Source organism: Ranitomeya imitator, chromosome 3, assembly GCF_032444005.1.
Source record: "Ranitomeya imitator isolate aRanImi1 chromosome 3, aRanImi1.pri, whole genome shotgun sequence".
NCBI lineage: Eukaryota > Metazoa > Chordata > Amphibia > Anura > Dendrobatidae > Ranitomeya > Ranitomeya imitator.
In genome coordinates this window covers 653,543,354-653,831,711 of record NC_091284.1, presented here as the reverse complement: position 1 = coordinate 653,831,711, position 288,358 = coordinate 653,543,354, and the positions used below count along the sequence as shown (strand labels likewise).

Sequence of the window (288,358 nt, the reverse complement as noted above, 5' to 3'; positions counted from 1 at the left end):
GCCGTGAAAATAAAAAATCCTTTTTTTCCCCACAAAAATAATTTTTTAGCCCCCAGTTTTGTATTTTCCCATGGATAACAGGAGAAATTGGACCACAAAAGTTGTTGTCCTATTTGTCCTGAGTACGCTGATACCCCATATGTTGGGGTAAACCCCTGTTTGGGCACACGGGAGAGCTCAGAAGGGAAGAAGCACTGTTTTACTTTTTCAACGCAGAATCGGCTGGAATTGAGATCGGACGCCATGTCGCGTTTGGAGAGCCCCTGATGTGCCTAAACAGTGGAAACCCCCCAATTATAACTGAAACCCTAATCCAAACACACCCCTACCCTTAATCCCAACAGTAACCCTAACCACACCACTAACACACCCCAAACCCTAATCCCAACCCTATTCCCAACTGTAAATGTAATCTAAACCCTAACTGTAACTTTAGCCCCAACCCTAACCCTAACTTTAGCCCCAACCCAAACTGTAGCCCTAACCCTAGCCCTAACCCTAGCCCTAACCCTAACCCTAGCCCTAACCCTAGCCCTAACCCTAGCCCTAACCCTAGCCCTAACCCTAACGGGAAAATGGAAATAAATACATTTTTTTAATTTTTCCCTAACTAAGGGGGTGATGAAGGGGGGTTTGATTTACTTTTATAGCGGGCTTTTTAGAGGATTTTTTTGATTGGCAGCCGTCACACACTGAAAGATGCTTTTTATTGCAAAAAATAATTTTTGCGTTACCACATTTTGAGAGCTATAATTTTTCCATATTTCGGTCCACAGAGTCATGTGAGGCCTTGTTTTTTGCAGGACGAGTTGACGTTTTTATTGGTAACATTTTCGGGCACGTGACATTTTTTGATCGCTTTTTATTCTGATTTTTGTGAGGCAGAATGACCAAAAACCAGCTATTCATGAATTTCTTTTGGGGGAGGCGTTTATACCGTTCCGCATTTGGTAAAATGGATAAAGCAGTTTTATTCTTTGGGTCAGTACGATTACAGCGACACCTCATTTATATCATTTTTTTATGTTTTGGCGCTTTTATACGATAAAAACTATTTTATAGAAAAAATTATTATTTTTGCATCGCTTTATTCTCAGGACTATAACTTTTTTATTTTTTTGCTGATGATGCTGTATAGTGGCTCGTTTTTTGTGGGACAAGATGATGTTTTCAGTGGTTCCATGGTTATTTAAATCTGTCTTTTTGATCGCGTGTTATTCCACGTTTTGTTCGGCGGTATGATAATAAAGCGTTGTGTTTTGCCGCAGTTTTTTTTTTTTTCTTACGGTGTTTACTGAAGGGGTTAACTAGTGGGCCAGTTTTATAGGTTGGGCCGTTACGGATGCGGCGATACTAAATATGTGCACTTTTATTTTTTTTTATTTAGATAAAAAAATGTATTTATGGGAATAATATATATATATTTTTTTCATTATTTAGGATTTTTTTTTTTTTTTTTACACATTTGGAAATTTTTTTTTTTTACTTTGTCCCAGGGGGGACATCACAGATCGGTGATCTGACAGTTTGCACAGCACTCTGTCAGATCACCGATCTGTCTCAGAGCACTGCAGGCTTCACAGTGCCTGCTCTGAGCAGGCTCTGTGAAGCCACCTCCCTCCCTGCAGGACCCGGAACCGTGGCCATCTTGGATCCCAACCTGGAGCAGGGAGGGAGGTGAGCAGACCCTCGCAGCAACGCGATCACATCGCGATGCTGCGGGGGGCTCAGGGAAGCCCGCAGGGAGCCCCCTCCCTGCGCGATGCCTCCCTGCACCGCCGGCACATCGCGATCATGTTTGATCGCGGTGTGCCGGGGGTTAATGTGCCGGGGGCGGTCCGTGACCGCTCCTGGCACATAGTGCCGGATGTCAGCTGCGATAGGCAGCTGACACCCGGCCGCGATTGGCCGCGCTCCCCCCGTGAGCGCCGCCGATCGCGCTGGACGTACTATCCCGTCGGTGGTCATAGGTGCCCACCTCACCTCGACGGGATAGTACGTATGATGTCAGAAAGGGGTTAAGGTGATGCCGTTACATCATATTGGAAAAGCCTGGTGACAGGTTCCCTTTAAAGTTACATCTTGCCACAGTGTTTTGGAGAAAAAAATGTTTAAAATGTCAATGATAATGTTACAACAAATTTTGCAAAAGCTGTTTAAAGTGAATCTGTCACATATTTAGCCTATCTAAGCTATTAACCCCCTAATCCCTGAGGGTGGTTTGCACGTTAATGACAAGGCCAATTTTTACAATTCTGACCACTGTCCCTTTATGAGGTTATAACTCTGGAACGCTTCAACGTATCCCAGTGATTCTGACACTGTTTTCTTGAGAAATATTGTACTTCATGATAGTGGTAAAATTTCTTTGATATTACCTGCGTTTATGTGTGAAAAAAATGGAAATTTGTCGAAAATTTGGAAAATTTAGCATTTTTCCAAATTTTAATTTTTATACCCTTAAATCACAAAGATATATCACACAAAATACTTAATAAGTGACATTTCCCACTTGTCTACTTTACATCAGCACAATTTTGGAAACAAAATTTTTTTTGTTAGGGAGTTCTAAGGGTTAAAAGTTGACCAGCAATTTCTCATTTTTACAACACCATTTCACATTTCACCACGTCACATTTGAAGTCATTTTGACATGTCTATATGATAGAAAATACCCAAGTGTGACAGTCTAAAAACTGAACATTTAATTTTACTTCAGCTCCAATTTGTTTTATTTTACCAAGGGTAACAGGTGAAAATGGACCCCAAAAGTTGTTGTACAATTTGTCCTGAGTACCCGGATACCCCATATGTGGGGGTAAACCACTGTTTGGGCGCATGGCAGAGCTCGGAAGGGAAGAAGCGCTATTTAACTTTTCAATGCAAAATTTGCTGGAATTGAGATGGGACGCCATGTTGCGTTTGGAGAGCCACTAATGTGCCTAAACATTGAAACCCGCCCACAAGTGACACCATTTTGGAAAGTAGACCCCTAAGGAACTTATCTAGATGTGTGGTGAGCACTTTGACCCACCAGATGCTTCACTGAAGTTTATAATGCAGAGCCGTAAAAATAAAAAATATTTTTTCACAAAAATGAACTTTTCACCCCCGATTTTTTTTATTTTCTCAAGGTTACAAGAAGAAATTGTACTGCAAACTTTGTTGAGCAATTTGTCCTGAGTACGCTGATACCCCACATGTGGGAGTAAACCACTGTTTGGGTACATGGCAGAGCTCGGAAGGGAAGGAGCGCCGTTTGACTTTGCAATGCAAAATTGACTGGAATTGGGATGGGACGCCATGTTGCGTTGGGGGAGCCCCTGATGTGCCTAAACATTGAAACCCCCCACAAGTGACACCATTTTGGAAAATAGACCCCCTAAGGAACTTATCTAGATGTGTGGTGAGCACTTTGATCGACCAAGTGCTTCACAGAAGTTTATAATGTAGAGCCGTAAAAATAAAAAATATTTTTTCACAAAAATGAAATTTTTGCCCCCAATTTTTTATTTTCTCAAGGGTACCAGAACAAATTGTACCCCAAAAGTAGTTGTGCAATTTGTCCTGAGTACGCTGATAACCCTTATGTGGGGGTAAACCACTGTTTGGGTTCATGGCAGAGCTCGGAAGGGAAGGAGCGCCGTTTGACTTTTCAATGCAAAATTGACTGGAATTGAGATGGGATGTCATGTTGTGTTTGGAGAGCCCCTGATGTGCCTAAACATTGAAATCCCCCACAAGTGACACCATTTTGGAAAGTAGACCCCCTAAGGAATTTATCTAGATGTGTTGTGAGAGTTTTGAACCCCCACGTGTTCAACTACAGTTTACAATGCAGAAACGTAAAAATAATTTAAAAAAAAATTTCCACAAAAATTATTTTTTAGCCCCCAGTTTTGTATTTTCTCAAGGGTAACAGGAGAAATTGGACCTCAAAAGTTGCTGTCCAATTTGTCCTGAGTACGCTGATACCCCACATGTGGGAGTAAACCACTGTTTAGGCGCATGGCAGAGCTCGGAAGGGAAGGAGCGCCATTTGGAATGCAGACTTAGATGGATTGGTCTGCAGGTGTCATGTTGCATTTGCAGAGCCCCTGATGTACCTAAACAGTAGAAACACCCCACAAGTGACTCCATATTGGAAACTACACCCCTCAAGGAACTTATCTTGATGTGCTGTGAGAAATTTGAACCCCCGAGTGTTTCACTACAGTTAATAACGCAGAGCCGTGAAAATAAAAATTCATTTTTTTCCCCACAAAAATTATCTTTAACACCCAGTTTTGTATTTTCCCAAGGGTAACAGGAGAAATTGGACCCCAAAAGTTGTTGTCCAATTTGAGTACGCTGATACCCCATATGTGGGTTGGAACCACCGTTTGGGCGCATGGCAGAGCTCGGAAGGGAAGGAGCGCTGTTATGACCTGGTGGTTAGGAGCACCCGGAATGACCTGATAATTAAACCTCATACAGGACGAGCTCTGGGATGTGGGAGCTCTGCTGACCGCAAGCCCTAATCCTATCACACACACTAAAAATAGCCGTGGAGCGCTCCTGACCAGACCTAGGCGCCTCGTCACAGCCTAAGAACTATCTAGCCCTAGAGATAGAAAATAAAGCCTACCTTGCCTCAGAGAAATTCCCCAAAGGTAAAGGAAGCCCCCCACATATATTGACTGTGAGTAAAGATGAAAGTCACAAATGCAGAAATGAAACAGGTTTCAGCAAAGGGAGGCCAGACTTACCAAACAGACAGAGGATAGGAAAGGTAACTTTGTGATCAGCACAAAAACCTACAAAAGACCACGCAGAGTGTGCAAAAAAGACCTCCACACCGACTCACGGTGCGGAGGGGCCACTCTGCATCCCAGAGGTTCCAGCTAGCAAGACAAAATCATGAAAACCAGCTGGACAAGAAAACAGAGAACAAAATAAGACAATAAGGAACTTAGCTTCTGCAAGAGAAGGCAGGTCACCAGAGAGATCCAGGAGCGAACTGAACGAATGCTAAAACATTGACAGCTGGCATGGAGTAACGATCTGAGAGGAGATAAATAGAGCTGCCAACCAAAGGATAAACCACGTCACCTGTGTAAGGAACCTCAGAAGCAGCAGCTTCACTCATAGCCACCAGAGGGAGCCCATAGACAGAACTCGCCGAAGTACCATTCACGACCACAGGAGGGAGCCCGACAACAGAATTCACAACAGAGCGCCATTTGGAATGCAGACTTGGATTGGTCTGCAGGCGTCACGTTGCATTTGCAGAGCCCCTAATGTACCTAAACAGTAGAAACCCCCCACAAGTGACCCCATATAGGAACCTAGACCCCCCAAGGAACTTATTTTGATGTCTAGACCCCAGAAGTTGTTGTCCAATTTGTCCTGAGTATGCTGATACCCCATATGTTGGAGTAAACCCCTGTTCGGGCGCACGAGAGAGCATGGAAGGGAAGGAGCACTGTTTTACTTTTTCAACGCAGAATTGGCTGGAATTGAGATCGGATGCCATGTCGCATTTGGAGAGCTCTGATGTGCCTAAACAATGGAAACCCCCAATTCTAACTGAAACCCTAACCCAAACACACCCCTAATCCCAACCACACCCATAACCCCAACCCTAACCACTCCCCAAACTCCAACACACCCCAACCCTAATCCCAACCATAAATGTAATCCAAACCCTAACCCTAGCTCTAACCCTAACCCTAGCCCCAACCCTAACCCTAACCATAACCCTAGCCCTAACCCTGACCCTAGCCTCAGCTCTAGCACTAACCCTAACCCTAGCTCTAACGGGAAAATGGAGATAAATATATTTTTAATTTTTTTTATTTTTCCCTAAGGGAAATTAAAAATATTTTTTTGCGTTACCATATTTTGAGAGCTATAATTTTTCCATATTTTGGTCCACAGAGTCATGTGAGGTCTTGTTTTTTGCGGGACGAGCTGACGTTTTTATTGGTAACATTTTTGAGCACGTGACATTTTTTCATCGCTTTTTATTCCGATTTTTGTGAGGCAGTATGACCAAAAATCAACTATTCATGAATTTCTTTTGGGGGAGGGCGTTTATACCGTTCTGCATTTGGTAAAATTGATAAAGCAGTTTTATTCTTCGGGTCAGTACGATTACAGTGATACCTCATTTAGATCATTTTTTTATGTTTTGGCGCTTTTATATGATAAAAACTATTTTATAGAAAAAAGAATTCTTTTTGCATCGCTTTATTCTGAGGTCTATAACTTTTATATTTTTTCACTGACGAGGCTGTATGGCAGCTCGTTTTTTGCGGGACAAGATGACGTTTTCAGCGGTACCATGGTTATTTATATCTGTCTTTTTGATCAAGTGCTATTCTACTTTTTGTTCGGCGGTATGATAATAAAGGGTTGTTCTTTGCCTCTTTTTTAAATTTTTTTACGGTGTTCACTGAAGAGGTTAACTAGTGGGACAGTTTTATAGGTCGGGTCGTTACGGACGCGGCGATACTAAATATGTGTACTTTTATTGTTTTTTTATTTAGATAAAGGAATGTATTTATTGGAACAATATTTTTTTTTATTATTTATTTAGGTTTTTTTTTTTACACATCTGAATTTTTTTTTTTACTTATTTACTTTGCCCCAGGGGAGGACATCACAGTAAAGTGACAGATCGCTTATCTGACACTTTGCTGTGCACTGTGTCAGATCAGTGATCTGACGTGCAGAGCAGGGAGGCTTCCCGGCTCCTGCTCTGAGCAGGCCATTTTGGATCCGGGGCCTGCAGGGAGAAGAAGGTAGGAGCCCCCTCCCTGCGCGATGCTTCCCTATACCGCTGGAACACTGCGATCATGTTTGATCGCAGTGTGCCGGGGGTTAATGTGCCGGGGGCGGTCCGTGACCACTCCTGGCACATAGTGCCGGATGTCAGCTGCGATAGTCAGCTGACACCCAGCCGCGATCGGCCACGCTCCCCCCGTGAGCGCGGCCGAATGCTATGACGTACTAACCTGTCCCAGGGGATTAAGTCCCAGGTCACCATGACGGGATAGTACATCAAATGGGATTAAGGGGTTAATATAGGCATACAGGTTATAGACTGCTGAGGAGAGTGATCCCTGTATGTCTCATATCAGATGCCAGGCACCATCTGCCCCAAAGCCTGAAAGTGGTCCTTTATATAAAGTGATAAAAGATGATTTCTCAACAACAATTTATCTGATACGAAGCATACAGGGATGACTCTCTTCAGCAGTCTGTAACCTTCATGCCTAGATTAATAGTTTAGATAGGCAAATGTGGTGATAGATTCTTTTAAAATCTTTTTATTGTGGAGTAGGGTATGAGGAGCATTTCTTCATGTATGATAACATAATTAATTATGTTTTTATATATTTATAGAGTTAAATGATAAAGTAAAACACAATGTAAAGTAATAAAAAAATCCTTTTTTTAATTAAAAGTTTTAAGAAATAGAAAGAAGGAATATAAATAATCCTATATGAATTGCAGAAAGAAGAGAATGAGCTAAGATTATTTCTGAAATGCTGAGTGATGTGTCAGTAGTAATTCTAGTACATAATATGGTGACAAAGAAGGATGGCACATACCTCGAATTCTCATGTATAGATATGAGAACCCTGGTGGGATTTATTCTTCAGTACTATAGAAATATTGTAACACAATCACATAAGATAGTAGTTTATGTGGAGGTTGCCAAGCAACAGCACTTAAGAGAATGTGAAATCAGATCTCGAAAACAGGGATGTGGATACAGTATAAGTCAGCTCTGCAAGGTACGCCTGTACCAAATATATTTTACCTCCAGGCTCATGTCTACCATAGAAACTTTGAGATGATAATTCTGCTGAAACCACTAGTTAACTGCTGACAAAATAAATCTAGAAATAGTTCCACAGAGTAAGTTTCTCTTCACATTAAAATGAATGTCCACCATTGGATACCATTTTTTCCCTTTTTTAGCCACTACCTTGTCTCACTTGAAAAGATAATCCTAAATTTATAGAGATTAATCTAATGCTGCACAGCATAATGTCTGTAAACATTAAAAAAGAAAAAACTCCTACTCTGAATGCAAATCAGTAGTGATGAGTGAGTTGCTCAGGTGGTCTCCGAGTATTTGTAAGTGCTCGGAAATTTAGTTTTTGTTGACACAGCTGCATGATTTACAGCTGCTAGCCAGCCTGAGTACATGTGGGGGTTGACTGGTTGCTAGGGAATCCCCACATGTATTCAAGCTATCTAGCAGCTGTAAATCATTCAGCTGAGGCGACTGTTGTGAATTCCGCTCTTGGGCTCCCTCCGGTGGTTCTAAATGGCACTTTTGTGAGTTCTGCTCTTGGGCTCCCTCCGGTGGTTTTAAGTGGAATGGCTGCTCCTTGGATTTAGCAGTCAGCAGCTGCTTCCACTGATTGTCTTTCTGCTCGGCTATTTAGCCTGGCTCTTTCCTTCAGCTTGTGCCACTTGTCAATGGTTCCTGGTTGGATTCACATCTCTGCTTGGATTTCCCTGATATCCTGACCAGTTCAACAAAGATAAGTCCTTGCTTTGCTTTTTTCTGTCCACATGCTGTGGACTTAATTGTTCTGTACATTCAATGTTTTTTGTCCAGCTTGTCAGTATGGATTTATTCAGTTAAGCTGGAAGCTCTGGGAAGCAGATTTACCCTCCACACCTTTAGTCAGGTGTGGAGATTTTTGTAAACTCTGTGGTGGATTTTTCTAGTTTTTTTAATACTGACTGCACAGTATTCTGTCCTGTTCTATCTATCTAGCTAGACTGGCCTCCTTTGCTACATCTTGGTTTAATTCTACGTATGTCAGTTCCCTCTCCACTCACAGTCATTATTTGTGGGGGGCTGTCTATCCTTTGGGGATTTTCTCTGAGGCAAGATAGCTTTCCTATTTCTATCTTTAGGGGTAGTTAGTTCTCCGGCTGTGACGAGATGTCTAGGGAGTGACAGGAACATTCCACGGCTACTTCTAGTGTTGTGTTAAGCTTAGGAACTGCGGTCAGTTCAGGTACCACCTCCTTCAGAGCTCGTCCCATGTTGCTCCTAAACCACCAGTTCATAACAGTACAAGTGGCCAGAAATGAATTAAATGCATCTCAAAAGAAGGGAAAAAAAGAAGTTTTGAGCCATTTTTTTTTCTCTGCAGTTTGTTTTGTCTTTTTTTCCTCTTAATCTCTGGGTGGTGCAGGATTTTGGCACTGGCATGGATGTTCAGGGTTTGTTTTCTTGTGTGGATCAACTTGCTGCAAGAGTACAGAGTATCCAAGATTATGTTGTCCAGACTCCGGCTTTAGAGCCTAAAATTCCTACTCCTGATTTGTTTATTGGGGACAGATCCAAGTTTTTGAACTTTAAAAATAACTGCAAATTGTTTTTTGCTTTGAAACCCCGTTCATCTGGTGATCCCATTCAGCAGGTTAAAATTGTCATCTCTCTGCTGCGTGGTGACCCTCAGGACTGGGCATTCTCCCTTGATTCAGGGGATCCGGCATTGCTGAATGTAGACGCATTTTTTCAAGCGCTCGGATTATTGTATGACGAACCTAATTCTGTGGATCATGCAGAAAAAACCCTGTTGGCCCTGTGTCAGGGTCAGGAAGCGGCAGAGTTATACTGCCAGAAATTTAGAAAATGGTCTGTGCTCACTAAATGGAATGAGGATGCTCTAGCAGCAATTTTCGGAAAAGGTCTTTCTGAAGCCCTTAAAGATGTTATGGTGGGGTTCCCCACGCCTGCTGGTCTGAGCGAATCTATGTCTCTAGCCATTCAGATTGATCGGCGTCTGCGCGAGCGCAAAGCTGTGCACCATATGGCAGTATCCTCTGAGCAGAGTACTGAACCTATGCAATGTGATAGGATTTTGACTAGAGCAGAACGGCAGGGATTCAGACGTCAGAATAAGCTGTGTTTTTACTGTGGTGATTCTGCTCATGTTATTTCTGATTGCCCTAAGCGTACTAAAAGGGTCGCTAGGTCTGTTACCATCAGTACTGTACAGCCTAAATTTCTCTTATCTGTGACCCTGATTTGCTCATTGTCATCTTTTTCTGTCATGGCATTTGTGGATTCAGGCGCTGCCCTGAACTTAATGGACTTGGAATTCGCCAGGCGCTGTGGCTTTTACTTGCAGCCTTTGCAGAGCCCTATTCCTTTGAGGGGCATTGATGCTACACCATTGGCCAAGGATAAACCTCAGTACTGGACGCAGCTGACCATGTACATGGCTCCTGCACATCAGGAAGATTGTCGTTTTCTGGTGTTGCATAACCTGCATGATGTTGTTGTACTGGGTTTTCCATGGTTACAGGAACATAATCCGGTGCTGGATTGGAAAACTATGTCTGTGACTAGTTGGGGTTGTCAAGGGGTACATAGTGACGTTCCTTTGATGTCAATTTCCTCTTCCCCCTCTTCTGAAGTCCCTGAGTTTTTGTCGGATTTCCAGGATGTATTTGATGAGCCCAAGTCCAGTTCCCTTCCTCCACATAGGGACTGTGATTGTGCTATTAACTTGATTCCTGGCTGCAAGTTCCCTAAGGGCCGACTTTTCAATCTGTCGGTGCCAGAGCATGCCGCCATGCGGAGTTATGTTAAGGAGTCTTTGGAGAAGGGGCATATTTGGCCGTCTTCATCGCCATTGGGGGCGGGATTCTTTTTTGTTGCAAAGAAGGATGGCTCCTTGAGACCCTGTATATATTATCATCTTCTTAATAAGATCACGGTCAAATTCCAATACCCCTTGCCTTTGCTTTCTGATTTGTTTGCTCGGATTAAGGGGGCTAGTTGGTTTACTAAGATTGACCTTCGAGGGGCATATAATCTTGTTCATATTAAACAGGGTGACGAATGGAAAACCGCATTTAATACGCCCGAAGGCCATTTTGAATACCTTGTGATGCCTTTCGGGCTTTCTAATGCTCCTTCTGTATTTCAGTCCTTCATGCATGATATTTTCCGCAATTATCTTGATAAATTCATGATTGTGTATTTGGATGATATTTTGATTTTTTCCGATGATTGGGAGTCTCATGTGAAGCAGGTTAGGATGGTATTCCAGATCCTTCGTGATAATGCTTTGTTTGTGAAGGGGTCTAAGTGCCTATTCGGAGTTCAGAAGGTCTCTTTTTTGGGTTTTATTTTTTCTCCCTCGTCTATGGAAATGGATCCTGTTAAGGTCCAAGCCATTCATGACTGGATTCAACCCACATCTGTGAAGAGCCTTCAGAAATTTTTGGGCTTTGCTAATTTCTATCGCCGTTTCATTGCCAACTTTTTTAGTGTGGTTAAGCCCCTTACTGATTTGACGAAGAAAGGCGCTGATGTGACGAACTGGTCCTCTGCGGCTGTTAAGGCCTTTCAGGAGCTTAAACGCCAATTTACTTCTGCCCCTGTGTTGCGTCAGCCGGATGTTTCTCTTCCTTTTCAGGTTGAGGTTGACGCTTCTGAGATTGGGGCAGGGGCCGTTTTGTCTCAGAGGAATTCTGATGCTTCTTTGATGAAACCGTGTGCTTTTTTTTCCAGAAAGTTTTCGCCTGCGGAGCGCAATTATGATGTCGGCAATCGGGAGTTGTTGGCTATGAAGTGGGCATGTGAGGAGTGGCGACATTGGCTTGAGGGGGCCAAGCACCGCGTTGTGGTCTTGACTGATCATAAGAATCTGATTTACCTCGAGTCGGCCAAGCGGCTGAACCCTAGACAGGCTCGATGGTCTCTGTTTTTCTCCCGTTTTGATTTTGTGGTCTCGTATCTTCCGGGACCTAAGAATGTTAAGGCTGATGCCCTCTCTAGGAGTTTTTTGCCTGATTCTCCTGGAGTCCTTGAGCCGGTTGGCATTCTTAAGGAAGGGGTGATTCTTTCTGCCATCTCCCCTGATTTACGGCTGGTGCTTCAGGAATTTCAGACTGATAACCCTGACCGCTGTCCAGTGGGGAAGCTGTTTGTTCCTGATAGATGGACAAGTAAGGTGATTTCTGAGGTTCATTGTTCAGTGTTGGCTGGTCATCCTGGGATTTTTGGTACCAGAGATTTGGTTGCTAGGTCCTTTTGGTGGCCTTCCTTGTCGCGGGATGTGTGTGCTTTTGTGCAGTCCTGTGTGACTTGCGCCCGGGCCAAGCCTTGCTGTTCCCGCGCTAGTGGGTTGCTTTTGCCTTTGCCTGAGAGGCCCTGGACGCATATTTCCATGGATTTTATCTCAGATCTTCCTGTTTCCCAGAAGATGTCTGTTATCTGGGTGGTTTGTGATCGGTTCTCTAAGATGGTCCATCTGGTACCTTTGCCTAAGTTGCCTTCCTCCTCAGATTTGGTTCCATTGTTTTTTCAGCATGTGGTTCGTTTGCATGGCATTCCGGAGAATATGGTGTCTGACAGAGGTTCCCAGTTTGTTTCTAGGTTTTGGCGGGCCTTTTGTGCTAGGATGGGCATTGATTTGTCTTTTTCTTCGGCGTTTCATCCTCAGACAAATGGCCAAACTGAGCGAACTAATCAGACCTTGGAAACCTATTTGAGATGCTTTGTGTCTGCTGATCAGGATGATTGGGTGGCTTTCTTGCCATTGGCCGAGTTTGCCCTTAATAATAGGGCTAGTTCGGCTACTTTGGTTTCACCTTTCTTTTGTAATTTTGGTTTTCATCCTCGTTTTTCTTCGGGGCAGGTTGAGCCTTCTGATTGTCCTGGTGTGGATTCTGTGGTGGACAGGTTGCAGCAGATTTGGACTCATGTGGTAGACAATTTGACATTGTCTCAGGAAAAGGCTCAGCGTTTTGCTTACCGCCGTCGGTGTGTTGGTCCTCGGCTTCGTGTGGGAGATTTAGTTCGGTTGTCTTCTCGTCATGTTCCTATGAAGGTTTCTTCCCCTAAGTTTAAGCCTCGGTTTATTGGTCCTTATAAGATTTCTGAGATTATCAATCCTCTGTCTTTTCGTTTGGCCCTTCCAGCCTCTTTTGCCATTCATAATGTTTTCCATAGATCTTTGTTGCGGAGATATGTGGTGCCCGTTGTTCCCTCGGTTGATCCTCCTGCCCCGGTGTTGGTTGAGGGAGAGTTGGAATATGAGGTTGAGAAAATTTTGGATTCTCGTTTTTCGAGGCGGAGGCTTCAGTATCTTGTCAAGTGGAAGGGTTATGGCCAGGAGGATAATTCTTGGGTTATTGCCTCCGATGTCCATGCCGCCGATTTGGTTCATGCTTTTCACTTGGCTCGTCCTGATCGGCCTGGGAGCTCTGGTGAGGGTTCGGTGACCCCTTCTCAAGGGGGGGGGGTACTGTTGTGAATTCCGCTCTTGGGCTCCCTCCGGAGGTTCTAAGTGGCACTTTTGTGAGTTCTGCTCTTGGGCTCCCTCCGGTGGTTTTAGGTGGAATGGCTGCTCCTTGGATTTAGCAGTCAGCAGCTGCTTCCACTGATTGTCTTTCTGCTCGGCTATTTAGCCTGGCTCTTTCCTTCAGCTTGTGCCACTTGTCAATGGTTCCTGGTTGGATTCACATCTCTGCTTGGATTTCCCTAATATCCTGACCAGTTCAGCAAAGATAAGTCCTTGCTTTGCTCTTTTCTGTCCACATGCTGTGGACTTAATTGTTCTGTACATTCTATGTTTTTTGTCCAGCTTGTCAGTATGGATTTATTCAGTTAAGCTGGAAGCTCTGGGAAGCAGATTTACCCTCCACACCTTTAGTCAGGTGTGGAGATTTTTGTAAATTCTGTGGTGGATTTTTCTAGTTTTTTTAATACTGACCGCACAGTATTCTGTCCTGTTCTATCTATCTATCTATCTATCCAAAGACATACTGATAGGGATTCTAGATTGTGAGCCCCAACGGGGACAGTGATGATAATGTGTGCAAACTGTAAAGCGCTGCGGAATATGTTAGCGCTATATAAAAATAAAGATTATTATTATTATCTAGCTAGACTGGCCTCCTTTGCTACATCTTGGTTTCATTCTACGTATGTCATTGCCCTCTCCACTCACAGTCATTATTTGTGGGGGGCTGTCTATCCTTTGGGGATTTTCTCTGAGGCAAGATAGCTTTCCTATTTCTATCTTTAGGGGTAGTTAGTTCTCCGGCTGTGACGAGATGTCTAGGGAGTGACAGGAACATTCCACGGCTACTTCTAGTGTTGTGTTAAGCTTAGGAACTGCGGTCAGTACAGGTACCACCTCCTTCAGAGCTTGTCCCATGTTGCTCCTAAACCACCAGTTCATAACAGGCGACTAAAACTAAATCTCCGAGCACTAACAAATACTCGGAGACCACCCGAGCATGCTCAGGAAAAAACGAGCAATGAATTCACTTGCTCATCACTACAAATGAGCACTCAAGGGTCCGAGAAGCATATCCAGATAATTAAAGTGTTGTGTTCAATCTGTGGTCAGCCCATCTCATAGTACTTTTGATTGACATGGATGACACTTTAACGTCAACCACAGGACTTAACATTGCAAAAAATGGGAAAAACGTTGGAACTTATTTATATATTTAGCTATAGGTGAAAAATATCGGTGAGATACTGATAACATAATGACCAAACTCTAAAAAACATCTAAAACTCTGATGACACTGGTACCATTTATTTGAGGTTTAAGGCTGCATTCACACATGTGTTTCCATTTTTAAATCTGTGTAAAACTAACCACTGTTATGCCCAATGGTGGCGCACGTGGATTTTAGGACCCACTGTGCCACAGGACCTTGCTTGCCTAGGAAGGGGCATAGCTATGCGGCTACCTGGTGTTCACTGGAGCTCCTGATGGTGGAGACAGACTGGGCTGCAGGTAGCCGCCAGGTACCACTCCTAGGCAGAACTTGGTACTGCAGGTGCTGACCCCAGGGGTCAGGTTCGTTAACACTGTTTAAGGACTAGGGCTCCGTTCAGACTAGTAAATTCTGGCTCCTCTGCAGAACGGTTACTGACATGGATTCAGGCCAAATTCAGACTGGGCTGATTCAGAGACTGGTTCTAGCTGGGTGGATAGAAATGGACGGGAGGATGAGGTTTCAGGCACTGGCTGCACACAGATTGTGGAGCAGGTTCAGGCACTGGCCGCACACGGAACAGTGGGGCAGATCCAGGCGCTGGCCGCACAAAAACCAGGGGGGCAGGTTAAGGCTGTGGCCGCACACAGACCCGAGGTGCAGGTTCAGGCTCTGGCCACATATGGACCAGAGGGGCAGGTTGAAGAACTGGCTGCATACGGACCAGGTTCAGGGCACTGGTCGAACCAGGAACAGGGGACCTCACAACTCACTAGTAGGAGAAACTACACACTAATGAATATTGCTGCTTTGGCAACTCCCTAAGGCAGTTTGCCACACAGGATGACACCCAGCAATTGGCTGGGAGCCATCTTGCAGGTGTACTCTGATACTAAATGCCTCCCAGCTACTGGCTGGGGGCATTTTACTATTTGCATGCGCTGCCCCTTTATGAATGGGGAGCACTCGCCTAGACACACTAGGCATGCTGCCAGGAAGTGCAGCATTCACAAGCAGTAGACATACCAGCAAAAGTGGACCATGCTGGAGCGTTGAGTATGCCAGTGCCCCTACAAGAGGGGGGAAGGGGAACGATGCAGGGGTGCTGGCAATAGTGTTACATGTTATGAAAGGTAATTCAGTACCACAATGGACATAGAGGTCAGCGCACACACAGTGACCTGGCAATAACCCAAAAAACAAGAACGAGCTCTGAGACGTGGGAACTCTGTTGACCGCAATCCCTAATCCTCTCAAACCACACTAAAGGCAGCCGTGGATTGCGCCTAACGCTCCCTATGCAACTCGGCACGGCCTGAGAAACTAGCTAGCCTGAAGATAGAAAATAAGCCTACCTTGCCTCAGAGAAATACCCCAAAGGAAAAGGCAGCCCCCACATATAATGACTGTGAGTTAAGATGAAAAGACAAACGTAGAGATGAAATAGATTTAGCAAAGTGAGGCCCAACTTTCTGAACAGAGCGAGGATAGGAAAGGTAACTTTGCAGTCAACACAAAACCCTACAAAAACCACGCAAAGGGGGCAAAAAGACCCTCTGTACCGAACTAACGGCACGGAGGTACACCCTCTGCGTCCCAGAGCTTCCAGCAAGCAGAAAAAAACAAATTGACAAGCTGGACAGAAAAAAACAGCAAACAAATAGCAAAGAGGAACTTAGCTATGCAGAGCAGCAGGCCACAGGAACGATCCAGGAGGAAACAGGTCCAATACTAGAACATTGACTGGAGGCCAGGATCAAAGCACTAGGTGGAGTTAAATAGAGCAGCACCTAATGACTTCACCACATCACCTGAGGAAGGAAACTCAGAAGCCGCAGTACCACTTTCCTCCACCAACGGAAGCTCACAGAGAGAACCAGCCGAAGTACCACTTGTGACCACAGGAGGGAGCTCTGCCACAGAATTCACAACAGTACCCCCCCCTTGAGGAGGGGTCACCGAACCCTCACCAGAGCTCCCAGGATGACCAGGATGAGCCATATGAAAGGCACGAACAAGATCGGGAGCATGGACATCAGAGGCAAAGACCCAGGAATTATCTTCCTGAGCATAACCCTTCCACTTAACCAGATACTGGAGTTTCCGCCTTGAAACACGAGAATCCAAAATCTTCTCCACAATATACTCCAACTCCCCCTCCACCAAAACCGGGGCAGGAGGATCAACAGATGGAACCATAGGTGCCACGTATCTCCGCAACAATGACCTATGGAATACGTTATGTATGGAAAAAGAATCTGGAAGGGTCAGACGAAAAGACACAGGATTAAGAACGTCAGAAATCCTATACGGACCAATAAAACGAGGTTTAAACTTAGGAGAGGAAACCTTCATAGGAATATGACGAGAAGATAACCAAACCAAGTCCCCAACACGAAGTCGGGGACCCACACAGCGTCTGCGATTAGCGAAACGTTGAGCCTTCTCCTGGGACAAAGTCAAATTGTCCACTACATGAGTCCAAATCTGCTGCAACCTGTCCACCACAGTATCCACACCAGGACAGTCCGAAGACTCAACCTGCCCTGAAGAGAAACGAGGATGGAACCCAGAGTTGCAGAAAAACGGTGAAACCAAGGTAGCCAAGCTGGCCCGATTATTAAGGGCGAACTCAGCCAAAGGCAAAAAGGACACCCAGTCATCCTGATCAGCAGAAACAAAGCATCTCAGATATGTTTCCAAGGTCTGATTGGTTCGTTCGGTCTGGCCATTAGTCTGAGGATGGAAAGCCGAGGAAAAAGACAAGTCAATGCCCATCCTACCACAAAAGGCTCGCCAAAACCTCGAAACAAACTGGGAACCTCTGTCAGAAACGATATTCTCTGGAATGCCATGTAAACGAACCACATGCTGGAAAAACAATGGCACCAAATCAAAGGAGGAAGGCAATTTAGACAAGGGTACCAAATGGACCATCTTAGAGAAGCGATCACAGACCACCCAAATGACTGACATCTTTTGAGAGACGGGAAGATCTGAAATAAAATCCATAGAGATATGTGTCCAAGGCCTCTTCGGGACCGGCAAGGGCAAAAGCAACCCACTGGCACGAGAACAGCAGGGCTTAGCCCGAGCACAAATGCCACAGGACTGCACAAAAGTACGCACATCCCGCGACAGAGATGGCCACCAAAAGGATCTAGCCACTAACTCTCTGGTAAAAAGATTCCAGGATGACCAGCCAACACCGAACAATGAACCTCAGAGATAACTTTATTCGTCCACCTATCAGGGACAAACAGTTTCTCCGCTGGGCAACGATCAGGTTTATTAGCCTGAAATTTTTGCAGCACCCGCCGCAAATCAGGGGAGATGGCAGACACAATTACTCCCTCTTTGAGGATACCCGCCGGCTCAGATACACCCGGAGAGTCGGGCACAAAACTCCTAGACAGAGCATCCGCCTTCACATTTTTAGAGCCCGGAAGGTATGAAATCACAAAGTCAAAACGGGCAAAAAACAACGACCAACGAGCTTGTCTAGGATTCAACCGCTTTGCGGACTCGAGATAAGTCAAGTTCTTATGATCAGTCAAGACCACCACGCGATGCTTAGCTCCTTCAAGCCAATGACGCCACTCCTCGAATGCCCACTTCATGGCCAGCAACTCTCGATTGCCCACATCATAATTTCGCTCAGCAGGCGAAAACTTCCTGGAAAAGAAGGCGCATGGTTTCATCACCGAGCAATCAGAACTTCTCTGCGACAAAACAGCCCCTGCTCCAATCTCAGAAGCATCAACCTCGACCTGGAACAGAAGCGAAACATCTGGTTGACAACACAGGGGCAGAAGAAAAACGACGCTTCAACTCTTGAAAAGCTTCCACCGCAGCAGAAGACCAATTGACCAAATCAGCACCTTTCTTGGTCAAATCGGTCAATGGTTTAGCAATACTAGAAAAATTGCAGATGAAGCGATGATAAAAATTAGCAAAGCCCAGGAACTTTTGCAGACTTTTCAGAGATGTCGGCTGAGTCCAATTATGGATGGCTTGGACCTTAACAGGGTCCATCTCGATAGTAGAAGGGGAAAAGATGAACCCCAAAAATGAAACCTTCTGAACACCAAAGAGACACTTTGATCCCTTCACAAACAAAGAATTAGCATGCAGGACCTGAAACACCGTTCTGACCTGCTTCACATGAGACTCCCAATCATCCGAGAAGATCAAAATGTCATCTAAGTACACAATCAGGAATTTATCCAGGTACTCTCGGAAGATGTCATGCATAAAGGACTGAAACACTGATGGAGCATTGGCAAGTCCGAATGGCATTACTAGATACTCAAAATGGCCCTCGGGCGTATTAAATGCAGTTTTCCACTCATTGCCTCGCTTAATACGCACAAGATTATACGCACCACGAAGATACTTGTAGCCATGGCAACCCCAACACGACCACATCATGCAGATTATGCAACACCAGAAAGCGAATAACCTTCTGATGTGCAGGAGCCATGCACATGGTCAGCTGGGTCCAGTACTGAGGCTTATTCTTGGCCAAAGGCGTAGCATCAATTCCTCTCAATGGAATAGGACACTGCAAGGGCTCCAAGAAAAACCCACAACGCCTAGCATACTCCAAGTCCATCAAATTCAGAGCAGCGCCTGAGTCCACAAATGCCATGACAGAATACGATGACAAAGAGCAGATCAAGGTAACAGACAGAAGAAATTATGACTGTACCGTACCAATGGTGGCAGACCTAGCGAACCGCTTAGTGCGCTTAGGACAATCAGAGATAGCATGAGTGGAATCACCACAGGAGAAACACAGCCCATTCAGACGTCTGTGTTCTTGCCGTTCAACTCTGGTCAAAGTCCTATCGCACTGCATAGGCTCAGGTTTAAGCTCAGGTAATACCGCCAAATGGTGCACAGATTTACGCTCGCGCAAGCGTCGACCGATCTGAATGGCCAAAGACATAGACTCATTCAGACCAGCAGGCATAGGAAATCCCACCATGACATCCTTAAGGGCTTCAGAGAGACCTTTTCTGAAAATAGCTGTGAGCGCACCTTCATTCCACTGAGTGAGTACGGACCACTTTCTAAATTTCTGACAATATACCTCTATTTCATCCTGACCCTGACACAGAGCCAGCAAATTCTTCTCTGCCTGATCAACAGAATTAGGCTCATCGTACAGCAATCCGAGCGCCAGGAAAAATGCATCGATATTACTTAATGCAGGATCTCCTGACGCAAGAGAAAATGCCCAGTCCTGAGGGTCGCCACGCAAAAAAGAAATAACGATCCTAACTTGTTGAACTGGGTCACCAGAGGAGCGAGGTTTCAAAGCCAGAAATAGTTTACAATTATTTTTGAAACTCAGAAATTTAGTTCTATCTCCAAAAAACAAATCAGGAATAGGAATTCTCGGTTCTAACATAGAATTCTGAACCACAAAGTCTTGAATACTTTGTACTCTTGCCGTGAGCTGATCCACACATGAAGACAAACCTTTAATGTCCATTGCTACACCTGTGTCCTGAACCACCCAAATGTCTAGGGGAAAAAATAGGCAAAACACAGTGCAAAGAAAAAAAAATGGTCTCAGAACTTCTTTTTTCCCTCTATTGGGAATCATTAGTACTTTGGGCCTCCAGTACTGTTATGAAAGGTAATTCAGTACCACAATGGACATAGAGGTCAGCGCACATACAGTGACCTGGCAATAACCCAAAAAACAAGAACGAGCTCTGAGACGTGGGAACTCTGTTGACCGCAATCCCTAATCCTCTCAAACCACACTAAAGGCAGCCGTGGATTGCGCCTAACGCTCCCTATGCAACTCGGCACGGCCTGAGAAACTAGCTAGCCTGAAGATAGAAAATAAGCCTACCTTGCCTCAGAGAAATACCACAAAGGAAAAGGCAGCCCCCACATATAATGACTGTGAGTTAAGATGAAAAGACAAACGTAGAGATGAAATAGATTTAGCAAAGTGAGGCCCAACTTTCTGAACAGAGCGAGGATAGGAAAGGTAACTTTGCGGTCAACACAAAACCCTACAAAAACCACGCAAAGGGGGCAAAAAGACCCTCTGTACCGAACTAACGGCACGGAGGTACACCCTCTGCGTCCCAGAGCTTCCAGCAAGCAGAAAAAAACAAATTGACAAGCTGGACAGAAAAAAACAGCAAACAAATAGCAAAGAGGAACTTAGCTATGCAGAACAGCAGGCCACATGAATGATCCAGGAGGAAACAGGTCCAATACTAGAACATTGACTGGAGGCCAGGATCAAAGCACTAGGTGGAGTTAAATAGAGCAGCACCTAACGACTTCACCACATCACCTGAGGAAGGAAACTCAGAAGCCGCAGTACCACTTTCCTCCACCAACGGAAACTCACAGAGAGAACCAGCCGAAGTACCACTTGTGACCACAGGAGGGAGCTCTGCCACAGAATTCACAACAGTTACAACCATTTTCACTCATGTGTCATACATTTTTCCTCATCCGTTTTTAAAAACCAAAGGAAGTAGTCTGACTGAACTTTTTTATCCATTAACTCCTAATAATGGATAAAAAAATTCTTATCCTGCATTCACACATCCGTTGCACAGTCTGAGTGCACGTCTTTTCTGCATGCACCACATTTCTTAAGACTGATCCCCGTGTCTGATCTTAGAGCATGCCCTATTCTGATCTGTTTTGCAAATTTAACCATTAAAAGCTATGGAGATCCATTAAAAACCAGATGAAAAATGAATGACATTCTTTGTACTTTGGCATTCCATACGTGTTTCATCAGTTTTTAACTGATCCATTGAAAAGAGCCAATGGATAAAAACAGTTAAACATTCTACATTTTTTAAAAAGGGATGAGAAAAAAAATGGATGCAACACATATAAAAACAGCGGCAAAATGGATGACACACAAGTGAAAAGCAGTTCATTTTACATGGATGTAAAAGCAGAAACATATGTGTAATGTAGTCTTACTCAGTCCAAGTCCAAATCTGTGCTTACCCTTCTATGGACAGTATAATCATTTTAGTCTGCACATACACCAATTTCAAGCTCTCCATCAATTCATCAGATTCACCATTCATCAGGCTGCCGGTGAATACAAAGAACAAAAATTATTTTGATGCCCACACAAAGACAAACTCTCCAGATTTTGGCTCTATCTTGCAAATCATGTGACTCTAAACCATGTGATTCAAAAGATTGCCTTTAAAAGAAGGGTGGCTCTACTTTTGTGGATGCCATTGCCTTTTGATATCCCTGGGTGGAGGGATATGCTGCCCAGTTACTCCTGATAGGGACTACATGTGCCATTCCCCTAATGAATCAAAGTGTTGAGGAAACGCGTCGGGAGGCACACAGGGTCAGTCCAGGGCTGGCTAGTTGCTAGGGCTAGCTGTGGACTGCCCTTGTAATGGTGGGAGTCTCGGGGCGACAGGATCAGCCTAACAACAGGGACGGACAGGGATAATACCGGGACCCCCATCTTTGGAGGTTGCAGATGAAGGAGAAGGAAACACAACAACTAGTGAGATTGTTCCTTTTATTGCAACTTACAGTATATATGTGGCAAATAACCAGATGCTGCATTTGCATACTATATGTGAACAATGTGTAAAGTTAGTCCTACTTGCTATTTTCTCCCAGACAGGGATTTGGGCTTTTTAATTGTTTACATAAATTTTTCATATGGTGTGACGAATGTCATAAATATTTTCTTCCCAAACAGGGAGTTGAATTATCTGCTATCTGTTATATTTGTGTGTTGCTATTATTGGTTCACATAATTTTATTGAACAGTTAGACCTCTTTTTAGGAACTGACGAGTAAAAGTTAAGTTTTAAAACCTCACTGTTGCAATTTTTTCTGATTGCAATGATTTTCTGCAGTGATCCCCAGTCTACTGAAGCGCCACATGACCAGCTCTACCCTCACCTAGTGTATCCTCACCCATCCCCTGTAGACTGTGAGCCCTCGCGGGCAGGGTCCTCTCTCCTCCTGTACTTGTGTGTGCCTTGTTTTACTCATGTTTATTGTACTGGTCTATATTTGCCCCATTCACATGTAAAGCGCCATGGAATAAATGGAGCTATAAAAATGAATAATAATAATAATAATAATTCTACGGCGGTAAAAATGGTGGAGGGAGATTATTGCTTATTGTTTTTCTTGCTACACACAATGGTAACTAAACGTAGTTAAAATGCTACGTATTAAATCATAAGGATTTGATCTTTGTATCAGAAAAGCATAGTTCTGATTGCTATAAAGGGATAAGGCTACTTTCACACTAGCGTTAACTGCAAACCGTCACATAAACGTCTTTTTTTCCGAAAAAACGGATGCGTCAAAAAAGTGGAAAACGTATGCAACGCATACAGCATTTCGACGGATCCGTCACAAATCCGCTAAACGGTTTCGTTGAAATGCTGGATGCGTTGCATCCGTTGCATCCGTTTTTACCATCCGTTGCATCCGTTTTTACGACGGATCCGTTTTTAAAATGGGAGGCACCCAAATTTGATTGGCTACTGGAAAATAAGGAAATCTATATACTGACTGTATTTACAGCCCATCTTTGAGGGTTTTAGTTTAGTGGCAAGGATAGATGGTGTACTTGGGAGGATTGCGAGTTTGGTTACTGACGTTATATTTGAGACGAATCGCCTGGATATTATAGTACGGGAGAAGGAGGCGGCAGCAGAAAGACGGAGGATGCAACAGAGAGTGAGACGATTCTGGATACATCCGATCAATGAACTGCGGATGACCAGGGGTGTCCAGTCCACTCTCTATCTGGAGTTGCGGTGCAACCCACAGAAATTCTTCAATTACGTACGGATGAGGATAGAACATTTTGATTATTTGGTTGGAAAACTAGGGGATGTCATCCAAAGGCAGGACACAAGGATGAGGCTTGCCATCACACCGGCGGAGCGGCTCCTGGTGACACTGCGGTAAGCATCTTTTTTTGTCATTGCTCATATTGAATGTTATTACATGCTGCAGACAATACTGCGCTGACACATTGCGCACCATTTTCTGCAGCATGTAATTTTTTTTGTTGTTTGAGGCCATTCCACTGTTTTTTTTATGTCATTGCTCATATTGAATGTTATTACATGCTGCAGACAATACTGCGCTGACACATTGCGCAGCATTTTCTGCAGCATGTAATTTTTTTTGTTGTTTGAGGCCATTCCACTGTTTTTTTTATGTCATTGCTCATATTGAATGTTATTACATGCTGCAGACAATACTGCGCTGACACATTGCGCACCATTTTCTGCAGCATGTATTTTTTTTTGTTTTTGAGGCCATTCCACTGTTTTTTTTATGTCATTGCTCATATTGAATGTTATTACATGCTGCAGACAATACTGCGCTGACACATTGCGCACCATTTTCTGCAGCATGTAATTTTTTTTGTTGTTTGAGGCCATTCCACTGTTTTTTTTATGTCATTGCTCATATTGAATGTTATTACATGCTACTTGTTTGGTCTGCAGTGGAAGGGTGGTGAAAAGCAGGAGGCTGACCAGAGGGGGATTGTGTTGGGGTAGTTGTAAAACTGAATGGGGAAGGAAAGCTCGGCAAGGAAGAAGAAAACACTGGGGAATACATTTGGGTTGTGGGCCGGGTTGTGTATTGGGACTGGCGTTGATATTGTGGGGCATGGTGTTGAAATGGTGACTGTGATGTGTGGGGAGGTGTGGGGGTAGATTGGGGTTCATGGAGGACCTTAAGTAGAGCATTATGGCAGCTATTCATTAGCCGCATCTGCTGCTCAAAAGAAAGCTTCTCCATGCTCCTAAGCATGGATTGAAAAAAAAGATTTGCCGGAGATTGACTTACATCTAAATGCAGCCTATCCAAGTGACTGCTGGTTTCATGGTGGATTTCACTGATGCGTGATTGCACCATGTTGAAACCAGCAGTCACTTGCTCTCCCAAAATTTTAAAAGAACTTTGGAAGGATGCATTTAGATGTAAGAACTCAGGAGCATAGCTCCTTTCCTGACCCCTCTGTCGCTGCCGCCACGAACCTAACGGTGGTGTAGAGGTGGCAGGGTCAGAGGGGTGGGGTAAAGGGAACGCTATCTGTTGAGCATCAGATGCGAGTAACGAAGGCTGCAATAATGCTCCAGTGCCTGAGGTGGATGAAGTGGAGGGGACAGAGGTGTGGGGCCTACCGACGTGGTCCTCGGTGGCGGACTCAGGAGGGATCGCTCCAGAGGGCGCAGAGGAAGATGCAGGCGCACGGTGGCTGGAGAAGGTGCTGTGAAAGAAAAAACAAAAACAATTAATATATTGATATGAAAAAGCCCGGACTGAAACAAAAGTTTTGTGATTAGACAGGTTCTTACTGGGATGTTGAATACTTACACTCTACTCAGCATGGTTCGCCTCAGGAAGGAGAGGGCAGGGACGTATCTGTAGGATTTCTTCTTCCTTCCTGCTGAGCCACTCGGGGCCTGCATCTCCTCGTTGAATTCCCTCTTAAAGCGATCCCTCAGTGACCGCCACCGCTTCCTAACCTTGCCACCTGTGAAGACAGGAATGAAGAAAAAAAAAATTGGTAAATGCAAGACATTACATTCAGCTCTAAACATCACTGAAAAGTTAATACTTACATAGTTTGCTCTGCTGCTGTGGAAGAAGGTCCTCCCACCTCGGAAAGATGTTCTGGCATACTTCCTCCCAGAGCCGACGGGTGACACTGGTATCAGCATGCCTGCGGTCAGCCATGTTCCACAGCGGCTCCCGCTCGCGAACCTCCTCAATTAGAGATTCGATTTCGATGTCAAAATCTTCGGCGGGAGCACGCTGTGAAGCCTGTGAGAAAAAAAATATAAGAAAAACATAAAAATTAGTACACTGAAAAACAAAATTACCAATCGAATCCCCCCCAAAAAATAACTCACTGATGGACGACCGCGGCGACGAGTCCGCCGACTCTGGGAGTGCCTGGGAGAACCTTCACGGTGTTCAGCAGCAGCAGCAGCAGAAGCAGCAGGAGACTGAAATAAAGGAGAAAAAAAATTAGCTTTAATGTATGTATATGTTTTCTGTGTTACGTTGTATCTGAAAATCTGTTTTGTGTATGGTGCAGTGTGATGTGTGAAGCAAGTGTTTCGCCACTACTTACACTTGGTTCCACCTCCACTTGGATGTCTCCACCCGTCTCGGTCCCTTCTGACAGCTCCTCATCGGATTCGGATTCCTGTTAAAACATAATAAATGCATGTAGTGAATAAAAATGATGTAAATTTAAAAAAATAAAAAAATAAAAAAAATTTTGTTTACTTACCGATACACGCTGTTGCTGTGGAGGAGGGCTGTCAGAAGTGGACATTGTGTTCCTGGTGGGCTAGCCAGTGGCTGTGGTCCTGGTGGGTCTGTAAGTTAAAAGACACTTGCAATCTGCTCTACACATTGAAGTAGCAATTTTGGGGTCTTCAAAACTTACTTTGAAAAATGTGAGGATGTGGTCCTGGTGGTAAGGCTGGTGGCTGTGGTCCTGGTGGTAAGGCCGGTGGCTGTGGTCCTGGTGGTAAGGCCGGTGGCTGTGGTCCTGGTGGTAAGGCCGGTGGCTGTGGTCCTGGTGGGTCTGTAAGTTAAAAGACACTTGCAATCTGCTCTACACATTGAAGTAGCAGATTTGGGATCTTCAAAACTTACTTTGAAAAATGTGAGGATGTGGTCCTGGTGGTAAGGCTGGTGGCTGTGGTCCTGGTGGTAAGGCCAGTGGCTGTGGTCCTGGTGGTAAGGCCGGTGGCTGTGGTCCTGGTGGGTCTGTAAGTTAAAAGACACTTCCAATCTGCTCTACACATTTAAGTAGCAGATTTGGGGTCTTCAAAACTTACTTTGAAAAATGTGAGGATGTGGTCCTGGTGGTAAGGCCGGTGGCTGTGGTCCTGGTGGTAAGGCCGGTGGCTGTGGTCCTGGTGGGTCTGTAAGTTAAAAGACACTTGCAATCTGCTCTACACATTGAAGTAGCAGATTTGGGGTCTTCAAAACTTACTTTGAAAAATGTGAGGATGTGGTCCTGGTGGTAAGGCCGGTGGCTGTGGTCCTGGTGGTAAGGCCGGTGGCTGTGGTCCTGGTGGTAAGGCCGGTGGCTGTGGTCCTGGTGGGTCTGTAAGTTAAAAGACACTTGCAATCTGCTCTACACATTGAAGTAGCAGATTTGGGGTCTTCAAAACTTACTTTGAAAAATGTGAGGATGTGGTCCTGGTGGTAAGGCCGGTGGCTGTGGTCCCTAGTGTATCTGTAATATAATAAGTATAATGGATTTATAGTTAGACCACCCCAGAACTAGGTAATGTTTAACAATAAACACCCTGTTAAAATGTGAGAAATAGGTGAACACCAAAACCCCAAAACAGGTGCACGTTATACCATTCATTTCCATGTACCAAAAAAAAAAAAAAATTTAAATGTGAGACACCATGTAAAAATATTTTTACCACCTTTTTTTTTTAAAAAAATAACCTCCCCCAAAAAACTTTCAAAGGATAACCTTTAGTAAAAAATGAGCCCTCAACCAACTCTGTATTGCATGTGTAACCATTGGTACATACACCTGTTTTAAATTTACCTTTATGAAATTATACTACGGACATTTTTTTAATAAACATTTTATTAATATTTTTTTTTTTTCGTTTTTTTTTTTAAATCACAATGGAGCAGAAATGCTCTTTATTTTAAATACAAGTACATCAACTGGGAATGGTTTCAACAGTAATAAAAAAAATCAACAAAAAATCAACACTTTAAAAAAAAAAAAAAGCACTCACATTCTAACCACCAGCTGCAGACCACTAGTCTTTGCAATAATACATCCGATTAAAAAAAAAAAAACATTCACACAGGCTGCACAAACCACTATACTTAGTAAATACATCAAAAAAGTACATTAACCAATATGGCATTGACAAATGCACATGCAACCAACAAGACGCACACAAACATACCTGCAAGCAGAGTCATAACACATGAACAGGCATAATATTGGCGAAGGCATAATAAGGTGCAGGCACGTGAACACATACATACAAAAGCACACAGCAGTACAAAAATACACACACACGGCCATCAGTCCTCCGGCTGGAGCTTGATGTCTTCACAGTGGCAGGCCTCAGGGTGGATCTGGACTGTAGCAGGGCACTGGCTGTTGCAGGATGACGGCAGGCCTCAGGTTGTATTCAGGTTTTAAGCTCTTGCTGTAGTCAGTACGTCATACACAAATGCACACACACACACACTAATGCATGCACGCACGCACAATCACACACACACGCACCCAAAAATGGCAATACTCACACTGTTGGAGTGTGGCTGGAAGGTCCTTGCTGCCAGGCTGGGGTCTTGATGTCAGGCTGGGGTCTGGATGTCAGGCTGGGGTCTTGATGTCAGGCTGGAGGCTTGATGTCAGGCTGGAGTCTTGATTTCAGGCTGGGGTCTTGCAGGCTTCTTCTGAGTCTCTCTGTCTTCTTGTTGGCATATGTGGGGGTTGAAGGCCCAGGCCAGGTTTATATAGATTTGGGGATGTCTGGCCAATTAACTACAAAATCCTGGTTCTGAGCATGCTCAGTAGAAAAAAACGTATTGCAGCGCTGCATTGCGTCGTACGACGTGTCTCGACGGATCCGTCGCTCATAGACTTTCATTGTAGCCAAAGACGCATGCCGCAGGATGCGTCGCGACACGTTTTTTTGTCGGAGCCAAAAAACATTACAATCTACGTTTTTCCAGACGACGTGTCGCCAAATTTCGACGCATCCGTCATACGACGTATACCGACGTATGCCAATCCGTCGCAATGCGTCACCAATACAAGTCTATGGGGAAAAAACGCATCCTGCAAGCACTTTTGCAGGATGCGTTTTTGTGGCAAAACGACGCATTTTAACGTATTGCAGTTAACGCTAGTGTGAAAGTAGCCTTAGAAGTAAAATGATACCACATTTTTGACAGGAAAATAACAAAATGTTTTGGGCAAACATTCACTGTAAAGTTTTTGTAAAAACAGAGTTAAAAATAAAAATGTATCATTAACTACCTCCTAACCACCCACAAGGAGGTCTGCATTCTATCCCACAGTGGCATTCTAAAATCTCACTGCATAGTAGAGCAGTTGCATACAATCGAGCAGCTGCAGGAGCGGCGAGCCGGCTGTCAGACACAGCCAGACTCCCCATAGAGAAAGCAAAAATGGTTTACCGTATTTGCCTTCCCAATCACTGTATACATAGCACTGAACAAGCGGCATGTATGCAGTAATAGGAAGTGCTAATGCCGCTTTTTTTAATCGAAAAAAAAAAAATTAAAAAAGACAATGACATAAAAATTAAGCCCCACTGCAGAGTCCTGAATCCGTATAGCTTTTTAACCACTAGATTTTGTTGGTTGAAAAACTGACTAGTAGAATGAAGGTGCAAGTTAGAGATGAGCAAATCAAGAATTTACCAAAACAGGTTTCAGACAAATTTCAATCAGAGGTTAATCACTGACCTTAGAACTTAAACGAACATTGGATTTGCCACAAATACATTCTAAGTTAATCTAATTTCCTGGCCAAATTTGTGTGGATCTGGATAATCACATATCTGGAGATTTAATCAACACTAGTGTAAAAGTAATTATTGGGAGGTGGACGATAGGTCTGTGTGTCTGTACGTTGCATTAACAATTACAGAAATGTTACCATCAAACATAATACAATCAAAGCTGCAAAGATTTCTTGAAGAGCATGAAATTATAGGCATATTTGACATTTTCAATTATACAAGGAAAAAAACAGGTTTTTGCACGCTGACATTCAAAAAGTATTAATTAAAATGGAAAAAAATTAAATCCGGTAAATTAATCACTTTACTCCAGCAATGCATTATTCACTTAAATTAAATGTACGCAGATAAGACAAGAAGTTGATATCATGGACATTAATCATTGTTCCAGACACTTCTTGGACCAGGCATAGAATTTAAAAACATTGTACAATTGGAATTTCATTTGTAAATAAATATTGCAATATTACTGAGGAAGCAAAAACGTGAAACACTCATTGGGACGTAGTCATAGAATCATAGAATGGTAGAGTTGGAAGGGACCTCCTGGGTCATCTGGTCCAACCCCCTGCTCAAAGCAGGATGCAGGATTCACCAAATCATCCCAGACAGATGTCTGTCCAGCCTCTGTTTGAAGACTTCCATTGAAGGAGAACTCACCACCTCTCGTGGCAGACTGTTCCACTCATTGATCACCCTTTAACTGTCAAAAAGTTTTTTCTAATATCTAATCTGCCTCTCTTCCCATTCAGTTTCATCCCATTGCTTCTAGTCTTTCCTTGTGCAAATGTGAATAAAGATTATCCTTCTACAATGTGACAGCCCTTGAGATATTTGTAGACAGCTATTAAGTCTCCTCTCAGTCTTCTTTTTTGCAAGCTAAACATTCCCAAATCCTGTAAATGTTCCTCATAAGACATGGTTTGCAGACCAGTCACCATTCTGGTCGCTCTTCTCTGAACTTGCTCCAGTTTGTTGATGTCTCTTTTAAAATGTGGTGCCCAAAACAGTATTCCAGATGAGGTCTGACCAAAGAGGAGTAGAGGCAATAATGACTTCACATGATCTAGACTGTATGTTTCTGTTAATACATACCACAATTGTATTTGCCTTTTTTGCTGCTGCATCACACTGTTGACTCATGTTCAGTCAGTGATCTATTAGTATAACCAAGTCTTTTTCACATGTGCTGTTGCTTAGCGCTATTCCTCCCATTCTGTATATGCTTTTTCATTTTTATTGCCGAGATGTAGTACTTTGCATTTTTCCCTGTTAAAAATCATTGTGTTAGTTGCTGCCCACTGCTCCAGTTTATTTATATCTTTTTGAATCCTCTCTCTCTCTTCTCTAGTATTAGCTATCCATCCTAGCTTTGTGTCATCAGCAAATTGAATCAGTTTACCCTCAATTCCTTCATCTAAATCATTGATAAAGATGTTGAACAATACAGGGCCCAGGATAGAGCCTTGTGGTACCCCACTTGAGACATTCTTCCTGACTACTTAGTCATTTTTTCAATAAGGACTGTGTGAGATATTTTGTCAAATGCTTTGCTAAAGTCAAGATATACTATATCAACAGCATTTCCCTGATCAACCCAGTCAGTGATTCTGTCACAGGTGAACATTAGACATATACATGATGGATAAGACTTTTCCCAGTGCCAGGTTATATGATTGACTGCACAATAGTATTGGTAGCACAGGCTTCCAGTATCTGTTATTTCAGATGCTGCGCATCTTGTATCATAAGGCAATTGTTTATGCTGTGAATATATGAGATGTGCAGCATCAGAAACAACAGATACTGGAAGCCTGTGCTAGCATTTCTTCTGCGGTGTTGCCATCAGTGTGTCAAGAGTGAGAGAAGAGGTTTGCATTGACAATCCAACACAATGGGCAGCACTTTGAACACATTTTATAAGTGGTCATAAACTTGTAATAACTCATGAAAGAATCATGTTACGTTAAAAACAAGCACACCATTGTTTTTTTGTGAAATCCTCAATATGTTTGATGTGTAACACGACCCTCTTCCAATTGAAAAAAATAAAGTTGGATCCAAAATGGCCAACTTCAAAATGGCCACCATGGTCACCACCCAACTTGAAAAGCTTTCCCCCTCCCATATACTAATGTGCACAAACAGGAAGTTGATATCACCAAGCACTCCCATTTTATTTAGTTGTATCCATATAAATGGCCCACCCTGTAGAAGTTATTTGAAGGTTATATACCAATGAAATGTACCCAAGAACACATAATACTGTATGGCTGAGAAATGTAACCCAACAAAATTTTTTTACGTTTTTTGTAATCTTATATATAACAAAATTTTTCAAATGCTTTTTTCTACTTTTATATACCACCAGATATGACAGAAAGCATGTAATACTGTATGGATGAGTAATCTAATCCTAAACTATTTTTCTATACTTTTTGTAAGTTTTACATACCACCATAATGCAACAATACCCATGTTAAACTGTATGGATGAGTCATTGAATCCATAAAAATAATTTTAACAAAAATATTTTGAAAGTGTAGTTGATACAGTCAAAAATACTTTGCAGAAAGTGCAAAGCCAGGCAGATTTTATGAGGGTCAGCCATAGAACCCTGAAAGGCAACAACTTGCGGACCTCATTAAAATATTGAATTTTACAAACATTTTATGTGCTCCTGTCTTCTGGTGGTGTGAAAAAGTGTGGGCTATCCCAGGCTTTGCTCACTTTTATGAGAGTGATCCTGTCTGCATTCTCTGTTGAAAGGGGAAAGCGCCAGTCTATTATGAACTCCCTGGCAGCACTAAAAACTCGCTCAGAAAAGATGCTAGTGGCAGGGCAGCACAATACCTCCAAAGCATAGAGGGACAGCTCTTACCAGGTGTCCAGCTTTGAGACCCAATAGTTGAAAGTTACAGAGAAATTAGGGAGTATGCTGGTTTGGACAGCCAGGTATTGCTTGACCATCTTTAAAAATGTTTTGTGTCTTGTCAAAAACACCCAGTTATCAGGCCCTGGGCGTTGGGCTGGTGTCATGAAATTGGCCCATGCCTTCGACAGTGTACCCCTGCGTCTGCTTTGTTGCTCCTTTGCCTCTCCTCCTTGGTTAGGCAAAGAAGCTTGCCCCCTGCCACTAGCATTGTCTGATGGGAATTTTTTCAACATATTTTCCACAGTGATCTTCTGGTATAGCACCTTTTTAGAAGACCTCTCCAGCTCAGGAAGAAGAGATGCAAAGTACTCCCTGTAGCCTGGGTCCAGCAGGGTGAACAACCAGTACTCTTTTTTGACTAAAATGAGAGTCACGGAAAATGCAGCGGTACATAAAATCAGCCATATGTGCCAAGCTCCATACAGCCAACACTTTCCTGGCTTACACCATGATTATGATCTCCACTCCTCCTCCCTCTCTTCCTCTTCATTCCCATCCTTAGCCCATCCACGTAGAAGAGACGGGATGAAGGTTGTGTGGGTACTAGCCTCTGTTGCACTCCAAAGTGTCTACCTTCTTATTGTTACCCAATCCAAGCTGAGCAGATGAGATGAGGCTGGGCTGGCTACAATCTTTCTGTGTTATGTCTTCCTCCATCTCCACCTGGTCCACATGCAAAGCTTCATGTTGTTTAATCGTGAGCAGCAACTGTTTAAGAAGGCACAGAAGTGGGATAGTTGCTCTGACTATGGTGTCATCACTGCTGACCTTCTTTGTGGAGTCTTCAAAGTCTTGGAGCACCCAACAAATGTCAGACATCTATGCCCACTCTTCAGTTATTATGTGTGTAGGCTGACCAGAATACCGACGGTCATGTTGGAGGTGGCCTCTTCTGCTCACAAAGCCTTGCCAGCATGTGCAGTGTGGAGTTCCAGCTCGTGGGGACATCACATACTGGTCAGTGAGTTGGCACTTGCCTGCGCCGCTAAAGCACTGCCAGGGCAGCGGCTGCGATAGCCGAATTGCGGAAATGGGAACTGACGCAGAATATCTTGACCAGAAGCTCTGGCAAATCTGGGTATATTTTCAGAAATGACTGAATTATCAAGTTGAGCACATGTGCCAAGCATGGTACATGTGTGAGCTTGCCAAGCTTCACAGCTGCCACCAGGTTACTCCCATTATCACACATGACCATGCCTGGTTAGAAGTTCAGTGGCAAAAATACAGATCTGTCTGCTCTGTTATTTCTTTAAATAACTCTGCTGCAGTGTGTAGCTTGTCTCCTAGACAAATTAGCTTCAGCAGATCCTGGTGCAGCTTCACTGAGGCAGAGCTGCAGAGCTTCTGGCTAATGTGGATGATGTGCTCTGAGATACCACATCAGAGATGGAGGAGGAGCAGGAGGGGATGCAGAAAATGCTGTAGGAAGTGGATGAAACGCAGATATAAGTAGGGTGAGCAATTCTCGTTGTGAGGAGCGCATGTGGGGAAATGTAGAGTCCCTGGCCACAAGTGCTTGTCTGTTATGACCTGGTGGTCAGGACAATAATGGACCTGGTGGTAAAGAGCACACGGAATGACCTGATAGTTACTGATAATAAAGGACGAGCTATGGGACGTGGGAACTCTGCTGACCGCAATCCCCAATCCTATCAAACACACCAGAAATAGCCGTGGATTGCGCCTAACGCTCCCTATGCAACTTGGCACAGCCTAAGGAACTAGCTAGCCCTGAAGATAGAAAAATAAAGCCTACCTTGCCTCAGAGAAATTCCCCAAAGGAAAAGGCAGCCCCCCACATATAATGACTGTGAGTAAAGATGAAAATACAAACACAGAGATGAAATAGATTTGGCAAAGTGAGGCCCGACTTACTGGACAGACCGAGGATAGGAAAGGTTAGTTTGCGGTCAGCACAAAAACCTACAAAAAGACCATGCAGAGGGTGCAAAAAGACCCTCCGCACCGACTCACGCACCGGAGGCGCTCCCTCTGCGTCCCAGAGCTTCCAGCAAGCAAGACAACAAAAAATAGCAAGCTGGACAGAAAAATAGCAAACCAAAGAAATACAAGCTGGAACTTAGCTTCTGCTGGGAAGACAGGTCACAAGAACGATCCAGGAGTGAACTAGACCAATACTGGAACATTGACAGGTGGCATGGAGCAAAGATCTAAGTAGAGTTAAATAGAGCAGCCAGCTAACGAATTAACCTCGTCACCTGAGGAAGGAAACGCAGAAATACCCACCAGAGGAAGTCCATGGACAGAACCAGCCGAAGTACCATTCATGACCACAGGAGGGAGCCCGACAACAGAATTCACAACAGTACCCCCCCCCTTGAGGAGGGGTCACCGAACCCTCACCAGAGCCCCCAGGCCGACCAGGATGAGCCAAATGAAAGGCACGAACCAGATCGGCAGCATGAACATCAGAGGCAAAAACCCAGGAATTATCTTCCTGACCATAACCCTTCCACTTGACCAGGTACTGGAGTTTCCGTCTCGAAACACGAGAATCCAAAATCTTCTCCACCACATACTCCAACTCCCCCTCAACCAACACCGCGGCAGGAGGATCAACGGATGGAACCACAGGCTCCACGTATCTCCGCAATAACGACCTATGGAACACATTATGGATGGCAAAAGAAGCAGGAAGGGCCAAACGAAATGACACAGGATTGATAACCTCAGAAATCTTATACGGACCAATAAAACGAGACTTAAAGTTAGGAGAGGAAACCTTCATAGGAACATAACGAGACGACAACCAAACCAAATCCCCAACACGAAGTCGGGGACCCACACAGCGCCGGCGGTTAGCGAAACGTTGAGCCTTCTCCTGGGACAATGTCAAATTGTCCACCACATGAGTCCAAATCTGCTGCAACCTTATCCACCACAGTATCTACACCAGGACAGTCCGAAGACTCAACCTGCCCTGAAGAGAAACGAGGATGGAAACCAGAATTGCAGAAAAACGGCGAAACCAAAGTAGCCGAGCTGGCCCGATTATTAAGGGCGAACTCAGCCAACGGCAAAAAGGACACCCAATCATCCTGATCAGCAGAAACAAAGCATCTCAGATATGTTTCCAAAGTTTGATTAGTTCGTTCGGTTTGGCCATTAGTCTGAGGATGGAAAGCCGAGGAAAAAGACAAATCAATGCCCATCCTAGCACAAAAGGATCGCCAAAACCTCAAAACAAACTGGGAACCTCTGTCAGAAACGATGTTCTCCGGGATACCATGTAAACGAACCACATACTGGAAAAATAATGGCACCAAATCACAGGAGGAAGGCAATTTAGACAAAGGTACCAAATGGACCATCTTAGAAAAGCGATCACAAACCACCCAAATGACCGACATCTTTTGAGAGACGGGGAGATCCAAAATAAAATCCATAGAAATATGCGTCCAGGGCCTCTTCGGGACCGGCAAGGGCAAAAGCAACCCACTGGCACGAGAACAGCAGGGCTTAGCCCGAGCACAAGTCCCACAGGACTGCACAAAAGAGCGCACATCCCGTGACAAAGACGGCCACCAAAAGGATCTAGCCACCAAATCTCTGGTACCAAAGATTCCAGGATGCCCAGCCAACACTGAACAATGAATCTCAGAGATAACTCTACTAGTCCATCTATCAGGGAAAAACAGTTTCTCCACTGGGCAACGGTCAGGTCTATCAGCCTGAAATTTTTGCAGCACCCGCCGCAAATCAGGGGAGATGGCAGACAAAATTACCCCCTCTTTGAGAATACCCGCCGGCTCAGGAACACCCGGAGAGTCAGGCACAAAACTCCTTGACAGGGCATCAGCCTTCACATTCTTAGAGCCCGGAAGGTACGAAACCACAAAATCAAAACAGGAGAAAAATAACGACCATCGAGCCTGTCTCGGATTCAACCGTTTGGCAGACTCAAGATAAGTCAAATTCTTGTGATCTGTCAAGACCACCACGCTATGCTTGGCTCCTTCAAGCCAATGATGCCACTCCTCGAATGGCCTCTTCATGGCCAACAACTCACGATTACCAACATCATAAGTACGCTCAGCAGGCGAAAACTTTCTAGAAAAGAAAGCACATGGCTTCATCACCGAGCCATCAGAACTTCTTTGCGACAAAACAGCCCCTGCTCCAATCTCAGAAGCATCAACCTCAACCTGAAACGGGAGCGAAACATCTGGCTGGCACAACACAGGGGCAGAAGAAAAACAACGCTTCAACTCCTGAAAAGCCTCTACAGCTGCAGAAGACCAATTGACCACATCAGCACCCTTCTTGGTCAAATCAGTCAACGGTTTAGCAACAGTAGAAAAATTAGCGATGAAGCGCCGATAAAAATTAGCAAAGCCCAGGAACTTTTGCAGGCTCTTCACAGATGTCGGCTGAGTCCAATCGTAAATAGCGTGGACTTTAACAGGGTCCATCTCGATAGTAGAATGGGAAAAAATGAACCCCAAAAATGAAACCTTCTGAACTCCAAAGAGACACTTTGACCCCTTCACAAACAAGGAATTCGCATGAAGGACCTGGAACACCATTCTGACCTGCTTCACATGAGACTCCCAATCATCCGAAAAGACCAAAATATCATCCAAATACACAATCAGGAATTTATCCAGGTACTCTCGGAAGATGTCATGCATAAAGGACTGAAATACTGATGGAGCATTGGAAAGCCCGAATGGCATAACCAGGTACTCAAAATGGCCCTCGGGCGTATTAAATGCTGTTTTCCATTCATCGCCTTGTTTAATACGCACAAGATTATACGCCCCTCGAAGATCTATCTTGGTGAACCAACTAGCCCCTTTAATACGAGCAAACAAATCAGACAGCAACGGCAAAGGATACTGAAATTTGACTGTAATTTTATTAAGAAGGCGGTAATCAATACAAGGTCTCAAAGAACCATCCTTCTTGGCCACAAAAAAGAACCCTGCTCCTAACGGTGATGACAACGGGCGAATATGGCCTTTCTCCAAGGATTCCTTTATATAACTCCGCATAGCGGCGTGTTCTGGCACAGATAAATTGAACAATCGGCCCTTAGGAAACTTACTACCAGGAATCAAATTAATTGCACAATCGCAATCCCTATGAGGAGGTAGGGCACTGGCTTTGGGCTCATCAAATACATCCCGATAATCCGACAAAAACTCTGGAACTTCAGATGGAGTGGAAGACGAAATAGACAAAAATGGAACATCACCATGTACCCCCTGGCAACCCCAGCTGGACACAGACATAGATTTCCAGTCCAATACTGGATTATGAACCTGTAGCCAGGGCAACCCCAAAACGACCACATCATGCAGATTATGCAACACCAGAAAGCGGATATCCTCCTGATGTGCAGAAGCCATGCACATGGTCAATTGGGTCCAGTACTGAGGCTTATTCTTGACCAAAGGCGTAGAATCAATTCCTCTCAATGGAATAGGATACTGCAAGGGCTCCAAGAGAAAACCACAGCGCCTAGCATACTCCAAGTCCATCAAATTCAGGGCAGTGCCTGAATCCACAAATGCCATAACAGAATAGGATGACAAAGAGCAAATCAGAGTAACGGACAATAGAAATTTAGACTGTACCGTACCAATGGTGGCAGACCTAGCGAACCGCTTAGTGCGCTTAGGACAATCGGAGATAGCATGAGTGGAATCACCACAGTAAAAACATAGCCCATTCCGACGTCTGTGTTCTTGCCGTTAAGCTCTGGTCAAAGTCCTATCACATTGCATAGGCTCAGGCCCATGCTCAGAAAGTACCGCCAAATGGTGCACAGCTTTACGCTCACGCAAGCGTCGATCGATCTGAATGGCCAAGGACATAGACTCATTCAGACCAGCAGGCATGGGAAATCCCACCATGATATCCTTAAGGGCTTCAGAGAGACCCTTCCTGAAGATTGCTGCCAGGGCACATTCATTCCACTGAGTGAGCACAGACCACTTTCTGAACTTCTGACAATATATCTCCGCTTCATCCTGTCCCTGACACAGAGCCAGCAAGATTTTCTCTGCCTGATCCACTGAATTAGGTTCGTCATAAAGCAATCCAAGCGCCAGGAAAAACGCATCAACATCACGCAATGCCGGATCTCCTGGCGCAAGGGAAAATGCCCAGTCTTGAGGGTCACCACGTAACAAAGAAATAATGATCTTTACTTGTTGAACAGGGTCACCTGAGGAGCGAGGTTTCAAGGCAAGAAACAATTTACAATTATTTTTGAAATTCAGGAACTTAGATCTATCACCAAAAAACAAATCAGGAATCCTAGGCTCTGACATCGGATTCTGAACCACAAAATCTTGAATGTTTTGTACCCTTGTAGTGAGATTATCCATCCAAGAGGACAGACCTTGAATATCCATGTTTACACCTGTGTCCTGAACCACCCAGAGGTAAAGGGGAAAAGAGAGACAAAACACACTGCAAAGAAAAAAAAATGGTCTCAGAACTTCTCTTATCCCTCTATTTAGATGCATTATTACTTTGGGCCACCTGTACTGTTATGACCTGGTGGTCAGGACAATAATGGACCTGGTGGTAAAGAGCACACAGAATGACCTGATAGTTACTGATAATAAAGGACGAGCTATGGGACGTGGGAACTCTGCTGACCGCAATCCCCAATCCTATCAAACACACCAGAAATAGCCGTGGATTGCGCCTAACGCTCCCTATGCAACTCGGCACAGCCTAAGGAACTAGCTAGCCCTGAAGATAGAAAAATAAAGCCTACCTTGCCTCAGAGCCCTACAGGGGGAGCTTGTCCTATTGGCACTACGGAACCAGCCTTGATTGCCAGTACCCGCAGCCCACATAGGAAGCACCTAAACTGCAGGCACCATAGAGTTGGCTAACCCGACCGCAACCCAATAGGACAACGTATTGGAGGCAAAGTGACCAAGACACTACCCGGAAACAGCTTGTGTGCTGGAACCAGGCTGGACAGGAGGGAGTACCCGTGCAAAAGACACTGCCGAGAACCAGCTGACGGTAATGGAACCCGGATGGGAACCCGAAGGTACAAGAGCCAATGGAACTACCGAGGACCAGCTGACGGTACTTGATCCCGGTTACTAAGCAGGAGATACCCATGCCAGAAAGCACTACCAAGGACCACCAGAGGTTGGTGGAACTCGGATACCGAGAAGGAGGCACCTAAGCCAAAAGCTCTGTCTTGATTGCCAGTTCCCGCAGCCCACATAGGAAGCACCTTAACTGCAGGCACCATAGAGTTGGCTAACCCGACCGCAACTCGACAGGACAACGTATTGGAGGCAAAGTGACCAAGACACTACCCGGAAATAGCTGGCGTGCTGAAACCAGGCTGGGCAGGAGGGAGTACCCGTGCAAAAGACACTGCCGAGAACCAGCTGACGGTAATGGAACCCGGATGGGAACCCGAAGGTACAAGAGCCAATGGAACTACCGAGGACCAGCTGACGGTACTTGATCCCGGTTACTAAGCAGGAGATACCCATGCCAGAAAGCACTACCAAGGACCACCAGAGGTTGGTGGAACTCGGATACCGAGAAGGAGGCACCTAAGCCAAAAGCTCTGTCTTGATTGCCAGTTCCCGCAGCCCACATAGGAAGCACCTTAACTGCAGGCACCATAGAGTTGGCTAACCCGACCGCAACTCGACAGGACAACGTATTGGAGGCAAAGTGACCAAGACACTACCCGGAAATAGCTGGCGTGCTGAAACCAGGCTGGGCAGGAGGGAGTACCCATGCCAAAGACACTTCTGAGCAGCAAATGGCGGTGTTGGAGCCCAGGGATTACAGGAGAAACAGAGTGTAGGTTGAGGCCTAATTGGAGCAAGTTTAAAATCTGTAGTGGTGTCAATGTGGAGGGAGCAAGAAAAATTGCCGCACACACAGCTGGGAATCAGCTGACGGTACTGAACCCCAAAACACTGGAGCATGTGTTGACTGTGCAGACGGCACTTCCGAGCAGCAACTGGCGGTGTTGGAGCCCAAGGATTACAGGAGAAACAGAGTGTAGGCTGAGGCCTAATTGGAGCAGGTTGAAAGGGAACCTGTAACCCCTCCAGCAGGGCCGGCATCAGCACCCGGCGTACCCGTGCAAGTGCCGGGGCTCTGACGAGACAGGGGGGTCCATTCAGGGCCGGCGTTAGGTGCAGGCTGCCCGCATGCAGCCCCTGAGGCAGAAATCTGCAGTCCAAGGTGCATGCTAGAAGAGAGGAGGCAGCACGGAGCTCTGGGACTTTTGCACTGCAGCTGCTGTAGAGCTGCCCACAATCTGTCGCCATGGATATGCAGAGCAGAGTCACTTCCGATCGTCCAGTGCCCGGAGAATGAGCCGAGTGTCACCAAGAAGGAAGTGTGCAGTGTTATGATACGGTGGTCTAGGAGCAACATGGAACAAGCTCTGAGGGAAGTGGTAACTGTACTGACCGCAGACCCTAACCTCAACACAACACTAGAAGCAGCCGTGGAATGCTCCTAACTCTCCCTAGGCATCTCGTCACAGCCTAAGAGCTAACTACCCCTGAAGACAGTAACAGGAAAACTATCTTGCCTCAGAGAAAATCCCCAAAGGATAGATTAGCCCCCCACAAATAATGACTGTGAATGGAGAGGAAAAAGACATACACAGAATGAAACCAGGATGAGCACAGGAGGCCAGTCTAGCTTGATAGATAGGACAGGATGGAACACTGTGTGGTCAGTATAAAACACTACAAAAATCCACGCAGAGTAAACAAAAAATCTCCACACCTGACTAAAGGTGTGGAGGGTCACTCTGCTTCCCAGAGCTTCCAGCAAGACAGAAAATACTTCAAACTGATAATGCTGAACAAACAAAGAAAGCACAGAATGGATAAGTCCACAAACTATGTAAAGAAAAAGTAAGCCAAAACTTAGCTTTGCAGAACTGGTCAGGATAACAGGGAACTCCAAAGAGATGTGAATCCAACCAGGAACCATTTACAAGTGGCACTAGCTGAAGGAACAGCCAGGCTTAAATAGGCGAGAGAGGAGATGATAAGTGGAGGCAGCTGACAACAGCTAACTCCAAGGAGCAGCCATACCACTTGAAACCACAAGAGGGAGCCCAAGAGCAGAACTCACAAAAGTGCCACTTACAACCACCGGAGGGAGCACAGGAGCAGAATTCACAACAGTGCAGCACCTGCCACCTGGAACAAAGGATTGCGGGGGGATGCAGAGCCTGGCTGGGAGGACAAGGTATGGGCTCTTATATACTGATTGGGCTGTGTTATATACTACGTGGGCTGCTATATACTACGTGGGCTGCTATATACTACATGGGCTGGGCTGCTATATACTACGTGGGTTGCTATATACTACGTGGGCTGTCCTATATACTATGTGGGCTGCTATATACTACGTGGGCTGCTATATACTACATGGGCTGCTATATACTACGTGGGCTGCTATATACTACATGGCTGCTATATACTACGTGGGCTGCTATATACTACATGGGCTGCTATATACTACGTGGGCTGTTATATACTACGTGGGCTGTGCTATATACTACATGGGCTGCTATATGCTACGTGGGCTGCTATATACTACATGGCTGCTATATACTACGTTGACTGCTATATACTACGTGGGCTGGGCTGCTATATACTACATGGGCTGCTATATACTACGTGGGTTGCTATATACTACATGGGCTGCTATATACTACGTGACTGTGCTATATACTACGTGGGCTGCTATATGCTACGTGAGCTGCTATATACTACGTGGGCTGGGCTGCTATATACTACGTGGGCTGCTATATGCTACGTGAGCTGCTATATGCTACGTGGGCTGCTATATACTACGTTGGAACCATTTACAAGTGGCACTAGCTGAAGGAACAGCCAGGCTTAAATAGGCGAGAGAGGAGATGATAAGTGGAGGCAGCTGACAACACGAGAAAACAAACCTTGAACATCCATGCCAAAGCATATATCCTGAACCACCCAGATATCAAGAGGAAAAAAAAAGGCAAACTAGAGCACAGAAAAAAAATGGTTCAGAACTTTCTTTTCCTTCTTTTGAGATGCAATTAATTCATTTTTGTCCACTTGTACTGTTATGATGCGGTGGTCTAGGAGCAACATGGAACAAGCTCTGAGGGAAGTGGTAACTGTACTGACCGCAGACCCTAAGCTCAACACAACACTAGAAGCAGCCGTGGAATGCTCCTAACTCTCCCTAGGCATCTCGTCACAGCCTAAGAGCTAACTACCCCTGAAGACAGTAGCAGGAAAACTATCTTGCCTCAGAGAAAATCCCCAAAGGATAGATTAGCCCCCCACAAATAATGACTGTGAATGGAGAGGAAAAAGACATACACAGAATGAAACCAGGATGAGCACAGGAGGCCAGTCTAGCTTGATAGATAGGACAGGATGGAACACTGTGCGGTCAGTATAAAACACTACAAAAATCCACGCAGAGTAAACAAAAAATCTCCACACCTGACTAAACGTGTGGAGGGTCACTCTGCTTCCCAGAGCTTCCAGCAAGACAGAAAATACTTCAAACTGATAATGCTGGACAAACAAAGAAAGCACAGAATGGATAAGTCCACAAACTATGGACAGAAAAAGTAAGCAAAAACTTAGCTTTGCAGAACTGGTCAGGATAACAGGGAACTCCAAAGAGATGTGAATCCAACCAGGAACCATTTACAAGTGGCACTAGCTGAAGTAACAGCCAGGCTTAAATAGGCGAGAGAGGAGATGATAAGTGGAGGCAGCTGACAACAGCTAACTCCAAGGAGCAGTCATACCACTTGAAACCACAAGAGGGAGCCCAAGAGCAGAACTCACAAAAGTGCCACTTACAACCACCGGAGGGAGCCCAGGAGCAGAATTCACAACAGTGCAGCACCTGCCACCTGGAACAAAGGATTGCGGGGGGATGCAGAACCTGGCTGGGAGGACAAGGTATGGGCTCTTATATACTGATTGGGCTGTGTTATATACTACGTGGGCTGCTATATACTACGTGGGCTGCTATATACTACATGGGCTGGGCTGCTATATACTACGTGGGTTGCTATATACTACGTGGGCTGTCCTATATACTATGTGGGCTGCTATATACTACGTGGGCTGCTATATACTACATGGGCTGCTATATACTACGTGGGCTGCTATATACTACATGGGCTGCTATATACTACGTGGGCTGCTATATACTACATGGGCTGCTATATACTACGTGGGCTGTTATATACTACGTGGGCTGTGCTATATACTACGTGGGCTGCTATATGCTACGTGGGCTGCTATATACTACATGGCTGCTATATACTACGTTGACTGCTATATACTACGTGGGCTGGGCTGCTATATACTACGTGGCTTGCTATATACTACATGGGCTGCTATATACTACGTGACTGTGCTATATACTACGTGGGCTGCTATATGCTACGTGGGCTGCTATATACTACATGGCTGCTATATACTACGTTGACTGCTATATACTACATGGGCTGGGCTGCTATATACTACATGGGCTGCTATATACTACGTGGGTTGCTATATACTACATGGGCTGCTATATACTACGTGACTGTGCTATATACTACGTGGGCTGCTATATGCTACGTGAGCTGCTATATGCTACGTGGGCTGCTATATACTATATGGGCTGCTATATACTACGTTGGAACCATTTACAAGTGGCACTAGCTGAAGGAACAGCCAGGCTTAAATAGGCGAGAGAGGAGATGATAAGTGGAGGCAGCTGACAACAGCTAACTCCAAGGAGCAGCCATTCCATTTGAAACCACAAGAGGAAGCCCAAGAGCAGAATTCACAAAAGTGCCACTTACAACCACCGGAGGGAGCAGAGGAGCAGAATTCACAACAGTGCAGCACCTGCCACCTGGAACAAAGGATTGCAGGGGGATGCAGAGCCTGGCTGGGAGGACAAGGTATGGGCTCTTATATACTGGTTGGGCTGTGTTATATACTACGTGGGCTGCTAAATACTACGTGGGCTGCTATATACTACATGGGCTGGGCTGCTATATACTACGTGGGTTGCTATATACTACATGGGCTGTCCTATATACTATGTGGGCTGCTATATACTACGTGGGCTGCTATATACTACATGGGCTGCTATATACTATGTGGGCTGCTATATACTTCATGGGCTGCTATATACTACGTGGGCTGTTATATACTACATGGGCTGTGCTATATACTACGTGGGCTGCTATATGCTACGTGGGCTGCTATATACTACATGGCTGCTATATACTACGTTGACTGCTATATACTACGTGGGCTGGGCTGCTATATACTACATGGGCTGCTATATAGTACGTGGGTTGCTATATACTACATGGGCTGCTATATACTACGCAACTGTGCTATATACTACGTGGGCTGCTATATGCTACGTGGGCTGCTATATACTATATGGGCTGCTATATACTACGTTGGCTGCTATATACTACGTGGGCTGGGCTGCTATATACTACGTGGGCTGCTATATACTACGTGGGCTGTGCTATATACTTCGTGGGCTGCTATATGCTATGTGGGCTGCTATATGCTACGTGGGCTGCTATATACTACGTGGGCTGCTATATACTACATGGGCTGCTATATACTACGTGGGATGGGCTGCTATATACTACGTGGGCTGCTATATGCTACGTGGGCTGTGTTATATACTATGTGGGCAGTGTTATATACTACGAGGGCTGTGTTATATACTATGTGGGCTGCTATATACTACATGGGCAGTGCTGTATACTACTATGTTGGCACTGCTGTATACTACTGTCTGGGCTGTGCTATATACTACTGTGTGGGCTGTGCTATATACTACTGTGTTGGCTGTGCTATATACTACTGTGTGGGCTGTGCTGTATACTACTGTGTGGGCAGTGCTGTATACTACTATGTGGGCTGTGCTGTATACTACATGGCTGTTCTATAAACTACGTGGGCCGTGTTATATACTATGTGGCTGTGCTATATACTATATGGGCTGTTATATGATACATGGGCTGTGTTATATACTACGTGGCTGTGTTATATGCTACGTGGGCTGTTATATACTACATGGCTGTGTTATATGCTATGTGGCTGTGCTATATACTACGTGGGCTGTGTTATATACTACATGGCTGTGTTTATATGCGATCATGAACCATGGAATGTGTTAAAGGGGGGGCCCACTGAGACTCTTTGGCCCGGGGCCCTCAAAAACCTGGAGCCGGCCCTGCCCCCCAGGCGTTTGTAAGTAAAAGAGCCACCTTGTGCAGCACTAATGCTGCACAAGGAAAAGGTGGCTCTTTTAGTTATGCTCCTTGCACACGCTGAAGTAAACACTTATAAAATGTGCCCCCTCATACCGTGAAACCGTCCCCGAGGCAGGAGTTTCCTTCTTAATGAGACGCAGCACAGCCGTCATTCATACCCTCTTGGCGCCGGGCGCCATCTCCTCAGCGTTGTTTGAATCTGTCCCGGAGACTGTGCTGTTATGTTATCCCTTGGGCATGCACATTTAGTGCTGCCCATCTTCTGACATCATTTGTTGTCAGGCTGACTGAGCCTGTGTGGCCGCGCTGCCCGAGATCCTGCCCCACAGTGTCTTCTGATTTATTCACACTGCGGGTCTGGGATTCATGGGCATTCGCAGTGCATATCTTCGCCTCTCACTCATCTCCCTCCGCCTTCTTCAGACTATGCGGCGTCTGCTGATCCCTAAACGCCGTGGCATGCGCTTAGGGATCAGCTGACGCCGCACAGTCTGAAGAAGGCGTAAGGAGATGAGTGAGAGGAGAAGATATGCACAGCTTATGCCCATGAATCCCAGCTCCGCAGTGTGAATAAATCAGAAGACACTAGCGGGATCTCGGGCGGCGCGGCTGCACAGGCGCAGTTGCCTAGGCCCAGAGCTGCCACCAGATTTTGGCCATTGTCACACACTACCATGCCTGGCTGGAGATTCGCTGGCACAAATCACACGTCATTCTCCTGCTTGATGGCATTCCAGAGCTCCTGCGCTGTGTGGCTTCGATTCGCCAAAGAAATTAATTTCAATACGGCCTGTTAACGTTGGCCACGGCTGTGCTCATATCGGTCATAACAGGTAAACGTTTACGGGTCCATGTGGAGGTAGACTGTGACGGCTCCTGCAGCGGTGATTCAGAGGAACTGGAGGATGAGGAAGAGTCAATGTGTACAGACTGGATTCCTGCAATCCTTGGAGTTGGCAGAACACGTACAGCGCCCCTCTCAAGATCTGTCCCTGGCTTCACAACATTTACCCAATGGGCAATGAGGGAAAGGTATCATCCCTGTCTTTGGTGACTGGTGGTTAGGTGGACCTTGCTACTGACGGTATTTAGTAGCGCAAGTTTAATTTTTCCCTCCACATGCTTTTGCAGGGCAGGGATGGCTTGCCTGCTGAAATAAAAGCGGCTGGGCACGTATTGTGGGACTGCCAATGTCATCAAGTTACGGAAGGTGTCAGTCTCCACCAGCCTGAATGAGAGCATTTCAAGGGACAGTAGTTTTGCAATGCCAGCATTCAGAGCCTGTGCTCAGGGGTGGTTTGCTGAGTATGGGCGCCTTTTCTCCCATGCCTGTGCTACCGATGGCTGTAGACTGGCTTGGGAGTGTGAGGATGACAGGGTACGTGGTGCTGTGGGTGGAATTATACTGTGTCTCTGTCCAACAGTGCCAGAGGTTCTTCCATGGCGATCCTGTGAGGAAGCCGAACCACCTGTGTGTGAGCTGGAGGAAGAGGCTACAGCAAGAGCTGAAGAGGTGGTAGGTGCCACTGTAGGTTGGCCTAGGTCTTCAGTGTGTTTTTGTAACTCCACCACGTGCTTGGTCGGCACATGTTTCCACATATTTGTGGTATTGAGATTGCTGACACTTTTCCCTCTTTTGACTTTCTGATTACACAGCTTGCATTTGACAAAGCAAATGTCATCTGCAACTGTGTCAAAAAAGGACCAGGCACTGCAAGTCTTGGGAGCGCCCGATTTGGCTTTTGGAAGAGACATGCTCCTAATGGGTCCCGAAGTGAAGGCTACAGGCAACACAGTCTTCCCTCGCCCTCTCCCTCCTTTTTGGGCCGTTCGGGGAATCTCTTCCTCAGAGCTGCTCCCACCACCTTCCTGTACCTCACGCCATGATGGGTCAATGACCTCATGATCTACACTACCCTCTTCCAACAACGACTTCTCCTGGGAAGTCTCGGCAGCACAGTATGCACCAGAAAGTGGAACCTGAGTCTCATCATCAGATGAGTACTGAGGTATGCTGACCATAGGCACTGGCCCACCTGCCTCTTCGGATTCAGAGAGACAAAGCTGTTGCGCATCACTGTATACTGCCTCTTCTTCAGTTTCTCGAATACTGCTTGGCTGGCCCCCTCTTTCCAAGCCAAGAGATTCAGAGAACAGAAGTAGAGATGGCTCCTGTCCTGGGCTCTCTGACTGCCTGGGCAATTTGGTAGGTGGTGAAGAAACAGATGGGTGCTCTTCAGTGCTCTGTGCCTGAGAGGATGTTGCACTAATTAAAGTCGATGCGTTAGCTGCCATCCATCCGACAATGGCTTCAATTTGTTCGTCCTGCAGCAGTGGGGCACAGCGATCTCCTACAAAGCTGCGCATGAAGGACTGTTCCCTGCTAAAACTGGGGGATGATGAGTTACCGGTGCCCGCAGCAGGCACAGAATCCACACGTCCTCTCCCTGCAGAAACTCCATGCCCACGACCATGTGTGTTGTGAATTCTGTTGTCGAGCTCCCTCCTGTGGTCGTGAATGGTACTTCGGCGAGTTCTGTCTATGGGCTCCCTCTGGTGGCTATGAGTGAAGCTGCTGCTTCTGAGGTTCCTTACACAGGTGACGTGGTTTATCCTTTGGTTGGCTGCTCTATTTAACTTCCCTCAGATCGTTACTCCATGCCAGCTGTCAATGTTTTTGCATTGCTTCAGTTCGCTCCTGGATCTCTCTGGTGACCTGCCTTCTCCTGCAGAAGCTAAGTTCCTGATAGTCATTATTTGTTCACTGTTTTCTTATCCAGCTGGTTATCATGATTTTGTCTTGCTAGCTGGAAGCTCTGGGATGCAGAGTGGCCCCTCCGCACCGTGAGTCGGTGCGGAGGTCCTTTTTGCACACTCTGTGTGGTCTTTTGTAGGTTTTTGTGCTGATCGCAAAGTTACCTTTCCTATCCTCTGTCTATTTAGTAAGTCTGGCCTCCCTTTGCTGAAACCTGTTTCATTTCTGCGTTTGTGACTTTCATCTTTACTCACAGTCAATATATGTGGGGGGCTTCCTTTACCTTTGGGGAATTTCTCTGAGGCAAGGTGGGCTTTATTTTCTATCTCTAGGGCTAGATAGTTCTTAGGCTGTGACGAGGCGCCTAGGTCTGGTCAGGAGCGCTCCACGGCTATTTTTAGCATGTGTGATAAGATTAGGGCTTGCGGTCAGCAGAGCTCCAGCATCCCAGAGCTCGTCCTGTATGAGGTTTAACTATCAGGTCATTCCGGGTGCTCCTAACCACCAGGTCATAACAGTACAGCTGGCCCTAAGTATTAATGCATCTCAATAGAGGGATAAGAGAACTTCTGAGACCATTTTTTTTTCTTTGCACTGTGTTTTGTCTTTCTTTTCCCCTAGACCTTTGGGTGGTTCAGGACACAGGTGTAGCTATGGACATTCAAGGTCTGTCCTCTTGTGTGGATCATCTCACTGCAAGGGTACAAAACATTCAAGATTTTGTGGTTCAGAATCCGATGTTAGAGCCTAGAATTCCTATTCCTGACTTATTTTCTGGGGATAGATCTAGGTTCTTGAATTTCAAAAATAATTGTAAACTATTTCTAGCTTTGAAACCCCGCTCCTCTGGTGACCCCGTTCAACAGGTAAAAATCATTATTTCTTTGTTGCGTGGTGACCCTCAAGACTGGGCATTTTCCCTTGCGCCAGGAGATCTTGCATTGCGTGATGTTGATGCATTTTTTCTGGCGCTTGGATTGCTTTATGATGAACCAAATTCAGTGGATCGGGCAGAGAAAATCTTGCTGGCTTTGTGTCAGGGTCAGGATGAAGCGGAGGTGTACTGTCAGAAGTTTAGAAAGTGGTCTGTGCTTACTCAGTGGAATGAATGTGCCCTGGCGGCAATTTTCAGAAAGGGTCTTTCTGAAGCCCTTAAGGATGTCATGGTGGGATTTCCCACGCCTGCTGGTCTGAATGAGTCTATGTCTTTGGCCATTCAGATCGATCGGCGCATGCGTGAGCGCAAAGCTGTGCACCATCTGGCTGCATTCTCTGAGCATAGGCCTGAGCCTATGCAGTGTGATAGGACTTTGACCAGAGCTGAACGGCAAGAACACAGACGTCGGAACGGGCAGTGTTTTTACTGTGGTGAATCCACTCATGCTATCTCCGATTGTCCTAAGCGCACTAAGCGGTTCGCTAGGCCTGCCATCATTGGTACGGTACAGTCTAAATTTCTTTTGTCCGTTACTCTGATTTGCTCTCTGTCATCCTATTCTGTAATGGCATTTGTGGATTCAGGCGCTGCCCTGAATTTGATGGACTTGGAGTTTGCCAGGCGCTGTGGTTTTTTCTTGGAGCCCTTGCAGTATCCTATTCCATTGAGAGGAATTGATGCTACGCCTCTGGCCAAGAATAAGCCTCAGTACTGGACTCAATTGACCATGTGCATGGCTCCTGCACATCAGGAGGATATTCGCTTTTTGGTGTTGCATAATCTGCATGATGTGGTCGTTTTGGGGTTGCCATGGCTACAGGTCCATAATCCTGTGTTGGATTGGAAATCTATGTCTGTGTCCAGCTGGGGTTGTCAGGGGGTACATGGTGATGTTCCATTGCTGTCAATTTCGCCTTCCACTCCTTCTGAAGTCCCTGAATTCTTATCAGATTACCGGGATGTATTTGAAGAGCCCAAATCTGGTGCCCTACCTCCTCATAGGGATTGCGACTGTGCTATTAATTTGATTCCTGGTAGTAAGTTTCCTAAGGGCCGTCTGTTTAATTTATCTGTGCCAGAGCACGCCACTATGCGGAGTTATATAAAGGAATCCTTGGAGAAGGGTCATATTCGTCCGTCGTCGTCACCATTGGGAGCAGGGTTCTTTTTTGTGGCCAAGAAGGATGGTTCTTTGAGACCTTGTATTGATTACCGCCTTCTTAATAAAATCACAGTCAAATTTCAGTATCCTTTGCCGCTGCTGTCTGATTTATTTGCTCGGATTAAGGGGCTAGTTGGTTCACCAAGATAGATCTTCGTGGTGCGTATAATCTTGTGCGAATTTAACAGGGTGATGAATGGAAAACGGCATTTAATACGCCCGAGGGCCATTTTGAGTACCTGGTTATGCCATTCGGGCTTTCTAATGCTCCATCTGTGTTTCAGTCCTTTATGCATGACATCTTCCGAGAGTACCTGGATAGATTCATGATTGTATATTTGGATGACATTTTGGTCTTTTCGGATGATTGGGAGTCTCATGTGAAGCAGGTCAGAATGGTGTTCCAGGTCCTTCGTGCGAATTCCTTGTTTGTGAAGGGGTCAAAGTGTCTCTTTGGAGTTCAGAAGGTTTCATTTTTAGGTTTCATTTTTTCCCCTTCTACTATCGAGATGGACCCTGTTAAAGTTCAGGCCATTTACAATTGGACTCAGCCGACATCTGTGAAGAGCTTGCAGAAATTCCTGGGCTTTGCTAATTTTTATCGGCGCTTCATCGCTAATTTTTCCAGTATTGCTAAACCGTTGACTGATTTGACCAAGAAAGGTGCTGATGTGGTCAATTGATCCTCTGCGGCTGTAGAGGCTTTTCAGGAGTTGAAGCGTCGTTTTGCTTCTGCCCCTGTGTTGTGCCAGCCGGATGTTTCGCTCCCTTTTCAGGTTGAGGTTGATGCTTCTGAGATTGGAGCAGGGGCTGTTTTGTCGCAAAGAAGTTCTGATGGCTCGGTGATGAAACCCTGTGCCTTCTTTTCTAGAAAATTCTCGCCTGCTGAGCGCAATTATGATGTGGGCAATCGGGAGTTGTTGGCCATGAAGTGGGCATTTGAGGAGTGGCGACATTGGCTTGAAGGAGCTAAACATCGCGTGGTGGTCTTGACGGATCACAAGAATTTGACTTATCTGGAGTCTGCCAAATGGTTGAATCCTAGACAGGCTCGATGGTCTCTCTTTTTCTCCCGTTTTGATTTTGTGGTTTCATACCTTCCGGGATCTAAGAATGTGAAGGCTGACGCCCTGTCGAGGAGTTTTGTGCCTGACTCTCCGGGTGTTTCGGAGCCGGCGGGTATTCTTAAAGAAGGGGTAATTTTGTCTGCCATTTCCCCTGATTTGCGGCGTGTGCTGCAAAAGTTTCAGGTTGATAGACCTGACCGTTGTCCTATGGAGAAACTGTTTGTCCCTGATAGATGGACTAGTAGAGTTATCTCTGAGATTCATTGTTCAGTGTTGGCTGGTCATCCTGGAATCTTTGGTACCAGAGATTTGGTGGCTAGATCCTTTTGGTGGCCTTCTTTGTCACGAGATGTGCGTTCTTTTGTGCAGTCCTGTGGGACTTGTGCTCGGGCTAAGCCCTGCTGTTCTCGTGCCAGTGGGTTGCTTTTGCCCTTGCGGATCCCGAAGAGGCCCTGGACGCATATTTCCATGGATTTTATTTCTGATCTCCCTGTTTCTCAAAAGATGTCGGTCATTTGGGTTGTTTGTGATCGCTTCTCTAAGATGGTCCATTTGGTACCCTTATCTAAATTGCCTTCCTCCTCTGATTTGGTGCCTTTGTTTTTCCAGTATGTGGTTCGTTTGCATGGCTTTCCAGAGAACATCTTCTCGGACAGAGGTTCCCAGTTTGTTTCGAGGTTTTGGCGGTCCTTTTGCGCTAAGATGGGCATTGATTTGTCTTTTTCTTCGGCTTTCCATCCTCAGACTAATGGCCAAACCGAACGAACTAATCAGGCTTTGGAGACATATCTGAGATGCTTTGTTTCTGCTGATCAGGATGATTGGGTGTCCTTCTTGCCTTTGGCTGAGTTCGCCCTTAATAATCGGGCCAGCTCGGCTACTTTAGTTTCTCCGTTTTTCTGTAATTCTGGTTTCCATCCTCGTTTTTCTTCAGGGCAGGTTGAGCCTTCGGACTGTCCTGGTGTGGATGCGGTGGTGGACAGGTTGCAGCAGATTTGGAGTATGTGGTGGAGAAGATTTTGGATTCTCGTGTTTCGAGACGGAAACTCCAGTACCTGGTCAAGTGGAAGGGTTATGGTCAGGAAGATAATTCCTGGGTTTTTGCCTCTGATGTTCATGCTGCCGATCTTGTTCGTGCCTTTCATTTGGCTCATCCTGATCGGCCTGGGGGCTCTGGTGAGGGTTCAGTGACCCCTCCTCAAGGGGGGGTACTGTTGTGAATTCTGTTGTCGAGCTCCCTCCTGTGGTCGTGAATGGTACTTCGGCGAGTTCTGTCTATGGGCTCCCTCTGGTGGCTATGAGTGAAGCTGCTGCTTCTGAGGTTCCTTACACAGGTGACGTGGTTTATCCCTTGGTTGGCTGCTCTATTTAACTTCCCTCAGATCGTTACTCCATGCCAGCTGTCAATGTTTTTGCATTGCTTCAGTTCGCTCCTGGATCTCTCTGGTGACCTGCCTTCTCCTGCAGAAGCTAAGTTCCTGATAGTCATTATTTGTTCACTGTTTTCTTATCCAGCTGGTTATCATGATTTTGTCTTGCTAGCTGGAAGCTCTGGGATGCAGAGTGGCCCCTCCGCACCGTGAGTCGGTGCGGAGGTCCTTTTTGCACACTCTGTGTGTCTTTTGTAGGTTTTTGTGCTTATCGCAAAGTTACCTTTCCTATCCTCTGTCTATTTAGTAAGTCTGGCCTCCCTTTGCTGAAACCTGTTTCATTTCTGCGTTTGTGACTTTCATCTTTACTCACAGTCAATATATGTGGGGGGCTTCCTTTACCTTTGGGGAATTTCTCTGAGGCAAGGTAGGCTTTATTTTCTATCTCTAGGGCTAGATAGTTCTTAGGCTGTGACGAGGCGCCTAGGTCTGGTCAGGAGCGCTCCACGGCTATTTTTAGTGTGTGTGATAGGATTAGGGCTTGCGGTCAGCAGAGCTACCACATCCCAAAGCTCGTCCTGTATGAGGTTTAACTATCAGGTCATTCCGGGTGCTCCCAACCACCAGGTCATAACACATATGCCTTACTCCCTGCCTTCTTCATCTTGGTAGACTGATAAAGATAGGCAGAAAAGTATTAAGGGCTTAGTGTGCTGATTCCTGAACAGCTGCTAACAGGTATAAGAAACACTCATTTTATAAAGTGTGGACTAGACTTTAATATGAGCTAATGTGGCCTACACAACTGTAAAGTGAAGTGTTTGGTGAACTTTATTAACTTTTTGTTTTTTTTTTCACAAAAAGACTTTGGATATGCCCAAAGATGTAAAACCGATAGTATCACAAACTTTTTGTAGCGATTACAATGCAGGAAGGTAACCCACAATGCAATAGATGAGGCTCCAAAAAATAGGCTAATAGTAATCTGGCTGGGGCTGCAGGGCACAAAGCTGCAGAAAGGCTCCTCTATTTACTCCTATATAGTGTTTTTCCGCAATCTAGCAGGATACGGATGGAAACCCACTAATAGGATAAATCAGAAAAAATGTGCAGCAGGCAGCACTAATTGAAAAAAGGACAATGGAACAGTATGAGGCAGTGACGCATACTGATCTGACTCCAACCAGCTGTGGCTGCAGAACAGGCTACAGCGTGAGCTGCACTCACACACAGACCTTGCAGACAGCCGTGAACAGCGCTGCAAGGTCAAAAAAGGCTCCGCTATGTACTCCTATATAGTTTTTTTCCACAATCTAGCAGGACACGGATGGAAACCCACTAATAGGATAAATCAGAAAAAATGTGTAGCAGGCAGCACTAATTCAAAAAAGGACAATGGACAGTATGAGGCAGTGACGCATGCGGAGCTGACTACAACCAGCTGTGGCAGCAGAACAGGCTACAGCGTGAACTGCACTCACACACAGACCTTGCAGACAGCGGTGAACAGCTCTGCAAGGCCAAAACAAGGTTCTCACACAGCGGTTGCTAAATTAGCCTGGGTAAAGCACTATGAAGCAAATCGCTATCTCAAACTATCCCTCAGTCAGAACAGCAGCGTCCTGTCCCTAACTGAATTCACAGCAGAGTGAACCCAAAATGGCAGCAGCGGCTTTTATAGTGCATCATGACATCATTTCAGCAGCTATTCACAACCATGCCCTTACTTACATGCCTAACATGCATAACAGGATGTGCCCACACTTCTTAGGATTCCTCATTGGCTGACTTAAATCAAAGTGGCTCATTGCACCATGGGAACTTGCGATTCCGGTATTCAAAAGTATCGGAATTACGCTACCGCAAATATCGGCGTTTTTTCTGAGTTTATTTCAACGTAATGTGACAGAAAGAATGCAAAAGTGTATGGATGACAATCAAATTCATTCCAGAAAAATGTTTCAATGCTTTTGTTCACTTTTAGAGATCACAGAAATGTTCACAGACCACATAACACTGTGTATGAGAAATGGAAGCCTACAATATTTTTAAAAGCATTTGTTCACTTTTAGAGATTACAGAAATCTTCAGACCATGTAACACTGTATGTCTGAGAAATGGAAGCCTACAACATTTTTAAAGCTTTTTAGCAGTTTTAGAGATCACAGAAATGTTCACAGACCATGTAACACCTTATGTCTCAGAAATGGAAGTCTGCAACATTTTTTAAAAGCATTGTAGCAGTTTTACAGTTCACAAAAATGTTCATAGACAACGTAACACTGTATGTCTAAGAAACAGAAGCCTACAAATTTGTTAAAAGCTTTTTATCAGTTTTACAGATCACAGAAATGCTCACAGACCACGTAACACTGTATGTCTGAGAAATGGAAGCCTACAACATTTTTAAAAGCTTTTTAGCAGTTTTAGAGACTGCAGAAATTTACTCCATACTATGGAATAGTGCACGGCTGAGAAATGTAGCCCAGGAAAATGTTTCAATGATTTTTGTGTGTTAAATAACTCAAAAAGGACCTCAAAGCATGTAATACTTGATGGATCAAACTGTATTCCATTCATTCAGCTCCCACAAAAAAATGCAGCTATATACTGTATTTGCCAAAGGACTGCACATGCAAAATTACTGTCTACAGACTGGATTCTGTCACTCTTCTAGCTCCCGCGACTCTCTCTCCCTCTCTCGGCTAAATGCAAATTTTATGTGCTGCACATGAATAGCCCTTTGAAGGGCTGTTAGTATAATGGCTCAGCTTCAGCACGAGTATCAAAATTACAGGCCTCTGATTTGTTATACTGTGCACACAGGCCTCGCGACCTCCAATATGAAGTGTCACAAAGCTGTGCAATGGTGTCAGAGTGCTAACCCAGATGGCATGTGTCTTGTTATAATCCCTGATGATGCCAGTCAGCCAATCACAGTAATGCCACAACCAAGATGGCTATAGCATTACAGTGACTCACAGGCAATTCCCGCATGCTTATTGGCTGCTTAACAGGCACCAAATAAGCGGAGCAGGGATTTGAGTTTTACATCAAACACTGCCCATTACTCGCTGTTTAACGAGCACATCCGAGAACCGTGATACTTGAGTGATAAGCAAGTATCACCAAGCATGTTCGCTCATCCCTAGTACCGATATCTGAACAAGCACAAAAACTAAAGTTTTAAACATTTAGGTACATATCATGAAAACCTAGCAGGTATCACAAGTTTCTATGTTCTATAAGGTCATTTTACCAAGGTCTCTTTACAAAACTACTGGCTTCTTTTAGTCATCATCTCCCAACAGTGATTGATTTCATAATTCTAATACTATGGTTGCATTAAGGGGAACCTGTCATCAGGTTTCAACATACCAAAACAATTCCACACTTTTGTTAGTGTCGCAAAATGCTTCCTAATTGTTTCCTCAATACCCCATTGTAGTTCAGCATACTGTAAAAAAAATACCTTACAGATCTTCTGTGCCGTATGCAAAATATCTTCCTGAGACCCAGATAATCCAGTCGTTTGCCATTGATTGTTATGAATGACATCACCTGTCAATCAGATTGCACTGTAAACCAAGAGCAATGACCATTCACATTAAAAGTCAGCATATGTTCATTTCCTGCTCAGGAGAGTTCCATTAACAAGTGTAGCTCCATTTCTTGCCTTAGGAAATAGTAAGAGTTCATGAATGCACCGGTTACAGTCCTCGCCTAAGTAAATAAAGTTCAATACCAAAGATCCCCAAAAGTAATATGCATACATTATCTTGCACCATATTTTTTCACACCTCAGGCTGCGATCTCACCGATGCCAAGGGATGTCTCTAAACACCAGATTCCTATGGCTAATACTTGGCTGCTGTAAAGCATACAGTACCTCTAAAATATTGCCAACAAAACAGAGCAGCAGCTTAGGCTGGCAATTTTGTACAGGAAATGGCTTTAAAACCTGCACTCAGAAAATAAAAACATTAAATAAAGAATCAGTTTTAGTAACTTATTTAATGACTGAAAATATGTAAGCACAATTATATATAGGGCAATTTATAGTGGCTTGCAAAAGTATTCATCCGCCTTGGCTTTTTACAATCTGTTTAAACATTTTTGTAATCCAATATGCATGCGATGCATCAGCACTAAATAGTCCAAGTTGGTGAAGTGAAGTAAAAAATATATAGGCTTAAATTAAATGTATTCAGCCCTTTTGCTATGAAGCCCGTAAAAATTTCTGTTACAAACAATCACCTTCCTAAGTCACATGCGCAGTGAAAGGAAATCCACCTGTGTGCAATCACCTATGTCAGTATATACACACCCTTCTGAATGGCCACAGAGACTGAAACAACATTAAGCAAGAGGCAAGACTAACCAAACAACACCATTAAGACCAGGGAGATCTCCAAACAAGTCAGGGTCAATGTTGCTTAGTAGTACAAGTCAGGGTTGGGTTGCAAAAAAAGATCCCAATCTCTGATGATCCCTCAGAGCACCATCTTATCTATTATCACCAAATGGAAAGAACATTGTGAAACAAAAACCTGTCAAGAGAGGGCCACCCACCAAAACTCTAAAGGTACCGTCACACTCAGCGACGCTGCAGCGATATAGACAACGAGCTGATCTCTGGAGCGTCGCTGTTTAGGTCGCTGTAGAGACGTCAAACACAGCAACTCCAGAACGATGCAGGAGCGATCCAGTGACGTAACGGTGACTCACTTATCGTTCTCGCTGGTTGTTAGCTCCATGTAAAACATTGCTGGCATCATTGCTTCTGATGTCAAACATGACGATACACGCCGACCTGATGACGAAATAAAATTCTGGACTTCTAGCTCCAACCAGCGATGGCACAGCAGGATCCAGATCGCTGCTGCGTGTCAAACACAACGAGACCGCTATCCAGGACGCTGCAACTTCACGGATCGTTGTCGTTCTCGTTGCAAAGTTGCTGAGTGTGACGTACCTTTAGCCTGGGCAAGGCAGCACAGAGACCAATGGTAACACTGGAGTATCTGTCCATACGACCACAATAAGTCATACACTCAATAGAGATTACTTTTATGGAGGAGTGGGTAGAAAAAAGCGTTGACATACTGTACATACAAAAATTGTAATTTTGAGTTTGCCAAAAGATATATGGGAAGCTCCCCATATGTATGGAGGAAGGTGCTGTGGTCAGATGAGACCAAAATTGAACCGTTTACTCATCAAGGCAAACTCTATGTCTGGCGCCAAATAAACACAGCTCATCACCCCTAGAATACCATTCCCACAGTGAAACATGGTGGTGGCAGCATCATGATGTGGGGATGTTTTTTTGCAGCAGAAACAGGGAAAAACGTCCCAGTTGAGTGTAAGATGGTGGCGCGAAATACAGGGATATTCTTCAGCAAAACCTGTTTCAGTCTGTCAGTGATTTATGACTGCGACAGAGGTTCACTTTCCAACAAGACAATGACCCAAAGTATGCTGCTAAAGCAACACTCGAGTGGTTTAAGGGGAAAGGTGTAAATGTTTTGGAGTGGCCAGGTTAAAGTCCAAACCTTAATACAATAGAGAGCTGTGATCAGACTTGAAGATTGCTGTTCACCAAAGGAAATTATCTAACATGAAGGAGCAGGAGCAATTTTGCATTGAGGAATGGGCAAAAATCCCAGTGGCAAGATGTGGAAAGCTCATAGAGACTTATCCAAATCGACTTTCAGCTGTTAGCCGCAAAAGGAGGCTCTACAAAATACTGACTTTAACCCCATTTTGCCATCGGATGGAATAGTACATCCGGTGGCACAACCCCAGCTTTGATGCGGGCTTCGGCGGTGAACCAGCATCAAAGCCAGGACATGTCAGCTGTTTTGAACATGTGCCCACAATAGGCTCTGGCAGAATCGTGATACGCCCGTGCCTATTAACTAGTTAAATGCCGCTGTCAAAATCTGACAGCGGCATTTAACAAAAGCGCTTGCAGCCATCTAGACGGAAATGCATGCACCGATGGCCCCCCGTCATGTGATGGGGGGTCATCGGTGCCTTGGCACAACAACCGGAGGTTTCCAGCAGACCTCTATGGTTGTTGATGCCAGATTGCTGTGAGCGCCATTGTTTTTAAAAATGTGAAAAAATTTTAAAAATATAAAAGTTCAAAACACCCCCTTTCGCCCCATTGAAAATTAAACAATAAAAAACCAAACATACACATATTTGGTATTGCTGTGTTCAGAATCGCTCGATCTATCAATTAATCCTTTTTTTATCTGATCGCTAAATGGCGTAGTGAGCAAAAAATTCAAAATGCCACAATTACGTTTTTTGTTTGCCACGACATTGCATTTTAATGCAACGGGCGATCAAAAGAACATATCTGTACCGAAATGGTATCATTAAAAACATCAGCTTTGCATGCAAAAAAAAGCCTTAAACCAACCAGAGATCACAAAAAATAGAGACGCTACGGGTATTGGAAAATTGCGCAATTTTTTTTTTTTTTAGCAAAGTTTGGACATTTTTTTTGCCACTTAGATAAAAAAATAACATAGAAATGTTTAGTGTCTATGAACTCGTAATGACCTGGAGAATCACCATGGCTGGTCAGTTTTAGCATTTAATGAACCTAGGAAAAAAATCCAAATAAAAAACAAGTGTGGGATTGCACTTTTTTTTTGCAATTTCACCGCACTTGAAAATTTTTTCCCATTTTCTAGTACATGCCATGGTAAAAACAATGGTGTTGTTCAAAAGTACAACTCATTCCGCAAAAAATAAGCCCTCACATGGCCATATTAACAGAAAAATAAAAAAGTAAAAAAGTTATGGCTCTGGGAAGGAGGGGAGCTAAAAACGAAAACGCAAAACTGAAAAAAGCTCTGGTCATTAAGGGGTTAAGGGAGTGAATAGTTATGCAGATTGATGTTTTCAATTATTTTGTCCTACCTGTTGTTTGCTTCACAATAAACAGTAAACCAAATGTTCACAGTTGTAGGCATATTTTTACATGAACTGATACAAACCCTCAAAAAACACAGTGAAATTCAGATTGTGAGGTAGCAAAACAAACACAAAAAATGCCAAGGGGAATACTAAATAAAGGTTGCACATGTGGTAGGAGAAATAAGGGACACATTCTCTGACATCCACACAAGAGGGCAGGGCAAAACATCTGAGTAGGCCCATAACCAGGTAACCCTGATTATAAATATGGTGGCACATCATAATTGTGAGTATAGGAGGACCGCTGCAGATGACCCTGCAGTTACCGGAAAAAAATCTCTACTCAAAGACCATCACTGATATTACTGGCATATAATAGTAGATAGCAGGTCTGCAGAAAATACAGCTCTGACAAAAATTAAGAGATCACCACATCAAAACTCTGTCATGGGCACCCCAATCTCCAGACCTGTACCCCATTGAAAAACTTTGGAATGTACGGTAATCACGAGGATGATGGATAGTCAGAAGCCATCAAAGAAGAACTGCTTACATTTTCGTGCCAGGGACAGTGTGAAAGACTGGTGGAAAGCATGCCAAGATGCATGAAAGCTGTGATTAACAATCATGGTTATTCCACAAAATATGGATTTCTGAACTCTTCCTGAGTTAAAACATTAGTATTGTTGTTTCTAAATGATTATGAACTTGTTTTATTATTTGAGGTCTGGAAGCCCTGTTTTTTTTCGGAATTTTGACCATTACTCCTTTCCAGAAAAAAAATAAAAAATTTATAGCTTGGAAATTTGGAATTTACATTTTACTCAAAAATGTACCTATAAAGAGAAAAATCAGTGGTCTCTTCATCTTTGCCAGAGCTGTATAATAGATTACTGTACAGTTATTAATAGTGACTTATTGATGGAGATTACAGTACAGTTCTTTTTTATTGAGTTGTTCACGTTTCCCATCTTTTCCATCTTGCTAAGACCGACACGACAACTTCTCCACCCACGACTCGTCTGCACAGATTACAACAGAGACACATTTTACTTCTCGAATTTCCTGCACAGTCCCCATTTTTTTCCCAACCTGCACAAACTCCTCGTCCTACTGTCACCCCAATAAAACCTAAGATAAAAACAAAATGGACATATCTTGCTTTAAGTAAATTAGTAAAAGCAATAGTGCATATAAGCATTGGGTACTTAGTAAACACTGTTTTTGAGTAAAAAAAAAAGCTTAAAAGCCATCCACTACCGTCACTACCGTTCTAACCTCTAGTATTAAAACCTTACCATGTGTCAAAGTGATGTCCATGTGAATAAGGGTCACTTTGATCAAAAATAGTGTTTACTAAGTACCTATGTTATTTATATTCAGTACTGCTCTTAATTATTTACTCAAAGCAGGGTATATGTTCATTTTGGTTTTATCTTAGGTTTGTCTGTTTAATGGCCAGTCTGAACTAGAGATGAGCGAAATTTATATTTTATATATTAATGACCTGTGCAAATGCCAAGAAAACAGTGTCCATATTTTGTCCCTATAAAGTGATAATGTACCATGTGCACCTTTGATTGTGACAATACCGAGTGCCCCCATAACAATAATGCTCTTATAACAATTAACATTTTAAAATGTCCCTTGTGTCCCTTCATACATAGTATGATGAACCACAGCTCCCCTGTAAACAGTATGATAGGCCCACAGCTCACCTACAATGGGGAAATTAATTATTTTATGTACTGCTGATTTTGCAAGTTTTCCCCCATACAAAAAAAACGAAGAAGTCTGTCATTTTTATTGTAGGTACACTTCAACTGTCTGAGAATCTAAAAATAAAATCCAGAATATTAAATTGTATGATTTTCAAATAATTTAATTGCATTTTATTGCATGAAATAAGTACTAGTATAAGTATCAAGCAGTAAGAAGTTTGGCTTTCTCAGACCTGTTAATTTTTCTTTATAAGAAGCCCTCCTACTATGCACGCATTACCTGTATTAACCCCTTAGTCACAGAGCCAATTTGGTACTTAATGACCGAGCCAATTTTTACAATTCTGACCACTGTCAATTTATGAGGTTATAACTCTGGAACGCTTTAACGGATCCTGCTGATTCTGAGAAAGTTTTTTCGTGACATATTGTGCTTCATGTTACTGGTAATATTTCTTCGATATTACTTGCGATTATTTATGAAAAAATTGAAATATGGCGAAAATTTTTAACATTTTGCAATTTTCAAGCTTTGTATTTTTATGCCCTTAAATCAGAGAGATATGTCATGAAAAATAGTTAATAAATAACATTTCCCACATGTCTACTTTACATCAGCACAATTTTGGAAACAAATTTTTTTTGTTAGGGAGTTATAAGGGTTAAAAGTTGACCAGCATTTTTACACCACCATTTTTTTTTAGGGACCACATCATATTTGAAGTCATTTTGAGGGGTCTATATGATAGAAAATAACCAAGTGTGACAACATTCTAAAAACTGCACCCCTCAAGGTTCTCAAAACCACATTCAAGAAGTTTATTAACCCTTTACGTGCTTCACAGGAACTGAAACAATGTGGAAGGAAAAAATTAACATTTAACTTTGTGTTGCAAACATTTTAATTTAGAAACATTTTTTTGTATTTTCACAAGTGTAAAAACAAAAATTAAACAATACATTTTGTTGAGCAATTTCTCCTGAATACGCCGATAAAACATATGTGGGGGTAAACCACTGTTTGGGTGCACCGCAGAGCTTGGAAGTGAAGAAGCGCCGTTTGACTTTTTCAATGCAGAATTGGCTGGAATTGAGATTGGATGCCATGTCACGTTTAGAGAGCCCCTGATGTGCGTAAACAGTGGAAACCCCCCACAAGTGACACCATTTTGGAAACTAGACCTCTTAAGGAACTTATCTAGATGTGTGGTGAGCACTTTGAACCCTCAAGTGCTTCACAGAAGTTTATAACGTGGAGCCGTGAAAATAAAAAATCGCATTTGTTTACACAAAATTGATTTTTTGCCCACAAATTCTTATTTTCACAAGGGTAACAGGAGAAATTAGACAACAAAAGTTGTTGTGCAATTTCTCCTGAGTACATCGATACACCATATGTGGGGGTAAACCACTGTTTGGGCGGACCGCAGAGCTTGGAAGAGAAGGAGTGCCATTTTACTTTCTCAATGTAGAATTGGCTGGAATTGAGATCGGACACCATGTCGCGTTTGGAGAGCTCCTGATGTGCCTAAACAGTAGAAACCCTCCTCACATGACCCCATTTTGGAAACTAGACCCCCCATGGAACTTATCTAGATGTATGGTGAGAACTTTGAATGCCCAAGTGCTTCACAGAAGTTTATAATGCAGAGTCGTGAAAATAAAAAATATTTTTTTTTCCACAAAAAATATATTTTAGCCCCCAAGTTTTTATTTTCACAAGGGTAACAAGAGAAATTGGACTCCAAAAGTTGTTGTCCAATTTGTCCTGAGTATGCTGGTACCCCATATGTGGGGGTAAACCACTGTTTGGGCGCACGGCAGAGCTCGGAAGAAAGGAGCACCGTTTTGGAATGCAGACTTTGATAGAATGGTCTGCGGGCGTTATGTTGCGTTTGCAGAGTCCCTGATGTACCTAAACAGTAGAAACCCCCCACAAGTGACCCCATTTTGGAAACTAGACCCCCCAACGAACTTATCTAGATGTGTGGTGAGAACTTTGAATGCCCAAGTGCTTCACAGAAGTTTATAATGCAGAGTCGTGAAAATAAAAAATATTTTTTTTTCCACAAAAAATATATTTTAGCCCCCAAGTTTTTATTTTCACAAGGGTAACAAGAAAAATTGGACTCCAAAAGTTGTTGTCCAATTTATCCCGAGTACGCTGATGCCCCATATGTGGGAGTAAACCACTGTTTGGGCGCATGGCAGAGTTCGGAAGGGAAGGAGCGCCGTTTTGGAATGCAGACTTTGATAGAATGGTCTGTGGGCGTTATGTTGCGTTTGCAGAGCCCCTGATGTACCTAAACAGTAGCAACCCTCCACAAGTGACCCCATTTTGGAAACTAGACCCCCCAAGGAACTTATACAGATGTGTGGTGAGAACATTAAATGCCCAAGTGCTTAAACAGACGTTTATAATGCAGAGTTGTGAAAATAAAAATAAAAAATTTTCCACAAAAAAAGATATTGTAGCCCCCAAGTTTTTATTTTCACAAGGGTAATAGGAGAAATTGGACCCCAAAAGTTGTTTTCCAATTTATTCCAAGTATGCTGATGCCCCATATGTGGGGGTAAACCACTGTTTGGGCGCACGGCAGAGCTCAGAAGGGAGGGAGCATCATTTGGCTTTTTGAGCGCAAAATTGGCTGTCGTGTTTGGAGACCCCTGATGTACCTAAACAGTGGAAGCCCAACAAATTCGAACTCCAACCCTAACCCAAACACACCCCTAACCCTAATCCCAACCTGATCCATAATCCTAATCACATCCCTAACAATAATCACAACCCTATCCCCAAAACAACCCTAATGTCAACCCTAACCATAACCCTAATCAAAACCCTTGATCCAAAACACCCCTAATCCTAATCTCAACCCTAATCTCAAAGCTAACCCTAATCCTAATACACCCCTAATCCTAACCCTAACCTTAACCCTAATCCCAAACTTAACCCTAATCCCAAGCGTAACCCTAATGCCAACCCTAAACCTAATACCAACCCTAATCCAAACCCTAACCATAATCCCAACTCTAACCCTATCTTTAGCCGCAACCCTAGCCCTAACTTTAGCCCCAACCCTAGCACTAACCCTAACCCTAAATTTAGCCCCAACCCTAACCCTAGCCCTAACTTTAGCCCCGACCCTAACCCTAGCCCTAAGGCTACTTTCACACTTGCGTCGTGTGGCATCCGTCGCAATCCGTAGTTTTGGACAAAAAACGGATCCTGCAAATGTGCCCGCAGGATGCGTTTTTTGCCCATAGACTTGTATTGCCGATGGATCGCGGCAGATGGCCACACGTCCCATCCATCGTGCACTGGATCAGTTGTATTTTGGCAGACTGTTGGCACAAAAAAATGTTCACTAACGTTTTTTGGTACGTCATGTCTGCCATTTCCTACGGTGCATGCGTGGCCGTAACTCCGCCCCCTCCTCCCCAGGATATAGACTGGGCAGCAGATGCGTTGAAAAACTGCATCCGCTGCCCACATTGTGCACAATTTTCACAACGTGCGTCGGTATGTCGGGCCGACGCATTGTGACGGCACTGTACCGACGCAAGTGTGAAAGAAGCCTAACCCTAACCCTAGCCCTAACCCTAATCCTAAATTTAGCCCCAACCCTAACCCTAACTTTAGCCCCAACCCTAACCCTAAATTTAGCCCCAACCCTAACCCTAAATTTAGCCCCAACTACTCCACCTGCTGGCCGGCAGACACTGCGCATGCGCCTGCCATTTTCTTTCCGGATGAAGAAGCTGGCGGCCAGGAAAAGAAGCAGGAGGACCCAGGGACACCGGCAAGTATAGCAGGGTCCCCGAATCCCCCTATTTCTCTGTCCTCTGATGTGCGATCACATCGAAGGACAGAGAAATTAAATGGGAAATCGCTTTTTTTTTTCCGATCACTGGTAAACGGTTAATTACCGGCGATCGCAACCCGGGGGTCGGTAAAAAAAAACCCCGAATCATGTTCTCTGGGGTCTCGGCTACCCCTTGCAACCGAGACCACAGAGAAACTCCGACTCTGGGGGCGCTATTCACTTTTTCCACAGCGCCGTTAATTAACAGCGCTGTGGTTTAAGTACCCTTAACTGCCGCCGTTAAAAGGCGTATGGCCATGACCAAAGAGCTGTCTAAGAACACCTGGGACAAAATTGTAGATCAGGCTGGGATTGGCTACAGGAGAATAGGCAAGCAGCTTGGTGAGAAGGCAACAGCTGTTGACACAATTATTAGAAAACTAGATGGTGGCCCGATTCTAACGCATCGGGTATTCTAGAATATGTATGTATGTATATAGCAGTCACATAGTATATAGGACAGGCCACATAGTATATAGGAGCCACGTAGTATATAGGAGCCACGTAGTATATAGCAGCTATGCAGTATATAGCAGCTACGCAGTATATAACACAGCCACGCAGTATATAACACAGCCACGTAGTATATAACACAGCCCACGCAGTATAAAACACAGCCCACGCAGTATATAACACAGCCCACACAGTATATAACACAGCCCACCCAGAATATAACACAGCCCACGCAATATATAACACAGCCCACCCAGAATATAACACAGCCCACGCAATATATAACACAGCCCACGTAATATATAGCACAGCCCACGCAGTATATAACACAGCCCACACAGTATATAACACAGCAACGCAGTATATAACACAGCCCACACAGTATATAACACAGCCCACGCATCATATAGCACAGCCCACGTAATATATAGCACAGCCCACGCAGTATATAACAGCAACGCATTATATAACACAGGCACGCAGTATATAACACAGCCACGCAGTATATAACACAGCCCACGCAGAATATAACACAGAGCACGGAGTATATAACACAGCCCAACGCAGTATATAACGCAGGCCATGCAGTATCTAACACAGGCCACACAGTATATAACACAGGCCACGCAGTATAAAACAGCCCACGCATTATATAACACAGCCCACGCAGTATATAACACTGCCCACGCAGTATATGACACTGGCCACGTAGTATATAGCACAGCCCATGTAGTATCTAGCAGCCACGCAGTATATAACACAGCCCACGTAATATATAGCACAGCCCATGCAGTATATAACACTGCGCATGCAGTATATAACACAGGGCACGCAGTATATAACACAGCCACGCAGTATATAACACAGCCCATGCAGTATATAATGCAGGCCACGTAATATATAGCACAGCCCAACCAGTATATAACACAGCCTGAGCAGTATATAACACAGTCCACGCAGTATATAACACTGCCCATGCAGTATATAGCACAGCCCACGTAGTATACAACACAGCTCACGCAGTACATAACACAGCCCACGCAGTATATAACACAGCCCACGCAGTATATAACACAGCCCACACAGTATATAACACTGCCCATGCAGCATATAACACAGCCCATGTAATATATAGCACAGCCCACGCAGTATATAACACAGCCCACAAAGTATATAACACTACCCATGTAGTATATAGCAGCCACGCAGTATATAATACAGCCCACGTAGTATGTAGCAGTGTGGACACCATATCCCTGTTAAAAAAAATAAAAATAAAATATAGTTATATACTCACTCTCCGGCGTCCAGCGAAGCTGTTAGTGGTCTCGCGAGACCGCTAAGTCTTCTAGGTAATTTCGCAATGCATCTCTGCGAACGCGCGCATCGGCAGATGACGGAAGGTGAGAATAGCAGGGTTTTTTAATTATTATTTTTAACATTAGATTTTTTTACTATTGATGCTGCATAGGTGGCGACCAGTCAGCGACGCGGGATTTCCGTGACAGACAGATAAACAGACGGAAGTGCCCCTTAGACGATAATATATATAGATGGAAGAAACACAAGATGACTGTAAATCGTCCTCAGTCTTGAGCTCCATGCATGATCTTGCCTCGTGGGTTAGGATTATTTTGAGAAAGGTCAGGAATCAGACAACTACATGGGAGGACCTGGTCAATGACCTGAAGAAAGCTGGGACCACGGTCTCAAACATTACTGTTAGTGACACACTATGCCATCATGGATTAAAATCCTGGAGGGCTCCTCTGCTCATGCCAACACATGTTCAAGCCTGTTTGAAGTACTCCAATAACCATCTGGATGATTCAGAGGAGACATGGGAGAAGGTCATATGGTCAGATGAGACCAAAATAAACCTTTTTGGTATCAACGCCACTGGCCATGTTTGGAGGAAGAAGGATGAGTACAACTTCAAGAACATCGTCCCAAAAGTGAAGCATGGTGGGGGAAACATACTTTGGGGTTGCTTTTCTGCAAAGGGGACAGGAAGACTGCACCGTATTGAAGGAAGGATGGATGGGGTCATGTATCGGGAGATTTTGGCCAACAAACCTCCTTCCCTGGATGACAATGACCCTAAACACACAACCAGGGTAACTAAGGAGTGGCTCTGTAAGAAGCATTTCAAGATCCTGGAGTGGCAAAGCCAGTCTCCTGATCTGAAACCAGTAGAAAATATTTGAAGGGGGCTGAAACTCAATGTTGCCCAGCAACAGCTCCGAAACATGAAAGATCTGGAGAAGATCTGTATGGGGGAGTGGGCCAAAATCCCTGCTGCAGTGTGTACAAACTTGGTCAAGAACTACAGGAAACATCTGACCTCTGTAATTGCAAACAAATATTTCTGTACCAAATATTAAGTTCTATTTTTCTATTGTATCAAATACTTACACTGTGTGCAGAATTATTAGGCAAGTTGTATTTTGATCCCATGATAATTTTTATACATGTCCTTCTCCAAGCTGTTCAGACTTGAGAGCCAGCTACCAATTAAGTAAATCAGGTGATGTGCATCTCTTTAATGAGGAGGGGTGTTGCCTAATGACATCAAAACCATATATAAGGTGTGCTTAATTATTAGGCAACTTCTTTTCCTTTGGCAAAATGGGTCAGAAGTGAGATTTCATGGCTCTGAAAAGTCCAAAATTGTGAGATGTCTTGCAGAGGGATGCAGTAGTCTTGAAATTGCCAAACTTTTGAAGCGTGATCACCGAACAATCAAGCGTTTCATGGCAAATAGCCAACAGGGTCGCAAGAAGTGTGTTGGGCAAAAAAGGAGCAAAATAACTGCCCGAGAATTCAGGAAAATCAAGTGTGAAGCTGCCAAGATGCCATTTGCCACCAGTTTTGCCATATTTCAGAGCTGCAACGTTACTGGAGTAACAAAAAGCACAAGGTGTGTGATACTCAGAGACATGGCCAAGGTAAGGAAGGGTGAAAAACGACCACCTTTGAACAAGAAACATAAGAAAAGCGTCAAGACTGGGCCAAGATATATCTTAAAACTGACTTTTCAAAGGTTTTATGGACTGATGAAATGAGAGTGACTCTTGATGGGCAAGATGGATGGGCCAGAGACTGGATCAGTAAAGGGCAGAGAGCTCCACTCCGACTCAGACACCAGCAAGGTGGAGGTGGGGTACTGGTATGGGCTGGTATCATCAAAGATGAACTTGCGGGACCTTTTCGGGTTGAGGATGGACTGAAGCTCAACTCTCAGACCTACTGCCAGTTTCTGGAAGACAACTTCTTCAAGCAGTAGTACAGGAAGAAGTCGGTATCGTTCAAGAAAAACATGATTTTCATGCAGGACAATGCTCCATCACATGCCTCCATCTACTCCACAGCGTGGCTGGTCAGTAAAGGTCTCAAAGCAGAAAAAAATAATGACATGGCGCCCTTGTTAACCTGATCTGAACCCCATAGAGAACTGTTGTGAATTCTGTTGTCAAGCTCCCTCCTGTGGTCATGAATGGTACTTCGGCTGGTTCTGTCCATGGGCTTCCTCTGGTGGTTGTGAGTGGGGCTGCGGCTTCTGAGTTTCCTTCCACAGGTGACGAGGTTAATTCATTAGCTGGCCGCTCTATTTAACTCCACTTAGATCTTTGCTCCATGCCACCTGTCAATGTTCCAGTATTGGTCTAGTTCACTCCTGGATCGTTCTTGTGACCTGTCTTCCCAGCAGAAGTTAAGTTCTTGCTTGTTTTTCTCTTGTTTGCTATTTTCCTGTCCAGCTTGCTATTTTGATTTTTGTCTTGCTTGCTGGAAGCTCTGGGACGTAGAGGGAGCGCCTCCGCACCGTGAGTCGGTGCGGAGGGTCTTTTTGCGCCCTCTGCGTGGTCTTTCTGTAGTTTTTGTGCTGACCGCAAAGTTACCTTTCCTATCCTCTGTCTGTTCAGTAAGTCGGGCCTCACTTTGCTAAATCTATTTCATCTCTGTGTTTGTAATTTTCATCTTAACTCACAGTCATTATATGTGGGGGGCTGCCTTTTCCTTTGGGGAATTTCTCTGAGGCAAGGTAGGCTATATTTTTCTATCTTTAGGGCTAGCTAGTTCCTTAGGCTGTGACGAGTTGCATAGGGAGCGTTAGGAGCAATCCACGGCTATTTCTAGTGTGTGTGATAGGATTAGGGATTGCGGTCAGCAGAGTTCCCACGTCTCAGAGCTTGTCCTGTATTATTAACTATCAGGTCATTCCGTGTGCTCTTAACCACCAGGTCCATTATTGTCCTAACCACCAGGTCATAACAGAGAACCTGTGGTCCCTCATAAAATGTGAGATCTACAGGGAAGGAAGACAGTACACCTCTCGGAACAGTGTCTGGGAGGCTGTGGTGGCTGCTGCACACAATGTTGATCGTAAACAGATCAAACAACTGACAGAATGTATGGATGGAAGGCTGTTGAATGTCATCATAAAGAAAGGTGGCTATATTGGTCACTAATTTTTTGGGGTTTTGTTTTTGCATGCCAGAAATGTTTATTTCTAAATTTTGTACAGTTATATTGGTTTACCTGGTGAAAATAAACAAGTGATATGGGAATATATTTGGTTTTTTATTAAGTTGCCTAATAATTCTGCACCGTAATACTTGCCTGCACAAACAGATATCCTCCTAAGATAACCAAATCTTAAAAAAACACTCCAACTTCCAAAAATATTAAGCTTTGATATTTATGAGTCTTTTGGGTTGATTGAGAACATAGTTGTTGATCAATAATAAAAATAATCCTCTAAAATACAACTTCCCTAATAATTCTGCACACAGTGTATTTCATGCAATAAAATACTATTTAATTATGTAAAAACCATACAATGTGATTTTCTGGATTTTTTAAAAAGATTCTGTCTCTCACAGTTAAGCTATGTGCCTAATTGCACCAAATCCGCAATGTATTGCCCAAGCAATGTTAATCAATAGGAATCCAGAATTGGTGTGCACATGCGTGGATTTGCAGCATTATATTTTCTGCAGCATGTCAATTCTTTTTGCGGATCTGCAGTGTTTCTGCACTTATTGACTTAAATTGAGTCAGTCAAATCCGCCGCAAAACCACTGGTGTAAAAAGGCTTGCGGATTTGTTGTGGATTTGCGTGCCAAAAACGCTGCAGAAAGGAGGAAGAATGTGTAGGCAGAGAATATGTGTGTGGGCGGAGACTATGGGTGAGCGGAGAATATGTGTGGGTCTGTCTGCGGGTGTCTGTGTGTATCTGTTTGTGAGTGGGTGTCTGTGTGTGTCTGTGTTTGTGCAGGTGTCTGCGGGTGTGTGCGCGAGTCTGTGTGTCTCTCTGCAGGTGTCTGTGTGTGAACCCAGGCATCATCTGATGGGACTACTGCTCCCATCCGGTTATGTCTGCTTTCACATATAACAACGGCAGCATGAGTCGATGATGGGAGAGTTGTCCCATCATCCGGTGACTGTGTTCAAGAGTTCCTGCAACAAAAATATAATAATAAACCACCATATACTTACTTTTCCGCCGTAGACCATGTAATATCGATCGTCTCACAGCGATCTCACATGTAGAACAGTCACATCAGGAGATACGACCGCTCTACCCAACTCCAAGTGATACACTATGGAAGGATCACGTCCTGTCAGAGTATCATTACGCCGCAGTGAGAGAGTTCAACAGAGTTCATTCTGTCACTTGCGGCACCGATGCCTGAGAAAATTCTCACGCAGTGGTGCTGTAAGTGAGAGCATGAACTCCGGTGAACTCTCAGTGTGTCACCGGAGCCCAATGTGACTGTTCTACAAGGGAGATCGTCATGGAACACTCATTATTAAATGGACTACGGCAGACAGGGGGTATGCATGTTTATTTATTTTTTTTAGCAGGAGAGTATGGTTAATTAAGATTAATAAAGGACTTTATTCTGGCCATGTCTTTATTTACCATAGAACTATAGGATTAGTTATAGACGCTTCTCCATTACTAATCCGTGGACTTGAGGTCATCTGACAATACAAAGGTGACATCAACCCCACAAATATGAACCCCAATTGCCACCGCTACAGCGCAAGTGGGAAGAGCGAGGCTAAGTGCCAGAGTTGGCGCATATATAAGATGCGCCATTTCTGAGGCGGCTGAGAGCTTGTGTTTTCATCCTGGGAGGAGCAAATATCCATGGCCCCTTCCCAGGCTATTAATGTCAACCCGCAGCTGTCTGCCTAGCCTTTGCTGGTTAGATTTCATAGGGGGACCCCATGTCAATTTTTTCCTGGGGGTTCCCCTGTAAACTAGCCAATAAAGGCTAAGCAAACATCTGTGAGCTGATATTATTAGCCTGGGAATATTTATGGCTATTGGCTCCTTCCCAGAATATTAACATCAGCCCTCAGCCATCGGCTTTCCCTCTGCTGGTTAAGAAAATTACACGGGAGCACACGCAATTTTTTTAGGGTATGTTCCCATGGTCAGGAATCGGCAGCTCTTTGGACGCAGCACATGTCCCCTCTGTCCACAGCTCTGCTGGCTTTTGAACGCAGGTGATTCCGCATGTGTGCAGAATCATCGTGCTCAATACATTGTACGGGGACGTTTATCTTGCGGAAACTGAGTATCTCAGCAAGATAAATTAATATGCTGCAGTCTGGAAAGACGCGCCGCATGTCCATCTCCACAGGTAAGCCATTGGTACTGGTGGACGCATAGTGGAGATGGGATTTCTTCAAATCTCATCCACTATACTGTAATATCTGGCCGCTGCGGGTTGGACGCTGCGGATGCACGCAGCGCCCAACCCGCAGAGTATACTGACAATGGGAAGATACCTTTATAAGGTTTTAAAAGTTAAACAGATATTGCATTTCACGCAGATTTCGTGTGTGTGTCTTTCATTTAACTCTTCACTAGGGCTGAGCGACTTTTACTTTTTTAGGGTCGAGTCAAAAGTCGAGTCGAGTGAAATCGGCCGATTATCGCAAAAAGTCGGGGATCGACCGAAACATGAAACCCAATGCAAGTCAATGGGGAAGCATAGTCGGCAGTGAGTGGAGGCCAGGAAAACACCTACAGTGCCCATTTTATTGGCCAAAACATCCATTCTTGGCACTGAACATTGTCAATCTTAATTTACCTTATAATAAGTTAGGCATTGGATATTGGGGATAATTTAGCAAAATTTGTGGGGGTATGGCTGGGTCAAGTATTTAGTGGGCTCAGGAAACGTGGACCACGTCACGGCAGTGGAGCAGGGAGAGGTAAGTATTTCAACTTTGCATGTGCTGTGATCCAGAGCAAGCATGGGGGGGCCCACTCGTTCGCATTGCCACTGGCACAGGACCCCTCAAAGTACGGCGGTGTGTTTGCACGGTGGGGGCGCCTCCCACCGGAAGCGACACTTTTGCGTACTATGAGGGGCCCTGTGCCAGTGGCAATGCGAACGAGTGGGCCCCCCACCTGATGAAGGAACCTGCACTTTCATCTGCACCTTCCTATTTGTCCCCGTGTAAGGTGGTATAGTATGCGGGAAGAGGAACCTCACTTTCAGCAGGGTTAGAATCTGGCTGTGTAGCGTGCAAGGGGAATGTAGCAGTCTGGGTCAATGTACCAGCAGTGTCATCTAGCACTGGCTGGGCAATGGGCTGGATGAGGAGGAAACACAGATGTAGGCCCAAATAATAAAGTGGGCTAAATGCATTTCAAAATTGGTAACCAGGTGGCATTGCTTTGTTCAGTGGAGGACAACTGTAATGAGAGGCTGACACAGAGAGTAGGCCCAAATCAGTAAGTAGTCTAAATGCAGTTCAAAATTGGCAAGAGTAGTAAACAGGCGGCACAGCTTTGTTCAGTGGAGGAGAACAGCAAGGAGTGGCAGAGACCGTTAGTAGGTCCCAACCCAACTAGTAGGCCAAATGCAGTGTAACATTAACAACTACCTAACGAGAGCCTGGAAATGGAAGTCCAGGACAGGAAACCAGGAGAACAGCACGGAGCGGCATACACAGTTAGTAGGCCCCAACCACACTAATAGGCCAAATGCAGTGTAATATTAACAACTAGTTAACGAGAACCTGAAGATCGAAGTTCAGGACAGGAAACCAGAAGAACACCTTGGAGCGGCAGACACTGTTAGTAGGTCCCAACCAAACTTGGAGCCCCACTGCATTTCTTCCATTTAACAACTATTTAAGAAGAGCCTGAAGATAGAACGTCAGGAAAGTTAACCTGGAGAACACCTTGGAGCAGCAGACACTGTTAGTAGGCCCCAACCAAACTTGTAGCCCCAGTGCCCCACTGCAGTTTTAAAATTCCGATAGGCTGAAAACCTGACAATTGCAGGTCCTTTTTTTAAGAGGACAACTGTATTGAGTGGCACAGACAGACACTGCTAGTAGGCCTTACACCACAAAGTTGGATCGATGCAGGTTTAAAAAAGGTTACATGGGTACACGGTCTGCATTGGTGTGCTCAGTGGAGGACAATTGGAAGGAGGGACCGCAGACAGACTTAGTAGGCCTAAAATAACAAAATAGGCTCTATGCACTTTTAAATAGGTTCCAGGGGTACACACGCAGCATTGGTGTGGTCAGTGGAGGACTATTGGAAGGAGGGACCGCAGACAGACTTAGTAGGCCTAAAATAACAAAATAGGCTCTATGCACTTTTAAATAGGTTCCAGGGGTACACACGCAGCATTGGTGTGGTCAGTGGAGGACTATTGGAAGGAGGGACCGCAGACAGACTTAGTAGGCCTAAAATAACAAAATAGGCTCTATGCACTTTTAAATAGGTTCCAGGGGTACACACGCAGCATTGGTGTGGTCAGTGGAGGACTATTGGAAGGAGGGACCGCAGACAGACTTAGTAGGCCTAAAATAACAAAATAGGCTCTATGCAGCTTCGATTATGTGGCAACCTGGAGAACACCTTGGAGCGGGGAGACACCGTCTCTACAACCCAGACCCAACTTGTGGGCCTAATGCAGTGTTGTTACAACAACTACTTAACAAGAGCTTCAAGATAGAAGCCAGGGAGAGGGAACCTGGAGAACACCTTCACAGAAGGTGAAAAAAGTGTCAGAGAACCTCCAAAAGCAGATGAGTGGAAGCATGTGACCAAAAGAAGCAAGAAGACCATGGAGAAATCACCAACCACACAATTGAAGAACCAATATCAAATCTTTGTAGAGGATGAAGATGGCACACCTAAGGATGAAGCAATACCAGCAAGCAAAAAAGAAAAGGGCACACAGCAACAAGTGACAGCAAAAAGTACAGCCAAGAAGCAACGAAGAGTGGTGGTGGTGGGAGACTCACTACTGAGAGGCACAGAAGCAGCCATCTGCAGACCGGACATAACCGCAAGAGAAGTATGCTGCCTTCCTGGTGCGATGATCAAGGATGTGACCGATAGGATACCAAAGCTCTTCAGCTCCAAGGATGTCCACCCATTTCTTCTGATACATGTTGGCACCAATGACACGGCAAGGAAGCACCTACCGACAATCTGCAAGGACTTTGAAGATTTGGGGAAGAAAGTAAAGGAACTGGATGCACAGGTAGTTTTTTCTTCTATCCCTCCAGTAGACGGGCATGGAACCAGGAGATTAGGTTCTGTACAATTAGGTTCTGTAGAAGGACGTAGATCTGGGGATTTATTATGATGGAATATAGGCTGAACTGGATGGACAAATGTCTTTTTTCGGCCTTACTAACTATGTTACTATGTTACTATGTTACTATGAGATGGAACAGGATCCTTGATGCGAACAACTGGCTAAGATGATGGTGCAGACAACAAGGATTCGGATTCCTGGACCACGGTGTGAATTACTTGTACGATGGACTCCTCGCCAGAGACAGACTACACCTCAACAAACCTGGGAAACACACATTCGCCAGAAGACTCGCTACACTCATCAGGAGGGCGTTAAACTAGAAGAAGAGGGGACGGGAAGAAAAACATTAGACTCAAACAAAGAAGACCCAGGAAAACATACTCAGAAGGGAGGTAAGAACATTTCTAAAACAATCCACAGCGAGGAGATTGGAACAAAACAAAATCCTCTAAACTGCATGCTCCCAAACGCCAGAAGCCTGACAAACAAGATGCAAGAACTAGAAGCAGAAATATCTACAGGTAGCTTTGACATAGTGGGAATAACCGAGACATGGTTAGATGAAAGCTATGACTGGGCAGTTAACTTACAGGGTTACAGTCTGTTTAGAAAGGATCGTAAAAATCGGAGAGGAGGAGGGGTTTGTCTCTATGTAAAGTCTTGTCTAAAGTCCACTTTAAGGGAGGATATTAGCGAAGGGAATGAGGATGTCGAGTCCATATGGGTCGAAATTCATGGAGGGAAAAATGGTAACAAAATTCTTATTGGGGTCTGTTACAAACCCCCAAATATAACAGAAACCATGGAAAGTCTACTTCTAAAGCAGATAGATGAAGCTGCAACCCATAATGAGGTCCTGGTTATGGGGAACTTTAACTACCCGGATATTAACTGGGAAACAGAAACCTGTGAAACCCATAAAGGTAACAGGTTTCTGCTAATAACCAAGAAAAATTATCTTTCACAATTGGTGCAGAATCCAACCAGAGGAGCAGCACTTTTAGACCTAATACTATCTAATAGACCTGACAGAATAACAAATTTGCAGGTGGTCGGACCTCTAGGAAATAGCGACCACAATATTGTACAGTTTCACCTGTCTTTCACTAGGGGGACTTGTCAGGGAGTCACAAAAACACTGAACTTTAGGAAGGCAAAGTTTTACAAGCTTAGAGATGCCCTTAATCTGGTAGACTGGGACAATATCCTCAGAAATAAGAATACAGATAATAAATGGAAAATGTTTAAGAACATCCTAAATAGGCACTGTAAGCGGTTTATACCTTGTGGGAATAAAAGGACTAGAAATAGGAAAAACCCAATGTGGCTAAACAAAGAAGTAAGACAGGCAATTAACAGTAAAAAGAAAGCATTTGCACTACTAAAGCAGGATGGCACCATTGAAGCTCTAAAAAACTATAGGGAGAAAAATACTTTATCTAAAAAACTAATTAAAGCTGCCAAAAAGGAAACAGAGAAGCACATTGCTAAGGAGAGTAAAACTAATCCCAAATTGTTCTTCAACTATATCAATAGTAAAAGAATAAAAACAGAAAATGTAGGCCCCTTAAAAAATAGTGAGGAAAGTATGGTTGTAGATGACGAGGAAAAAGCTAACATATTAAACACCTTCTTCTCCACGGTATTCACGGTGGAAAATGAAATGCTAGATGAAATCCCAGGAAACAATGAAAACCCTATATTAAGGGTCACCAATCTAACCCAAGAAGAGGTGCGAAACCGGCTAAATAAGATTAAAATAGATAAATCTCCGGGTCCGGATGGCATACACCCACGAGTACTAAGAGAACTAAGTAATGTAATAGAGTCCCTAAAAATAAGAAATAATGGTGTATCTATAGCGATGGGGTCTGTTCCGCAGGACTGGCGCATAGCAAATGTGGTGCCAATATACAAAAAGGGCTCTAAAAGTGAACCTGGAAATTATAGGCCAGTAAGTCTAACCTCTATTGTTGGTAAAATATTTGAAGGGTTTCTGAAGGATGTTATTCTGGATTATCTCAATGAGAAGAACTGTTTAACTCCATATCAGCATGGGTTTATGAAAAATCGCTCCTGTCAAACCAATTTAATCAGTTTTTATGAAGAGGTAAGCTATAGGCTGGACCACGGTGAGTCATTGGACGTGGTATATCTCGATTTTTCAAAAGCGTTTGATACCGTGCCGCACAAGAGGTTGGTACACAAAATGAGAATGCTTGGTCTGGGGGAAAATGTGTGTAAATGGGTTAGTAACTGGCTTAGTGATAGAAAGCAGAGGGTGGTTATAAATGGTATAGTCTCTAACTGGGTCGCTGTGACCAGTGGGGTACCGCAGGGGTCGGTATTGGGACCTGTTCTCTTCAACATATTCATTAATGATCTGGTAGAAGGTTTACACAGTAAAATATCGATATTTGCAGATGATACAAAACTATGTAAAGCAGTTAATACAAGAGAAGATAGTATTCTGCTTCAGATGGATCTGGATAAGTTGGAAACTTGGGCTGAAAGGTGGCAGATGAGGTTTAACAATGATAAATGTAAGGTTATACACAAGGGAAGAAGGAATCAATATCACCATTACACACTGAACGGGAAACCACTGGGTAAATCTGACAGGGAGAAGGACTTGGGGATCCTAGTTAATGATAAACTTACCTGGAGCAGCCAGTGCCAGGCAGCAGCTGCCAAGGCAAACAGGATCATGGGGTGCATTAAAAGAGGTCTGGATACACATGATGAGAGCATTATACTGCCTCTGTACAAATCCCTAGTTAGACCGCACATGGAGTACTGTGTCCAGTTTTGGGCACCGGTGCTCAGGAAGGATATAATGGAACTAGAGAGAGTACAAAGGAGGGCAACAAAATTAATAAAGGGGATGGGAGAACTACAATACCCAGATAGATTAGCGAAATTAGGATTATTTAGTCTAGAAAAAAGACGACTGAGGGGCGATATAATAACCATGTATAAGTATATAAGGGGACAATACAAATATCTCGCTGAGGATCTGTTTATACCAAGGAAGGTGACGGCACAAGGGGGCATTCTTTGCATCTGGAGGAGAGAAAGTTTTTCCACCAACATAGAAGAGGATTCTTTGCTGTTAGGGCAGTGAGAATCTGGAATGGCTTGCCTGAGGAGGTGGTGATGGCGAACTCAGTCGAGGGTTTCAAGAGAGGCCTGGATGTCTTCCTGGAGCAGAACAATATTGTATCGTACAATTATTAGGTTCTGTAGAAGGACGTAGATCTGGGGATTTATTATGATGGAATATAGGCTGAACTGGATGGACAAATGTCTTTTTTCGGCCTTACCAACTATGTTACTATGTTACCTTGGAGAGGGAGACACCGTCTCTAGAACCCAGACCCAACTTGTGGGCCAAATGCAGTGTTGTTTCAACAACTACTTAACAAGAGCTTCAAGATAGAAGCTAGGGAGAGGCAACCAGGAGAACACCTTGGAGCAGCAGACACCGTCTCTACAACCCAGACCCAACTTTTAGCCCTAATGCAGTGTTGTTTCAACAACTACTTAACAAGAGCTTCAAGATAGAAGCGAGGGAGAGGCAACATAGAGAACACCTTGGAGCGGAAGACTCAGTTTGTAGACCACAATGAAACTTGTGGCCCCAACGCAGTTTTATAATTCTGACAGGCTGAAAACCAGACAATTGTGTTTTTTTGTTATTTTTTTTTAAGGGAGACAGCTGTATTAAGTGGCGCAGACAGACACTGCTAGTATGCCTTACACCATAAAGTTGGCTCACTGCAGGTTGAAAAAAGGTTACATGGGTACACGGTCGGCATTGGTGTGCTCAGCGGAGGACAATTGGAAGGAGGGACCGCAGACAGACTTAGTAGGCCTAAAATTTTAAAAAATAGGCTCAAAGCAGTTTGAATTATCTTGCAGGGGTACACAGACAGCATTGATGTGGTCAGCGGAGGACAATTGGAAGGAGGGACCACAGACAGACTTAGTAGGCCTAAAATTTAAAAAAATAGGCTCAAAGCAGTTTGAATTATCTTGCAGGGGTACACAGGCAGCATTGGTGTGGTCAGCGGAGGACAATTGGAAGGATGGACCGCAGACAGGCTTAGTAGGCCTAAAATAAAAAAAATAGGCTCAATGCAGTTTGAATTATCTTGCAGGGGTACACAGGCAGCATTGGTGTGGTCAACGGAGGACAATTTGAAGGAGAGACCGCAGACAGACTTAGTAGGCCTAAAATTAAAAAATATAGGCTCAAAGCACCTTCGACTATGTGGCAGGGGTACACAGGCAGCATTGGTGTGGTCAGCGGAGGACGATTGGAAGGAGTGTCTGACACAGTTAGTACTCCCAAAAAAGAAATAGATGTTCATGTCTCGCAAAACAACAAAACCAAAAAAAAAAGGGTGGCATACTTAGGTGCAGGGGTGGGCTCCTCTGCTGAGTTTCAGACATAGTAATTTGGCGCTAAGTATTTACTGGTGTCAATATAGGACACTGACCCTGACTATTTTAACTAGCATCATACATGTTAACAAATTGGTATTGTCAGTGCCAGGCATTGAAGGATGTCAGCGCATAGACTAAACATTGGAGCTGTGAGAGATAATTTTGCAAGTGGTAGAGCACTGTTTGAGCTGGGGGGGAACTCTCTTGTGGCCGGCGGTACAGGCCCAGGGCCCCTCATGTTACAACGGTGTGTCTGACGTTGGGTGCACGCCACCACCGCCAGAGACACTTTATTGTACTATGAGGGACCCAGTGGCAGTGCCGTCAACCAAAAGTGGGCACACCCACCTCTTCAGACAAACGGCACTCTCATGGTTGCTTGCACCAAGTGGCGAGACTACGGCCCCGTGGGGCGAGTTAGCCCATTTAGGGAGGTGTAAACATGTCGTATACTGGACAAACAGCAGCTGCAAATTAAGAGATTGGAACAGTCAGTAAGACCAGTCCACAAGCAAGACCTTTTTATAGGAAAGCTATGTGTCAGCCAGGAAGGGTAGGGCAAAATAATTCGAAATCCATGAGTGGTTCATTTTAATGAAGGTTAGATCATCAACATTTTGGGTAGCCAGACGAGTCCTTTTTTCGGTCAATATTGAACCAGCAGCACTGAATACTCTTTCTGATAGCACACTAGCTGCTGGGCAAGCAAGCTCCTGCAAAGCATATTCTGCCAATTCAGGCCAGGTGTCTATTTTGGATGCCCAGTAATCAAATGGGAATCACGGTTGAGGGAGATCATCGATAAGGGATGAAAAATAGTTAGTAACCATACTGGATAAACGTTGTCTCCTGTCACTTTGAATTGATGCTGCAGTACCTGTCCTGTCTGCGGTGGCACAAAATGAGAGACAGATGCCACACACAGGACTGGCACTGAGGCAGAATTGCCAATCTTAATCTCCCACTATTTTTTTTTCCCCTGGCAGAATTGTCAAAAAATCTGGCCCAGTATTACACACTAGGTTTTCTGTGGCAGAAAATGAGAGACAGATGCCACACACAGCACTGGCACTGAGGCAGAATTGCCAATCTTAATCTCCCACTATTTTTTTTTTTATTTATGGTTGAATTGGCAAGAAATCAGGCCCACTGTTAGACTGTATGTTTTCTGTGCCAGAAAATGAGACACAGATGCCACACACAGGACTGCCACTGATGCAGATTTGCCAATTTTAATCTGCACCTTTTTTTTCTTCAGGGAGACTAGTGAATAAATATGGGCCACTGTATTAGAGTATATTTTCTGTGGCAGAAAGTGGCTTGAAGAGATATAATTTTTTTAAAAAGGGACTATACTACAATTACTATCTCCCTGCAGTAATCTCAGCAAAGTATGGCAGGCAGCAATAAAAAGGAGTGGACTGCTGCACAAAAAAGTCAAAAGTGTGGACAAACAAACAAGATAGCTGTGCAGAAAGGAAGGAGCAACAGGATTTGTGCTTTGAAAAAAGCAGTTGGTTTGCACAGCGGCGTACAAACAGCAATGCAGCTATCAGGGAGCCTTCTAGGGCAGCCCAATGAGCTACAGCGCTGAGGAAAAAAAAAATGTAGCCTCCACTGTCCCTGCAAACAAAAGGTGGTGTTGGACAGTGGAAATCACTACAGCACAAGCGGTTTGGGGGTTAATGTACCCTGCCTAACGCTATCCCTGCTTCTGACGAAGCGGCAACAACCTCTCCCTATGCTCAGATCAGCAGCAGTAAGATGGCGGTCAGCGGGAACGCCCCTTTATAGCCCCTGTGGCGCCGCAGAAATCAAGCCAATCACTGCCATGCCCTTCTCTAAGATGGTGGGGACCAGGAACTATGTCATCACGCTGCCCACACTCTGCATCCACCTTCATTGGCTTAGAAATGGCGCTGAACGTGTCATCGAAACGTGACTTTAGCGCGAAGGTCGCGTACCGCATGGCCGACCCCACACAGGGATCAGGTCGGGTTTCATGAAACCCGACTTTGCCAAAAGTTGGCGACTTATGAAAATGACCGATCCGTTTCGCTCAACCCTACTCTTCACCAATTTATTAATGAGGATATCTGCCTTACATCTGATCGTTACTAAACCTCGGGCTTGGAATTACATATATATATATATATATATATATATAGTGAAAAAATTGGAACAGCATCAAATTACTACCTTACAAGGCATGCAGAGCTCTCCCGACCAGCAATCCAATGGTCAAAAAGTAATAAACTCAAAAAAAAGGAAAAGCAGCACAAAATAATTGAAAAAAGTGGACTTTATTGCCTGAATGCCGTGGCAACGTTTCGGATGTGTTATCCTTTGTCAAGCAATGAATACAAGAGTGAGACCACATTTTATATCCAACACATACATATCTCATTAGAAAATCATTAAATATAATAAAGTCAATGTGTTATTGTGCATCATTAGTGTAACAGTGCAATTGTGCAAGTTACTCAGCCCATCAAACCACAGCTATTGACGGGTATTATGAATAACATACTGCGTGAAAATAATTAAAAATAGCTTAATGGCCAATTGTTATTAAAAACAAATCAGGTGTCCTTACTAACGATATTATAACTTACATACACAGCTCAGTAATGGCAGCCATGGACACGGCGTTCCCAAGTGCCTACTGCACATGTCTGTGACATCACAGTCAGGGACCCACAATGCTCTGCCCTGCAGCTGCTCAGAGCCTTCCGAGGACCATGGCGCCATGTTAGCTAGGGGCGGCTTTGCCCACACGGAGGACGGAATCACATAACTATTGCAATAGCAATATAAAAAATACAGTAGCGATCCTAGAAACCCCGAACTCTGCATTACTCAGGAGTTACTGTACAGAATATGAAAAACATAAAAAATAAATAAAGAATATATAATCTATAAAATATATATATATAAAAAAAAAATTATGTACAAAATTAAACTGCTCCATACACGGTCATATGTATAAGAATAGTCTTCTCTACTCGGGAACATACTCGATGTGCCGCCGTATTTAAAGGGACCCAGACATAAGTCTGTAATACGTCACCAAGGTCCAGGAAGCCCCCCTTATTAAAGTGGGGCATGCTGACCCTGAGTAAGGAAACGGAGACCTTTGGGGGCGGGTACCCCCCGCGTTTCTCCAAACCCCTACAGTATGACACACATGACCCAATCTTTGGCTACATCTTCAACATCCCTAGAGAAACATAAAAGACCAAATGACCAAAGCAGGGGAGTTTCCTATGTTTATAAATTCAAGCTTTTATTCTCTGTAATTATATATCCAAAAAAATAATCAAAATATCAAGAGAAATGCAGAGATCAAGGAAAAAGGAAAGCAAAATAATTCACATTATAGAGTAATCAGTACAGATCCATCGTCCATTGTTCAAAGTCGTAGCCTCCATATAGTATCTCGGTATGTAAGATAGGACACCTGAAAAAGGACAAATAACTCCATAAGTTTCTTTTAAAACATAAAAAATATATATAAAATATACACTTAGGAGAGAATATAACCACTATCACATTTACATAATTGAATTAAGTTTGAAATCCACATTAAGACCATAAGGTTTTAAAGTATTGAGTTTTTTTTATCCATTCCAACTCTTTAAAAAAAAAAAAAAAATCAGGTTCCTCGCATTATGTTCTCATTCACTTTATGCAGTTAATAGCCCTCTGTGTCTGTACTGCTACATACTTAGGCAGTTAACTGGTTCATGCAGCTTTACATGAACACCCGAGCCTTACACTATGGCCGGTCCGAATAACTAAAGCAATTGTTACCATCCACCTCTCGTGTCTCCCCTTTTCCTCATAGTCTGTAAGCTTGCGAGCAGGGCCCTCATTCCTCCTGGTATCTGTTTTGAACTGTATTTCTGTTATGCTGTAATGTCTATTGTCTGTACAAGTCCCCTCTATAATTTGTAAAGCGCTGTGGAATATGTTGGCGCTATATAAATAAAAATTATTATTATTATTTCTTTTTAAGTAACCGTATACGGTCACCTCCCCTTCTCTGAACTGGTACCATATCAATAATACGGAAGCGCAGTTGTTTTTCAGTATGACATTTCTCCGTGAAATGTTTAGACACTGGTAGATCCAAACGTTTCTTCCTTATGGTATGTCGGTGTTGATTGATTCTAGTCTTGAAATCACACGTAGTTTCATCGACATACCATAAGGAACAAGGACACTGAAGTAAATATACAACAAACTCTGAGTCACATGTCAAATAATGCTGTATCCTATATTCCTCATTCGTGATGGGATGAAAGAAATTAGACCCCTTGAGCATCAAATTACAGTTAATACAGGACAAGCATGGAAAACAACCTTTCCTACTATTGCCAGTAAGTGTGGCCTGACCCTGTTTTTTGAATGACCCTATATCAGACTTCACCAGAGTAGATGCAATAGTTCGACTACGTTTATATGAGAAAATTGGTGGTTTAGAGAACTCCTTCACTTCGGGAGAACATTTATATAGCATTCCTTAATGTTTGCATATAATGTCAGCAATTTTGCCACTCTCCTCACAATACGACGTTACAAAAGGAATACGATCAAATTATTTCAATTTAGTTTTTTTCTGTAGTATTTCTTTTCTCGGTAATATATCAACCTTATTCTTCTGTATTTGCAACAATTTTTTTGGATAACCTCTTTCAGAGAATTTCCTACATGTCCCTTCCATAGATTATTTTAAAGAATCTTCAATACTTTCAACCCGCAAAAGCTGACTATACGGGATTGACTCTTTAGTTTTTCTGGGGTGTTGACTATTGAAAAGCAATAAATCATTTTTATCTGTGGCTTTAGTAAACAATTGAGTAGTAAATTTACCATTCTCAATTTGAACATTAACATCCAAAAATTGTATGTTAGTACATGAGTGTACAAGGGTGAATTTAATTGTTTCATCAATTGTATTCAGGTAGTCATGGAATTTAAGTAAGAACTCTATTGTACCCGTCCATACGAGGAAGACATCGTCTATGTATCTCCACCACGCGGCCACTTGGCTGAAGTGGTGGGACACATAGACGAAGTCCTCCTCGATGACACTCATAACTATATTTGCATATGCGGGCGCCATGTTCGCGCCCACGGCGGTCCCGCGTAATTGCAAATAAAAAGTGTCTCCAAATAAAAAATAGTTTCTAGACAACACTAGTTCCAACAGCTGTATTACAAAACCCCTGGCCTCGCTAGAAAAGTGGGTAGTTAATAACTTTTTATTCACTGCGGTGAGCCCCCGAGCATGGTCAATCAAGGTATATAGCGAAGTGACATCGAACGATGCCAAAACCACTTCGCCAAACACCTCAATCCCACTTATTTTTTCTAAAAAAATCAGTGGTGTCTCTAACAAATGATTCTGCGCAACCAGCAATTGGGTTAAGGATTTTATCCAGAAAAATCCCAATATTTGAAAAAATAGAGCCGCATCCTGGCACTATTGGTCTACCCGGGGGGTGCACGAGAGATTTGTGGATCTTTGGTAGCGTCTATATTACCGGTGTCACTGGAAATTTAATGGTCAGAAAATCATATAAATCCTGGTCAATAATTTGTTTATGTACAGCATTCTCTAAGATTGTCTTGATTTCTCTTGCTATATCAAACTTAGGATCATGTTGGTTGTGCTTTCACACTCGTGGTAGCATGAGATGGATTCTACAACCCACACAAGTGGCTCAGGTAGTGCAGCTCATCCAGGAATGCACATCAATGCGAACTGTGGCAGAGTTTGCTGTGTCTGTCAGCATAGTGTCCAGAGGCTGGAGGTGCTATCAGTAGACAGGCCAGTACACCAGGAGACATGGAAGGGGCCGGAGGAGGGCAAAAACCCAGCAGCAGGACCACTACCTCAGGCTTTGTGCAAGGAGGAACAGGAGGAGCACTGCCAGAGCCCTGCAAAATGACCTCCAGCAGGCCACAAATGTGCATGTATCTGCACAAACGGTTAGAAACCAACTCCATGGGGATGCTCTGAATGCCCGATGTCCACAAATGGGGGTTGTGCTCACAGCCCAACACTGTGCAAGACTCTTGGCATTTGCCACAGAACACCATGATTGGCAAATTCACCACTGGCACCCTATGCTCTTCACAGATGAAAGCAGGTTCACATTGAGCACATGTGACAGACATGACACAGTCTGTAGATGCCGTGGAGAGCGATCTGCTGCCTGTATCATCCTTCAATATGACTGGTTTAACAGTGGGTCAGTAATGGTGTGGGATGGCATTCCTTTGGATTGCCACACAGCCCTCTATTTGTTCACCAGAGGTAGCCTGACTGCTATTAGGTACCGAGATGAGATCCTAAGACCCCTTGTGAGACCATATGCTGGTACGGTTGGCCCTGGGTTCCTCCTAATGCAGGATAATGCCAGACCTCATGTGGCTGGAGTGTGTCTGCAGTTCCTGCAAGATGAAGGCATTGAAGCTATGGACTGGCCCGCCCATTCCTCAGACCTGAATCCGATTGAACACATCTGCAACATCATATCTCGCACCATCCACCAACGTCACGTTGAACCACAGACTGTCCAGGAGGTGCGGATGCTTTAGTCCAAGTCTGGGAGGAGATCCCTCGGGAGACAATCCGCTGCCTCCTCAGGAGCATGCCCAGGAATTGTAGGGAGGTCATACAGGCATGTAGAGGCCACACACAATACAGAGCATCACTTCCTTGTCTTGAGGCATTTCCACTGAAGTTGGATCAGCCTGTAACTTCATTTTCCACTTTGATGTTAAGCATCATTCCAACTCCAGACCTCTGTGGGATATTAGTTGTGATTTACGTTGATCATTTTTAGGTTTTATTGTTCTCAACACATTCCACTATGTAATGAATAAAGATTTACAACTGGAATATTTCATTCAGTGATATCTAGGATGTGGGATTTTAGTGTTCCCTTTATTTTTTTGAGCAGCATATATATTATATTGATTTATATTTGTTTTGTGTGTGTAAACATTATATTTGACCATGGTATGTAATGATATTATGGTCTTTAACCCCTTCCCGACCCATGACGCCACGTAGGAGTCATGAAAGTCGGTGCCAATCCGACCCATGACGCCTATGTGGCGTCATGGAAAGATCGCGTCCCTGCAGATCGGGTGAAAGGGTTAACTCCAATTTCACCCGATCTGCAGGGACAGGGGGAGTGGTACTTCAGCCCAGGGGGGGGGCTTCACCCCCCCGTGGCTACGATCGCTCTGATTGGCTGTTGAAAGTGAAACTGCCAATCAGAGCGATTTGTAATATTTCACCTATTAAAACTGGTGAAATATTACAATCCAGCCATGGCCGATGCTGCAACATCATCGGCCATGGCTGGAAACACTAATGTGCCTCCACCCCACCCCACCGATCGCCCCCCAAGCCACCGATCTGTCCGGTACACCGCTCCGCTCCCCCCGTGCTCTTGTCCGCTCCCCCCGTGCTCCAATCACCCCACCGTGCTCCAATCCAACCCCCCTGCACTCCGATCCACCCCCCGTGCATCATCCACCCCCCCGTGCTCCGATCCACCCCTCCCCGTGCTCCGATCCACCCCTCCCCGTGCTCCGTTCCACCCCCCCGCGCTCCGTTCCACCCCCCCACGCTCCAAACCCCCCCCATGCTCCAATCCCCCCCGTGCTCCCCCCACCCCATCATACTTACCGATCCTGCCGGGGTCCGTCCGTCTTCTCCCTGGGCGCCGCCATCTTCCAAAATGGCGGGCGCATACGCAGTGCGCCCGCTGAATCTGCCGGCCGGCAGATTCGTTCCAAAGTGCATTTCGATCACTGAGATATAATCTATCACAGTGATCAAAATAAAAAAAATAATAAATGACCCCCCCCCCCCTTTGTCACCCCCATAGGTAGGGACAATAAAAAAAAAATTTTTTCCACCAAGGTTAGAATAGGGTTAGGGCTAGGGTTAGGGTTTCGGTATGTGCACACGTATTCTGTTCCTCTGCGGATTTTTACGCTGCGGATTTATGGCGGATTTACCGCGGTTTTTCTGCGCATTTCACTGCGGTTTTACAACTGCGATTTTCTATTGGAGCAGTTGTAAAACCGCTGCGGAATCCGCAGAAACTAGTGACATGCTGCAGAATGTAAACGGCTGCGTTTCCGTGCAGTTTTTCTGCAGCATGTGTACAGCGATTTTTGTTTCCCATAGGTTTACATTGAACTGTAAACTCATGGGAAACTGAACGGATCCGCAGCGTTTTCCGCAGTGTGTGCACATACCTTTAGAATTGGGCTATGTGCACATGGTGCGGATTTGGCTGCGGATCCGCAGCGGATTGGCCGCACAAAAAACGCTGGAAATCCGCGGTAAATCCGCAGGTAAAACGCAGTGCCTTTTACCCGCGGATTTTTAAAAAATGATGCTGAAAAAATCTCACACGAATCCGCAACGTGGGCACATAGTCTTAGGGTTAGGGTTGGAATTAGGGTTGTGGTTAGGGTTGTGATTAGGTTTATGGCTACAGTTGGGATTAGGGTTAGGGGTGTGTTGGGGTTATAGTGTTGGAGGTAGAATTGAGGGGTTTCCACTGTTTAGGCACATCAGGGGTCTCCAAACGCAACATGGCGCCACCATTGATTCCAGCCAATCTTGTATTCAAATGGTGCTCCCTCACTTCCGAGCCCCAACGTGCGCCCAAACAGTGGTTTACCCCTTCATATGGAGTATCAGTGTACTCAGGACAAACTGCGCAACAATTACTGGGGTCCAATTTCTCCTGTTACCCTTGTGAAAATAAAAAAATGCTTGCTAAAACATCATTTTTGAGGAAAAAAAAAATGATTTTTTATTTTCACGGCTCTGCGTTGTAAACGTCTGTGAAGCATTTGGGGGTTCAAAGTGCTCACCACATATCTAGATAAGTTCCTTGGAGGGTCTAGTTTCTAAAATGGGGTCACTTGTGGGGGGTTTCTACTGTTTAGGCACACCAGGGGCTCTGCAAACGCAACGTGACGCCCACAGACCATTCCATCAAAGTCTGCATTTCAAAAGTCACTACTTCCCTTCTGAGCCCCGACGAGTGCACAAACAGTGGTTTACCCTCACACATGGGGTATCAGCATACTCAGGAGAAACTGGACAACAACTTTTGGGGTCCAATTTCTCCTGTAACCCTTGGGAAAATAAAAAATTCTGGGCTAAATAATTATTTTTGAGGAAAGAAAACGTATTTATTATTTTCACGGCTCTGCATTATAAACTTCTGTGAAGCACTTGGGGGTTCAAAGTGCTCACCACACATCTAGATAAGTTCCTTTCGGGGTCTAGTTTCCAAAATGGGGTCACTTGTGGTGGGTTTCTACTGTTTAGCCACATCAGGGGCTCTGCAAATGCAACGTAACGCCCGCAGAGCATTCCATCAAAGTCTGCATTTCAAAACGTCACTACTTCACTTCCGAGCCCCGGCATGTGCCCAAACAGTGGTTTACCCCCACATATGGGGTATCAGCGTTCCCAGGAGAAACTGGACAACAACTTTTGGGGTCAAATTTCTCCTGTTACCCTTGGGAAAATAAAAAATTGCAGGCTAAAAGATCATTTTTGAGAAAATATTTTTTTTTTAAATTTTCATGGCTCTGCGTTATAAACTTCTGTGAAGCACTTGGGGGTTCAAAGTCCTCACCACACATCTAGATTAGTTCCTTTGGGGGTCTAGTTTCCAAAATTGGGTCACTTGTTGGGGAGCTCCAATGTTTAGGCACACAGGGGCTCTCCAAACGTGACATGGTGTCCGCTAATGATTGGAGCTAATTTTCCATTTAAAAAGCCAAATGGCGTGCCTTCCCTTCCGAGCCCTGCCGTGCGCCCAAACAGTGGTTTACCCCCACATATGGGGTATAAGCGTACTCAGGACAAACTGGACAACAACATTTGGGGTCCAATTTCTCCTATTACCCTTGGCAAAAAAGGAAATTCCAGGCTAAAAAATCATTTTTGAGGAAAGAAAAATTATTTTTTATTTTCATCGCTCTGCGTTATAAACTTCTGTGAAGCACCTGGGGGTTTAAAGTGCTCAATATGCATCTAGATAAGTTCCTTGGGGGGTCTAGTTTCCAAAATGGGGTCACTTGTGGGGGAGCTCCAATGTTTAGGCACACAGGGGCTCTCCAAACGCGACATGGTGTCCGCTAACAATTGGAGCTAATTTTCCATTCAAAAAGTCAAATGGCGCGCCTTCCCTTCCGAGCCATGCCCTGTGCCCAAACAGTGGTTTACCCCCACATATGAGGTATCGGCGTACTCGGGAGAAATTGCCCAACAAATTTTAGGATCCATTTTATCCTATTGCCCATGTGAAAATGAAAAATTGAGGCGAAAAGAATTTTTTTGTGAAAAAAAAGTACTTTTTCATTTTTTCAGATCAATTTGTGAAGCACATGAGGGTTTAAAGTGCTCACTAGGCATCTAGATCAGTTCCTTGGGGGGTCTAGTTTCCAAAATGGGGTCACTTGTGGGGAGCTGCAATGTTTAGGCACACAGGGGCTCGCGACATGGTGTCCGCTAACGATGGAAATAATTTTTCATTCAAAAAGTCAAATGGCGCTCCTTCCCTTCCGAGCCTTACCATGTGCCCAAACAGTGGTTTACCCCCACATGTGAGGTATCGGTGTACTCAGGAGAAATTGCCCAACAAATTTTAGGATCCATTTTGTCCTGTTGCCCATGTGAAAATGAAAAAATTGAGGCTAAAAGAATTTTTTTGTGAAAAAAAAGTACTTTTTCATTTTTACGGATCAATTTGTGAAGCACCTGGGGGTTAAAAGTGCTCACTATGCATCTAGATAAGCTCCTTGGGGCGTCTAGTTTCCAAAATGGGGTCACTTGTGGGGGAGCTCCAATTTTTAGGCACACAGGGGCTCTCCAAACGTGACATGGTGTCCGCTAAAGAGTGGAGCCAATTTTTCATTCAAAAAGTCAAATGGCGCTCCTTCCCTTCCAAGCCCTGCCGTGCGCCCAAACAGTGGTTTACCCCCACATATGAGGTATCAGCGTACTCAGGACAAATTGCACAACAACTTTCGTGGTTCAGTTTCTCATTTTACCATTGGGAAAATAAAAAAATTGTTGCTAAAAGATAATTTTTGTGACTAAAAAGTTAAATGTTCATTTTTTCCTTCCATGTTGCTTCTGCTGTTGTGAAGCACCTGAAGGGTTAATAAACTTCTTGAATGTGGTTTTGCGCACCTTGAGGGGTGCATTTTTTTTAGAATGGTGTCACTTTTGGGTATTTTCAGCCATAAAGACCCCTCAAACTGTCTTCAAATGTGAGGTGGTCCCTAAAAAAAATGGTTTTGTAAATTTTGTTGTAAAAATGAGAAATCGCTGGTCAAATTTTAACCCTTATAACTTCCTAGCAAAAAAAATTTTTGTTTCCAAAATTGTGCTGTTGTAAAGTATACATGTGGGAAATGTTATTTATTAACTATTTTGTGTCATATAACTCTCTGGTTTAACAGAATAAAAATTCAAAATTTGAAAATTGCGAAATTTTCAAAATTTACGCCAAAATTCCGTTTTTATCACAAATAAACGCAGAATTTGTTGATCTAAATTTACCACTAACATGAAGCCCAATATGTCACAAAAAACAATCTCAGAACCGCTAGGATCCGTTGAAGCGTTCCTGAGTTATTACCTCATAAAGGGACACTGGTCAGAATTGCAAAAAACGGCAAGGTCTTTAAGGTCAAAATAGGCTGGGTCATGAAGGGGTTAATGGAGAATGTAAAATAAGAGATTGGACTAGGAAATGACATCTCAATTCTTTTTTTTTTTTTAAATAATATATCGTTATTTTGCTTACAAAAATGCATACAAACCCGTATGAAAAATCTGCATGAAAATCCACATCAAATCCGCATAGAAAATGCATAAAAAAGGCATCAAATCCGTGTGGATTTTCAACTGCATTTTCTGCCAAGAAAGGAAGAATCTGCACAGATTTCAACAACAGCAAATCTGCAACATGTGCACATATCCTTAGATTGTACCTATGAAAAATATTACATACTTCTCCCTTCTTTGTAGGTGGGAAAACTTGCAAAATCGGCAGTATATCAAATACTTATTTTCCCCAGTGTATACACAGTATGATGCTCCTACACCTCCCCTATACACAATAAGATGAGCCCACAGCTCCTTTACACACATTTTGATGGTCCCATAGTTCGGCTATACACAGTAAGATGAAACCACAGATCCCCTATACACAGTAAGATGAGCCCTCTATACACAGATCCTCTATACACAGTATACAGTATACAAAGTCCATAGGTCCCCCAAAACATAATGGTACACCACTGTATCATGGACCCCGCACTGTGTGATAGTCCCCACAGTAGGCCTCACACTGTATAATAGCCCCCATACCATATAATGGCCCCCAAAATAGTACCCACAGTTTGACAGCCCCAAGGCAGCTCCCATCATGTATAAAGGCCCCCAAACTGAATGATGGCCCTCACAGTATCCTACAAACTGTATAATCGCCCCCCGTATTAGCTCCCACACTGTATAATGGTCTCTGCATTAGTTCCCATGCTGAATAATGGCCTCATAAATTAGTGTCCACACTGTATATTGGCCCCCGAATTAGCTTCCATGCTCTATAATGGCCCTTGCATTAGCTCCCAAGCTGTAAAATTACTTTGCATCAGTAAAACGGCCCCTGCATTAGCTCCCACTCTGTACAATGGTCATCGCATTAGCTTCCGCACTGTATAACGGCCTCCACATCATATGATGGCCCCCAATGTAAGCCACAAACTGTCTAATGGTGTCTGCATTAGCTCCCATGCAGTATAATGGCTATCGCCTGCTGTTCTTGAGACCTGCGGTCTACAGAATGGATATAGTTAATAGTGACAGTAGCCCGTGGTGACCGCTTTCTCTGCTCCATGCCCCCATTCCCCCTTATAGCTACCTTACTGACTAAACTAATATAATTTGAGACAGAAATTGTTTGTTTATTAATGTACATAACATTTTGAGCTATACTTGTAAACATGGAAACATTATAAAATGAAGCCACTTGATTTGAATATCTGCTACACTCTTTCCTTAAGGGTTATTTTTGTCTTTTAACTCCTTTACCCCCGAGGGTGGTTTGCATGTTATTGACCGGGCCAATTTTTACAATTCTGACCACTGTCCCTTTATGGCTACTTTCACACTTCCGCCTTTTGTCCTCCATCGCAATCCGTCGTTATGGGCAAAAAACGGATCCTGCAAATGTGCTTGCAGGATGCGTTTTTTGCCCATAGACTTATATTAGCGACGGATCACGACGGATGGGCACACGTCACATTCGTCGTGTTTTGGCAGATGCGACGCACAAAAAAAGTTCAAAATAACTTTTTTTGTGCGACGTGTCCACCATTTTCGACCGTGCATGTGCGGCCGAAACTCCGCCCCCTCCTCCCGAACTGCAGAATGGGCAGCAGATGCATTAAAAAACTGCATCCGCTGCCAACGTCTTGCAGTTATTTCACAGTGTCCGTCGGTCCGACGCATTGCGACGGGCCCGTACCGACAGAAGTGTAACAGTAGCCTATGAGGTAATAACTCTAGAATGCTTCCATGGATCCCGGTTTTCTCATGACATATTGTACTTCATGCTAGTGGAAAAATTTCCTTGATATGACTTGCGTTTATTTGTGAAAATGATTGAAAATTTAGCGAAAATCTTGAAAATTTCACACTTTTCCAACTTCTCATGCCCTTAAAGGGACACTGTCACCTGAATTTGGAGGGAACAATCTTCAGCCATGGAGGCGGGGTTTTTGATTCACCCTTTCCTTACCCGCTGGCTGCATGCTGGCTGAAATATTGGATTGAAGTTCATTCTCTGTCCTCCGTAGTACATGCCTGCATAAATGTAACCACAGTCTCCATGCATAAATGTAACCACAGATGCAAGCTTAAGCGGCTATGGAGCTCACATAGAATGACGCTATCTTCAGAGAACATGGCCCAAATCTGTACGCAACAGTTCCTCCAATTACAGGGAACTTAGATCAGTTTGGGAAGCACTGAAAAGATGTCAAAAGGAGGTGCAAGGGCGTCATCTCAGAATCTTCTTGGACAACTTGACCACTGTATCTTTCCTTCTTCATCAAGGAGGTCCGAGGCACCGTCACCTGCAGGGATTAGCCGAATCAATATGCTCTTGGGCAGAACGCACTCTGAAGTCCATCACAGCGGTAAATCTTAAAGGTTCAAAGAACCAGATAGCAGACTTTCTCAGCAGGGAAAGGGTGCAACCCTCGGAATGGTCTCTAAACGAAAAAGTCTTTGTTCAGCTAACCCAGCGATGGGGCACTCCACAGATAGACTTATTCGTCTCCCACCACTCGCCCTAATACCGAGAATTTTGAGGAAAATACAGGGATCCGAGAAGTATAGGTTTCTCCTTGCGGAGAGTGACATGATAAGCATGTCGCGGTGAGGAGACTTAAAGCCGAAATGCTCCTCTGGGAAATATGCAAATTGTCTCTTCAGAGAGGAAGAGGACTAGAACTCTAGTGCCACCTATTGGAAGTAGGAATCCTAACAGTCAATGTCGACCCTTTAACGAGCCTTGTCACATGACATAGGATAATAGCCAAACCAGAATCTCAATTTGCAGACACTGTGTTTCGGGGTACTGCCTCTCGTCAGTGCAAAGTAGAGATCTGGTTTGGCTGATTGAGAGGCGTCTGACCGGGATCCAAGAAGTATCGTTTCTCCTTGTGGAGAGTGACAAGATAAGCATAAAATACAGGAAGTCCTACAGCACTAATCTTAATAGTGCCATATTGGCCCAAGAGAAGCTGGTTTGCCCTTTTGAAGTGGATGGCTTTGGAAGATCCAGTTCTGCTACCATCAATGTGGGACCTTCTGACGCAGGGACCGATGATCCATCAAAACCTGGAGATGCTACAACTTTCAGTGTGGATCTTGAAAAGGAAATCCTGAGATCAAAAGGTCTATCAGATTCAGTCATCTAAACCATGCAAAAAAAGCAGGAAGCCAGTGACATCAGCTATATATCTAAAAATCTGGAAACATTTTTTCACACACAGCAAAACTCCAATATCCACCTTTCAAGGACCAAATATTTCTCAGATCTTAAATTTCCTTCAAGCAGGCTTCGACACAAGTTAAATACCTAGTACTGTAAAAGTCCAAATTTCAGCTTTGGGCACCTTTTATGACTATCCACTAGCTGACCATGCCTGGGTTGTAAGGTTCATTAAAGCTACGCAATGCATTAGGCCAACAATACGTAGCTCAGTACCCCCCTGGAATCTCAGTTTGGTACTAAACGAATTACGGAAAGCACCATACGAACCTCTAGATCAAGCAGACCTAAAGTCTGTAACGTTCAAAACTGTCTTTCTGGTTGCAATAACGTCAGAAAGGCGAATAGGTGAGATCCAAGCTCACCCATACTTAAAAATCCAGGAAGATTGTATTATCTTGAAATTGGATCCTGCATTTCTCCCCAAAGTAGTGACTGACTTCAACAGAAATCAAGAAATTATAATACCTACGTTCTGCCAGAACTACAACAACGACAAAAAACGCTCTCTCCACTCTTTGGATGTCAAAAGGACAGTTTTACAATATTTAAAACTTACAGAAGGCTGGAGAATTGACTCAAACCTCTTTATCCAGATGAACGGGAAGAACAGAGGGAAAAAAGCCTCAAAAGCTACTCTAGCCAGATGGATTAAATCTACCATTTGTGCCGCTTATATTTCAGCTGGTGAATCTCCTCCAGAGAATCTTAAAGCTCACTCACTGAAAGCAATCTCTGCTTCGTGGGCAGAGAGTGCCGGTGCATCCATGGACCAAATTTGCCGGGCAGCAACTTGGTCAAACTCAAATACCTTTTGCAAACACTACAAGCTAGACATTCTGTCAAATCAACAGATGGTCTTTGGGAGGTAAGTCCTCCAAGCTGTAATCCCACCCTAAATAGGAGTTATTTGGTATTTCTCCTGGTGGTGCTGTCGGAAGGGAAATCCTGGAAAGTAGTAATTAATACTACCGGTAATAGTGTTTCCAGGAGTGCATCATGACAGCACCCCTTTTTTACCCTCCCTTGAATTTCCTGTCTGATGTGTGATATGAACATGTATAGAGAGGAAGTTCAATAAAATTGCGTTGCATCCATCCTGGTGTGGTACTTTGGAAAATCACTGAAGGGTGGAGGTGGGGAGGGGCTATTTAACCTCTTCAGTGTTCCTGTCCCTATCAAGGATATGAAGGACAACCTCCTGGTGGTGTGGTCATGATGGACTCCTAGATACACTATTACCGGTAGGACTGATTCCTACTTTTTCTGAGTGTGCCAATACCCTAAATGTCATCAGGAAATATTTTTCAGGCACAGCGCAAAGCTCAGATGGCAAGGATTGCCAAATTTTACTGTTATGGTTTTCAGGTGCCATAACCCACTGGGAGAGCCCATGAGGTGCCAGAACAGCAGAACCCCCCATAAGTGACCCCATTTTACAAACTACACCTGTCAATGAATTCATCTAGGGGTGCAGTGATCATATTGACACCATGGGTGTATCACAGAATTTTATACCATTGAGAAGTGAAGACAAAATAACTACATTTTTACCACCAAAATTTTGTCTTAGCCAAAGATTTTACATTTTCACACAAAAAGTGGGTAAAAATGGCACCAAAATTTTCTCATTTCTACTGATCGTGGCAATACCCTATATGTGACGGTGCAGCACTACTTAGCCATGCGGAGAGACTCGGAAGGAGCGGAGCGTTATTTGCCGGAGAAGCGTTACAGTAAGTGGTCTTCCCCATTGCCGGGTGCTGAACACGGCTCTCCTCATTCTCACCTGCTCTACCGGCGATTGGCGCAAGCAAAGAATGATGAGAGTTACATTATAAAAGAGACAGCAGGCGGCGGCTGATAGGACTATTTCTCCCATCAGCCTATCCCTGCTGCTGCTAATAACAGTGACAGCAGGTGCGGCTGATGGGGGTATTCATCAGCCACCGCCTGCACAATAAATGTAAAAAAACGGCATGCGTTCCCCTGTATTTTCTATAACCAGCCAGGGAAAACTCACAAAATATTTTTTTAGCGTAATATTTATATATTTTTAACCGTTCTGTCTGGTATTCCTTGTCCCCTGTCACACATTTATTTTGATATTGTTTTTATGTTATTAAATTTTTTTAATATTTTTTTTCAACATTAAATTTTCCTCCAATAAAAGTATGTTTCCCTTTTGGTATTTTGTGTAATCATGTATTAGGTAGTTAGCAACCAACTGCCTCTTAGTCTTAGGTCCATAGTGAAAAAAAATGTCTTGGATAACCCTTTTAATTACATGTATATTTGGGGGGGCTAAAAATTATTTTTGCATTTAGGTTTCATTAAAAATTTTGCATGATTTTGCTTTTGAAATCTTTGTTTCCCTGCACATTCAACTTTAAAGGGTTGTCTTGGTTTGGGATGAAAAACAAAGTGACTGCATAATTTTGAAGCCTCACAGTGCATGCAAAGCTTGCTGTTAGGATTCTTCAATGCCTGCAGGTAGACACATGACTGCAAGTATGTGATTTGCATACATGCAGTCATGTGCCAACTAGACGTGCTCAGCCTTGAACAATACACTTGTATTGAGCTAGGTTGTGCATGTCTAGTTGTAATGTGGTTAAAACTATGTAAAACACATACTTGTTGTCACGTCACCGCCAAATACGGACGGCGTATGGTGCACGGATTGTGAAGATTCAAAAGTCACATAGAACGACTGCAGACTTTCATTCCAAACCTGAACAACCCCTTGTGTAGTTTGTGCCCATCAATCTGACTCAGAAAGACAGATAAAAGAAAAAAGTACAAACCTTCCAATTAGACTGTCAGAAAGAGCTTACTGACAGTTTCTCAAATAAAAAGGTCACTTTTGGGTAGAAGTGATCTATAATTTAACTTGTTGACCAGGAACGACTCATGATGCTCCAGAACACTCCAATGATGGGTCACTGAGAGCTCCTAAACCATGAGGAGCACTGTCAAATTTCACCAATATTCAATGACTTATGTCATTGTGATGTTCTAGTAAAGCAACTCAGCTTGAAACATTGCAAGCAGCACTGTAACTGAATCAGTAGTAAAATAAAGGTGACATTGCAAATTTACTTTGTTTCCGCATTATTATTATGATTAATTTCCAACTAGTTCTTTTTAGTTTTTCATCACAATGATTACATATCATTTGTTGTAGGCCTACGTTTTCCAGCATGCTATTACCACAATTTGCATTGTCAAAAAATAGGGTATGCTGGCTGGGTGACTTAAACAGGCAGCTAATGAAACAATCTAGTAGGTAATAAATTAATTTGAATTTTAATCATTCTGTTTCGGAGCTATGCAGGCAATTTCACATCTAACGAGGCAATCTTGTTAGCCTTTTAGCGATTAAATGTATATTGGAAGTAATTCTGTTGGATTTTAAATTCAGCATTATTGAGTATAATGTAAGTAACAAAATATAGCAAAGTTGACACATCTTTGATCATGTTTTGGAATCTGAAATCTAATTACGCATTCTGAAAAATGCATCTTTTTCTCACTATTGGGACATAGGGAATTCAAAAACCATCTTCATGATGAAACAGCTGTATCTCTGCAAGAACGAACAGACTGCAGTGTTACCGAAAGAAAAGATCATTAAGAAACATTCCCTATGTGCTATGCAATATGAAATTTTGCAGTGGGAAAAATTGAAAAACATTGATGTCATTTTGTGTTTTATAATATTGTTGGTCTTCAGTGTATTAGAAATACAACCCTAGATATTGGCTGTTAAGGGAAAATGGCTGGATGTTATATTCCAACAAAACAGTTGAACATTTTTCAAAAATCCAGTTGAGGTTGTATAGTCTGCAGTAAAGCCCATGATACAAGATAATGTTCTAGTTGATAAGTAATGTCAAAATTAAGAAATGCCAAATCGGCATGAGAAAATAATAGATCTGAGCTGCCCCATAGAATAACATTGGCCCGAGAGCTATGTAATGTTTTATTGCACAGCACTCGGCCATGTGAGCTTGCCCTAATAGTTATTCCAAGAACAGATTCTCCCATCTGAGCTGTGGATCTCTGCAGCTCCTCCAGAGTGACCATGGGTCTCTTGGCTTCTCTAATTAGTTGCATCCCTTGCTTGGGATGTCAGTGTATGTGGACGACCACGTCCAGTTGTGTCATACTTCTTCCATTTTTGCATGATGGCTTGAACAGTCCTTCGTGAGCTCTTCAGAGCTTGAGCTATTTTTTTATAACCTAACCCTGCTTTACTCTTCTTCACCTGTCTGGTGTGTCCCTTGGTTTTCATTATGCTATTTGATCCCTAATGTTCTCAAACATCTCAGGCCTTGACAGAACAACTGCAGTTATACTGAGAATCTATTACACCCTTGGACTCTATATACTAATTATTTGACTTCTGGAGGCAATTGGTCACTCAGGATTTTATTTAGGAGTATCAGACTACAGAGGGCTCAATATAAGTGCACGTTACAATTTTTAGACAGCAGGGCAGCACGGTGGCTCAGTGATCAGCACTGCAGCCTTGCAGCGCTGGAATTCTGGGTTCAAATGCCACCAAGGACAACAGCTGCAAGGAGTTTGTATGTTCTCCTTGTTTGCGTGGGTTTCCTCCAGGTACTCCGGTTTCCTCCCACATTCCAAAGACATACTGATAGGGAATGTAGATTGTGAGCCCCAACGGGGACAGCGATGATAATGTGTGCATACTGTAAAGTGCTGCGGAATATGTTAGCGCTATATAAAAATAAAGATTATTAGATTTATATTTTTAAAATAATCAGAAAATCATGTATCATTAATTCACAAATACTTGCTACTTTATGCTGGTATATCACAAAGATCCCAATAAAATACATTTAAGTTTATAAGTTGTGAGGCAGTGACCAGTGTCATATGCGAGGGTCGCTATGTGTCCCCCAGGATGTGCTTAGAAGCATATTAGATCCGCTGGAGTGCCCTGTGCTCACAGCAGGTTGCCTGTGAGACACAGGGAAGAATAAAAGTAAGTGTGAACTGGGTCAAGTTATTTGTCCCAGAATTTATTCAGGAAAACCTGGTATGGGCTTTTATTTTGAAACGGACTGCAGGATGGTAGTGGGGCCGGTCCGTTTCCTCCAGCCCAGATCTTATAGTGGCCCATGGCCATAGAATCTGGAGGATAGAAAAAAAAACCCCAGCAAGAGTTTGGGTGTGTCAGTCTGGTCTGGGAGTCAGACCTTGCAGGAGGCTTGTGCAAAGCTCCTTCCGTGTGGAGAAACACGGGCCAGGCAGAGCCTGAAAAGCCAGACACCCCAGCGTATACGGGGGTGTAATACGCTCACGGCAGCGGACTATGGACTGTTGTTTTATTTTTTTCCCCGGCTGCATACTGAAGGACTTGTTTGCTTTCTTTTCCGGTTTGTGAGTATGCTGTGTAATAAACAAGACTTTGTTTGAACTTTATATGGGTCACTGCCTATTCACTGCACAGCAAGGACATCGCTACATCACATTTGGTGGAGAATGCGGGCAGTGTGAATTAAGGCATACCCCAACGCCATTTGCATGTCTGTTATTAAGCCTGCTACATTGCAACTCAGGCCTACAGACAAAATGGAGGAGATCCTGAGGCAGCTAGTCCTCACACAGCAACAACAGCAACAAACGAATAACCTGTTGCTGCAGCAAATTACAGCCCTGCGAGAGGCACCTCCAGCACCGACCCCGGAACGTCGCGATGCCCGTGACAAGGTCCGCTCTGCTTTGAGGAAATTGAGTCCGGAAGATGACGTGGAAGCTTTCCTCACCGTCTATGAGCGCACGGCAGAACGGGAGAATCTGCCAGCAGCACAGTGGGCTGAAGTTGTGGCTCCGTTCTTGAGGGGTGATGCGCTAAAGGCCTACTTTGACCTCAGTTGGGAGGATGCCCAGGACTATTCCAAGTTAAAAGGTGAGATCCTTGCCCGACTGGGGATTAATACTTATGTGAGAGCTCAACGGGTGTTTTCTTGGACTTTTGTGGAAGCCCAGCCTGCCCGGTCTCAGATTTTTGACTTATTGCAGCTTGTGAAACGGTGGCTCCAACCTGGGACTTTATCCACAAGTCAGATAGTGGAGAGGGTGGTGGTCGACCGACTGGTGAGGGCTCTGCCAGCGGCCATTCAGCGTTGGGTGGGTCAAGGGGACCCGGGTACCCTAGACCAGGTTGTAGGCCTGATAGAGCGATATAAGGCCACCCAGGACTTTATACGGGACACTGCTCCGCTTCGGCTGTCACGTAAGGCTCCGCCAGCTCAGGAGTCTGAGAAAAGTCCACGGCCCTCCACTGGGACAAGACCGGACCGAGTCCATGCTGAGGGGTTGTCTCGGAAAGAGAGTGACCACAGACCTGTGTCCCCTAAACTGGCTCCAAGGTTACCTCGTGCCACAGTCGTTACGTGTTGGCGGTGCCAAGAACCTGGACATGTGGTTGCTAATTGTCCCCTAACAACAGAACCCATGGACTGCGGGTATACCCGCCGCGTGTCTATGTATGCCCAGCCAGTCTGCATTGCCACTACAGACCCTGCCGGTACCGAACCTCAGCTGTGCAGAGTGCTCGTTAATGGGTACCAGACGGATGCTCTCTTGGACTCGGGGAGCTTAGTGACCCTGGTACACGGGTCCTTGGTTGCTGGGGACAGTCCTATTGGACGGAAAGTGGGGGTAGTGTGCATACATGGGGACCTCCGAGAGTACCCGACTGCGGAGGTCACGTTCTCCACCCCATGTGGAGAGATAAAACATGTAGTGGGAGTGGTAAAAACTCTTCCGTATGGGACTGTGATGGGTAGAGACTTACCGTTGTTCTGGTCCCTCTGGGAGACCAGAGTTAACCCTCTCAGGGTAAAAAGCATTCCGGGTGCAGAACCCGAAGATCCCGAGTCAGGGATACCTGCCGTAGGGGTCACCACGATAGGGACAGTGTGTAATCCCGATAGGTTTCCCCTAGAGGTATTGGCAGGGGAAGTGGAAGAGAATCCACCAATTCATGAGCTGGAGGTGTCAGCTGGTAAGTTTGGGACTGCCCAGCTCCAGGATCCCACTCTGACCCGGGCAAGGGAAAGAGTAATCGAGGTAAATGGGGTGGCACAACAACCTGGTGCAGAAAAGGAGTTTCCCCGGATGGCAGTCATCCAGGAGTTACTGTACAGGGTTGAAAAAATCCGGGATGAGGTGGTAGAACAACTGGTAGTGCCCCAACCCTATAGTCGGGCGGTGCTCGACATGGCTCACACTCACATGTTGGGGGGGCAGTTGGGGGCCAAAAAGACGTTAGAGCGCATATTACAGAGGTTCTTTTGGCCTGGTGTCTACGCTGAGGTTACAAAGTACTGTGACACATGTCCTGAGTGTCAACTAACCTCACCCACCACGAACTACCGGAGTCCGTTAGTACCTCTGCCCATCATAGAAGTACCCTTTGAGCGGATAGCGATGGATCTGGTGGGACCAATACTAAAATCCACCCGGGGCCATCAGCACATATTAGTAGTCGTAGACTACGCCACCCGGTATCCAGAGGCGATACCGCTTCGGCACACTTCGGCTAAACTAATAGCCCGTGAACTGTTTGCCATGTTCTGTCGTCTTGGGCTTCCCAAGGAGATCCTTACAGATCAGGGAACCCCTTTTATGTCTAAAGTGACTAGGGAGCTATGTAAATTGCTCCAAATTAAACAGTTGCGTACGTCAGTGTACCATCCACAAACCGATGGGTTGGTCGAGAGGTTTAATAAGGCCCTCAAGGCCATGCTCAAAAAGATGGTCGCCAAGGATGGGAAGGATTGGGATATGTTGTTGCCATATTTAATGTTCGCCATACGCGAGGTACCGCAGGCGTCCACGGGGTTCTCCCCATTTGAGCTATTGTATGGCAGGCACCCGAGGGGGCTGCTGGATGTAGCCAAAGAGACGTGGGAACAGGAGCCCACTCCACATAAGAGTGTTATCGAGTACGTGGCAAGTATGCAGGATCGGATTGCAGTCGTGCAACCCATCGTAAAGGAGCATCTGTTGGATGCCCAGGCCGCTCAGAGCTGTACCTATAATAAAAGGGCCACGGTCAGGTCCTTTAAAGAAGGAGACCGGGTGTTGGTACTAGTGCCCACCACAGAGAGTAAACTCATGGCCAAGTGGCAAGGGCCGTATGAGATACGGGGAAAGGTGGGGGAAGTGAATTACAAAGTGTACCAACCCGGGAAAAGAAAACCCGAGCAGTTGTACCATGTAAACCTGCTAAAGGCCTGGAAGGACCGAGAATGTTTGGTCACAGATGCAACTACGGTCATACAATCGGAGGTCCCTCTGGCCCTGGCCAAGGACACAGCCAGGTGTGAGGTAAAGGTCAATGATGCCCTCACAAAACAGCAGCGGCGGGAGGCTCGAGCTTTGGTACAGCAGAATATGGATGTATTCTCAGAGCTGCCGGGGCGAACCTCAGTGATTCAGCATGACATTGTCACTGAGCCCCGGGTAAAGGTGCGGATGAAACCGTACCGAGTGCCAGAAGCCCGAAGGCAAGCCATCGCGGCCGAGGTAAAGCAAATGCTTCAGTTGGGAGTCATTGAGGAGTCCCGAAGTGAGTGGGCTAGCCCCATTGTACTAATACCAAAACCTGATGGGTCATTACGCTTCTGTAATGACTTTAGGAAGTTAAATGAAGTATCAAAATTTGACCTGTATCCCATGCCACGGGTGGACGAGCTAATTAAGAGACTGGGGAAGGCCCAGTACTTCACCACACTGGATCTCACGAAAGGTTACTGCCAGGTTCCCTTAACAGAGTCAGCGAAGGAAAAGACCGCTTTTATAACCCCAGAGGGTCTCTTTCAATACGTTGTCTTACCTTTTGGGTTACATGGAGCTCCGGCCACATTTCAGAGGCTGATGGACATTGTGTTAGCGCCACATAGAGACTACGCGTCAGCCTATTTGGATGACATAGTCATCTTTAGTACCGACTGGGATACCCATCTGTCCCAGGTACAAGCAGTGCTAGAGTCTCTTAGAGCCGCAGGGTTAACAGCAAACCCAAAGAAATGTGCGATAGGTCTCACGGAAGCCCGGTACTTGGGATACATGATCGGCCGGGGGGTTATCAAACCTCAAGTGAACAAAATTGAGGCCATTCAAAACTGGCCCAAGCCCTTAAGTTCCAAACAAGTGAGGGCATTCCTTGGCATCATTGGGTATTACCGTCGGTTTATACCCAATTTTGCTGGTAAATCGGCTTCCCTAACGGACCTGTTAAAAGGGAAGAAAACGGTGATGGTCAAGTGGAATCCTCAAGCAGAGGAAGCGTTCCAGTCTCTGAAGTCGGCGTTGTGTGGACAGCCGGTCCTCATCAGCCCCGACTTCAAGAAAACCTTTATTGTGCAAACCGATGCCTCAGAGGTAGGCTTGGGAGCGGTGCTGTCGCAAGAGGTGAACGGGGATGAGCATCCAGTCACCTATTTAAGCAGGAAACTGACCCCGGCAGAGAAAAATTATAGCGTAGTGGAGAAGGAGTGCTTGGCGATCAAATGGGCCTTGGAGTCCCTACGCTACTATTTGCTCGGGTGTCAGTTTCGGTTGGTAACAGACCATTCACCCCTTGTCTGGATGAGAAATGCAAAGGAAAGGAATGCCCGAGTCACCAGATGGTTCTTGTCCCTACAAAATTTCAGCTTCTCTGTGGAACATCGGGCTGGGAAATCACAGGGAAATGCAGATGCCCTGTCACGGGCACCATGTATGCTGACAAATGTTCAACCCCACAAGTCTGAACAGAGGGGGGGGGGTATGTGAGGCAGTGACCGGTGTCATATGCGAGGGTCGCTATGTGTCCCCCAGGATGTGCTTAGAAGCATATTAGATCCGCTGGAGTGCCCTGTGCTCACAGCAGGTTGCCTGTGAGACACAGGGAAGAATAAAAGTAAGTGTGAACTGGGTCAAGTTATTTGTCCCAGAATTTATTCAGGAAAACCTGGTATGGGCTTTTATTTTGAAACGGACTGCAGGATGGTAGTGGGGCCGGTCCGTTTCCTCCAGCCCAGATCTTATAGTGGCCCATGGCCATAGAATCTAGAGGATAGAAAAAAAAACCCAGCAAGAGAGTTTGGGTGTGTCAGTCTGGTCTGGGAGTCAGACCTTGCACGAGGCTTGTGCAAAGCTCCTTCCGTGTGGAGAAACACGGGCCAGGCAGAGCCTGAAAAGCCAGACACCCCAGCGTACACGGGGGTGTAATACGCTCACGGCAGCGGACTATGGACTGTTGTTTTATTTTTTTCCCCGGCTGCATACTGAAGGACTTGTTTGCTTTCTTTTCCGGTTTGTGAGTATGCTGTGTAATAAACAAGACTTTGTTTGAACTTTATATGGGTCACTGCCTATTCACTGCACAGCAAGGACATCGCTACATCACAAAGTGCAACATGAAAAAATGTGGAAACGTTCACGGGGTATGAATACTTGTTCAAGTCACTGTATACTGCTAAAAAGAAAACCATATAGCTGGCGTAAAGACTGTTGTTGAATGTAAGCACCATTGATGTGATTGATTCAGTTTTTGAATATCTTTTTTGTGCAATTTTCCAAATGTATTCACTTGGCTGATGCTCAATAGAAATGTAGAGAATGCCTATTTTAGATTCATACCACATTTTTAAATGTATCCAAGTTTTTTTTTACAAACAAGGATTTGTACTGTATATAAACTATAAGCTGCTTTAGATGGATTTGTTTGTTATGTTTTACAATGATGGTGGATATATTTTCCTTCTGACTGTGCAATTTTGTTTCTGAAATTGGTTGTCCGACACATTTATTGAATTTGACAGTGACTAACATGGAGAATCCTAAAGTATAATATACTGTTAAGGTACCGTTGTTTTTACACACTGCATGCTCGTCACGTCTTTATTCTATTTGAATACAGCTGATCACAAGCCAACAGTTTCCCTTCCGCTCTTCTCAATGGTAAAAACTGAGAGAAGTGGAAGAGAAAGGTCGGCTTGAAATCTTAAAAGGGGCTGTCAACTTTTGGGGACCAATTTTCTTTCTTACGCAAATGCATGCAATTGGTACATAAAAATCATTTTTTGCAATTAGGTTTCATTAAACCTTTAACGACCACCGATACATCTTTTAACGATGGCAGTTAAGGATGCCTATTCCTCAGTGCCGCTTTTTAACGGCGCTGAGAAAAAAAAGTGTATAGCGACCCCCGGCGTCGGAAAATCCCCACGGTCTCAGCTACCAGGAGTAGCTGGAGAACATGAGTCGGGTCGGTTTTTACCATCCTCTGTATCTTGTGATCGCCGTTATTCGGTGAATAACCCAAAAAAAAAAAAAAAAAAGAGTCAGATTTTCAATTCATTTTTCTCTCCTGATATGATCTAGCACTTCAGAGGAGGAATGGGGTCCCCCGAGCCCCCAATAGCTCCACCATCCCCGGATTATCCAGCACTCTCCCCCCCCATGTTCCTGTTAGAAAATAGCAGACGCATGTGCAGTGCGCCCACTGATATCTGCCGGCCGACATTCGTTAACAATAGATTTTTCCTATTGGATCATTTTCATGACTGTGATAGACCCTATCACAGTGATCAAAATAATAAAAATAGCTAATCAAACCCTCCTTTGTCACGCCCTTAGCTAGCAGAAAATAAAATATTATATTTTTTTCCATTCTTTGCAGTTAAGGTTGGGGCTAGGGTTAGGGTGGTGGGGACCTACTGGGGTTACGGTTATGTTGGGGTTACAGTTGTGTTGGAGTTACAGTGGTGGTTGGGGTTAGGGTGGTGTTCGGGTTAGGGTTGTGGTTAGGGATGTGTTGGGGTTATAGTTGTGGTTAGGGTTGGGATTAGGGGTATGTTGGGGTTAGTGCTGTGTTAGGTTTGGAGTTAGAATTGGGGCATTTACACTGTTTAGGCACATACCGGGGTCTCCAAACGCGACATGGTGCCCGCCATTGATTCCAGCAAATTTTGTATTCAAAAAGTCAAACGGCGCTCCCTACCTTCTGAGCACTGCCATGCGCCCAAACAGTGGCTTTTCCACACGTACGGGGTATCAGCGTACTCGGGAGAAATTGCACAATACATTTTGTGGTTCATTTTCTCCTGATTCCCTTTTGAAAATAAAAAAAAAGTTTGGGTCTAAAAGAAATTTAGTGTGAAAAAAGTTAAATGTTATTTTTTCCTTCCCCTTTGTTTAGTTCTCCTGAAGCACCTGGAGGGTTAACAAACTTCTTGAATGTGGTTTTGCGCACCTTGAAGGTGCAATTTTTAGAATGGTGTTACTTTTTGGGTCATATTAACCCCTCAAACTCACTTCAAATGTGAGGTGGTCCCTAAAAAAAAATGGTTTTGTCAATTTTGTTGAAAAAAATGGGAAATCGCTGGTCAACTTTTAACCTTTATAACGTCCTAGCAAAAAAATGTATGTCTCCAAAATTATGCTGATGTAAAGGTGACATGTGGGAAATGTTATTTATTAACTCTTTTGTGTGACAACTCTCTGATTTAAGGGCACAATAATTAAGTTTGAAAATTGCAAAATTTTCAAAATGTTTGCCAAATTTGATTTTTTTATAAATAAACGCAAGTCATATCAAAGAAATGTTACCACTAACATGAATACAATGTCACAAAAAAACCTCTCAGAATCAGTGGGATCCATTGAAGCGTTCCAGAGCTATAACCTCATAAAGTGACAGTGGTCAGAATTGTAAAAATTGGGTCACTCATTAAGGTCAAAATTGATTCAGTCACTAAGGGGTTAAACATTTAGCATAACACTTTATCTTCATTTCAATAGATGCGTTGGGGAAATTATTTTGTGACAGGTACTACTATATATAGGTATGATCAGGGCCGTATTTGCCACTAGGCACTTGAGGGCACGTGCCTAGGGCGGGACGATGCGGGAGGCGGCACCTGAGCAAGATTTTTTGTTTTTTCATTTTTTTAAGTCCTGGGTCACCTCCCGACTGACCGCCCCCCCATCGCCCGCTTGCCTGCCTCCCATCCACCCTCCTTGAAGACGTCATACTCACCCTGCTCCAACGATGTCTGGTCTCAGAGTCTGGCAGCTCATCCTGAGTGAGCGGTCACGTGGTACCGCTCATTAAGGTCATGAATATGGGCATATTCATGACCTAATGAGCGGTACCACATGACCGCTCACGCAGGAAGGTGCTGCGCCAGGAGTCGGGACAGAGCCAGAGGGATGTTCGGCGCGGCGTGGGAAAGGGGAGTATGAGGGGCGGGGGGACAGGGGACGGTAAGCCGAGCCATGCAAGATGGGAGCAGGAGCGGGGGGTTGAGAGATGAGCCATGCATACAGGGGGGTGGGGAAATATGAGCCATGCATACAGGAGGAGGGGGGAAAGCATGGGGGGGGGAGGAGCATGTGACTAGACCTGTCCATCAGGACAACCCCTATAAGTATGCATCACGTAACGGAAACAATAAAGTAAACCACGTTGTTCGAATTCTGCCTGTAAGAGGGAGAATCAAATTCTTTAAATGATCCCTTCAGGATTAAAAATGGTTTCCATCAAATTCCATCAATACTTTTTCTATAAATTACCTTTGAATCTATTTTTGGGTGAAAATAAAGTTTTGAAAGAGTCTTCACAAAAGTGGTATCTAAAAAGGCCTATGTAATTTTAATATAGTGTTCACAACATGCAGTTTGAATAAGGCAAAATTATGAGGGGAATGAGCAATTGCCAAGATATATACCGTACTTATATTTCTCACATCAGATCCTGTTCTTGTATCTGTGTAGTAATCTAAAGAAAAAAAATAAAATAAAACAACTGACTGGCTCTTTCAAATCAGAAAATTGGTGTGTACAGGTGTGAACTAGGAGTAGCCATCTCTATATATAACAATTCACACCCTTCTATATACATACCCAATTCACACCTACCAATAAATTCAGTCAGAGGTATTCACACTAGAAACATAGGTTCCCAGTAAACTGGAGATCGTCTTGTCGTTGGTTGCTAAGCATGCATGAACTGGCCAAATTATGTGCTAAGTATCTCCATTTTTTTTCTTAACCCCTTCATGACCTTGGGATTTTTCGTTTTTCCGTGTTCGTTTTTCACTCCCCTCCTTCCCAGAGCCATAACTTTTTTATTTTTCGGTCAATTTGGCCATGTGAGGGCTTATTTTTTGCGGGATGAGTTGTACTTTTGAACGACATCATTGGTTTTAGCATGTCGTGTACTAGAAAACGGGAAAAAAATTCCAAGTGCGGTGAAATTGCAAAAAAAGTGCAATCCCACACTTGTTTTTTGTTTGTTTTTTTTGCTAGGTTCACTAAATGCTAAAACCGGCCTGCCATTATGATTCTCAAGGTCATTACGAGCTCATAGACACCTAACATGACTAGGTTATTTCTTATCTAAGTGGTGAAAAAAAATTCCAAACTTTGCTAAAAAAAAAAAAAATTGCGCCATTTTCCGATACTCGTAGCGTCTCCATTTTTCGTGATCTGGGGTGGTTGAGGGCTTATTTTTTCCGTGCCGAGCTGGCGTTTTTAATGACAGCATTTTGGTGCAGATACGTTCTTTTGATCGCCCGTTATTGCATTTTAATGCAATGTCGCGGTGACCTAAAAAACGTAATTCTGGCGTTTCGAATCTTTTTCTCGCTACGCCGTTTAGCGATCAGGTTAATGCTTTTTTTTAATTGATAGATCTGGCGATTCTGAGCACGGCGATACCAAATATGTGTAGATTTGATTTTTTTTTATTGATTTATTTTGATTGGGGCGAAAGGGGGGTGATTTAAACTAATATTTTTTTCACATTTTTTTTTTACTTTTTTTTTTTTTTTTACTTTTGCCATGCCTCAATAGCCTCCATGGGAGGCTAGAAGCAGGCATAGCACGATCGGCTCTGCTACATAGCAGCGATCTGCTGATCGCTGCTATGTAGCAGAAATGGAGGTGTGCTGTGAGCGCCGACCACAGGGTGGCGCTCACAGCCACCAGTGATCAGTAACCATAGAGGTCTCTAGGACCTCTATGGTTACCATCCTGACGCATCGCCGACCCCCGATCATGTGACGGGGGTCGGCGATGACGTCATTTCCGGCCGCCCGGCCGGAAGCGGTAGTTAAATTCCGCTGTCTGCGTTTGACAGCGGCATTTAACTAGTTAATAGGTGCGAGCAGATCGCGATTCTGCCCGCGCCTATTACGGGCACATGTCAGCTGTTCAAAACAGCTGACATGTCCCGGCTTTGATGCGGGCTCACCGCGGAGCCCTGCATCAAAGCAGGGGATCTGACCTCGGACGTACTATCCCGTCCGAGGTCAGATAGGGGTTAATGTCTGGAGCAGTAATGCTATTCATATCTCATTTACACAGTTTAGCACTACAGATAGAAACTTTATTTGTGTAGTAATCTGTTTTGAGCAAGCATCTATATAATAAGCATGGGTGTGTTCCCATTTGTATGTACTGCATTTTGTTCTGTTATGGCATATACAGGTGCTTCTCACAAAATTACAATAACATCAAAAAGTTAGTTTATTTCAGCTCTTCAATACAAAAAGTGAAACTCATATAGAGTCATTGCAAACAGAGTGATCTATTTCATGTGTTTTACTTCTGTTAATATTGATGATTATGGCTTACATTCAAAGAAAACCCAAAAGTCATTATCGCAGTGGGGAGCTGTAGGGAGCTTTATGGAGTTAATAATGTGTGTGTGGGACTGTTGGAGATATCATACAGTAGTGTTCAAAATAACGGGTGTGTTGAAAAAAACATGAGTTTATCACAAAATCATTATTCTAGTTTTTAATCCATACATAGGAAACTTTGTATTGTATTATGTATGTGGAATTTCCTGAAGGGGTCACACTGACCTTGAAACGCGTTGAATAAACCAAGGTCTAATTTCATCATCCTTTGGAACTTCATTATTAAGGAAGCGCGGATTTAACCCACACCTCCTACACAGTTTATCTTATCATATGGCTGTTGAACGGCCTGTGGATCTGTAGCAGTCGAAATCTCTACACACTCTCCATTCAACAAAATCAGGTGAGCAATTCTAAGAAAGCTCTCTTGGTTATCTGTAGGATAAGACCCTATTTTGCGCTTTGTGTCTCCACTTTTTGCCCTATGGTAACTTCTCTGGCTCTATGAAGCCAGAACCGTCAATGAAAGAAGAGGAGAGTGGGAGAGAAAGAGGGAAAACTAGCAGGTGGGAAGGTGCGGGTAAATGTTTGGCCCCGTCATGATGCCTCGAGCGCTTATACTTCGCTTGAACACACAAAATAGCTGTTACCACATTGTGATATAAATGACATCGGTTTTAAAAAGCATAACTGAATACGGTAATTTGACAGGGAAAAAGCATGCATTAAAAAAAAATTAGCAAATTAGAAGATTGAAATAAAATGTCAGGAAATGTAAGATTGAAGCTTTCTATAGGGAACCTCTATTGCAGCATGCTAACATTTATAGGTCACTACACGCTCAATATATCACATGGCTCATTGACCTCACAACACAATCTACATAACAAAGGTAGTGTAGCTTACCAATGTGTACTCCATTAACACAGTAGGCCTGTTCTTTAATTTCCTCCTGAATATTATGCATCTTCCAGCTCACAGCTGGGGCTGAACATTCATAATGATGCCAGGAATTGTTTTTCTGCCCACTCACATAGACTGATCTTTTGAACTTAAAGCTTATTAAAGCTCAGGGGGTCCTTGATGAGTCCTATAAAGTGTCATTTCTAATGTGCTATGCATACAATTTACATTTTATATAATTGCCAATTCTGACATTTCCCTTTAAATAAAACTGATAGCTTTCCCTCCCCTCCTGATGAAGTTGTTTGTGAGTTTTCCGCTCTATTCAGCCAGTAGCTGTTGATTGCAGGGAGAAGCTGGCAGCGACCACAACATTTTATTACATATTTATTTTTTTGCTCCACATTACATGGACGTGCTCTGCATCCAATGTATAAAGACGATGGTCCAAAGAGAGAGATGATTGTGAAGCTGGCGGAGGGCCGCTTATAAGAACAGCTGGGATCCAGGCACAGAATGTGATGAGGTTTCTACAGCTCCCGCTCTTCTGAGCTTGCCAAGGTTACAGCACTGTCTATTTGCCCGGGAATATACACAAAATAGTCTGAAAAAGAGTCAGATTCTGGAGAGGCTGCTGATTTACTCCATACATCTAAATGTAACGTATATCCATGTAATTCAGGTCATGCGTGTCACTGATATTCCGTGTTCAGTTGTAGTTTTACCATTGCACACTTTCCTTGCAGTTGTATGAAAATATAAGAAAAAATAAGACCATTTCTTTCATCAAATATACAGGTTTATAAACTGTATAAATAACATTTAAAAGAAAAAAAAATCTAGACAGGTAGACAGGCGCAGGCAGCGCGCTATCTTTCCTGGCAGCAAATAACTTAATAAAACTTAATTATTCATCTCTCTTATGTCATTGTTTTGTACTAGACTCCAGTAAGTCCTTTGCTTCATTTATTTTCATTGCTATATAAGGGGATCCGCCTAAAATGAAAAACAAAAGATTTAAAATCACCAAAACGCAAATAGATCAAATGCATGTAGTAGTTTATTTTACTTTCCAAAACAATGATATGCTACGAGTAAAGTCCTAGCGCTTTAAACGCTTCTTTCTTTGAAGGCATCACAGGACAGACATTGCTGTTAATAAATTAAGCCGAACATCCATGCAAATAGCAATATCCACAAGTAGTGATGAGCAAATATACTCGTTACTCAGGATTTCCCGAGCACGCTCGGGGGTCCTCCGAGTATTTTTTAGTGCTCGGAGTTTTAGTTTTTTTTGCCGCAGCTGAATGATTTACATCTGTTAGCCAGCATAAGTACATGTGGGGGTTGACTGGTGGCTAGGGAATCCCCACATGTACAGTTAGGGCCAGAAATATTTGGACAGTGACACAAGTTTTGTTATTTTAGCTGTTTACAAAAACATGTTCAGAAATACAATTATATATATAATATGGGCTGAAAGTGCACACTCCCAGCTGCAATATGATAGTTTCCACATCCAAATCGGAGAAAGGGTTTAGGAATCATAGCTCTGTAATGCATAGCGTCCTCTTTTTCAAGGGACCAAAAGTAATTGGACAATGGACTCTAAGGGCTGCAATTAACTCTGAAGGCGTCTCCCTCGTTAACCTGTAATCAATGAAGTAGTTAAAAGGTCAGGGGTGGATTCCAGGTGTGTGGTTTTGCATTTGGAAGCTGTTGCTGTGAGCAGACAACATGCGGTCAAAGGAACTCTCAATTGAGGTGAAGCAGAACATCCTGAGGCTGAAAAAAAAAGAAAAAATCCATCAGAGAGATAGCAGACATGCTTGGAGTAGCAAAATCAACAGTTGGGTACATTCTGAGAAAAAAGGATTTGGCAGGTGAGCTTGGGAACTCAAAAAGGCCTGGGCATCCACGGATGACAACAGTGGTGGATGATCGCCGCATACTTAATTTGGTGAAGAAGAACCCGTTCACAACATCAACTGAAGTCCAGAACACTCTCAGTGAAGTAGGTGTATCTGTCTCTAAGTCAACAGTAAAGAGAAGACTCCATGACAGTAAATACAAAGGGTTCACATCTAGATGCAAACCATTCATCAATATCAAAAATAGACAGGCCAGAGTTAAATTTGCAGAAAAACACCTCAAGAAGCCAGCTCAGTTCTGGAAAAGTATTCTATGGACAGATGAGACAAAGATCAACCTGTACCAGAATGATGGGAAGAAAAAAAGTTTGGAGAAGAAAGGGAATGGCACATGATCCAAGGCACACCACATCCTCTGTAAAACATGGTGGAGGCAACGTGATGGCATGTGCATGCATGGCTTTCAATGGCACTGGGTCACTTGTGTTTATTGATGACATAAGAGCAGACAAGAGTAGCCGGATGAATTCTGAAGTGTACCGGGATATACTTTCAGCCCAGATTCAGCCAAATGCTGCAAAGTTGATTGGACGGCGCTTCATAGTACAGATGGACAATGACCCCAAGCATACAGCCAAAGCTACCCAGGAGTTCATGAGTGCCAAAAAGTGGAACATTCTGCAATGGCCAAGTCAATCTCCAAATCTAAACCCAATTGAGCATGCATTTCACTTGCTCAAATCCAGACTTAAGACGGAAAGACCCACAAACAAGCAAGACCTGAAGGCTGCGGCTGTAAAGGCCTGGCAAAGCATTAAGAAGGAGGAAACCCAGCGTTTGGTGATGTCCATGGGTTCCAGACTTAAGGCAGTGATTGCCTCCAAAGGATTTGCAACAAAATATTGAAAATAAAAATATTTTGTTTGGGTTATGTTTATTTGTCCAATTACTTTTGACCTCCTAAAATGTGGAGTGTTTGTAAAGAAATGTGTACAATTCCTACATTTTCTATCAGATATTTTTGTTCAACCCTTCAAATTAAACGTTACAATCTGCACTTGAATTCTGTTGTAGAGGTTTCATTTCAAATCCAATGTGGTGGCATGCAGAGCCCAACTCGCGAAAATTGTGTCACTGTCGAAATATTTCTGGCCCTAACTGTACTTATGCTGGCTAACAGATGTAAATCATTCAGCTGTGGCAAGAAAAACTAAAACTCCGAGCACTAAAAAAAAAAAAAAATACTCAGAGGACCCCTGAGCATGCTCAAGAAATCTCGAGTAGCGAGCATATTCGCTCATCACTATCCACAAGCAATGCTAAATCAAAGAAAAGACTAGGAGAAAAAGAGAAGCAATAAACTGTGAATATATCGGCGTATGCTTGTGTGTGCCAGATTGTGGGCAAGGTCTAGAAATATGGCTTTTATTAGTGCAATCCATTTAAAAGGGTTGTCCAATGTACCGTATATACTCGAGTATAAGCCGAGATTTTCAGCCCAAATTTTAGGGCTGAAAGTGCCCCCCTCGGCTTATACTCGAGTCACGGTAGCGGTGGGGTCGGCAGGTGAGGGGGTGAGGGCGCTGAGGCATACTTACCTAGTCCCAGCGATCCTCGCGCTGTCCCTGCCGTCCCACGGGCTTCGGCGCTGCAGCTTCTTCCTCTCTTCAGCGGTCACGTGGGACCGCTCATTACAGAAATGAATAAGCGGCTCCACCTCCCATAGGGGCGGAGCCGCTTATTCATTTCTCTAATCAGCGGTGCCGGTGACCGCTGATAGAGAAAGAAGCTGCGGCACCGAAGACAGGAGGGGACAGCGCGAGGATCGCCAGGACTAGGTGAGTATGTTATATTCACCTGTCCTCGTTCCAGCCGCCGGGCGTCGCTCCATCTTCCCGGCCGGCGCCTCCATCTTCCCGGCGTCTGCGCTCTCTGACTGTTCAGGCAGAGGGCGCGATGACGCATATAGTGTGCGCGGCGCCCTCTGCCTGATCAGTCAGAGCAGAGACGCCGGGAAGATGGAGGCGCCGGGACCGGACGCTGGGAGCTGCAATCAAGGGAGGTGAGTATGTGGGTTTTTTTTTTTATTGCAGCAGTAGCAGCGGCAGCACAGATTAATGTGGAGCATCTATGGGGCACAGTGAACGGTGCAGAGCACCGTATAAGGCACAGCTAGGGGGCACAATGAACGGTGCAGAGCACCGTATATGGCACAGCTAGGGGGCACAGTGAACGGTGCAGAGCACCGTATATGGCACAGCTAGGGGGCACAATGAACGGTGCAGAGCACCGTATATGGGCACAGATATGGGGCACAGTGAACGGTGCAGAGCACCGTATAAGGCACAGCTAGGGGGCACAATGAACGGTGCAGAGCACCGTATATGGCACAGCTAGGGGGCACAATGAACGGTGCAGAGCACCGTATAAGGCACAGCTAGGGGGCACAATGAACGGTGCAGAGCACCGTATAAGGCACAGCTAGGGGGCACAATGAACGGTGCAGAGCACCGTATAAGGCACAGCTAGGGGGCACAATGAACGGTGCAGAGCACCGTATAAGGCACAGCTAGGGGGCACAATGAACGGTGCAGAGCACCGTATAAGGCACAGCTAGGGGGCACAATGAACGGTGCAGAGCACCGTATAAGGCACAGCTAGGGGGCACAATGAACGGTGCAGAGCACCGTATAAGGCACAGCTAGGGGGCACAATGAACGGTGCAGAGCACCGTATAAGGCACAGCTAGGGGGCACAATGAACGGTGCAGAGCACCGTATAAGGCACAGCTAGGGGGCACAATGAACGGTGCAGAGCACCGTATAAGGCACAGCTAGGGGGCACAATGAACGGTGCAGAGCACCGTATAAGGCACAGCTAGGGGGCACAATGAACGGTGCAGAGCACCGTATAAGGCACAGCTAGGGGGCACAATGAACGGTGCAGAGCACCGTATAAGGCACAGCTAGGGGGCACAATGAACGGTGCAGAGCACCGTATAAGGCACAGGTAGGGGGCACAATGAACGGTGCAGAGCACCGTATAAGGCACAGCTAGGGGGCACAATGAACGGTGCAGAGCACCGTATAAGGCACAGCTAGGGGGCACAGTGAACGGTGCAGAGCACCGTATAAGGCACAGCTAGGGGGCACAGTGAACGGTGCAGAGCACCGTATATGGCACAGCTAGGGGGCACAATGAACGGTGCAGAGCACCGTATATGGCACAGCTATGGGGCACAGTGAACGGTGCAGAGCACTGTATATGGCACAGCTAGGGGGCACAGTGAACGGTGCAGAGCACTATATGGGGCACAGCTATGGGGAAATATGAATGGTGTAGAGCACTATATGGCACAGCTATGGGGAAATAATGATCTATTTTTATTTTTGAAATTCACCGGTAAATGCTGCATTTCCACCCTAGGCTTATACTCGAGTCAATAAGTTTTCCCAGTTTTTTGTGGCAAAATTAGGGGGGTCGGCTTATACTCGGGTCGGCTTATACTCGAGTATATACGGTAATTAAAAAACTACATACAGGCAGCAACACAGCTGGTAATATATACACACCCAAATTTACCCTTTGAAGCTACTGAATGGCTGCAGCGGTCACGTGTGGAAATAAAAGTTATCATCAATGCAGCTAAGGAAAACAGAAGGGCAGTGGGGAAAATTGGGCAAGCAGTGCTGGAATGCGGGGGATCACATGGGCAAGTATATGATTATTTTCTGTATAGTTCTGCCTGTGAGGAGCTTTCTATATAATTTGGACAACACCTTAATAATAATAATAATAATTTTTATTTATATAGCGCCAACATATTCCGCAGCGCTTTACAAATTATAGAGGGGACTTGTACAGACAATAGACATTACAGCATAACAGAAATACAGTTCAAAACAGATACCAGGAGGAATGAGGGCCCTGCTTGCAAGCTTACAAACTATGAGGAAAAGGGGAGACACGAGAGGTGGATGGACCTTAATATATGCACACAACTGTATATTCCAAGTTATTCCCAGTGATGTTGCACCTATATGAAAATGTATTCGTATAAGGTCAGACTAGCGCTAAAATTTAACCCCTTCATGACCTTGGGATTTTTCGTTTTTCCGTGTTCGTTTTTCACTCCCCTCCTTCCCAGAGCCATTACTTTTTTATTTTTCCGTCAATTTGGCCATATGAGGGCTTATTTTTTGCGGGACGAGTTGTACTTTTGAACGACATCATTGGTTTTAGCATGTCGTGTACTAGAAAACAGGAAAAAAATTCCAAGTGCGGTGAAATTGCAAAAAAAGTGCAATCCCACACTTGTTTTTTGTTTGGCTTTTTTGCTAGGTTTACTAAATGCTAAAACTGACCTGCCATTATGATTCTCCAGGTCATTACGAGTTCATAGACACCTAACATGACTAGGTTATTTTTTATCTAAGTGGTGAAAAAAAATTCCAAACTTTGCTAAACAAAAAAAAAAAAAAAAAACATTGCACCATTTTCCGATACTCGTAGCGTCTCCATTTTTCGTGATCTAGGGTTGGTTGAGGGCTTATTTTTTGCGTGCCGAGCTGGCGTTTTTAATGATAGCATTTTGGTGCAGATATGTTCTTTTGATCGCCCGTTATTGCATTTTAATGCAATGTCGCGGCGACCTAAAAAACGTAATTCTGGCGTTTCTAATTTTTTTCTCGCTACGCCGTTTAGCGATCAGGTTAATGTTTTTTTTTAATTGATAGATCGGGTGATTCTGAGCGCGGCGATACCAAATATGTGTAGATTTGATTTTTTTTTTATTGATTTATTTTGATTGGGGCGAAAGGGGGGGTGATTTAAACTTTTATATTTTTTTTTATTTTTTTCACATTTTTTTTTACTTTTGTTTTTCTACTTTTGCCATGCTTCAATAGCCTCCATGGGAGGCTAGAAGCAGGCACAACTCGATCGCCTCTGCTACATAGCAGCGATCTGCTGATCGCTGCTATGTAGCAGAAATGGAGGTGTGCTGTGAGCGCCGACCACAGGGTGGCGCTCACAGCCACCGGTGATCAGTAACCATAGAGGTCTCTAGGACCTCTATGGTTACCATCCTGACGCATCGCCGACCCCCGATCATGTGACGGGGGTCGGCGATGACGTCATTTCCGGCCGCCCGGCCGGAAGCGGTAGTTAAATGCCGCTGTCTGCGTTTGACAGCGGCATTTAACTAGTTAATAGGTGCGGGCAGATCGCGATTCTGCCCGCGCCTATTACGGGCACATGTCAGCTGTTCAAAACAGCTTACATGTCCCGGCTTTGATGCGGGCTCACCGCGGAGCCCTGCATCAAAGCAGGGGAGCTGACCTCGGACGTACTATCCCGTCCGAGGTCAGATAGGGGTTAAGGAGCAGTCACATCTGAAAGACGCACCGAGATCGGGCATAGGAGCTGCATACTACATACATACACTACTCTGAAAATCAGGCCAGATTAGTACATGCTGCCATTTTTCAAGCCCGCGTGGAAAACTGTCCATGTGCAGTAGCCAGCGAGCAGTCTGTTACATATGGAAACAGAACACTGAGCAGAGATATATGCGTGTGCTGTACCCTTGAGGAGACATTCTTTCCGAGAAGTAATTTTTTAGGTGTGAATACTTCTGAAATATAGTAAAACATACAGTAAGTACATTTCTGCCTCTGTATAATCTACTCACCTGGTTGCCCATTTGGCTAATACGTTATATCACTGTTATAGGTGGGAAATGAAAATAGGAGATCACCTAGCTATAAAATAGCTTTGCTCTGGCCCCCTAAGTTCTGCCCACTTAGGACTATTTTGTCTACTGATTCCAGCATTATAAGAGACAGTGGAAAGCCAATACCTAACCTTCATAGTACCAACAAGGGGCCATATTTGAAATACTGCAACTACATTTGTTTACATTGATGGGTCAAATAAAATGCATTGACAAAGAAGACCATTTATAGCTTTTTGGGGGTAGAGCCTACTCCATATATTTTGGTGGCAACTCCACCAGTGACTGAATGTACATGATGACCCCTACTAGGTCTGACACCTATACTGATGGCCATGTCATAATTACTAGTAATGAGCGGACGTGCTCAGATAAGGTGTTATCCGAGCATACTCGTGTGCTAACTGAGGGACTTCAGCATGCTTGAAAAATATGCTTGAATCCCCACGCTTGCATGTCTCACAGCTATTCGACAGCAGCAACACATGTATAGATTGCCTGTTTGTTAGGAAATCCCAACATGTGTTGCGGCTGTAGAACAGCCGTGAATCATGCAAGTGTGGGGACTCGAACATATTATTCACAAATGCCGAACTCACACGATTAGCACCTTCGCTCGATAACTCATCACCAATTTTGACAAAGACAAAGCTGATAACCTTTGCACTAATGCCTTTATAGCCATTAGGTAGCACAGTAAAAGAGTAATATGTTAATTATTGAAATACAACAAAAAAAGAGCCCTAATGTGGTTATAGGATTTGATCTAATGCCTCATAGGAGGCATCCCTTGCTATATACTCTGTATGTTGGGCCTTATGCCTATGGGACCAGTTCTTCTAGTAGACAACATCTACCAGGTGGACAACATCTTCTACTGAAGAAATAAGGAAGGCATTAATTGTAACTGTATTAGACTGTCTCAGGTACAGGACATCCTGATGAGTGCCTATGACAGTAATACTTAATTCTAGAAACTCATTTAGCTCCATGACTTTGCAGCAGAGCAGTCACCTGCCCAGGAGAAGTGATATCTTTTCTTGCCCATTTGAGGCAGGAATGAAAACTCACTATATAAACAGATCAAAAAGTATGAAGGAACCTTAAGCTTAATATAGTTGTTTATTACTGTGAAGTAAGCACACAAAATGTCTTGGCAGAAACAATCTACTTCTTCAAGACACATCAATTACACTTGGTCGTCACCTTTATTGTTTTTCCATTCACCAATAAAACACATTGATTAAAACTAAGTTAATAAAGCTGTAAGAATTTGATAGTACATTTTTACTGCCCTTTAATAAATGGTGGCCATAAAATTAAATAACTGGTGTCTGCCTACAATAACTATCATTTTCCGTGAAATATTGCGTTATATTACTACAACTGCTTCATTACGAAGTAGCCCGGTAGTGCCCACCTCCTTAATAATACAGGTTATTAGGACAAGGGTTGAGGACTTAACCTCTAAAATTAGGAAAATACTATGGGCCCAATTCATATCTGGGAGAGAAAGAGCAAATCTACTATATAATTGTCTAAGGGTCACTTCCGTCTGTCTGTCTTTCTCTCTGTCACGGATATTCATTGGTCGCGGCCTCTGTCTCTCATGGAAATACAAGACGCTGATTGGTCGTGGCAAAACGCCCACATCCAATCAGTGACTGGCACAGTTCCGCGGCAACATGGCCGCTCCTTTCTCCCCGCAGTCAGTGCCCGCTCCATGCTCACCTCCAGTCAGCGCTCACACAGGGTTAATGGCAGCGCTAATGGACGGCGTTATGCTGCGCTGTACCGCACTCCATTAACGCTGCTATTAACCCTGTGTGACCAACTTTTTTACTATTGATGATGCCTATGAAGCATCAATAGTAAAAAGATTTAATGTTAAAAATAATTAAAAAAAAAAAAAAATCATCATATACTCACCTTCCGGCACCTTTCCTGCTCCTCGCGACACTCCGGTAACCGGTCCATACATTGCGATCTCGCGAGATGATGACATAGCGGTCTCGCGAGACCGCTATGTCATCATCTCGCGAGACCGCAATGCACTCTTGAGACCGGAGCACGCGAGGAGCGTCGGTAAACGCTTCCTGGATCCAGGGGCTAACGAAGGGTGAGTATATTTTTTATTTTAATTCTTTTTTTTTTTTTTTTCACAGGGATATGATGCCAACATTGCTATATACTACGTGGGCTGTGCAATATACTATGCGGGCTGGGCAATGTACTACGCGGGCTGGGCACTGTACTATGCGCGCTGGGCAATATGCTACGTGGCTGGGCAATATAGTACGTGACTGGGCAATATACTACGTATAGATAAAAATACTTTATCTAAAAAACTAATTAAAGCTGCCAAAAAGGAAACAGAGAAGCACATTGCTAAGGAGAGTAAAACTAATCCCAAACTGTTCTTCAACTATATCAATAGTAAAAAAATAAAAACTGAAAATGTAGGCCCCTTAAAAAATAGTGAGGGTAGAATGGTTGTAGATGACGAGGAAAAAGCTAACATATTGAACACCTTCTTCTCCACGGTATTCACCATGGAAAATGAAATGCTAGGTGAAATCCCAAGAAACAATGAAAACCCTATATTAAGGGTCACCAATCTAACCCAAGAAGAGGTGCGAAACCGGCTAAATAATATTAAAATAGATAAATCTCCGGGTCCGGATGGCATACTAAGAGAAATAAGTAATGTAATAGATAAACCATTATTTCTTATTTTTAGGGACTCTATAGCGACGGGGTCTGTTCCGCAGGACTGGAGCAAAGCAAATGTGGTGCCAATATTCAAAAAGGGCTCTAAAAGTGAACCTGGAAATTATAGGCCAGTAAGTCTAACCTCTATTGTTGGTAAAATATTTGAAAGGTTTCTGAGGGATGTTATTCTGGATTATCTCAATGAGAATAACTGGTTAACTCCATATTAGCATGGGTTTATGAGAAATCGCTCCTGTCAAACCAATCTAATCAGTTTTTATGAAGAGGTAAGGTATAGGCTGGACCACGGTGAGTCATTGGACGTGGTAGATCGCGATTTTTCCAAAGCGTTTGATACCGTGCCGCAAAAGAGGTTGGTACACAAAATGAGAATGCTTGGTCTGGGGGAAAATGTGTGTAAATGGGTTAGTAACTGGCTTAGTGATAGAAAGCAGAGGGTGGTTATAAATGGTATAGTCTCTAAGGCTACGTTCACATTTGCGGTGTGCGCCGCAGCGTCGCCGCCGCAACAAAACGCATGCGTCGTGCGGCCCTATCGTTAACATTGGCGCCGCATGGGACCGCATGTACACGCGTTGTAATGCGTTTTGGTGCGTTGTATGCCGCATGCGGCGTTAGGGCGCACCTGTCAGGGCGCGGCAAACGCAACATGTTGCATTTTTCGGGCGGCGCCGACCTTTTAAAAAACGCATGTGTCGTGTTTGCGTCGTCGATGCGCCTTTTTCCCCATTGACTTGCATTGACAACGCAGACGCCGCAAGTACTTGCATCGTGGTGCGTTGTACGACGCATGCGTTTTCCAATAAAAAATGCAAAACATAACACCAACCCTCTTCTAGCCATTGGTGGTCCTAATCTATTGTGTAGACACTTTTTTTTTTTGGGGGGGGGGGGGGATGAAGAATGACTCACTGCACAAAAAAACGCATGCGTTGCAAAACGCTGCGTTTTTTAGTCAAAACGCAACTGCGTTTCCAAAAAACGCAGCGTTTTGCGCCGCATGCGTTCAACGCATGCGGCGCAAAACGCAGCGTTGTGCATGCGTTTTGCTGCGTTTTTGTTTGTGTTTTGCGTTGCGGCGATGACGCTGCGGCGCACACCGCAAATGTGAACGTAGACTATCTGGGTCGCTGTGACCAGTGGGTTACCGCAGGGGTCGGTATTGGGACCTGTTCTCTTCAACATATTCATTAATGATCTGGTAGAAGGTTTACACAGTAAAATATCGATATTTGCAGATGATACAAAACTATGTAAAGCAGTTAATACAAGAGAAGATAGTATTCTGCTACAGATGGATCTGGATAAGTTGGAAACTTGGGCTGAAAGGTGGCAGATGAGGTTTAACAATGATAAATGTAAGGTTATACACATGGGAAGAAGGAATCAATATCACCATTACACACTGAACGGGAAACCACTGGGTAAATCTGACAGGGAGAAGGACTTGGGGATCCTAGTTAATGATAAACTTACCTGGAGCAGCCAGTGCCAGGCAGCAGCTGCCAAGGCAAACAGGATCATGGGGTGCATTAAAAGAGGTCTGGATACACATGATGAGAGCTTTATACTGCCTCTGTACAAATCCCTAGTTAGACCGCACATGGAGTACTGTGTCCAGTTTTGGGCACCGGTGCTCAGGAAGGATATAATGGAACTAGAGAGCATACAAAGGAGGGCAACAAAATTAATAAAGGGGATGGGAGAACTACAATACCCAGATAGATTAGCGAAATTAGGATTATTTAGTCTAGAAAAAAGATGACTGAGGGGCGATCTAATAACCATGTATAAGTATATAAGGGGACAATACAAATATCTCGCTGAGGATCTGTTTATACCAAGGAAGGTGACGGCACAAGGGGGCATTCTTTGCGTCTGGAGGAGAGAAGGTTTTTCCACCAACATAGAAGAGGATTCTTTACTGTTAGGGCAGTGAGAATCTGGAATTGCTTGCCTGAGGAGGTGGTGATGGCGAACTCAGTCGAGGGGTTCAAGAGAGGCCTGGATATCTTCCTGGAGCAGAACAATATTGTATCATACAATTATTAGGTTCTGTAGAAGGACGTAGATCTGGGGATTTATTATGATGGAATATAGGCTGAACTGGATGGACAAATGTCTTTTTTCGGCCTTACTAACTATGTTACGTGGTTGGGCAATATACTACGTGGGCTGTGCAATATACTACGTGGATATGCATATTCTAGAATACCCGATGCGTTAGAATCGGGCCACCATCTAGTGTACAATAACTATCCTGCATCTGTGTATATGTAACTTCAGCATGTTTAGCATTAAGTAGAGCTGTGCCATTAAGTGACTTTTCAGAATAAGCTGTCGTATGTGTCTGTACATGGAGAAGATTATTTTTACCCCTCGCCACGACAGCACCCACTAGAGAGGGGATCTGCAAATAGGAACAGGAAACCTACAGAAATAAAAGGGGGCAGTCGACCTCTCCTCCTCAGTTGGTTTCCTGTTCCTATGGGAACCGAAGCATGGACACCTACGGAAGAAAGAAGAGATACTTGGGCCAATGCACGCCGCCTGTGCGGTTTCTGTGGGAACGGCAAGGGCTGCGGTCCAGAAGCAGAGTCAGGGGAGCTCTGTCTATCAGCCTCCCTCCTTGTCTGGTAAGGCATCCATGTGTACCGGGTCCGGGGAGGGCTGCCCAGTACCACATGGATACGCGGTGTGAGGTCGGGGTCCAGGTGAGGCTGCCCCGACACTGAGGGGAGCATCTGGTCCAGACTCCGACTGCCTCCGCTAGTATCAGTTCCATGGAGTGAGCGGGGCGGCCGGGGAGCGAGCGGCAATATGCCAAGGAGCGCTCCTGCCCCGGAAGTGAGGTTTACTTCTGGAGCAAACCAGAAGAGGTGAGGTTAGCCGGCAGGAATCACGCCAGATTCAAATATAAAGACGAGAAACCTGGGAGAATGGCGTGCTAAAATATCATCCCCACCAGAGATGGACTCTCAGGCGCAAAGTGCTGGATCCAGGCACTCCAGTAGAGGTTCCGCATGCAGGAGTTGGAAAGGTGATGCACCTAGGACTTGGACTGAACCTCATCCTCCAGAACAGGTATTGTATAAGCTTCACTGGGAGAGTGTATAGGACTCTACCTATTAGGCAGACTTTTCGTCTTCCGATCACACCCCTTCTTTCAGACTAAGAAGAGACAGAAAACAAAACAAAGAGTATGCCTTATGTACCCAGCCCCTCCCTGACTACTACTCCTAGAGATTGTGTCGGGATTGTATTAGTAAGACCATGCAGGAGGAGGCGGCGGTGTCATTGGTAGACATCCGCACGATGAGGGAAGAGCTGCAGGCCCTGAACCAGACCAGTATACCCAAGAGGCGCAGGAGCAAGAGGAAGGAAATATGCCCCATCCTCAGTTCGGATTCCGACAGTGACACTAAGGGAGCCTCCGACTCCTCACATTCATCTTCCTCACCTCTTTCATCAGACATAGAAGGATGCTCGTGCTTCCCTATAGACAGTATCGACAATCTAGTTAGATCGGTTAGGAATACTATAGGGTGCACAGATACCAAGGAGGCCCAAACACCGCAAGAAAATGATAATTACTTACCGGTAATTTGATTTTCCACAACCATGACAGCACCATACGTGAGAGATGGCATCCGCCCCCAGGAATAGGAAACTTGCAGCAGAGATAAAAGAAGGGGACAGCACCTCTCTCCTCAGTTTGTTTCAGAGTATGAAAGATGACCGTCTTGTTAGTACACACACGTATGTCACATTCATTTTGTATAGTCACTTATTTGTTTCTATATATGTATATTTATATATATATTTTTTTGTGCATCACACATCCATCACCAAGTTAGAGTGGTAATTAATGCGGTGCTGTCAAAATATTCTGGAAAATCAAATTACCGGTAAGTAATTATCATTTTTTCCCTTCACCATGACAGCACCGTACGTGAGAGGAAGAAATAGAAAGACTCCTAGGGTGGGACAACAGCAGATAGTACTTTTCTCCCAAAAGAAAGGTTTGACAGACCTAAGTCTAGCCTATAATGTCGGAAGAAGGTGGAGGGTGAAGACCGCCGCTCTACAAATCTGTTCCACGGAAGCATTTGCCCTTTCTGCCCAGGATGTGGCGACAGTACCAGAGGAATATGAAAGTGAAATAGCCGTACGCAACCACTGTGCAATAGTTGACCTTGACGCCTTTTTTCCAGTTTGTCCCCTTGAACGAGACAAAAAGGGCTGATGACTGATGCCAAGTTTTTGTGGCTTCTATGTATTGAAGCAGGCAGCGTCTGACATCAAGACAATGGAAGGTTTGTTCTCCCTGGGATTTTGGTTGAGGACAAAATGAGGGTCAAATTATTTCCTGGCCTCTATGGAATTTTGAGTTGACCTTTGGAAGGAAGGCCGGGTCAGTTTTAATAATCACTTTGTCATCCTGAAAGGTAGTGTAAGGGAGATTTACCAAAATAGCTTGCAGCTCGCAGGTACGTCGAGCTGAAGTTAAGGCAACCAGGAGGACGGTTTTTAGGGTTAAGGCCTTTATTGAAATGGAAGAGAGAGGCTCAAAGGGGGGGGGGGGGGTTAGGGCATTTAAAACTAAATTTAGATCCCAGGGAGCCACCTTAGGTAGTAATTTTGAGGGTCTGGCTGCAAAGGAGGCCCGGATGAACCTATAGACGCAAGGGTGGTCAGCAAGTTTTTGATCAAACAACGCACCCAGGGCAGAGACTTGAACTTTTAACCCCTTCATGACCCAGCCTATTTTGACCTTAATGACCTGGCTGTTTTTTGCAATTCTTACCAGTGTCCCATTATGAGGTAATAACTCGGGAACGCTTCAACGGATCGTAACGGTTCTGAAACTGTTTTTTCGTGACATATTGGGCTTCATGTTAGTCGTAAATTTAGGCCAATAATTTTTGCGTTTATTTGTGAAAAAAATGGAAATTTGGCTAAAATTTTGAAAATTTTGCAATTTTCAAATTTTGACTTTTTATTCTGTTAAACCAGAGAGTTATGTGACACAAAATACTTAATAAATAACATTTCCCACATGTCTACTTTACATCAGCACAATTTTGGAAACAAAATTTTTTCTGCTAGGAAGTTATAAGGGTTAAAATTTGACCAGCGATTTCTCATTTTTACAACAAAATTTACAAAACCATTTTTTTTTAGGGATCACCTCCCATTTGAAGTCAGTTTGAGGGGTCTGTATGGCTGAAAATACCCAAAGGTGACACCATTCTAAAAACTGCACTCCTCAAGGTGCTCAAAACCACATTCAAGAAGTTTATTAACACTTCAGGTACTTCACAGCAGCAGAAGCAACATGGAAGGAAAAAATGAACATTTAACTTTTTAGTCACAAAAATGATGTTTTAGCAACAATTTTTTTTATTTTCCCAAGGGTAAAAAGAGAAACTGGACCCCAAACGTTATTGTACAATTTGTCCTGAGTACACCGATACCTCATATGTGGGGGGGAACCACTGTCTGGGCGCACGACAGGGCTCTGAAGGGAAGGAGCACCATTTGACTTTTTCAATGAAAAATTGGCTCCAATCTTTAGCGGACACCATGTTGCGTTTAGAGCCCCTGTGTGCCTAAACATTAGAGCTTCCCCACAAGTGACCCCATATTGGAAACAAGACCCCCCAAGGAGATTATCTAGATGCATAGTGAGCACTTTGAACGCCCAGGTGCTTCACAAATTGATCCGTAAAAATGAAAAAGTACTTTTTTTTCACAAAAAAATTATTTTAGCCTCATTTTTTTCATTTTCACATGGGCAACAGGATAAAATAGGTCCTAAAATGTGTTGGGCAATTTCTCCTGAGTACACAGATACCTCATATGTGGTCACAGACCACTGTTTGTGCACACGGCAAGGCTCGGAAGGGAAGGAGCGCCATTTGACTTTTGAATGAAAAATTTGCTCCAATAGTTAGCGGACACCATGTCACGTTTGTAGAGCCCCTGTGCCTAAACATTGGAGCTCCCCCACATGTGACCCCATTTTGAAAACAAGACCTCCCATGGAACTAATCTAGATGTGCGGTGACCACTTTAAACCCCAAAGTGCTTCATAGAAGTTTATAACGCAGAGCCGTGAAAATAAAAAATAATTTTTCTTTCCTCAAAAATTATTTTTTAGCCTGCAATTTTTTATTTTCACAAGAGTAACAGGAGAAATTGGACCCCAAGACTTATTCCCCAGTTTGTCCTGAGTACGCTGATGCCCTATATGTGGGGGGGAACCACTGTTTGGGCACACGTCGGGGCTCAGAAGGGAAGTAGTGACTTTTGAAATGCAGACTTTGATGGAATGGTCTGCGGGCGTCACGTTGTGTTTGCAGAGCCCCTAATGTGCCTAAACAGTAGAAACCCCCCACAAGTGACCACATTTTGGAAACTAGACCCCTCCAAGGAACTTATCTAGATGTGGTGAGCACTTTGAACCCCCAAGTGCTTCATAGAAGTTTACAACGCAGAGCCGTGAAAATAAAAAAATTTTCTTTCCTCAAAAATGATGTTTTAGCAAGAGATTTTTTATTTTCGCAAGGTAACAGGAGAAATTGGACCCCAATAGTCGTTGCCCAGTTTGGCCTGAGTATGCTGGTACCCCATATGTGGGGGTAAACCATTGTTTGGGCACACGTCGGGGCTCGGAAGGGAGGGAGCACCATTTGACTTTTTGAACGCAAGATTGGCTGGAATTAATGGTGGCGCCATGTTGCGTTTGGAGACCCCTGATGTGCCTAAACAGTGGAAACCCCTCAATTCTAACTTCAACACTAACCCCAACACACCCCTTAACCCTTATCCAAACTATAGCCATAACCCTAATCACAAACCTAACCCCAACACACCCCTAACCACAACCCAAACCCCAACACACCCGTAACCCTAATCCCAACCCTAACCACAACTTTAACCCCAACACACCCCTAACTCGATCCATAACCCTAACCACAAGCCTAATCTTAACCCTATTTCCAACCCTAGCCCTAATTCCAACCCTAACCCTAAGGCTATGTGCCCACGTTGCGGATTCATGTGAGATTTTTCCGTATGATTTTTGAAAAATCCGCAGGTAAAAGGCACTGCGTTTACCTGCGGATTTCCAGTGTTTTTTTGTGTGGATTTCACCTGTGGATTCCTATTGAGGAACAGGTGTAAAACGCTGCGGAATCCGCACAAAATTGACATGCTGCGGAAAATACAACGCAGCGTTTCCGCCCGGTATTTTCCGCACCATGGGCACAGCGGATTTGGATACATGGTACTGTAAAGCTGATGGAAAACTGCTACAAATTCGCAGCGGCCAATCCACTGTGGATCCGCAGCCAAATCCGCACCGTGTGCACATACCCTAACCCTAGCCCTAACCCTAGTCCTATCCCTAGTTCTAACCCTAACCCTAGTGGAAAAAAAATATATATTTTCTTTATTATTGTTCCTACCTATGGGGATGATAAAGGGGGGTTCATTTACTATTTTTTTTATTTTGATCACTGTGATATAACCTATCACAGTGATCAAAATATACCTAGAACGAACCTGCCTGCCGTAAGTTTCGGCGGGCGCACTGCGCATGCGCCCGCCATTTTGGAAAATGATGGCACCCATGGAGAAGACGGACGGACACCGGGAGTCTCGGTAAGTATGAGGGGGGGAGATCGGAGCATGGGGGGGACGGGGGGTGGCATCGGAGCACGGGGAGTGGGCAGGAGGACGGGAGAGCAGACAGGATGACGGAGGGGAGTGGAGCACAGGACAGAGGACTGTGGAGATCGGTGGTGGTGGGCACATCAAGGTTTCCAGCCATGGCCGATGATATTGCAGCATTGGCCATGGCTGGATTGTAATATTTCACCAGTTTTTATAGGTGAAATATTACAAATCGCTCTGATTGGCAGTTTCACTTTCAACAGCCAATCAGATCGATCGTAGCCATGGGGGGGGTGAAGCTACCCCCCCGGGCTGAAGTACCACTCCCCCTGTCCCTGCAGATCGGATGAAATTGGAGTTAACTCTTTCACCAGATCTGCAGGGACGCGATCCCTCCATGACGCCACATAGGCATCACAGTTCGGATTGGCACCGACTTTCATGACGCCTACGTGGCGTCAAAGGTCGGGAAGGAGTTAAGGTGCTAGTAGATAGCCCCCTTTCTAACCCTATTTGAAGAATTTCTAGAATTTCTTGGCTCGTTTTGGACAATTGTCGCCCCGGTAATTTCAGGAATTTCTGCCAAATTTTCTGGTATTTGTCTGACGTGACCTTTTTCCTGCTGGCGAGCAACGTGGTCACAAAGGGTTCGAGAATCTCTTTGCTAGTAGAAGCCCCCTCTCAAGTTCCAAGCGGTGAGATGGAGCCTGTGTACTTGAGGGTGTTGTACTGGTCCCTGGTGTAGGAGGTTCGGAGTATCCGGAAGGATCCATGGGTCCGAGATAGACATGTGTCTGAGCCACGTGAACCATGACCTTTTTGGCCAAAAGGGAGCAACAAGGATTACTCGTGCCTTGCCTTCCCGAATTTTCTTGAGGAGTGTCGGGAGTAATGGTATCAGGGAAATGCATATGCTAGATGAAAGTTCCATCGGTACAGAAGCGCATCCACTCCCTCCAGATGTTCTCTTGGGTTCAGAGAATAGAACTTCCTCACCTTCCGATTTTCTTTTGTGGCAAACAAGTCTATTTCTGGAGTGCCCCAGCTGGCACAGATTTTCGAAATATTTCCTGGTTCAGGGACCACTCTCCTTTATGTAATATGTGACGGCTTAAGAAATCGGCTACCAGATTCTCTGACCCTTTTAAATATGTTCCCGCTAAGGATGTTTTCTGCCCATATGAACAGTTCTTTGGCCTCTGCCATAAGGGATGCTGATCTTGTGCCACCTTACCGATTTATGTAGGCTATCGTGTTGTTGTCGGACAACACCACCACATGTTTTCCCTGTATTTTTTCCCCTACATGAAGAAGTGCTTGCCTCACCGCTGACAGTTCTTTTAGATTGGAAGATGCTGCTCTCATTGAGGCCCCCATTGACCCTGTAGAACTTGACCCTCTAGGTGTGCTCCCCACCCCCATGGGCTTGCATCGGTAGTTAGCACCACTGGATTCTGCACTGACCAAGGCACCGCGTTGTTTAAATTTTCTGTTCTCAGCCACCATCTTAATGAGTCTTGAACTCTTGGTGATAGAAGAATTTTCCAATTCAAGTTGTATGGATTTTTCGTTTGCTCGGATAGTATCTGCCATTGCAATTCTCTCATTCTCTCATGCGGCCTTGCACCCACCGGGTCGCTGGGATTGTTGCTGTTAGAACACCCAAGAGTGACATTAACTTCCATAGCGAAATGGGCTGTCCTAGTTGGAACAGTTGTATTATTTGTTGAATGGCTTGAATTTTCCTCTGCGGGAGGGCACACTCCTGCTTGACTGAATCTAATTGGATCCCGAGGAATTCTTGAGTCTGAGCTGGGACTAATTTTGATTTTTTTTAGGTTTACTATCCAGCCTAGTACCTCCAGTACTCTCGTGACTGTTTTAACACAATTTTCTTTGTTGTCTGCTATTACAAGAAAATCGTCCAAATAGGGTACCAGTAATATATCTTCCTTTCTGATAAAAGACGCTACTTCGGAAATAATTTTTGTAAATATACGCGGAGCTATAGACACCCCGAAGGGAAGGCATTGATATTGCAGATGGGTGGGAATTTTTGCAATGTTTACCACTAATCTTAGGTATTATTGATGTTGGCCAGCAATTGGCACATAGTAATAGATCTAACAGATGCTTACTACCGCCATGTAACAGTCCGGGTCGAGTACTTTTATTGCCGTTCTTAGAGTTTCCATTTTGAAGCTCTCCACTTGAATATAGCGGTTTGAATATTGCTCTCAGCGAACTATCCGATTTTGGCGTGAGGAACAAGGTGCTGTAGAAACCTTTCCCTATCTCCTGGTGAGGTACTCTTATTAGGACCCCTTTTTATATGAGGAGATGGACCTCTCTCTCTAGCATGGCCTGAATTTTTTCGGCCACCTGGGTCATTATCATGCGACTTGGCGGGGGGCTGGAAAATTTGAAGCGTAGACCTTCCGACAATAAGCTGGTTACCCATTGAGAAGCTGGTAATTCTGCCCAGTGGTGGACGAACAATCGGAGTCTTCCCCCCCAACTGGGATTTTGGCGTCATTGGTGTTTGGGGTCAGGTTTGGGGGGAGGCTTACTGAAGAGGAATCCCCTTCTCTTTTCTCTCTTTCCAGGGTCTGCCCTGCATAGACCTAAACGTCCGATCGGCCTCGGACACCTCTATATCCGGACCCACGAAAGGACGAGCGAGACGTATCCCACCGGTGTCTAGGAAAGGGAGGAGGTGGAAAACGTTTTTTCTTGTCCGATGCCTTCTCTAGGATTTCAGCTTTACTAAAAAAGATATTGTCCCTCACAGGGGACTGCACAGAGTTTGATTTTTGATTGGAAGTCTGCATTCCAATTTTTTAGCCACAATGCTCCGCGTCCTGAGTTGGATAAGGCACATGCACGGGTGGCACATCTGACAGAGTCGACAGAAGCATCTGCTAGGAATCTTGCCGCCCCTTGCAGACAGGGGGAAATGCCTCAAGTAGTCTCTCTCTTGGGCATTTGTTTTTAATGTGATCACCCAGTTCCTCTAACCACTTAACCATAGCACGTGCTGTGCAAGTGGCGGCCACCTCGGGCTTAAACAACCACTACGCTGCCTCCCAGGCTGATTTCAGAAAAGCATCTGCTTTCATGTCAAGGGGATCTCTTAGGGCTCCCATGTCTTCAAATGGTAGTGCTACTCCTTTAGAGGTACTAGCAATGGCTGCATCTAACCTAGGAGCTTTTTCCCACATTTCACAGACCTCTTCGACAAAAGGGTATTTGTGTTTTAATGCCTGCTGGATAGATATCTTTTTGACCTCTGGCCACTTGTTGGGGGAGGGGGACTTCTCTTTGTTGCATGGTGTTTTAATTGTTCTTTAACAGTTGATTTAACTTCCTCCCTTATGATAGATTTAATATTCTTCAATAGGGAAGAAGACTCTTCTGCTACTGTTTTATCAATGCATGACTGGCAGATTATTTTGCTGTACAGTCTAGGGAGGGTTTCTTTGCATAGTGCACAAGCCCTATTCTTCTGTTTTGAGGTAGCTTTCTTTCCCTAAAAAACACATGGTGTAAAGGACATCAGTATGTGTATTTCACCTTACAAAGGCACTCACTCACCCCTTCAGTACCCTGGGTACCCAGGTAGCTTGCACCTCTTCATTCATCTTGGGTACAGGTACCACCAGTATGTCAGGATCCGCTGCGGGCTCTACCATATTTAGAAGGCAGTTGCCGCATTCACTTTTCCCCTTTAAAAGGCAGGAGCGGTGTGCGCGCCTCTGGAGCAACTTCCACACGGAAGTGTCCAGCACACCCGCTCCCCCGGCGTGTGACGTCACTTCCTGTGCTACCAGAAGTCATCACCTTCACTTCGGCGCCCGCGTCAGTGAATGACATGCCCCTTTTTCCCAGACCAGCCTCCTGAACGGAGCGGACGGCGGGGAGTCCAGCGGGGGGATGAGGCACGGCACGCAGCAGCTCCCTCGGACTCAGGATTCCCTGACAGCACCGCACGTGATGCCGCTGAGTACGGCTGCCCCCACCGCGGACCTCAGCCTCCAGACTGGCAATCATCAGAGGGAGATCCCTCTGGAGGTAAGCGCTCTGCCACAGGCATCCACCTGCAGGAACAGGAAACCAAAACTGAGGAGAGAGGTGCCGTTCCCTTCTTTTATCTCTGCTGCAGGTTTCCTGTTCCTGGGGGCGAACACCATCTTTCACGTACGGTGCTGTCATGGTGAAGGGAAAATAATGTTTGCAGGACTAAAAAAAAAGGAAAAGAAGAGCCTTTCCCGTAATCCCAGCAGTAAAAACCCTAATCAAAAGGGAATGGGACAAACAGAATCAGCGGGGCTTCCTTCCCTCAGCGTCTAAAAGGAAGTATCCATTTAGTGATGAGGAGCTACTGAGCTTAGGTCCCTAAGATTGCTATGTGCCATTCCATTAATGAGAGGGGCTGCAGCATTTATGGCCGATGCTTCGACTGACTCCTTACGCCTGGCAGCCAGGTCGGTGGGCCTGATTAATGATGCAAGACACGCTCTATGGCTCAAAAGCTGGAAGGGGGACACACAATCTAAATAAAAACTCTGTGCTATCCCGTGTCAGGGTGAGTTTTTTGTCTTTGGGAGTGTCCTAGATGAAATTCTCACCAAGGCAAAATAAAAGGTTTCCCTAATCCATCTCTCCCATTCTATAGGAGAACATTTAGGAGACGTCCATTTAATAGGAGTGGGACGTCAGAAAGGCTGCCGTCACACTAGCAGTATTTGGTCAGTATTATACATCAGTATTTGTAAGACCACTGGAGTGGGTGATAAAACCAGGAGTGGGTGATAAATGCAGAAGTTGTGCATATGTTTCTATTATACTTTTCCTCTAATTCTCCTGGTTTTGGCTTACAAATACGGATGTAAAATACTGACCAAATACTGCTAGTGTGACGGCAGCCAAAAACAGAGCCGTTGGATTACAAGGGAAGACAAGCAAAAAGGTGCCATATTTAAAGGATCTTCCTTCCGGAAAAGTGGCGGATACAGATAATCCTGATCCTCCAATAGGAGGCAGACAATTTTTTTAGAAAGAAGAAATATAAGCCAGCTCACCCGTGATGCATAAACCAAGGTTCAGGAGCACGGACTCGCTGTGTCCAGGCGTATAAAGTCCAAAAATCATGATTAAGGGAGCTTAGTCTCCAGAAACGCGTTGAGATTCTTACCCATATGGTTCGTGCTGAAGTCTGTATCCTCTATGCTTAAAGTTTGTGAATAAAGAAAACTCTTTTTTACGGATTCGGTGAAGCTGGACATTCTCTTCCTTTTTTTTTTTTTTTTTTTTTTAGACAATTTTTTCCCCAAAAAATGGGAAACAATAACAGCGAGTACCTGGATCCTGAGCATAGTTAAAGGAGGACTGAGATTAGAATTCCGTCAAGATTCCCCAGGAATCATTTATAGTTACATCTCTCAAGTCGCCAATACAACAGGCGGCTCTTGAGTCATAAATTTGCAGCCTATTGGCTTAGGGCGTTTTAATAAAGTTTCCGGAGGACCAGGAAGGAAGGGGATTTTATTCCCCTTTATTCCTGGTCTCTAAACCAGATGGCTCGTTTAGGACAATCATTAATTTAAGGAAATTAAACACATTTATCTGTAATCATAAATTCAAAATGGAATCAATTAAATCCATAAAACCATAAAACTTCTGTTCCCTAGATGTATGATGGCTGGCCTAGATCTGAGAGATGCATATTATCATTTTCCCATACATGGCGAACATCAGAAGTACCTCTGAGTGGCAGTATCCTTCGCGGGAGAGATCCACCACTTCCAGTTCACGGCGATGCCCTTTGGTCTCTCTATGGCACCCCGAGTGTTCACAAAGGTGATGTTGGAGGTTATGGCTTTTTTTTGTCAGAAGGACACATTACTTGTGCCATATCTTGATGACTTCCTCATAAGTAGGAAATTTGGCCACCCAATGTAAAGATCACCTAGCTGATACAATTTCGTCCTTGCAGGCATTAGGGTGGATCATCAATTTTGAAACGTCCAGGCTCATACCACAAACCCTCCAGTCCTTTCTGGGTCTTCTCCTAGACTCAACGAGCCAGAGATGCCTACTTCCAGAGGTAAAAATATTACGCATTAAAGTAAAATTAGGGCAGCAATGGACAGACCCCAGATGTCTCTAAAGGATCTTTTCGCCACAAGAAACAAAAAGCGAGTACAGAGCTTTCCCTCCCTGAAAGTAACAGATCATCCATAAATACTGGATGCCCTTCAAGCTTCATGGAATTTCAAACTAGCGTATGCCTTTCCACCAATAAAATTGTTGCCGCTGGTCATCAGGAAAATCAGGGAGGAGAAAACGAGAATAATCCTGATGGCACCATTCTGGCCTAGGAGGCCGTGGTTTTCCTGTCTGCAGGCCATGTCCATATCAGGCCCTTGGGTCCTTCCTTCAGTCCCCAGTCTGCTCTCTAAGGGCCCATTCTTCCATCCTCAAGCAGATAGTCTACACTTGACGGCCTGGAACTTGTGAGGCAGATATTAACAGCAAGGGTTCTCAGAAGGGTTAATTAATACGCTCCTACAGAGCAGAAACCATCAACAACAAAAATTGTTAGATTTCTAAATAGACACCTGCTCCAAGCAGCGTTCGCAGTCCGTCACTCAAATGACGGCATATCGCTAGCGCACGCGTTCGCCATTACAATCAATGGCGTAGTTAACGGACTACGTTATACCGCATTATGCCGCGGTGTAACGCAGTCCGTTAAACGGGGTCACATAACGCAATGTGACCCTAGCCTTAATGATGAGCTCTGCTTTTGTCTTGGACGCAATGATTCTTGAAGATTGGTTTGAAAACCACGTGGGCAATGCCATGAAAATGTATTCACAAGGAATCGCCACACCAGTCCTACTGCTGGGATTATCACGTGGGGTGGCATAATGTACAGTAATTGGACCAGTCTAGACTTCATTACAGGTATACCAGCGGTTCGGCACTACATTGATTTGGTTGTGTACTCAGTGGTACGGCCATTTCTCCAAAATGTCAGACAAGCCCATTTTAAACGCGACAACACCAGACTGCATTTTGCTGGTGCTAATGTGAGCACTCTACCATCTCCTGCAGCGTCTCTGGACTCCCATTGAGCACGTCTGGGACACTATTAATTAGCAATAGTAAAGCAAGCAGCCAGCAACAGATCTTGGTGATTTCTGTGACCAAGTGCATTCAGCATTGCAGAGCATTCCTCAGACAACCATTAATAACGTCATTCACATGGCACCCAATGCTTGGAAGTGCATGGATATTGTTCATGGTGGTTATCCTTGATACAGAATAAATTGAAATGGTTTGAAAATTTTGTTTCTATTTTTTCAGAGTTTGCATGTCATTAACATGTTTATTCAACTTGCAATTTCCGTAAGTCCATGACTTTACCTTCTTGGTTCTGCAATGTCAATATTGAAAGGGTTGTCTGTTCTAAATTGATACTTTCGGTGTGATTGTAGACTTCCCTCTAGCACACGCACGGTGAGGATTTGCCGTTTCTGAGCTGGGAAAGGCACTGATGTATGAGTTAAACATACTCCTGGCCAGAGCCCGTCTGGTAGGCACGGCCTTGTTCAATACAAGTGTATGGAGCGAGGCTGCACCCACTAGATGGGTTCAGGCCGGAGTATGTATAACTCATACATCACTGCCTTTCCCGGCTCAGAAACCAGCAAATCTCTACAGGAAATATATAGTGTGCGCTGGGCGTATTCATAAGACTTATCAATTTAGACCAGACAACCCCTTTAAAGAGTGCACATGGCTTTACAATCAGTCTACATGAAACAGGTTTTACTATCTGTGGCACCAGAACGTATTTAGATCACTATAACATGGCTAGAAAGTTGGAGGAGTGTTTAAACTAGGGATTGGGGGGGAGGGTATTCAATTTATAGGAGGGGAAGATAGTGCAGACAGAGACCTGGGCACAAATAAGGAAGTTGGGGGTGGCGGTGGCATGGGGGGTGAGGTTAGAACAGTTAATAATTTAAGAAAGAATAGAGGTACAGAGAGGAACGTCAAGTGCATATATACTAATGTCAGAAGCCTCGCCAACAAAATGGACGAATTAGAACTAATGTTGTTGGAGCATAATTATGACATGGTGGGGATATCTGAAACATGGCTGGATGAGAGCCATGACTGGGCTGTTAACTTGCAGGGCTATAGCCTGTTCAGAAATGACCGTACAGATAAGCGAGGGGGAGGGGTGTGTCTATATGTAAAATCGTCCTTAAAACCCATACTGCGTGATAATATAGGTGAATTTAATGAAAAGGTAGAATCCCTGTGGGTGGAGATGAGAGGGGGAAAAAATAATAAATTACTGATAGGGGTTTGTTATAAATCTCCAAAAATAATGGAAGCAATGGAGAATATCCTCGTAAAGCAAATAGATGAAGCTGCGACTCAAGGAGAAGTCATTATTATGGGGGACTTCAACTACCCTGAAATAGATTGGGGAACAGAAACCTGCAGTTCCAGCAAAGGTAATCTGTTTTTGACAACTATGAGACAATTACCTTTCACATCTGGTTCAGGACCCAACAAGAAACGGGGCACTGCTAGACCTAATATTAACCAACAGGCCACACAGCATAGCAAATATAAGGGTTGGGGGTCACTTGGGGAATAGCGATCACAAAATAATAAGTTTTCATGTATCCTTTAAAAAGATGTGTAATAGAGGGGTTACAAGGACACTAAACTTCAGGAGGGCAAATTTCCAACCGATGAGAGAGGATATTGGCGCAATTAACTGGGACGATATCCTGAGACACAAAAATACACAAAGAAAATGGGAGACGTTTATTAGCATCCTGGATAGGACCTGTGCACAGTATATACCGATGAGAGAGGATATTGGCGCAATTAACTGGGACGATATCCTGAGACACAAAAATACACAAAGAAAATGGGAGACGTTTATTAGCATCCTGGATAGGACTTGTGCACAGTATATACCGTATGGGAATAAACATACTAGGAATAGGAGGAAACCAATATGGCTAAATAGAGCTGGAAGGGGTGCAATAAGTGACAAAAAGAAAGCATTTAGAGAATTAAAGGAAGTAGGTAGTGAGGAGGCATTACATAAATACAAAAAATTAAATAAATTCTGTAAAAAGCAAATCAAGGCAGCAAAGATTAAGACAGAGAGACTCATTGCCAGAGAGAGTAAAAATAATCCCAAAATATTCTTTAACTACATAAATAGTAAGAAACTAAAAAATGATAGTGTTGGCCCCCTTAACCCCTTCATGACCCAGCCTATTTTGACCTTAAAGACCTTGCCGTTTTTTGCAATTCTGACCAGTGTCCCTTTATGAGGTAATAACTCAGGAACGCTTCAACGGATCCTAGCGGTTCTGAGACTGCTTTTTCGTGACATATTGGGCTTCATGTTAGTGGTAAATTTAGGTCAATAAATTCTGCGTTTATTTGTGATAAAAATGGAAATTTGGCGAAAATTTTGAAAATTTCGCAATTTTCACATTTTGAATTTTTATTCTGTTAAACCAGAGAGATGTGACACAAAATAGTTAATAAATAACATTTCCCACATGTTTACTTTACATCAGCACAATTTTGGAAACAAAATTTTTTTTTGTTAGGAAGTTATAAGGGTTAAAATTTGACCAGCGATTTGTCATTTTTACAACGAAATTTACAAAACCATTTTTTTTAGAGACCACCTCACATTTGAAGTCAGTTTGAGGGGTCTATATGGCTGAAAATACCCAAAAGTGACACCATTCTAAAAACTGCACCCCTCAAGGTACTCAAAACCACATTCAAGAAGTTTATTAACCCTTCAGGTGCTTCACAGCAGCAGAAGCAACAAGGAAGGAAAAAATGAACATTTAACTTTTTAGTCACAAAAATTATCTTTTAGCAACAATTTTTTTATTTTCCCAATGGTAAAAGGAGAAACTGAACCACGAAAGTTGTTGTCCAATTTGTCCTGAGTACGCTGATACCTCATATGTGGGGGTAAACCACTGTTTGGGCGCACGGCAGGGCTTGGAAGGGAAGGAGCGCCATTTGACTTTTTGAATCAAAAATTGGCTCCACTCTTTAGCGGACACCATGTCACGTTTGGAGAGCACCCGTGTGCCTAAAAATTGGAGCTCCCCCACAAGTGACCCCATTTTGGAAACTAGACGCCCCAAGGAACTTATCTAGATGCATAGTGAGCACTTTAAACCCCCAGGTGCTTCACAAATTGATCCGTAAAAATGAAAAAGTACTTTTTTTTCACAAAAAAATTCTTTTAGCCTCAATTTTTTCATTTTCACATGGGCAACAGGATAAAATGGATCCTAAAATGTGTTGGGCAATTTCTCCTGAGTACACCAATACCTCACATGTGGGGGTAAACCACTGTTTGGGCACATGGTAAGGCTCGGAAGGGAAGGAGCGCCATTTGACTTTTTGAATGAAAAATTATTTCCATCGTTAGCGGACACCATGTCGCGTTTGGATAGCTCCTGTGTGCCTAAACATTGGCGCTCCCCCACAAGTGACCCCATTTTGGAAACTAGACCCCCCAAGGAACTTATTTAGATGCCTAGTGAGCACTTTAAACCCTCAGATGCTTCACAAATTGATCTGTAAAAATGAAAAAGTACTTTTTTTTCACAAAAAAATTCTTTTCGCCTCAATTTTTTCATTTTCACATGGGCAGTAGGATAAAATGGATCATAAAATTTGTTGGGCAATTTCTCCCGAGTACGCCGATACCTCATATGTGGGGGTAAACCACTGTTTGGGCACTCGGCAGGGCTCGGAAGGGAAGGCGCGCCATTTGACTTTTTGAATGGAAAATTAGCTCCAATTGTTAGCGGACACCATGTCGCGTTTGGAGAGCCCCTGTGTGCCTAAACATTGGAGCTCCCCCACAAGTGACCCCATTTTGGAAACTAGACCCCCTAAGGAACTTATCTAGATGCACATTGAGCACTTTAAACCCCCAGGTGCTTCACAGAAGTTTATAACGCAGAGCCATGAAAATAAAAAATAATTTTTCTTTCCTCAAAAATGATTTTTTAGCCTGGAATTTCCTATTTTGCCAAGGATAATAGGAGAAATTGGACCCCAAATATTGTTGTCCAGTTTGTCCTGAGTACGCTGATACCCCATATGTGGGGGTAAACCACTGTTTGGGCGCACGGCAGGGCTCGGAAGGGATGGCATGCCATTTGGCTTTTTAAATGGAAAATTAGCTCCAATCATTAGCGGATACCATGTCACGTTTGGAGAGCCCCTGTGTGCCTAAACATTGGAGATCCCCCAGAAATGACCCAATTTTGGAAACTAGACCCCCAAAGGAACTAATCTAGATGTGTGGTGAGGACTTTGAACCCCCAAGTGCTTCACAGAAGTTTATAACGCAGAGCCATGAAAATAAAAAAAAAAAATATTTTCTCAAAAATGATCTTTTAGCCTGCAATTTTTTATTTTCCCAAGGGTAACAGGAGAAATTTGACCCCAAAAGTTGTTGTCCAGTTTCTCCTGAGTACGCTGATACCCCATATGTGGGGGTAAATCACTGTTTGGGCACATGCCGGGGCTCGGAAGTGAAGTAGTGACGTTTTGAAATGCAGACATTGATGGAATGCTCTGTGGGCGTCACGTTGCGTTTGCAGAGCCCCTGATGTGGCTTAACAGTAGAAACCCCCCACAAGTGACCCCATTTTGGAAACTAGACCCCCAAAGGAACTTATCTAGATGTGTGGTGAGCACTTTGAACCCCCAAGTGCTTCATAGAAGTTTATAATGCAGAGCCGTGAAAATAATAAATACGTTTTCTTTCCTCAAAAATAATTATTTAGCCCAGAATTTTTTATTTTCCCAAGGGTAACAGGAGAAATTGGACCCCAATAGTTGTTGTCCAGTTTCTCCTGAGTACGCTGATACCCCATGTGTGGGGGTAAACCACTGTTTGGGCACACGTCGGGGCTCAGAAGGGAAGTAGTGACTTTTGAAATGCAGACTTTGATGGAATGGTCTGCGGGCGTCACATTGCGTTTGCAGAGCCCCTGGTGTGCCTAAACAGTAGAAACCCCCCACAAGTGACCCCATTTTAGAAACTAGACCCCCCAAGGAACTTATCTAGATATGTGGTGAGCACTTTGAACCCCCAAGTGCTTCACAGACGTTTACAACGCAGAGCCGTGAAAATAAAAAATCATTTTTCTTTCCTCAAAAATGATGTTTTAGCAAGCATTTTTTTAGATTCACAAGGGTAACAGGAGAAATTGGACCCCAGTAATTGTTGCGCAGTTTATCCTGAGTACACTGATACCCCATATGTGGGGGTAAACCACTGTTTGGGCACACTTCAGGGCTCGGAAGTGAGGGAGCACCATTTGACTTTTTGAATACGAGATTGGCTGGAATCAATGGTGGCGCCATGTTGCGTTTGGAGACCCCTGATGTGCCTAAACAGTGGTAACCCCTCAATTCTACCTCCAACACTAACCCCCCCACACCCCTAACCCTAATCCCAACTGTAGCCATAACCCTAATCACAACCCTAACCACAACCCTAATTCCAACCCTAACCCTAAGGCTATGTGCCCACGTTGCGGATTCGTGTGAGATATTTCCGCACCATTTTTGAAAAATCCGCGGGTAAAAGCACTGCGTTTTACCTGCGGATTTTCCGCGGATTTCCAGTGTTTTTTGTGCGGATTTCACCTGCGGATTCCTATTGAGGAACAGGTGTAAAAAGCCGCGGAATCCGCACAAAGAATTGACATGCTGCGGAAAATACAACGCAGCGTTTCCGCGCGGTATTTTCTGCACCATGGGCACAGCGGATTTGGTTTTTCATATGTTTACATGGTACTGTAAACCTGATGGAATACTGCTGCGAATCCGCAGCGGCCAATCCGCAGCCAAATCCGCACCGTGTGAACATAGCCTAATTCTAAAGGTATGTGCACACGCTGCGGAAAACGCTGCAGATCCGCAGCAGTTTCCCATGAGTTTACAGTTCAATGTAAACCTACGGGAAACAAAAATCGCTGTACACATGCTGCGGAAAAACTGCACGGAAACGCAGCGGTTTACATTCCGCAGCATGTCACTTCTTTGTGCGGATTCCGCAGCGGTTTTACAACTGCTCAAATAGAAAATCGCAATTGTAAAACCGCAGTGAAATGCGCAGAAAAAAACGCGGTAAATCCGCCATAAATCCGCAGCGGTTTAGCACTGCGGATTTATCAAATCCGCAGCGGAAAAATCCGCAGAGGACTAGAATACGTGTGCACATACCGAAACCCTAACCCTAGCCCTAACCCTACCCCTAACCCTAGCCCTACCCCTAGCCCTAACCCTAGCCCTAACCCTAACCCTAGCCCTAACCCTAGCCCTACCCCTAACCCTACCCCTAACCCTAGCCCTAACCCTAGCCCTAACCCTAACCCTACCCCTATTCTAACATTAGTGGAAAAAAAAAATTTTCTTCATTTTTTTATTGTCCCTACCTATGGGGGTGACAAAGGGGGGGGGGGGGTCATGTATTATTTTTTTTATTTTGATCACTGAGATATAATCTATCTCAGTGATCAAAATGCACTTTGGAACGAATCTGCCGGCCGGCAGATTCGGCGGGCGCACTGCGCATGCGCCCGCCATTTTGGAAGATGGCGGCGCCCAGGGAGAAGACGGACGGGACCCCGGCTGGATCGGTAAGTATGATGGGGTGGGGGGGACCATGGGGGGGGGGGGGATCGGAGCACGGGGGGGGATCGGAGCACGGGGGGGGAATCGGAGCGCGGCAGGCGTGGAACGGAGCACGGGGGCGTGGAACGGAGCACGGGGGGGGCTGGAAAGGAGCATGGGGGGGTGGAACGGAGCACGGGGGGGTGGATCTGAATGCAGGGGGGGGGTGATTGGAGCACGGGGGGGTGATTGGAGCACGGGGGGAGCGGACAAGAGCACGGGGGGAGCGGAGCACTGGATGGAGGGGAGCCGGAGCAGTGTACCGGCCAGATCGGGGGGCTGGGGGGGGCGATCGGTGGGGTGGGGTGGGGGCACACTAGTATTTCCAGCCATGGCCGATGATATTGCAGCATCGGCCATGGCTGGATTGTAATATTTCACCCGTTATAATGGGTGAAATATTACAAATCGCTCTGATTGGCAGTTTCACTTTCAACAGCCAATCAGAGCGATCGTAGCCACGAGGGGGTGAAGCCACCCCCCCTGGGCTAAACTACCACTCCCCCTGTCCCTGCAGATCGGGTGAAATGGGAGTTAACCCTTTCACCCGATCTGCAGGGACGCGATCTTTCTGTGACACAGCATATGCGTCACAGGTCGGATTGGCACCGACTTTCATGACGCATACGCTGTGTCACAGGTCGGGAAGGGGTTAAAAATAGTCTGGGTGAAATGGTGGATGAGGATTAGGAAAAAGCCAATATGCTAAATGACTTTTTTTCAATCAGTATTTACAAAAGAAAATCCCATGGCGGACAAAATGAATAGTGATAAAAATTCCCAATTAAATGTCACCTGCTTAACCCAGCAAGAAGTGCGGCGGTGTCTAAAAATCACTAAATTGAAAAATCTCCGGGCCCAGATGGGATACACCCCCCGAGTACTGCAGGAATTAAGTATAGTCATTGATAGACCATTATTTTTAATCTTTAAAGACTCCATAATAACAGGGTCTGTACCACAGGACTGGCGTATAGCAAATGTGGTGCCAATATTCAAAAAGGGGACAAAAACTGAACTCGGAAATTATAGGCCAGTAAGCTTAACCTCTACTGTGGGTAAAATCCTGGAGGGCATTCTAAGGGATGCTATACTGGACTATCTGAAGAGGAATAACCTCATGACCCAGTATCAGCACGGGTTTACTAGGGACCGTTCCTGTCAGACAAATCTGATCAATTTCTATGAAGAGGTAAGTTCCGGACTGGACCAAGGGAACCCAGTGGATGTAGTGTATATGGACTTTTCAAAAGCTTTTGATACGGTGCCACACAAAAGGTTGATACATAAAATGAGAATAATGGGGATAGGGGAAAATATGTGTAAGTGGGTTGAGAGCTGGCTCAGGGATAGGAAACAAAGGGTGGTTATTAATGGAGCACACTCGGACTGGGTAGCGGTTAGCAGTGGTGTACCACAGGGGTCAGTATTGGGCCCTCTTCTTTTTAACATATTTATTAATGACCTTGTAGTGGGCATTCAGAGTAGAATTTCAATATTTGCAGATGACACTAAACTCTGCAGGGTAATCAATACAGGGGAGGACAATTTTATATTACAGGATGATTTATGTAAACTAGAAGCTTGGGCTGATAAATGGCAAATGAGCTTTAATGGGGATAAATATAAGGTCATGCACTTGGGTAGAAGTAATAAGACGTGCTTAATTCTAAAACTCTTGGCAAAACCGTCAATGAAAAAGACCTGGGTGTATGGGTGGATGACAAACTCATATTCAGTGGCCAGTGTCAGGCAGCTGCTACAAAGGCAAATAAAATAATGGGATGCATTAAAAGAGGCATAGATGCTCATGAGGAGAACATAATTTTACCTCTATACAAGTCACTAGTTCGACCACACTTAGAATACTGTGCACAGTTCTGGTCTCCGGAGTATAAGAAAGACATAGCTGAACTAGAGCGGGTGCAGAGCGACCAAGGTTATTAGAGGATTGGGGGGTCTGCAATACCAAGATAGGTTATTACACTTGGGGCTATTTAGTTTGGAAAAAGGAAGACTAAGGGGTGATCTTATTATAATGTATAAATATATGAGGGGACAGTACAAAGACCTTTCTGATGATCTTTTTAATCATAGACCTCAGACAGGGACAAGGGGGCATCCTCTACGTCTGGAGGAAAGAAGGTTTAAGCATAATAACAGATGCGGATTCTTTACTGTAAGAGCAGTGAGACTATGGAACTCTCTGCCGTATGATGTTGTAATGAGTGATTCATTACTTAAATTTAAGAGGGGACTGGATACATTTCTGGAAAAGTATAATGTTACAGGGTATATAAACTAGATTCCTTGATAAGGCGTTGATCCAGGGAACTAGTCTGATTGCCGTATGTGGAGTCGGGAAGGAATTTTTTTCCCCAAGGTGGAGCTCACTCTTTGCCACATGGGTTTTTTTTGCCTTCCTCTGGATCAACATGTTAGGGCATGTTAGGTTAGGCTATGGGTTGACTTACAGTCTTCCTTCAACCTTAATAACTATGTAACTATGTAACATCATGCCCAGGATAGGCCCATTTCTACAAATACTCCTAGGTTCAGGATTCATATTTAATGGAATGGGTAGAGTGTCAGCACAGAGTTATAAAACGTGAAGTGCGTAGTAAATCTTAATATACGGAAAGCAAAAAATAGTCTCCTCTTTGACTTTTGAAATACAGCGTGATGTTTTACCATCTGCTATTTTTAAGCTGAAGCAGGCATGAGCATATGGGCGAGCTTTTCTCCAGCAGATGCGGTCTACTTAGAAGTTATAATAATAGTCTTTCTGTAAAATAAATCATTTACATTCAAAACCTGGCTAGTTACAGCATTTGTGCTCCGGCGCTGCAGCCTGTAATTTCCAAACTCTGAATGGCATTAATATTTTATGGCAAGTTTACAGAAGGCAATCTCACTCAGAAGAGCTTTTATTTCTTGTGTATTACCAAAATGGAAGTGATTGAGCAGACTTTTTTCCCACTTTTAGCAACACCGGCTATAAATGATTAAGCACAGCCTGCTTCACAATAATGGAGACATGAGCAGACCTGGACAACTAACACTGCTGATGATGGAAAAGGAAATCGCACAGGTTCCTGCTAACAAAGGCAGCGCGCACAATATAGTTTACTTCTAAGCACTGGAGAAGAAAGAATTGAACAAGGATTGTCCACATACTGGCTTTATGGGAGGCTAAGCTCATATGGAAGACGACCATGGAGCCGCCCTAGGTGTATGCGAGATGAGCATGCCATTATCGTGCGCAGACAGATGCCGAAACGTTGATGCTACACTGTCATTTCCACTAAAACCTTGTCATATCATTGCAGCTTTTTCCAGATTTTCTGTAGGCAAGATGTCAGTACCATAGCTTGGTCCTAACCTCAGGGTGATGTAGCGTGACTTCAGGCGGTTTCATATGAAAAGTAAAAGTTAACCTTTGACTCCTTAGAATAGTTTGCAAACATCTCACATGATCTTGTGAACATTTCCTTTAACCCCTTCATGACCAAAAGGTATTTTCGTTTTTGCGCTTTCGCTTTTCGCTCACCCTTCTTCCCAGAGCCATAACTTTTTTATTTTTAGGTCAAAAATGGCCATGTGAGGACTTATTTTTTGCGGCACAAGTTGTGCTTTTGAACGACACCATTGGTTTTAACATATCGTGTGCTGGAAAACGGGAACAAAATTTCCAAGTGCGGTGAAACTGCAAATAAGGTGCAATTCCACAGTTTTGTTGTTTACAATGTTCACTAAATGCTAAAACTGACCTGCCATTATGATTCTCCAGGTCACGAGTTCATAGACACCAAACATGTCTAGGTTCTTTTTTAAGTGGTGAGGGTGACAAAAAAAATCCAAACTTTGGTATTAAAAAGAAAAAAAAAGGGTGCCATTTTCCGAGACCTGTAAGTCTCCATTTTTCGTGATTTTGGGTTGGGTGAGGACTTATTTTTTGGGTGCTGAGCTGACATTTTATTGATACCATTTTGGTGCACATACGATCTTTTGATCGCCCGTTATTACATTTTATTGCAATGTAGCGACAACCACAAAAACGTAACTGGCGTTTTGAATTTTTTCTGCTCGTTACGCCATTTACCGATCGGGTTAATTCTTTTATTCATATTGATAGAGCGGGAGATTCTGAACGCAGCGATACCAAATATGTGTATGTTTTTTTTTTTTTTTTTTTGAATGAGGTGAAAGGGAGGGTGACTTGAACTTTTATATTTTTTAAGGCATTTATTTTTTACTTTTTGCGTGCTGATAGGCTCCATTACATTACAAATAACTACACTGAACTCTAAAATGCTGCGGTGTTCCAAATAAAACATACTTTGGCGAGGGGCCAGGGAGAGGGAGGCTAGTCACAAAAAGACAGGTCGGGTCAGCTTCTTCCAGGCACCGATTGATTGGCAGGCCTTCCTGTACGTGTGTACATGGATATATCGCAACTGCAGAATGATGGTGGTTGTAATGGCAATGAAACAAGCTCTGGGTCTGTTAGGTACAGTGGTGAGAGAGACCCCAACACAGTTTTTAGTGCATAAGGGTATGTGCACACGTTGAGTAAGATTTTTGCAGCTCTTGGCAGGAAAAATGTAGCTGCCCTGTGTTTTTGGTTCATTTGAGTGAAGTCAATGGTGAAAAACGCAGGGGAAAAACACACAGAGAATTGACACGCTGCAGATTATTTTCTGTACCAAATCCAAAAGTCAAAAATACTCAACATGTGCATGACACTTTAGGTTTCTCATTCGCTTTGCTGGCATCAGGATTATCTAAAAAATATGCAAGGAAAAGGCACCAAAAATGCCCCAAATCTGCAACGTGTGCACACAGCCTTAAAGTAGCAAATAATATATTGAAAACAAAAAAACTATGGAAGTTACATTTGATGAATGGCATGAGCACAGACAGGAGTTGCTATGGGAACAGTGAGGCTGGACACCAGCCACCTTTTCTGCCAATTCCCCTCAGCCAATGAAATCACATCATGGTGGAGCCTGATTGGCTAAATGTCAGTAAAAAACTAGCAATGAAGATAATACACTGCAGTACATAAGCATTACATAGTATTATTAATATCATCAAAGGATCGCATGTCCAAGTCCCCTTGTGGGGATAGTAATTACTGTAAAAATAAACAAACAAACAAAAAATATATATACCGCTCATTACAGTAATGAATATGCGGCTCCACCTCCCATAAGGGTGGAGCCGCATATTCATTACTGTAATGAGCGGTAACGGTGACCGCTTAGTACAGGAAGAAGCTGCCGGCATCAGGGAAGCAGGGACTGCACCGCGCCAGGAGCAGGTGAGTATAACGGGGAGCGCAGCGCTGCGCGATATTCACCTCTTCCCCGTTCCAGCCGCTGCCCTGTCTTCAGCGTCTTCTGCAGTGACACTCAGGCAGAGGGCGCGGTGACGTGGTTAGTGCGCGCCCTCTGCCTGAACGTCAGTGCAGAAGACGCTGAAGATAGAGCGGCGCAGGAACGAAGTCAGGTGAATATTGAAAGTGACGGGGGCCTGAGCGACGGAGAGGTGAGTATGTGATTTTTTTATTTATTTTTTTAGCGCAGCAACAGCAAATGGGGCAAGTGTCTGTATGGAGCATCTATGGGGCCATAACGTTTGTGCAGCACTGTATGGGGCAAGTGTCTGTATGGGGCCATAACGTTTGTGCAGAAGTATATGGGGCAAGTGTCTGTATGGAGCATCTTATGGGGCCATAATCAACATTTGTGCAGCATTATATTGAGCAAATGTGTCTATGGAGCATATTATGAGGCCATTATTAACCTTTATGCAGGATTATATGAGGCATATTTTAATATGGAGCATTATATGGGGCTCCTGATTCAATATGGATATTCAAAAACACAAACGACTGATGTCTCAATTTTGCTTTTATTGGTATCTATTTTTACTTTTGACATTTACCGGTAGCTGCTGCATTTCCCACCCTAGGCTTATACTCGAGTCATTAAGTTTTCCCAGTTTTTTGTGGCAAAATTAGGGGGGGGGAGGGTCGGCTTATACTCGAGTATATACGGTATAATATATATATATCTATAATATAACGCTGGGAGCGTCACTCTGTCCGAAGCCTTTATAGACTGCGCAAGCGCCAGCGCAGTCTGGGCCTCACAGAGTGACGCTCCAGGGAGATCGCGGTATGCGTTAACACTGAAGGCACACCGCGATCTCCAACAGAGAAGCAGGGACCGCCAGGAGGGTGAGTATCTGCTATATTCACCTGTCCTCCGTTCCACCGCTGTGCGCCGCCATCTTCCCGGTCCTCGGCCTGTGACCTTCAGTTCAGAGGGCGCGATGACGCGCTTAATGCGCACAGCGGTGGAACGGAGGACAGGTGAATATAGTAAGTGCTGGGGGGCCTGAGCTGGCGGCGATACCGGCACATGACCCCCACAGCGCGCCGGTGTCCCCGCCTGTTCAGGCCCCCCAGCACTCGGCGCCGAGCGGGTCAGAGGCAGCGGGGCCGAGCGGGTCAGAGGCAGCGGGGCCGTGCGGGTCAGAGGCAGCGGGGCCGTGCGGGTCAGAGGCAGCGGGGCCGAGCGGGTCAGAGGCAGTATGGGGACGCAGGATGGAGCAGCACATGACAGGATGGGGACGCAGGGTGGGAGCAGCACATGACAGGATGGGGACGCAGGATGGAGCAGCACATGACAGGATGGGGACGCAGGATGGAGCAGCGCATGACAGGATGGGGACGCAGGATGGGAGCAGCGCATGACAGGATGGGGACGCAGGATGGGAGCAGCGCATGACAGGATGGGGACGCAGGATGGGAGCAGCACATGACAGGATGGGGACGCAGGATGGAGCAGCACATGACAGGATGGGGACGCAGGATGGAGCAGCGCATGACAGGATGGGGACGCAGGATGGGAGTAGCGCATGACAGGATGGGGACGCAGGATGGGAGCAGCACATGACAGGATGGGGACGCAGGATGGGTGCAGCACATGACAGGATGGGGACGCAGAATGGGAGCAGCACATGACAGGATGGGGACGCAGGATGGGAGCAGCACATGACAGGATGGGGACGCAGGATGGATAAAGCGCATGACAGGATGGGGACGCAGGATGGGAGCAGCGCATGACAGGATGGGGACGCAGGATGGGAGCAGCACATGACAGGATGGGGACGCAGGATGGGAGCAGCGCATGACAGGATGGGGACGCAGGATGGGAGCAGCGCATGACAGGATGGGGATGCAGGATAGGAGCAGCACATGACAGGATGGGGACGCAGGATGGGAGCAGCACATGACAGGATGGGGACGCAGGATGGGAGCAGCACATGACAGGATGGGGACGCAGGATGGAGCAGCACATACCAGGATGGAGACCATATACCAATATTAATGCTCGCCACCCGGGCGTAGAACGGGTTCAATAGCTAGTGTATATATGTATATATATATATATATTTTTATATATATATATATATATATATATATATATATATATATATATATATAATATATATATATATATATATATATGTATTTTATCAGTTTTAATAATAAAAATGGGTTTGTGAGTTTATTTAAATACAAAAACAAAACACAAAAACATTGAATATTTAGTATATTTCATAGAAGAAAAAAAAAAAAAAGGGTGAGCAATGTCATATGATATATATTCCAAAATGGTAGCAATAAAAATGACAGATTATGTAAAATACAAGCCATATTACAGTTCTATAAATAATAAAATGAATAAATGAAAAGATTTTTTTTAAGTAATTTTGCATGTGAAAAAAAAAAGCAGTAAAACGTAAAAAAAAAGAAAATTAAATGAACAGAATTGAAAGGATCGTAAAAATCGGAGAGGAGGAGGGGTTTGTCTCTATGTAAAGTCTTGTCTAAAGTCCACTTTAAGGGAGGATATTAGCGAAGGGAATGAGGATGTCGAGTCCATATGGGTTGAAATTCATGGAGGGAAAAATGGTAACAAAATTCTCATTGGGGTCTGTTACAAACCCCCAAATATAACAGAAAGCATGGAAAGTCTACTTCTAAAGCAGATAGATGAAGCTGCAACCCATAATGAGGTCCTGGTTATGGGGGACTTTAACTACCCGGATATTAACTGGGAAACAGAAACCTGTGAAACCCATAAAGGCAACAGGTTTCTGCTAATAACCAAGAAAAATTATCTTTCACAATTGGTGCAGAATCCAACCAGAGGAGCAGCACTTTTAGACCTAATACTATCTAATAGACCTGACAGAATAACAAATCTGCAGGTGGTTGGGCATTTAGGAAATAGCGACCACAATATTGTGCAGTTTCACCTGTCTTTCACTAGGGGGACTTGTCAGGGAGTCACAAAAACATTGAACTTTAGGAAGGCAAAGTTTGAGCAGCTTAGAGATGCCCTTAATCTGGTAGACTGGGACAATATCCTCAGAAATGAGAATACAGATAATAAATGGGAAATGTTTAAGAACATCCTAAATAGGCAGTGTAAGCGGTTTATACCTTGTGGGAATAAAAGGACTAGAAATAGGAAAAACCCAATGTGGCTAAACAAAGAAGTAAGACAGGCAATTAACAGTAAAAAGAAAGCATTTGCACTACTAAAGCAGGATGGCACCATTGAAGCTCTAAAAAACTATAGGGAGAAAAATACTTTATCTAAAAAACTAATTAAAGCTGCCAAAAAGGAAACAGAGAAGCACATTGCTAAGGAGAGTAAAACTAATCCCAAACTGTTCTTCAACTATATCAATAGTAAAAGAATAAAAACTGAAAATGTAGGCCCCTTAAAAAATAGTGAGGAAAGAATGGTTGTAGATGACGAGGAAAAAGCTAACATATTAAACACCTTCTTCTCCACGGTATTCACGGTGGAAAATGAAATGCTAGGTGAAATCCCAAGAAACAATGAAAACCCTATATTAAGGGTCACCAATCTAACCCAAGAAGAGGTGCGAAACCGGCTAAATAAGATTAAAATAGATAAATCTCCGGGTCCGGATGGCATACACCCACGAGTACTAAGAGAACTAAGTAATGTAATAGATAAACCATTATTTCTTATTTTTAGTGACTCTATAGCGACAGGGTCTGTTCCGCAGGACTGGCGCATAGCAAATGTGGTGCCAATATTCAAAAAGGGCTCTAAAAGTGAACCTGGAAATTATAGGCCAGTAAGTCTAACCTCTATTGTTGGTAAAATATTTGAAGGGTTTCTGAGGGATGTTATTCTGGATTATCTCAATGAGAATAACTGTTTAACTCCATATCAGCATGGGTTTATGAGAAATCGCTCCTGTCAAACCAATCTAATCAGTTTTTATGAAGAGGTAAGCTATAGACTGGACCACGGTGAGTCATTGGACGTGGTATATCTCGATTTTTCCAAAGCGTTTGATACCGTGCCGCACAAGAGGTTGGTACACAAAATGAGAATGCTTGGTCTGGGGGAAAATGTGTGTAAATGGGTTAGTAACTGGCTTAGTGATAGAAAGCAGAGGGTGGTTATAAATGGTATAGTCTCTAACCGGGTCGCTGTGACCAGTGGGGTACCGCAGGGGTCAGTATTGGGACCTGTTCTCTTCAACATATTCATTAATGATCTGGTAGAAGGTTTACACAGTAAAATATCGATATTTGCAGATGATACAAAACTATGTAAAGCAGTTAATACAAGAGAAGATAGTATTCTGCTACAGATGGATCTGGATAAGTTGGAAACTTGGGCTGAAAGGTGGCAGATGAGGTTTAACAATGATAAATGTAAGGTTATACACATGGGAAGAGGGAATCAATATCACCATTACACACTGAACGGGAAACCACTGGGTAAATTGACAGGGAGAAGGACTTGGGGATCCTAGTTAATGATAAACTTACCTGGAGCAGCCAGTGCCAGGCAGCAGCTGCCAAGGCAAACAGGATCATGGGGTGCATTAAAAGAGGTCTGGATACACATGATGAGAGCATTATACTGCCTCTGTACAAATCCCTAGTTAGACCGCACATGGAGTACTGTGTCCAGTTTTGGGCACCGGTGCTCAGGAAGGATATAATGGAACTAGAGAGAGTACAAAGGAGGGCAACAAAATTAATAAAGGGGATGGGAGAACTACAATACCCAGATAGATTAGCGAAATTAGGATTATTTAGTCTAGAAAAAAGACGACTGAGGGGCGATCTAATAACCATGTATAAGTATATAAGGGGACAATACAAATATCTCGCTGAGGATCTGTTTATATCAAGGAAGGTGACGGGCACAAGGGGGCATTCTTTGCGTCTGGAGGAGAGAAGGTTTTTCCACCAACATAGAAGAGGATTCTTTACTGTTAGGGCAGTGAGAATCTGGAATTGCTTGCCTGAGGAGGTGGTGATGGCGAACTCAGTCGAGGGGTTCAAGAGAGGCCTGGATGTCTTCCTGGAGCAGAACAATATTGTATCATACAATTATTAGGTTCTGTAGAAGGACGTAGATCTGGGGATTTATTATGATGGAATATAGGCTGAACTGGATGGACAAATGTCTTTTTTCGGCCTTACTAACTATGTTACTATGTTACTATGTATCAACATTAACATGTCAATTATACTGCACAGTGAACTTTTAAATAAAATTTAAAACAGTTTTAAGATTTTATAATTAAGCACACCAGTAGCGCTTCAGAAACTGTGAATCCTGCAGCGGATACAAATACAGTGCCACCCTTCTGTATTAGTAGCTATAAACAGGTATATATATAAAAATAATAATAATAATAATAATCCGCGCTGGGTTCTCCAGTTTTGTGACCACTAAATACTTCCAAAAAACAATAAATATTTGCACCTTTTATATGACAATAAAAAACTATTAAAAAATAATAAGTTTGTGCTGTGTTTTAAAATAGCTCCACCGTGGAGCACAACATTACCATAAGGAAATTCTGAGCGAGATAATAAATTGATTTTGTACCTAGTGCGGTATAGTCGATAATATCCACAGTTCCCTTTAGTCGGTCTTTGTAAAAGTCCAAATGTGGAAAAATGCGGCTTCGGTGGAGTTATTTTCCTCTTTTGCTTTCACGTGAGCGGGCTCCAGGCAGTGCCCCGGCCGGCGGCAAACAGCCCTATGTTCGCTCACTGCTAGTAGCGACTAAGCGCTGTTGTGCAGCTCTCGGTTCTCTGCCTCTGCAGGACCTTGCGTGACGTCACGGTCATGTGATTGCTCACGTGACTTGCTACAGATAGCACGGTGGACCAATTTCCTACTAGTTTCGGAATAGGACGTATTCCTTCATCAGTTTTAAGATTTTATATTTTTGCACATGCCTACTACTACTAAAAAAAAAAAAAAAAAGGGAAAAACAGCAATCAAAGTACCAAAAAGTATTACCAGTAAAAACTACAGCTTGTTCCTCAAAAAACAAGAAGTCATACAGTTCTATCTTAGGTCAATTAAAATTTCTAAATAAAAGTTTGACAGGTGCTATAAAAGCTCAACTCATGCCACTGAAAAATACAACTTATCCTGAAAAAAAAACCAAGCTGTCGTACGACTATGTTGGCAAACAAATATAAAAGTTATGGCTCCAGGAATGTGTGAACAGAAAAGTGAAAAACAAAATGGTCTGGCATAAAGGCCAAAACTGGCTGCAAGGCCAAGGGATTAAAGTCCACATCTAAATGACCAATTGCGCTCGTTCCCTTCATGGCCTGCCAAACGCCCAAACAGTAGTTCTAATCCCATATGGGATTTTTCTTTGTTCAGGAGAAATTGCTTAACAAATTGTGGGGTCCACTTCCTCCTATTACCCTTCGTGAAAATGGAAAACATAAATAAATAAGGTCTTACATGGAGGTTTTCTGACATGTAGGCCCCACAAAGTCATTTAAAAATTGAAGGAGACCGTATAAAAACAAAAAAACTTTTCACTGGTAATGCCTTTTATTCCGTTTAAAATATTCTATGGATCTCCTGGAGATCTATGTCTGGCCCATAGATCTTAACCGCTTATTTATTAAGAAAAACTTGGATTTCTCAAGAGTAAACTATCAAATTGCTAATATCAAGGTATCATTGTATTCAGCTTCCTATGACCTAGCTGTCCATAGAGCCGGATGATTGATCCTACTGACACATTCCCTTTAAAGGGACAAATGTCACAAATCTCACAATACAAACCATATACAATATTAAACAGATCTTAGGCCTATATCAGATTGGGTATATCATGCATTTAAAAGTTTTCCTGAACGATATTAAAATGAGTTGCGAGTCATGAAATGCTCATGTTCCTGTGAAGTGGGAAAAGTTTCAGAATGATTGTACGTCGGATCAAAGATTGATTTTATACTGTGGTGTTATGAAACCTGGCGACACTATTTCCTACACTAGACCCTTGTCATGTTAATCAGAGGGGATGGCTTCTGTTCACTCATTGGAGAAGGCAGTCATTGTCTCCTGGAATCCACGAGTATTACAAAATCATCCAAGAGTCTTACGACAAGTCTCAAAACTCATCCGGTCAGAAAACGAATATGAACAAGTGCATTACACATTAATGGCAACAGTAAGGTACAGCGAATACAGAGGAGAGGTACTCGGGTAGATATACAATCTGGTTAGGATTCATTTTAACACCATGTTCTCTATATTAAAGAGACAGATTTCCAAAGCTGTTTTATTGCTGAAAAAAAAAAAATAATAATAAAAAAAAAGAAGAAGTTATTTTACCTTTATCTGGATGATTTAAAATCATGATTTTCCGATGTGCCATCCGGATCTTGGATTTGCCAGCAGATGGACTGTAAAAGTAAAGTTTTACAATAAACTGCATCAACTACTGAGTGTAAATTACATTTTACAGCCCCGAAGTCAAAATGGAGCAGGACTTTTGCCATCTAGTGGACAAGATCTAGTACTGCGCAAGCAATTTCAATATAAATCTATTAAGAAACGTGACCACTCTGTACTAATTACCTGACACAGTAATTGTTCTCCTACCGATTAGTTTACTGTAATTCCATGCAGATGAAGGAAAATGGATATATATATATCTTGGAGCAGGAAGGACAAATTGCAGGCTTATCCACTGACTCATAGGAACTTATCACTGCATTTCACCGTTTGCCAAAGTTAATCATGCAGAATCTAAATCTTATCATTTAATAATCGAACACTTGATTGTTTATTTTAGGGATTTTGGAGAAAAAGTTCAACGTCATTACACATTGGTGATAACAGATATAGCCCAAGGGACGGTGTTTGAAATAAAAACGCTATTACAACAGGTTCCCAATTGTTGACTTGCAAGCAGGGGTAGAACTATAGAGCTGTAGGAGCTGGTATGGGGGTTGGGACTGCAGGTGTGGTAAAGAAAAAAAAAAAAAGTCCTGCGGCTGCTCTGCAATAGAAAACCACCCCAACGGGACACAGAGTGGACACTAATAGGAGAGGCAGATCCAATCTTCTGAATGTCGGAGCATCACACCTCTCTACTATGGAGAAGACGAATGCGGGGAGCCGAGCAAGAAAAACAAGCATCCTTCTCACCGGTGGTAGAAGAGCACAGCAGTCATGAAAGCCCCCTGTGACAGTAAGGCTTTGTTCACATGTCGGGAAGCATGTCACTTCTTGCAGCATTTTTTTTCCAACCATAGAAAGCAATGAGCAAGTGCAAAAAATTCAGCAAAAGGGCTCCTATCAGATTTTACAGAGTTTTTGGTGAAAACACGTGCAGCAGGATGTGAAACGCATTTTTGTGGTTTTCCCAAGCATAAACCATAATATCTTGGTACCTTCCCACAAGCATGGATGTTAGTGTTTGAAAACATAAAACAATTCCACTAAATAATTTGATCAAATTGCCCTTTTTAGAAAAGATGTTTTATGTTTTCACATACGTGTTGCGTTGCTGGTCTGATAACGCCTTGCTTTGTTCATGCTTGTAAGGTGGAGGCAAAGCTGAAATTTGGGATCCTGAAAAACGCAGCAAAATAGAGAAAAACCTACTGAGGGTGGAGAGGGAGAGAGGAGCATGAAGGACAAGAAGAAGCGGAAAGAAGAACAGGTTCTCCACATAAAACATTATAGCCCTACAAGTGCGATGAGCCCCCCGGAGCTATGATTGATTGGAAACCGACCTGACTTATTTTCTCTGACATACATCAAGTCAGACCCTAAGGGTATGTGCACATGTTAAAGGGATGGTACAAAAACGGTAATTAGACCTACCGGTAATTGTATTTCCAGGAATCCATCCCGACAGCACCATGGAGGACGTCCTTCTTATACACAGGAAACCACGAGAGTATAAAAGGGCCCTCCCCCTACCACCCATCAGTGATTTTCCAAAGTAACACCTCTGGATGGATGCAAAAAGAATAGTTTTATTCACACAATAAATCAAGATACAAATGTTACATCACATTAGTATTAACTGATTAGCATTGGGAGGGAAACTAACAGTGCTGTCAGGATGGATTCCTGGAAATACAATTAGCCGGTATGTCTAATTACCGTTTTCCAGGTCACCACCTGACGGCACCATGGAGAAGTACCAAAGGAGATTGGTTTTTAGGGTGGGACTACAGCTTGGAGTACCTTTCTGCCGAACCCTAATTGTTTCTACATCACATCTAGTTTATAGTGTTTGGAGAAGGTACTGAGACTAGACCAAGATGCGGCATTGCAAATCTGATCTGCTGAAGCCCCTTTCTCTGCCCATGAGGCTGCCATTGATCTAGACGAATGTGCTTTGATACTGCCTGGGTGATCCTTTCCCTGAGCTTTATAGGCCAAAATAATTGTGGATCTAATCCACCTTGCGATAGTAGATTTTGACGCTTGTTTACCTTTTTTTGGGCCCCTAAACTGAACAAACAGATTATTATCCTGCCTCCAGGGTCCGGTTACTTCTAAGTATTCAAGGAACGTTTCTCTCATGTCAAGGTTATGGTAGAAACTCTCTTTCTGATTTTTAGGGCCTTGGAAAAAAAAAGGGGAGTATGACCTCCTGATTCATATTCGAATCAGAGACCACTTTCAGGAGAAAGGCTGGATCAAGTTTCAAAACCAACCTGTCACTGAAAACCTGCAAATAAAGATCCTGTATAAAAAGAGCCTGGAGCTCTCTTAAGGCCCCTTCACATTAAGCGACGCTGCAGCGATACCGACAACGATCCGGATCGCTGCAGCGTCGCTGTTTGGTCGCTGGAGAGCTGTCACACAGACAGCTCTCCAGCGACCAATGATCCCGAAGTCCCCGGGTAACCAGGGTAAACATCGGGTTACTAAGCGCAGGGCCGCGCTTAGTAACCCGATGTTTACCCTGGTTACCAGCGTAAAAGTAAAAAAACAAACACTACATACTTACCTACCGCTGTCTGTCCCCGGCGCTCTGCTTCTCTGCACTCCTCCTGTACTGGCTGTGAGTACAGAGGCCGGAAAGCAGAGCGGTGACATCACCGCTCTGCTTTCCGGCTGACCGACCCTCACAGCCAGTGCAGGAGGAGTGCAGAGCACAGCGCCGGGGACAAACAGCGGTAGGTAAGTATGTAGTGTTTTTTTTTTTTTTACTTTTACGCTGGTAACCAGGGTAAACATCGGGTTACTAAGCGGCCCTGCGCTTAGTTACCCGATGTTTACCCTGGTTACCAGTGAAGACATCGCTGGATCGGTGTCACACATGCCGATCCAGCGATGTCCACGGGAGATCCAGCGACGAAATAAAGTTCTGGACTTTGTTCAGCGACCAACGATCTCCCAGCAGGGGCCTGATCATTGGTCGCTGTCACACATAACGATTTCCTTAACGATATCGTTGCTACGTCACAAAAAGCAACGATATCGTTAACGATATCGTTATGTGTGAAGGTACCTTTAGTCTCCTCGCTGACGTGATGGCCACAAAAAATGCAGTTTTTTAGGGACAGATTACAAATATCTAGCTCGCGTTTTAAATCATATGGGTGTCTGCACAGTTGGTTAAGGACTAAATTTAGGTCCCATGGTGGGACAGTTTTCCTCATCAATGGTTTTAATCTCGCAACTGCTCTGGAAAACCGACTTATCCAGGGATTAGATGATAAGGAAGAGTCATAGAAGACACTAAGGGCCGCCACCTGTACCCTTAAGGTACTGGGTCTAAGACCTGCCTGAAAACCTGATTGTAAAAAATGAAGGATCTTGGGAAGATTAGGGTGGTCAGTATCGACTGTCGCCTCCCCACAATAACTACAGCATTTTTTCCAATTTTTTTTTTTATAAATTACAGAAGTTACTGGCTTCCTGCTTGCTTGTAGTGTAGAAATAATTTCGTCCGACAGACCCTTTGATTTTAGGGCCTGGCGTTAAGGATCCAGGCTGATAACCGGAGGGTTTCTGGATTCTGGTGTAGAATAGGTCCCTGACGGAGACGGTCTTTTCTTCGGAGGAGAAAGAAGGGTTCTTCCTCTGACATTTTCTTTAGTAAGGGGAACCAACTTCTCCTTGGCCAGAAAGGCACTACAAGAATGACTCTGGCCCTGTCTTAGGAAATTTTTCGGAGAACTCTTGGTATTAACGCAAGCGGAGGGAACGCGTATAACAGGCCTCTGTTCCACGACTGTGAAAGGGCATCGATCCCGGCTGGGCCCTCTAGAGGGTTCAGAGAGTAAAAAGTTCTGACCTTTGCATTCTGTCTGACTGCGAAAAGGTCTACGTCTGGTTTTCCTCAACGTTGGCATAACTTCCTGAACACTTCGTCGTTCAATTCCCATTCTGTTGACATCACCCTTTTCCTGCTTAAGAAGTCCGCAACCTGGTTTCTGGTGCCCTCCAGGTGCACCGCCAAGATTGAGAGTACTCTCTTCTCTGCCCATCTGAAGATCAGCTCTGCCAGCTGCTGCAGTGCCAAGTGCCTCGGACCACCTTGATGATGAAGGAAGGCTACTGCTGTTGTGTTGTCTGACAGTATTTTCACGTGCATGTTTTTTTTTTTTACCAAGGACTAGGCGCAGGATAGGACTTTCCAGACTGCGAGTAGCTCTCTGTAGTTCGAGGATTCCCTGCTGTCTCTCAGACTCCATTGTCCCTGGTAATATGTTTCCTGGACATGTCCTCCCCAGCCTTGCTGACTTGCATCTGTGGTGACTATGACTTCGGGAGAATGAATCCAAGGAACTCCTTTCCGAAGGTTCCTGGGAATTGTTCACCAATACAAGGAGGTCTTGACTCGAGGGGATATGCGTATTTCCTTGTCCAATGAACTCTGCCTTCTGTCCCAGGATGCGAGGATTGCCTGTTGAAGACGTCGAGAGTGAAACTGGCTCCAGTTCACACAGGGTATGCAGGCCGTCATCAGCCCCAGGATCTTCATGGCATCTCTGATGGAGACCCGGTCCTTTGTGAACGGACGGATTCTGTTTACTATTCTGGACAATTTCTCTTCTGGTAGGAAGGACGTTCTTATACTTGAGTCCAACATGACTCCAAGAAATTTTATTCTCTGTTTGGGTACTAGATCGAATTTTGACCAATTTACGATCCACCCCAAATTCTGTAGTGTGGAGATCAAAGACTGACAGTCGGTCCTGAGCTGGCCTACAGTGTCGGCTACCACCAAAAAGTCGTCCAGGTAAGGGACAACCGTGATGTCCTGATTTCTCAGGAAGGCTACCACCTCTACCATAAGTGTTGTGAAAACCCTGGGGGCTGAGGCTAGGCCAAACGGTAGGCAATGAAACTGATAGTGAAAAATGTTGTCTTCTTTTTCCACTGCAAACCTGAGGTATTTTTGATGGCCTGGGTAAAATCGGGACTTGGTAATATGCACTTTAGGTCTAGAGTACACATTACAACCCCTTTTCCTAAGAGGGGAATCGTGGACTTTATAGATTCCATTTTGAACCTCTTGTATCTTACCCATGTGTTTAGATGTCTGAGGTTTATAATCGTCCTTGATTCTCCGGAAGGTTTTATTATAGAGAAAAAAAAGACGTGAATAGAAACCCTGTCCTAACTCCAGGGGAGGTACCAGAATAATTGCCTCTGTTTTCAGGAGGTCCTGAATATCTACCCACATGGGAGAGGTTGAAACTAGATGGGAGCTGAATATCAGTAATTTTCGTGGAGGGTAAAGAGGAGAACTCTATTTTGTATCCCTGGGAGATCAGCTGCAGAACCCAAGGGCTTGTGGTTACGCTTTCCCAACCCTTCAGGAACCTGGTCAGGCGCCCCCCTACTCTGGTGGCGTCATTTCCTGTGATACCCTGAACTTGAACCTGAGACGGTGGTATCTTTACCGCTGGCTCTAATATCTCCCCCTTAGGGATAGCTCCACCTTCCTTGTTTCCCTTTTCCCTGTAGTCTGTTCTTTGACCAAACGGAGTCTACGAAATGGCTGAATTTTTTTTGCATTTTTCTTCCGGAAACCCTTTTTTCTCATCTGAGGCCTTCTCTAAAATATCACGAGAACCGGCCCAAACACTCCCTGAAAATGGGATAGCACAAAGTTTATTTTTGAAATGCATATCCCCTGACCAGTTTTTAAGCCAGATGGCTCTTCTGGCTGCGTTTGACAAAGATTGACTCCTAGCAGTGAATCTCACTGATTCTGCAGAAACATCTGCTAGGAAATCAGTTGCCAGTTTCAGAAGGGGTATGGATTTCAGTATAGTCTCTCTAGGGGTTTTGGCTGACAATTGATCAGCCAGATCATCTATCCATAAATGCATAGATCGTGCCACTGACGTTGCTGCTATATTTGCACGTATAACAGCTGCTGAACTTCCCCAGGCTCTTTTCAAGAGCCCATCTGCCTTCCAATCCATAGGCTCCTTCAGGTTAGAGGAGTCTTCAAAGAATGGCAGTTCTCTTGGAAACTCTGGCCAAAGGAATGTCTATTTTAGGAATGTCTTCCCAGTCCTTGACCTCCTCCGGGTGAAACGGAAGACGAAGTCTAAAGTCCTTAGGAATAGCTAGGCGTTTTTCTGCCTCCTCACATTCTTCCAGAATCATAGAGCGAATATGGGGGTTCACCGGAAAGACACTTGAGGTTTGAGAACGTAAGCCCCCAAACATCTCATCCTATACTGAGCAAGTTGTTGGGGGTTCCTCAATCTGCATAGTGCATCTTACTGCTTCTAGCAGCTCGTCTGTGTCCATAGAAGAGAATAAGTATCTCTTTCCTCTCTCTGGATCTCTATACTCATCGTCCTCCAGATCAGACTCGGACAAGACCCCCCCTCAGAAGAGGAGACCGAATCCCTCATTCTTTTCCTGGACTGGTCGGACTGCGTGGGTTGAGGAACAAGATCAGAAACGAACGCTTGCACCTCCTCTCGGATAATAGCCCTCATGTTTTTCATAAGGGAGGCTTGTTCTTCTCCCACAATGCGGCTGGTGCATGCTTCACCGAGGGGTTTTTGCCACGAATCCTTTAACCTTATAGTGCAAATGGGACACTTCCTATATTTCCCAGACTTTTTAACTTCTTTTTTGTCTGTAGCGGTAGGAGTGCCCTATAAAAGCAGAAGTATCACTGTTTTAGGCAGCTGCACCCTGATGGGGATTAGGAGAGAACCCATTCTCTGGGTACTCACATGCCCCTGGCTTTCCTCCAGCCTAGCGGTGTCCTCCATGACAGGTTCGACATAGGACGCCGAGCACAACCCCCTATTTACCTTAAATCCCTTGGCGCTGGTGTTCTGCGTTGGAGCGCTCCTGCCGCGCTCAACCGACCTGCCCCGGAAACATTCCTCCATCCAGTACTGAGGAGGAGAAGACGCTGCCCCGCCTACTGCTGACCGGAACCCGGAAGTGTTATCGCCGGGTTGCAGCATGCAGCGCCCCGCGATGAATTCCAGCCACATGATGAAACATTAAGCCCAAAGAGGCGGCCCAGGATGCGGGTACACCCGGGACGGCGTCATCGGTCGAGAGCCCCCATCAGGAGGAAGCGACCTGTATCCCAGGAGCAGCGCTACACTGGGTAAGCTGAGGGACCTTCTGTTGAGTTTCCGCCAACGGAGATCTTGAGGTGGGAAGGGAAAAAAGGGCCAAGCCACACCCTCCGCGCGGAGCCAGTCGGCGTACTCTCACCGTTCCTATCCACAGTGGGACAGGAAAAACATTGATGGGTGGTAGGGGGAGGGCCCTTTTATACTCTCGTGGTTTCCTGTCCCACTGTGGATAAGAAGGACGTCCTCCATGGTGCTGTCAGGTGGTGACCTGGAAATACAACTTAATTTTCATTCTAAATCCCTATGTATTTAGCACCACAATCTAATCTATTTTCAGATATAATGGAATTCAAAATTCCCTACCATTCTCTCACTACACTATCTAACTGATTTTTCTCTACCTCCTTTATGTTGACGCTTCATTTCAGAAACACAGTGCATGCCGGGATACTCAAACGAAGCGTCATCAGGGGGTAGAGGCTGCGGTCACTGTCACAGACGCTGCCACCTCCCTGAAAAGAAGCATCATCAGTGATGGAAGATTGAGACGCTGGGCTAGTCCCTGCACAAAGAAAGTGCACTCTCGCCAGCTCAGATCTGTTGTAAAGAGCCGACAACAGTGCGCCTCGTTAGTGTGTGTTGTAAGATGAATACCTGCGTGGGCGTCGCCAGTCTCTGCACGCCTGGTAGTCTAACAACACACACCAATAGTGCCTGCTCGATACTACCGATATGAGTTGCACTGTCTTTGTGCACATCATAGGGTGCCCATTGTGCAGGGACTAGCCCAGGTCCTTATATGAGCATCGCTGATTATGCTTAATTTCAGGGAGGGGGTGGGAGCTGTAGCAGCGACCGCAACCTCTGCTTCCTGATGATGCTTTGTTTGAGTGCCCCAGCATGCACTGGGTTTACAGGAAGTTGTAGAAACAATTGTGAGAAAATCAGTTAGCTATTGAATGGAGCGAACAGTAATGAATCCTTAATTTAAGCATATTAGAAAATATTTTAGATTATGGTACTAAATAGATAGGGAATCAGGAATCAGGATGAACACCATATTGTATTTCAGACCACCCTTTTAAGTATTTGCAGCAGATATTTATGCTTCCATAATGTGTCTCTTGGCAGGAAGAACGGTGCATAAGATATACAATTTTGCATGCATCTTATATACATTTTTTCTCCTTTTCATAGAATGGGTGAAAACCACTGCAAAAACACTGAACGAATTTGGTCCTGCAAAAACTAAGCAACGTGTGCAAGAGACGTCAGAAATCACTTTGTTGGTACAGTAAAACAGTTTTTTTCGCAACAAAAATGCAAGTTGTGAGCTAGCCATTACTCAGACAAAAACATCTGTCTAAGATTAAGTGTATGAATGGCTCGAAACACATCAGAGAACAATACGTCAGTACCATATCTTTTAATAACGTTATAATAAAGTTGGTTTTTTTTTGTTTTTTTTCTTCAATTCTCTTCATTATCTGGTGCTGGATCCTGGATTTCCATCTAACCTTTTCATGCATTTATTGAAATTTTGAACAGAAGTGGTAAGTTCACACTGGGCATTTTGTCTGTCAGCTTTCTTTTAATGTGTTTTTATGCAAAATTTTTAGCTGCATTTTACAGTACCAGCTATTTATCAGATTTCAGAAATCTCATGCACACATTGTTTTTTTTGTCATCAGTATTTTGTGCTTTGTATGATTTTTTTGCACAATAGAGCAATGTCACTTCTTTCAGGTTTTTTTTCAGCATTTTTCACCCATTGACATGAATGGGTGGTGAAAAAACATTGAAAATCCACGGCAAAAAGGCAGGTATCAGGTTTTGCTTTTCTTTTTTTTTTTTTTGCCAAAATCTGATTCTGTAGAATAGTCTTTTGTTTTTTTTTCCACTAAACTTTATCAGCATGCAGAAGAGACAAATCTAGCATGCCAATAGCACAGCAAAAAAAACACCAAGCCTGCTTTTCTGCAGCTTCTTTCATGCCAATAAATCAGATTTTGCTGCAAAAAAAAAAAAAAGAGAAAAAAAAATGCCTAGTGTGATCTTACCCTTATAGCTAAGTCTAAGTTCACATTAGCGTTGCGCCGCTGTTGCGTCGGCGACGCAGCGGCGACGCAGCGGCGACGCGCCCCTATGTTTAACATAGGGGACGCGTGCGTCTTTTTGGTTGCGTTTTTCGCCACGTGCGTCGTTTCCGACGCTGGCGTCGGACGCACGAAAACGCTACAAGTTGCATTTTCTGTGCGTCCGATTTTGGTCAAAAACGACGCACGCGTCGCAAAACGCGCGCGTTTTTGCGCGCGTTTGCGCGCGTTTTTCGATGCGTCGCGCGTTGCGTCGCCGACGCAGGGCGGCGCAATGCTAGTGTGAACGTACCCTAACACCACCACAGCTACGTTAATTTTTTTCCTTAGAGATTCTGCGTTTCTAAAGAATTTTTGGCAGTTATTCCCACTGTATTTTTGGATGTGTATTATATGCGTAATAATAATAATAAAAAAAAAAAATCCAGAACACCCACCTGACACCCAAAATAAGGCTTGCTTCTCGCCTACTCATTTTCTGCTCAAATCCTCCCTTGTAGTAATAAGAAAGGCTCTGCAGAAACAGAAAACAAGTCATATTGCAGAAATAACAGCAATGTAGCAATATCACACTCCTGGACGTGACCAGAAGCTGAAGCGGAGAATTACACTGAGCAATCAAACAGCCAAGCCTTACTAACAAAATAAGTCGATTCACACTTACTGGAGTGGAGATTTTTTTGGCATTTTCCATGATAACTTGACCCAAAGGTTTCCACAGCTGGAAAGCGAAGCGACCTATAAAAAGTCACACAATTTACAGACTCTCTGCAGCAATTTGCTTACTGAAAATAATTTAAGGCCTATAGTTAAAATCTGAATAGATGTGATAGATCAGCTATTTTGTCTGTTCAGTGCATGCAATGCTGCTAACTACATTCAAGCCATTTGCAGTCTTCCAACAAGCAATTTCACTCTCGCACATTCACTCAGCATCTTTTCATTGAGTCTAGCTGGAATATACGGTATGTATTTATCAATAGGAGAAAATAGAGAAAAACAAATTAAGAAATATCAAGAAGTCATCACTAGCTGTAATGGTTTCATTATAAAAGATATATATATCGTCTAAGGGGTATTTAATAATAATAAATACCGTAATAATAATTTTTATTTATATAGCGCCAACATATTCCGCAGCACTTTACAATTAAGTATTTCCGTCTGTTTGTCCGTTACGGAAATCCCGTGTTGCGACAGGCTTAGCCCGGCCTCGAATTGGCCCCTCCCTACTCTCCTCCTGTCAGTGCCCCCTCCCTACTCCCCTCCAGTCAGCGCCAGTGTGTCGCCCCATCCCTGAGCAACTTTTTAATATTGATTGTGCTATTCTCACCTTCCGCTGTCCACTGATGCGTGCGATGCTGCCGCCAGCTTCCGTTCCCAGTGATTGCAAAATTACCCAGATGACATAGCGGTCTCGACTGCTAAGTCATCTGGGTAATTTCACAATGCATCACTGGGAACAGAAGCTGATTTACAGAAAAATAGGGAGCACCACAGCTGGGCAAACGTAATATTATGCTAATAGTAGATCTATAAAAGGGGTGCAGCACCATGCATAGCCAAAAGGACATAATAAAGCAACCAAGAAAAGCAGACACGCAAACGGAGCGCACACCCAGAAAAATGAAAGCTGAGTAGCAACAAATTACAAAAAGTTTATTGAAAACAGAGACACATACACTAGAATAAAAGCATGTTAAAATATAACAACCACACCCCTGGTCCCATGGTAAATACTCGTGAAAGACAGCCCAAAATACAAATAGTAATATATGTGCTATACAACTCAACAATAATGGCAACCAAAAAATACCTATATATGAAAATCAATAATTAGACAGCATATAAGGGAGACCTGTAAAGTGGGGAATAAAACCCCCTAAGCCCTATAAAAACGTGGCTCAATAATTCAATAATACAGATATAATAGTACAAACCTATAAAAGAGCATAGAGGGTCTGGGCGTCCCCAGATACCCCCACTATGAATGAGTAGCCCTGCTATGGAAGACAAGCCTGTAACTATCAAGGGACCATAATAGGAAAGAAAAAAAAAAAAAGGGGATAATACCAGCAAAAGATAAATTAAACCAAAGGAAAAATATAAATATAAAGCAAGGTGGTCAGGTGGGACAAAGATATAACCCAGGCTATAGAAAAGTGCCCACAAAGGTCAGGATATGTGGCACAATGGTAGGAAGAATACAAGGTATGAGTATAAATCACCCAATCAGGTCATCCGGTCTGCGGTCTGGGCTGTCAGCTGTCAGGAGTAAAGGAAGATGATCCCAGGATCCAGAAAGTGTGGGGAGGCCCCACGCGTATCGCTGCTGAGCGCAGCTTCGTCAGGGGAAGTGCTGGGGGATAGGCCAGGAAAGACTTAAGTAGCGGCAGGAGAAATTTAGACAATTACTCACAGATGGGCAGAAGGTGTCCAGGTAAGCACCTTGATAAGCATGGTGGATTGAGGAAGTGCACCAACGCCACAAAATAACAGTGGCCGAAAATGAAAGCGAAAGTGCGCACATGCGCAAAGCACTCGCTATTGAACCTCCAGAGGGCGTAAGAGCACAACACACTGCTCATAATAGAGCTTATGTGATGAGGGAAAAGGGGGCCGGATAAGCCCGCAGTGACAAAGGGACAGGGCGTATGCAAATAGTAAATAAGCAGCGCCAAGTACAAACCCCAAGAATGAGTCACGCAGCGCCATGACACAGCGCTGACAGGGTAAGCCTGCAGTGATACATGAGCAGAGCGCATGCGCACAATAACTATGCAGCGCCGAGTGATGACCCCCAAATTGCACCCCGCAGCGCCACAATAAGGCACTGGCCAGGCAAGGGGGAAAACAAAACTAAAAAAAAAAAAAAAAAAAAAAAAAACAGCAGGCAATGTCAAAAAAGGAGGGAGGGGATAAATTAGCTGGGAACAGAAGCTGGCGGCAGCATCGTATATATATATATATATATATATATATATATATATATATATATATATATATATATATATATATATATATATATAATTTTTTTTTTTTTAGGATAACACTAAAATACCACATCCTAGATGTCACTGAATGAAATATTCCAGTTGCAATTCTGTATTCATTGCATAGTGTAATGGAGTTGAGAATAATTTACTATATAATTGTCTAAGGGTCACTTCCGTCTTTCTGTCTGTCTGTCCTTCAGTCTGTCACGGATATTCATTGGTCGCGGCCTCTGTCTGTCATGGAATCCAAGTCGCTGATTGGTCGTGGCAAACAGCCACGACCAATAAGCGATGGCCACAGTCTGGCGGAAAAATGGTTGCTCATTCCTCCCCGCAGTCAGTGCCGGCTCCATACTCCCCTCCAGTCAGCGCTCACACAGGGTTAATGGCTGCGTTACACCGCGCTATGCCGCGGTGTAACGCACTCCCTTAATGCTGCTATTAACCCTGTCTGACCACCTTTTTACTAATGAGGCTGCCTATGCAGCATCAATAGTAAAAAGATCTAATGTTAAAAATAATGAAAAAAAATAGAAAATCGTTATATACTCACCATCCGTCGGCCCCCGCATCCAGAACCGGCCTTTACCGCTCCTCGCGACGTTCCGGTGACCGGTCGATGCATTGCGGTCTCGCGAGATGATGACGTGGCCCAGCCGGCGCGACCAATCAGCGACATTGCTGCGGGACTTTTTACTATTGAGGCTGCCTATGCAGAATCAATAGTAAACAGATGTAATGCTAAAAATAATTTAAAAAAAAAAAAAAACCTGCTATTCTCACCTTCCGTAGTCCGACGATGCGCTCGTGCCGGCCGCCATCTGCCGTTCCCAGAGATGCATTTTGAAATTACCCAGAAGACTTAGCGGTCTCGCGAGACCGCTAAGTCATCTGGGTAATTTCGTAATGCATCCTGGGAACGGAAGATGGCGGCAGCCGCGCTTCTCGGCACAGCTTCGTTGGATCTCAGGAGGTGAGTATATAACTATTTGTTATTTTAATGTTTTTTTTTTTTTTAACAGGAATATGGTGCCCACACTGCTAAATACTGCGTGGGCTGCGTAATATACTACATGGCTGCTATATACTACATGGGCAGTGTTATATACTCCGTGGGCTGTGTGATATACTGCGCATGCTGTGCTATATACTACGTGCCCTGTATTATATACTGCGTGGGCTGTGTTATACACCGCGTGGCTGCTATATACTACATGGGCAGTGTTATATACTCCATGGGCTGTGTGATATACTGCGTGGGCTGAGCTATATACTACGTGCCCTGTGTTATATACTGTGTGGCCTGTGTTATGTACTACGTCGCCTGTGTTATATACTGCGTGGCTGCTATATACTGCGTGGGCTGTGTTATATACTATGTGGGCTGTGTTATATACTCCGTGGGCTGTGTGATATACTACGTGGCCTGTGTTATATACTGCGTGGCTGCTATATACTGCGTGGGCTGTGTTATATACTATGTGGGCTGTGTTATATACTCTGTGGGCTGTGTGATATACTGCGTGGCCTGTGTTATATACTGCGTGGCCTGTGCTATATACTGCGTGGATGCTATATACTATGTGGGCTGTGTTATATACTCTGTGGGCTGTGTGATATACTGCGTGGCCTGTGTTATATACTGCGTGGCCTGTGCTATATACTGCGTGGATGCTATATACTGCGTGGGCTGTGTTATATAGTATGTGGACTGTGTTATATACTCCGTGGGCTGTGTGATATACTGCGTGGCCTGTGTTATATACTACGTGGCTGCTATATACCGCGTGGCCTGTGTTATATACTGTTTGGGCTGTGTTATATACTGCGTGGCCTGTGCTATATACGGTGTGGCCTGTGTTATATACTGCGTGGATGCTATATACTGCGTGGGCTGTGTTATATAGTATGTGGACTGTGTTATATACTCCGTGGGCTGTGTGATATACTGCGTGGCCTGTGTTATATACTACGTGGCTGCTATATACCGCGTGGCCTGTGTTATATACTGTTTGGGCTGTGTTATATACTGCGTGGCCACTGTTATATACTGCGTGGCCTGTATTAACGCATTGGGTATTCTACAATATGTATGTATGTATATAGCAGCCACATAGTATATAGCACAGGCCACGTAATATTTGCTATGTACTACGTGGCCTGTGCTATATATTATGTGGCTGCTATATACATATATACATACATATTCTATAATACCCGATGCGTTAGAATCGGGCCACCATCTAGTCTACTATATAATTGTCTAAGGGGTACTTCCGTCTTTCTGTCTGTCACGGATATTCATTGGTTGCGGCCTCTGTCTGTCACGGAAATCCAACTCGCTGATTGGTCACGGCAAAACAGCCACAACCAATCAGCGACGGGCACAGTCCGGCGCCAAAATGGCCGCTCCTTCCTCCCCGCAGTCAGTGCCCGACACCCGCTCCATAATCCCCTCCAGTCAACGCTAACACAGGGTTAATGGCAGCGCTAACGGACCGCGTTATGCCGCGGTGTAACGCACTTCAATAACGCTGCTATTAACCCTGTGTGACCACATTTTTACTATTGATGCTGCCTAGGCAGCATCAATAGTAAAAATATCTAATGTTAAAAATAATAATAAAAAAAAATCATTATATAATCACCTTCCGCCGCCTTTCCCGCTCCTCGCGACGCTCCGGTGAGCGCTCCATGCAAGCGGCAGGTTCTGGTGCCAAGGATGGAATGCGAGAAGGACCTGCCATGACGTCACGGTCATGTGAGCGCGACGTCATCACAGGTCCTGCACTCATACCAACCCTGGGACCGGAAGCTGTCACGGCCGTTTATGGTGGTCTTTGGCGGCTGGCACTGAGGTAACTGGGCAGCGGAGTCCCGGAATAAGCCCCTGAAGCAGTGGACCCTCATCGTGCACCCGCTGAGAAGCCTGCAGGTGAAGCTGCCGTGTAACGTGCGGCTGAGACCCCAAGACCCGCTCACCTATCCGGACGTGGACCGGGTGTTTATCATGGTGAGCGGGTGTCTTCCCTTCTCCCTGCAGAAGACACTGAGGCTCTGTATCTGTACTGCAGGTCTCTGCTGCAACCCAGTGTCTGAGCTGAGGCTAGAAATACAGCGAGGCACAGACTCCAGGAGGTCCAAGTGGCTGATGGGCGAGGGCAGGGTACGGTGTGCAGGTTATGATGGGCAAAGTTTGTGTGCAGTGTACGGTGGGAAAGGTACGGTGGGCAAGGTGCTGTGTGCAGGGTATGGTGTGCAGGGCACGGTGGGCAAGGTGCTGTGTGCAGGGTATGGTGTGCAGGGTATGGTGTGCAGGGTACGGTGGGCAAGGTACGGTGGGCAGGGTACAGTGGGCAAGGTACGGTGTGCAGGGTACAGTGGGCAAGGTGCTGTGTGCAGGGTACGGTGGGCAAGGTGCTGTGTGCAGGGTATGGTGTGCAAGGTGCTGTGTGCAGGGTATGGTGTGCAAGGTGCTGTGTGCAGGGTACGGTGTGCAGGGTACAGTGTGCAGGGTGCGATGGGCAAGGTACGGTGTGCAGGGTACAGTGGGCAAGGTGCTGTGTGCAGGGTATGGTGTGCAGGGTATGGTGTGCAGGGTACGGTGGGCAAGGTACGGTGGGCAAGGTACGGTGGGCAAGGTACGGTGGGCAAGGTACGGTGGGCAGGGTACGGTGGGCAGGGTACAGTGTGCCATCTCACGAGGATCTCATCTCCTGATGGTCCTACATGATAGGCTCTAGGAGAACTGATCTGTGACTACAGCAGCAGTGGGCATCAATGTGACTGTTTTTCTCATCCCCCCTTTGGCACATTTGTGCCTGTCTGATGCTTTTGTGACCTGGGCAAAATACTATGTCACTGGGCAATATATTACGTGACTGGGCAATATACTACGTCACTGGGCAATATTCTACATGGCTGGGCAATATACTACGTGACTGGGCAATATACTACGTGGCTGGGCAATATACTTTGTAGCTGGGCAATATACTACGTGACTGGGCAATATACTACATGGCTGGGCAATATACTACGTGGACATGCATATTCTAGAACACCCACCATCTAGTAAAACATAAAAAGGATAAATGTAAATCAAAAATTAATATCCCATGGAGGTCTGAATTTGGAATGATACTCAAAACCAAAGTGGAAAATCAAATTACAGGCTGACCCAACTTCAGTAGAAATGCCTCAAGACAAGGAATTGATGCTCAGTAGTGTGTGGGTGGCTCCACGTGTCCATATGACCTCCCTACAACATGCTCCTGAAGAGACGGTGGATGTCTCCTGAGGAATCTCCTTCAAGACCTGGTTTAAAACAACAGTTAACTCTTGGCCAGTCTGTGGTGCAACGTGGCATTGGTGGATGGAATAAGATATGGTCTCCCAGATGTGCACGATTGGATTCAGGTTTGGGGAACAGGCAGACCAGTCCATAGCATCAATGCCTTAATCATACAGGAACTGCTGACACACTTCAGCCACATGAGGTCTAGCATTGTCATGCATAAGAAGGAACCCAGGGCCAATCGCACCAGCATATGGTCTCATCCTCAATGGGTCTGAGGATCTCATCCCGGTACCTAATGGCAGTCAAGATACCTTTCGTTAGCACACGGATGGCTGTGCGGCCCTCCAAAGAAATGCCACCCCACACCATTACTGACCTACTGCCAAACCGGTGTTGCTGAAGAATTTTGCAGGCAGCAGGTCGCTCTCCACAGCATCTCCAGACTCTGTCACGTCTGTAACATGTGCTCAGTGTGAACCTGCTTTCATCTGTGAAGAGCACAGGGTGCCAGTGGCGAATTTGCCAATCCTGGTGTTCTGTGGCAAATGCTAAGCGTACTGCACAGTTTTGGACTGTGAGTACAGCCCCCATCTGTGGACGTCAGGCACTCAGACCATCCTCATGGAGTCTGTTTCTAACCGTTTGTGAAGACACATGCACATTTGTGGCCTGCTGGAAGTTATTTTGGAGGACTCTGGCACTGCTCCTCCTTGCACAAAGACTGAAGTAGCGGTCCTGCTGCTGGATTGTTGCCCTCCTACAGCTCACTCCACGTCTCCTGGTGTACTGGCCTGTCTCCTGGTAGCGCCTCCAGCCTCTGGACACTACGCTGACAGACGCAGCTCGCAATGATGTGCCATCCTGGATGAGCTGCACTGCCTGAGCCACTTGTGTCGGTTGTAGAATCTGTCTCATGCTACCACGAGTGTGAAAGCACAACCAACATTCAAAAGTGACCAAAACATCAGCTAGAAAGTATTGCTACTGAAATGTGGTCTGTGGTCCCCACCTGCAGAACCACTCCTTTATTTAGGGTGTCTTGATAATTGCCAATAATTTCCATTTGTTGCCTATTCCATTTGCACAACAGCATGTAAAATTGATTGTCAGTGTTGCTTCCTAAGTGGACAGTTTGATTTCACAGAAGTTTGATTTACTTGGAGTTATATTCTGTTGTTCAAGTGTTCCCTTTATTTTTTTGAGCAGAACCTATAAACCTGACCTTCATTTGAGCTAGTTGAGAATCTGAACTATTAATAAGGAGCCTTATATATCATAGATTTTTAAGATAAAACATAACTTTTATGCTGTCTAAAAGCATACATGGACCAAACAACCGTGCTGGCTACCAACACCCTATTATTTGTCACCTATTAAACATATGCCTACCTACCAGCGGAGGTTGGCACCCTAAACACAAAGATACAAGAATGGCGCCCCCGCTTCTCGGCGGCTATCCCTCAGTCTCCTAGATGTCCCTATGTTGGTGAGTCACACAATCACCCATTTATGCAAACATAGAAAGGAGTGTATAGGGATTGCCATTACAGAACTGATAAGGTAGAAAACATGTGCAAAAATAATGTGAAAACAACACTGCATCAATAAAGTGACAAGTGCATAAAATTAGTCCCTTGCTATACTGTTCCCAGTTGCTGTATAGCCTGCCTAAAGGTACCTTCACACTCAGCAACTTTACAACGAGAACGACAACGATCCGTGACGTTGCAGCGTCCTGGATAGCGATCTCGTTGTGTTTGACACGCACCAGCGATCTAGATCCTGCTGTGATATCGCTGGTCGTTGCTGAAAGTCCAGAACTTTATTTGGTCGTCAGATCAGCGTGTATCGTTGTTGTTTGACAGCAAAAGCAACGATGCCTGCAATGATTTACATGGAGCTAATGACCTGTGACGACCTGTGAGAACGATAAGTGAGTAACCCTTACGTCACTGGATCGCTCCTGCATCGTTCTGGAGCTGCTGTGTTTGACATCTCTACAGCGACCTAAACAGCGACGCTCCAGCGATCTAGTTTAGGTCGGATCGTTGTCTATATCGCCGGAGCGTCGCTAAATGTGACGGTACCTTAAGGCAGAGGTTGGCACCCTACTGGTCAGCTAATAGGTTTAATAGGTGACAAATAACAGGGTGTTGGTAGCCAGCGCGGTTGTTTGGTCCATGTATGCTTTAAGACAGAATAAAAGTTATGTTTTATCTTAAAAATCTATCCACAGTTATATGAAAAAGTTTGGGCACCCCTATTAATCTTAAGCTTAATGTTTTATAAAAATTGTTTTTTTGCAACAGCTATTTCAGTTTCATATATCTAATAACTGTTGGACACAGTAATGTTTCTGCCTTGAAATGAGGTTTATTGTACTAACAGAAAATGTGCAATCTGCATTCAAACAAAATTTGAATAGAGGTGGAGCCGCATATTCATTACTGTAATGAGCGGTACCAGTGACCGCTGAACAGAGGAAGAAGCTGCCGCGCCCAGAGACCATCTGTCCGGCAGAAGCTGCCAGGGACTGCGCCAGGAGCAGGTGAATATTTCACATTCACCTTTCCCCGTTCCACCGCCACGCCGTCTTCCGCGTCCTCTGCAGTGACTGTTCAGGTCAGAGGGCGCGATGATGTATTATTGTGCGCGCCGCCCTCTGCCTGAACAGTCAGTGCGGAGAGACAGGACGCTGAGGAGCAGCGACGAGAGGCGAGCATGTGATTTTTTTTATTTTATTGTAGCAGCAGCAGCATCATATGTGGCACATTGTTATATGGAGCATTAATGGGGCCATAATGAACTGTATGGAGCATTACATGTGGCACATTATTATATGGAGCATCTTACGGGGCCATAATCAGCATTTGCTCAGCATTATATGGGGCGTATTTTAATATGGAGCATCTAATGGGGCCCATCATGAACTGTATGGAGCATTATATGGGGCTCCTGATTCAATATGGATATTCAAAAACACAACCTACCGATGTCTCAATTTTACTTTTATTGGCATCTATTTTTAATTTTGACATTTACCGGTAGCTGCTGCATTTTCCACCCTAGGCTTATACTCGAGTCAATAAGCTTTCCCAGTTTTTTGTTGCAGAATTTGGGAAGGGAGGGGGGGGGGGGGGTCGGCTTATTCTCGAGTATATACGGTAATTAAGAGGAAGTGTGTGGCCGGTCGCAGCTCATCTCCTCTTGATTATGTATACGTACAAAGGCGGGGGACCGTAACGCCTATCCTGCAAATGTTTTTTATGAGATATAGGTTAATCATGGCAGCTGTCACCACCAACTTGGTACTTGCATGACGTCTTCCAATGAGTTGGGTTTCATAAGAGATTGTTAATATCAATATACCGTATATTAATATTAAGGTAAACTAAAAGAGCAAGGCAAACAAATGCAAAAGACATCATAAATATTAAAAGTATGTAAAAACAAAAATGTAAAAAGTTTTTCTTTTAACCAGTAAAATATATTGCTTGGTATCCCCATACTCATCAAGACAATATTTTTTACTACACACTGAACACTATAAAAATACAATCCAGAAACAATAGCAGAAATGTTTTTCTTTTATCACATTAACCCCCTTTATGACCTGAGATATTTTCGTTTTTGCGTTTTTTTTGTTTTTTTGCTACCCTTCTTCCCAGAGCCATAACGTTTTTTATTTTTTGGTCAAAATGGCCATGTGAGGGCTTGTTTTTTGTGGGACGTATTGTACTTTTGAACGACACCATTGGTTTTAACATATCGTGAACAGCAAAACGGGGAAGAAATTCCAAGTGCGGTGAAATTGCTAAAAAAGTGCAATCCGACATTTGTTTTTTGTTTTGCCTTTTTACTATGTTCACTAAATGTTAAAACTGGCCTGCCATTATGATTCTCCAGGCCATTAAGAGTTTACAGACACCAAAACATGGCTAGGTTCTCTTATATCTAAGTGGTTAAAAAAAAAAATTACAAATTTTGTTTACAAAAAAGAAAAAAAATAGCGTCATTTTCCGATACCTGTAGCATCTCCATTTTCCGTGATCTCTGGTTGGGTCAGGGCTAATTTTTTGCATGCCGAGCTGACGCTTTTAATACCATTTTGGTGCAGATATGTTCTTTTGATCACTCGTTATTGCATTTTAATGCAATGTCGTAGTGACCAAAAAAAACGTAATTCTGGTGTTTTTACTTTTCTTCTTGCTACGCCATTTAGCAATCATGTTAATCCTTTTTTTTTTCTTATTGATAGATCGGGCGATTCTGATCGCGGCGATACCAAATATGTGTATGTTTGATTTATTTTTATGGTTTTATTTTTAATGGTTTGAAAGGGGGGATGATTTGAACACACACACACACACACATATATTTTTTTTTACTGTTGGAATGCCTCAACAGCCATGGGAGTCTAGAAGATGTTCCAGAAAGATGTCAGCTGTTCAAAACAGCTGACAAGTGCAAGAAAAGATGTAGGTTCAGCGCCGGTGCCCACAACAAAGGGAAGGTGTCCAACATCAGCGTACTATTACGTCCGACGTCGGAGAGGAGTTAAAACACTGATTTTTTTTTCTTATTTGTTAGTACATTTTTTGGTTAAGAGAATGGTGTTAGCCAAATCTACAACTTATCTCACAAAGAAAAAGAAGAAGGAGGAGGAGAAGGAGGAAGAGGAGAAGGAGGAAAAGGAGAAGGAGGAGCAGGAAGAGGAGGAGGAGGAGCAGGAAAAGGAGGAGAAGGAAAAGGAGAAGGAAGAGAAGGAGGAGGAGGAGAAACTTCACATGTAACATTATAACATTGAAGAGAGACTTAAGGGTGAATACTTCTTATAGGTAATGTACGCTGTTCTATGCAATGTATTATTGACTACAGAAAAACAAACATCTCGACATTAGGGGCTCCTGATATACACTTAAACAACAGAATATAACTCCAAGTAAATTAATCTTCTGTGAAATCAAACTGTCCACTTAGGAAGCAACACTGTTTGACAATCAGTTTCACATGGTGTTGTGCAAATGGAATAGACAACAGATGGAAATTATTGGCAATTATCAAGACACACTCAAGAAAGCAGCGGTTCTGCAGGTGGGGACCACAGACCACATCTCAATACCAATGCTTTCTGGCTGATGTTTTGGTCACTTTTGAATGTTGGTTGTGCTTTCACACTCGTGGTAGCATGAGACGCTCAGGTAGTGCAGCTCATCCAGGATGGCACATCAATGTGAACGGTGGCAAAAAGGTTTGCTGTGTCTGCCCGCATAGTGTCCAGAGGCTGGAGGCGCTACCAGGAGACATGGAGGGGGCTGTAGGAGGGCAACAACCCAGCAGTAGGACCGCTACCTCAGCCTTTGTGCAAGGAGGAATAGGAAGAGCACCGCCAGAGCCCTGCAAAATGACCTCTAGCAATCCACAAATGTGCATGTGTCTGCACTAACAGTTAGAAACCGATTCCATGAGGATGGTCTGAGTGCCCAATGTCCACAGATGGGGTTGTGCTCACAGCCCAACACCATGCAGGATGCTTGGCATTTGCCACAGAATACCAGAATTGGCAAATTCGCCACTGGCGCCCTGTGCTCTTCCCAGATGAAAGCAAGTTCACACTAAGCACATGTGACAGACGTGACAGTCTGGAGACGCCATGGAGAGCGATCTGCTGCCTGCAACATCCTTCAGCATGACCAGGTTGGCAATGGGCTAGTAACTCTGTGGGGTGGCATTTCTTTGGAGGGCAGCACAGCTACCTCTGTGCTTGCCAGAGGTAGCCCGATTGCCATTAGGTACCGAGATGAGATCCTCAGACCCTTGTGAGACCATATGCTGGTGCAGTTTGCCCTGTAGCTGGAGTGTGTCACCAGTTCCTGCAAGATGAAGGCATTGAAGCTATGGACTGGCCCGCCCGTTCCCCAGACCTGAATCCGATTGAACACATCTGGGACATCATGTCTCGCACCATCCACCAACGTCACGTTGGCCCACAGACTGTCCAGGAGTTGGTGGATGCTTTAGTCCAGGTCTGGGAGGAGATCCCTCAGGAGACCATCCGTCGCCTCATCAGGAGCATGCCCAGGCATTGTAGGGAGGACATACAGGCACATGGAGGCCACACACACTACTGAGCATCATAATTTCCTTGTCTTGAGGCATTTCCATCAGCCTGTAACTTCATTTTCCACTTTGATTTTGAGCATCATTCCAACTCCAGACCTCCGTGGGATATTAGTTGTAATTTACGTTGATCATTTTTAGGTTTTATAGTTCTCAACACATTCCACTATGTAATGAATAAAGATTTACAACTAGAATATTTCATTCAGTGATATCTAGGATGTGGGATTTTAGTGTTCCCTTTATTTTTTTTGAGCAGTGTATTTACACCAATCAATGGTAAAGCTCCAAGAGTTCCCTGATCAATGAGCCAAGAGCTTTCCCCAATTCACAAATTGCTGAAAAACACTTCCAGGCTACAAAAAAAAAGATAAAAAAAAAAAAAACAATGAATAAACTTACCTGCAAAAGCCGCTGCTGCAACGCCAAGTCCCACTGCAATCATAGTGCCCCCCTATATAAAAATAATAAAATAAATCATGTATACACACACACAACATGTGGGCACAGGAGACAAATATACATTCATGGATGAAAGTGTTGCCACCCTTAAAATTGTTCCAGAAAATGAAGTATTTCTCCCAGTAAATTATTGCGATTACACATGCTTTGTTATACACGTTTATTTGTTTATTTCCTTTGTGTGCATTGGAACAACAACAACAACAAAAAAAAAAAACACAGGAAAAAAGGCAAAATGTACATAATTTCACACAAAACACCCAAAATGGGCACGACAAAATTGTTGGCACCCTCAAGTTAATATTTGGTTGTACATCCTTTGGAATGAACAATTGCCATCAATCGCTTCCTATAACCATCAACAAGCTTATGACGCTTCTCAACTAGAATTTTGGACCGCAATAATTTTCTGGAAGAAATACTTTTTCTGAAACAATTTCAAAAGTACCAACATTTTCAGCCATCACTGTATACTGCAATACTGTATTATTGCAGTACATAGTAAGTGCATCAAATAATTGCAGGTTCAAATCCAGTAGACAAGTATAAAAAATACAATTAGAAGTGATGAAAACAATGTATGCACAAAAAAAAATTAGCAAGATGAACTACAGCTCACCAAGTAAATCAAGTCATTACACAGCTCCAATGACAGAAATAAAAGTTACAGATTTCAGAAAATGGTGACACTTTTTTTTTTTTTTTTTACAAACGTCAGAATTTTGTAACTACTAAAATAGATATAAGATCAACGAAATCAGACAAGTCTTTACTGCTCAACCACCACAACCCATTCATATAACAGACCAGTGCCCTTCCCCCATAACCATCTTTTGCACATCTCTCAAAATTATATAATTACTTGTTCTCTTGACGCTATCTCATCTCCTCCACAACCACTCCATCCTGTGTCATGGGTTTACCGCAACAGAGAGGAGCCAGAAGACCGCAGCTTCTGATTTCTCATACTCCTGCACTGTTTAGAAGCACTTCACCTTAATATTATATGGTGCAGGTTTCATTTAGCAGTTTCAGGGGTTAATCTGCTCAGTTGAGAGCTCTTGGAAACTTTCCTGCATTAAGGCTCACAGCTGTTCACTGTTGGCCACTCCCATCTCAAATATAATCTGGGCCCTAGCTAGCACTCATAGCAAGAGCAAGCTTCATGCTGCATGGTAACGAGATGGTAGTTTATTGTTTGAGAAGGTGTTTGGTGGATTTATCTGACACTTTTGCTATGTTTTGACTGTGTGTGCTGCTTCCCTTCCTTCTATTACTTTAGTTTTACCCCATCCTCCACTCCCCGGTGTTTACCTCTGTTGTTTGTGTGAGTATATTTGCATGATTGGTATTTTCCTTTATCCCTGTTTGTATTACCTTGTTAATCTGGTTGGTTTATTAAGGTACACTACCAGTTAGCCACCAAACTAATCTAACCGCATGTCCACATTGAACACTCCTTCCACCTTTCATCAAACTAGCTCTTCTGATATCCTACAATCTGGCTTTCATGCCCACCATTCCACTGAAACTGCCCTAACCAAAAATACTAAAGACTTAAAATACCGCCAAAACCAACAAACAATTAATTCTCTATTCTCCTCCTTCTAGACATGTCATCTGCTTTTGACACAGTTGACCACTCCCTACTACTTGTACTACAGATCCCCTCTCTTCTTGGAATCAAAGACCTTGCCCTCTCCTGGATCTCCTCATACATCACTAACCACACATTTAGAGTCTCTCATTCCCAAAATATTCCCTCATATCGCCCTTTCTCTGTCGGTGTCCCTCGGGGCTCTATCCTGGGACCCCTATACTTCAACTATGCCTTTGGCCTGGGACAAGTCAAAGTCTCATGGCTTCCAGTATATATATATATATATATATACGTATATATATATATATATATATATATATATATATATGTATATATGTATATATGTATGTATATATATATATATATATATATATATATATATATATATATATATATATATATATATATATATTGATGTTAACCAAATTAACCTTGCTGGCCCAAATGTCAACTCTGTCTAGAATCCCAGAGTGTCTATCAGCCATATTCTTCTTCTCATCAGGTTTACTTAAACACAATGTGGACAAAACCAGACATCTTTCTTCTATACCAATTAACTAATTAACTCCCCAATCAGCACTATCTATTGCTATAAATGACATCACACTTTCCCCGATGCCAGAAGTTCGCTACCTCGGAGTAACCCTCAACTCTCCCCTGTCCTTCAAACCGCACATCCAAGCTCCTACCACATCCTGCCTCCAACAACTGAAAAATATTTACGAAATTTGCATCTTCCTCACTCAATCTACTAAAATGTTTGTGCTTTACCCTCATCTCCCGCCTCGACTACTGCAATATCCTCTTCTGTGGCCTCCTAATACTCGCGCACCTTCCAAGTCAATCCGTAACTCTGCTGCCTGAATAATCAACCTCTCCACTCTGCAAATCTCTTCTTTGGCTTTAAATTTCCCAACAGATTTACTTTTAACTAAAACTGACTTACAAAGCCATCCATAATCTGTCTCCTTCATACATCTCCCCATACCTTCCCACGTGTACTCTTTGGTCCTCACAAGACCTGCTCTACTCCACACTCCTCATCCTATCGAGACTTCTCGCGAGCATCACCCATCCTCTGGAATTTAATGCCCCAACATGTCCGATTGTCTCCAACATTCAGAACATATAGACAAAACTTGAAAACCCATCTCTTCAGGAAGGCTTACAACCTGCAATGACCCCGCAGCCACCTCACCACCTTTGACAGTGTTGCAAACCCCCAAACCTACCGTTTCCTTCCCCTTTATCCTGTGGAATGTAAGCCCGCAAGGGCAGGGTCTGCTCTTCCTCTCTACCAGTCTGTCATTGTTATTTTGTTCATTGTTATATATATATTTGTATTTTGTATGTTAACCCATTTTCACATGAACAGCACCATAGAATGAATGGTACACACACGCACAATACAAGTTTACAAATTTTGCATCACTGTCACTGTGCTGTCTTGAAAAATCTTGACACAAAGTTATTTTTACTGCATACTTAGCGCAAAAACAAAACAAAAAAAGCAGTGTTGGAATTGAATCTTTTTCACCATTTCGCCACCCATTTGATTTTTAGAATATTGCATGCCAACTTGTTCCTGAATGAATGCATCTTGTCGCAGGTCTGTCATGCAATACTTCACCAATTTTGAGTTACCTCTAATTGATAACTTTGCTAACTGATATTTCTAAGGTCTGAGAAGTTTCTTAATTAGTAATAAGTGAATGTACTTGGATAAGGTGTCGTCAGCGTTCTCAAATAATATGTTCCAGTTCTCTCACCTGCATGCCTTGCGGTTGTCAAACAGCCACGAGACATGCAATCGCGGGGACTCGTTGTTTGAGCACGCTGAAGAAACTCGGTCAGCACACAAGCATGCTCGGATAACACCTTATCCAAGCATATTCGCTCATCACTAGTCTCAATAAGGACGAGCTGTAATAATACTTCTCCTGCACCGGAACATCTCTAGATATAACTTGCATGTACCACTGATTAACAGCGAGTGCGAGATGGACACAATCCATCTGCCTCCACCCCAGCTGGAATATATATGAAGACTTGAATTTCTCCAGCGAATAGAAATGATTCACATCCCAATCCCAGGCAGTGACATTTTCCATTCTGCTGAGGTGTTTGTTCTGTATTTTATGTGCCATCCTTGTATTTTATGCTTCTATAGTTTATTTCAAATTCTGTGAGCAAAGAGCTTTGACTTTATTTCTATGTACTGAAACCATAAGATGCTGACTCATCTCAGACATTGCCTAAAAAAATGGAACGGGAATACCAGTAGAAGAAAACCACATAAATAAAACATTACACAAGGTAACCAAGTCTCACTCATCACAATACCGCTGTGGTGCAAAAAAATAAATCAAAAATAAGTCTGAAAAAAAAGTGGGAATTTTAAAGACTGGGATGAACTTTATCTGTAGTGTTCCTAAATAATTCCCAATATTAACGATTACGGTATAGTATCCATAAATACAATTCTCGATTACACCAGTATTTGTCCTTAATCACTTTTTTTCATTTTTACATTATTTTTATCTCAATGGGTATGTTTTGGTGGCAAGTGGCATCATTTTGTTTGCTTTTTGCAGACATTATTATAGTTTATACAGCTCTGTCAGGGAATTGAGTCAAATGACTGATTTAACTCTTTTAGGTTTGAGAATTAATAGAAAAAGACCACACCCCAAAAAAAAATGCTAACTTGACAGCAGCTACCAAACAATGTGATGGAGCACTGGTGATATGTTCTGTACAGTTTTTCAAGAGCTGGTAACAGCTGATGGGTTCTAGTGCTAAGCTCAGTGTGTTCCAGCTGGTGTGGTGAGCAGTCACGTTATTGATGTCACCAGTCTCACTGCTTTCGGATGTAGCAGTCAAGGAATCACCGTGGGACCGCCTTATTATGGATTTATGATGGACCCCTGTGGATTATTTTTATGGTAATAAATGGGTAAATGAGAGTAATTGTTGGGGAGTGTTTTTTACAATTAAAGGACTTTTCTCTCTGTGTGTGTTTATTACTTTTGACTATGGGGTTTGTAATGGTGGTATCTGACTAACACATCTCCATTACTGACCTCAGGTCGATGGCAGCTGTGAATTTTGACAAATCACAGCTGTCATCAAACCCATATATTACCCCAATTGCCAATGCACCAGGGCATCAGGATGAGACAGGTAAAGCGCCAGAATTGGAGCATCTAATGTGATGTGCCAATTCTGGGGCAGCTATGGCCTTCTATTTTTTGAATCGGGATGGCCCAATAACTATGGACAGTCCCAGCCTGATAACACAGGTCTGCAAAAAAATGAATTTCAAGAGCTAAAGATAAAATACACTGGCGCTATAACTACAGGTGTAAGCTACACAAGTGCGCTGGTATCTCTGTCGGATAATGTGCCCAATCCGACAAAAAAGTAAGAAAAACAAATATAGAACAATTGGAAATACCGCGCTGCAAGTGGCTAGGACTGGTTCCCGTCCGTGATCCTAGTGTGACAGATAGAAACTCCTTATGATCGTGGGCGGCAGGCACTACTATTTGTCCAGTTTGCCGGTTATTATATGCTCAGAAGAGAAGGGATGCATTGATCCTCTATACGCGTAGTATAGCTAATTGTGGCTCTCCTACTGAGCCTGTGTTGTAATAATACTATACCGCAACAGTAGGTGGTAACTACTGATATTCTATTACCTACTGGATGCAGCCGTGTAGAGATCGTTGAGCGGCTGGGCTGCTTGCTTCAGGTTCAGATACCGGACCTGCACACCCAGGTGTCCATTGTGTCAGGAGGCAGTTCCCGTCCGCTTGGAAGGTGAGTATGCAGGTACCAGCGTTAGCCGATATCGGTGGCTGTGGGTACTGCAGGTGGAGACTGCGAATGCTACGTGTAGCGCCAGAGACGTCCCGGCCGGAGGCGTCCCTGGATACACGTGGAAAATGGCCGACACTGCAGAGCAGTGAGTGACGTCACTGGCCTATGGAGCCTCAGTAGGGCCAATTCTAACCTACGCGTTTCAAAGTGTCACGCACTCCTTCATCAGGGTTACCTCCCACTGTCTCCAGCCCCATATATAGACACCCTGCTCGCACCCCGCTGTGCACTACCACCTTCACAAAGCTGCATATTCCTATCCATTCATGGTCCCCCATACAATATTGGCAACCATATGTTTTTTCCCTCTCATTGCGTGAAGGAACCTATCCTACTACGGGTTAAAACTTCACTTTTATTAAAAACATAAATATATGACATTTATGATTTTTATATATTTATGTTTTTAATAAAAGTGAAGTTTTAACCCGTAGTAGGATAGGTTCCTTTTTTAATAAACCGCACCATATATTTGCAGTAATTAATCAAGCATAATGCCAGTAGGTCTTTTAATTCTAAGTACCCAGCACACATGCAAATTTAGTTTAATCTAATGCACATTAGAATAGACATTTTATAATATATTACACACAGCGGGCGATCGTGTGCCTGCCTTCACGCAATGAGAGGGAAAAAAAACATATGGTTGCGAGCAGGGTGCCTATATATGGGGCTGGAGACAGTGGGCGGTAACCCTAATGAAGGAGTGCGTGACACTTTGAAATGCGTAGGTTAGAATTGGCCCTACTGAGGCTCCATAGGCCAGTGACGTCACTCACTGCTCTGCAGTGTTGGCCATTTTCCACGTGTATCCAGGGACGCCTCCGGCCGGGACGTCTCTGGCGCTGAACGTAGCATTCGCAGTCTCCACCTGCAGTACCCACAGCCACCGATATCGGCTAACGCTGGTACCTGCATACTCACCTTCCAAGCGGACGGGAACTGCCTCCTGACACAATGGACACCTGGGTGTGCAGGTCCGGTATCTGAACCAAGCAGCCCAGCCGCTCAACGATCTCTACACGGCTGCATCCAGTAGGTAATAGAATATCAGTAGTTACCACCTACTGTTGCGGTATAGTATTATTACAACACAGGCTCAGTAGGAGAGCCACAATTAGCTATACTACGCATATAGAGGATCAATGCATCCCTTCTCTTCTGAGCATATAATAACCGGCAAACTGGACAAATAGTAGTGCCTGCCGCCCACGATTATAAGGAGTTTCTATCTGTCACACTAGGATCACGGACGGGAACCAGTCCTAGCCACTTGTAGCGCGGTATTTCCAATTGTTCTATATTGGTTTTTCTTATTTCAAGAGCTGTTTTGGTTATTCCACATAATCTTTATGTTTCTTTTCTTTATGTAAGTGCGCTGAATCCGAAAATGTCCTCCGTTTTGTCATAGGACATCACGTTTTCTTACAATTTAAGTAACTATGTTAAATAGGACAATACCTCAAAATAAATGAAAATAGACTCATAAAATTAATTTTTTATTACAAATGTTTCACGAAAATCATTTTTTAACTGCAATGAGCTCACTAACACACACTAAAATCGATTCTTCTTCCCTGTGAGGCTTCTCTTGGTACATTTACGCTTGTGACTAGCATCTGGAATGTCTCCCTGAAGCGTCCAACGGTAGTCTGCCATCATTGTAATGCTTCATCTTCCCTGGTATCTTCTTTCCATCTCTTTAATGTCCTGGTGGAATCGTTCACCTTGCTCTTCACTCACAGCTCCCAAATTTTCAGGAAAGTTGTCAAAGTGGGAATGGAGGAAATGCACTTTCAGCATTCGTCCGACGATTTATTGTAGTCAGGGTCTTTGTTATTGCCTAAAAATGTCTCTGCGACCTCTTTAAATGCAAACCACCCTTCTTTTTGAGGATGCATCATGGTATTGATGAACTCTTGATCAGCTATAAGCCTTCTAATGTCTGGTCCGACGAACACATCTTCCTTCAATTTTGCCTCCGAGAGGCCTGGAAACTTGGTGACCAAGTATTTGAAGCATTCTCCATCTTTTGGAAGTGATTTTACGAATTGCATCATCAATCCCAATTTTATGTGGAGAGGTTTTAGAAGAACTTTATGGGGAGGAACCAAAGTTTCTCGGAGGACATTTTTTTTCACTAACTGTGAGCACCCTCGGCTGCCAATTCTTCTTGGTCCAGTGATTTTGTTGGTCTCGACTGTCCCATAGACACAGAAAACAAGGGTATTTGGTATACCCAGCTTGTTGCCCGAGCAGCATGCACAAGACTTTCAAATCCCAGCACCCTTGCCAACCGTGGTCTTCATATTTAAGTTTACGAAGAACCAATTCCAAGTTCTCGTAGGTTTCCTTGAGGTGTACAGAATGACCTACGGGGATGGAAGCATAAAAACCACCGTTGTGGAGTAAAACTGCTTTGAGACTTCTTTTTGAAGAATCTATAAAAAAGAAGCCATTGCGCTGAATCATATTGGATCTTGAATTGACCAATCATACCCTCGACATCGATGCAATAAACCAAGTTATCTTCCTGGGCAAAGTAAGGAACAAACTCGTTTTCACGATGTCTGAACCATGAAAAAGACACTCCTGGCAACAATAAATTCTTGCTTTTGAGCCTTGATCCGAGTAACTCGGCATCTTTGGTAAGATTCAAGTTTCTTACCAAATCATTAATCTCCTCCTGGGAAAACAATTTTGGTCTTGTATCATCTTCAAAGTCAGAACTTGATTCATCATCTGGTTCAGGTATGACTCCACCTTCATCGGAGCTAGTTATCTCTTCCAAGGTAGGAGGGGCCCTGGGTACAGGTATATCTGTGCCATGTGGGATGGGAGAAATTGCTGAGAGAATATAGGGGTATGAAATGGAATGCTTCCATTTTGAATTATAACCTTTCTCATCGCATGAATAAAAGTAACAATCGTCACTATGGTTCTTTTGCTCTCGCCATACCATAGGAATTCCATAACGGAAAGCTTTTTTCTTACCCTTGAACCAATTTCAGAGGTCCTCAACACACCGTTTGCACACTCTATGAGGCACCCAAGCTTTATCTTGATCTCCAAGCTTTAGTCCGAAATAAGCGAAGTATACTTTTTTCACAAAGTTTGTAATATTCAGCTGTTGCTTCAACACTGGATATTCACCACAAATGTAACAAACTGTCAGGCGAATTAATACACTTCCGTTGAGCCACAATGCTAATTTTGGGAAACAAGGTTGAATATGACGAGCTAACATGAACTAAAGGTACCTCCACACTAAACGACGCTGCAGCGATCCAGACAACGATCCGGATCGCTGCAGCGTCGCATTTTGGTCGCTGGAGAGCTGTCACACAGACAGCTCTCCAGCGACCAACGATGCCGGTAACCAGGGTAAACACCGGGTTACTAAGCGCAGGGCTGCGCTTAGTAACCCGATGTTTACCCTGGTTACCATCCTAAAAGTAAAAAAAACAAACGCTTCATACTTACCTTCCGCTGTCTGTCCCCGGCGCTGTGCTTCTCTGTACTGGCTGTGAGCACAGCGGCCGGAAAGCAGAGCGGTGACGTCACCGCTCTGCTTTCCGGCCGCTGTGCTCACAGTGAGTGCAGGAAAGCACAGCGCCGGGGACAGACAGCGGAAGGTAAGTATGAAGCGTTTGTTTTTTTTACTTTTAGGATGGTAACCAGGGTAAACATCGGGTTACTAAGCGCGGCCCTGCGCTTAGTAACCCGATGTTTACCCTGGTTACCAGCGAAGACATCGCTGAATCGGTGTCACACACGCCGATTCAGCGATGTCAGCGGGAGAGCCAGCGACCAAAGAAAGTTCTGGCCTTCTAGCCCCGACCAACGACATCACAGCAGGATTCTGATCGCTGCTGTGTGTCAAACTGAACGATATCGCTAGCCAGGACGCTGCAACGTCAAGGATCGCTAGCGATATCGTTTAGTGTGAAGGTACCTTAAGATGAAAAAGTGTGAACAGGCGAGAACCAAGATAAACAATTGAATCAAGCCCGAGCATGTCAGAGCCTGCTCTTTCAGCTTGCAACATGTTGATGCTGGTTTCATTAGCTCACACTGAAAGATCTTTTCTTTGAAAGTTATATTTTTTTGGTATTGTATATCTTCAATGCATTGATGTGAATTAATTAATAGCAATTTTGACTTTCAAAACCCTAAGATAAAAAAAATACCAAAAATTGAGAAAAATATACTAAATTTGAAGAGAGTTTTGCATTTTGTGGCAAATCCTGATGTCCAGGATTTTCAATATTTTTTTCGTTTTCAGCACACCAAAATACGTGGAAAGTAGATGAAAAAAATCAAACAGCTTTTTAGTCGCAGACCTGTGTAATAGAAGCCCTAGGCTAACTGCATTAACATGCACTGGTTTTAACCCCTTTACCCCCATGGGTGGTTTGCATGTTAATGACCCGGCCAAATTTTTACAATTCTGACCACTGTCCCTTTATGAGGTTTTAACTCTGGAACGCTTCAACGGATCCCTGATTTTGAAATTGTTTTCTCGTGACATATTGTACATCATGTTAGTGGTAAAATTTCTTTGATATTACCTGCGTTTATTTGTAAAAGAAAAAAACTGAAATTTGGCGAAAATTTCTCAATTTTCCAACTTTGAATTTTTATGCCCTTAAATCACAGTTATGTCACACAAAATACTTAAGTAACATTTCCCACATGTCTACTTTACATCAGCACAATTTTGGAACCAAAATGTTAAAGTTGATCAGCAATTTCTCATTTTTACAACACCATTTTTTTAGGGACTACATCACATTTGTCACTTTGAGGGGTGTATATGATAGAGAATACCCAAGTGTGACACCATTCTAAAAATTGCACCCCTCAAGGTGCTCAAAACCACATTCAAGAAGTTTATTAACCCTTCAGGTGTTTCACAGGAATTTTTGGAATGTTTAAAAAAAAAAAAAATGAACTAACTTTTTTTTCACAAAATATTTACTTTAGCTCCAATTTGTTTTATTTTAACAAGGGTAACAGGAGAAATTGGACCCCAAAAGTTGTTGTGCAATTTGTCCTGAGTACGCTGATACCCCATATGTGGGGGGTCAACCACTGTTTGGGCACATGGCAGAGCTCAGAAGGGAAGGAGCGCCGTTGGACTTTTCAGTGCAAAATTGTCTGGAATCGAGAGAGGACGCCATGTTGCATTTGGAGAGCCCCTGATGTGCCTAAACATTGAAACCCCCCACAAGTGACACCATTTTGGAAAGTACACCCCCTAAGGAACTTATGTAGATGTGTGGTGAGCACTTTGAGCCCCCAATTGTTTCACTACAGTTTATAACGCAGAGCCGTGAAAATAAAAATTCTTTTTTTTTTCACAAAAATTAATTTTTAGCCCCAATTTTTTTATTTTCCCAAGAGTAACAAGAGAAATTGGACCCCAAAAGTTGTCGTCCAATTTGTCCTGAGTACGCTGATACCCCATATGTGGGAGAAAACTACTGTTTGGGCGCATGGCAGAGTTTGGAAGCGAAGGCGCGCTGTTTGAAATGCAGACTTAGATGGAATGGTCTGCAGGCATCACATTGCAATTGCAGAGACCCTGATGGGCCTAAACAGTAGAAACCCCCCCACAAGTGACCCCATATTGGAAACTGGACCCCCCAAGGAACTTATCTAGATGTGTCGTGATAGCTTTGAACCCCCAAGTGTTTCACTACAGTTTATAACACAGAGCCATGAAAATAAAAAAAATATGCTGTCTGTGTGCCGACTGGGTACCACACGGACCTGCAGGAGACAGCGCTACAGTAAGCGCTGTCCCCTGCTTTGGGTGCTGAATCCAGAATTCATTCCTTCTTCCCAGCAGCGTTCGCTGGAGAGAAGGAATGAAAAATCAGGAGGGGGGGTTTGTGTGTGTTTAAAATAAAGTTCCCGGTCAGCTCCCGCCTCCCTCCCCCTGTGCGCCCGCCCGCTGGCATTAAAATACTTACCCAGCTCCCTCGATGCTTCCTCTCAGCGTCGCTGCTTGTCCTGTATGAGCAGGTCACGTGGTGCCGCACATTACAGTGATGAATATGCGGCTCCACCTCCCATAGGGGTGGACAGGGGGAGGGAGGCGGGAGCTGATCGGGAACTTTATTTTAAACACACACACAAAAAAAAACCCTGATTTTTCATTCCTTCTCTCCAGTGAACGCTGCTGGGAAGAAGGAATGAATTCTGGATTCAGCACCCAAGCAGGGGACAGCGCTTACTGTAGCGCTGTCTCCTGCACTGTGCGTGTGGTACCCAGTCGGCACACGGCTGCCGCACGTGTGCCACACTGATGTGCCACGTGAGCACACGGACACGGATAACTCCGGTACCGATTTTTCCGGTACCGGATTTATCTGGGCGTGTGGGACAGGCCTAACAATGTGCCACATAGAATGCTGCTGCTGCTGCAATAAAAAAAAAAAAATGACATACTCACCTCTCGTCTCTGCCCGCTGCTCCGAAGCGTCCCGTCTCTCCGCAGTGACTGTTCAGGCAGAGGGCGGCGCGCATACTAATACGTGATCGCGCCCTCTGACCTGAACAGTCACTGCAGAGGACGCGGAAGCCTGGGCGACGGTGGAACGAGGGAAGGTAAATATGAAATACTCACCTGCTCCCGGCGCGGTCCCTGGCAGCTTCTCCCAGACAGATGGTCTCCGGTAGCTTCTTCCTCTGTTCAGCAGTCACTGGTACCGCTCATTACAGGAATGAATATGCGGCTCAACCCCTATGGGAGTGGAGTCCATATTCATTACTTTAACCCCTTCCTGACATTAGACGTACTATCCCGTCAAGGTGGGGTGGGCCCGTATGACCACCGACGGGATAGTACGTCATACGCGATCGGCCACGCTCACGGGGGAGCGCGGCCGATCGCGGACGGGGGGCAGCCGACATCCGGCACTATGTGCCAGGAGCGGTCACGGACCGCCCCCGCCACATTAACCCCCGGCACACCGCGATCAAACATGATCGCGGTGTGCCGGCGGTATAGGGAAGCATCGCGCAGGGAGGGGGCTCCCTGCGTGCTTCCCAGAGACCCCCGCAGCAACGCGATGTGATCGCGTTGCTGCGAGGGTCTCTTACCTCCCTTCCTGCAGCAGGCCCGGATCCAATATGGCCACGGCATCCGGGTCCTGCAGGGAGGGAGGTGGCTTACCAAGTGCCTGCTCAGAGCAGGCTCTTTGTAAGGCTGCAGTGCTCTGAGACAGATCGGTGATCTGACAGAGTGCTGTGCAAAGTTTAAAAAAAAATTCCTAAATAATGAAAAAAAAAAAAAATTAAATAAATAAATAATAATAATAATATTATTAATATATATATATATATATATATATATATATATATATATATATATATATATATATATATATATATATATATATATATATATATATATTATTCCCATAAATACATTTCTTTATCTAAATTAAAAAAAAATAAATAAAAGTACACATATTTAGTATCGCCGCGTCCGTAATGACCCCACCTATAAAACTGGCCCACTAGTTAACCCCTTCAGTAAACACCGTAAGAAAAAAAAAAAACGAGGCAAAAAACAACGCTTTATTATCATACCGCCGAACAAAAAGTGGAATAACACGCGATCAAAAAGAGAGATATAAATAACCATGGTACCGCTGAAAACGTCATCTTGTCCCGCAAAAAACGAGCCGCCATACAGCATTATCAGCAAAAAATAAAAAAGTTATAGTCCTCAGAATAAAGTGATGCAAAAATAATTATTTTTTCTATAAAATAGTTTTTATCGTATAAAAGCGCCAAAACATAAAAAAATGATATAATATAAATGAGGTATAGCTGTAATCGTACTGACCCGAAGAATAAAACTGCTTCATCAATTTTACCAAACGCGGAACGGTATAAACGCCTCCCCCAAAACAAATTCATGAATAGCTGTTTTTTGGTCATTCTGCCTCACAAAAATCTGAATAAAAAGCGATCAAAAAATGTCACGTGCCCGAAAATGTTACCAATAAAAACGTCAACTCGTCCCGCAAAAAACAAGACCTCACATGACTCTGTGGACCAAAATATGGAAAAATTATAGCTCTCAAAATGTGGTAATGCAAAAAATATTTTTTGCAATAAAAAGCGTCTTTCAGTGTGTGACGGCTGCCAATCACAAAAATCCGCTAAAAAACCCGCTATAAAAGTAAATCAAACCCCCCTACATCGCCCCCTTGGTGAGGGAAAAATTAAAAAAATGTATTTCCATTTTCCCATTAGGGCTAGGGTTAGGGTTAGGACTAGGGTTAGGGTTATGGCTAGGGTTAAGGCTACAGTTAAGGTTGGGGCTAAAGTTAGGGTTAGGGTTTAGATTACATTTACGGTTGGGAATAGGGTTGGGATTAGGGTTAGGGGTGTGTCAGGGTTAGAGGTGTGGTTAGGGTTACTGTTGGGATTAGGGTTAGGGGTGTGTTTGGATTAGGGTTTCAATTATAATTGGGGGGTTTCCACTGTTTAGGCACATCAGGGGCTCTCCAAACGTGACATGGCGTCCGATCTCAATTCCAGCCAATTCTGCGTTGAAAAAGTAAAACAGTGCTCCTTCCCTTCCGAGCTCTCCCGTATGGCCAAACAGGGGTTTACCCCAACATATGGGGTATGAGCGTACTCAGGACAAATTGGACAACAACTTTTGGGGTCCAATTTCTCCTGTTACCCTTGGAAAAATACAAAACTGGGGGCTAAAAAATAATTTTTGTGGGAAATAAAAAGGTTTTTTATTTTCACGGCTCTGCGTTATAAACTGTAGTGAAACACTTGGGGGTTCAAAGTTCTCACAACACATCTAGATAAGTTCCTTGGGGGGTCTAGTTTCCAATATGGGGTCACTTGTGGGGGGTTTCTACTGTTTAGGTACATTAGGGGCTCTGCAAACGCAATGTGACGCCTGCAGACCATTCCATCTAAGTCTGCATTCCAAATGGCGCTCCTTCCCTTCCGATCCCTCCCATGCGCCCAAACGGTGGTTCCCCCCCCACATATGGGGTATCAGCGCACTCAGGACAAATTGGACAAATTTTGGGGTCCAATTTCTCCTGTTACCCTCGGGAAAATACAAAACTGGGGGCTAAAAAATAATTTTTGTGAAAAAATATGATTTTTTATTTTTACGGTTCTGCATTATAAACTTCTGTGAGGCACTTGGTGAGTCAAAGTGCTCACCACACCTCTAGATAAGTTCCTTAGGGGGTCTACTTTCCAAAATGGTGTCACTTGTGGGGGGTTTCAATGTTTAGGCACATCAGTGGCTCTCCAAACGCAACATGGCGTCCCACCTCAATTCCTGTCAATTTTACATTGAAAAGTCAAACGGCGCTCCTTCCCTTCCGAGCTCTCCCATGCGCCCAAAGAGTGGTTTACCCCCACATATGGGGTATCGGCGTACTCAGGACAAATTGTACAACAACTTTTGGGGTCCAATTTCTTCTCTTACCCTTGGCAAAATAAAACAAATTGGAGTAAATTTTTTGTGAAAAAAAGTTAAATGTTCATTTTTATTTAAACATTCCAAAAATTCCTGTGAAGCACCAGAAGGGTTAATAAACTTCTTGAATATGGTTTTGAGCACCTTGAGGGGTGCAGTTTTTAGAATGGTGTCACACTTGGTTATTTTCTATCATATAGACCCCTCAAAATGACTTCAAATATGATGTGGTCCCTAAAAAAAAATGGTGTTGTAAAAATGAGAAATTGCTGGTCAACTTTTAACCCTTATAACTCCATAACAAAAAAAAATTTGGTTCCAAAATTGTGCTGATGTAAAGTAGACATGTTGGAAATGTTACTTATTAAGTATTTTGTGTGACATATCTCTGTGATTTAATTGCATAAAAATTCAAAGTTGGAAAATTGCGAAATTTTCAAAATTTTCGCCATATTTCCTTTTTTTCACAAATAAACGCAGGTAATATCAAAGAAATTTTACGACTATCATGAAGTACAATATGTCACGAGAAAACAATGTCAGAATCACTGGGATCCGTTGAAGCGTTCCAGAGTTATAACCTCATACAGGGACAGTGGTCAGAATTGTAAAAATTGGCCCGGTCATTAACGTGCAAACCACCCTTGGGGGTAAAGGGGTTAATGAGCGGTACCACGTGACCGCTGAACAAGGGAAGAAGCTGCCGGCGCCGGGGACCATGGTACACGCAGGGACCGCGCCAGGAGCAGGTGAGTATGTGACCGTCGTCGCTCCCCCTCACCCGCCGACCATGACTAGAGTATAAGCCGAGAGGGGGACTTTCAGCCCATTTTTTGGGACTGAAAATCTTGGCTTATACTCAAGTATATACGGTACATCTAGTCCCCAAAAGACAAACCCCTGTACAAAAGTATTGACTAAAAAATATAAAAATGTATGGCTCTCGCAGAAAATGGCCAATGAAGTCAAATAGTTTAGATAGTGAAACAAAAACCTCTATACTTGGTCTCACCATTCCCGTATTGACCAGAGAATCAAGTTGCCACTTCATTTGTACCATAGAGTGAAGGAACATTGTAAAGACAAAAAAAGTGGACATGTTGTTTTTTTTTTCCTTTTTGCAAAATGAATGGTGTCATTCAAAACTACAACTTGCCCTGGAAAACACAAGCTCTGTACTTTATCTCCCATACTCTTGAATAAGAAATGACTTCAGAACTTGCCAGCGGCCACCAAGAAATATGCACAGCAGCTGTGTTTCCTCTTGTACATGGCTTATGTCCAGCCGAGCCTGTATCTGGGGACACGGCCAGCTCGCTATTGTCTGAATGTTCATTGGGTTCCTAAAGTCTGGTGTTACCCCCCAAATGGTCCCAACAAAAGTTGTAATTCACCCAATCATTCAACAAAATAAATCCTTAGACAGTTGCACCAATAAAAAACATAAATGTTACTGCAAACAGAATGATTATAATGTATTTAAAGACATTTACATACATAACTTTTCCCCCACAAAGTGGCACTATATGCAGTGCTGCTCATTGTTATAGGCACCCCCTTCATTTTTTTTCATAGACTGCACAATATCTTCAGAACTAAATGAAAATGTACCAAAGTTATATCCTCAGGATTTTTTGATTAGTGGTCCAACGTAATACAACAAGAAAACATTATTTTTCAACTTACATGTTGCAATTTCAAAGAAGGAACAGAAAAAAAACAGCATGTGCAGCAATAAAGCCCCCCGCCCCCTAATTAATACTTGGCTGCACACCCTTTTCCATTGATGACAGCGTCCGAACGTTTCTTGTAGCCATCTAGAAGCTTCTTGCTCTTCTCAGCTGGTATTTATGCCCACTCTTCCTTTGCAGTTTGTTCAAGTTCTTGAATGTTTGCAGGGATCTTTTTCCCCAACGGCAGATTTCCGCTCACCCCAAAGATTTTCAATGGTTTTGCAGTCAGGACTCATTGGTGGCCATTTTAAAACACTCCATTTTTTTACTTTTTCAACCATTCTGGTATACTTTTGGATGTGTGCTTTGCATCATTGTCTTGCTGGAGAACCCAAGATCTTTGACTCATATCAACTTTTCTTGCACTGGACATTTCGCTCTAAAATCTCTTGATAATTCTCCGATTTCATGATTCCTGTGATACGGTCAAGGCCTCCAGAACCAGATGCAGCAATTCAACCCCACAACATTATGGATCCTCCATCATGTTTAACTGTTGGTAGGGTTTTCATTGCGCCGCCTGTAAACAAACTGTTGCTCTGCATTACAAACTGTTGCTCTGTTTTTGCTTAGTCTGTACAAATAACTTTTTCCCCTCGAAGGATTGTGGCTTGTCATTGGAAAAGATCAGTGGTTCCTTTTTATGTCTTTTCTTCAGCAATGGTTTCTTCCTCTGCCTTCGTCGATAAATCTCTGCTTGGTTTATTGTGTGAAGTATGGTATTAGTTGAAAACAATGACACCAGACTGTTCCAGGTTGGCCTTTAGGTCTTTGGATGTATGACATGGTGTATTTTCCAGCATTCGCACCGACCTTTAAAGACATCTCTTGTCAATTTTCCTCTTTCACCCACGTCCACGGAGGTTCTCGATGATTCCATTCTTGGAAAACTTAATAACATTACATACTGTTGAAACTGGGATACCAAGGTCTTTGGACATTGTGACAAAGTAACAGGGTCTACCATGTGGCTTTTTAAATCACTGAAGTCATCATTCATTGGCTAATTCATGTCACATGGGCACCGACAAATAATATAAGGTGATTCTCATTTGTGATTTACCACAGGCGAGTCAAAATGTGTTTCCATACTAATTTAATGTAAAGGTGCCAATACTAGTGTCACAGCAAGCTTTAAGTTTCTCTATTTTCCCTCCCATTGTTCTTTGTTTGAAATTATTGTTTATCATTTGCTCTTTTTTATTTAACACAAGTGCTGTATGCGAAAAAACTGTTTCACTCGATTCATTTTTATTCAGGAGATATTCCATATTATGTACTTACACCTCATAGGTGCCAATAACAATGAGTTGGACTGTACAGAAGTCCCCAGCATAACCAAGTACAGGCCCCCGCAGAAGTGATATTCATCATCACCTGTCCTATGGGAACCTCATCAATGTCTTAAGGCTGGAAACATCAGAGCCCCTGGCACATGCAGCAAAACACACAGAGCGCCCCTGGCACACACAGCGCCTGTGGCACATGCATCTGGGCACACAGCACCTGCCATACTGGAATACAGAGCCGATGGCATATGCAGCCAGGCACAGGAAGCCTGGTATATGGCACATACAGCAAGACATACAGAGCCCCTGGCATACTGGCACACAGAGCCTGCGTTACTGGCACATGCAGCAGGGCACACAGATCCCCTGCCATACACAGCCTGACATGCTGGCACACAGAGCCCATGGCATGCTGGCACACAGAGCCCATGGCATGCTGGCACACAGAGCCCATGGCATGCTGGCACACAGAGCCCATGGCATGCTGGCACACAGATCCCCTGACATACAGAGCCCATGGCATGCTGGCACACAGATCCCCTGCCATACACAGCCTGGCATGCTGGCACACAGAGCCCATGGCATGCTGGCACACAGAGCCCATGGCATGCTGGCACACAGATCCCCTGACATACAGAGCCCATGGCATGCTGGCACACAGATCCCCTGCCATACACAGCCTGGCATGCTGGCACACAGAGCCCATGGCATGCTGGCACACAGAGCCCATGGCATGCTGGCACACAGATCCCCTGACATACAGAGCCCATGGCATGCTGGCACACAGATCCCCTGCCATACACAGCCTGACATACAGAGCCCATGGCATGCTGGCACACGCAGCACACTAATGCACACAGCGCGGTACAGCTGATGCAAGCGCATCTAACAGATCCTGATGACGCACCGGACATAGAATATAATCAGCGCACGGTGAAAGATCAGTAGCTCCACTGTCACCGCCGCTTATCACTGTGCAGGTCATTACCAGGGCACGGAGCCGGCTTCCCTTCCCCAACCCTCCACTGATCACAACAGGAGCGATTCTCACCAGTCTCCGGTCCAGGTCCGCCCCCGGGGTTACAGGGTATTTTGTCCTATATTCTGCATAGCGCAGAGCATCAGAGGAAGCCATGCCGCTACTGGAGGTCGCCATGACAGACTGAGGAGGACGGTGGCCACAAAGGTCAAAACAAGAAGATTGCAAAACATCCGGAAGTGGCGGTTCTGTATGTGCCCGGCGCCAGCGATCAGGATATAGCAGCGTTTGGAAGCAGCGTATGGTCGCTTCGCTGTGTATTCACGCAGGTAATCCGCACCATGGGTTAACCTGTGCTTGCCACCTAGAACGCAGCGTTACGGACCCAGCGAAAGTGAAACGCTGCTATTCCTGATCGTGGGCACGTACCAATGGGGGGCAGCGCTGAGGGAAGGCTGCTGGAATTCCTTACTTTTTTTTTTACCATTTCCAGAAATTATTCAGCTGATTGTAGGACCAGAATACCTCCATCATAAGAGTCAAAGTGCTTATTATATTTTGTATTTCTATATCGTTTTACATTCTTTATAGACATTAAAAAAAATGAAACCTTCACCTTCAGCATAGGTTGTTTTTCTATGTAGTTTTCCAATTTCCACATACATAATATCTGGATATCGGTATCTGCTGTGCATTTTCCACAGTGTATCAATTATAATAATTACATGTTTTATGTTTTTCAAACCAGTATTTTTAGTACGGGCTGTTTCCAATTTCCATAATAGTCCGATGTCCGATCTCAATGCAGGGGCCGGCCGCACATGTTCTGACCCAAGCGGGATAACCTCATGTATAAAGCTGTGCGGCGGCCTCTGCATTGCGATCTGACATCAAACTGATTATCGCTGATGTATGAACGTGCAGCGCCCCAGGGTCCTGGTCATTGCAGTAATATCATTCTCTTCTAGGGGAGGGTGGTGTTACGTTTGGAGGCAAAGAAGGACAACTGCATTCAGGTATCACAAACATGCAACACATTTCGCACTCCAGGCCACCAGGGGGAGCTCTTGCTCCTATTTATTAGGTCACTTCCCACACTTAGGTTAACCCCTTCCCGACCTGTGACACAGCGTATGCGTCATGAAAGTCGGTGCCAATCCGACCTGTGACGCATATGCTGTGTCACAGAAAGATCGCGTCCCTGCAGATCGGGTGAAAGGGTTAACTCCCATTTCACCCGATCTGCATGGACAGGGGGAGTGGTAGTTTAGCCCAGGGGGGGTGGCTTCACCCCCTCGTGGCTACGATCGCTCTGATTGGCTGTTGAAAGTGAAACTGCCAATCAGAGCGATTTGTAATATTTCACCTAAAAAAATGGTGAAATATTACAATCCAGCCATGGCCGATGCTGCAATATCATCGGCCATGGCTGGAAATACTAATGTGCCCCCACCCCACCCCTCCGATCGCCCCCCCAGCCCCCCGATCTGTGGCCCGCTCCCCTCCGTCCTGTGCTCCGCTCCCCCGTCCTCCTGTCCGCTCCCCCGTCCTCCTGTCCGCTCCCCCGTGCTCCAATCACACCCCCCCGTGCTCCAATCAAACCCCCCCGCACTCCGATCCCCCCCCGTGCTCCGAACCACCCCCCCTGCACACCGATCCCCCCCCCCTGCACACCGATCCACCCGCCCGCACACCGATCACTCTCCCCCATGCTCCGATCCCTCCCCCCCCGTGCTCCGACGCCCCCCCGTGCCCTGATCTCCCCCCCCTGTGCCCTGATCTCCCCCCCTTATACTTACCGATCCTGGCGGGGTCCGTCAGTCTTCTTCCCCGAGCGCCGCCATGTTCCAAAATGGCGGGCGCATGCGCAGTGCGCCCGCCGAATCTGCCGGCCGGCAGATTCGTTCCAATGTGAATTTTGATCACTGTGATATAATCTATCACAGTGGTCAAAATAAAAAAACAGTAAATGACCCCCCCCATTTGTCCCCCATAGATAGGGACAATAATAAAATAAAGAATTTTTTTTTTTTTTCACTAAGGTTGGAGTTAGAACTAGGGTTAGGGTTAGGGTTAGGGTTAGGATTAGGGGTAGGGTTAGGGGTAGGGTTAGGGGTAGGGGTAGGGTTAGGGGTAGGGGTAGGGTTAGGGGTAGGGTTAGGGTTAGGGGTAGGGTTAGGGGTAGGGTTAGGGTTAGGATTAGGGTTTCGGTATGTGCACACGTATTCTGGTCCTCTGCGGATTTTTCTGCAGCGGATTTGATAAATCCGCAGTGCTAAACCGCTGCGGATTTATGGCGGATTTACCGCGGTTTTTCTGCGCATTTCACTGCGGTTTTACAACTGCGATTTTCTATTGGAGCAGTTGTAAAACCGCTGTGGAATCCGCAGAAAGAAGTGACATGCTGCGGAATGTAAACCGCTGCGTTTCCGTGCAGTTTTTCCGCAGCATGTGTACAGCGATTTTTGTTTCCCATAGGTTTACATTGAAATGTAAACTCATGGGAAACTGCTGCGGATCCGCAGCGTTTTCCAAAGCGTGTGCACATACCTTTAGAATTAGGCTATGTGCACACGGTGCGGATTTGGCTGCGGATCCGCAGCGGATTGGCCGCTGCGGATCCGCAGCAGTGTTCCATCAGGTTTACAGTACCATGTAAACCTATGGAAAACCAAATCCGCTGTGCCCATGGTGCGGAAAATACCGCACGGAAACGCTGCGTTGTATTTTCCGCAGCATGTCAATTCTTTGTGCGGATTCCGCAGCGTTTTACACCTATTCCTCAATAGGAATCCGCAGGTGGAATCCGCAGGTGAAATCCGCAGGTAAAACGCAGTGCCTTTTACCCGCGGATTTTTCAAAAATGGTGCGGAAAAATCTCACACGAATCCGCAACGTGGGTACATAGCCTTAGGGTTAGGGTTGGGTTGGAATTAGGGTTGTGGTTAGGGTTAGGGGTGTGTTGGGGTTAGGGTTGTGGTTAGGGGTGTGTTGCGGTTAGGGTTGTGGTTAGGGTTACGGCTACAGTTGGGATAAGGGTTAGGGGTGTGTTGGCGTAAGAATTGAGGGGTTTCCACTGTTTAGGCACATCAGGGGGTCTCCAAACGCAACATGGCGCCACCATTGATTCCAGCCAATCTTTTATTCAAAAAGTCAAATGGTGCTCCTTCCCTTCCGAGCCCCGACGTGTGCCCAAACAGTGGTTTACCCCCACATATGGGGTATCAGTGTACTCAGGACAAACTGGGCAACAATTACTGGGGTCCAATTTCTCCTGTTACCCTTGAGAAAATAAAAAATTGCTTGCTAAAACATCATTTTTGAGGAAAGTAAAATGATTTTTTATTTTCACGGCTCTGCGTTGTAAACGTCTGTGAAGCACTTGGGGGTTCAAAGTGCTCACCACATATCTAGATAAGTTCCTTGGGGGGTCTAGTTTCCAAAATGGGGTCACTTGTGGGGGGTTTCTACTGTTTAGGCACACCAGGGGCTCTGCAAACGCAACGTGACGCCCGCAGACCATTCCATCAAAGTCTGCATTTCAAAACGTCACTACTTGACTTCCGAGCCCCGACATGTGCCCAAACAGTGGTTTACCCCCACATATGGGGTATCAGCGTACTCAGGACAAACTGGGCAACAATTACTGGGGTCCAATTTCTCCTGTTACCCTTGAGAAAATAAAAAATTGCTTGCTAAAACATCATTTTTGAGGAAAGAAAAATGATTTTTTATTTTCACGGCTCTGCGTTGTAAACGTCTGTGAAGCACTTGGGGGTTCAAAGTGCTCACCACATATCTAGATAAGTTCCTTGGGGGGTCTAGTTTCCAAAATGGGGTCACTTGTGGGGGGTTTCTACTGTTTAGGCACACCAGGGGCTCTGCAAACGCAACGTGACGCCCGCAGACCATTCCATCAAAGTCTGCATTTCAAAAGTCACTACTTCCCTTCTGAGCCCCGACGTGTGCCCAAACAGTGGTTTACCCCCACATATGGGGTATCAGCGTACTCAGGAGAAACTGGACAACAACTTTTGGGGTCCAATTTCTCCTGTAACCCTTGGGAAAATAAAAAATTCTGGGCTAAAAAATTATTTTTGAGGAAAGAAAACGTATTTATTATTTTCACTGCTCTGTGTTATAAACTTCTGTGAAGCACTTGGGGGTTCAAAGTGCTCACCTCACATCTAGATAAGTTCCTTTCGGGGTCTAGTTTCTAAAATGGGGTCACTTGTGGGGGGTTTCTACTGTTTAGCCACATCAGGGGCTCTGCAAACGCAACGTAACGCCCGCAGAGCATTCCATCAAAGTCTGCATTTCAAAATGTCACTACTTGACTTCCGAGCCCCGACATGTGCCCAAACTGTGGTTTACCCCCACATATGGGGTATCAGCGTACTCAGGAGAAACTGTACAACAACTTTTGGGGTCAAATTTCTCCTGTTACCCTTGGGAAAATAATAAATTGCAGGCTAAAAAATCATTTTAGAGAAAATAAAATTTTTATTTTATTTTCATGGCTCTGCGTTATAAACTTCTGTGAAGCACTTGGAAGTTCAAAGTCCTCACCACACATCTAGATTAGTTCCTTTGGGGGTCTAGTTTCCAAAATGGGGTCATATGTGGGGGATCTCCAATGTTTAGGCACACAGGGGCTCTCCAAACGTGACATGGTGTCCGCTAATGATTGGAGCTAATTTTCCATTTAAAAAGCCAATTGGCGTGCCTTCCCTTCCGAGCCCTGCCGTGCGCCCAAACAGTGGTTTACCCCCACATATGGGGTATCAGCGTACTCAGGACAAACTGGACAACAACATTTGCGGTCCAATTTCTCCTATTACCCTTGGCAAAATAGGAAATTCCAGGCTAAAAATCATTTTTGAGGAAAGAAAAATTATTTTTTATTTTCATGGCTCTGCATTATAAACTTCTGTGAAGCACCTGGGGGTTTAAAGTGCTCAATATGCATCTAGATAAGTTCCTTGGGGGGTCTAGTTTCCAAAATGGGGTCACTTGTGGGGGAGCTCCAATGCATAGGCACACAGGGGCTCTCTAAACGCGACATGGTGTCCGCTAACAATTGGAGCTAATTTTCCATTCAAAAAGTCAAATGGCGCGCCTTCCCTTCCGAGCCCTGCCGTGTGCCCAAACAGTGGTTTACCCCCACATATGAGGTATCGGCGTACTCGGGAGAAATTGCCCAACAAATTTTAGGATTCATTTTATCCTATTGCCCATGTGAAAATGAAAAACTGAGGCGAAAAGAATTTTTTTGTGAAAAAAAAAGTACTTTTTCATTTTTACAGATCAATTTGTGAAGCACCTGAGGGTTTAAAGTGCTCAATATGCATCTAGATAAGTTCCTTGGGGGGTCTAGTTTCCAAAATGGGGTCATTTGTGGGGGAGCTCCAATGTTTAGGCACACGGGGGCTCTCCAAACACGACATGGTGTCCGCTAACGATGGAGATAATTTTTCATTCAAAGAGTCAAATGGCGCTCCTTCCCTTCCGAACCTTACCATGTGCCCAAACAGTGGTTTACCTCCACATGTGAGGTATCGGTGTACTTATGAGAAATTGCCCAACAAATTTTAGGATCCATTTTATCCTGTTGCCCATGTGAAAATGAAATAAATTGAGGCTAAAAGAATTTTTTTGTGAAAAAAAAGTACTTTTTCATTTTTACGGATCAATTTGTGAAGCCCCCGGGGGTTCAAAGTTCTCACTATGCATCTAGATAAGTTCCTTGGGGCGTCTAGTTTCCAAAATGGGGTCACGTGTGGGGGAGCTCCAATTTTTAGGCACACGGGGGCTCTCCAAACGTGACATGGTGTCCGCTAAAGAGTGGAGCCAATTTTTCATTCAAAAAGTCAAATGGCGCTCCTTCCCTTCCAAGCCCTGCCGTGCGCCCAAACAGTGGTTTACCCCCACATATGAGGTATCAGCGTACTCAGGACAAATTGGACAACAACTTTCGTGGTTCAGTTTCTCCTTGTACCATTGGGAAAATAAAAAAAATGTTGCTAAAAGATAATTTTTGTGACTAAAAAGTTAAATGTTCATTTTTTCCTTCCATGTTGCTTCTGCTGCTGTGAAGCACCTGAAGGGTTAAAAAACTTCTTGAATGTGGTTTTGAGCACCTTGAGGGGTGCATTTTTTAGAATGGTGTCACTTTTGGGTATTTTCATCCATATAGACCCCTCAAACTGACTTCAAATGTGAGGTGGTCCCTAAAAAAAATGGTTTTGTAAATTTCGTTGTAAAAATGAGAAATCGCTGGTCAAATTTTAACTCTTATAACTTCCTAGCAAAAAAAAATGTTGTTTCCAAAATTGTGCTGGTGTAAAGTAGACATGTGGGAAATGTTATTTATTAACTATTTTGTGTCACATAACTCTCTGGTTTAACAGAATAAAAATTCAAAATGTGAAAATTGCGAAATTTTCAAAATTTTCGCCAAATTTCCGTTTTTATCACAAATAAACGCAGAATTTATTGACCTAAATTTACCACTAACATGAAGCCCAATATGTCACGAAAAAACAATCTCAGAACCGCTAGGATCCGTTGAAGCGTTCCTGAGTTATTACCTCATAAAGGGACACTGGTCAGAATTGCAAAAAACGGCCAGGTCATTAAGGTCAAAATAGGCTGGGTCATGAAGGGGTTAAACTGGTTGCCTGTAGGGAAAGTTAGTCAGTTGCTGGCTGAGCTCAGCTCAGTTGGTTGGTCCCTGGCAGGGGTGGGATCCTGTCAGAGATCGAGGGAGAAGGACACGGAGCTGTGCATGCCCTCAGAGTTGCAGCTACTGGAAAGAGACATCCAAGGCAGAATTGTATTGCAGTGAGCGTGCAAAAGAAGTCGTAGCAAAGGAGTGGATATAAGGGGACCAGCCCTACACAGGCTGCCTCCTTCTGAGGCGCAGAAGCCCGGTAGCCGGAACACCGAAGGAGTAATGTTCTTTAAGCCTTGCTCCAGAGACCGGCAGGACAGCTAATTTCACGTTACCTGTCCGCCATACACCCAGGAGGCACGGTGACACCCTTAGAGGCTGGGGCATGATAGAGTCCCTATAAACCGCCTCAAGCCACCAGTCATACGGGTTGGTCCTATCCTATCCGGGGGAGAGAGAGAGAGACATAACATCTACAACAGTTGTGAGGACCTTATGAAAAGCTTAGCAGTAAGGGACTACAACACTGCAGTGCTAGAGGAAGGCTACTGATTTCCACCTGGACAAGGGGACTCTGGACTTGCCTCCAAACTGGCCGGACTCTGCCTGCCCTGTGATCTGGTGCTCTGGACTGTGGATGCTGAAGCCTTCAGTAAAGGTAAAGAGACTGCAACCTTGTGTCCTCGTTCTTCACTGCGCCATTCATCATTCACCATCTACACACCGGGAAGCCCTGGGGATACACTTCACCTGTGGGAAGGTATACCATCTAGCTGCCATATCACCCCAGCGGACCCCTTAAAGCAGCGTCGGTCACCCTGACCGAATACCACAGGTGGCATCACAAACATTTCCCCTTTAAAGACCTTTCTCTTTTACACGGACGTCGCAGGACCACGGACCGGGTCAGCAACCGTGACATCCCCCTGTGAACCGCAGGACACGGTACCGAGTACCCTACGGCCCCATGGGGGCGATCCAAAACATCCCTAAACAATAAAAAGATATAGGGAAATTTACTAAGATTTGCAGGGTCAAGCGGGAGAGTAAGGCTAAGTTCACACTAGGCATTTTTTAAATGCAAATTTTCATCTGCATTTTACAGTACTAGCAAAGTCTATGAGATTTCAGGAATCTCATGCACACGGCTTGTTTTTTTTTGTCTTCAGGATCTGCTTTGCATGTTTTTTTGCACAGTGGTGCGTGTCAGTTTTTTCAGCGTTTTTCACCTGTTGAATGGATGAAATAAATCCTGAGTTATCAGGGTTTGCTGCGGCTTTTGTGCCTAAACCTGATTCTATAGAATAGAACTTTTTTCAACACTAAACTTTATCAGCATACACAAGAGACAAATCTAGCATGCTAAAACCGCCAAAACAAAATCAAGAAAAAAAACAGGAAAACGTATTTCTTTCGTATTCTTTCCTGCCAAGAGATCAGGTTTTGCTGCAGAAAAAATTGCTGAAAAAACACCTAGTGTGTAGAAATTGGCGAACCCGAACAGTAAAGTTCAGCGTCCGTACCAAACACCTACTGTTCGGGCACGGACACCGAACACAGACTTCACCAGGAAGTCTGTGTTACTACCCAAACACTGCTTCTGATCTGCGGTGAAATCACCCCCACCGCTCAGAGAGCCACGATTTCCATGCTGTCAAAATACGGCGTGAGTGCTCAGCTGTGATCAGAGGTATAAAGTTCACCTCTGGTGTCAGCTGATTGGGACTATTGCTCCCATCAGCTGACGCCTGCTGCCATTAATAACAGTGAGAGCAGGAGCAGTGGATGCAAGTATTTATCAGCTGCCTCCTGCGCTGTAAATAAATAAAGAAAAAAAACGGTGGGGGTTCCCCTGTATTTTTGATAACCAGCCAGGCAAAACTCACAGTTGGAGGGCCCCAACCCTCAGCTGTCAGCTTCAGCAAGGCTGGTTATCAAGAATAGAGGGGTCTCCACACCGTATTTTTTAATTATTTAAATAATAAAAAAAAAACGGGGTCCCCCCATTTTTGACAACCAGCCTTGCTAAAAGCATATATCTGCGGGCTGGTATTCTCCGGCTGGTAAGAGATCTTGGATATTGGCCCCCCAGCCTAAAAATAGCAGCCCGAAGACGCCCAGAAAAGGGCATCTATTAAATGCGCCAATTCTGGTGCTTTGCCCAGCTCTTCCCACTTGCCCTGTGGTGGTGGCAAGTGGGGTTCATATTTATGTGGTTGATGTCACCTTTGTATTGTCTGTTGACATCAAGCCCACGGCTTGGTAATGGACAGGCGTCCATAAGACACCTATCCATTACTAATCCTATAGTTACTTGGTAAATAAAGACACAGCCATAATAAAGTCCTTTATTTGGAATAAAACAAAACACACTTTTACTTTTTTATTTAAAAATTACAAACACTGTTATACTCACCTAACGCCTATTTCACTGAATCCCTCGTCTCCTGTAATAAAACAAAAATAAAACAATATCCCTCACCTGTCCGTCATTCTGTCCCAGGCTGTAATCCATTTCTGGGGGATAAACAGTTTTCAACCTGGACGGTGCCAAGCTGCAACCGTCCAGGCTGAGAACCACTGGTGACTGAACTGCTGCGAGCGCAGCGTCAGGGACCGGCGGTGACGTCATCAAGGTTACTTCCGGTCACTGAGGCTGCATTCCCAGCCGAGCTGAACTCGTCTCTGCACCGTGAGACTTTCAGGGTGCTACCGGGGATCTCATCGAGGTCACTGCAGTTCAGTCCAGCTAGGAACGCAACCTCAGTGACTGGAAGTAACCTTGATGATGTCACCACTAGTGTTGAGCGATACCGTCCGATACTTGAAAGTATCAGTATCGGCCGATACCCGAAAAATATCGGATATCGCCGATACCGATATCCGATACCAATACAAGTCAATGGGACATCAAGTATCGGAATGTATCCTGATGGTTCCCAGGGTCTGAAGGAGAGGAAACTCTCCTTCAGGCCCTGGGATCCATAGTGAGGTGTAAAATAAAGAATTAAAATAAAAAATATTGATATGCTCACCTCTCCGGCGGCCCCTGGACATCACGCTGGTAACCGGCCGGCTTCTTTGTTTAAAATGAGCGCGTTTAGGACCTGCGGATGATGTCGCGGCTTCTGATTGGTCGCGTGCCGCTCATGTGACCGCCACGCGACCAATCAGAAGCCGTGACGTCATTCGCAGGTCCTTAATTCCTAGAATTAGGAGTTTAGTGAATGAGAATGACGTCGCGGCTTCTGATTGGTCGCGTGGCGGTCACATGAGCGGCACTCGACCAATCAGAAGCCGCGACATCATTCGCAGGTCCTAAACGCGCTCATTTTAAACAAAGAAGCCGGCCGGTTACCAGCGTGATGTCCAGGGGCCGCCGGAGAGGTGAGCATATCAATATTTTTTATTTTAATTCTTTATTTTACACATCCCTATTGATCCGATACCCAATACCACAAAAGTATCGGATCTCGGTATCGGAATTCCGATACCACAAGTATCGGCCGATACCCGATACTTGCGGTATCGGAATGCTCAACACTAGTCACCACTGATCACTGACACTGCGCCTGCAGCAGTTCATTTACCAGTGGTTCTCAACCTGGACGGTCGCAGTTTTTATCATCGGTGTCTCAGTGTTTTTCATCGATGGATAAATAAATTACAAAGCTTCTATCTTTCGCAATGTTAAATACGGTCAGCACGACGTCATCTTTGCGCTGTACGTGTTTTTCTCTGACCGATAGACTTGTATTGGCCCTCGTCATCCGTGCTGCCGGAAAAAATGGAATGAGTTTTGCACAGACACACGATCCATGAAAAAACAGATATGTGAATAGCATTATAGGTGATATTGGGTATGCGCTGTATCTGTGAAAAAATAAATGGATAGAACACGCCCGTGTAACACGGACGTCTGAATAAGGCCTTTAGTCTCAAGAGCCCAGCACTGTACATTGCAGTACAATTAGGGGTAATGCAGCTTGCCAGACACTTTCCTTATTAAAAGTGTCAGCCGTAATATCGAAAATGTTCCAAAAAAATCTCCCTTCTTAATTTTCCTGGACAGACATCAAGGGTTGGCAAATATACTTCTTTTATTAATTCTGCGGAATATGATGGTGCCATATAAGAAAAACATAATAAATATGGTAAATGTCTTTTGTAGTTTAGTTTGCTGATTGTTATGTCTATGTGGTTTTTCAAGAAACAGATGCATGAAAATTTGGTGCAACACTATTTAGTCCTCCCCTAGAATGATTTTTTTTGTTGTACGTTTGTCACTTTGCTGCATTTTATTTTGACATTTTGCATAACGTATAATTTTTCACGCTTAAAAAAAAAAACGAAAAAAAGACCATTTTAATCTTTGTAAAAATTAATGAATCACTTATGGCATTTAGATGAATTTGGTTCAAGAAATTTCATTGAAAAGCACAAGTCAAAAAAGAAAACTGACTTAAAAAAATGCCCTTGGTCTCCTTTAAACATGATCAGCGGGGTCCACCAAGTGTCAGACCCCCATAGATCTTGTATTGATAGACCACAAATTTTAAGAAGGTTGAATAACTGTCAATTATGTAAGGCAGAAGAAATGTATATTCGTCGGAATAACCATTATAGTTGCATGTTGATAAGGGTAAATGTATTCTTACAAATTATGTAGATAAATGTAGTTGCATTGAAAAAAAATATATATAACATTTTCCCCAGAATGTCGTGGAGCTGCTGATACTTCTTGTCTTTAATCTCATCTCATGGTTTACATGACTGCAATGTAAAGCAGAAACCCAATGGGGAATCTGAGAGAATCCTATTATTTTCTGTAGTCTAAAACAGGACATTGAATTAAGATAGACTTTGCTATATTTTTTAATACGGCTGCAGACCAGGATAACATCACTGATTTTTGACAGGTCTTTTATGTCTTTGTTTTTTTTTTAGAATTTTCATGTTATGAATTCAGAAAAAAATCTGAAACCCCTGACTTCTAATGTGAAACATTATCAGACATTGATGGTCATCAGACCAAAAATGTCTGAAGTGCATTAACTCACTTCTGCCCAATTGACTAAACTGAGTCTAGTTGATTCTTCTGCATTAGACAGTTCCTCTGTGAGAGCGAAGATGTCTCTGCATTCAGAAAAAGGACTATTTTCCTTTAAAGTTACCCATGTAGGCTGTGAAAATGAAAGTAAAAAAAGTGGGTACTATAATAAGCGTGTAGTCAATGACATGTCCACCTACTCATGCTCTTTCAGGGTTCAGTATTGCCATCCCAGGCCTAGAATCATAGAATATTAGAGTTGGAAGGGACCTCAAGGGTCATCGTGTCCAACCCCTTGCTCAATGCAGGATTCACTAAACCATCTCAGACAGATGAGTCCAGCCTCTGTTTGCAGACTTCCATTAAAGGAGAACTCACCACCTCTCGTGGCAGCCTGTTCCACTCATTGATCACCCTCACTGTCAAAAAGTTTTTTCTAATATCTAATCTTTATCTTCTCTTTTTCAGTTTCATTCCATTGCTTCTTGTGTTTCCATGTGCAAATGAGAATAAAGCTGATCCCTCTACACTGTAAAATCCCTTCAGATAATTCTAGACCGCTATTAAGTCTCCTCTTAGCCTTCTTTTTTGCAAGCTAAACATTCCCAGATGCTTTAACCGTCCCTCGTAGGACACAGTTTGCAGTCCACTCACCATCTTGGTAGCTATTCTCTGAACTTGCTCCCGTTTTTCAATGTCTTTTTAAAAATGTGTTGCCCAAATCTGGACACAGTATTCCTGATGACGCCTGACCAAGGAGGAGTAGAGGGGGATAATTACTTCCCTTTATCTAGACTCTATGCTTCACTTAATACATCCTAGAACTGTGTTTACCTTTTTTGCTGCTGTAGATATAGTATATCTCAACTTCAGCAAAGTAATTTGATAATGTATCTCCTACTAACATTATTGAAAAAATAACTGGGATTGACCAGGCTACGGTTAGGTGGATTCATAACTGGCTCAGTGATCGTACTCAAAGAGTGGCAATAAATGGTTGCACATACAATTGGAAGAGTGTTTCAAGTAGGCTACCACAAGGCAATGTCCTGGCCACAGTGTTGTTCAACATGTTTGCAAATGATCTAGATAAGGGAACTGAAGGTAAACTAATCAAATTTGGAGTCGATGCAAAGCTAGGAGGTGTAATGGTTAGGACAAGGTTATGTCTTGTACTCTCAGGGTTAATGTTCTTAGCCTCTCTTTCAAGATGGGAGGGCTATTTATACTCGCTCCTAACCTGGTATCCTTGTCAGCTATAGGTTTTTCATCAGTCTGTATGCTTAACCTCTGAAGTGTGTGCAGGCTCGCTTTGTGTCTTGCTGCCACCTGCTTTATTCGGTTTCCTGGATTATTGACTCCTGGCTTGGCTTCTGACTATTCTACTATCTTGTAATCTCCTGGCTAAGACCTCTGTTTGTTTCACTATTTATTTATGCTTGTCCCTTCTCTGTATCCCTGGCGTCTGGCTCTGCCCCCTGACCGCCTCCCACTCTGTCACATGATCGTGGGTCCTTTTGCTTTACCTGATCACTCTATCACATGCGGAAGGGCCCGTTGGTGTTCATGTTAGTTACCCGGTGCCTCGTCCAGCTCCGTTGTTGCTGGGTGCAGTATCCCCTGCAGCATTTATACCCGGGTATCGTGACATTGTAGCTGACCTGATAGTTTTCTCCCTGGTGTCCGGGGTGGTGTTTGTATGCCATGGACCCGGTACAGGTTCTCATAGACAGGTTAATGAGCTTTCTCAGCTTTTGCAGAAGCTGTCTGTGGAACAGCAAGCCCTGTCCACTCGCACCAACAGGTGCAGAGAGATGTGGCAGGTGCTTTACAGGTGTCTGCTTCATTTCGGTCCTGGGAGGGGGTCCCTCTGATGTATCCTTAGCGGACCCCGAACCACCGGTAAAATTACCCAACACTTTTTCTGGGGATAAAAAATTGTTCAGGGTCTTTAAGGAGGGATGTAAGTTGTTTTTTTGAGTTACGTCCCTGGGCCTCTGGAAATGAAAGGCAGAGGGTGGGGGTAGTTATGTCTTTATTAAGGGCGTCCCCGCATGCATGGGCCTTCTCTCTCTTCCTCTGCTCCTGAACGCATGTCTGTGAACCTGTTTTTTGAGTCCCCGGGGCACATTTATGATGAGCCTGATAGAGTGCGTCTTGCAGAAGATATGGTGATGAGTGTGACACAGGGGAAGCACTCCTCTGAATGGTTCTGCTCAGAGTTTAGGCGCTGGGCAGCTGAAGTTTCTTGGAACGATGCAGCCCTGAGGGGGTTGTTTAACATGGGTCTGCCTGACCGTCTGAAGGACGCTATGGCACTTCATCCTCCTCCTGATACCCTGGAGGATGCCATGACACAGGCAGTTCAAATGGACCGGAGACTCCGTGCTAGAGGAATGATGCAACAGGAGACTTCCTTGTTCTCTAAATTATGTGACGCTGCACATGTATCTGAGCCCATGGAGATTGGGTCAGTCTCAGTTTCTGAAAGTGAGAGAAGACACCGCAGAGACAATCAACTGTATTTTTACTGTGGAGCCTCTGGACATTGGAAAAGGAACTGTCCATCCTGGCCTTCTGTGAAACCATCTGAGAAACGACTGAGTCTGGGCAACAATCTAGGAGGTTGTCCAGACTCCCAGGTACATTTTTTCTCGCTTACAAAACTTGTACTCCAGGTGAAATTGGAACTTGCTGGTGGTCCTGTGGTGACCACCACTTTTGTTGACTGCGGTTCTTCCGTTAATTTGATTGATGCCCAAGTTGTGACTCGTAATAAGATAGGGACAGTTAGGTTGAAGAACCCTGTTAAAATTGTGACTGTTGATTCGTCCCCTCTTACCCAGGATGGAATTTGTTTCAAAACTGATGTTTTTTCTCTGAAAGTGGGTTCCACTCACGTGGATCAATTAAGTTGGTTTGTATTGAATAATCTGCCTGCAGGACTGGTTCTGGGAATGCCCTGGCTGCAACGCCACAATCCTGCCATTGATTGGGTGGCGGGGAAGATTACTTAATGGAGATGTAAGGGTACTGGTCCGTGTTGTAACCTGGGACCTTTTGTTAACCCGATAAAGTCCGTTTCTGTGTCGTCTGTCGGTCTGGAGGGTATTCCGGAGTACCTGAAAGACTTCTAAGACGTGTTTTCCGAAAGTGAGGCCAAGGCGCTTCCACAACATCGACCCGGTGATTGTGCTATTAATTTAATCCCAGGAGCCAAATTACCCAAGGCTCGTTTATACAATTTTTCTGGGCCCGAGCGCCAAGCCATGAAAGAGTAGGTCACTGAGAGTCTCCGTTAGGGGCATATTCAGCCTTGTGTTTCACCCGTCGCAGCGGGGTTTTTCTTTGTGAAGAAAAAAGATGGTGGTTTGCGACCGTGCCTCGACTTTTGGGAACTGAATAAGATCAATGTGAAAAACACGTATCCTCTTCCTCTGATTTATGTAATCAGCTCACTGGGGCCAAATGGTTTTCTAAGCTTGACTAACGAGGGGATTATAACCTGATAAGGATTCGAGAGGGAGATGAATGGAAACAGCTTTTCTGACTACCAAGGGCTTATTTGAAAATTTGGTTATGCCTTTCAGGCGGCTGAAACAGGGGGAGACACCATACCTCTGTGACTCTATACAGGTATGGTGCGCACAGTGGCGTAACTACCACGGTCGCAGCAGTCGCCACTGCGACCGGGCCCGGGGAAGTCAGGGGCCCCGGCAGTTCAGATGCACGCCGACACCAGCTAAAAGTTAAAAACTGTTGCCGTGCAGGTGATTCCTCCCGCACGGCAACAGACAGACCGGCCCTCCACCTGACCTGCCGGGCGCACACATCAGATCAGCAGCCGACGCCTGATCTGAAAGGAAGAGCTGAAGATCCTGTGGTGACGTCATCACTATCATAGGGCTTTCACCATTTATCAGCTCCGCCTCCTGATCACATGACGATGACGTCACCACAGGTCCTTCAGCTCTCAGCAGCTCAGTCCTGGTTGTGTGCAGCTCGTGTTCTCTGGTATCAACCAGCAGCAGATTTCCGGTTCCTGCTGTTCTGGTGAGATGTGGAGACAGGGGCAGAATGTGGAGACGGATGGGGCAGAATGTGGAGACGGATGGGGCAGAATGTGGAGACGGATGGGGCAGAATGCGGAGACGGATGGGGCAGAATGCGGAGTCGGATGGGGCAGAGTGCGGAGTCGGATGGGGCAGAGTGAGGAGTCGGATGGGGCAGAGTGAGGAGTCGGATGGGGCAGAGTGAGGAGACGGATGGGGCAGAATGCGGAGACGGATGGGGCAGAATGCGGAGACGGATGGGGCAGAATGCGGAGACGGATGGGGCAGAATGCGGAGACGGATGGGGCAGAATGCGGAGACGGATGGGGCAGAGTGCAGAGTCGGATGGGGCAGAGTGCAGAGTCGGATGGGGCAGAGTGAGGAGTCGGATGGGGCAGAGGGAGGAGTCGGATGGGGCAGAGGGAGGAGTCGGATGGGGCAGAGTGAGGAGTCGGATGGGGCAGAATGCGGAGACGGATGGGGCAGAGTGCGGAGACGGATGGGGCAGAGTGAGGAGTCGGATGGGGCAGAGTGAGGAGTCGGATGGGGCAGAGTGAGGAGTCTGATGGGGCAGAGTGCGGAGTCTGATGGGGCAGAGTGCGGAGTCTGATGGGGCAGAGTGCGGAGTCTGATGGGGCAGAGTGCGGAGTCTGATGGGGCAGAGTGCGGAGTCTGATGGGGCAGAGTGCGGAGTCTGATGGGGCAGAGTGCGGAGTCAGATGGGGCAGAGTGCGGAGTCGGATGGGGCAGGAGCATGGGCAGGATGTGGATTTGGGTGAAAAATATTTTGGCGGGGGGGGCCCCATTTGAAAGTTCGCACCGGGGCCCATAACTTTGTAGTTACGCCACTGGGTGCGCAATTTATAAAAGACAATATTTCAGTGTTACTAGGGATCTGAAACATAAGAGCCACCTTCACAGAATTCAGCCTTAGTGCTTTTGAAGGTGGCTCTTTTACTTAAAAACGACCTGGGGGGGGTGACAAGTTCTCTTTAAGCTGGGTTCCCTTTTATGATGAATGTGAGGTGTTTAGAACACACTAAATCTAAGCGAGAGCAGGATCTGGAAATACAGTTTGCATGAGCAGTACGCCACTGTTTGTTTGCAACTGTACTCACAGTCCCCAGACACTTGTTAACATCCCTAATCTCCCAACCTAATTACATCTTTTTTTTCTGAAAACCTAATGAAACTTTTGTTCAATTCCCAAGAAAGCCAGATATAAAAATGATGTCATCTACGAAGCCGCTGCCTTTATTTCCTTGTGTGGCTTCTATTATGCGTTAATGAAGTATATAGGATTCATTTTTTTAATTATATGATAAAATTATATTACATTTTTTATCAATGTAAATAAAATAACTTGACTGATATTAAATAGAGAGAGGGTACGGATTAAATTATTGAAAGTAGGCAGTTATATTTGGGTCTCGGCTGGATCTTAGACATTCAGAAAATGTGAGATTGAGATAAAATAGAAATGAAGCTGAGAAGTTCCCTATCTGCTCTGAAAACCTGGCTTTAGACATTATTCTAGTTCTGATTTACTACATAATCTTATAATATATGTGTAACCCAAATGCAGAATGCGGCTATAGTGATATGTCTTCTGAGTTCAATATGGTCTATAATACGTGTGCTGTAATGATAACCACACGTGCCTTTGCTGGGTTCCTCTCCCCTGAGAGCCATTCCGTCATCTTTATCTCCAGTTGTTTTTTTTTAAAGAGCTTAAAAAGCCTAAAGGTACCGTCACACTTAGCGACGCTGCAGCGATACCGACAACGATCCGGATCGCTGCAGCGTCGCTGTTTGGTCGCTGGAGAGCTGTCACACAGACCGCTCTCCAGCGACCAACGATCCCGAGGTCCCCAGTAACCAGGGTAAACATCGGGTAACTAAGCGCAGGGCCGCGCTTAGTAACCCGATGTTTACCCTGGTTACCAGCGTAAAAAAACAAACAGTACATACTTACATTCAGCTGTCTGTCCCTTGCCGTCTGGTCCCTGCACTGACTGCTGGCCGCAAAGTGAAAGTGAAAGCACAGCACAGCGGTGAGTCACACAGCGGTGACTCACTGCTGTGGCTGTGCTCTGCTTTCACTACGGCCAGCAGTCAAGGCAGGAACCAGACAGCAAGGGACAGACAGCTGAATGTAAGTATGTACTGTTTGTTTTTTTACGCTGGAAACCAGGGTAAACAGCGGGTTACTAAGCGCGGCCCTGCGCTTAGTTACCCGATGTTTACCCTGGTTACCAGTGAAGACATCGCTGAATCGGTGTCACACACGCCGATTCAGCGATGTCTACGGGGAGTCCAGCGACGAAATAAAGTTCTGGACTTTCTTCCCCGACCAGCGATCTCCCAGCAGGGGCCTGATCGCTGCTGCCTGTCACACTGGACGATATCGCTAGCGAGGACGCTGCAACGTCACGGATCGCTAGCGATATCGTCTAGTGTGACAGTACCTTAAACTATATAGAAATGACTCTAGATTGATTGATAAGGCAGTCACTCAATAAAGATCCTTTTCTGAAAAGCTGGTCCTAAAATAATAGTTTTGTTTTACCAGTGTTTTGGGGGACAACTTGTAACTAAAATCTGAACTGTGAAACGTGGCATTCAAACCTTCTGGGTCCAGCTAAGGAAGATGTCTTGCGTCAAAACTGATGCCACCAGACTTTAAAAGAAAACTTTGAGATCTGTAGTATTGGTTCCCAATTTTTATTCTGAGCTGGATGGAAAGAGAAAGGGAGTTGTGTACATATGGGTATGAACACATAGTAGGTACAGCATTGTCCTAAGAAAAATAGTAGAATTCACTTCAGCTCTCGAGAATGGGAGATTAAAAGGTTATTATTATTTATTAAGCTTGCTTATATAGCTCCAACATATTTTACATCACTTTACAGCCATCACTGGCGTATAACCTATGTTTCCTATCAGTAGGTCTTTGGAGTGTATGAAGGAACCCACACAAACATGGGGAGAAAATACAAACTCATTGAAGATGTTGTTCTTTATGGGATTTGAACATAGTATCCATAAACGGGGTTGTCCACTACTAGGCAACATGAACCTGAATTAAAATTAAGTGTATACTCCTCTGCTTCTGCGGCACAATTCCAGCGATGTCACCAGTGTGATGTGACAGCGGTAGCAAATCAGTAGCCACTCTTCAACTGAAACCTTAGCTATCTCATCAGAGTAGACATACCGGCTCTTAGCTGATGAGCGACTACTGGCTGCAGCCGGCATGTAATACAAGTAACTTCTCCCCCAGGAACAGCAACGCCAAAATCACGTTTTGCCATTAGAAGAAGGGAGGTCAGTGATAAAATCCATGGACAAATGAGTCCAAGGTCTATCCGAAATTGGCAATGGCACCAATGCCGGTTATGGGAGCTCTTAGCACGGGCACAGGTATCACAAGCAGATACAAACACAGTGACATCAGAGGTCATGGAGGACCACCAAAACAGCCTGGCAATGGCTTTCCGGGTGGCAGAGATCCCCGGGTGTCCACTGAGAGCAGAAGTGTGGAACTCCCGGAGAACCCTCAATCGGTACTGAACTGGAACAAAAATCTTATTGTCAGGCAAAGAGGGGGAGGCAAGAGACTGAGCCTTTTGAATCTCCTGCTCCAATTCAGTTCAGAGGATACCCTCGCAACAACCACCGCGTGCTGAAGAATGGAGGAAGGAGGTTCGGGGGGTAATATCGGATAAAAACTGCGAGATAAGGCAACCAGCCTTGACATTATTGGAACCAGGCCGAAAAGCGATAAAAAATTGAAAACGAGAGAAAAAAAGCAACCACCTAGCCTGTCTAGGAGTTAACCGTTTGGCAGTTTCAATGTCAGACAAGTTCTTGTGATCAGTAATCACCGTGATCCGATGAACCGCCCCCCTCCAAAAAATGCCTCCATTCTTCAAAAGCCAATTTTATGGCCAATAACTCCCAGTTCCCAACATCATAGTTCCTCTCTGCAGAAGAAACTTCTGGGAGAAAAAGGCACATGGTCTTAAATTGGTCAAAATAACGGGTCCCTGAGACAACATCTCCCCTTCTCCCACCTCTGATGCGTCCACCTCTACAATGAATGGTTCAGATGGATCGGGCTGAACTAATACAGGAGCAGTCATCAAACACTTTTTTAATGTAATAAATGCTACAACTGCCAAGGATGACCAAACTTTGAGATCAGCCCCTTTGTGAGTGAGATCGGTGAGAGGCTTAACAACCTGAGAAAACCCCTTAATGAATTTCCGATAATAATTGTTGAAACCCAGAAAACGCTGCAACCCCTTGAGGTCTCTGAGTTGCACCCAAACAACAATGGCCTGTATCTTTCCGGGATCCATCCAAAACCCATTGGCAGAAAGGATAATCCCCAGATAAGAAAGCTCCTGCACTCAAACAAACATTTCTCATTTTTAGCGAATTTAGAGAATTTCCCCGTAACCTGTGAAGAACAGCACGTAAATGACCAATGTGGGATTCCTTGTCAGGTGAGAAAACAAGGATATCATCCAGGTATACAACCATAAAGCACCCGATAAAATCAGAAAATACATCATTCATGAAGTTTTGAAACACCGCGGGCGCGTTAGTAAGACCGAAGGGCATGACCAAGTTCTCAAACAGACCCTCAGAGGTGAGAAATGCCGTTTTCCACTCATCCCCCTCCTGAATATGGATAAGGTTATATGCTCCCCTAAGATCCAGTTTGGAAAACCACTTAGCCCCAGACAATTGGTTATAGAGATCAGGAATGAGTGGGAGAGGGTAGATATTTCTCACCGTAATATTATTTAGTTCCCAGAAATCGAGGCATGGGCATAAACCACCATCTTTCTTCTTGACAAAAAAAAACCTTAGCCACAGGTGAGACAGAGGGACGGATGTGACTTTTGCGAAGACTATCAGAGATATAGTTATTCATGGCAATACATTCCGGGCCAGAAAGATTGCACAAACGGGCTTTGGGCAATTTAGCACCCGGAACAAGATTGATAGTACAATCATAAGGACGATGGGGTGGTAAGACCTCAGCCTCTTTTTCGGAGAACACGTCCCCAAAGTCCTTTAGGTACTCCGGAATACCCTCCAGACTAATGGCGGACACAAACACAGCAGAAAGACAACCATTGGAACAATTAGGACCCCATTTAACAATATCACGAGATCCCCAGTCTATGACAGGATTATGCCTCTGCAACCAGGGGAACCCCAACACCAGTCCCGCAAGAAGATTATTCATAACATAATATGAAATTCGTTCCTGGTGCAAGGACCCCACCTTGAGGAGGAACTCCTCAGAGACAAATTTAAGGACATTTTGAGCCAACGGTGTCTTATCAATGGCAACGATATGGATGGGAGTCTCTAGCCTAACTGTCCCTAGCTTTAATTTGGACACCAGACTAGAGTCAATGAAGTTCATGGAAGATCCACAGTCCACAAACGCTGAAGTGGATGCAAAACCACCTCCAGAACACAGTTCCACCTCTAACAAAACTTTTTGAAATGCCGAGAATGATACCGGAGAGTCTGGATGACCTCCTAGACCATCACCTAGACTCGGGAGCTTGTTACTCGATGGACAAGAGGGGCAGTCCTTCTTCCAATGTCCTGGATCTCCACAATAAAAACATAATTTCCCATCACATCGCCGTTTCCTTTCCATCTCCTTGAAATTGGTGGCATCAACTTCCATTGTCTCCTTGAATGACATCACCTCAGACTTGGCAGGCAAAACAGAAATCTCCCGCTGGATAATTTTTCTCTCCCGTAACCTCCGGTCCATACGAATGGCCTGGGTCATGGCCTCTACCAGGGAACTGGGTGGCGTATGAAGGGCCAGCGCATCCTTGAGATGATCTGAAAGTCCTCTCTCAAACAGGTGCTTCAGAGCAGAGTCTCCCCAAGACACCTCAACAGACCACCACCTAAACTCAGAACAATACTGTTCAGCAGTGAGTTAATTCTGGGAGAGACTCTTGATCATATCCTCTGCTACCCTGACCCATTCTGGTTCGTCATAAATCAGTCCCAAAGCCTCAAAGACTCTCCACAGTCACACATTCAGGGGCAAAAGCAGGTAAAGAGAAAGCCCATGACTGAGGTCCCTCCCACAGTAAGGAAATGATTATCCCCACCCGCTGACTCATCTCCAGAAGATCTGGGTCTAAGAGGAAAAAAAAAGCTTGCAACTCTCCTTAAAGTAAAAAATCTCTCCCTCTCCCCAGAGAAGGTATCTGGGAGCTTGACTGTAGGTTCAGGAGAGTGCAAAGAGACATCAACATTGTCAGAGCGCTTACAGTCAGTATGTATCGATTTAACTGTGTCAGAAAGCTCCCTTTGCAGGTGGTTATGTGATGAGGACAAGGCCCTCTGTTCCACAAACAGGTCTTGTATCATAACTGTCAAACTATCCATTTGATCCGCCAAGGTATGGAGCGGATCCATAGCAAACAGAGCAGAGGAAAAAAAATGCATAAATCCCTTTAAATGTGTGGTCAGCTATAATGTCATGCAGCTGCGGTGCAGTATAGTGCAACTTCCACCAGGGGGAGCTTGATAGGGAAGCGAGACTGCACACACAGAGCAGCTGAACAGACGCCACCTAGTGGCGTAAGCGAGGTCAGGAAAGCCATGTTAGAGCATAAGACAGCACAACAGTACAAAAGTATTTAGACAGAATGGATAGTCAGGATGTAGCAAGGGATCAGTAAACCTGGACGGGCAAAATACGGTACAGTAGGGACAAACTGATACGGAGTCAAAATCCAAGCCAGGAGGTCAGAACCAGAGAGTCAAGTAGATCTACAGACAAACAAAGAGACGCTGGGAAAGGACAGGCAGGGGCAGATAACAGACACAGGACAAGTCAGGGTTCACAGTAGGACAAATCAAGGGCTTCCAGAGTCAGGGTCACATACCGAAGACAGAGCTATAGCTGACACCACCCTCAGGATACCTGGGAGCTAAATAGCTAACCGAGCCCAGAATGAGGCAGAGCAAAGTTAACCCTTGACATGATCCACCCAGAGAAAGAGCAGACAGGACTAAACTCTGGAACGGATCATGACAGAAGCCTTTGCCAGCAATGAAATCTGAGCCATGGACATCACGAAATGCTGGGCACCAGAGTGAAGCAGTGAAGAGCGGGTGGTATATCTGTTTTTCTTGTAACTAGAAGTCTGAAGCCCTGATCCATCAAATAGTTTTTGCCAGAATTTTAAATTCTTCTGAAAATGTTGAGACTTTTGGCCTGGCCGTTTACTGCAAATTGGCGGCCTTATGAGTATTCATGTACTAGGGCACACTCATACTACACGCTTTCCAGGAGTCAAGCCACATTTCCCACTTGGCTCTGCATCACTCAGGAGCCATATTATCTCAGCTGTTCATGAGTGCTATCCAGTAACTATCTTCTACTGCCAGTTCAGCCCTATTACTGGTGCTGTTTGCACCCATAACTCAAATTAATTTACGAGATTACCGACCAGTCTTCTATTCCTCATGCTGTCTACATCTGCTGAATCAAGCTACCTGATTACCAACTCACCTCAGCTATTCCCAATGCTATCCCACAGCTCTGTTGAATGAAGATATCTGCAAACCTATTTGTTTCTGCTAGTTATGTGTGCTACAGCAATCCTGCAGCAAAGTAGTTGATTGCCTACACAATTGTGCTGTTTCTGTATGATACTGTACTTCTGAAACAGAGTATCAGATTGCCTACACAACTCTTCTATCCCTATATGCTACTGCACTCCTGCAACAAGATGTCTGATTGCATACTCAACTCTGCTTTTCTTATGCTGTCCATACATCTGGCTCTGCTACACCTATTACATGCAGCTCCACTGATAGACCTGCTTCCTGCATATCCACCTTGTTAGGTTTTCGCTATACCATGTGCCATGCTGTATGTCTAGCTCTTCCGCATCAGCGCTTCTTATCCATGCTGCGCACTCTAAGCTATGGCTGAGAATCTACTTCACTAGTGAATTACAATAGTAGCAGAAATAACAACAGATATGTACATTTCTCAGGCACGTGAAAGAAGGTGTGCTAAACTTATTAAGATGATTTTGCCACTTAACAAATATGGTGTATCTTACACCTGTTTCATCAAAGCAGGTATAGAAAACGGCAGTCTTGATGAATCAGGGAATGACTCCTTATCACAACTGTGGACAGGCCCATGTTTCTCTTGACATGGTTGTGGTGTCCCTGATTTCAGCTTTTATGTTGTCTGTTTCATTTGAAATAGTTAGATTTTTTATTTATAGTAGAACATAATAGTTAAATTGATGTACACAATAAAAGTTATTCATTACCAAAAAATGCCAACTAAAGGGAAGCTGTATATAAAGGGAATTATGGTAGTCACACCAGTGTTATTCAGATTCATAATGTTTGCAAATCCATATTAAATCAATATAATTATTAACCACAACTGGAAAAAACAAACCTATACTCAGAATAACTGAGTACTTAGAAGAGCTTGATTTTTCAGTACCAGAAGAACATTGAATTGTACCTATAATTACCTCACCCAAAAGAATCTACCGTATATACTTGTGTGTAAGCCAAGTTTTTCAGAACATTTTTTTGTGCTGAAAAAGCCTTCCTCGGCTTATACACGAGTCAGTGTCCCAGAAAGACGGCGGGGGAGCGGAGGAGCAGCTGGTCACAGAGGCAGGAGCTGGTGGCTGCGGCTAAAGCCTGTGCCCACTGCTAAGGAGAAATGAATATTCACTTGCTTCCAGCACACATCTTACTTCCCTGCCCTGGGTGCCCTTGCGGCATCTTGTTCCGGCGCCAGCAGCTCTTCCGACCGAGCGATCACGTGGTCCAGCTCATTAAGGTAATGAATATTCACCTCTCTCCACTCCCATAGGCGTGGAGTGAATAATCATTACCTTAATGAGCGGGGACACGTGATCGCTCGGCCGGAAAGCTACTGGCACCAGAACTTGATGCAGCGAGGGTGCGCAGGGAAGGTAAGTAGGATGTGGTTTTTTTTATAGGAACCATGCATACAAGGATAGGGATGGAGAGCCATGCATACAAAAATAGGAAATAAGGAGCCATGCATACAAGGACAGGGATTAGAAGCCATGCAAACAAGAATGGGGACAGGGAAACATGCATACAAGGATAGGGGATAAGGAGCCATGCATACAAGGATGGGGAGCCATGCATACAAGGATAGGGATGGAGAGCCATGCATACAAGGACAGGGATGAGGAGCCATGCACACAAGGATAGGGATGGGGAGCCATGCATACAAGGACAGGGATGCGGAGTCATGCATACCAGGATAGGGATGAGGGGACAATGCATACCCAGCTTATACTCGAGTGAATACATTTTCTCAGTTTTTCGTTGCAAAATTAGGTGCCTCGGCTTATACTCTGGTCGACTTATACTCGAGAATATATAGTAGATTAAGTACTAAAGAAACAATATCTAAAAATATATCCAAATTGTATTAATTGACAATTAAATGCACAATCCCTAAGGAAAGACCTGCCTATTGGCACTGGGCAGTGTGGTCTTTATTCATAGCAGCATAGGGTGGGTATAGGTCTTTTTGCACTTATGCTATCTACTGAGTGCTATTTTATGGGTCTTTTACCGCTTAATTGAGGTCGGTCTACCTTTATTTATTATATGGCTGGTTATTGCTTAAAGGGACCCGCTGGCTGCATGCTGGCTGCAATATTGGATTGAAGTTCATTCTCTGTCCTCCATAAGACACGCCTGTGCAAGGCAAGATTGCCTTGTGCAGGCATGTACTACAGAGGACAGACAATGAACTTCAATCCAATATTGCAGCCAGCATGCAGCCAGCGGGTAAGGAAAGGGTGAATCAAACACCCGAAAACCCCGCCTCTATGGCTGAAAATTGTTCCCTCCAAATTCAGGTGACAGAGTCCCTTTAAGAACTCTGTGCTGTTCAGGGGCCGTCTTTACAATTGTGAGTTTTTATAATTCCCAGATCCCTGTAATTTATATCAATTTATGCAGTTTCCTATACCTTCATTATTTTGATATATTGATGGCTTTTCATTTGCCTTAAAGTTATTCATAATTCACCACACTGCCTGCTCCTTTTATTTGACTTTTATGGGGTGTTTTTTAAATATTTTTTGTTAAGTGTTTGTTTTTTTTAATTGTCAATTAATAAAATTTGGAAATATTTTTGGATATTGTTTCATTGGTACTTAATTTAATTTTTGGGTGAGGTAATCATTGGCTAAATCAATGTAAGCATGAAATACATTTGTGTAATGATAATTTATTTACAGTACTACATGAACATTTTTTTTTATTGCAGCGCTGGAGAGGTGCTACTAATGTAAGGCGCATGCCCATAGTCTTATACTTGATGCAAAAAGACTTGGCACTTGTATTGATGTATTCAATGAAAATATTTTATTCTATTGTTGAAAATTAAAGGCAAAATAAAAAAACAGCTAGACCTACAAGGGCGCCCTTAGTCTGAGCGGTGGATACCGCAGACTCTCTCTTGATGCTGCCCCATATGATTTCGCCACTTCCAGATGACTGATAAAGGTCTAGCTTTGACCGAAACGTTTCTTTATTTTGTCTGGAATTTTCTACAATAAAATAATAGTATTTTTCTTGCATACATCAATATGAGTGTCATGTCTTTTTGCAACACAACTGAGGGCTTTGGACCCTACTTTGGCACCTTTTTCTCCAGAAGCGCCCTGTATATTATCACATAGTCCTATACTTAAGCATTGCCATCTTCACCTTCTATCAACACTGCTTTGGTCTGTCACCAGCAGTTTGTGACCTGTCGTTGCTCCAGTGTTTGCATGGCCAGTTGATGGTCTCTTTTCAATGCAAGTCTAAGAGAACCTTGTTCTGGCTCTTATAGATCTCACAGACTTACATTGAGAGCTTGTGACCGTTACTTCTGACTTCCGGGCAGTCAGGAGATAGTCAAAAGAAGACAATACAGGACCAAAGTGGTGTCGATAAAAGGTGAAGGCAGAGGCAGGGAAGGATAAGAATAGGTGCAGGGACCTTGGATTAGTAGCACTACTCCATCACTGAAAAGAAACCTTAAACGCTGGAGTGGTGCTTTAAGTTACTCTCCCCCGCCCCCCCCCCCCCCACCCAGTCTGTCTTGACTGCCATTGGAACATATTAATCCGTTCCCAAAATGGCTAATTCATTTTTTTTTTTTTTGCCTTCCTTTCTTCCAAGTGCTTTAGTTTTCTGTACACATATACATATGAGGGCTTGTTTGATGCGGGACAAGTGGTATTTTCGAATTGCACCATTCGCATAGTGTACTGGAAAACTGTTAACAAAATGAAAAATTTGGTGCAAAAAAAAATTTGACATTACTTTTTGAGCATTGTTTTTTCATTGTACATTCTATTAACAGCAGCATTTATACAGTTTAACAGTCACAGGCAGAGCTCCACTACACCTAAAACTATTAATGGAAGGTCCTGGTTATGTGTCACAACCTTTATCTGCCCGGCATGTTTCGGTCTCACTTTGTGATTCCACTTCATACACCCTCTACGGACTCGAACCATCCATCATTAAACAAAACTTTTTTTTGTAATTTCACAAGGAAAGCCATCTGTCATAAAAAAACAGAATTATACAAATAGAGGTTGAAATAAAAGCTCGGCATCGCATCCGTGACAGAACTAAACTAATATTGAATGTGTCAGATGCATTGAAAATATGCAAAAAAAAAATTTAACATTCTCTAACAGAAATATCGTAAATAGTAAAAATGCTAATTAAAATGTTAGACATGGTAGTTCCACATTTACCTATTGCAGTCAAGCAGAACATGATGGCAATCTTCTTATGGCATCATCCTAATTGTAAGGTTCTAGTAAGTAACCTTTAATTAGCTTAGGTTTGTTGCCTCTATCCTGGGATACACACGTGTGATCTATTATGGGGTGACTAATATAATTTATCGTTAGGAGGCCAAGAGCAAATGTAAGTAAAGATCCGGCATTTAATGATGAGTATTGGTCCTCAGACATCAGAGCCTTTATTGCTGGAGGCTTAATGAGTGAATATACAGCACCTGCCAGCAGTACTGTACATCTTTAGCTTCTGCGATGGGCTATTTGCCTGTTATTGCATCAAACTAGATAAGATGTATTAGTACTTTGGGAACAATGTGTTCTTCCTCTTCTCTCATCTGTATGAAATCTATTTACTGCTAATTTGATGCAACTCATTACCTGTGTCACAAATAATAGCTTTTGTTGCCGAGAAAAACAAGTCTTACTCCCAGAGTGTCTTAAGAAGTAGATTGTTGTTTAAGCTCTGGTTTACAGTTTTAAGATGTGATTTGAAGCATGGAGGAGAAATACTTTCAATAGATAAAAGTATGCAGAGAAACTTTGCAATTACTAAATCAAGCTCACAGCCATCTAATCCCCACTAGAGCAGCAGGAACGGTAGAATAGGTCATGCTGAAGAACTCAGTGACACAACTCTCATAGGAGACCACCTTTCCAGTAAGTCACTTCATCGAATTTCTGCCTAAAATTGCCCTTGTCCACTGTAGTGAAAACATCCAGAGGCAGTGGCAGGAGCCAAATGATAGAATACACAATTTCACACAACAGGGCTCGTGGTGCTGATACATGCTATACAAATTGTACAATGGTCCCTCGACATACAATGTTAGGCTACTTTCACACTAGCGTTAACTGCAATCCGTCACAATGCGTCGTTTTGCAGAAAAAACGCATCCTGCAAAAGTGCTTGCAGGATGCGTTTTTTCCCCATAGACTTGTATTGACGACGCATTGCGACGGATTGCCACACGTCGCATCCGTCGTGCAACGGATGCGTCGTGCTTCTGCGGACCGTCGGGAGCAAAAAACGCTACATGTAATGTTTTTTGCTCCTGACGGACCGCTTTTTCCGACCGCGCATGCGCGGCCGGAACTCCGCCCCCACCTCCCCGCACCTTACAATGGGGCAGCAGATGCGCCGGAGAAATGCATCCGCTGCCTCCATTGTGCAATGCGTTAAACGCTAGCGTCGGAATCTCTTCCCGACGCATTGCGACGGGGAGATTCCGACGCTAGTGTGAAAGTAGCCTTACTTAGTTCCAATAACACTATCGTATGTTCAAATATTATGGTTTGAATTAATAATTTTATGGAAATTGGTAATTGATTCTGAAGCCTGAAATGTCAAAGCCCCCACTACAAAAAAGTAAGCTGTAAGAAAAATAACACAAAATTAAAGGGAACCTGCCCCCCCTCCCCCTTCAGGCGTTTGTAACTAAAAGAGCCACATTGTGCAGCACTAATGCTGCATTCTGACAAGTTGGCTCTTTTAGTTATTCTCCCTGCACACGCTGAAATAAACGCTTATAAAATGTGCCACCTCATACCGAGAAATCGTCCCGGGGCAGGTCTTTCCCCCCTAATCAGACGCAGCACAGCCGTCACTCCGGGCCTGTGCGCGCCGAGCGCCGCCTCCTCTTGCTTCATTAGTCTTCCAGGCGCCTGCGCTGTAAGTATTTTTTTCCAGGCATGCGCAGTTGCGCTGCCCTTCAAGCTTACAGCGCAGGCGCCAGGGACGCTGATGAAGTAAGAGGAGGCGGCGCCCGGCGCGCACAGGCCGAGAGCTACGGCTGTACTGCGTCTGATTAGGGGGGAAAGACCCGCCCCAGGACGATTTCACGGTATGAGGGGGCACATTTTATAAGCGTTTATTTCCGCGTGTGCAGGGAGCATAACTAAAAGAGCCACCTTGTCAGAATGCAGCATTAGTGCTGCATAAGGTGGCACTTTTAGTTACAAACGCCCAAGGGGGGTGGCAGGTTCCCTTTAAGACATAAAACAATCCTTGCATACAGTATAACATCCAGAAGGTACTACTGGAAACTGTTGATCACTTCATACTATGATGCGAGCTTCTTCGGGGTCTGGCACCGTAATGTCACATAACACGTTATCGATCATATTATTGTACCGTAACATCACCTATAACAATTTCCTTCAAATGATGAGTCTGTAACCTCATGTAAAACGATATTCATCACATTCTGAAAGCGCTTTATGAATTATACAAAGAGATCATAACCTTACTTAAAACATTATGCCTCATATGATGAGATATATTTCAGGATGCATGATACATATACGATGCAAGAGAGCTCTTAACTCCTAACATGCTGCAATAAGGCTATGTTCACAATTTTCGCTTTTGCTGCTGTTATTTTTCCCCAGGCAAAAACCTGCTCTCTTGGCTGTAAAGAAGCTGCTTACAAAAAGCAGGTTTTGCTGTTTTTTTTCTGCATTTTTTCAGCGTTTTTGTCTCTACATTATTGTTATCTCTTGTGCATGTGGATAAAGTTTAGTGCCCCCCAACAAAACATGATTTTGCAGCAAAAACACATAAAAAACTAATATCTGCGTTTTTTTGCTATTTTTGCAGTTACGCATTGTTACCTATGGGTGAAAAAATGCTGCAAAAACGCTGAAAAAATGGTGAAAAAAATGACGTCCTGCAGTTTGCAAAAACACAGCAGTTTTCTAAATCAGTCAGGAAAAAAAAAAACAATGTGTGTTAATGAGATGTCTGAAATCTCATAGACTTTGCTGTTACTGTAAAGCGCAGCTTAAAATTTGTATAAAAAACGCAGCAAAAACGCAACGTGTGAACATAGCAGTTACTGATTGGTGAGCGAGTTTAACTCCTTGAAAAACAGTCACTTACCATTTGATAATAAAAGGGGAGGAATTTGAGATTATCATTATCAATTCTTAAACCCAGAGGCGTATCTAGGGTTTTGGTTCAGGAGGGCGAAGCTTTCGAGTGGGCCCCTAACCAGGTGATCTTGATTACAAGTGGGTGACGCACCCTAATAGTGGAGGAGAACTTCAGCAGATGACCGCGCTGTTGCTGAAAATAATCTCTATACAAAGAGCAACATTGATATTACCGCCATATGGTCAGTGGTAAATACCAGCCATACAGAACATACAGTGGGGCAAAAAAGTATTTAGTCAGTCAGCAATAGTGCAAGTTCCACCACTTAAAAAGATGAGAGGCGTCTGTAATTTACATCATAGGTATATCTCAACTATGGGAGACAAACTGAGAAAAAAAATCCAGAAAATCACATTGTCTGTTTTTTTATCATTTTATTTGCATATTATGGTGGAAAATAAGTATTTGGTCAGAAACAAACAATCAAGATTTCTGGCTCTCACAGACCTGTAACTTCTTCTTTAAGAGTCTCCTCTTTCCTCCACTCATTACCTGTAGTAATGGCACCTGTTTAAACTTGTTATCAGTATAAAAAGACACCTGTGCACACCCTCAAACAGCCTGACTCCAAACTCCACTATGGTGAAGACCAAAGAGCTGTCAAAGGACACCAGAAACAAAATTGTAGCCCTGCACCAGGCTGGGAAGACTGAATCTGCAATAGCCAACCAGCTTGGAGTGAAGAAATCAACAGTGGGAGCAATAATTAGAAAATGGTAGACATACAAGACCACTGATAATCTCAATCGATCTGGGGCTCCACGCAAAATCCCACCCCGTGGGGTCAGAATGATCACAAGAACGGTGAGCAAAAATCCCAGAACCACGTGGGGGGACCTAGTGAATGAACTGCAGAGAGCTGGGACCAATGTAACAAGGCCTACCATAAGTAACACACTACGCCACCATGGACTCAGATCCTGCAGTGCCAGACGTGTCCCACTGCTTAAGCCAGTACATGTCCGGGCCCGTCTGAAGTTTGCTAGAGAGCATTTGGATGATCCAGAGGAGTTTTGGGAGAATGTCCTATGGTCTGATGAAACCAAACTGGAACTGTTTGGTAGAAACACAACTTGTCGTGTTTGGAGGAAAAAGAATACTGAGTTGCATCCATCAAACACCATACCTACTGTAAAGCATGGTGGTGGAAACATCATGCTTTGGGGCTGTTTCTCTGCAAAGGGGCCAGGACGACTGATCCGGGTACATGAAAGAATGAATGGGGCCATGTATCGTGAGATTTTGAGTGCAAACCTCCTTCCATCAGCAAGGGCATTGAAGATGAAACGTGGCTGGGTCTTTCAACATGACAATGATCCAAAGCACACCGCCAGGGCAACGAAGGAGTGGCTTTGTAAGAAGCATTTCAAGGTCCTGGAGTGGCCTAGCCAGTCTCCAGATCTCAACCCTATAGAAAACCTTTGGAGGGAGTTGAAAGTCCGTGTTGCCAAGCGAAAAGCCAAAAACATCACTGCTCTAGAGGAGATCTGCATGGAGGAATGGGCCAACATACCAACAACAGTGTGTGGCAACCTTGTGAAGACTTACAGAAAACGTTTGACCTCTGTCATTGCCAACAAAGGATATATTACAAAGTATTGAGATGAAATTTTGTTTCTGACCAAATACTTATTTTCCACCATAATATGCAAATAAAATGTTAAAAAAACAGACAATGTGATTTTCTGGATTTTTTTTTCTCAGTTTGTCTCCCATAGTTGAGGTCTACCTATGATGTAAATTACAGACGCCTCTCATCTTTTTAAGTGGTGGAACTTGCACTATTGCTGACTGACTAAATACTTTTTTGCCCCACTGTATAAGAGATGACAGCACAGTTACAGATAATAACTTACCGCTGACGTTCTTTCTGATGGAGTCGTTTACTTTTCCGGTCTTTTTCATCTGGCCCAGACCGACACAACTTCTTCCACCCAGGACTCGTCTGCAGAGAATACAACAAAGACACATTTCACTTCTGATATTTTCAGCATGTCACCATCTATTCCCAACCTGCACAAACTCCTCATCCTACTAGTACCCTAAGGCCGGTTTCACACGTCAGTGGCTCCGGTACGTGAGGTGACAGTATCCTCACGTACCGGAGCCACTGACACACGTAGACACAGTGAAATCAATGCATCTGTGCAGATGTCATTGATTTTTTTGCGGACCGTGTCTCCGTGTGCCAAACACGGAGACATGTCAGTGTTCATGGGAGCGCACGGATTACACAGACCCATTAAAGTCAATGGGTCCGTGTAAAACACGTACCGCACATGGACGTTGTCCGTGTGCAGTCCGTGTGCCGTGCAGGAGACAGCGCTACTGTAAGCGCTGTCCCCCCCACTGGTGCTGAAGCCGCGATTCATATCTTCCCTGCAGCAGCGTTTGCTGTAGAGAAGATATGAATAATCGTGTTTAAAATAAAGCTCCATGTCCCCACCCCCCTCCCACCCCCTGTGCGCACCCCCGCTGTTATTAAAATACTCACCTGGCTCCCTCGCTGGCTGGCGCTGCTTCCTGTCCTGGCCGCACCTTCTACTGTATGAGCGGTCACGTGGGGCCGCCCATTACAATCATGAATATGTGGCTCCACCTCCCATAGGGGTGGAGCCGCATATTCATTACTGTAAATGAGCGGCCCCACGTGACCGCATGTATAGTATATTGCACCCCCATTAGGTAGTCTGTATAGTATAATGCACCCCCATAAGCAGCTTGTATAGTATAATGCACTCTCATTAGGCAGCCTGTATAGTATAATGCACCAGAGAAAAACAAGCAAAACAATACTCACCTTTCTTCCTCCTTGTTCCCACGGTGCTCTGAGTCTGAGCGCCCGCTCATCTCCTGACAGCGAGCGCCGGGTACTGACATCATGGCTACCCCCTGTCAGTGTTGGCGTCGGTGACGTCAGACGCTGACAGGGGGATGATGGGAGAAGGATTGTAACACTCCCACTCTCATCAAGCTGACCCTGCGATGACGGGTGGGGGGCCCACTGCTGGCACAGGGCCCTCCACCGCCTCCTCAGTGGCCGCATAGCAGCCGGCGGCAGAGCAGGGAGATTGTGTCTCCCTGCTCTGCTGCAGAATGTAACTGTATTTGTGCGCTGTGCATGCCAATACAGTTACAGTAGCTACGCTACTGCGTAAACCTCTAGCTTGCTAAACTAAGGTGCATCAGATTTATTAAGTGACGTATGGCTCTTAATAAATTTGGTGCATCTTTTCAGTTGTCTGTGCACCAGAAAATGAATTCTACATCAGCCATGAGATTTCAGCTACAATGTATGCCATATTAAACTATGTGCACAATTATTAGGCAAGTTAATTTTTTTGACCATATCATCATTTTTTATACATATTTTCCAACTCCGTGCTGTATAAACTTGACTGCTTATTGGATGAAGATCAGTTGATGTCTATTTGTGTAATGAGGATGGTGGGTCCTAAGAATATCAATACCCTTTATCAAGGTGTGCAGATTTATTACCCAGCTTGTTTTCCTCAGGCAAAAAAGGCAAAAAAAGGAAAAAAACAAGATATTTACTTAACCCTGAAAATGCAAAAAATCGCACATATCTTACACAGGGATGCAAGTCATAGAACCATCAAACATTATGTTGGAAATAGTCAAGTGAGTCGCAAAAAATGTGTTGAGAAAAAAAAAAGATTTGAAAAGAATCAAACATGAAGTAACCAGGAACCCATTATCCTCCAGTGCTCATGGTCATGTTCCAGAACTGCAACCTCCCTGGAGAGCCCAGAAGTACAAGGTGTTCAGTGCTCAGAGACATGGCCGAGGTAAGGAAGGCTGAAACCAGTTCACCACTGAGCAAGACACAAAAGTACAAATGTTAAGACTGGGACAAGAAATATCTGGAGACAGGTTTTTCAAAGGTTTTGTGGACTGATAAGCTAAGAACTCTTAGCGGACCAAATGGATAGGGCTGCAGCTTCATTAGTAACGGGAGCAGACTTCCACTTCAGACACCAGCAAGGTAGAGGTGCGGTACTGCTGTAGGCTGGTATTATTAACCTCTTTCTGACATCGGGAGTAATAGTATGTCGATGTTGGACTCCCTCCCTCTGATATGCACTCCGGCGCTGAGCCCACATCTTTTCCTCTAACAGCCATGGGTGAAATCGTGATCCACCCGCGGCTGTTAACTAGTTAAATGCCACTGTCAAGCTCTGACAGCGGCATTTAACACGCGCTTCTGGCAAGCACGCCGGAAATCCTGCCCATCGGCGCCCGTGTCACATAACCACGGGTCGCCAATGGGTTGGCATGACAACCAGAGGTCTCCAGCAGACCTCTATGGTTGTCACCACCAGGCGGCACTCATAGCAAGTCAGCATTTCTGCTACATACAGGTGACCTTATCATCGCCTGTATGTAGCAGAGCCTATCGGGTTATGTCAACTTATAGTCTCCCATGGACTATTGAAGCATGCCAAAAGTATAAAAAGTTTTAAAAAATATAAAAAAATAAATAAAAAAGTTCAAATCACCCCCATTTCACCCCATTGAAAATAAAATAATAAAAAAATCAAACATACACATATTTGGTATCACCGTGTTCAGAATCACCCGATTTATCGATATATAAAAAAAGAATTAACCTGATTGCTTAGCGAGAAAAAAGTCAAAAAGCCAGAATTACATTTTTTGGTTGCCGCAACACTGCATTAAAATGCAATAACAGGCGATCAAAAGTTCATATCTGCACTAAAATGTAAGTAAAAACGTCATCTCGGTGCACAAAAAATAAGCCCTCACTCAAACTAAAAGATATCTAAAATTAGAGTCGCTTTGAGTATCGGAAAATGGCACATTTTTGGAATCTTTTTTCACCACTTAGATAAAAAAGAACCTACCGTATATACTCGAGTATAAGCCGACCCGAGTATAAGCCGACCCCCCTAATTTTGCCACAAAAAACTGGGAAAACTTATTGACTCGAGTATAAGCCTAGGGTGGAAATGCAGCATTTACCGGTGAATTTCAAAAATAAAAATAGATCATTATTTCCCCATAGCTGTGCCATATAGTGCTCTACACCATTCATATTTCCCCCTAGCTGTGCCTTATACGGTGCTCTGCACCGTTCATTGTGCCCCCTAGCTGTGCCTTATACGGTGCTCTGCACCGTTCATTGTGCCCCCTAGCTGTGCCTTATACGGTGCTCTGCACCGTTCATTGTGCCCCCTAGATGTGCCATATACGGTGCTCTGCACCGTTCATTGTGCCCCCTAGATGTGCCATATACGGTGCTCTGCACCGTTCACTGTGCCCCCTAGCTGTGCCTTATACGGTGCTCTGCACCGTTCACTGTGCCCCATAGATGTGCCATATACGGTGCTCTGCACCGTTCATTGTGCCCCATAGATGTGCCTTATACGGTGCTCTGCACCGTTCATTGTGCCCCCTAGATGTGCCATATACGGTGCTCTGCACCGTTCATTGTGCCCCCTAGCTGTGCCTTATACGGTGCTCTGCACCGTTCATTGTGCCCCCTAGCTGTGCCTTATACGGTGCTCTGCACCGTTCACTGTGCCCCATAGATGCTCCACATTAATCTGTGCTGCCGCTGCTACTGCTGCAATAAAAAAAAAAAAACCACATACTCACCTCCCTTGATTGCAGCTCCCAGCGTCTCGTTCCGGCGCCTCCATCTTCCCGGCGTCTCTGCTCTGACTGATCAGGCAGAGGGCGCCGCGCACACTGTATGCGTCATCGCGCCCTCTGCCTGATCAGTCAGAGAGCGCAGACGCCGGGAAGATGGAGGCGCCGGCCGGGAAGATGGAGCGGCGCCCAGCGGCTGGAACGAGGACAGGTGAATATAACATACTCACCTAGTCCTCGCGATCCTCGCGCTGTCCCCTCCTGTCTTCGGCGCTGCAGCTTCTTTCTCTATCAGCGGTCACCGGCACCGCTGATTAGAGAAATGAATAAGCGGCTCCGCCCCTATGGGAGGTGGAGCCGCTTATTCATTTCTGTAATGAGCGGTCCCACGTGACCGCTGAAGAGAGGAAGAAGCTGCAGCGCCGAAGCCCGTGGGACGGCAGGGACAGCGCGAGGATCGCTGGGACTAGGTAAGTATGCCTCAGCGCCCTCACCCCCTCACCTGCCGACCCCACCGCTACCGTGACTCGAGTATAAGCCGAGGGGGGCACTTTCAGCCCTAAAATTTGGGCTGAAAATCTCGGCTTATACTCGAGTATATACGGTATACTTGTTTGGTGTCTATGAACTCATAATGACCTGGAGAATCATAATGGCAGGTCAGTTTTAGAATTTAGTGAACATAGTAAAAAACAAAAACAAAAGATAATTGTGGAATTGCACTTTTTTGCAATTTCACCGCACTTGGAATTTTTTCCATTTTTCCAGTACACGATATGTTAAAACCAATGGTGTCGTTCAAAAGTACAACTCGTCTCTCAATAAAAGCATGACCTTACATGGCCATTTTGACCGAAAAATAAAAAAGTTATGGCTCTGAGAAGAAGAAAAAAGGGAGCAAAAAACAAAAACATAAAAACAAATATACCTCCGGTCATGAAAGGGTTAACCCCTTAATCCCATATGACGTACTATCCCATCCAGGTGACCTGGGACTTAATTCCCAGTGACGGGATAGTACGTCATATGCGATCGGCCGCGCTCACGGGGGGAGCGCGGCCGATCGCGGCCGGGTGTCAGCTGACTATCGCAGCTGACATCCGGCACTATGTGCCAGGAGCGGTCACAGACCGCTCCCGGCACATTAACCCCCGGCACACCGCGATCAAACATGATCGCGATGTGCCGGCAGTACAGGGAAGCATCGCGAAGGGAGGGGGCTCCCTGTGGGCTTCCCTGAGACGATCGGTACACGGTGATGTACTCACCATGTACCGAGCGTCTTCTCCCTGCAGTCCCCGGATCCAAAATGGCCGTGGGGCTGCATCCGGGTCCTGCAGGGAGCACTTCCGGGTCGCATGCAGGCACTTGGTAACGCTGCAGCGATGAATGAGATTGCCGATCTTACAGAGTGCTGTGCAAACTGTAAGATCGGCGATCTGTGATGTCCCCCCCTGGGACAAAGTAAAAAAGTAAAAAAAAAAAAAATTTCCACATGTGTAAAAAAAAAAAAAAAAAATTACTAAATAAATAAATAAATTAAAAAAAAATTATTCCCATAAATACATTTCTTTATCTAAAAAAAAAAAACAAAACAATAAAAGTACACATATTTAGTATCGCTGCGTCCGTAACGACCCGACCTATAAAACTGTCCCACTAGTTAACCCCTTCAGTGAACACCGTAAGAAAAAAAAAAAACGAGCCAAAAAACAACGCTTTATTATCATACCGCCGAACAAAAAGTGGAATAACACGCGATCAAAAAGACCGATATAAATAACCATGATACCGCTGAAAATGTCATCTTGTCCCGCAAAAAACAATTTGCCACAAAGCAAAATAAGCAAAAAAATTAAAAAGTTATAGTCCTGAGAATAAAGCGATGCCAAAATAATTATTTTTTCTATAAATAGCTTTTATCGTATAAAAGCGCCAAAACATAAAAAAATGATATAAATGAGGTGTCGCTGTAATCGTACTGACCCGAAGAATAAAACTGCTTCATCCACTTTACCAAACGCGGAACGGTATAAACGCCTCCCCCAAAAGAAATTCAAGAATAGCTGGTTTTTGGTCATTCTGCCTCACAAAAATCGGAATAAAAAGTGATCAAAAACTGTCATGTGTCCAAAAATGTTACCAATAAAAATGTCAACTCGTCCCGCAAAAAACAAGACCTCACATGACTCTGAACCAAAATATGGAAAAATTATAGGTCTCAAAATGTGGAGACGCAAAAACTTTTTTGCTATAAAAAAGCGTATTTTAGTGTGTGACGGCTGCCAATCATAAAATTCCGATATAAAAAACGCTATAAAAGTAAATCAAACCCCCCTTCATCACCCCCTTAGTTAGGGAAAAATAATAAAATTAAAAAAATGTATTTATTTCTATTTTCCCATCAGGGCTAGGGTTAGGGCTAGGGTTAGGGTTGGGGCTAGGGTTAGGGCTAGGGCTAGGGTTAGGGCTAGGGTTAGGCTAGGGTTGGGGCTAGGGTTGGGGTTGGGGCTAGGGTTAGGGCTAGGGTTAGGGCTAGGGTTGGGGCTAGGGTTGGGGTTAGGGTTGGGGCTAGGGTTAGGGCTAGGGTTAGGGTTGGGGCTAGGGTTAGGGTTGGGGTTAGGGTTGGAGCTAAAGTTAGGGTTAGGGTTGGGGCTAAAGTTAGGGTTAGGGTTGGGGCTAAAGTTAGGGTTAGGGTTTGGATTATATTTACGGTTGGGATTAGGGTTGGGATTAGAATTAGGGGTGTGTCAGGGTTAGGGGTGTGATTAGGGTTACCGTTGGGATTAGGGTTAGGGGTGTGTTAGGGTGAGGGTTTCAGGTAGAATTGGGGAGTTTCCACTGTTTAGGCACATCAGGGGCTCTCCAAACGCGACATGGTGTCCGATCTCAATTCCAGCCAATTCTGCGTTGAAAAAGTAAAACCGTGCTCCTTCCCTTCCGAGCTCTCCGGTGTGTCATGATCCCAATGGCAGGGGATCACAAAAGGACAAGCACAAAAAACAAAACAAGCTCTAGGGTGATGGAAACTGAGCTGACCGCGATCCTGAACCTCAACACACAACTAGCTGTAGCCGGGGAACGTGCATACGATGATTCTAGACGTCTCGCGCCAGCCGAAGAACTAACTTTCCCTATTAGAAGAAACACAGACCTCTCTTGCCTCCAGAGAAACACCCCACAGAAATAGCAGCCCCCCACATGTAATGACGGTGAAATGAGAGGAAAGCACATACGTAGTTATGAAAACAGATTCAGCAAAATGAGGCCCGCTAAAGCTAGATAGCAGAGGATACAAAAGTGAACTGCGCGGTCAGCGAAAAACCCTACAAAAAACCATCCTGAAATTACTTGAACTCATGTTCCAACTCATGGAACATGAGGAGTAATATCAGCCCACTAGAGCAACCAGCAAAAAGGAATCACATATCTGCAAGCTGGACTAAGACAAAAATTAAGCAAAACGTGGAACAGGAAAACCAAAAACTTAGCTTGTCCTGAAGAATACAGAAGCGGGAAGCAGAGGTAACAAGACACACTGATTACATTGATAGCCGGCGAGGAAATGACAAGAAAGCCAGGTTAAATAGGAAACTCCCATATCCTGATAGAACAGGTGGACACCAGAGACCGCAGAGAACACAAGTCACCCAGTACCATCTGTAACCACCAGAGGGAGCCCAAAAACAGAATCCACAACACCGGTGCGCCCAAACAGGGGTTTACCCCAACATATGGGGTATCAGCGTACTCAGGCAAATTAGACAACAACTTTTGGGGTCCAAGTTCTCTTGTTATCCTTGGGAAAATAAAAATGTGCGGGGCTAAAAATCATTTTTGTGGGAAAAATAAGATTTTTTTTATTTTTGCGGCTCTGCGTTGTAAACTGCAGTGAAACACTTGGGGGTTCAAAGTTCTCACAACACATCTAGATAGGTTCCTTGGGAGGTCTAGTTTCCAATATGGGGTCACTTGTGGGGGGTTTGTACTGTTTGGGTACATCAGGGGCTCTGCAAATGCAACGTGACGCCTGCAGACCAATCCATCTAAGTCTGTATTCCAAATGGCGCTCCTCCCCTTCCGAGCTCTGCCATGCGCCCAAACAGTGCTTCCCCCCCACATATGGGGTATCAGCGTACTCAGGACAAATTGGACAACAACTTTTGGGGTCCAATTTATCCTGTTACCCTTGTGAAAATACATAACTGGGGGCTAAAAAATCATTTTTGTGAAAAAAAAATTTTTTTTATTTTCACGGCTCTGCATTATAAACTGTAGTGAAAAACTTGGGGGTTCAAAGTTCTCACAACACATCTAGATAAGTTCCTTGGGGGGTCTATTTTCCAATATGGGGTCACTTGTGGGGGGTTTCTACTGTTTGGGTACATCAGGGGCTCTGCAAATGCAACGTGACGCCTGCAGACCAATCCATCTAAGTCTGTATTCCAAATGTCGCTCCTTCCCTTCCGAGCTCTACCATGCACCCAAACAATGGTTTACACCCACATATGGGGTATCAGCTTACTCAGGACAAATTGCACAACAACGTTTGTGGTCTAGTTTCTTCTCTGACCCTTGGGAAAATAAAAAATTGTGGGCAAAAGATCATTTTTGTGAAAAAATATGATTTTTTATTTTTACGGCTCTGCATTATAAACTTCTATGAAGCACTTGGTGGGTCAAAGTGCTCACCACACATCTAGATAAGTTCCTTAAGGGGTCTACTTTCCAAAATGGTGTCACTTGTGGGGGGGTTTCAATGTTTAGGCACATCAGAGGCTCTCCAAACGCAACATGGCGTCCCATCTCAATTCCAGTCAATTTTGCATTGAAAAGTCAAATGGCGCTCCTTTCCTTCCGAGCTCTGCCATGCGCCCAAACAGTGGTTTATCCCCACATATGGGGTATCAACGTACTCAGGACAAAATGTACAACAACTTTTCTCCTGTTACCCTTGGTAAAATAAAACAAATTGGAGTTGAAATAAATTTTGTGTTAAAAAAAGTTAAATGTTTATTTTTATTTAAACATTCCAAAAATTCCTGTAAAACACCTGAAGGGTTAATAAACTTCTTGAATGTGGTTTTGAGCACCTTGAGGGGTGCAGTTGTTAGAATGGGGTCACACTTGGGTATTTTCTATCATATAGACCCCTCAAAATGACTTCAAATGAGATGTGGTCCCTAAAAAAAATGGTGTTGCAAAAATGAGAAATTGCTGGTCAACTTTTAATCCTTATAACTCCATAACAAAAAAAAATTTTGGTTCCAAAATTGTGCTGATGTAAAGTAGACATGTGGGAAATGTTACTTATTAAGTATTTTGCATGACATATCTCTGTGATTTAAGGGTATAAAAATTCAAATTTGGAAAATTGCGAAATTTTCAAAATTTTCGCCAAATTTCCATTTTTTTCACAAATAAACGCAAGTTATATCAAATAAATTTTACCACTAACATGAAGTACAATACGTCACGAGAAAACAATGTCAGAATCGCCAAGATCCGTTGAAGCGTTCCAGAGTTATAACCTCATAAAGGGACAGTGGTCAGAATTGTAAAAATTGGCCCGGTCATTAACGTGCAAACCACCCTCGGGGCTTAAGGGGTTAAAGATGAGCTCATTGGACTTGAAGATCGACTCAAAATCAATTCCCAAAACCAACTGGCAGTTTTTAGAAGACACTTTCCTCAAGTAATGGTACAGGAAATTGTCTGCATTTTTCAACAAAACCATGATTTTTATGCAGGACAATGCTTAATCACATGCATCGGAGTCTTCACTGCTTGGCTGCCAGGGGTTTTACAGATGAAAGAATAATAACATGGCCCCTTCGTCACCTGACCTAAACCCTATTGAGAACTTGTGGGCCCTTCATAAAATGGGAGATTTATAGTGCAGGAAAGCAGTAAACCTTTCTCATCATTGTCGGGAGCCTGTGATTGGTGCTGTCCAAAAAGTTGATCGTCAGCTGTCATGAATCACGGGGATATTTTTATTATCCCACTGCTGCCACCAATGTGTCATGAACCGGGGTTGTTTGGTCGCCCCCGGTTCTTTTCTGAAGGGGATGTATTTATATCCCAGTTTCGATTTGGAACTTACAGCTCTCTGGAGTCCCCCTTACCCTCAGGTCAGACAGGGAACTGTATCTAGGATAATTAGTCGCCAGAAAGGCTGCCTTGCTATGTACTGGCTAATGGGCACACTGCAGTGAGGGCGATATAACTACTACCGCTCAGGCGGGAAAAATAATTATCAACACCATCCATCGCTGCCAGTTTCCCCCAAAAGCTCAGGACACTTCCGCTGCCACCAGCTCCTATTATTTATTTAATAATGGGTCAGGAGCCAACCCAATTAGCAGCAATGGCTTAGGTCAGAGGCTTTAGGGTAAGTTTTAGAGCAAGGAAACAATGCTAGCAAATATTATAACTTTTACTAAGATTAGGCAGTGTTTACAAAAGTATATAAAAGATATTATAAAATGAGACAATTATGTATGTAAAGACAATTACAAAATAAAAAGGGTTAAAAGAAGAAAAACACTTACAGTTGCTTAAGTCATTTCATTGCATACCATGCGGTGTGGGGGGAAGGGGAGATTCATCAGAATGCATCACAGAGCATCTCTCAGCTAGCTCCCTGGCCAAAGACAAAGACTACTGCAAAATGAGGTTTCCCTGTCTTATACACCTAGTCGTGACATCACTGAGTGGACTGGATACGCCCCTTTTTGAAAGGTATGGAAAACCATCTGTTAAACATATCTCAGCGTATGAACCCCGTAGGACAAATACCATTTTTCTCAGCACGACATGGACATTCATTTAAATCCAAACATGGCTTGAATATGAGCCTCGGTTAAGCAGTAATGCATTTCACAATTTCTGCTAAGCACTGAGCTCCCACAATCCACCAGTTGGGAGCCCTGTCCCTGCGGTTTCCAGAAATATGAACTGTCTATTTCTGTGAATATCCTGTGTTGATATATTTGGTTTTAAAGGACCACTGTAGCTAAACAAAGGGATTGCCATGTGTTGCTACTCTTTACTTTCGGTTTCACAGCTGCATGCAGGAGGGAGGGGGGAATGGTTTAGAATTACACAGAGCTGGCAGGCAGAGGAAAAGTGTATTCACCCACAAGCAGCTGGGGGGGGAAGAGAGGGGGGTCAAAAAGCTCAGACCGTGTGTCTGTAAAGCCATGGAACCTTCTTGAAGTATACTCAGAACATGGCATATTTACATTATCATGACACCTCTCCTTTTGGACTGTGCTACAGAGGCAGGACCTCTCAGTACTCCTCCAAGCGTACTTTGGCAGGTTTGCCCCAGTGGGACAGCCCATCAGCATTGCCATACTATGGCCTCATAGAACCCTGCCTACCCGGTGCCCCAGGTAGTGGACCTCACTCATGCCCATCTGGCACTTTCTGGCCTTGATGGTCAGGGCTACTTGGTGAATTTGCCTGAGCACCTCCTAGAGATGCTGCAGGTGTTCCTCTCAGGAGGAACTGAAGACAGCAATGTCATCCAGGTACGCCACCGTGTACTTCTCCAGTCCCTGAAGCAGGTGGTTGACCATCCGCTGGAAATTGGCAGGGGCATTCTTCATGCTGAAGGGCATGACTGTGGTCTCGTACAGTCCGAAAGGGGTGATAAAGGTCGACTTCTCCTGCACCTCGGAGCTCAGGGGAATCTGCCAGTATCCCCGACTCAGATCCATTATGGACAGATATTTTGCGCCAGCTAACCGCTCAAGCAGCTCCTTGATGCGTGGCATTGGGTGCATTTCAGAGGCTATGATGGCGCTGAGCCCCCTGTAGTCCACGCAGAACTGGGTGGTCCGATCATTCTTTGGCACGAGGACTACAGGTGAGGCCTACGTGCTTTTGGACCGTTGAATCGCCCCCAGCTGTAACATCTCATCGATCTCCTGGCGCATAACCTGCTTCACCTCGTCGGAGATCCAATAGGGTGTTTGCTATTGTGGGGCATTATTCCCGGTGTCCACCTCGTTGACCACTAACTCAGTGCTTCAAGGCCTGTTGGTGAACACAGACTGGAAGGGTTCCAGCCAAGTTCGCAGCTGCGACCGCTGGGGTTCGGTTAGCAAGGCGCTTACCTCCACGTCCTTGATGGACCCAGCGGCCTTGGCTTGGGCCAGCATGTCCAGGAGGGTGTCTTCCTCCCCGTCTTCGGGTAGGTTGCAGACTGGTAGGGCAAGAGACAGAGGATGCCTCCAATCCAGGTGCCAGTCAGGGTTTTCTCCGGAATAATCTTTTCAGGGGCCGCTAGTTCAGGTCAGATGAGGGTTCATTCAGTCCCGGTGTCCTTAAGGCCTCTAGTGACATGGCCCCCAAGGTGATTTGCTGCACATTGTCATAGGCCCTCCCAACCACCCCACCCACCAAAAGAACTGCTGCATTAGGCCCTGGGGCCTTGGCTGGGGGTTCTTATGCTTCTCCGGACACATGGTGCTGATATGACCAGTCTTATTGCAGGATAAACACTTGCAAGGGCCGGTGGTAGGTCTGGTGCTGGCAACGGGGACAGGGCCTCCGGTGAGTTGGCTGACAGGGGCACTGGGGTTGTTGCAGGCTTCCTCCCTCTCCAGCTCGCGGTGACTGGCTTCGCACTTCCGATTTACAGTTGGCCTCATAGGTGTCGGCAATCTGCGCTGCTTTATCCGTGTCTTTGGGCTCTCTGTCCATCACAAACTGTTGCACCTCAGCTGGGCAAAGATGTACAAAATGGTCTTTGATAATCAGGTCTAGCAGCTGTGCAAAGGTGGTCACTGACAGTCCTTGTGTCCACTGGTCAAAGTGGGTACTGAATCCATGCAGCACATCGCTGTAACTGTCGTGTGGGCCACTTTGGAGGTTCTGGAACTTTTTGCGGTAGACCTCAGGAGTCAGATGGTACTTCTTTATCAGGGCCTGCTTGATGGCCTCATAGTCTTCATCTTGGTCTGGCGGGAGAGAAGCAAGCACTTCCAGAACTTTGCCTTTTAGCCCTGGGGTTAGGTATCGGGCCCATTGGTTCTCAAGCAGCTAGTACTGTTGGCAGGCTTTCTCAAAGGCCCTCAGAAAAGTGTCCAAGTCCCTATCCTTTTCCATCACAGGAAAGTGCTTAGCCGGGGTTTGGGAAACGGAGCGTTGCTGTACTCACTGCCCCAAGTGGTGGATGGTACTGCCCCAAGTTGGGCCATCTGCAGTTCATGGGCCATCCAAACTTGGACCTCCTGCTCGGCTCTCTCAACCTCTTGGAATTGCAGGATAAGCTGCAGACATCTCTCTGGATCGTCTGAGGGGCAGTATTGCAGAGCCATCTCCAGGTAATTATCAACTCCATCTATCGCTGCCAGTTTCACCCAAAAGCTCAGGACACTTCCACTGCCTGCAGCTCCTATTTCCTATTTAAGTAATTGATCAGGAGTCAATCCAATTAGTAGCAATGACTTAGGTCAGAGGTTTTAGGGTAAGTTTAAGAGCAAGGAAAACAATGCTAGCAAATATTATAACTTTCACTCCAAAAAAGATTAGGCAGTGTTTACAAAAGTATATTATAAAATGAGACAATTATGTATGTGCAGACAATTACAAAATAAAAAGGGGTTAAAGGAAGAAAAAACACTTACAGTTGCTTAAGTCATTTCATAGTAGACCATGCGGTGTGGAGGGAGGGGCAATACATCTGAATGCATCACAAAGCATCTCTCAGCTAGCTCCCTGGCCAAAGACTACTGCAAAATGAGGTTTCCCTGTCTTATACCCCTGGTCGTCACATATTGCTACTCTTTACTTTTGGTTTCACAGCTGCATGCAGGAGGGAGGGGGGAATGGTTTAGAATTACACAGAGATAGCAGACAGAGGAGAAGTGTATTCACCCACAGGCAGCTGGGGGGAAGGGAGGGGGGGTCAGAAAGCCCACAGCGTGTGTCTGTAAAGCCATGGAACCTTCAAGAAGTATACTCAGAACATGGCATATTTACATTATCATGACATGAGCAGATTAAGAAACTGACATACTCCATGGATGGAAGGATTATGGCTGTTATTGAAAAGGGATGATATATTAGTCACTGGTATTTGTATGCATTGTCAGAAATGTATTTTTGTACATGTTGATTTGTTTGGTTATTCTTTCTGTAACATGAAAATAAACAATTGAGATGGGAAAATTTACATTTTTCATTTAGTTGCAAAATAATTCTGCACCCTAATGGTTATCCAATAATTATGCAAATCACCCACTTGTCCAGCTCATGCAAATATTGAATGGAGGAGATGAAAATAGAATAAAAATCTTTATTAGTGCATCATAAAAACAGGCTGACGCGTTTCAGGCAATACTGCCCTTAATCATAGCATAGTAAAAACATATTGCAACACAATATATAAAGGCACATAACAAAAGGCTACAATCAATCACAATACATGTAAACTAACCATATATCAAACACCTGAGTACCCACTGGACACAGTCACAAAATCCTGCCAAACCTGAGTGTTATACAAATGTTATAGCCTGTAAGTCTATATACAATATTGCAAATACAAATTGTAAAAATATGAACAATACCCTTGGCAAATAAATGTAATACATGTAAATCCATATAAATACCCCCACATATATACATAAACCACATATCTTTATTATATTTATACATGAAAACATCACTTAATAAAAATACATCAGATCTGTTTTATAATTCATTCCTTTGGGGAAACAAGTATCTAATTTTAAGATAGAAGCTGCCTCTCTGGCTCGCAGAGTAGATCCTGTATCCCCTCCTCTGACTGCCCTCTTTACTTGTTCAATGACAGTAAGGCCGGGGTCACACTACCGAGTTTTACGGACGTATGAGAGGCGCAGAAAATACGCATTGCACACGGACCAATGATTTTCTATGGGTCAGCTGCTATCTGCCGTATTTTACGCATCCGTATTATCTGGTATGAGCAGGACCTGTGATGACGTTGAAGACACATGACCGTGACGTCACGGCAGGTCCTTGTCGCACACCAGCCCTGGGACCGGAAGCTGCCGCTTGCAATGGAGCGGTCCCGGGAGCGTCGCGAGGAGCGGGAAAGGCGGTGAATGGTGAGTATAGCAGGTTTTTTGTTTTTTTATTATTTTTAACATGACATATTTTTACTATGCAGCATCAATAGTAAATAGTTGGGGACACACAGGGTTAATAGTAGCGGTAACGGAGTGCGTTACACCGCGGGCCGTTACTGCTGCCATTAACCCTGTGTGAGCGGTGAGTGGAGGGGATTATGGAGCGGGCGCCGGGCAGTGAGTGCAGGGGAGTAGGGGAGGGGCTAATCGGACTGTGGCCGTCGCTGATTGGTCGTGGCAGCCATGACAGGCAGCTGCCGAGATCAATCAGCGAATGAATAACCGTGACAGAAGGACAGACAGACAGACGGAAGTGACCCTTAGACAATTATATAGTAGATATATATATATTTCATACAGGTAATTCAATTGCCGGCTTTTGCTATCTCCTTCCCAAACCCGACATGATATTAGACATGGTTTACATACAGTAAACCTTTTCATATCCCTTTTTTTTGGCATATTCTTCACTACTCATGTTAGTAGTATGTATGTGCTGAATTTGTGGGCTCTAGCTGTTAAAATAAAGGGTTAAATCGCGGAAAAAACTGGCGTGGGCTCCCGTGCAATTTTCTCCACCAGAGTGGGAAAGCCAGTGACTGAGGGCAGATATTAATAGCCTGGAGAGGGACCATGGTTATTGGCCCCCCCTGGCTAAAACATCTGCCCCCAGCCACCCCAGAAAAGGCACATCTGGCACTTAGCCTCTCTCTTCCCACTCCCGTGTAGCGGTGGGATATGGGGTAATAAAGGGTTAATGTCACCTTGCTATTGTAAGGTGACATTATGCCAGATTAATAATGGAGAGGTGTCAGTAAGACACCTATCTATTATTAATCCAATAGTAGTAAATGGTTAATAAAACACACATACACATTATGAAAAAAGTATTTTATTGAAAGAAAGACACAGGGTGTTGTAATAGTTTATTATACTCTCAATCCAATTGAAGTCCCTCGTTCTGTAAAAAAGGAAAAATAAAAAATCAACAATATTCCATACTTTCTGTCGTTCAGTCTTGTCCCACGCTGTAAATACATCTGAAGGGGTTAAATTATTTTACAAGCAGGAGCCTGCTAATGCAGCTGTGCTCCTGACTGTAAAATCTGGGGAATGAATGGAAAGCAGGGGAACATGGCTACCTAGACTTGCGGTGCTGCGCCCCCTGCTGGCATAACCTCAGATGAACTCGAGCGTGAGAAAATATTCAGAAAAATATGTGTAGACATTTATATATATATATATATATATGGAGAGAGAGAGAGAGAGACTGTATATATGTTTTCACGAATATGTGAGGCCATGGATCCATTGTATGTCCGTTTTGCAAGCCGTCGAGAAAATCTCGCTGTACGGATGCCATACAGATTACATACGGAGGATGACATACGCAAAATACGCTGCCACACCCTGCCTACGGATGACATAGGGATCACTATTTTGGGAACATTTCTGTGTATTATGGCCGTAAAAAAACGGACTGTATTTTCATACGCTGAGTGTGACCCCGACCTAACTCTCATGGAAGTCGTGTCACCAGCATGAACCTCCTTGAAGTGTCTAGATACTCCTGACAAAGAGCGTTTATCATTGCCATTACTAGGGTTGAGCGAAACGGGTCGAACATTTTCAAAAGTCGCCGACTTTTGGCTAAGTCGGGGTTTCATGAAACCCGATCCGACCCCTGTGCGGGGTCGGCCATGCGGTACGCGACTTTCGCGCCAAAGTCGCGTTTCAATGACGCGAAAAGCGCCATTTCTCAGCCAATGAAGGTAAACGCAGAGTGTGGGCAGCGTGATGACATAGGTCCTGGTCCCCACCATCTTAGAGAAGGGCATTGCAGTGATTGGCTTGCTGTCTGCGACGTCACAGGGGCTATAAAGAGGCGTTCCCGCCGACCGCCATCTTACTGCTGCTGATCTGAGCTTAGGGAGAGGTTGCTGCCGCTTTGTCAGAAGCAGGGATAGCGTTAGGCAGGGTCCATTAACCACAAAACCGCTTGTGCTGCAGCGATTTGCACTGTCCAACACCACCCTCGGTGTGCAGGGACAGTGGAAGTTTTTTTTTTTTTTTTTTTTTCCCCTCAGCGCTGTAGCTCATTGGGCTGCCCTAGAAGGCTCCCTGATAGCTGCATTGCTGTGTGTACGCCGCTGTGCAAACCAACTGCTTTTTTCAAAGCACAAATCCTCTTGTTCCTTCCTTTCTGCACAGCTATCTTTTTTGTTTGTCCACACTTTTTATTTCATTTGTGCATCAGTCCACTCCTTATTGCTGCCTGCCATACCTGGCTGAGATTACTGCAGGCAGGGAGATAGTAGCTGCCTGCCATACCTGGCTGAGATTACTGCAGGCAGGGAGATAGTAATTGTAGGACATTCCCTGTTTTTTTTTTTTTTTTTTTTTTGGTGGGAGATTAAGATTGGCAATTTGGCATTTCTGCTAGAGTGCCATCCCTGTGTGTGCCATCTCTCTCACATAGTGGGCCATAGAAAGCCTTTTCATTTTTCTGTATTTTTTTTTGTGGGGTGTATAAATTCTCCCTGATAAAAATACAGTGGGAGATTAATATTGGCCTTTGGGCTTGTGTGCCAGTCTTGAGTGTGCCATCTCTCTCACAAATAGTGGGCCATAGAAAGCCTATTTTATTTTTTTTTGGGTTTTATAAATTCTCCCTGAAAAAAAGGGAGATTAATATTGGCCTCTGGGCTTGTGTGCCAGTCCTGAGCGTGCCATCTGTGCCAGCCCTGAGCGTGCCATCTCTCTCACAAATAGTGGGCCATAGAAAGCCTATTTAATTTTTTTTTTGGTTTTATAAATTCTGCCTGAAAAAAAGGGAGATTAATATTGGCCTCTGGGCTTGTGTGCCAGTTGTGAGCGTGCCATCTGTGCCAGTCCTGAGCGTGCCATCTCTCTCACAAATAGTGGGCCATAGAAAGCCTATTTAATTTTTTTTTTTGTTTTATAAATTTTCCCTGAAAAAAGGGAGATTAATATTGGCCTCTGGGCTTGTGTGCCAGTTGTGAGCGTGCCATCTGTGCCAGTCCTGAGCGTGCCATCTCTCTCACAAATAGTGGGCCATAGAAAGCCTATTTAATTTTTTTTTTGGTTTTATAAATTTTCCCTGAAAAAAGGGAGATTAATATTGGCCTCTGGGCTTGTGTGCCAGTTGTGAGCGTGCCATCTGTGCCAGTCCTGAGCGTGCCATCTCTCTCACAAATAGTGGGCCATAGAAAGCCTATTTAAATATTTTTTTGGTTTTATAAATTCTCCCAGAAAAAAAGGGAGATTAATATTGGCCTCTGGGCTTCTGTGCCAGTCCTGAGCGTGCCATCTGTGCCAGTCCTGAGCGTCCCATCTCTCTCACAAATAGTGGGCCATAGAAAGCCTATTTTTTTTTTTTTTTGGGTTTTAGAAATTCTCCCTGGAAAAAAAAAGGGAGATTAATATTGCCCTTTGGGCTTGTGTGCCAGTACTAAGCGTTCCATCTCTCTCTCTCTCTCAGTCAGTGGGCCATAGAACGCCTATTTTTGGTTTTATTTGTTTTCTAAATTCTCCCTGAAAAAATCATTTTATTTTATTTGGTTTCTAAATTCTTCCTGATAAAATCATATTTTTTTTATTATTTTTTTTTCTAAAGTCTCCCTGAAAAAAAAAAAAAAAAAAAAAAAAACAGTGGGAGATTAATATTGGCCTTTCTGCTTGTGTGCCAGTCTTGACTCCTGGGTGCGTCATCTCTCAGTCAGTGGGCCATAGAACGCCTATTTTTGGTTTTATTTGTTTTATAAATTCTCCCTGAAAAAATCATTTTATTTTATTTGGTTTCTAAATTCTTCCTGATAAAATCATATTTTTTTTATTATTTTTTTTTCTAAAGTCTCCCTGAAAAAAAAAAAAAAAAACAACCAAAAAAAACAGTGGGAGATTAATATTGGCCTTTCTGCTTGTGTGCCAGTCTTGACTCCTGGGTGTGCCATCTCTCTCTCTCTCTCTCTCTCTCTCTCTCTCTCCAATTGTGGTCCATAGAAAGCCTATATTTTTTTTCCTTGATTTGGGTTCCAAAATCTACCAGAGAAAATAACTACATCAATCATTGGTAGAAAAATATTGGCCTCTGGGCTTGTGTGCCACTCCTGACTCCTGTGTGCGTCATCTCTCAGTCAGTGGGCCATAGAACGCCTATTTTTGTTTTTATTTGTTTTATAAATTCTCCCTGAAAAAATCATTTTATTTTATTTGGTTTCTAAATTCTTCCTGATAAAATCATATTTTTTTTATTATTTTTTTTTCTAAAGTCTCCCTGAAAAAAAAAAAAAAAAAACAACCAAAAAAAACAGTGGGAGATTAATATTGGCCTTTCTGCTTGTGTGCCAGTCTTGACTCCTGGGTGTGCCATCTCTCTCTCTCTCTCTCTCTCTCTCTCCAATTGTGGTCCATAGAAAGCCTATATTTTTTTTCCTTGATTTGGGTTCCAAAATCTACCAGAGAAAATAACTACATCAATCATTGGTAGAAAAATATTGGCCTCTGGGCTTGTGTGCCACTCCTGACTCCTGTGTGCGTCATCTCTCAGTCAGTGGGCCATAGAACGCCTATTTTTGTTTTTATTTTTTTTATAAATTCTCCCTGAAAAAATCATTTTATTTTATTTGGTTTCTAAATTCTTCCTGATAAAATCATATTTTTTTTATTATTTTTTTTTCTAAAGTCTCCCTGAAAAAAAAAAAAAAAAAACAACCAAAAAAAACAGTGGGAAATTAATATTGGCCTTTCTGCTTGTGTGCCAGTCTTGACTCCTGGGTGTGCCATCTCTCTCTCTCTCTCTCTCTCTCTCTCCAATTGTGGTCCATAGAAAGCCTATATTTTTTTTCCTTGATTTGGGTTCCAAAATCTACCAGAGAAAATAACTACATCAATCATTGGTAGAAAAATATTGGCCTCTGGGCTTGTGTGCCACTCCTGACTCCTGTGTGCGTCATCTCTCAGTCAGTGGGCCATAGAACGCCTATTTTTGTTTTTATTTGTTTTATAAATTCTCCCTGAAAAAATAATTTTATTTTATTTGGTTTCTAAATTCTTCCTGATAAAATCATATTTTTTTTATTATTTTTTTTTCTAAAGTCTCCCTGAAAAAAAAAAAAAAAAAAAAAAAAAAAACAAACCCCCCCAAAAAATGGGAGATTAATATTGGCCTTTCTGCTTGTGTGCCAGTCTTGACTCCTGGGTGTGCCATCTCTCTCTCTCTCTCTCTCTCTCTCTCTCTCTCTCTCTCTCTCTCTCCAATTGTGGTCCATAGAAAGCCTATATTTTTTTTCCTTGATTTGGGTTCCAAAATCTACCAGAGAAAATAACTCCATCAATCATTGGTAGAAAAATATTGGCCTCTGGGCTTGTGTGCCACTCCTGATTCCTGTGTGCGTCATCTCTCACTCAGTGGCCCATAGAAAGCATATAGTTTGTTACATTTGTTTTCTAAATTCTCCCTGCAAAAATCTATTTTTTTTTTTTTGGGGGTTTCTAAAGTGTTCCTGAAAAAAATAAAAATAAAAAAAAAATAATAGTGTGACATTAATATTAACATTTGTGCTTCAGTGACAGTCCTGCGTGTGGGGCATCTCTCTAATTTGCAGCCACCAAAAAAAGAGTGTGTAACATTGGGCCTGATTTTCGCTGTGGTCTCACCAACCTGTAAAGGGGTAGCTAAATCATACTGAAGTTATAGCTCACCGTGTAAGTTGTGTGACTGCAACAAATAACGTTAGTTTGGTTACGTTTTTAAAACAATGAGGAAGTCTAGTGGAAGAGGTCGTGGCCGGGGGCGTTCATTGTCAGCTGGTAATGAGGGTAGTGGTAGTGGTGGAGCATCAGGTGGTCGTGGGGAAAAAAATATTGCACCTAAGTCTGGAGCTGTGGAGCCAGGTTCGTCGTCCGGCTACACAAGGCCTCGAACGCTCCCTTTTCTGGGATTAGGAAAACCGCTTTTAAAGCCGGAGCAGCAAGAGCAAGTTTTGGCTTATCTTGCTGACTCAGCCTCTAGCTCTTTTGCCTCCTCTCGTGAAACTGGTAAAAGTAAAAGCAGCGCGTCGTTAGTGGATGTTCACGGTCAGGGACAAGTCACTTCCTTGTCCTCTTCAGCAAAAACAACAACAGAGAAGAATGCAGCAGGCGACACAACGGGTTACTCCATGGAGCTCTTTACACATACCGTCCCTGGCTTAGAAAGTGAAGCAGTTAACAGTCCATGCCCATTACAAATTGAATCTGACATGGAGTGCACTGACGCACAGCCACAGCCAGACTACTATGCTGGTCCTTTGACTCAGACCACAACATTGCCCTCGCAGGGTGCTGATCAAGAATCAGACCCTGATGAGACTATGTTGCCCCATCACGAACGCTATACCACCGAACGACACGGTGACACAGACGAAGTTGCGCAGGAGGTACAAGAAGAGTTATTAGATGACCCAGTTCTTGACCCCGATTGGCAGCCATTGGGGGAACAGGGTGCAGGCGGCAGCAGTTCTGAAGCAGAGGAGGAGGAGGGGCCGCAGCAGGCATCAACATCGCCACAGGTTCCATCTGCCGGGCCCGTATCTTGCCCAAAACGCGTGGCAAAGCCAAAACCTGGTGGAGGACAGCGTGGCCATCCGGTTAAAGCTCAGTCTGCAATGCCTGAAAAGGTATCCGATGCTAGAAAGAGTGCAGTCTGGCATTTTTTTAAACAACATCCAATTGATCAGCGCAAAGTCATCTGTCAAAAATGTTCTACTTCCTTAAGCAGAGGTCAGAATCTGAAAAGTCTCAATACTAGTTGCATGCATAGACATTTAACCACCATGCATTTGAAAGCTTGGACTAACTACCAAACGTCCCTTAAGGTTGTTGCACCCTCGGCCAATGAAGCTAGTCATCAACGCAACATCCCTTCCGGCAGTGTAGGACCACCATTTAGCGCACCACCTGCTGTATCTGTGCAGGTATCTTTGCCAGGCCAAAGCAGTCAGGGTCAGGGAATCACCAGTTTCGTAGTAGGAAACACTGCATCTAGGGCACCGGCGGCAACAATACCATCTCCCACCGTCTCTCAGTCTGCCATGTCCACCGGCACCCCCGCTAGTTCCACGATCTCCAGCTCTCCAGTCCAGCTCACCCTACATGAGACTATGGTTAGAAAAAGGAAATACTTAGCCTCGCATCCGCGTACACAGGGTTTGAACGCCCACATAGCTAGACTAATCTCGTTAGAGATGATGCCCTACCGGTTAGTTGAAAGCGAAGCTTTCAAAGACCTGATGGACTACGCTGTACCACGCTACGAGCTACCCAGTCGACACTTTTTTTCCAGAAAAGCCATCCCAGCCCTCCACCAGCATGTTAAAGAGCGCATCGTCCATGCACTCAGGCAATCTGTGAGCACAAAGGTGCACCTGACAACAGATGCATGGACCAGTAGGCATGGCCAGGGACGTTACGTGTCCATCACGGCACACTGGGTAAATGTGGTGGATTCAGGGTCCACAGGGGACAGCAAGTTTGGGACAGTTCTGCCTAGCCCACGGTCTAGTAAACAGTTGTCTGTAGCCGTTCGCACCCCCTCCTCCTCCTCCTCCTCCTCGTCCTCCTGCAGAAGCAAGAGCTCGTCCACAGACCGCAGTCGCACAAACACTCCATCCGCACCTGCCACTGTTGCACACCAGGTCTCCCATTATGGGGCAGCTACTGGCATACGTCAGCAGGCTGTATTGGCTATGAAGTGTTTGGGCGACAATAGACACACCGCGGAAGTTCTGTCCGAGTTCTTGCAGCAAGAAACGCAGTCGTGGCTGGGCACTGTAGATCTTGAGGCAGGCAAGGTAGTGAGTGATAACGGAAGGAATTTCATGGCTGCCATCTCCCTTTCCCAACTGAAACACATTCCTTGCCTGGCTCACACCTTAAACCTGGTGGTGCAGTGCTTCCTGAAAAGTTATCCGGGGTTATCCGACCTGCTCCTCAAAGTGCGTGGACTTTGCGCACATATCCGCCGTTCGCCTGTACACTCCAGCCGTATGCAGACCTATCAGCGTTCTTTGAACCTTCCCCAGCATCGCCTAATCATAGACGTTGCAACAAGGTGGAACTCAACACTGCACATGCTTCAGAGACTGTGCGAACAGAGGCGGGCTGTTATGTTTTTGTGGGAGGATACACATACACGGGCAGGCAGTAGGATGGCAGACATGGAGTTGTCAGGTGTGCAGTGGTCGAAGATTCAAGACATGTGTCAAGTCCTTCAGTGTTTTGAGGAATGCACACGGCTGGTTAGTGCAGACAACGCCATAATAAGCATGAGCATCCCCCTAATGCGTCTGCTGATGCAAAGTTTGACGCACATAAAGGATCAGGCGTCTGCACCAGAGGAAGAGGAAAGCCTTGATGACAGTCAGCGATTGTCTGGTCAGGGCAGTGTACATGACGAGGTACCGGGCGAAGAGGAGGTGGAGGATGAGGAGGATGATGGGGATGAGTATATTTTTAATGAGGAAGCTTTCCCGGGGGCACGGGAAATTGGTGGCGTGGCAAGGCCGGGTTCTGGTTTTTTGAGGGACACAAGTGACGTAGATTTGCCTGCAACTGCCCCTCAACCAAGCACAACCGCAGATTTGACAACGGGAACTTTGGCCCACATGGCGGATTATGCCTTGCGTATCCTCAAAAGGGACACACGCATTACAAAAATGATGAACGATGACGATTACTGGTTGGCCTGCCTCCTTGATCCTCGCTATAAAGGCAAATTGCAAAATATTATGCCACATGAGAACTTGGAACTAATATTAGCAACAAAACAATCAACTCTTGTTGACCGTTTGCTTCTGGCATTCCCTGCACACAGCGCCCGTGATCGTTCTCACACGAGCTCCAGGGGCCAGCAGACCAGAGGTGTTAGAGGGGCAGAAATCAGAAGTGGCGTTGGCCAGAGGGGTTTTCTGACCAGGTTGTGGAGTGATTTTTCTATGACCGCAGACAGGACAGGTACTGCAGCATCAATTCAAAGTGACAGGAGACAACATTTGTCCAGTATGGTTACAAACTATTTTTCATCCCTTATCGACGTTCTCCCTCAACCGTCATTCCCATTTGATTACTGGGCATCCAAATTAGACACCTGGCCAGAATTGGCAGAATATGCATTGCAGGAGCTTGCTTGCCCGGCAGCTAGTGTCCTATCAGAAAGAGTATTCAGTGCTGCAGGTTCAATACTAACAGAAAAAAGGACTCGTCTGGCTACCCAAAATGTAGATGATCTAACCTTCATTAAAATGAACCACAACTGGATTTCAAAATCTTTTGCCCCACCCTGCCCGGCTGACACCTAGCTTTCCTATGAAAAGGTCTTGCCTGTGGACTATTCTGAATGACTTTTCCAATCTCGTAATTTTCTTCACCTGATTGTCCAGCATACGACATGTTTCCACCTCACGAAATGGCCAAACTCCCCACACGGGGCCGTGCTATCGCCACTTTGCGCTTGGACCCTTGAGAGTGCTGTTTGTCTGAAGAGGTGGGTGTGGCCGCTTTTGGTCGACGGCACTGCCACTGGGTCCCTCATAGTACAATAAAGTGTCTCTGGCGGTGGTGGTGCGCACCCAACGTCAGACACACCGTTGTAATATGAGGGGCCCTGTGCCTGTACCGCCGGCCACAAGACAGTTCCCCCCCCCAGCTCAAACAGTGCTCTACCACTAGCAAAGTTATCTCTCACAGCTTCACCAATGTGTAGTCTAGGCGCTGACATCCTTCAATGCCTGGCACTGACAATACCATTGTTTTGACATTTTTGTTATGTTAGGCCTTCGAAGCCTGTCTGCGGTCCCTTCTTTCTACAACTACTACACTGACCAGGCCACTGCTGGCCGTGTTACCCTGGAACCAATTTAAAAGTGCCTACAGTCAGCCCAATTTTGTTATGTTAGGCCTTCGAAGACTGTCTGCCGGCACTCCTTCCACTAGACTTCCACTGACCAGACCACTGCTGCCCGTGTACCCCTGGAACCAATTTAAAAGTGCCTACAGCCAGCCCAAGTTTGTTATGTTAGGCCTTGGAAGCCTGTCTGCGGTCACTCCTTCCACTAGACTTCCACTGACCAGACCACTGCTGCCCGTGTACCCCTGGAACCAATTTAAAAGTGCCTACAGCCAGCCCAAGTTTGTTATGTTAGGCCTTCGAAGCCTGTCTGCGGTCACTCCTTCCACTAGACTTCCACAGACCAGACCACTGCTGCCCGTGTACCCCTGGAACCAATTTAAAAGTGCCTACAGCCAGCCCAAGTTTGTTATGTTAGGCCTTGGAAGCCTGTCTGCGGTCACTCCTTCCACTAGACTTCCACTGACCAGACCACTGCTGCCCGTGTACCCCTGGAACCAATTTAAAAGTGCCTACAGCCAGCCGGCCAAGTTTGTTATGTTAGGCCTTGGAAGCCTGTCTGCGGTCACTCCTTCCACTAGACTTCCACTGACCAGACCACTGCTGCCCGTGTACCCCTGGAACCAATTTAAAAGTGCCTACTGCCAGCTCAAGTTTGTTATGTTAGGCCTTCGAAGCCTGTCTGCGGTCACTCCTTCCACTAGACTTCCACAGACCAGACCACTGCTGCCCGTGTACCCCTGGAACCAATTTAAAAGTGCCTACAGCCAGCCCAAGTTTGTTATGTTAGGCCTTGGAAGCCTGTCTGCGGTCACTCCTTCCACTAGACTTCCACTGACCAGACCACTGCTGCCCGTGTACCCCTGGAACCAATTTAAAAGTGCCTACAGCCAGCCCAAGTTTGTTATGTTAGGCCTTGGAAGCCTGTCTGCGGTCACTCCTTCCACTAGACTTCCACTGACCAGACCACTGCTGCCCGTGTACCCCTGGAACCAATTTAAAAGTGCCTACAGCCAGCCCAAGTTTGTTATGTTAGGCCTTGGAAGCCTGTCTGCGGTCACTCCTTCCACTAGACTTCCACTGACCAGACCACTGCTGCCCGTGTACCCCTGGAACCAATTTAAAAGTGCCTACAGCCAGCTCAAGTTTGTTATGTTAGGCCTTCGAAGCCTGTCTGCGGTCACTCCTTCCACTAGACTTCCACAGACCAGACCACTGCTGCCCGTGTACCCCTGGAACCAATTTAAAAGTGCCTACAGCCAGCCCAAGTTTGTTATGTTAGGCCTTGGAAGCCTGTCTGCGGTCACTCCTTCCACTAGACTTCCACTGACCAGACCACTGCTGCCCGTGTACCCCTGGAACCAATTTAAAAGTGCCTACAGCCAGCCCAAGTTTGTTATGTTAGGCCTTGGAAGCCTGTCTGCGGTCACTCCTTCCACTAGACTTCCACTGACCAGACCACTGCTGCCCGTGTACCCCTGGAACCAATTTAAAAGTGCCTACAGCCAGCCCAAGTTTGTTATGTTAGGCCTTGGAAGCCTGTCTGCGGTCACTCCTTCCACTAGACTTCCACTGACCAGACCACTGCTGCCCGTGTACCCCTGGAACCAATTTAAAAGTGCCTACAGCCAGCCCAAGTTTGTTATGTTAGGCCTTCGAAGCCTGTCTGCGGTCACTCCTTCCACTAGACTTCCACTGACCAGACCACTGCTGCCCGTGTACCCCTGGAACCAATTTAAAAGTGCCTACAGCCAGCCCAAGTTTGTTATGTTAGGCCTTGGAAGCCTGTCTGCGGTCACTCCTTCCACTAGACTTCCACTGACCATACACTGCTGCCCATGTACCCCTGGAACAAATTTAAAAGTGCCTACAGCCAGCCCAAGTTTGTTATGTTAGGCCTTCGAAGCCTGTCTGCGTCCCGTTCTTTCAACTACAACTACACTGACCAGGCCACTGATGGCCGTGTTCCCTTGGAACCAATTTTAACTTGCCTACAGCCAGCCCTATGTTATTATGTTAGGCCTTCGAAGCCTGTCTGCGTCCCGTTCTTTCAACTACAACTACACTGACCAGGCCACTGATGGCCGTGTTCCCCTGGAACCAATTTTAACTTGCCTACAGCCAGCCCAATGTTAGGCCTTTGATGCCTGTCTGCCGTCACTCCTTCCACTAGGCCTCCACTGACCTGTCTATTGCTGCCCGTGTACCCCTTGAACCAACATCATTAAATATAAAAAAAATTAATTTGATTATAAAAAATAAGATCGTGTTGAGATCTCAAATGCAGACATTTTAACAATCAAAACAAACACACAACAAATATCTGGAACTGTACTACAAAGGTCCAACAGCTACAATTTCTTTCTCCTGCAAGAAGTTAACTGAAAGTTTTTTGGAGTTGTTAACACAGATATGGCATCCACCGAGTGTTGTCCTGTCGCGTCTCCTTTAAATTATTTCCAATAAGATGTTAAACTATTAATTTAATAAAATCAATAATTAAAAAAATAATTGAGTAAGTCAAAAGCACATTGCAAATAAACATTAATTACAAATCAAGAAGCATGGCGCGTCCGAGGGTGAGTAGATACCGAATAAGAATATAATCACCCTCGGACGCGCAATGCTTATTTACAACAGCCTTCCTTCCTAAGAATCAGCCCTTTCGTGGTGTAGAGAGAGGTTGTGTTACACTCCAAGGTGTTCCCCGGGTTGCCTTTCATGAGCTTCGATCTTCCGGCTCTCGTTTAGTAGTTGGTGGAAACTACGCTGCATTAGGCCTACAAATTTGGTATGGGGTGTAGAGACAGGTTGTGTTACACTCCAAGGTTTTCACCAGGTTGCCTTTCCTGAGCTTCGATCTTCATGCTCTCGTTTAGTAGGTGTCGGAAAGTAGGCTGCATTAGGCCTACAAATTGGGTATGGGGTGGAGAGAGATGGTGTGTTACACTCCAAGGTGTTCCCCAGGTTTCCTTGCCATTGCTTCGGTCTTCCGACTCTCGTTTAGTAGTTGTAGAAAAGTACACAGCATTAGGCCTACAAAATGGGTATGGGGTGGAGAGAGATGGTGTGTTACACTCCAAGGTGTTCCCCAGGTTGCCTTTCCTGAGCTTCTATCTTCAGGCTCTCATTAAATTGTGGTTAAATGGAACAACTGCATTTGGCGTACTAGTTGGTTTGGGGCCTACTATCGGTGTCTGCCACTCCTTGCTGTTCTCCTGGTTTCCTGTCCTGAAATACCATTTTCAGCCTCTCGTTAAGTAGTTGTTAATGTTAGACTGCATTTGGCCTACTAGTTGGGTTGGGGCCTACTATCGGTGTCTGCCACTCCTTGCTGTTCTCCTCCACTGAACAAAGCTGTGCCGCCTGTTTACTACGGTTGCCAATTTTGAACTGCATTTCGACTACTTACTGATTTGGCCCTACTCTCTGTGTCAGCCTCTCATTCCAGTTGTCCTCCACTGCAATGCCCCCTGGTTATTCCTGTGTTACCAATTTTGAACTGCATTTAGCCCACTTTCTTCTTTGGGCCTATATCTGTGTTTCCACTTCATCGTGCCCATTGCCCAGCCAGTGATAGATGAGTCTGCTGGTACATTGACCCATAACGCAACATTCCCCGTGCACGCTACACAACAACATTGTGACCCTGCTGAAAGTCAGGTTGCTCTTCCCGCATACCATACCACCTTACACGGGGACAAAGAGGAAGGTGCAGATGAAAGTGCAGGTTCCTTCATCAGGTGGGGGGAGGAATACTAGTTGGCGACGTCACTGGCACAGGGCCTCTCATAGTACGCAAAAGTGTTGCTGCCGGTGGGAGGCGCCCCCGCCGTGCAAACACACCGCTGTACTTTGAGGGGCCCTGTGCCAGTGCCAATGCCAACGAGTGGGCCCCCCCTGCTTGCTCAGGTTCACAGCACTTGCAAAGTTGAAATACTTACCTCTCCCTGCTCCACTGCCGTGACGTCGTCCAGATTTCCTGGGCCCACTAATTACTTGAACCAGCCCTACCCCCCACAACTTTAGCCAAATGACCCCCAATTTCAAATGCCTTCCAATTATTATAAGGTAAATTACGCTTGACAAGCTTCATTAAGAAGAATGGATGGTTTTGACATTAAAATGGGCACTCTAGGTGTTTTCCTGGCCCCCACTCACTGCCGACTATGCTGCCCCATTGACTTGCATTGGGTTTCGTGTTTCGGTCGATCCCGACTTTACGTCATAATCGGCCGATTTCACTCGACCCGACTTTGGACATAGTCGGGTTTCGCAAAACCCGGCTCGACTCTAAAAAGGTCAAGGTCGCTCAACTCTAGCCATTACCAGTAGCAGCTCCTGATACGTTATTTAATTCTCTGCTTTAATTTGTGTGGTCGATCTCACACATTGCACATTACATGCCTGACAAGAAACCAAATATATTACAGATCTGGAATTGCAATGAGCAAAAAATTTGATAGTACAATCATGCTGTGCATCTTTTGCTCTAAATTTGGTATTTTTCTGCATATATTGACACAATCCACATCTACTCATGCTACATTTGTAGTTACCTGTACTTTCTAATCAGGAATAAGCTCTTTTTTTTCATATAAACTGGGTGACAACACGTTAGCTAAAGTCTTGGACTTTTTGGCTACAAATTGCACTCCATTATCTAAAATGGTGTTAGTTTTTTTTATCTTGCCTCAAAACTGGAAGATGCCATTTTATTATATTCACCATTTGTGGATATTCAATGGAAAATGTAGAAAAAACTACTTTTGACTGAGAATCCTGTATTCTGTGATCCATTAAATGTTGTTCTCTGTTTCTACTGCATGCTATATTTCTGGCCCTGTTCACACATGTCTGTGAATAACCTCGTTGCTTGAATCTCCTTGCAATTACTTTGCACTCCTGATTAAATTAAACATCATTAGAACAAGCACGCCAAGCCCTAAAAAATTCTCCTATGGGCAAATTCTTTATTGTGTGAACAGGGTGTGCACTGGACACATGCAAAACTCCAGTTGTAGTAGTAGTTGGCTTACGGTGTAATCTGCTACAGATTTTACATTTGTCCACTTGTCCTTCAACAAATACATCTAGAAAAGGGGAACTTTGATCCTTGTATCCTGAATTCTGTATTCTGAAACAAACTGTAAATTCCGATCATTACAATTCAAAAATTCAAAAAAACACTTGATGATCTCCTACCATTTCTTTTTTGATAATAAAAATTAAATCATCACTGTAGCGTCCTGTCCATACAATCCTGTCATAATATGAATTAGATTTTGAAAACAATCATATTCCCATGAAGGGGACTTACTAGTGAGACAACTAACACAGAACAAGAGAAATTAAATTTGTCTTCTTGCTCCTCTCTGAGTTCTAATCTATGTGCACACACACACATGCAGTCTCCACCCACGCACCGCCCACACTCCATTATAGTGCATCATTGCACTATGGAAACTTCCGATTCCGGTATCCGATATCGCAAAAATATCAGAACGCAGTATCGGAATTCCCATACAGCGAATATTGGCCGATACCCAATATTTGCAGTATTGGAATGTTCAACACTAGCAATAAGTTTTCGATCGCTGGAGGTCTGACAGCCATGGCCCTCCCCCAGCGATCCTGAGAATTGGGATCCTGAAGAGTTCTGTCTGAATGAAGCAGGTCAGTCATGCACATTACCACCACATTCACTCCTAATGGGAGTGTCAAAGATTGTCGAGCAGTGCACTCAACTGAACTTTGACAACCCTATAAGAATAAATGCATGAATGAATGAATGAAGGAATGAATGAATGGAATGGCAGTGCACTGGATCGACAACCTTTCCATTCAGTTAGGGCACTTCAAATGCCCTGTTCTCGATATCACTTGAGACCATGGCAGTCAAACCCGCAGTGATCAGATACTTACCTTTTCATCATGTATCAGTAGTGATCATAATGACCTTGGGAATAATGATTCAGAGTCATTTTATACCACAGAATATGTAAAAATTAAACCCAAAAAATAATGGTGGAATTTCATTTTTTTTTATATGATCTCAACAGGTGCCTGCCAGGAGAAAGGCATGGCTGGCAGATATCACACAAGCCCTATTGTCTATTAATCAGAACAGTTGCATGATACCCACTGAATGTGCATGCATCCTGGCAGGTACCTGTTGACACAATGTCAGCATGTCTCACCTCCCGATGGAGAAGTGAGAGGCACTAAAGGATCCGTTTAATTGCTTATTTTAATAAAAAATATAAAATGTGATGAATTTGTGTTACATTTTGGAGAAGTACTTTAATTTCTATGTACTACTATGCCTTTCATCTTGTTACCATTGTTCACATAGCTCACAGTTGCTACAAATGTGTACGCTTTAGGAACTGTAGTTAAGTCTCCAATTTCAATAGTGGTGCATCTCTTAATTATTTGGCTCACAGAATCCTGCTGCATCTTTTATCACGAAGGGTTTGATGCATATTTTAACGACAATATATGTTCACTGAGTGTTATAGTTCATTATCCTAATTCCTGCCAGTACACAGAATCCACATCATTTATAACAAGGGGATGAGATCACTTGTTCTGACATTTCTTGGAGACTCGGGCACATGCTGAGTTACCAAGAGCTAGATTTATGCACTGGAGACTTTAAATGTCAGACACGGTAAGCTATCAACGCGTTGAAATCCCTTAAGACAATTACAGAACTCTCTGGAAATTTTGTTGATATTGGATTTTTGTTCCGTGAAACCTAAATTACAAACTGGCCTTATCATTAAGTAACAGTCAATTTGTGCACATTCTACTCTCATGTACAACTTGTTTGAAATGTTGTCATCACTGAGCACATTGATTCCTTCTCTTTTAATAGCAGCCTATGGAAAGGTTACATACATTTATGTATAGTAATGGCTGTTTAAATTCAGCAAAAGTATTAGTGCAGACCAAATTCATGAATGTGTGCAAGGTTATACATACGGGTGCTTCTCACAAAATTAGAATATAATCAAAGAGTTAGTAAATTTCAGTTCTTCAATACAAAAAGTGAAACTCATATATTATACAGAGTCATTACAAGACTCAAGTGTTTATTTCTGTTGATGTTGATGATTATGGCTTACAGACAAAGGAAACCCAAAAGTCATTATCTCAGTAAATTAGAATAATTAACAAGAAACACCTGCAAAGGCTTCCTAAGTGTTTAAAAAGGTCTCTTAGTCTGTTTCAGTAGGCTCCACAATCGTGGGGAAGACTGGTGACTTGACAGATGTCCAGAAGGCAGTCATTACCACACACTTCACAAGCAGAGTAAAAAGGTCATTGCTAAAGAAGCTGGCTGTTCTCAAGTGCTGTATCCAAGCATATTAACCTCTTTCTGACATCGCATGTAATATTTCGTCCATGTGACCTGGGCTTAATTGACCATAAAAGGAATATTACGTAATTCTTTTAATGCAACACTGCGGTCGCGGTAATTGCATTAAAATTCCGGTGCCATCTTACCTCCGGGTAGATGGTGTCGTTATCCTGGGGGGGTGTCGCTGCCCTGCCGCAACCACGATTGCTGTGATTGGCTGTTCAATTCTGAACAGCCAATTGCAGCATTTCTCAGTATACCAGGCAATCAGATTGCCTGATACACTGATTTTGCAGCCTATGATCGGTGCTCCAAATGTGACATGGCGTCTGATCTCAATTCCAGCCAATTTTGCATTGAAAAAGTCAAATGGCGCTTCTTTTTATTCCGATCTCTGCCGTGCGCCCAAACAGTGGTTCCTCCACACATATGGGGTATCAGCGGACTCAACACAATTGCACAACAACGTCTGGAGTCCAATTTCTCTGGTTACCCTTGGGAAAAAAATTGTGGGCTAAAAGATAATTTTTATGGAAAATTGGGGTCACTAAGGGGGTGCCCCTGTTTAGAGCTGCAGCCCCCAGCTGTAAGTTTTGCCTGGCTGGTTATCAAAAATACAGGGAAACCCATGGCATTTTTTTTAAATTTTTTTAGTTACAGCGCAGGAGCCGGCTAATGAATACACCCATCATCCGCTCCTACTCATGCTGTTATTAGCGGCAGCAGGTGTCAGATCATGGGAGCAGTAGACCCATCCGCTGACACCAGTGACCGGGAGGTAAACTTTATACCTCCGATCACAGCTGAGCCCTCACACTGTCTTTTGACAGTGTGGGAACCGCATATCCCTGATTAGCGGGAATCATTTCACTGTCAATCAGAAGTTGTGTTTGCCGTGCTGTCATGCACATGACAGCATGACAAACACTCGATGTTCGGGCAGCTGAACCTGAAGAGTAAAACGGACTTCCTGATGAAGTCCGTGTTTGGTGTTCATGCCCAAACAGTAGGTGTTCAGTACGGATGTCGAACTTTACTGTTCGAGTTTGCCCATCTCTACTAGGGGGAACTACTTTTATTTCAAACCAGGTCTGCAGTCCTAGGTAACCGTACTTTTTTGTTCATCGTGGGGTCTACATTTAAGAGGGGCCATCATGGTGCACAGCCTGGGCTTCATTATTATTTATATATGAAGCAAGGAGAAACCTATAAATCTAAAGCATACCCTTTAATAGTATCCTTTTAAAATGATTTTTTTATGGACAAAATAGTGAAAAAAGTGCATATAGTGCTCAAAATAACCAGTGCTCAATAAAAAATGGTTTTATCTCACCACATCAGTCGTTTCGCGAGAGCATCCTCATGTATATTTTAGGGGGAAGGGGAATAAGCAAAAACTATGCTACCCAGTCGTGCCCCTGTATTGCTCCCGCCCTCACAAGGGCAGTCCCCAAGTCAGGCTAAATTATTGTACCCACCACAACCAAGTTAAATTCCCTACGCGTTTCCTCTCCCATAGGGGAGACTCATCAGGGGAACAGAAAAACGGGGGTATAAATATAATGGGGTATTCTGTTTAGGAAGGTCGAGACCCTGTATTGGCAGGTGGCTCCTATGTGTCCAGTGCACCTGATTTTGGGTTTAGACTATGGTAGGGTGAGGTGAATAGCGGGACCACACTCCCTAATATAGTGCCTCCCCCTCTCTACCTAATTGCATGGCGTCTTACCTCATTTCCGGTCGGTCATTGTGACCGCTTCGCTTATTGGACATCCCTGGCATTGTATTGCCATGTGGGTGCCTCTCCGGGATACGGATCGGTATCCACCGCCATTGCGCATGCGGACATACACACAGCCACCAGGCCCGTGCTCTCACCGGCCTTCACTTCCGGGTTGGTCTCCATTGCCACTGCGCATGCGGACTAAACACAACCATTGTCCATGCTCTCACCGGCCTTCATTTCCGGTTCATACTCCCTAGTATGTCCGCTACTGCGCAATGCCGCTCCTAGCCCGGCTCTGTCATTTGCCTGCATCTCTGTTTCCTTGGTTACCTACATCTACCCGATGTTCTATGCCAGTGCGCATGCGGCCTTTTTGTCTGCTCCTATGCGCTATACAGGCAGACACTTGAGCTCCCCCGTGCCTCTGCTATTGCGCCAGCAGATGTATCACCAGATATACGTCGATACCCTGGTATAACAACCCGGATCCTCGTGCTGGTACTGAAACCGCTTATACCGCTGGTTCGTTTCTGGTAAAAGAACAAACCCACTGTGCCGACATGCAGGTTATATTATTAGATATTATCATGAGAGGAGAAGAAACTAATCAGATGGAGGTGTGTCCCTCTGAAAAAATCCATAAAAAATTCTGAAGATCTCCATTTAATACCCAATATAATAGGGTCAGAGATATAGATATAACCATGAGATATGGCAGTGGCTCATATCCTAAAGATCCTGATGGATAATAAACATCCTGTTTTATTGGCTTAAAGCCCCCGAGAGGCAGCGATCTAGATTCCAACCTCTTTAAAACCAGCAGCAATAAACCCCAATTTCTGGGGAAAGAAAGTATATACATCCCTCATAATTTCAGAGGAAGCAGCTATAATTCAATTGTTCATTAAGACCCTGCGGATAACAGGTCTGAAGACGAAAAATCCACCTTGATTCTTTTTGAAGCAACATCCTATCAAAGTCACCCCCTCTTTTTGGCGGTCTAACTCTCTCGATAAACATAAACTGTATGGCCTTCAGATCCCCATTATGCATTACATTAACATGTCTAGCCACAGATGTATCTCCTTTATTCCGAACATCGCCTAGATGCTCTCCTATCCTCCTCCTTAATTCTCTTATGGTTTTGCCTACATAGGCCTTACCACATTTACACGTAATCCGATAAATGACACCCTTGGTCCTGCAATTGATAAAGTCCCTGATCTCGAATGACTCATCAACACCTTCAAATTTCTTACCCACTAATATATGTTCACAGGCCATACAATCACCACAACGATAGCAACCACTGATTTTAGCAGGTAGCCAGGTTTCTCTAGTCACAGGTGAAACAAAATGGCTGTGTACCAGTCGATTACCAATTGTCTTACTTTTTCTGTACGTGATAAGTGGTCTTTCGCCTATAAGGTCTCTTATGTGTTATGATCAGGTAATTCAGTACCACAATGGACATAAAAGTCAGAGCATATACAGTGACCTGACAATAATCCAAAAACATAGAACGAGCTCTGAGACGTGGGAACTCTGCTGACCGCAATCCCTAATCCTCTCCAACCACACTAGAGGCAGCCGTGGATTGCGCCTAACGCTCCCTATGCAACTCGGCACAGCCTGAGAAACTAGCTAGCCTGAAGATAGAAAATAAGCCTACCTTGCCTCAGAGAAATACCCCAAAGGAAAAGGCAGCCCCCCACATATAATGACTGTGAGTTAAGATGAAAAAACAAACGTAGAGATGAAATAGATTTAGCAAAGTGAGGCCCGACTTTCTGAACAGAGCGAGGATAGGAAAGGTAACTTTGCGGTCAACACAAAACCCTACAAACAACCACGCAAAGGGGGCAAAAAGACCCTCCGTACCGACTAACGGCACCGAGGTACACCCTCTGCGTCCCAGAGCTTCCAGCAAGCAAGAAAAACAAATAAACAAGCTGGACAGAAAAAACAGCAAACAAAAATAACACAAGAGCAACTTAGCTATGCAGAGCAGCAGGCCACAGGAACGATCCAGGAGGAAACAAGTCCAGCACTAGAACATTGACTGGAGGCCAGGATCAAAGCACCAGGCGGAGTTAAATAGAGCAGCACCTAACGACTTCACCACATCACCTGAGGAAGGAAACTCAGAAGCCGCAGTACCACTTTCCTCCACCAACGGAAGCTCATAGAGAGAATCAGCCGAAGTACCACTTGTGACCACAGGAGGGAGCTCTGCCACAGAATTCACAACAGTACCCCCCCCTTGAGGAGCGGTCACCGAACCCTCACCAGAGCCCCCAGGATGACCAGGATGAGCCATATGAAAGGCACGAACAAGATCGGGAGCATGGACATCAGAGGCAAAGACCCAGGAATTATCTTCCTGAGCATAACCCTTCCACTTAACCAGATACTGAAGTTTCCGTCTTGAAACACGAGAATCCAAAAATCTTCTCCACAATATACTCCAACTCCCCCTCCACCAAAACCGGGGCAGGAGGATCAACAGATGGAACCATAGGTGCCACGTATCTCCGCAACAATGACCTATGGAATACGTTATGGATGGAAAAAGAATCTGGAAGGGTCAAACGAAAAGACACAGGATTAAGAACCTCAGAAATCCTATACGGACCAATGAAACGAGGTTTAAACTTAGGAGAGGAAACCTTCATAGGAATATGACGAGAAGACAACCAAACCAAATCCCCAACACGAAGTCGGGAACCCACACAGCGTCTGCGATTAGCAAAACGTTGAGCCTTCTCCTGGGACAAGGTCAAATTGTCCACTACATGAGTCCAAATCTGCTGCAACCTGTCCACCACAGTATCCACACCAGGACAGTCCGAAGACTCAACCTGCCCTGAAGAGAAACGAGGATGGAACCCAGAGTTGCAGAAAAATGGCGAAACCAAGGTAGCCGAGCTGGCCCGATTATTAAGGGCGAACTCAGCCAAAGGCAAAAAGGACACCCAGTCATCCTGATCAGCAGAAACAAAGCATCTCAGATATGTTTCCAAGGTCTGATTGGTTCGTTCGGTCTGGCCATTAGTCTGAGGATGGAAAGCCGAGGAAAAAGACAAGTCAATGCCCATCCTAGCACAAAAGGCTCGCCAAAACCTCGAAACAAACTGGGAACCTGTGTCAGAAACTATATTCTCTGGAATGCCATGTAAACGAACCACATGCTGGAAGAACAATGGCACCAAATCAGAGGAGGAAGGTAATTTAGACAAGGGTACCAAATGGACCATCTTAGAGAAGCGATCACAAACTACCCAAATGACTGACATTTTTTGAGAGACAGGAAGATCTGAAATAAAATCCATAGAGATATGTGTCCAAGGCCTCTTCGGGACCGGCAAGGGCAAAAGCAACCCACTGGCACGAGAACAGCAGGGCTTAGCCCGAGCACAAATCCCACAGGACTGCACAAAAGAACGCACATCCCACGACAGAGATGGCCACCAAAAGGATCTAGCCACTAACTCTCTGGTACCAAAGATTCCAGGATGACCAGCCAACACCGAACAATGAACCTCAGAGATAACTTTATTCGTCCACCTATCAGGGACAAACAGTTTCTCCGCTGGGCAACGATCAGGTTTATTAGCCTGAAATTTTTGCAGCACCCGCCGCAAATCAGGGGAGATGGCAGACACAATTACTCCCTCTTTGAGAATACCCGCCGGCTCAGACAAACCCGGAGAGTCGGGCACAAAACTCCTAGACAGGGCATCCGCTTTCACATTTTTAGAGCCCGGAAGCCAACGGAAGCTCATAGAGAGAATCAGCCGAAGTACCACTTGTGACCACAGGAGGGAGCTCTGCCACAGAATTCACAACACTTATGTCATCATTCATCCGAAGGATGCCCCAATGTTTTTGGACTATTTGCCTGATCATTTGGGCCCCATTGTCGTAGGTACAAATAAGTCGGGCTTTTTCATTCGGGTTTTTAATTCTCTTTTTGGGTACCATGTGTTCCCTCCTGTCCTGTTCCTTTGCATGTTTAAATGCTTCCCTCAATATTTGATCAGGATAACCTTTGGTCAGAAATCTCTGACGCAAGTCATCCGCCTTACTTTTGAAATCTCTAGTGTTTGAACAGTTTCTTTTTAGCCGCAGGTACTGACCCTTGGGTATGCCCCTCTTGAGGGAATAAGGGTGATGGCTCTCCCACTTTAAAAGAGAATTATTGGAGGTTGGTTTTCGGAAAATGGTAGTTTCCAATGTATCCCCATTTTTTGATTTAGTGATTAAGACGTCAAGAAATGCCAATCTATTAGGATCCACTTCATACGTAAGCCTTAGGCCTATCTCATTCTGATTTAGTGAGTCAATAAACTCTTGGAATTCAAACGTAGTGCCCCGCCATAGGATGAAAACATCGTCTATGAATCGGACCCACAGGTCCACCTTACTCGTCAGATGCATAAATCTATCAGAGAATACGACGGTGTCCTCCCACCAGCCCAGGAACAGGTTGGCGTAACTTGGCGCACATGGATTACCCATGGCGGTGCCCCTGAGCTGGTGGAGGACCTTCCCGTCAAAGGTGAAGTAGTTATTCTGCAGGACAAATTCAAGAAGGGAGATGACAAATTCACTATGGGGGGCACACTGGCAACCCCTTGTACCCAGAAAGTGTTTGACACCCAGGATTCCAAAGTTATGTGGAATCGATGAATACAGTGCTTCAATATCAACACTCGCCAGAAGTACCTCTGGTTCCACAACAATACTGTCCAATTTGTTCAAAAGATCAACTGTATCCCTCAATTTACATGAATATTGCTGCATATAGAAAACGTGATCCCATAGGTCAAGTCCCACAAGAGAACGAAAAAGTTAATTTCAGATATGAAAATAAAACATTTTTAAAAGAACAAAAGATAAAAAATCTATACATATTGTGAGGTTCCAAGGGGAGAAGTACTAGAAAACAGATATATTTCTCCCCGTTTCATTTCATATGTATCACGGTATTGATTGTGAAGATGTTTATTTCACTGTAATCCGGTCCTGGTTTTCTTTAGTGATCAGCCTGAAAGGACTGGTGCTTCCCTTCCACACATTCAATCCAGCTTTTGACTCCTGACTGATTCAGCTGATATAATCAGGAACTGTTGGGATCTCAGTCTCTCATCTGCTGGTCTGGGAAGCTGACACAGTAAGGTTGCAGAAACTTCTTTCTTGTTGTGTAGGTTTATTTTGCAGTTAGTATCTTGTTGTTAGTTAGTGGCCAGACGGCCTTAGACATTTTATTTCATGTTTGGCACGTGTAACATTGTACGGCAAATGTGTACAATAAATACACCTGACACTTACCTGTGTGGAACTCGCTAGCCTGCTATTGTTCGTTGTGACTCCATAGCCACCTGCTTGGGCCAAAGCAGAGATCCCTGATGAGCTATATCTCCACAAATGGTTTTGAGAATGCGGGCATAGTGGCTGTTGGACTGTGACTGCAGATAAAGTGCTCTGTGTATGTCCTGGCTGAAAGCTCCGGTGCTTTTGAAGAGCCAAGAGTCCAGTAATATGGAGGAACTAGTGAAACAGTTATTGCAGACAAATATTCAACAACAGCAGACCAATACTTACTTCCAGCAAGCCCTGGACCAGCAAAACCAGATTCAGCAAGAGCAGTTGAATGCAATAAAGCAGGCTTTGATTCGGCAGCCCCGAGATGAGAGGGATCATGCACAAAGTGTTGCTGGTGCACGGAAAGCCGTACAAAAAACCCTGCTTAAAATGACTGCTGACGATGATGTAGAAGTGTATCTCACCATATTTGAATGTATTTCAGAACGTGAGCATTTACCGGTGGACATGTGGGCTGAAGTGGTTGCGCCATTTTTGAGCGGGGACCCACAAAAGGCCTATTACGATCTAAGTGGAGTGGATGCTATGGACTATACCAAATTAAAAGGCAAAATCCTGGCAAGGCTGGGAGTAAACACATATGTACGAGCACAGAGGGTACATTTATGGACTTTTGTGGAAGATCAGCCAGCCCGCTCACAAATGCATGATCTTATCCATCTAGTAAAAAAATGGCTGCAACCAGAGATTTTGACATCTGCAGGGATGGTGGAACGTGTTGTTCTAGACAAGTACCTGCGGTCCTTGCCCCCTAAGATACAGAGATGGGTTGGACAAGGTGACCCATATACAGCCAACCTGTTGGTGAATATGGTCGAACGCTACAATGCTTCCGAAAGCCTACTCCAAGGGACGTTATCACCTCGCTGGGCTCCCAAGAAATCGCCAGAAAATACTGCGAAACCTACTTCATCTTCAAAAGAAGAGAACATTGCAATAAAGGGTAGCAGACCCACAAAGAACTATGGAGGCGGTACAGTCTCCCAGCAATTCAGCAGACCCTATCAGGCGTCTCCGGCGAGGAAGCAAGGACCTGTACAATGTTGGAGATGTCGCGGGCTTGGCCATGTAGCAGCTAACTGCCCAATGACTACAGAGCCAATGGACTGCAACGCTATGAGACACCTTTCGTTATATGTACAGTCGGTCTGTGTTGCAGAGGTCCTCACAGGAAATGAACGACACGTGTGTTGCCTCGAGGTCGACGGCCATAGTGTGAATGCCGTCTTAGATTCCGGCAGTCAAGTAACTCTGGTACATGCCAGTTTGGTGGACCCTAGAGCCCTAACGAACTCAACCCTGGGCATTAGTTGCATCCATGGCGATATAAAAAACTACCCCACTGCCTGGGTCACCCTTGCCATGCCAGTAGGAACCAAAAGACATCAAGCGGCAGTCCTAAAGTCTATGGGACATGATGTAATATTGGGGAGAGACTTTTCCTTATTTTGGGACTTGTGGAGCCTTAAAAATGGCATGAGCACTCTAGTTGAGGAGGGTGCCGTGAGGCTAACCCCTGAGCTATTGCAGCAAGAGGGGGGGAGTCCATCTCAAAGGTAACTCCAGAATCTGTAGACTCACCTCTGGCTGTATATGCAGGCGACGCAAGTGAACTAGAGGAGGCTATAGAAATGCCAGGTCTTGAGGTGGCCCGTGGTAAGTTCGGGACCGCTCAACACCAGGACCCTACTCTGGCAAGGGCATGGGAAAATGTAAAGGTCTCTGAGGGAAGACCATTGTACCCAGGGGCTCAAAATGAGTTTCCACATCTAGCTGTGCAACAGGGTATGCGGTATCACATAGATAAAGTGCGAGGGGTGGCGGTAGAGCAACTAGTGGTGCCCAAGTCCTTTCGCCAGGTAGTTTTGGAACTGGCACATAAACATCCCTTGGGGGGACACCTGGCCGGAGAAAAAACAAAACACCGTATTCTGCAGGTTTCTTTTGGCCGGGTCTAGCGGGGGACGTGACCTGGTATTGTCAGTCCTGTCCTACGTGTCAATTGACCACACCTATGTCACATTTTAGAAGCCCCCTTGTGCCCTTACCAATAATAGAGGTGCCCTTCGAGAGGATAGCAATGGATATAGTGGGTCCATTAGTTAAATCTGCCAGGGGACATCAGTACATTTTGGTAGTACTAGATTATGCCACTCGTTACCCTGAAGCAGTGCCTCTGCGGAATGCCAATGCGAAAGCAATTTCAAAGGAGCTTGTTAATATGTTTTCTCGCACCGGCATTCCGAAAGAAATACTAACAGATCAGGGAACCCCCTTTATGTCTCGAATACTTAAGGACTTGTGTAAGCTACTAAAAATCTCCCACTTGCGTACTTCAGTATATCACCCTCAGACTGACGGGTTGGTGGAGCGATTTAATAAAACCCTGAAGGGAATGTTGAAAAGGGTAGTAGATAAGGACGGGAGGGATTGGGATGCTCTCCTACCATATCTCCTGTTCACTATACGGGAAGTACCCCAATCCTCCACAGGCTTTTCGCCTTTTGAGTTAGTTTACGGGCGATGTCCTAGAGGCCTGTTAGATATTGCTAAAGAGACTTGGGAACAAGAGGTGACTCCTTATCGCAGTGTAATTGAACACGTAATGCTTATGCAAGATAGAATTGAGGCGGTCATGCCAATAGTTAAAGAATGTTTAGAACGTGCGCAACAGGCCCAAAGCATGGTATATAACCGAGCGGCTAAAACACGAGTCTTTCAACCCGGAGACAGGGTGTTAGTATTAGTACCTACTGTAGAAAATAAATTTATTGCGAAGTGGCAGGGCCCATACGAGGTGTTGGAGAGAATAGGTGAAGTAAATTATAAGATATATCAACCAGACAAGAGGAAAACCGAACAAATCTACCACATAAACTTGCTTAAGGCCTGGCGGGATAGGGAGAGTCTAATGACAAAAGCCACCCTTAATGATGGACCTTGTAGGGCACCCCCATCTGTGGTAAATGACCCCCAGGTAGCGTTGCCAGAGGTGGGTATTGCAGAGACACTATCCGAAAGTCAAAAACGAGAGACCAAGGAATTTATACAGAAAAACGCAGAGGTTTTTTCAGAGCTTCCTGGCCGTACTCACTTAATTAAACATGACATCGTTACTGATCCACAGGCCCGTGTACGACTAAAACCATATCGAATTCCGGAGGCTCGGAGACAAGCCATTGCCCAGGAAGTCGTGAAAATGTTAGAACTTGGAGTCATTGAAGAGTCCCAGAGTGATTGGGCTAGCCCAATCGTGCTGGTGCCCAAACCCGATGGGACTATTCGATTTTGTAATGATTTTCGGAAATTAAATGAGGTATCGAAATTTGATGCCTACCCGATGCCGAGAGTTGATGAACTTATAGAGAGACTGGGTTCGGCCAGGTACATATCCACTATCGACTTAACAAAAGGTTATTGGCAGATTCCCCTCACGGATTCAGCCAAAGAGAAAACGGCCTTTGTAACACTCCAGGGACTGTTCCAGTACCGTGATATGCCATTTGGGTTACATGGTGCTGCAGCCACCTTCCAACGTCTAATGGATATTGTCCTAAAACCTCACGTCCAGTATGCGTCCGCATACTTGGACGATATCATTGTCTTTAGTGATGACTGGGTCACACATTTGTCAAAAGTACAAGCCGTCTTGGACTCAATAAAAGCTGCTGGGTTAACTGCCAATCCTAAGAAATGTACTTTGGGATTGGAAGAAGCTCGCTATCTGGGATATAGCATAGGGCGAGGAGTCGTAAAGCCACAGACCAATAAGGTGGACGCTATTCAGAATTGGCCACGACCGGTCACCAAAAAGCAAGTCGGAGCCTTTTTGGGGATCGTTGGTTATTATAGGCGGTTCATCAAACATTTTGCCACCATCGCGGCACCTCTCACAGATCTTACTAAGGGCTCGAAATCTATCACAATAAAGTGGAACACAGAAGCAGAGAAGGCCTTTCAGTATTTAAAAACGGTCCTCTGTGACCAACCAGTGTTGGTTGCCCCTGACTTTAAACGGGAGTTTATTGTCCAAACGGATGCCTCTGGTGTTGGCCTCGGTGCAGTATTGTCACAGGAAGTGAATGGCGAGGAACACCCAGTGGTCTATCTAAGCAGAAAGCTTACTAGGGCAGAAAAGAATTATAGCGTGGTTGAGCGGGAAGCGCTGGCTATAAAATGGGCCCTATACACCTTACGCTATTATTTACTAGGTCGCCAATTTAGGCTAGTAACGGACCATTCACCCCTAACATGGATGTCCCGCACAAAAGAGGGCAATGCGAGGGTGACACGCTGGTTCTTGGCATTACAACCTTTTAACTTTTCCGTTGAACACAGGGCAGGAGCAGCGCACGGGAATGCAGATGCGTTGTCTAGAACACATTGCTTGGCAGCTCGTTGTGTCCGACCTCACGGGCTCGAACAGAGGAAGGGGGTATGTGAGGTTCCAAGGGGAGAAGTACTAGAAAACAGATATGTTTCTCCCTGTTTCATTTCATATGTATCATGGTATTGATTGTGAAGATGTTTATTTCACTGTAATCCGGTCCTGGTTTTCTTTAGTGATCAGCCTGAAAGGACTGGTGCTTCCCGTCCACACATTCAATCCAGCTTTTGACTCCTGACTGATTCAGCTGATATAATCAGGAACTGCTGGGATCTCAGTCTCTCATCTGCTGGTCTGGGAAGCTGACACAGTAAGGGTACCGTTACACTATATGATTTACCAACGATCATGACCAGCGATACGACCTGGCCGTGATCGTTGGTAAGTCGTTGTGTGGTCGCTGGAGAGCTGTCACACAGACAGCTCTCCAGCGACCAACGATGCCGAGGTCCCCGGGTAACCAGGGTAAACATCGGGTTACTAAGCGCAGGGCCGCGCTTAGTAACCCGATGTTTACCCTGGTTACCAGCGTAAAAAAAACCAAACACTACATACTTACATTCCGGTGTCTGTCCCTTGCTATCTGCTTCCCGCACTGACTGACTGCCGGCCGTAAAGTGAAAGCACAGCACAGCGGTGACGTCACCGCTGTGCTCTGCTTTCACTTTACGGCCGGCACTCAGTCAGTGCGGGAAGCAGACGGCAAGGGACCTGATGGACATCGGAACGTAAGTATGTACTGTTTTTTTTTTTTTTACATTTACGATGGTAACCAGGATAAACATCGGGTTACTAAGCGCGGCCCTGCGCTTAGTAACCCGATGTTTACCCTGGTTACAAGCGAACACATCGCTGGATCGGTGTCACACACACCGATCCAGCGATGACAGCGGGAGATCCAGCGACGAAAGAAAGTTCCAAACGATCTGCTACGACGTACGATTCTCAGCAGGGTCCCTGATCGCTGCTGCGTGTCAGACACAGCGATATTGTATGGATATCGCTGGAACATCATGGATCGTACCGTCGTAGCGACAAAAATGCCACTGTGAGACGGTACCCTAAGGTTGCACAAACTTCTTTCTTGTTGTGTAGGTTTATTTTGCAGTTAGTATCTTGTTGTTAGTTAGTGGCCAGATGGCCTTAGACATTTTATTTCATGTTTGGCACGTGTAACATTGTACGGCAAATGTGTACAATAAATACACCTGACACTTACCTGTGTGGAACTCGCTAGCCTGCTATTGTTCGTTGTGACTCCATAGCCACCTGCTTGGGCCAAAGCAGAGATCCCTGATGAGCTATATCTCCACAATATAAATACAAATCACAACTGCTACCCCACTCCTTCTTCTCGATTTTCCAGCATAAATAAATAAATTAAATTAAAAGCTATACTACGCTGTTAATTTTATCTATATGGAAATAAGGTTTCTGATTTTATGCACGGGTTATGCTGCAACTTCTTTACTTCTACAATACTATTGGACTTTCTATGTATTAATTTCTGAGCACCATTAAGAGTGAACGGGATAACATGTTTTTGTGCAGTGCTGGTATTTTCTTTCTATTTTCTTTATATATTTGGACTATATAAGAAATAAAAACACTTATCAGGTTTCACCGCAGTCATAAAAATCTCCTCTTCTATAACTGTAATTAATTCATACAATAGACAAAAGAAAGAAATGCAGAAATGCCTTTTTTGGCTTACCTACATTCCTCCAAAATTGCAATAAAAAGTGATCTATACATTGTATATACAATGCACGGACGTTTGTGTACGTTGTCAGGGAAACAGTTTCCTGTTGTGAATTCCGTTCTTGGTTGTAAGTAGTATTTTTGTGAGTTCTGCTCTTGGGCTCCTCCTGTGGTCTTTAGTGGTATGACTGCTTCTTGGATTTAGCTTCTCAGCTGTTTCCTTTGATTTTCTTTTGGGCTCGGCTATATTAGTCTGGCCTTAGCCCTCATTCAATGCCAGTTGTCAATTGTCTCTACCTGGAGTCATTGCTCTTTGGATTGTCCTGACACTCTGACCAAGTTCTGCAAAGCTAAGTCCTTCCATGTCCTTTGCAGTTCACTTATTGTGGACTTGTTGTTTTGTACTGTCTTGTTTTTTGCTCATTTGTCCAGTTTATCAGTATGGATCTATTTAGCTAAACTGGAAGCTCTGGGCAGCAGAGTTTGCCCTCCACACCTTTAGTTAGGTGTGGAGATTTTTGCATTTCTCTGCGGTGGACTTTATCTAGTTTTTTCTACTGACCGCACAGAGCTCTTTTCTGTACTTTCCTTTTTAGCTAGAAGTGGCCTCCTGTGCTCAATCTTGTTTCATACTACGTATGTCATTTCCTTCTCCTCTCACAGTCATTACATGTGGGGGGCTGTCTTTCCTTTGGGGATTTTCTCTGAGGCAAGATAGTTTTCCTGCTTCTATCTTTAGGGGTAGTTAGCTCTTAGGCTGTGACGAGTTGCCTAGGGAGCGTTAGGAGCAATCCACGGCTGCTTCTAGTTGTGTGTTGAGCTTAGGGTCTGTGGTCAGTATAGATACCACCTGCTCAGAGCTAGTCTCATGTCGCTCCATAATCACCAGACCATAACAGTTTCCCTGGTTGCGTCGGTTCATTGTCCTGGCGGGCGGATGCTCCCCATTGTGTGGTGATGCTTGCCGCCCATGCGCCGTCCACGTGGTCTTAGGTATGGGTCACACCTCCCTCTCTCCAATTGGTCCATTGGTTCTCCTGCTTTTATCTACCTGATGGCTTATACATTAATATTCTGTAAGTATGTAAGGTTATTCTATCATTGCGGTCACATGACCTATCTTTAGAGCCCGGGTTGGCTGTGCCACATTTGTTATGCCTGTAACACCTTACATCATTGGCTTTCAAGCCACAACACACATGTACATCCACTATGGTTGTGAATACATTTGCATCTAGCCTTGTAATAGGTCATCTGTTCACTACTTCCCCTAGCTAGATATGCCCACTGATGAAGCTTGGGTGAAATGCGCATTGGGGCTATCTAACACTATACCAATAACTGACTAAGGTACATCACTTGATGAAATTACTATACCTGCCCTTGACAGCTGTCAGTGTACTTTCTAGGTATACCCTATATTACCCACATATATATTTTTCTGTATAGCATTATCCCCGTTTTTTTGGTACTCTGCTTTACTTTATATTTGTATTTTTCATGTATTTGTTTTAATATTTTCAATAAACTGTATATTAGTGTGACTTAATTAGTACTTATGTTGGTACTTGATTGTTTATACACAAAATGATATTAATAAAAATATCACTCAATCAAAAAGCTCATTTTTACTCTCCACTCCAATGAACATACAAAAATATAACCAATGGCGGCATTGCATTTTTTTTTTACCATTTCATCCTACTTGGATTTTTTTTCTGCATTTTTCATTATATTGATTTGTAAAGTAAATAGTGTCATTAAAAGCCCTCACATGGCTTTGCTGGTAGAAAAATATAAAAGGTATATCTCTTAGAAGGTGAGGAAAAAAACAAAAGTATAAAAACAAAAAATCGCAAAGACCTTAAGAGGTTAAGCATAATTTAGGGGAGCCACTGCTGGTATATCTCCATTGAGCAATACATTTAGAACTCCTTATCTACATAAGCTCCTAAAACCAATTAATGCTATACACATTAATCAACCGCAGACTTGGATTTTTTGGTACTAAAGTGTGAAATTTTTATTTTTTAGTAGCAATAAGCAACATATATCAGGAAGACTCTAAACCCCAACTTAAATAAAATCACTAATATATATTAGAATTCTTTATTATAAGTCAATTAAAAAAATATCCTCAAAGTACATTCCAACATAGAAAGACATACATACAATGATAATTATTATAGGAATTAAACTATTGTATTTTTAGTTAATATAAATGGCTAGAAATCTGGATCAGGATACACAAAATAGGGTTTAAATTGGTTAAAAGAGAGCAAATAATCACTGATAAATTGTACATATGAATCTTACTAAAATAATAGTAGTGTTCAAAAACACGTACACCAGTGTCAATCCAATATTTTTCCTAATTTGCCCTTTTAGCCATAATTCCACATAACCGCGAATGCACCTTGGGTGTGACCACAATGGTGCCCCAGTAGTACAAAGATATTCTCTACAGATTCACTAATTAACCCTAAATTTTCATACTGCAGTAAATAGAGATATTTGTGGAGACACAGGACTCAGTGGGTGCTCTTGTCTGCTAGCCCAAAATCGCATGGACTAGGGCTCATCCCACCAAACGCCTCCTCTCCTTTTACCGTGGGCATTTTACCCCAAAAGAGCATATCCAACAAATCTTTTCTTTCCATGTCCCCGAGTCTCAGTTCATGTCACCCCAATATCTTATGGGCTTCTTCAGGAAACTATGTTACAGTGGCCAGCCTGATCACTTATAAAACATTTGAGGTGCTCAGAAGTGGAGATGGAAGTGTAAACCAGCAGCCACTACATATTGAATGGATATATGCAAATAAATGTATAAACCATCACCTGAAGTGTGATGTACTGTTACATCATACGTTGGGAAGATGTTAACTCATCATTTTGCAACGTCCCAATGGTGTCCCTGGTATATGCTGCCTACCTCTCATTTACGTCTTTTAAATACTCCTATCATTGACAAAAAAATTAAAAATAAAAAAAATGCAGACAAGTGTCTTCCAAAAATACTTTGTTACAGAATTTACAATACACTGTACAATAAACTGTTATCTAGAAAGACAACTTAACTTTCAAATAATAAATATTGATCTCCATGAAATCACGTTCATTTTTTTGTTCTAAAATTAGGCTTTTCATATTGTGGAAAATCATTATATTTCAAACAACAGTGAAATAAACATTGACATGGGCTTAAGTGGGTGTACTGGAATGTCCTCAAATTAGGTTCATCATCTATATATATAACTTCTGGGTGTTTATTGATCTCTCTGCACATTCATGAGAAAGACTCGTGTAAATAAATAAATTACCGTACTTAAGTAACTGTTTTCTGCTACATTTAACTTAATTTGCTTTTTTCTTCATAAAACTCAGAACAACTTTAAAGATTTCCAACAACACACTATTAAAAATTTATTGTGCAATATTTTTTTTCCATATACAGGGAATAAATTAGCATCTCCTTTTCTCAAAGTCTGGAGTAGTGATAATAATATTCCAGAACATATTAATCTCATCAAGATGTTCAATGGTTGTAGGTTTACCACCATTGCACATATCTGGGTGTGTTTTTTATAAATAAGTTTGAAAAATAAAACTTACCAAAATGTGAATATTTTGAAAGAAACGGACAGACTGTTTAATCTCTAAGTGCTTTACTTTTTGTCAGAGATAGGAGTTTCTTTGAACAGAAATTTTCCATAGCATTGAACATCTTCCTTCGAACTGCACCAGTAGTTAGAAGTTGATCATAGAGTCTATGTAAGCATCTGTTTAGGAGAGTTTTTGAAGGCAGGCAAATCCAACAATGGCTGATTGTTACATTTCTGGTTCCAGTATTTTTGCCCACTAGCAGTGGCTCAAGACCCTACGGCAAAGCGAAATTTCAAAAAGCTGCAGTGAAAAAGTTTTATTCTGCTCTGTAGTCAGTCACTAATACATCATGCGTCCAGTTGAACATGAAAAAAATGGTAAAAGGTTCTATTTCACATCTTCATGTACAACATCTGAAGAAGGCATAGAAGGTACAACAATACACAGTATGAAAGTTCTGGTAAAGTATAGTAAGAAATTAAATATAGAATATTGGAGTATGAAGCCAAGAGGTTGATTGTGTAATCGGGGAGTTGTACCAAAGTTTTCAAACCTTTTCAAAATGTCTATTTTATTAAATATTTTCTCATACTTATGGTTTTGTAGCCCATTCCAGCTTTGTGCAGGTCTATGATCTTGTCCCTGACATCCTTAGAAAGCTCTTTGGTCTTGCCCATGTTGTAGAGGTTACAGTCTGACTGATTAATTGAGTCTGTAGACAGGAGTCTTTTATCAAGGTGACTATGTAAGACGGCTGTCTTTAATGCAGGTAACGAGTTGATTAGGAATGTCTAACTGATCTGTGGGAGCCAGAACTCTTAATGGTTGGTAGGGGATCAAATACTTATTTCTCACTGCAAAATGCAAATAAATTTATATAATTTTTACAATGTAATTTTCTGGATTTTATTTTTAATATTCTATTTCTCAATGTTAAAATTGACCTACTTTTAAAATGATAGGCTGTTTTTGTCTTTGTCAGTTGGCAAACTTACAAAATCAGTTAGGGATCAAATACTTATTTTCCCCACTGCACACGAGAGGTGTTCTAACAATGTTTATTCATTATGAGATCCTAGAAGGCCTGTGCTCCATTCACTTCATCACAACTTTCTAGCTAGGAAAATAGATTCACACATTATAATGCAGAGATGGTGAGACCACACCACCACCTCCAAAATATCCAGAAGACAAAGCATTGGCGTTAGAGATATCAAAGATTGACTTATTCCATTAACCCCTTTCTGACATCGGACGTACTATCCCATCGAGGCCCATTAACCCCCGGCACACTGCGATCACACATGATCGCAGCGTTCTGGCGGCATAGGGAGGCATTGCGCATAGGGAAGCATCTGCGTGCTTCCCTGAGACCCTCGGAGCAATGCGATGTGATCACGTTGCTCTGAGGGTCTCTTACCTCCTCCTCCCTGCAGGCCCGAATCGAAAATGGTTGCGGGGGGCCTTTCCGGGTCCTGCAGGGAGGTGGCTTCCAAGCACCTGCTCAGAGCAGGCGCCGGGAAGCCTCCTTGCTGTGCCTGTCAGATCGCTGATCTGACACAGTGCACAGCAAAGTGTCAGATCAGCGATCTGACCCTTTGTAGTCATGTCCACTCCTGGGACAAAGTAAAAAAGTTAAAAAAAAATATTTACATGTCTAAAAAAAAAAATTTCCTAAATAAAGAAAAAAAAATATATATATATATATATTGTTCCAATAAATACATTTCTTTAAATAAAAAAAAACAACAAAACAATAAAAGTACACATATTTAGTATCGCCGCGTCTGTAACGACCCGAGCTATAAAACTGCCCCCCTAGTTAACCCCTTCAGTGATCACCGTAAAAAAAATGAGGCAAAAAACGATGCTTTATGCCAAACAGCGTCATCAACGAAAATATAAAAAAGTTGTAGTCCTCAGAATAAAGCAATGCAAAAATAATTATTTTATATATAAAATAGTTTTTATCATATAAAAGAACCAAAGCCTAAAAAAATTATATAAATAAGGTATCGCTGTTATCGCACTGACCCGAAGAATAAAAATGCTTTATCAATTTTACTAAATGTGGAACGGAATATGAGCCTCCCCCCAAAAAATTCATGAATAGCTGTTTTTCGTTCATTCTACCTCACAAAAATCGGAATAAAAAGCGATCAAAAAGTCACGTGCCTGAGAATGGTACCAATATAAATGTCAACTCGTCCCGCAAAAAACAAGACCTCACCTGACTCTGTGAACCTAAGTATGGAAAAATTATAGCTCTTAAAATGTGGAGACGCAAAAACTATTTATTGCAATAAAAAGTGTCTTTTAGTGTGTGACGGCTGCCAATCATAAAAATTCGCCCCAAAAAACGCTATAAAAGTTAATCAAACCCCCTTCATCACCCCCTTAGTTAGGGAAAAATAATAAAATTTTTAAAAATGTATTTATTTCCATTTTCCCATTAGGGTTAGGGTTGGGGCAAAAGTTAGGGTTAGGGTTGGGGCTGAAGTTAGGGTTGGGGTTAGGGTTGAGGCTAAAGTTAGGGTTGAGGCTAAAGTTAGGGTTAGGGTTGAGGCTAAAGTTATGGTTAGGGTTGGGGCTAAAGTTAAAGTTAGGGTTGGGGCTAAAGTTAAGGTTAGGGTTGGGGCTAAAGTTAGGGTTAGGGTTGGGGCTAAATTTAGGGTTAGGGTTGGGGCTAAAGTTAGGGTTTGGATTACATTTTTGGTTGGGATTAGGGTTGGGTTAGGTTAGGGTTATGGTTGGGATTAGGGTTAGGGGTGTGTTTGGGTTAGGGTTTCAGTTAGAATTGGGGAGTTTCCACTGTTTAGGCACATCAGGGGCTCTCCAAATGCGACATGGCATCTGATATCAATTCCAGCCAATTCTGCGTTGAAAAAGTAAAACAGTGCTCCTTCCCTTCCGAGCTCTCCCTTGTGCCCAAAGAGGGGTTTACCCCAACATATGGGGTATCAGTGTACTCAGGACAAATTGGACAACTTTTGGGGTCCAATTTCTCCTACTACCTGTCATGCCGTAAGCGGAGTTAAAGGGGCAGGACAGAGTACTGGGACCCGCACCTGTCCCTACAACTTTAATGGGGCCCTGGCTTTCCCTTATCACGGGGGTATATTGAACCTATTTTCACCAAGACAAATCTCGGCTGGTAGGAAAAATTGAGGTTTACCTAAGGAGGAAATTAGTACACCCGGGTTGACAACCTCCCCACAACCCGGGCTCAATAGTTTTCCGGCGGTTGTCTTCTAGAAGGACACACATTCACATAATGACCCCTTCTGCCACAAATAAAACATGCACCTTCCTTACGCCATACTACTGCAGCCCCCTTAGAATGAGAAGCGCCACCCAACTGCATAGGTTCTCCTAGAGACTCAGATTCTGGTGAGTCCAAATCTGAATTACCCTTGACTAGCGGTGATTCATTAAGTCTCTGGCGCAGGCGGCGGTCCACACGGATCACAAGAGACATAGCTGCCTCCAGTGTGGTTGGTGTCTTCTGTAGGGCGAAGGCATTTTTTATTTTATCAGATAGGCCCTGATAAAATTGACTACGGAGTGCAGGGTCATTCCACAATGTGTCAGTAGCCCATCTCCGAAACTCAGAGCAGTACTCCTCTACTGGCCAGTCTCCCTGTGTAAAATGGTGTATTGTGGACTCAGCGAGGGTGACGTGGTCAGGATCATCATACACTTGACCTAAGGCTCGAAAAAACTCCTCCACAGTCCGTAACGGCAAAGCGTCAGCGGGAAGTGAAAATGCCCAGGCCTGAGGGTCACCTTGTAGAAGCGATACTATAATTCCAACCCTCTGCTCCTCTGAACCTGAAGTGTGAGGACGCAACCTAAAATATAATTTACAGGCCTCCCTGAATGTAACAAATTTGTCACGCCCCCTGAGAACCTGTCAGGTAACGCAATCTTTGGCTCCAGCGAAGCTTGTGGAGGTGTAGCAACCCCTGCAGTGGCCACTGGAGTGTGCTGGGGTCCATATTGGACCAAGAAAATTTTTTTAAGGTCAGTGATACTGTCACGCCGTAAGTGGCGTTAAAGGGGCAGGATGGCGTTCTGGGACCCGCACCTGTCCCTACCACTTTAATGGGGCCCTGGCTTTCCCTTATCTCGGGGGTACCTATGATGGTTAGGAGGCCCGAGCCGCCAGCGTATCCCTGTCTCCTGTGCAGGCCCGATCAGTGGCCCCCTCTCCCCCTAAAGCAGGTGGACTGCAACAGTGTAATAATACAACAATGTTGTGAATCCTGTTGTCGGGCTCCCTCCTGTGGTCATGAATGGTACTTCGGCTGGTTCTGTCCATGGACTTCCTCTGGTGGCTGTGGGTGTTTCTGAGTTTCCTTCCACAGGTGACGAGGCTAAGTCGTTAGTGGGCTGCTCTATTTACCTCCACTTAGATCTTTGCCCCATGCCAGCTGTCAATGTTGTACTATTGGTCTAGTTCGCTCCTGGATCGTTCTGGTTACCTGTTTACTCCAGCAGAAGCTAAGATCCTCTTTGCTATTTTCTTGTTTGCTATTTTTTCTGTCCAGCTTGCTATTGTGAATATTGCCTTGCTTGCTGGAAGCTCTGGGACGCAGAGGGGCGCCTCCGCACCGTGAGTCGGTGCAGAAGGGTTTTTTTTCCCTGCACTCTCTGCGTGGCTTTTTGTAGGTTTTTGTGCTGACCGCAAAGTTACCTTTCCTATCCTCTGTCTGTTCAGTAAGTCGGGCCTCTCTTTGCTAAATCTATTTCATCTCTGTGTTTGTGATTTCATCTTACTCACAGTCAATATATGTGGGGGCTGCCTTTTCCTTTGGGGAATTTCTCTGAGGCAAGGTAGGCTTTATTTTCCTATCTTTAGGGCTAGCTAGTTCTGAGGCTGTGACGAGTTGCATAGGGAGCGTTAGGAGCAATCCACGGCTATTTCTAGTGTGTGTGATAGGATTAGGGATTGCGGTCAGCAGAGTTTCCACTTCCCAGAGCTTGTCCTGTGTTTTTGTAGCTATCAGGTCTTTCCGGGTGCTCTTAATCATCAGGTCCATTCTTGTCCTAACCACCAGGTCATAACAGTACAGCTGGCCCAAAGTATTAATGCATCTCAATAGAGGGATAAGAGAAGTTCTGAGACCATTTTTTTTTCTTTGCAGTGTGTTTTGTCTCTCTTTTCCCCTTTACCTCTGGGTGGTTCAGGACACTGGTGTAAACATGGACATTCAAGGTCTGTCCTCTTGGATGGATAATCTCACTACAAGGGTACAAAACATTCAAGATTTTGTGGTTCAGAATCCTATGTCAGAGCCTAGGATTCCAATTCCTGATTTGTTTTTTGGTGATAGATCTAAGTTCTTGAATTTCAAAAATAATTGTAAATTGTTTCTTGCCTTGAAACCTCGCTCCTCAGGTGACCCTGTTCAACAAGTGAAAATCATTATTTCTTTGTTACGTGGTGACCCTCAAGACTGGGCATTTTCCCTTGCGCCAGGAGATCCGGCATTGCGTGATGTTGATGCGTTTTTCCTGGCACTTGGATTGCTTTATGACGAACCTAATTCAGTGGATCAGGCAGAGAAAATCTTGCTGGCTCCGTGTCAGGGTCAGGATGAAGCGGAGATATATTGTCAGAAGTTTAGAAAGTGGTCTGTGCTCACTCAGTGGAATGAATGTGCCCTGGCAGCAATCTTCAGAAAGGGTCTCTCTGAAGCCCTTAAGGATGTCATGGTGGGATTTCCCATGCCTGCTGGTCTGAATGAGTCTATGTCTTTGGCCATTCAGATCGATCGACGCTTGCGTGAGCGTAAAGCTGTGCACCATTTGGCGGTACTATCTGAGCATGGGCCTGAGCCTATACAATGTGATAGGACTTTGACTAGAGCTGAACGGCAAGAACACAGACGTCGGAATGGGCTATGTTTTTACTGTGGTGATTCCACTCATGCTATCTCCGATTGTCCTAAGCGCACTAAGCGGTTCGCTAGGTCTGCCACCATTGGTACGGTACAGTCTAAATTTCTATTGTCCGTTACTCTGATTTGCTCTTTGTCATCCTATTCTGTTATGGCATTTGTGGATTCAGGCGCTGCCCTGAATTTGATGGACTTGGAGTATGCTAGGCGCTGTGGTTTTTTCTTGGAGCCCTTGCATTATCCTATTCCATTGAGCGGAATTGATGCTACGCCTTTGGCCAAGAATAAGCCTCAGTACTGGACCCAATTGACCATGTGCATGGCTCCTGCACATCAGGAGGATATCCGCTTTCTGGTGTTGCATAATCTGCATGATGTGGTCGTTTTGGGGTTGCCATGGCTACAGGTTCATAATCCAGTATTGGACTGGAAATCTATGTCTGTGTCCAGCTGGGGTTGCCAGGGGGTACATGGTGATGTTCCATTTTTGTCAATTTCATCTTCCAGTCCTTCTGAAGTTCCAGAGCTTTTGTCGGATTATCGGGATGTATTTGATGAGCCCAAAGCCAGTGCCCTACCTCCTCATCGGGATTGCGATTGTGCAATTAATTTGATTCCTGGTAGTAAGTTTCCTAAGGGCCGATTGTTCAATTTATCTGTGCCAGAACACGCCGCTATGCGGAGTTATATAAAGGAATCCTTGGAGAAAGGCCATATTCGCCCGTCGTCATCACCGTTAGGAGCAGGGTTCTTTTTTGTGGCCAAGAAGGATGGTTCTTTGAGACCTTGTATTGATTACCGCCTTCTTAATAAAATTACAGTCAAATTTCAGTATCCTTTGCCGTCGCTGTCTGATTTGTTTGCTCGTATTAAAGGGGCTAGTTGGTTCACCAAGATAGATCTTCGAGGGGCGTATAATCTTGTGCGTATTAAACAGGGCGATGAATGGAAAACAGCATTTAATACGCCCGAGGGCCATTTTGAGTACCTGGTTATGCCATTCGGGCTTTCCAATGCTCCATCAGTATTTCAGTCCTTTATGCATGACATCTTCCGAGAGTACCTGGGTAAATTCCTGATTGTGTATTTGGATTATATTTTGGTCTTTTCGGATGATTGGGAGTCTCATGTGAAGCAGGTCAGAATGGTGTTCCAGGTCCTTCGTGCGAATTCCTTGTTTGTGAAGGGGTCAAAGTGTCTCTTTGGAGTTCAGAAGGTTTCATTTTGGGGGTTCATTTTTTCCCCTTCTACTATCGAGATGGACCCTGTTAAAGTCCAGGCCATTTACGATTGGACTCAGCCGACATCTGTGAAGAGCCTGCAAAAGTTCCTGGGCTTTGCTAATTTTTATCGGCGCTTCATCGCTATTTTTTCTAGTGTTGCTAAACCGTTGACTGATTTGACCAAGAAGGGTGCTGATGTGGTCAATTGGTCTTCTGCAGCTGTAGAGGCTTTTCAGGAGTTGAAGCGTCGTTTTTCTTCTGCCCCTGTGTTGTGCCAGCCAGATGTTTCGCTCCCGTTTCAGGTTGAGGTTGATGCTTCTGAGATTGGAGCAGGGGCTGTTTTGTCGCAAAGAAGTTCTGATGGCTCGGTGATGAAGCCATGTGCTTTCTTTTCTAGAAAGTTTTCGCCTGCTGAGCGCAATTATGATGTTGGTAATCGAGAGTTGTTGGCCATGAAGTGGGCATTCGAGGAGTGGCGTCATTGGCTTGAAGGAGCCAAGCATCGCATGGTGGTCTTGACAGATCACAAGAATTTGACTTATCTTGAGTCTGCCAAACGGTTGAATCCGAGACAGGCTCGATGGTCATTGTTTTTCTCCCGTTTTGATTTTGTGGTTTCGTACCTTCCGGGCTCTAAGAATGTGAAGGCTGATGCCCTGTCAAGGAGTTTTGTGCCTGACTCTCCGGGTGTTCCTGAGCCGGCGGGTATTCTCAAAGAGGGGGTAATTTTGTCTGCCATCTCCCCTGATTTGCGGCGGGTGCTGCAAAAATTTCAGGCTGATAGACCTGACCGTTGCCCAGTGGAGAAACTGTTTGTCCCTGATAGATGGACTAGTAGAGTTATCTCTGAGATTCATTGTTCAGTGTTGGCTGGGCATCCTGGAATCTTTGGTACCAGAGATTTGGTGGCTAGATCCTTTTGGTGGCCATCTTTGTCACGGGATGTGCGTTCTTTTGTGCAGTCCTGTGGGACTTGTGCTCGGGCTAAGCCTTGCTGTTCTCGTGCCAGTGGGTTGCTTTTGCCCTTGCCGGTCCCGAAGAGGCCCTGGACGCATATTTCTATGGATTTTATTTCGGATCTCCCCGTCTCTCAAAAGATGTCGGTCATTTGGGTGGTTTGTGATCGCTTTTCTAAGATGGTCCATTTGGTACCCTTGTCTACATTGCCTTCCTCCTCTGATTTGGTGCCATTATTTTTCCAGCATGTGGTTCGTTTACATGGTATCCCGGAGTACATAGTTTCGGACAGAGGTTCCCAGTTTGTTTCGAGGTTTTGGCGATCCTTTTGTGCTAGGATGGGCATTGATTTGTCTTTTTCCTCGGCTTTCCATCCTCAGACAAATGGCCAAACCGAACGAACTAATGAGACTTTGGAAACATATCTGATATGCTTTGTTTCTGCTGATCAGGATGATTGGGTGTCCTTTTTGCCATTGGCTGAGTTCGCCCTTAATAAACGGGCCAGCTCGGCTACTTTGGTTTCGCCGTTTTTCTGCAATTCTGGTTTCCATCCTCGTTTCTCTTCAGGGCAGGTTGAGTCTTCGGACTGTCCTAGTGTAGATACTGTGGTGGATAGGTTGCAGCAGATTTGGACTCATGTGGTGGACAATTTGACATTGTCCCAGGAGAAGGCTCAACGTTTCGCTAACCGCCGGCGCTGTGTGGGTCCCCGACTTCGTGTTGGGGATTTGGTTTGGTTGTCATCTCGTTATGTTCCTATGAAGGTTTCCTCTCCTAAGTTTAAGCCTCGTTTCATTGGTCCGTATAAGATTTCTGAGGTTATCAATCCTGTGTCATT

General features: G+C 44.4%; 1 protein-coding gene across 2 annotated transcripts; it reads right to left on the bottom strand.

The window, feature by feature from the left end:
- Positions 1-82,053: 82,053 nt before the first annotated feature.
- On the bottom strand, positions 82,054-198,428 carry DNAJC15 (DnaJ heat shock protein family (Hsp40) member C15). Of its 2 annotated transcripts, none has more exons than XM_069758231.1 (6): positions 198,062-198,428; positions 178,969-179,020; positions 165,818-165,891; positions 165,591-165,667; positions 155,850-155,920; positions 82,054-83,070 (listed from the first exon to the last, which is right to left on the bottom strand). In XM_069758231.1, exons 1-6 carry the CDS (start codon positions 198,164-198,166, stop codon positions 82,982-82,984), a joined length of 468 nt encoding a protein of 155 aa, XP_069614332.1. In that variant the 5' UTR covers positions 198,167-198,428; the 3' UTR covers positions 82,054-82,981. The 2 variants fall into 2 exon arrangements, with proteins under 2 accessions (XP_069614332.1, XP_069614333.1); XM_069758232.1 differs by lacking the exon at positions 82,054-83,070 and adding an exon at positions 111,696-112,317 and having other exon boundaries at positions 198,062-198,414.
- Positions 198,429-288,358: the final 89,930 nt, after the last annotated feature.

Bases quoted from the DNA above. Each gene is read 5' to 3' on its own strand.
- DNAJC15 (XM_069758231.1), bottom strand. From the start codon at position 198,166: ATGGCGACCTCCAGTAGCGGCATGGCTTCCTCTGATGCTCTGCGCTAT. The intron at 165,668-165,817 runs GTAAGTGTGAAT...CTGTTTCTGCAG, and splicing joins CCAAAAAAATCTCCACTCCA to AGCCTTTCTTATTACTACAA. The intron at 155,921-165,590 runs GTGGGTGTTCTG...TTACTTTTACAG, and splicing joins AGCCTTATTTTGGGTGTCAG to TCCATCTGCTGGCAAATCCA.